This window comes from Rhinoderma darwinii, chromosome 8 (assembly GCF_050947455.1).
Source record: "Rhinoderma darwinii isolate aRhiDar2 chromosome 8, aRhiDar2.hap1, whole genome shotgun sequence".
Lineage (NCBI taxonomy): Eukaryota > Metazoa > Chordata > Amphibia > Anura > Rhinodermatidae > Rhinoderma > Rhinoderma darwinii.
In genome coordinates, this window is record NC_134694.1 from 18,809,097 (window position 1) to 19,053,514 (window position 244,418).

At 43.4% G+C, this 244,418-nt stretch overlaps 6 protein-coding genes across 21 annotated transcripts in view; 3 read left to right on the forward strand and 3 right to left on the reverse strand.

The window, feature by feature from the left end:
- Positions 1-50,305, reverse strand: part of LOC142659353 (uncharacterized) — a 139,514-nt gene extending 89,209 nt beyond the window's left edge. Inside the window, exons 1-3 of one of the 4 annotated variants that reach the window (XM_075835411.1) lie at positions 50,065-50,305; positions 26,190-26,230; positions 1,107-3,419 (exon numbers count right to left, since the gene is read on the reverse strand). In XM_075835411.1, coding sequence (XP_075691526.1) covers positions 1,107-2,762 — 1,656 coding nt within the window. In that variant the 5' untranslated portion in view covers positions 2,763-3,419; positions 26,190-26,230; positions 50,065-50,305. Of the gene's footprint in view, positions 1-1,106; positions 3,420-6,171; positions 6,226-7,459; positions 7,546-26,189; positions 26,231-50,064 lie in introns of those variants that run through there. The other 3 variants (XM_075835412.1, XM_075835413.1, XM_075835414.1) reach the window with 3 other exon arrangements.
- On the forward strand, positions 48,257-69,975 carry EMD (emerin). Of its 5 annotated transcripts, none has more exons than XM_075835419.1 (7): positions 48,257-48,301; positions 54,975-55,067; positions 57,865-57,939; positions 58,485-58,526; positions 61,324-61,388; positions 62,847-62,869; positions 65,558-69,975. In XM_075835419.1, exons 2-7 carry the CDS (start codon positions 54,986-54,988, stop codon positions 65,802-65,804), a joined length of 534 nt encoding a protein of 177 aa, XP_075691534.1. In that variant the 5' UTR covers positions 48,257-48,301; positions 54,975-54,985; the 3' UTR covers positions 65,805-69,975. The 5 variants fall into 5 exon arrangements, with proteins under 5 accessions (XP_075691534.1, XP_075691531.1, XP_075691532.1 ...); XM_075835416.1 differs by lacking the exon at positions 48,257-48,301 and adding an exon at positions 49,905-50,069; XM_075835417.1 differs by lacking the exon at positions 48,257-48,301 and adding an exon at positions 50,167-50,268.
- A 10,482-nt stretch (positions 69,976-80,457) lies between these two features.
- Positions 80,458-119,264, forward strand: LOC142659356 (ras-related protein Rab-7a-like). Of its 2 annotated transcripts, none has more exons than XM_075835428.1 (6): positions 80,458-80,540; positions 94,340-94,420; positions 95,507-95,633; positions 101,107-101,325; positions 102,499-102,624; positions 118,793-119,264. In XM_075835428.1, exons 2-6 carry the CDS (start codon positions 94,374-94,376, stop codon positions 118,874-118,876), a joined length of 603 nt encoding a protein of 200 aa, XP_075691543.1. In that variant the 5' UTR covers positions 80,458-80,540; positions 94,340-94,373; the 3' UTR covers positions 118,877-119,264. The 2 variants fall into 2 exon arrangements, with proteins under 2 accessions (XP_075691543.1, XP_075691544.1); XM_075835429.1 differs by lacking the exon at positions 80,458-80,540 and adding an exon at positions 93,934-94,115.
- HCFC1 (host cell factor C1) lies at positions 118,817-167,759 on the reverse strand. Of its 7 annotated transcripts, none has more exons than XM_075835424.1 (27): positions 167,649-167,759; positions 151,769-151,917; positions 148,426-148,586; positions 148,129-148,337; positions 147,934-148,018; positions 147,738-147,844; positions 147,476-147,655; positions 146,194-146,547; positions 145,958-146,109; positions 145,641-145,829; positions 145,109-145,333; positions 144,887-144,991; positions 144,321-144,540; positions 143,687-143,829; positions 143,461-143,599; positions 142,986-143,203; positions 140,810-142,547; positions 135,090-135,307; positions 134,541-134,979; positions 133,751-134,281; positions 133,505-133,614; positions 133,294-133,428; positions 131,120-131,305; positions 128,705-129,002; positions 128,512-128,575; positions 120,986-121,167; positions 118,817-118,996 (listed from the first exon to the last, which is right to left on the reverse strand). In XM_075835424.1, exons 1-26 carry the CDS (start codon positions 167,695-167,697, stop codon positions 121,125-121,127), a joined length of 6,447 nt encoding a protein of 2,148 aa, XP_075691539.1. In that variant the 5' UTR covers positions 167,698-167,759; the 3' UTR covers positions 118,817-118,996; positions 120,986-121,124. The 7 variants fall into 7 exon arrangements, with proteins under 7 accessions (XP_075691539.1, XP_075691536.1, XP_075691537.1 ...); XM_075835421.1 differs by having other exon boundaries at positions 133,751-134,284; XM_075835422.1 differs by lacking the exon at positions 167,649-167,759 and adding an exon at positions 165,435-166,515 and having other exon boundaries at positions 133,751-134,284.
- A 744-nt stretch (positions 167,760-168,503) lies between these two features.
- TMEM187 (transmembrane protein 187) lies at positions 168,504-182,181 on the forward strand. Of its 2 annotated transcripts, none has more exons than XM_075834204.1 (2): positions 168,504-169,130; positions 180,808-182,181. In XM_075834204.1, exon 2 carries the CDS (start codon positions 181,105-181,107, stop codon positions 181,900-181,902), a length of 798 nt encoding a protein of 265 aa, XP_075690319.1. In that variant the 5' UTR covers positions 168,504-169,130; positions 180,808-181,104; the 3' UTR covers positions 181,903-182,181. The 2 variants fall into 2 exon arrangements, with proteins under 2 accessions (XP_075690319.1, XP_075690320.1); XM_075834205.1 differs by having other exon boundaries at positions 168,504-168,858.
- A 7,938-nt stretch (positions 182,182-190,119) lies between these two features.
- Positions 190,120-230,271, reverse strand: IRAK1 (interleukin 1 receptor associated kinase 1). The gene is made up of 13 exons (XM_075835431.1): positions 230,080-230,271; positions 209,519-209,695; positions 207,519-207,665; positions 206,575-206,702; positions 204,989-205,168; positions 204,408-204,472; positions 202,151-202,265; positions 201,233-201,553; positions 200,860-200,928; positions 197,511-197,741; positions 194,866-195,415; positions 193,074-193,199; positions 190,120-191,724 (listed from the first exon to the last, which is right to left on the reverse strand). The coding sequence occupies exons 1-13, from the start codon at positions 230,174-230,176 to the stop codon at positions 191,669-191,671; spliced, it is 2,262 nt and encodes a 753-aa protein (XP_075691546.1). The 5' UTR covers positions 230,177-230,271; the 3' UTR covers positions 190,120-191,668.
- Positions 230,272-244,418: the final 14,147 nt, after the last annotated feature.

Below are 244,418 nucleotides of genomic sequence, written 5' to 3' on the forward strand. Positions count from 1 at the left end.
GCCTTTACTAACTAGAAGCGGTTTCTGGTCTTGTAGAAGTTGTATTATGTATTAATTGAAATTCATTAGAGATTGATAGCATCTCTCTGCTATACGCCAAACCCCTTTAAAATGACTATAGATTATGGACACATAAGACTTCTACGAGTATACCTGTAGAACCAGACAATGATTTAATTCGGCAACTAAGCCAACATTCCTATTAACATACTTGTTTGTTTTGCTTGCTAATGGGAGTGTCCATTAAAGGCTATGTATACTTTTTATTTTTTTTAAATAAATAGGTCAGTGTGATTAGTGTAACTTTGTAAATAGTAACTTTTGGAGATACATCTGTTCTGTATTCTGTATAGTGAACAGCTGTATCGTTTGCTTTACATGGATTCCGTCAGTCCCGCGGTCCTGACGGATTCAGTGTCGGCGATCCACCTGTAAACTATCACATCTAAGTTCATAACTTAGAAGTGATCGATTACAGGTGGACCCTGCATGTCAGAGACACGCAGGACCCGCCGACACTCAACCAGTCAGGTCTGCTGGACTAGCTGAAGGCAGGGAGCTATTTTCTATCCTCAAACTGAATGATGAATGTGAAGGTGATGTCAGGGAGTCAAAAATGAAAACTAGATACTTTGAGGGATTTCTCTATTTGATACAAGGGAGAGATTGCAATTTAAAATTTGGGACATTATTTTTCTCAGGTCTATTATCACCTTAATTGAGTTAATAATGTATAAAGGTTATTAAAATAACAGGCGTATTGAATAGCCATTTAAAACGTTTGTCAAAAGAGCAAAAGGAATGGAACATTTTCACAAGCTAATTTCGCCAATAAATAAGTTGATCAAAAGGTTACCCCCTATGTAATCAGCTGTAGTTTGTGGGGTAACTCAACAGGAAGTGTTTAATACCCCTGCAATGGACAACACAGGGAAAATAAAGCATTACATAGTGCCTAATGAAATCAATGGACTAGCAATAGAATTTCTTCATAGAGTATTTGATTTTCTATACTAGGCAAACACTCTAATTTAACGGATAATCTTGTAAATATAGAAATTTAGAGGTCATGGGAAAACAAATATTAATTGTACATGACATCTAACCTGTAGTTCTTCTTTGAGATCTGTTTGGCCTACATCCTCTCCCCTCAGAGGCGTGTCAACATCCTCATGTTGTTCAGTAGAAACTTCTCCAGTTATAAAATTATCAGTCTGTTTTGGTAAATAGTTATCAGGTCTTTTGGATACTGCGGGCAAAGAAGACATGCTACCATCTAAACAGGGTGAAATTATGTCATGCAGTTTAATATTTCCATCTAAAGTAGGGCATTGGTCTTGAGTTGTCACAGACGTCGATTCGGACTGAGTAAACTCTTCTTCATTACTTTCGTTTAATGCGGCTTCTGTGTATGTAACATAGGTCACTGTATCTGTCACTCCTTCATGGTTTACATCTAAGTTGAGATCTTTGTTCACAGATTTTATATTTATGCACTGGTATGAATGGTCTAGTTCCTCTATACCATCTTTTTCTGTATCTTTGCGTAGCACAGATACCCCAGTTAACCCATTCCATAAATCAGAAACACTACTTTCAGACTGCACTTCCAGATCATGTCCATTTTCAACTGCAGTGGACTCTGAATTAAAGTCAGATATAAAGTTTCCATCAACTGACTTTTGCATTTCAGTCATTTGTAAATCACTTGAGTCTCCTGTTCTCCCACTGGGTGTATTTGGTTCTTTATTTTTAATGGTTTCACATTTAATTTCACAATCATTGTTATCACACACAGCTGCTTTCTGCTTGCTTTTGTCTTCTCTTATGGACATATCAGAACTTGGTGCCCGAAGCATTGTAGCTATCTTGAGTTTGTCTATTTTGCTACTTTTACTCATTAATTCATGTTGTAGAGATTCCATTAGACCCAATTCCACTGAACAGGAATTACTGCTGTCGTCAGAATCTGAAGGGGTATTGCTGTCTTCTTCTAATGTGTCTCCTGAATGCTCTAGCTCTGGCTCCTCAAGGACCATATCCAAAACCGGAGATATGTTTCTTAACAATTTAAAGGATTCGGATCGTGACTTTTCTTTATTAACATGCACATCTAACAATACTTCCTCCCTTTCTTCCTTAATTTCAAAAAGTTGTTGTTTACGTAGGTGCATTTCCAGCAGGTGTAGAACATCCGGGTCCAACTGATCTGAAACATATTGATGTCTCTCTTTTCTGTGGTCAAACCGATCTCTTGAATGATGAAGATCATTATCATCTTCACTGCTTTCTTCTTGATCAGAAAGATTCTCTTCTTCAACAAATTCCAGTTTATGCGAAACAATCTCGGTTTCAAAAAGTCTTCCACATTTTGGCATTTGGGGCACAGTTTTCCTCTTATTGTTTCTGATACCATCAGTTCTTGGTAAACCTACCACAGTGTGTTTGGCTTGAAAATCCAGTGAACGAATTTTCATGGTCTTTTCACTTTCCAAACCAATACGATTTGTCAATTTACCAACGGGTCCCACATCAGACGCTATTTTAGGTGTACCAGTCTCACTATCATATTCACTATTTTGTAAGTTATTGGCGTGTTTGTTTGTTGGACTCATTGTTTCATTACACTCTTGCGAGTGTATATTATTACATAAATCAAAGGTTCCCTGGGAGTCTATAGCTGTATCAGTATTATGCGTAATCAATTCAACAGGCAGAGTTAAGTCACTGTTCTGATCAGGAAGAGTATTAGCGGCCGACATATTGATATCCTTTAAGTTATTTTGTTTCTGGCAGTCATTTCCTTTTGACCTTTCATATAAGCTACATTTGGTTGTGTAGCATTTCTCTTGATCCACAGGATGTTTTTTTAAGATTTAACAAATCCTTTCTACATGGGTCACGCAGATGTGATGCAACGGTGTCCATGTAAAACGTTTCTAGTGATATTTCACTATTACATATGGTACCATTAGTGATCAGTTTTATTGTGTAAATTTTTAGATGATTTAATTTTCCCAGCGCACAACTTTCCGACAGCTTGTTCCTTGTAGGAAAACTGATCTGATGATGTGCTGGATTAAGTGTCTACCGAAATCGCTCACTGCTACTCCCTTCCGAAGGTACACATGAAAATTGCTGGTGTCTGCTGATGATACTTGATCTTTGAATGCGGATGTATCCCCTGAAGTTACAATCCTTTGGTTAGTAAAACATTTTCTCTCAGACGCTCCCTTGTTGTTATTAATAAGGTCCTCTGACTGCGCATTCTCTTGCAGTTTTAATTGGCCACTTGGTGAGTCCTTTTTGACAACTGACATGTGCCATAGGTCACACACCCACAATATATAATTAAATGCCTCTAGTACAAAGATCTTCAGTAAGGCCTAGAGTTTCTCCATTTAAACAATGATTATTATCTAAAATATAGAAGGAAAAAATAAATCAGGATAGAACATGCAGGTTATGTAATAAATCTCTGAATACGTTCTGAGGAATGTGGGAAATAAGACTAGTAAGAAGCACTGGAAGCAATACCACTAGGTATGTTAACAAATGTTATATGAATAAAATCCAGATGTGACTATCATTATCAATGAAGATTATGCAGGAAGTAAGCAGGTCAGTAGCAGAATATTGTTTAGGCTATGTTCACACAGAGTTTTTTTACGCGGAAACCGCGCCGGAAAACTCGTTGAAAACGGCCCGAAAATGCCTCCCATTGATTTCAATGGGAGGCGGAGGCATCTTTTTCCTGCAAGCGGTAAAACCGTCTCACGGGAGAAAGAAGGGACATGCCCTATCTTCGGGCGTTTACCCCTCTGACCTCCCATTGACATCATCAATGGGAGGCAGAGAAAGTGTATTTCGCTGCGTTTTATGCCCGCAGCGCTCAATGGCCGCAGGCGAAAAACGCCGCAAGAATTGCCGTGCAGGGAGAGGAAAATCTGCCTCAAACTTCCAAACGGAATTTTGAGGCAGAATTTCCGCCTGCAAAAAACTCTGTGTGAACATAGCCTTAAAGTGGAATTGTCCTAAACTACCATATCTGAGGACAGCATAGGATGGGGGGGGGATGTACATTTCTATAGGATTACGTTTTTTCCATGTAAAAAGCTAAAATGTTGCCAGGACTCATAGAGTCCTGCTTCCCCTTTGTACACAGAGTGATTAACAGCTTTTCCTCGGCGTTTGTGATCACATCGCATACAAGGCGCACCAATGGACGGGAAGTATTGGGAAGATTGATATAGCAATCCCCATTTAATGTAAATTCCCAGAAAATCTCACCAACTGTCCAAAGAGATTGACATAACATGGTCAGTGCTGCTAAATCTTTATTATAATTTAAGAGGAGTGTCTGCCAGAAACTTTAACCTAAACAGAGATGGTCTGAGACACCCTTAAGAGTTTGCCTTGTTGTGGCAGGTGGGATCACAATTTTAACAAAATGTGCGCTAAGAACCTCACATTTGTAAGTATAGTGAACACAGCACTAATGCAATTTAAAATAATATATTATATATATATATATATATATATATATATATATACACACACACACACACACACAATGGAAAAGCAGCAGCACTCATAATGCAATTCCAAGATGGTCTCAAGGTGCAAGCAGGTAATCCCGATCCAGGGGATATAGATCAATATTGAAGAAAGTCCCACAGCACTCCGTGTTAGTGAAAAAAATGGTGGTTTATTAAGCCAGCACAAGCTGCAACGTTTCCATCCTGCTATAGGACCTTTATCAAGCATGATAAAGGTCCTATAGCAGAGCGGAGACGTTGCAGCTTGTGCTGGCTTAATAAACCACCATTTTTTTCACTAACACGGAGTGCTGTGGGACTTTCTTCAATATATATATATATATATATATATATATATATATATATATATATATATATATATATATATATATATATATACACATACGATGCTTGAATAGATCTTAGTGCTTGCGGTGTGCTGTTGCATTGTTTTTGGATTGTTTGCAGTCACACAGCGTGCATGCACATTCATTTTATTTTGTAAGCAGGTGTTCACCAACCTTGTGTTTTATAGAAACCTCAAAAAGATTCCTCTATGGACCCGTTCACATCATGTTATTGCACCACACTTATCGCGTATGTCAGGAAAGCTCCCGACGTATGTGATAAACATGTCCATAAGGCTCCATTGGTCCGATATATGCCAAAAGTGTGTCCCCCTTTTGGCCTCCGTCATTCTGGTATATGTCAGTATACCATTTTTGAAGATGGATTAGTGCAGTAGACTATACTGTTACAGTCTGCGGGATCCAGCAAAAAATAAATAAATAACGTATAATGCACGTTATAAGTTCAACATGGAAACCTAGGGGTGACGGATGCCAATGCATGGCATTCGTCACAGTTATATTTTAAACGTATACATCGAAAGCTCCTGATATCACTGTCCAAAGAGTATCACATGCATAATTATTTATTTGACCAGGTGAGAGGTTTTCTAACTGATTCTACATATCCGCCGTGACGTTTTACACGAAACACAGTGCATATTTTTTTTCCCTTCGTTTTTCTGGTAAGCAGCTTTGATAAATGAGGCCCAACATTTAACATTGAGGGTGAAAAGGTACAGTAGCATGCAAATTGGTTTATAGAAAAAGCTGTTTGAAAGTCACTTATATACCTACATCACCAAACACATGACCTTACATATTTTTAAACATACTTCACTACTTCCACATAGACATCAGTTTTGTGAAGATTTAGTAAAATTCCATTAATCCTGCACATATTATTTAAAAGTTACAAGTAATAGTGTATAGTCAGAATGGTTGTCAAATCCCTTCCTTTGCAACAGGATTGAGGGGAAATGCAGGCCACCAAAAAACCTCAAAGTCCTTTTCTTTTTTTTTTAAGGAAAAAAATATTGGGATCCATTTTTTCTGGGTCCTTTCTAATAATTTGTTTATACAAGTACCATGACTGCATACAAGTAGAAAACTTGTCATCGATAACAAATTACAGCAGACAGAAAACAATTAGATCATTCTGCCCTACCTATGTCACTTATTAATACACGGCTAACCAGATATGAATCACAGAAAATGTACAGTAAAACACGACTGAGGTGTACAATAATCATCACCAGTCACATTTACGCATTACAACAAAGTACCTTCAGCAGATGATTCATTATACTAAGTAACAGATGTATCCTCCTCCGTGTCTGCCCTACAAGTAAGCTACGTTTCCAAGGATGACAGGTTCATGAATGTGAGAAATATACTTCCCCTAAGGCAGCAATGAAGTCATGGATTAGTTTTTACTAGCTTTAGTCCTGAAATAGTTATAAATTTAATTGGAAAAATATAGTATTTTTTTTCCATTAGGTAGGTTTATCTAGAACGGCATTCAGCCTAAACACTTTGTGCCCTTCAGGTGGCCAGACACATTTGGCTGTAGGATGAGAGTTTGGCCGAACTCTATCCTCCCTAATCCCCTATAAAAATGAATACTCAGCTCAGTGTACATTTATTTTAATGGGAAACGGGGAATAAGCCACTGTCAAACACCTCAAGCAGCAGCAAATGTCCCACAGGAACAATGGATTGGGCATGTTAAAATGCAACCGGTGACTATAATATGCCAATAACTTTGAGCAGGGTTTCCCTTCCCAGGAACCTCTACAGGCGTTCCCCCTGAAGACGGTAGCAGCAAGAGCTGTCACTTGTTCAGTAGGGATGCAAAAAAGATTTCCGTCTGCCCAAAGATACTTGGCATAGGGCAGGCAAGGTAGTCAACAAGTCATAACCTGAATATAGATTATGGAATGCTTTACTCTTGCCTGTAAAGCCAAGTTTCTTTGTGGTAAGAATGGGAGATGGGGTCCCTATAGGAATAGAAAATATTTCAGGGGTTCCCCAATGGTAATAACATTGAAACTATTGGCTTAGAGACTGTGTTGGGCCAGTCTTAGTTTACAGTACCGGACACCAAATTGCATGCTACAGTATTTCCAGTTTGCATGTATATATGTAAAATAAAAAATATTTAGTAATGTGTTCCTAGATTAGCTATGTAGTTTAAGATTTTTGTTCGTTTACATCTTAAAATATTCTAAAATGCATGTATTTTGCAACAGTTATCAAGGTGCTGCATCTGATTCTTACAACTGATTGAATGCAAATTACATTGCAAATATTTCCCAACAAAATGTATCATTTAGATATTTTTTACTTGTAAACAAGAATTCAATAACACAGATATCTAACATCTCAATCAATGCTTCCAGGATGGCTGGACTATGAGTGTAAATAAAGAAAGTGAAAAAGGGGTTAACACAAAAGAGCTGGTTAGTTCTCTTAAAACGAATTAAAAAAAAAACAATTCTTCAAACGATCTGTGCTTTCATGCAATCTTTTGCACTTACACATTTATATGAGAAATGACAATGTGGAAATTACCTGCACACAAAACCCTATTTTGAGGTGGATGCTGTGGAAATTGATAGGCAGTAAAGTTTGAATGTTATCGTGCAGACGGGAAGTGTGAAGCTAGAATCATATAGACGTAGGGGGAAGATCTCAATACTGGCTGGGGTGGCATGGTTATTGTACTGCTTTTAAAACCTGTGGTTGAGGGATATAATGTCTTTTTCACATTGTAGAATTTAGTTTCTCTGCACTAGTGCATGTGTACGGGCTTTTTTGAAGACAAAGGATGTGAAACGTCTCTGGTTATTAAGAAGATATTTTTTCAGTACACCCGCTCACAATGCTTTTGTTTCAGTAGCTAACATTTCCTTCCTGGCAAAGCTCAGCCCTGCTCCCCACACAGCTGGGACACGTGATATGCACTCAGGCCTCCAACACAGCAAATGACCTCACTCTTCTCATGCAAATGTAGTCCCTTATCAGCAAAGGATGAAGACACTGATTCTGCAACCCACAAATCTTGTCTTTGAAGTAATTTAATAGGTGCAGCAACACTTAGAAATTGATTTCTACTACATATTCACATCAAATCAGTATTAACTATGTAATAAAGGTATTGTCCAGGCTTATTTAGCTCAATATGTAATGCTGGGTTTACACAGAGATTTCTGATTATCAGACCAATATCTGGATGGCTGGTATGACCCAGCCATATACACGAACATATATTGTTTGGATTGAACCAACTTTTGGGACTTGTACACACGTAGCGGAATTACTGCGTATTTTCTGTACGGAAAAGCGGACAGAAAATACGCAGCAGAATACACTAGCAGCAAAGTGGGTGAGATTTAACAAATCTCATCCCATCGCTGCGTAAAATATCTGACCAGAAATTCACCTGCGGTGCGTATATTCATATTGCAGCATGTCAATTCCTGCTGCGTAAAGTGGACTGAATTGCTGCGTTTTTCAGGAGGTATCACTATCTCCCAGCATTGAAAAAAACGCAGCAAACTCTGCACTATTTTCTGCAGTAAAAAAAACACAGGAAATGGTGTGGTTTTTCCACAACGGAATGTCTGCTAGTTTTAATGCAATGCAATGTAATTTTCTGCAGCAATTCAGTTACGTGTGGACAAGCCCTTAAAGGGTAACTAAACATTCAACAATCAAGTTTTGATTGGTGGGGGTGCGAGCATGGAGACCCCCACCAATCGCTAAAACTAAGCAACAGAAGTGCTTCTTGTGAGCGCTGAGCCGCTTCTTTTCTGTTTGGCTTTTTCCGGAAAGCCGATGTAGCAATGTACGGGCCCCTAGACTTTCTATTGAATCTGTACACCGCTACATCGTTTTACGGAAAAAGCCGAACAGAAACTAAGCGGCTGAGTGCTCAAACGAGCGCTACTGCTGCTTCGTTTTAGCGACTCTTGGGGGTCTCACTATGACATGTCAGGAGTTTGTTGAACTATTAGTTACCGATTAAAAGGTTCAAAGGTAAAAATAAAACCCTTTCCTTTTTACTGTTTACACACTACAATCATGGAAAAATAGTGATTGTCAGACAAATGCATCTTCTGGTAGAGGACCCTGATTTTATTAAGCCCAATATAGAGCATTTACACACCCCAATTTGGACTGATAAGTAGGATTGGCCAGAAATTGATCTAGAATATGTGCACGTAAACCCTGCCTAAAGCTGTTCAAACAGATTTTGATCAGAACGGATCATTTTAGTACCATACACATAACAAAAGAGATGGCATTTGTCTGACAACTATCACTGGCTTTACATGTATGGAAACCTTTATTGTCATGAAATAATAAATACCTGACCACATTTACTGAAAGGTCTTCATATGAATGTGTGAATATGCACTTATTGGCTGGTTTAGGGTGAATTTACATGACTTTTTTGACTGCGCGATCACCATATAGCATATGGTTTCAATACATTTAACCTGTACAAGCTGTACAATATTGTTAAGGCTATGTTCACATCTATGTTGTGCCTTCTGTTCATAACAGAAGTCACGAAGCAGTGCCAGATCATAGGACACTTCCTTCAATAGAACCCATTGACTTACAATGGGGTCAGTCCCGATGGTGTAATTTTATACTATGTTGGAATAAAAAAAAACACTATCAGGGGTGACTACTGCAGAAACTACATGGCTGTAATATAAGGCAGAAAACTACATAATATACAGAAGTAAATGGAAAATTTGGAACAATAAAACTGAAAAGGAACTTTTCAAAATGTACATATAATGATGAAGATAGGATTTGTTTAATTTACATGAGAAGAGGGGTGGACATCGTATGTGCATCCTGTGCACAGTGGCCCTGAAGGATCCCACTCTGGCCACTGGAAATTTTAGAAAAAGTACCCAGCTTCCCTTACCTTTTCCTTCTGCTCTTCTGTCTTTGACAGATTACACAGACACTGTATAATCATCATCAGCCTCTGATTAGCTGAGCTGCTCTGTCATTGACCGATAGCGGACTATGGCTGCCCCATTCATTTTAAAAGGCTGCAGGACATATTAAAGGGAATCGGACAGCAGAAAATTGCCTACCAAACGGGCCCCAGCGTTTGGCAGGCAAGAAAAAACCCTTTCACCACATACCTGTCTTATGCTGCAATTACAAGTAGTTTGAGAGGGGAAAAAAAACGCATTTCTCACTATGTGCAAATTAGTTGAAAGTGCAGAAATTTATATTTTGTCTTTAATCAGATCAATTTTAAATTTTTAAAAAGACATAGCATATATCAAAAGGTATGTAGACGATCATGTTCTAAAAATTGTTTTATAGATCTTCTGTCTTCAATATATATATTTATTCTTTGTTTGGGTTGTAGTGATATGCCATAGAGACTTGTTCCTCTAACTTTATATAAAACCCTTTTCATATACCCCATTAGGGCATATGGATGGAACAGAGCAGCCTGAGATTCCACCTCTATTAGCCAATAGGCGCAGTTCTCTTGCAGGACTAAGGCCACCTCCCAAAAAATATAAGCTTATCATAGGGGGGGGGGGAGGGGTGTCATGGCATCGGACCACCAACTCCCCTTCCCCTTGAATGGTCAGCTTATCCTCAGGGACCTTTCAAAATGACTAAGTTGTCCAAACCTGACAACAACTTAAAAAATATTATTACAAAAAAAAAAAAGAAAGAAGAATGCAATAGTAAATGAATGAATATTCTATAGGTTTTACAATCATTTATTCTTTTTAAATGAGACATTGTACGTTTGTTCATCTTTGAGAGCACGCCAAGGAATGGAGGGCGATACACTGCACTACACTGTTCTTGCACTGGCACCCACCTTTGTCGGTGTCTGTATATACAAACACACTACATACATATATATATATATATATATATATATATATGTATCACACACACACACACACATTTAATCATTTTTATATACGTGTATACACACTTAAAATACTTTATAAATGCACGGTCGGCTCAGGAGTGAGGTTTATTAACCTGGCTTAAGTTTCTACAAATTACACGGTATAAAGATTGATGAGAGATAATTCTTTAATTATTTAAACTAATTTTCTTGATTACATTATAGTTAATGGGCCTTGAAATTAAAGGATTTAAAAAGAGCAAATTATAAATTACAGCAGTGCTTGTACATAGATCTAATTTCCATTAAAAAGGGTGTGGCCTCCAGATAAGTGACAAATTATAATCATTGCATCATCTGGACAAGTACAAGTGCACACACCATCCTAAAAGTGCACGCAACCTGGTATTCACTAAACCCCTGGAGTAGAGTGGTCCTTTTCTCACTGACCGACATGCACAGATTACAGACATTACTTCACCTGCAGACAGAACGAACGACAATTTTTTTTTACTTACCATAAGTTTTAACCTTGGTTTACATACATATTTGAATTAGGATTTAATTACAAACATGTTTTAATTATCGATTTGTGGTTTTTTTTTTGGGACTATCCATAAAAAATGTATCTAGAAATATTCCAGTTTTAACACACGATAAGCTAGAATTCGTTTTCTGCTGCTCACTTGTCTGCTTTGCTACATAGGCTGGGACAGAATCAGTAGAGAATTTAATTGTATTGTATTGTATTGTATTGTACTACTGGAGGTCAAGGTAAGGTAGGATAATAGCAACATACGCAGATAACGCTCTGTATGCTTCTCCTGTCCCTCCATACTCTTTGGGGGAGGCCTTTAACCCTTTCAGGACCAGACTAATTTTCGTTTTTATGCTTTTGTTTTCTGTTCCCCGACTTCTACAGGTCATAACTTTTTTTATTTTTCGATGACACCACCATATTATTATGGGACAAGTACTTTCGAATGATACTATTTAATGTTATATGTGATGTACTGGGAAGCTGGAAAAAATTCAGAATGGGGTGGAATTGGGAAAAAGAAAAAAACAACAGCAGATCCGCCATTTTCTTATGGGTTTATATTCTACAGTGTTCACTTTACGGTGAAAACGACACAATACCTTTATTCTGCGCGTCCGTACGATCACGCTGATATCAAATTTATATAGTTTTTGTTGTTTTAGTACCTTTAAAAAAAAAAAATTAAAAGCTTGAAAGAAACGAAAAATGTTTTGCATCGCCATATTGTGACCCCCGCAAATTTTATAGATTTCTGTGTATAGAGCTGTATAAGGCGTCTTTTTGTACGTGGAAAGATGCAGTTTTTATTAATACCATTTTGGGGAATGTCTGGCGTTTCGGTCACTTTTTATTCCATTTTTTTGTGGGTGGAAGTGGAAAAGAAAAACTGTGATTCGGCCATTTTGACCTTTTTCCCGCTACAACGTTCACTGTATTGGATAAATATTTTTATAGTTCGGGCATTTTGGAACGCACGGATAACCAACGTGTTGAGGTTTCTTTTATTTTTATATGTGATCTAGGGAAAAGTTGCGATTTGAATTTTTAGATTTATTTATTTTTTTCATTTTCTTTTTACTTTTATTTAGCCTCCCTAGGGGGGCTTGAACCTGCAATCATTAGATAGTTTATGCCATAGACTGCAATATTACAGTATTGCAGTCAATGGCAAAATCAGCGAATTGCTATTGAGACCTGCCACAGACACGTCTCAATAGCAATCTTCCTCTATAGCAGGGCTGGGAATGTTCACAAGGCTCCCAGCTGCTAGAGGAATACACCGACTCCCACAATCTCGCTGTGCGAAAGCCGGTGACCGCCCCGAAGTGGAAGGGGCAGTAAAAACGCCTCAGATGCCGGTAGTCACATCTGACACCAGCATCTGAAAGGTTAAATGCTTGCAATCAGAAATCTTTCGACCGGTGGAGCGACAAGAAAAGGGTTAATCTATTACTTCCTAAAATCCAATATTCTGAGATTTCTCAGTCAATTAAACCCCATTCATTGCAGTTGCCATTAAGCGGCATACAGAGAATACAGAATTTAAAAAAAAATTATTATTACTTTTCAACAGACAAATCCAATTAATAAAACTAACATTTAACCCCTTCCCGACATCCGCCGTATATATACGGCGCACACTGGGTGGGGGAATATGGAGCGGGCTCACGGGCTGAGACCGCTCCATAGAACGAGTGTGTCGGCTGTTTTACAGCAGACACTTCCGGGTAAAGAGCGGGATCCCGTTCGAGCGCGATACCGCTTGTTTAACCCATTAAATGCCGCGTTCAATAGCGATCGCGGCATTTAAATGACTAAAAGCAGGGGGGGGCGACCCCCTGTAACGTCCCAACTGCCCCCCCCCCCGGCAGCGAGATCGGAGGGAGCTGTTGGTTGGCACGGCTGCCTGGGGGCCTGACGGAGTCCCCCAGGTCAGCCATCTTTGTACTCCTATGAACTGTCAGAATTAGGCATGACCTAACATGTGCCTGTCAGGCACTGACAGGCAATAATATACTGCAATACAGAAGTATTGCAGTGTATTATAAAAGCAATCAAAACAGAAAGTTAAAACATCTTGGCTATATAGGGCCACTATACATTTAAAAGACTTTTATCATACAGAATAAAACTTTAAGACTGCATGTGGGGTTTATTTAATCTTTCAAGGAGAGTCCATTTTCTTTTGTAAGGCTCTGCTCACACATATAAGATTTGGCAGAAATCAGTGTAAAAAAAAACAAACTATGACAATCCGCATCCCATGCATGCAAATGGAATTTTCAAAATCCTGTTCAAATGCTGCAGAAAATTTCTGCATGGAAATAAGTAGCAGGATACTTGTTTCCACACGTAAAAGCTGAAAATTAGCCCCATTAAATGACAATGGGGCTAATCCTTGTGAGTGTGTCTGATTTCTGCTGCCGAAATACACGTCTGATTTAATGCCGACGTGTGAACTAGGCCTAAATATGATCAGGCCCGGAAGTTATTCAGTAAAGACATAATATTTGCAATGTAATTATTTTTTTAAATAATATTTTCTCTAACAAAACTGACCATTGACAAGAAACAAAGGACACAAGCTCTGCCGGGTGAGATCGATATTAGTATCGATCTCACCCGTTTAACCCCTCAGATGCGGTGCACAATAGCGAGCACCGCATCTGAGTGGTTTTGGAGAGAGGGAGGGAGCTCCCTCTCTCTCCCACCGACACCCGGCGATACGATCGCCGAGTGTCTGTGTCTCCAATGGCAGCCGGGGGTCTAATAAAGGCCCCCAGGCTGCCTGGAGTGAATGCCTGCTAGATCATGCCGCAGGCATGACCTAGCAGATGCCTGTCCGTGTTAAACGGACAGGCAGTAATACACTGCAATACAAAAGTATTGCAGTGTATTATAAATGCGATCGCAGAATCGCATATTATAGTCCCCTAATGGGACTAGTAAAAAAGTGAAAAAAAAGTTTAATAAAGTTAATTTTAAAAAAAATGTGAAAAAAAATGAAAAACCCAGCTTTTCCCCTCACAAAATGCTTTTTCCCTCACAAATTTAATAGTATACTATTAAAAAAACAAAATAAAGTTAAAAAGTTACACATATTTGGTATCGCCGCGTCCGTAACGACCCCGACTATAAATCTATTACATTATTTAACCCGCACGGTGAACGCCGTAAAAAATGTAATAAAGAGCTATGGAAAAATTGCTGTTTTCTGTGAATACTGACTTTAAAAAAATTTGATAAAAAGTGATCAAAAAGTCGCATCTACTCCAAAATGGTACCAATAAAAACGACAAGTCTTCCCGCAAAAAAAAAAGCCCTCATACAACCGCATCGGCGAAAAAAGAAAAACGTTACGGCTCTTCAAATATGGAGACACAAAAACAAATAATTTTGAAAAAAAAGCGTTTTTACTGTGTAAAAGTAGTAAAACATACAAAAACTATACAAATTTGGTATCGTTGCAATCGTAACAACCCGCTGAATAAAGTTATTGTGTTATTTATATCACATGGTAAACGGCGTAGATTTAAGACGCGAAAAAGAGTGGCTAAATTTCAGGTTTTTTTCCATTTCCCCCCAAATAAAAGTTAATAAAAGTTAATCAATAAATTATATGTACCCCAAAATGGTGCTATTAAAAAATACAACTTGTCCCGCAAAAAACAAGACCTTATACAGCTATGTCGACGCAAAAATAAAAACGTTATAGCTCTTGGAATGCGACGATGGAAAAACTTAAAAAATGGCCTGGTCATTAAGGTTTAAAATTGCTGGTCATTAAGGGGTTAATCAGTAAATTTCATTAGAGGGGAGCACAACCCCTAAAATAACAGAATCTAATGATCAGACATACTGAAGTTACTTGCTGTAGTTATGGGGCAACAGTATTTCCTGTACATCTGACACTCAGCATTGGAGCACATTAATGATGACAGTAGTGTTACGGATATTGTCCACACACAGATATACTCTTTAATCCCCACCCACACAGTGTAATATTTTTATCTATTGAATCGGTTGCTATGCTGCTGCTCAGGCAACAAGTAAGTGCTTGGTAGCTGAAGATGTACACAGTAAGACTTTGACTCGCCTTGTAAACGTTACAATTTAAATACCACAATGAATGATTCATGAATGTGTACACATACCAGTGATGTTGCAGAGATTCCTGGACAATACTGTATCAGGGTCTTTAAAACTATTTCAATTGCATTGTGACTGTAGAGGCCTTTTTAGGACCTAAAACGCTCAAAAAATAAACTACTTCAATAAAACTATGACTGTAGCGATATTCTACAAAAGTTACTTTAATGGGTACCACATTTCAACAATAGCACAGGCACATTTGCATAATGAGGCAGGATCTGGCTGTCACAATGATGAATAAACTAGCGTGGTTTAATATTTAGGAGCACTTTTGGTTACAGCAATTCTTAATGCGTAGCTCGTAAAACGTTAGGGGTGTGTTACTTGCTGGCACAAAAATACAGCGACAGATTTATCAAAGGGCCGCAAGTGAAAAACTGGAGTAAGAGGATCCTCTGGGTGGTGTTCTCCATTTGTATACTAGGTTTGTGAAGACATGCCCCTGCTCCTTTCCTGTAACAGCCCCTTTTGATAGAAAAAATTTAGGGCTTCATGAAACTTGATCTTCTCATGTTCTGTGTGTTTCCATTACTGTTAAAAGTGTTTTCCCAATTTAGATAACAGTCTATGATGTACATATGCAATAAGAGGGCATATGGACAAAGATTGTCTTGAGAAAATAAAGGGTATATAAATCTTTGAAATCATTTTGTTTTATTGCCCCAATGTATCTAAAAATTATGCAACTTTGCAAATAGCCTTGATTAAAAATAAAACAATTTTTGTGTCTACAGCTCCTATGCAGACCTATATATTTCCATGGTTACAAATGACAAATAAACCTGACACTAGAAAATTTAAGATTACAGACACAAATAAACTAAAATATATAACGAAATAGTAGTTTACCATTGGAAATACAGCATGGATGACTCGGAAGACAATGGGGAGCAAACGGGTGCAAATAAGAAACAGTGGTGTCGGCTATAGCAGAAATGCAATTGTCATTTTAAATAGGTAGGTTGAAAAATGAAACCAATGTTTCTATAGAGAACACATCTACATTTTATTTTACCAAGTTGTTTTGTTTGTTTTTGGGTTTTTATAAGTCTCCTGCATTGAGTGGATTGTCTGTTATCCTAGTGGTTGCCATGTGTGTCTTAGTTTTCTTGCTGTTAGGCCTCATTTACAAGAGCCTTTTATACGTGCGTGCGACGCGCGTGCTTTTCACGCGTGTCGTACGCACCTATATTACTCTATGGGGCAGTGCAGACAATGCGTGAATTTTGCGCAGCGCAAGTGCGTTGCATAAAACTCACGACATGTTCTATAATCGTGCGTTTTTCGCGCATCACGCACCCATTGAAGTCAATGGGTGCGTGAAAACCACGAAGGTCGCACGGAAGCACTTCCGTGCGAACTGCGTAATTCGCGCAATAGCTATCAAACTGAATGTAAACAGAAAAGCACCACGTGCTTTTCTGTTTACAAACATCCGAACGGAGTGTCTTAGAGATGAGCGAACCGAACTTCACCGGGTTCGGCCGAACTCGTTTTGACCGAACACGGCAGGAGACAGTCACTGTCCAGGGTGCTGAATGAGTTAAACGGTTCAGCACCCTGGACAGTGACTTCCGATCCCAATATACGTGAACGTGTAAAAAAAAAAAAAAAAAGTTCTGACTTACCGATAACTCCCGGCTTCTTCCTCCAGTCTGACCTCCCGGGATGACAATTCAGTCCAAGTGACAGCTGCAGCCAATCACAAGCCAAGCACAGGCTGCAGCGGTCACATGGACTGCAGCGTCATCCAGGGAGGTGGGGCCAGATGTCAAGAGAGGCGCGTCACCAAGGAAACGGCCGGGAAGTTCTCGGTAAGTACGAACCTCTTTTTTTTTTAAACAGGTTACTCGATATGGTGATCGGAATTCACTGTCGAGCGTGCAGAAACAGTTAATGCCGATCAGTTAACTCTTTCAGCACCCTGGACAGTGACTGACGTCGACTAGCCTCATCTCTATGATGGCGGCTGCGCGAAAATCACGCAGCCGCGCATCATACACTGATGACACACGGAGCTGTCAAGTGCCTGTTGCGCACGCAAAATGCTGCGTTTTTTTGCGTGCGCAAAACGCACACGCTCGTGTAAATCAGGCCTTATTCTCAGAGAGACTTGGACCCACACTGAGAAGCTCGCAAGACAAAAGGATGAAAATCCAGGAGGCAAAGCCCAGGTCAGGACCACAGGCAGAAAAAATATAATTGCATAGTACGGTTGCAAAAATTAGAGCTTACTTTTACCCTACTGATCCAGATAAGGCAAAAATAAACAAACAAAAACACAAACATAAGACAATCTGCCCTAAAAAGCTAGCTAGTCACAAGAAATAGCACAGAGCAGCAAGATTAACTGTAAAATTATAGTACATAGCAAACAGCCAACACACAGAAACAATACACACAAGAAAACATTTAAATCCTCCCTTTCAGAACCAAGGGTACTTACAGCCCTTTCTAGTTCAGCTAGTCCCAGGTACTTATTGGATCACTTATATTAGAGATAAAGATACTCTAGTAACTGGCAGCTGTTTTATGGGGGGGGGGGGATACGATTAAATTACCAGGACTTTATTTGCATTCAACACAGAGAAAAAAAAAAACAGAAAGCCAAACTTACACAAAATAATTTGTGCTATGGTGGTATTGTGCGTGCGGTGGGCATCCTGTTGCCATTTATTATTTGGTTAACCACATTGTCTAATGCGAAATGTCACATTACAATAGTGTTGTAAAGCGACAGTGGGTGTATATGGTTTTTATTGAATCTCCATAATAGCACAAATATTAAAGGGATTATCCAGGTTTTTTTGAATTGATGGCCTGTCCTTAGGATAGGCCATCAATATTAGAGCGGTGGGGGTCAGAGTTTCAGCAACCTTGCCAATCAGTTAATTGTAGGGGTCGTGGCGCTCGTGTGAGAATTAGAAAGCAACTGCACCCTCATGGCGCTTCATATAGCACTATACTTCAAATCGTAATTCTACTCCTTCCATACACCAGAAGAATTAAAACTGACCACCGGGGAGTAGACCATTTTTAATTACCCCCATTACTATCTGAGTAGGTATAATTTCTCTGCTGCTAAGGCTCTATTGACATTAGCATTAATGGGCTACATTAGGTTTTCGTTGGGCTTTCAGTATATTTGCCAGCAAGAATAGCAGTCCGTTGTGCCATTCTTGGACGAAATTTAAGTCGATGGATTAAGGCCTCATGCACACAACCATCGCTTTTTGTTTTTTTTCATGTGCGCAAATACGGATCCGTAGTCATCCGCTTATCTGGCACGCTGTCTGCAAATACGGTCTGTAGCGCATTGGTAGTTACAGATCCGTAAAAAAAAAAAAAAGGAGTCTACAAATGATGTAACCAACATGTCCCAACCCCTTGAAAAGGTCACAGATCGCTCAGGCGCCATTTCCTTGGGGAATCTCCTGCTGTCACATAGAAGCAACTTTTTCGCTATTACGGACTGCTACGGATGCATATCTGTAGCTGCCCGCAATTTTGTACGCGACCCATAAACTTCTATGGGAGTGTCCGTGTTGCAATTGCGGACAGGACTAGGACATGTTCTATATTCTGCGGATTACTTCAACGGCCCATACACACATCCGTAAATATACGGAAAGGTGTCCGTGGCCTTTAGAAATGAATGGGTCAGCAGATTATCCGTAATTACGGTTCTGTAATTATGGATAAAAACAGTGGTTGTGCGCATGGGGTCTAAGTCACGTTTTCCCGGTATCAGTTTGAAAAGGGATACGACATAGATAGCCGGGAACCGAACATTAGACCTCCTGCCCACTTAAAATTATTTTCTTCAGGGTGCTATCCGTTTTTTAACGGATAGCACCCTGACACATTAATTTCAGTGGGGGTGTGCACACTTCCGTTGTTTTAACGGAACCGTGTGGCCGCTCTGACAAAAATGGGATAGGTCCTACTCCTGTCCGTTTTTGACGAAACAGTCTTGGCCTTTTCATTCATTTGGTCCGTGAAACAAGGGACTTCACGCGGAAGCCATCCGTGTGCAATCCGTATTTCACGGATCCGTCATTAACGGCCGTACGACGGCCAATGTATAAGGCCTTACCCTGCTAGTGCAGACAGCAGACAAATAAAAATATTTTGTTTATAGCATTACATTACAAAATGATGGACTTTGTTTTTACTCATTCATATTTTAGGCTATCACGGTAGGGGTATGTTCACACATGCTGTTTTCAGATGTAATTCGGGCATTTTACGCCTCGAATTCCGTCTGGAAAAACTGCTCCACTACGCCTACAAACATCTGCCCATTGCTTTCAATGGCTTTTACGATGTTCTGTTCCCACGAGGTGTAATTTTACGCGTCGCTGTCAAAAGACGGCGCGTAAAAAGACGCCCGCGTCAAAGAAGTGCATGTCACTTCTTGGGACGTTTTTGAAGCAGTTTTTCATTGACTCCATTGAAAAACAGCTTGATCAACATCCGTAAAATACGCCGCAAAACAAGCGAGTTGTTAAAAAACGTTGGAAAATCAGGAGCTGTTTTCAGGCAAATGAAAATCTGTTCCATTCATCCATTTCTGCAGCAGGTGCATGAATTTCTGCAAGACTCATTCAAAAGAACTGAACGGATTTCAGAAATTTCTGCAACAAAATTTGCCATGAGTGCAAATTAATTTCAACCTAATTAAAAGATATTCAGCATGAGGGCAGGTAAAGCAGTCAACAAATTTCAGAATCCCAAGAATTATAGAACGCTTTACATTGCACCACGCTTCTAGGAGGTAGTAACGAGAGAAGTTATTTTGTGCAAAATGTTTCTAAGGTCCATTTCACATTACGTTTGAGTGAGAGATTCACTTTTCTGTACATCTTTATTAACCCCTTCCCTCTTTAGCCACTTTTGACCTTCCTGACAGAGCCTCATTTTTCAAATCTGACATGTGTCACTTTATGTGGTAATAACTCCGGAATGCTTTCACCTATCCAAGCGATTCTGAGATTGTTTTCTCGTGACACATTGGACTTTATGTTACTGGCAAAATTTGCTCGATATGTTCAGTATTTAATTGTGAAAAACACCAAAATTTAGCGAAAAATTGCAAAAATTAGCATTTTTCTCAATTTAAATGTATCTGCTTGTAAGACAGGCAGTTATAATACACAAAATTGTTGCTAATTAACATCCCCCATATGTCTACTTTAGATTGGCATCGTTTTTTGAACATCCTTTTATTTTTCTATGACCTCACAAGGCTTAGAACTTTAGCAGCAATTTCTCACATTTTCAAGAAAATTTCAAAAGGCTATTTTTACAGGGGCCAGTTCAGTTGTGAAGTGGTTTTGAGGGCCTTATATATTAGAAACCCCAAAAAAGTCACCCCATTTTAAAAACTTCACCCCTCAAAGTATTCAAAACAGCATTTAGAAAATGTCTTAACCCTTTAAACATTTCACAGGAATTAAAGCAAAGTAGAGGTGAAATTTACAAATTTCATATTTTTCTGCAGAAATACATTTTTAATACAATTTTTTTTATAACACAGAAGGTTTTACCAGAGAAATGCAACTCAATATTTGTTGCCCAGTTTTTGCAGTTTTAGGAAATATCCCACATGTGGCCGTAGCGTGCTACTGGACTGAAACACCGGCCTCAGAAGCAAAGGAGCACCTAGTGGATTTTGGGGCCTTATTTTTGTTAGAATATATTTTAGGCACCATGTCAGGTTTGAAGGGCTCTTGCGGTGCCAAAACAGTCAAAATCCCCCAAAAGTGACCCCATCTGGGAAACTAGACACCTCAAGGAAATTATCTAGGGGTGTAGTGAGCATTTTCACCGCACAGGTTTTTTACAGAAATTATTGGAAGTAGGCCGTGAAAATTAAAATCAACATTTCTTCAAAGAAAATGTAGGTTTAGCGATTTTTTTTCTCATTTCCACAAGGACTAAAGGAGAAAAAGCACCGCAAAATTTGTAAAGCAATTTCTCCCGAGTAAAACAATACCTCACATGTGGTAATAAACGGTTGTTTGGAGACACGGCGTGGCTGAGAAGGGAAAGAGCACTATTTGGCTTTTGGAGTTCACATTTAGCAGGAATGGTTTGCGGAGGCCATGTCACATTTACAAAGCCCCTGAGGGGACAAAACAGTGAAAACCCCAAACAAGTGACCCCATTTTGGAAACTATACCCCTTGAGGAAATTATCTAGGGGTATAGTGAGCATTTTGACCCCACAGGTTTTTTGCAGAAATTTTTGCAAGTAGGCTGTGAAAATGAAAATCTACATTTTTTCAAATAAAATGTAGGTTTAGCTAATTTTTTTTCATTTCCACAAGGACTAAAGGAGAAAAATCACCATAAAATTTGTAAAGAAATTTCTCCCGAGTAAAACAGTACCCCACATGTGGTAATAAACGGCTGTTTGGACACACGGCGAGGCTGAGAAGGGAAAGAGCGCCATTTGGCTTTTGGAACTCAAATTTAGCAGGAATGGTTTGCGGAGGCCATGTTACATTTACAAAGCCCCTGAGGGGACAAAACAGTGGAAACCCCCCACAAGTGACCCCATTTTGGAAACAACACCCATTGAGGAAATTATCTAGGGGTATAGTGAGCGATTTGACACCACAGTTTTTTTGCAGAAATTATTGGAAGTAGGCCCTGAAAATAATAATCTACATTTTTTCAAAGAAAATGTAGGTTTAGCTAATTTTTTCTCATTTCCAGAAGGACTAAAGGAGAAAAAGCACCACAAAATTTGTAAAGCAATTTCTCCCGAGTAAAACAATACCCCACATGTGGTAATAAACGGCTGTTTGGACACACGGCAGGGCTTAGAAGGGAAAGAGCACTATTTGACTTTTTGAGATCACATTTAGCAGGAATGATTTGCGGAGGCCAGGTCACATTTGCAAAGCCCCTGAGGGGACAAAACAATGAAAACGCCCAAAAAGGGACTCCATTTAGGAAACTACACCTCTTGAAGAATGCATCTAGGGGTGTAGTGAGCATTTTGACCCCACAGATGTTTCATAGAATTTATTAGAATTAGGCAGTGAAAATAAAAACAGTCCTTTTTCTTCAATAAGACGTAGCTTTAGCGCAAATTTTTTTCATTTTCTCAACAAATAAAGGAAAAAAAGAACCCAACATTTGTAAAGCTATTTCTCCCGAGTACGGCAATACCCCATATGTGGTCATAAACTGCTGTTTGGGCAAACGGCAGGGCTCAGAAGGGAAGGACCGCCATTTGGAGTGCAGATGTTGCTGGATTGGTTTCTGGGCACCTGTGGGCCCAAAACAGTGGAAACCCCCCAGAAGTGACCCCATTTTGTAAACTACACCCCTCAATGCATTTACCAAGGGGTGTAGTAAGCATTTTAACCCTGCAGGTGTTTTGTAGAAATTAGTGTGCGCTCAATGTTGCAGAGTGAAAATGGGATTTTTTTCCATAGATATGCCAATATGTGGTGCCCGGCTTGTGCCACCATAACAAGACAGCTCTCTAATTATTATGCGGTGTTTCCCGGTTTTAGAAACACCCTACATGTGGCCCTAATCTTTTGTCTGGACATATGACAGGGCTCAGAAGTGAAGAGTACCATGCGGAGTGGAGGCCTAATTTGGCGATTTACAAAGTATTGGTTCACAACTGCAGAGGCTCAGATGTGAAATAATAAAAAGAAACCCCTGATAAGTGACCCCATTATGGAACTGCACCCCTCAAGGCATTTATTAAGGGGTGTAGTGAGCATTTTCACCCCACAGGTCTTTTCCATAAATGAATGCGCTGCGGATGGTGCAAATTAAAAATTTATATTTTTCCCTAGATATGCCATTCAGTGGCAAATATGTCATGCCCAGCTTATGACGCTGGAGACACACACCACAAAAATTGTTAAAAGGGTTCTCACGGGTATGACGGTGCCATATATGTTGAAGGAAACTGCTGTTTGGGCACGCTGTAGGGTTCAGGGCCGAGGGAGCACCATTTGGCTTTTGGAGAGCGGATTTTGCTTGGTACTATATTTGTTTGAGTATTGCTGGTGTTTTATAATGTGGGGGTACATGTAAGCGGGGCGGAGTATATAAGGGGCATAGTCAGGTGGTATAAAAAAATAAAAATAATCCATAGATGTGTGTTACGCTGTGAAGCAATCCTTTCTGCACAGGCCGGTGTCGCACTGATAAATGGTGTCATTTCTTATCCCCCTTTTGGTCCACACTCCGCGCCTTTGTAGTTTGGGGAATTTTGCTGGGAAAGTATTATCCTGGTATAATACGGGCACCGTCGCTTCCATCGGATATGATTGGGCCCTCCCTTCCTGGTTCCCTAATTTTAGGTCCTTGATAAATCGCCTCTTGAAACAGAAGAAATGTTCTCCTCGGGCACAACTGCATATTTTTTTATTTCCTGACTTATTGGAGCCATAACTAATTTTATTTTTCATAGACGTAGCGGTATGAGGGCTGGTTTGTTGCGGGACGAGCTGTAGTTATTATTGGTACCATTTTGGGGTACATGTGACTTTTTGATCACCTTTTATCCTATTTTTTGGGATGCCAGGTAAACCAAAAAACGCAATTCTGGCACAGCTTTTTTTGTTTTTTTTTTATACAGAGTTCACCACGCATTATAAACTACATGTTACCTTTATTCTGCGGGTCAGTACGATTCCGGCGATACCTCATTTATAGAACTTTTTTATGTTTTACAACTTTTTGCACAATAAAATTACTTTTGTAAAAAGAATGTATTTTTTCTGTCGCCAAGTTGTGAGAACCATAACGTTTTAATTTTTTTGTCGACGGAGTTGTATGAGGGCTTGTTTTTTGCGGGACGAGCTATAGTTTTTATAGGTACCATTTTTGGATACGTGCGACTTTTTGATCACTTTTTATTGTAATATTTGTAGGGCAAAGTGACTAAAAAACAGAAACTCTGGTAACGTTTTTTACGGGTTTTTTTTACGCTGTTCACCGCGTGCAATAAATAATATAATATTTTGATACCTCCGGTCGTTACGGTCGTGGCGATACCAAATACATATGGTTTATTATTATTTTTCAATAATAAAGGACTTGATAAGAGTAAAAGGGGGATTGTGTGTTATTTGATTACTTGAAACTTTTATTGTTTTCAAACTTTTATTTTTTGCACTTTTTTTTACACTTTTTTATACTTTTTTTACACTTTTTCTCAAGTCCCACTAGGGGACTTGAAGGTCCAACGGTCAGATTTTTTTTTTTCTAATACATTGCACTACCTATGTAGTGCAATGTATTAGATCTGTCAGTCATTCACTGACAGCAAGCCGTTTAGGCTTCGCCTCCCGGCGGGGCCTAAATCGGCTTCCGTAATGGCAGAGCAGGAGACCATTGTGTCTCCTGTTGCCATAACAGCAGTCGCCAGTCCCGATTGCCTGTCAGGGCTGGCGATCTGCTTGTAACCGCTACGATGCAGCAATCGCTTTCGATTGCTGCATCGAAGGGGTTAATGGCAGGGATCGGAGCTAGCTCCGGTTCCTGCCGTTACAGGTGGATGTCAGCTGTACAGTACAGCTGACTTCCACCGCTGATGACGCCGGATCAGCTCCTGACCCGGCGCCATCTTGCCGGCAGCTACGGAAGCCGATCAGGCTCCGCCGCCGGGCGGATCTTGACCGGCTTCGGTGCTAGGCAGACCGGGAGGCCAGTATTAGGCCTCCGGTTGCCATTGCAGCCACCGGAACCCCGGCAATTTCATTACTGGGGTTCCGATGAGCTGCAAACACCTTAAGTGCAGCGATCGCGTTTGAGCGCTGCACTTAAGGGGTTAATGGCGGGGATCGAAGCTAATTTCGGTCCCCGCCGTTACAGTCGGATGTCAGCTGTAAGATACAGCTGAGATCCGGTGATGATGGGACCGGCTCAGCTTCTGAGCCGGTGCCAAACGTTTGACGTACATGTACGGCAAGATGCGGGAAGTCAGTACTTTCCATGACGTACATGTACGTCAAATGTCGGGAAGGGGTTAAAAGGAGGATCGGACTGCAGCACAATAAATAAAGGAAACACTCCCTTAGGCTAAATTCAGACGAGCGTGTCCAATTTGCGCGAGTAAGTAAAATAACGCAGCGTTTTTCCTACAGTTCATGTCCGTGTAAGAACTTACTTTTTTTACATTTATTTCTCTGCTTTTCTATGTAATTGATGCGTGAAACACTGCAGCACACAGATGTCGTCCGTGTGCTGTCCATGGTTTTCACGCACCCATAGACTTCAATGGGCGACTAGGTGCGCAAAAACGCACCAATATAGGACATGCAGTTTCACACAACGAACACTCGCTGCGTGAAAACTCACTCATGTCTGAATAGCCCCAATGAAATGAATGAGTCCGCGTGCTGAGTTATTTCAACGCACAGCACACGGACGAGTTTTACGCTCATCTGAATGAGCCCTAACATTTCCCCTTTTACCCTTCTCCCGTGTGTTGAGATCTGATCCTCGCTTTGAGAAGAAAAAAAATACATGCAGGAAAGAAAGTAAAGCTGTTCATGTTGTTAATGAGCCTAAAATGGAGATTACCTTTAATCCTTATACAGACTGAGCTGCTGATTTTTTTTATGCATTACCCAAGTATTTTACATTCCAGTTCATCCAAAATGTTTTTCACAACATACTTGCTTTATTATACATCGAACAGTGCACATTACTTACCATATTTGGAATGAGAATTCTGGTTGTTTATAACTTTAAGCCTATAAAAGTGATAAATGTGCATGTTACATAGAAGTACATTCAATAATACAAATGATTTCATTTCGATATCAGGTGTTAAAAAAAGTGAATTACTAGATCACACGTAAATTTCATTGGTTCATATTAGTTCAGAAGTACATTTTATTCAGACAGGAAACCTTGAACAAGTATTTTTATTTCCACCACCACTTATGGATGCAATGAAAGCCAGTGTCAGAAAAATGTTGGTTACCAAAATGAAAGATAATCTACAGACAGTAAAAAAGAAAATGTGTAGTATTCGTTCTTTAAGGAAAAATGTAACTGACATTTTAATTGTTTGTAACCACATTTACAAAAGCACTGTAGTCTTGATGCCTAGTACATAAAAATAACGCAAAGTTTGATTTCCTGGTGCCCAGGCCAAAATTTATCATTGTCCATCCCTATTTATACTGCCATATTGTGCAAAGGCTTCAAAGTGTAGTCTCTATAAGGCCTTATTCACACGAACGTGTCCGTTTTACGCGCGCAAAAAAATGCTGCATTTTGCGCGCGCAAAAGTTCAGTGTGACATGTGTATATGGTGCGTGGCTGCGTGATTTTCACACAGCCGGCATCATTATGACACTCCCTATTTATGTGACGACACAGTAAAGGAGGGGATTTTATGTTTCCCTTCTCTTCTTTACCAGCTGTAGCGCGAATCACGCGCGTCACCCGGAAGTGCTTCCGTGTGCCGTGCGTGCTGCGCGAAACACGGGCAAGTATAGGACATGTCATGAGTTTTATGCAGCGCACATACGCTGCGTCAAAATCACTGACAGTCTGAACGGCCCCATTCACTAACATGCGTATACGTCCGTGCGTATAACACGTTCGTGTGAATAAGGCCTAAATCATAAAAGTGGCTTATTTATTTATTGCGTTAGGGCCTGTTCCCATCAGCATTGGCTTTCCGTTGAGGGGTTCCATCGGAGGTTTCCGTCGGGTGAACCCCTTAACGGAAAGTCAAATGGAAACCTCAGCTTCCGTTTGCACCACCATTGATATCAATGGTGACGAAAACATTGCTAATGGTTAGTTTGTCTCCATTACGGCAGGTTTCCGTTTTTTTCTACGGAATCAACAGCGCAGTCGACTGGGCTATTGATTCCGTCAAAAAAATGGAAACCTGCCAGAATGGTGACAAACGGAGACCATTAGCAATGTTTGTGTCTTCATTGATATCAATGGTGATGCAAACGGAAGCGAAGTTAAAATAAAAAAATGTTCACCAACACGGACATAAAAAACAGATGCCACACGGAACACACACTGACGCCATACGGAACTGCAACGCAAGAAAAACGCTGCATTTTTTGTGGACGCAAAACAGACATGTTCGTGTGAATCAGGCCTTAGGTACGCATTTTATCTGCGCAATTACCTGCGGTTTTGATGCAGATTTTCTGCACCAAATTCCACACTATGTGAACGTAGCCTTATGCCGGGTTCCCATGTGTTAGATACGCTGCGTAAAAACTGTGCAGATTATCCAACCTGGAACCCGCAAACAAAAACAACGTTTGTACTTACCCCCTCCCTCTTTTCTGCAAGTAGTCTAGCCTTGCCTGGACGACGTTGCAGGCCATGTAACGTGCAGGCAGAGAAAAATCTGCCTCAAAATGCAGATTTTAGCTGCGTTTTTCGCCCACGGCCTTTGAGCGCTTTCACCTGATGTCAATGGGAGGTCAGAGCCCTAAACGCCTGAAGATAGGGCATGTCCCTTCTTTTTCCCACGAGCTGGTCTTTCCGCTCGCGGGAAAAAAACGCCTCCGCCTCCCATTGAAATCAATGTGAGGCATTTTCAGCCGTCACTGGCGCGTTTTGTGGCGGTTTCCGCCTCAAAAAACTCTGTGTGAACCCCCCCTTAGAGTACCTGCAGAAAAGGATTTGTCTTCCTGACAGATATTAAAACAAAAAAAATTATGCTGCACCACAGGAGGCACACAATAGTTTCAGCTTATGAGTCATGTAGGCATTGGCAAGAATAAGGAGTTGCAACAGTAGAGACATGCATTATACATGTGCTTACAGTGACCTCTAGTGTTGCTACACTTTAAAGAATAAGCCCATTATTCAAAAGCGGTGCCTGTAGACAAACATTTGTCTTGATTTGAACATAGGAATTGTTCCAGCTGCTGAAAATAATCTTCATGTGTATTGCTGCATATGGACTTTCTCACCCAATGGCTGTTTAACCCCTTAGTGACTAAGCCTGTTTTGGCCTTCAGGACCAGCCCCATTTTTGCCAATCTGACATGTGTCACTTTATGTGGTAATAACTCCAGAATGCTTTTACCTATCCAAGCGATTCTGGGATTGTTTTCTCGTGATATGTTGTACTTTATGATACTGAAAAAATTTTGTCATTAAATTCAATATTTATTTGTAAGAAACGCCAAAATTTAGAGAAAATTAGCAAAAATTAGCATTTTTCTAAATTTTAATGTATTTACTTGTAAAACAGATAGTAATACCACACAAAATACATACTAGTTTATATTTCCCATATGTCTACTTTATGTTTGCGTCGTTTTTTGAACATTCTTTTATTTTTCTACTACGTTACAAGGCTTAGAACTTTAGCAGCAATTTCTCATATTTTCAAGAAAATTTCAAAAGGCTATTTTTTCAGGGACCAGTTCAGTTCTGAAATGGCTTTGAGGGCCTTATATATTAAAAAGTCACCATAAATCACCCCATTTTGAAAACTGCACCCATCAAAGTATTCAAAACAGCATTCACAAAGTATTTTAGCCCTTTAGGCGTTTCACAGGAATTAAAGCAAAGTAGAGGTGAAATTTACAAATTTCATTTTTTTTCTTCAAAAATTCATTTGTAATAAATTTTTTCTGTACCACAGAAGGTTTTACCCAAGAAATGCAACTCAAGATTTATTGCCCAGATTCTGCAGTTTTTAGAAATACCCCACATGTGGCCCTAGCGCGGTTATGGACTGAAACACCGGCCTCAGAAGCAAAGGAGCACCTAGTGGATTTTGGGCCTCTATTTTATTAGAATATATTTTAGGTACCATGTCAGGTGTGAGGAGGCCTTGTGCTGCCAAAACAGTGGAAACACCCCAAAAGTGACCCCATTTTGGAAACTATACCCCTCAAGGAATTTATCTATGGGTATAGTTAGCATTTTGAACCCACAGTTTTTTTGCTAAATTTATTTGAATTAGTATGTGAAGGTGAAAATCTACTTTTTTTGTGAAAAAATTAGGAAATTTTAAATTTTTACAAGGAATAAAGTAGAAAAAACACCCCAACATATGTAAAGCAATGTCTTCCGATTATAGCAATACCCCATATGTGGTAATAAATTGCTGTTTGGACCCACAGCAGGCCTCAGAAGAGAAGGAGCACCATTTGGATTTTGGATTTCTGATTTTGCTGGAATAGTTTTCAGTGCCGTGTCGCGTTTGCAATGCACTGGAGGGAAGAAAACCGTGGAAACCCCCCAATAGTGACCCCATTTTGGAAACGATACCCCTCAAGGAATTTATCTATGGGTATAGTTAGCATTTTGAACCCACAGTTTTTTTGCTAAATTTATTTGAATTAGTATGTGAAGATGAAAATCTACTTTTTTTCTGAAAAAAGGTAGCCATTTTTAATTTTTACAAGGAATAAAGGAGAAAAAGCGCCCCAACATTTGTAAAACAATTTCTCCTGATTACGTAAATACCCCATATGTGGTAATAAACTACTGTTTGGACCCACACCGGGGCTTAGAAGGGAAGGAGCGCTATTTGGCTTTTGGAGCTCAAATTTAGCTGGAATGTTTTTGGGTGTCATGTCGAATTTGCCCCTGAGAGACTGAAACAGTGGAAGCCCCCCAAAAGTAACCCCATTTGGGAAACTACACCACTTAAGGAATCTATCTAGGGGTATAGTGAGCATTTAGGCCCCACACGTCTTTTGCAGAATTTATTAGAATTAGGCCGTGAAAATTAATATCAACATTATTTCCACTAAAATGTTGAATTTTTTCAATTTCACAAAGGATAAACGAGAAAATGCACCCCAACGTTTGTAAAGCAATTTCTCCCGAGTACGGCAATACCCCACATGTGGTCATAAATGTTTTTTCATTAGAAAGTAATTAACCCTTTACGAACTGATTCATGTTTTGCTTTTTCGTTTTTCCTCTCCGCTTTCCAAGAGCCACTACTTTTTTATTTTTCTGTCAATAGAGCGGTGTGGGGGCTTATTTTTTGCGGGACGAGTTGTCGTTTTTATTGGTACCATTTTTTGGTACGATGCCATATCGGTGGACATAAACGGCTGTTTGGGCACGCTGTAGGGCTCAGAAGGGAGGGACGCCATTTGGCTTTTGGAGCGCATATTTTGCTTGGTAGTAGCTCTGGCGTTTTGCTGGTATTTCAGTTTATAATGTTGGGGCACATGTAGGCTGGGCAGAGTACATCAGGGGCATAATAAGAGGGTATAATAATGGGGTAAATAAATAATAATCCACAGATATGTGGCCGGTGTCACACTGATAAATGGTGCCCGATCTTATCCACTTTTGGAACACTCTGCACATTTTGCATCGCCATAATCTGGGAGCCGGAACTTTTTTTATTTTTTCACCACCGGAGCCGTGTGAGGGCTTATTTGTTGCGGGAAAATCTGTAATTTTCATTGGTACCATTTTGGGGTACATGCGATTTTGTTGATCACTTTTTATTCAATTTTTCGGCAAGCAAGGTGACCAAAAACCATCAATTCTGACAATGATTTTTATTTATTTTTGACAGCGTTTACCCTGGGCTATAAATGACTATTATACTTTATTCTGCGGGTCGGTACGATTACGGCGATACCATTTGTATATACGTTTTTTTATGTTTTGCAGCGTTTGCGCAATAAAATAACTTATTTAGAAAATAATGTATTTTCTGTGTCACCGTATTCTGAGAGCCATAACTTTTTTATTTTTCAGTCAAAAAAGCTGTGTAAGGGCTTGTTTTTTGCAGGACGGGTTGTAGTTTGTATCGGTACAATTTTGGCGTACATGCGACTTTTTGATCACTTTTTATTACATATTTTGTGAGGGGTGGTGACCAAAAAATAGTGATTCTGGCATTGTTTTTCGTTTATTTTTTTTGCGGCGTTCACTGTGCGGGAAAAATAATATTATAGTTTTATAGTTGGGGTCGTTACGAACGCGGTGATACCAAATATGTGTACTTTTTTTTTACGTGCTCATTTTTTTTCCTATAATGAAAGACTTATTATAGGAAAAAAAGCAGTTCTTGTTTATATCACTTCTAACTTTTATTTTTACACTTTTTTTAAAACATTTTTATTCTTTTTTTTACTTTTTTCACTTGTCCCACTAGGGGACACTTAGACTTGCAGCTCTGATCGCTGCTGGAATACATTACACTACACACGTAGTGTAATGCATTTCAACTGTCATTGTGACGTGACAGTCACACTGACAGGAAGCCTACGACGACCACCCTCGGGGTGGTCCTCATAGGCTTCTGTACATGGCAACCCGGAAGCCATTGTCTGGCGTCCGGTTGCCATGGGTACCATCGCCAGCCCCCGTGATTTCACATGGGGGCTGCCGATCGGCACTAAAGACCTTAATTGTGGCGTTCAAAATCGAGCGCCGCAATTAAGGGGTTAACTGCCGATATCAGCGGCGACAGGCCGCTGATCGGCAACGGGGAGAGCAGGGCTGACACCCTGCACAGTTAACCGCCGCTGCGGTGTAGCGCCGCGCGGCGGTTAACTGTCAAAGCAATGACGTAACTGTACGTCAAGGTGCGCGAACTTACTGCTCACCATGACGTACAGTTACGTCATGGTGCGTTAAGGGGTTAAATGCTGCAATAGTAGAGAAAACAGCTCAATTAAAGGGTTATTCCCAACATCAAGTTCAATATCCCAAGACCTAGAAATGAAAAGCTAACCATCTTTCTAAATGCCTTCTTTTTTCTATAGTGCAGCGTTTCTCAAATATGCCCTACTCTGAAGCGCATGGCATTTGTTGAGTTGTGCCGATCGTTTCCATGGAAACGACTACCACTGGCGTTTCATTCATTCTGTCGCGCCTGCGCATTTCTCCCTTTTCTCCTCTCTTCTATAACATGAGCGCGCATTACGGGGGGCAAAGGCGGTCGGCGGCAAGGACCCCTTCATACTGAAGGCTGTAGCAGCCGGTATGGCTGATAAAGCGCTAGTCACAATGCTGGGTAAGGGGTAATGATGGCAAGAAAACTTACCATCATTCAAGCGCTCTGTGGGGGCCTTCTGCAAGACAGCGATGTTGCTATGAATACAGGATAATAGAAGTCTCAGGAGCGCACACATACAACAAGCAGCATTGTGAATTTATTACAGCGCCACTGGCTGGTGAAAAGTGATAGAAACACACTTATTTAGTAAAAGAAGAACATATTAGAGTGAAATTGCAGAAATAAAAAATAATAGTTTACTGACCAAAATATTTTTTGGGGGATTTTTTTTTTTAACCAAAATGTAAAATATCACATTAACCCCTTAATGACCAGGCCATTTTGCGCGTTAATGACCGAGGATTTTTTTTCGTTTTTTCACGGTCGCATTCCAAGAGTCGTAACTTTTTTTATTTATTCCGTCGACATAGCCGTATAAGGGCTTGTTTTTTTGCGGGACGAGTTGTATTTTGTAAATTGCACCATTTTTAGATGCTTATAATATATTGATTAACTTTTATTAACTTTATTTTAGGAGAACATTTAAAATAAGCAGCTATTCCAGCATTGATTTTCACGTTATAAATTTACGCCGTTTACTATTCAGCGTAAATAACATGTTAACTTTATTCTATGGGTCGGCACCATTACGGGGATATCAAATATGTATAGGTTTTATATGTTTTCCTAAGTTTGCGCAATAAAACCATTTTGGAAAAAACTTGTTTTTGCATCGCCGCATTCCAAGAGCCGTAACTTTTTTCAATGTGGCCGTGTGTGGGCTTGATTTTTGCAGGCCAAGGTGTAGTTTTCATTAGTACTATTTTGGGGTACATAAGACTTATAGATTAACTTTTATTTACATTTTTATGGGGGGGGAATGGGAGAAGAGAGAATTTTGCGGTTGTTTTTTGCGGTTTTGTTGAACGCCGTTAATCCGGTGGTTTAACTAATGTGTTCATTTTATTGTTCAAGTCGTTACGATCGCGGGGATACCATTATATGTGTATGTGTTATTTGTTTTGAGACTTTTACTAAATAAAACCTCTTTTTGGGCAAAAAGATTTTATTTTGACTGTACATTTTTAGTATTTTTTTTTTTTTCACAAACTTTATTTAAACTGCTTTACTTTTTTTTTTTTTTACTCCCACCAGGGGACTTCACTATGCGATCTGCTGATCGCATATATAATACTTTGGTATACTTAGTATACCAAAGCATTGTTGCCCTTCAGTGTAAAACTGACAGGCAATCTATTTGGCTATGCCTCCGGCATGGCCTAACAGGCATTTGCTGAAGACAGACCTGGGGGCTTTTGTTGGGCCCCAGGCTGCCATGGAAACCTGACTGCGCCCTGCGATTTCTTTGCGAGGGCACCGATGGGGTGAGAGGGAGCTCCCTACCTCTCTGTCAAACTCATTAGATGTCGCGGTCTCTGTTGACAGCGGCATTTAATGGGTTAAACTAATGGAATCTGAGCACACTTCGACTCCGGCAGTTGCCAGGATGTGTATAACAGCTGTGCTCCTGCCGCTGATCGCGTTGGTACACAGGCAGTACCCACGGGATCAGACGACGGATATATCCGTCCTTTTGTGGGAACTAACTCCTGCACAGGACGGATATATCCGTCCTTCGTCGTAAAGGGGTTAAAAAAAATGGTTCATCTTGGGAATAACCCTTTAAGCCTACCTCCAGTTACATAAAAATTATTTTATGTCGTTGGGGGTCCGGGTTCTGAGACCCCTACTTTTCGTTAAAACAAAGCTGCAAAAGCAATTCGTAGAGGACAAGGCAGATTCGGCTCCTATTGGAATCTCCCAGGTGACAAGATGTTTTGCGGCCTAACAAGCAATTTAGCAACTGTGTTTTAATGAAAGGTGGGGGTTTTAGAGCCCGGAACCAGCCTATGAAAACGTCAAATAGGTCTCTCTAAAACTCATTACATATGTTTTAAATTACTAGAGGTACACTATAACTATTGTCTTTTAAGGTTGGATTATTAATAACTATTATTACTTCTTTGCCTATTTAGAATATAGTTTAGGTAAATCATGCCTTCTAACACATGACAAGATTGAGAAACCAAACCCGATTGCCCTTAGGCTGGGTTCACACGACCTATTTTCAGACGTAAACGAGGCGTATTATGCCTCGTTTTACGTCTGAAAATAGGGCTACTATACGTCGGCAAACATCTGCCCATTCATTTGAATGGGTTTGCCGACGTACTGTGCAGCCGACCTGTCATTTACACGTCGACGTTTGACAGCTGTCAAACGACGACGCGTAAAAATACAGCCTCGTCAAAAGAAGTGCAGGGCACTTCTTTCAGACGTAATTTGAGCCGTACTTCATTGAACTCAATGAAGCACAGCTCAAAATTTACGGCTGTCAGACAAGCCTCGCAAAACGCGAGGAGGAATTACGGCTGAAACGAGGCAGCTGTTTTCTCCTGAAACCAGTCTGTCATTTCAGCCGTAAAAGCCTCTCATCGTGTGCACATACCCTTAGGGGAAGAAAAAAAAAAAAGTGTAACTAAACTTTCATAAAAATTTCCATGTCATAGTGATATGTCAGAGGTTCTGATCTGTGGGGGTCCTAGTGTTGAGACTTCTACAACCGCCAATACAAAGAAGGGCAGAAGTGTTCAGGGGAGTGCTGTGCCCCGTTAGTTTCTGATCGGCTTAGCCATGGAAAGCCAATTGTCAGAGCCGTGGTCGTGGGCCACCACTATTATTTAGCTGGCGGCGCACGCGACCACAGTCCGTTGACTTCCTGCCGGCGTCTCTCTCCTAGGAGACGCCAGCACTCGTGGCTGGCCAGCCCTGCTCTTAAGGAGCGCGCTAGACACAGGCCTTAAAAGGGCCAGTGTGTACATGTTAAAAGTTCCCCAATTAACCCCTGTCCATCATGGACTATAAGAAGGGTTTCACTCCTTGCTGAAGCGTTATTGTCGTTTTCCCATGTCGGTCTTGCAAATGGTCCCTTAGTGGTTTCCTTCTCCCAGTGTTATCGTGCCCTACCTCCTATTTCCTGTATCCCGTGCTGTGCCTTGCTTCCGAGCCTGTATCGTACCTGAGCCGTGCCTGCTGGAATACTCCATGTCTACTGTCGCCTGTCATCCCGGATACCATCCACCACGTCTAGCGCAGCCCACCACCTCCATCTGAGCCAGAGCCCTTGCCGCCATCCGGACTATCCCAGGTACCCTTGTGCTACACTACTACCATAGACTGGGAGTTAATCAGTCGCCTCTCCACTACGGCGGAGCGGCCTAGTGGGTCCACATATCCCTAGATCGTGACAGTACGCTCAGGCCATGGAACCCACTGGCCAGCCTAAGACCTCAGTTCAGAAGATACAGACTGATATGCATGACCTACGGGCACATCAGGATCAACTCCTTGAGGCTGTAAACTCCATCGTGGCCCGACTGGATCAACTCCCTGTTTCCCCTCCAGGGACAGATGACGTTCTACTGCCCGTTACTCCTCCTGTTTGTTCCGGATCCATAGTATCGCTGCCTCTTGCTCCTCGCTATGACGGTGACCCCAGAGCCTGTAGAGGGTTCATCAATCAATGCACCATTCATTTTAGACTACAAGCTCATCTCTTCCCCTCTGAGGCCAAATTAGCATTTATTATCTCCCTCCTCACTGGGAAGGCCCTCGTATAGGCGAACCCAATCTTGGAACAACAGGGACCTGAATTCCCGGACCTAGCCTTGTTCCTGCAGTCGTGCCGTGTTCGAGGAGCCGGGCCGAACTTCTTCTGCTGCAGCCACGCAGTTAACAAGGAGGCTCCACAGTAGGAAAGTATGCCATCTCCTTTCGTACCCTGGCAGCAGAGTTGGAATGGAACAATGAGGCATTGATGGTGTCCCTCTTGGCAGGGACTGTCCTCATACATCAAGGACGAGCTAGCAGCCCGCGACCTTCCTTCTAACTTGGATGCCCTCAACCTGTTGGACACCCGGGTCGACATGGGGATCCAGGAATGCACTCAGGAAGTTCGGCAGGAGAGACGGTTTCACAGACTAGCACCCTCGTTTCAGAGACCACTATTGCCTTCCCCTGTTGCGCTACCTGAAGAACTGATGCAGGTAGAGAGTCAAGTTGTCCGAGCAGGACAAACAGCGCAGACGCTTTTCTGGGTTATGTCTGTATTGCGGCCTTAAGGGTCATTTTGTGCGCTAATGAAAACACAGAAGCCGGGAAACTCTGGCACCTAGAGTTGACGATCCAACCAACCTTTGGTGGGACGACTCCAAATTTAAAACCTCTTCCAAATTATCTATTCCTGTGACCATCATCTCTGGGGAGACATCACATTCCTCCTCTGCCTATCTTGATTCAGGAGCAGCTGCAAATTTCATCCAGCAGGATTTAGTGGATCGTCTACATCTACCCACAGTTCTTCTAGAGAGACCCCTGGCTTTTGCCTCTGTAAATGGACTACCATTGCCCGATCCTATTTGGTCTATCACGAAACCGTTGACCTTAGAAATTGGGGGGTTCTTCACTCGGAACAGATCACCTTCCTCATCCTGCCTAAAGCCGTCAATCCTGTCCTGCTGGGCCTGCCTTGGCTCCGCCTAGATGCTCCAGTTCTCGACTGGAGTTCTGGAGAGGTCCTCCAATGATGTCCCAAATGCCTTGCCCGCTGCCTGCCACAGGTTCGTTCTGTTTTTGCCTCCACTACCTCAGTCACTCTCCGATCTACCGTCACAATTTGCCAGTTTTGCAGACGTCTTCAGTAAGGAGACAGACACGCTTTCCCTCATCATATCTACGATTGCCCTGTTGAATTACTTCCAGACGCCTCGCCACCTCGAGTTTACCCTATCTCCGTGGCAGAGAACCTAGCCATGTCTGCCAACATTAAGTAGAACCCCAAGAGGGGGTTCATCCGGAAGTCATCCTCTTCAGCAGGAGCCGGATTCTTCTTTGTGAAGAAAAAGGACGGATCACTTCGCCCATGTATCGAATACTAGGGCCTGAAACAAATTACGGTCAAGAATAAAGTACCCCCTATAACTCATCTCTGAAATTTTTGATAGAATTCGTGGGGCCAAGGTGTTCACAAAGCTGGATCTACGCGGAGCTTATAACTTGATCCATATCTGCAAGGGTGACGAGTGGAAAACCGCATTTAACACCTGAGATGGCCATACCTCGAGATGCCTTTTGGACTATGTAACACCCCAGCTGTGTTCCATGAATTTATGAATGACATTTTCCGGGACCTACTGCATGTCTGTGTGGTGGTCTATCTGGACGACATCCTGACTTACTCACCTGATTTGTTGACACATAGGAAGCACGTTCGCCAAGTTCTCTTGCGGTTAAGGGAAAACCGTCTATATGATAAACTCGAGAAACGTGTGTTCAAGAGGAACTCTTTGATCTTCCTGGGCTACGTCGTGTCTGACCGTGGTCACAAGATGGATCCTGAGAAGGTGAGATCGGTCTTAGAATGGCCACAACCTCAGGGTCTTCGTTCCATACGATTTCTGGGAGTTGCAAACTTCTATCGGCAGTTCATCCAGAACTTCTCATCTCGGACTGCTCCAATCTCGGCCCTCACAAAAAAGGGGGTGAACGCCAAGGTCTGGCCTCCCAAGGCAAAATCTGCTTTTTCTGATCTCAACAGCGCTTTCACCTCAGCATCTGTTCTCCATCACCCTGATGCTTCTCGGCAATTTCTTCTGGAGGTGGAGGCCTCTTCCGTAGGTGCGGGAGCACTACTCTGTCAAAAGAATTCCAAAGGCAAGATGGTGGCTTGTGGCTTTTCAAAATTATTCTCCCCAGCAGAACGCAACTATTCCATCGGGAATCGGGAATTGCTGGCAGTCAAGTTGGCCTTAGAGGAGTGGAGACACAGGCTGGAGGGTGCTATCCATCCTATTATCTATACAGACCACAAGAACCTCACATACCTACAGGTCGGTTCAACGGTTAAATCCACGCCAGGCCAGATGGTCGTTGTTCTTTGCCTGATTTCAGTTTTTGCTTCACTTCCGTCCTGTAGACAAGAATGTAAAGGCAGACGTCGTGTCTCGCTTCTTCTAAACCAATGACTCGGAGGAGACCCCTCAATACATCACAGATCCTGCTAGGATTATTGCTGCTAACCCCCTGAAAATTAGAGACTTTTGTCCATCTTGCTGACAGGAAGAGAATTCTCCTGAGGCCACAACTCTAAACTAGCTGGGCACTCTGCTGTCTGTAAGACACAGGATTTGATAGCTCGTCACTATTGGTGGTACACTGCCTGCTACTACCCCTGCCTGTTCCTGATGCCCCTTGGCAGCATATTATGATAGACTTTATCACTGACCTTCCTTCTGCTGGATGTACTACAATCTGGGTAGTAGTGGATCCTTTCTCAAAGATTGCACATTTTGTTCCACTGACTCGCCCTCCGTCTGCCCCTCGCCTGGCAAATTTGTTTATTCTACACATCATCCGCCTGCACGTTCTTCCTCTGCATGTTGTCTCGGACCAGGGAGTACAGTTTACATCCAAGTTCTGGAGATCCCTGTGCAACCTGTTAGATGTAAAACTGGTCTTCTCTTCTGCCTGTCACCCACAGTCCAATGGTCAAGTGGAGAGGACCAATCAAATTTTGGAGAACTATCTATGCCATTTCGTTTCAGTCCAACAGGACAATTGGGTACAACTTCTGCCTTGGGCGGAATTCTCGTACAATAATCACATGAGTCTACTACCTCGTCTCACTTCTACATTGTGTACAGCCAGCATCCCCGAGTTCCTCTTCCTGTGCCAGCCATGACTCAGGTACCAACAGCCAATTCTTCTTTTGGAATGTTTATTCACATCTGGCAGGAGACTAAGTCCGCGATACTCCAAGCAGTGGACCGCATGAAAAAGCTTGCCGATAAAAATTCCTCCTCAATTCTCTCCTGGAGTCAAGGTCTGGCTATCCTCGAGAAATATTCGTCTCAACATGCCCTCACACAACTTCGCTCCCAGGTTCCTCGGTCCTTTCGAGGTTCTGCAACGGATTAACCCGGTATCCTAGAAACTTTGGTTGCCTCCCACTCTCAAGATTCCCAACTCATTCCACGTGTCCCTCCTTAAGCCTGTGGTTCTGAACCGCTTCAGTAAAGCTCCTAAGTCTGCAGCTGCCCCCAGCGGGTCGTCTGATGTGCTCGAGGTAAGAGATTCTGGACTATAAGAGAATAGGAGGAAGAACCTTCTATCTAGTGGACTGGAGAGTGTTTGGTCCTGAGGGGAGGTCCTGGGCGCCAGAAGAGAACCTCAGTGCTCATATCCTCATAAGGAAGTTCCTCTTATGCTCCGGACCTAAGAAGAGGGGGCATAAGGGGGGGGGGTACTGTCACGGCCGTGGTCGCGGAACCACCAACCTTGCTTACCTGGCGACGCCCGCGACCACAGTCCATTGAATTCCTGCCGGCGTCTCCCTCCTAGGAGACGCCAGTAATTGCGGCCGGCCCTGATATTCCTGCTTAGGTGCATGCTCGGCCCCGGCCTTAAAAGGCCAGCGCTCTCATGTTAAAAGTTCCCTAATTAACCCCTGTCCAACCTGGACTATATAATGGTCCATTAGTGTTTTCCTGCTTCCTGTGTTCCCGTGTCCTGCCTCCTATTTCCTGTATTCCATGCTGTGCCTCGTTTCCGAGCATGTATCTTACCCGAGCCATGCCTTGCCTCGCCTGCTGGAATACTCCACGTCTGCTGTCGCCTGTCATCCCGGATACCAACCGCCACGTCTGGCGCAACCCACCACCTCCAGCCCCATCTGTGCCAGAGCCCTTGCCGCCATCCGGACTATCCCAGGTACCCTTGTGCTACACTCCTACCATAGACTTTGTGCATAGACTGAGTTGGTCAGCTGACTCTCCGCTACGGCGGAGCGGCCTTGTGGGTCCACATGCCCCTAGATCGTGACACAGATGGAGAAATGTACTGACTCAAGACTTTCTATTTAGCTCGTACACCGCTCAGCTTTCTGCAGAGAGCCAAGTTAAGCCAATCAGAAAAAAGGTGCCCGAGTGCTTCCGTCCTTTTGTTTTAGCGAACAGTATCTTCATGCTGCTGCTCCAAGGTCGCTAATTAAAAATGTCTGAATCTATACTGCACATGCTCAGTAGTGAAGTTCCTCCTCTGAACACCAGGAGAGGAAATTCACTACCGGACACAGGGCCATTTTAATGCTTTGCTGTGCAACCCTCCTATAACTCCTTTGTTCTTGGCACCTAGCCAGCCATTACGCTCAGCTGGCATGGCACCGGTATGCCACTTCAGAGCTGGGCTCAGAATCAGCCTATGTTGCGCTTCTCCTCCCGCCTAGCCTGGCCACCTGGGAAACGGTCTCCCTAACAACCAAGAACGCTACAGAGCGTTAAGCCCGCCTCGTTCACATCTGCCTTGGTATTCCAATCGTTCTGCTCCGTCACAGGAGCAGAACGAAAATACAAAACGCGTCGATTCCGTTGTACAATAGACACCATCAGCGCTTGACGGAACCCATTGACTTTATTGGTTATTACGTCTCTATCAAGGCGTCCATGGTTTTACCAAAAACAGTCGCGCAGCACGTTGCGCTATTGTTTTTCCGGTATTTTTAGGCCAGATCTGCGACAGAGGCCCCTAATGGAGCCTCCAACACAGATGTGAACCGGGCCTTAGTGGCGGTGTTCAGACAAACAGATGGAAGACAAAACAACCAATAAAAAGGTAAAGGACGCAAGGGCTAACAAGATACATACGCAACAATGCCACACTCTCCCGTCACACTCTCCCCGCTCACCCAATCCGCCCTTACAAGTTTTCAACTGTCCAGAGGATGCAAACACAATTGAAAATGGTGACGACACCAGGGGACACGGTGAAGGTGTATTAATAGCCATGTGGCTAAATCAGCCCTAACTGCGCATGCCTGCAGTCATCTCAGAACTGCTATAGAGAAAAGGAAGAAAGTATTTAGAGAAGTACTAAATATAACAGATACATTATATAAATGTTTACTTTATTCCCATTCTGACTTGAACTTAAATTTCCAGGCCATATACTGTACATAGCTACTCAATGTTCGCTTACAACATTAGCAACCACACAAACATTTATGCTCAGCAACCAGACAACCAGGCTTATTATACATAAGCCATTAATGAAGGAGTCGGAGCTGGTGTCAATAGAATAGAGGAGTCAGAAGTTTGGCTTACCAACTCCACAGCCTTGGCTGCAAATAGGGTTAAATGCTCTCCCAGTTTCAGCAAATAAAGTTTAATCATTATATACTAAAAAGTTATGAAATTATCAAACTGAGGCCTCATGCACACGAACGTATTTTTGTCCTCCCGTAAATACTGGCGTAAATACGTGTCCTTGGTCACACGTATTCGACCCGTGTTGCACCAGTATTTACGGACCCGTACCCGTAAAAATGGGTCCGGTGTCACCAGTATTCCAGCCGTATTTACGGGCAGGTTTTCGCTGTAAAATTGCACTGCACTAATCGGCAGCCCCTTCTCTCTATCAGTGCAGGATAAAGAGAAGGGACAGCCCTTTCCACAGTAAAAGTAATTCATACTTACCCGGGCGTTGTCTTGGTGACGCGTCCCTCTCGACATCCAGTCTGACCTCCCTGGATGACCATGTGACCGCTGCAGCCAGTGATTGGCCTGTGATTGGCTGCAGCGGTCACATGGGATGAAACGTCATCCCAGGAGGTCGGACTGGAGGAAGAAGAAGAAGAGTTCTGGGTAAGTTAACTTTTAATACTATTAACTCCAGCGGTAGTCACTGTCCCGGGTGCTGAGAGTTACTGCCGATCAGTTAACTCTTTCTGCATCCTGGACAGTGACTATCCCCTGACGTCGCCGAGCAACGCTCCCGTAATTACGGGTGCACACACGTAGCCACCCGTAATTACGGGAGCCCCATAGACTTCTATGGGCCTGCCCGTGCCGTTATTACGGCCTGATAGGACATGTATTTCAACGGCACGGGCACCTTCCCGTAAGCATACGGGAAGGTACCCGTGGCCAATAGAAGTCTATGGGCCCGTAATTACGGGCGTTTTTACGTTCGTGTGCATGAGGCCTTACTTTTTTGTATCAATTCCTTACAGTTAACAAAATCTCTCTTTGTAGTTACTGAAAAGTAACCTTCATTTGTTTTTTTTTTGTTTTTTTAAACCGAGCAGTTTTTATTATATTTTTCAAAAAAATAATAATAATTCCATACAACTAAGAGAAAATACATTCACCCAACTGACCCACTTCCACCACCGAAAATTAAACATTTGTTATGGTCATGTCCAACGGACACAGATGCATGGCTTGTAAGGCCCTGTTCACACAGAGTTTTTGACACGTTTTGACGCGGAAACCACGTTAGAAAACGAGCCAAAAATGCCTCCCATTGATTTCAAAGAAGCGACATGCCCTATCTTCGGGCGTTTAGGTCTCTGACCTCCCGTTGACATCAATGGGAGGCAGAGAAAGCATATTTCGCAGCGTTTTTGCCTGCGGTGGGTGCTCAATGGCTGCAGGGAAAAAACCGCTGCGGCAATCGGCGTGCAGGCAGATCAAAATCTGCCTCAAAATTCCAGACGGAACAGCTCTCTCATAACATAACGTCCAGGACAGATTTTCATTCTCTGAAAAGTAAATAATGATATGACTAGTAGCAGAGATAATTTAATCTATGAAGAATCGATACACAAAGTATATTGGAAAATTGTAGAATATTTATTTGACTATGGTATGGCCATAAAGTGAAATATCATAAGCCAAAGGCTGCCCTCTACAATCATGTTTTCCAATTTAAACTTGATCTGCTTCAATGTTGTATTATGTAACTTACTTTATGAAATTGAAATAAATATGGTGTTATCTCCTTAAAATGAAGGTCTATGCTCAAATTCAACTATACAGCAGGACAACAGTATTTTCTAATGAGTTTTGTTAATGCAAAACTTTGTAACAAATTTATATCATGTATAACCAGCACAAATGTGTACATTCCTAGACAAAATTTGTATAGCGTACATACAGCTGTAAAGTTCAAAAACGTCAATAAATACTATAAACTATGCTAAAATTCCAAAGACACAGTTTACATACTTGTCAATTATCACAACTTAGAACTTTGCCCAAAAGATTTTCTTTTATAAGAGACTATGTACATAGATTTACAACATAACGTTCAATGTATAAGGGTCTGTTCACATCCGCGCTTGTATTTCCATTATTCTATTCAGTCATAGGAGCAGAACAACAAAAATTCCATAAGTACCGATTCAGTTAAATGGCAGACACTAACAGCGCCCAACGGAATCCATTGACTTTAATGAATTCCATCGAAACTCTGTCATTTTGCTAGACAAAATAGAACTGCATGCTGCGCTATTTTGTCCAGCAAAAATATTGGAATCTGGGAATCTAACGGAGCCTTCGACTTAAGAGCATGCAGTAAGCTCCAACGCTCCCTCTAATGGTCATAGCAGGTAGCTAGAACGTAGAGAACATTTTATGTAAAAGCTTAGTTCGTTCAGATGGCAAGCCCCCAGTTTAGCGGAGACCGCGGCCGTCGGCAAGTGGAGACCGCGGCCAGCAGCCAACCCCCAGTCGAGTGGAGACCGCGGCCAGCAGCGAGCCCCCAGTCGAGTGTAGAGCGTGGCCGGCAGCGAGCCCCTAGTCTAGTGGAGACCGCGGCCGACGGCGAACCCACAGTCTAGCGGAGACCGCTGCCAACGGCGAACCCCCAGTCTAGTGGAGACTGCTGCTGATGGTGAATAGACAGTCTGAGGCTTTAGGCTGGTTTCCGTCCGAACATTGCTTTATTTTAGTCTGTATAACATATCACAAAAGCCAGACTCTCCCGTTATTGTGCTTTTTCTTCTTTAACCCCTTCCCGACATTTGACGTATCCATACGCCATAGCCGGGTAGGGGGAAGTATGGAACGGGCTCACGGGTGTCGGCTTTATGGTACAGCTGACACTTCACAGTAACGAACGGGATCGTGCTGGAGCGCGATCCCGCTCGTTTAACCCGTTAAATGTAGCGGTCAATAGCGACCGCTGCATTTAAATCATTGGGGGGCGACCCCCTCTAGCAGCTCATCCCGCCCCCCGCAATGCAATCGCGAGGTGGTGATGGTTGCTATGGCTGCCTGGGGGCCTAATGAAGGCCAGGTCGGCCATCTTTGTGATCCTACTAAGCCCTGCCTCTAATTTAAAAAAAAGTAAAAATTAAGGGTTTTTTTAATGTAAAATAAAAATCCCAAAAAAAACCTTTTCCCATTTTCCGCCCCTAGAGCATAGTAAAAAAATAAACAAACATAATTGGTATCGCCGCTTCCGTAAAAGTCTGAACTATTACAATATATTATTATTTAACCCGCATGGTGTACGCCGAAAAAAATAAATTGTAAACGCCAGAATCGCTATTTTTTGGTCACCTCATCTCCAACAAAAAATTGAATAAAAGTGATCAAAATGTCGCATATACCCCAAAACGGTATCATTAAAAACAACAGCTTATCGCGCAAAAAATAAGTCCTCATATCACTTAATCAACGGAAAATAAAAAAAGTTATGTATACTTGTAAAAGTAGCAAAATATTGAAAAAACTATATATATTTGGTATCGCCGTAATCGTATTGACCCGCAGAATAACGTTAACATGTTGTTTTAATTGCACAGTGAATTCCTTAAAACCTAAGCGCAAAAAACAATGGAGGAATCAGTGTTTTTTTTCATTTTCTACCCCACAAATAATTTTTTCCCCGTTTCCTAGAACATTATATGGCAAAATAAGTGGCGCTACGAAAAACGACAACAAAATCAAGCCCTCATAGGACTATATCAACGGAAAAATAAAAAGGTAATTGCTTTTGGAAGGTGGGGAGGAAAAAACGAAAATTAAAAAATCTGAAAGTTGTTTACAACGGGAAGGGGTTAAATTCCTCTCTGTAAACAGGTCTATAAAAAAAAAAAATGTGCACAAAGTAGCAAAGAAATGTTTGCTGTTCAATAGCCTCGCTTTTATGAACAGTTACATTTAGATAACAGAATGACATTGTAAGGCTGCGTTCACATCTGCGTCAGGGCTCCGTTCCGAAGTTGCGTTGAAATTTTCCGTCAGAACCAAGCCCTGACTAACACAAACTGGAAACCAGATTGATTTCAATGGTGACGGATCCGCTGCCAATGTCTCAGTTGTACAGGGGTTAGATCGTTTTGACGGAATCAATAGTGTAGTCGACTACACTATTTTTCCTGCACGGAAATTGCGCATTTTAAAATCTGCAGCATGTCAATTTATCTTGCGTTTCCAATTGCGAATTGTATTTGATGATTTCTTTTAAAAAAAAAAAAAAAAAAAAACGCACAAAAATCCACAGCATAAAACAGCACCAATTTACGAATCAAAATTTAAAAACCACACCATTATTAGGCCGGGTCCCACGTACCGTAAACGCTGCGGGATTTCCGCAACGGAAATATGTGCGGGAATTCCGCAGCATTTACAGTAGCAGCAAAGTGGATGAGATTTATAAAATCTCATGCCCACGATGCGGGGAAAAACGCAGCGTAAACGTGAATTTAATTCCACAGCATGTCAATTTATGCTGCGTTTTTGTTGATTTTCGGTCGCAGGTTTTCCCAATGGGGATGCAAAACCCACAACAGAAAGCTCAGCGTTTTGCGACTGTCACAGCATAATCGCATCGCTTACGCCGCAAAAATCGCAACTCCGGTGGAAGAAGAAAAAAAAATCATACATACCAAGAACGCCCTCCTTCTTCCTGCAGTCCGGCTTCCTGGGATGACGTTTTTTTATCATGTGACCGCTGCAGCCAATCAAAGGCTGAAGCGTCACATGGCCTGCAACGTCATTGTAGGAGGCCGGAGCGGACGTCAAAGGAGGGAGGGGGTAAGTATGAGCGTTTTTTAAGCAGGGGAAATTCCACCCGAAAAATCGCACCACTTTTTTTTTTGGACAGAAGGTGCTGCAGGTTCCAGGTCAGGTACGTTGCGTGATTTTTACGCAGCATATCTGACTCGTTGGATTCCGGCCTTCGGTGCGGATTTTACCCGCGGTAATTGCACAAATTATGCAAAATGTGCATATAGCATTAAGGTACATTAATAGAGTAAAACAAGCACTGTTCATATGGCATAATTTTTGCGGTGGAATCTACCGCAAAATTCCGCCTCCCATTAATTTCAATGGAAGGCGGACGTTTTTTTTTTTTTCCAGCTAGCGGTCAAAAGCATAGTCCACCGTGTGAGCATCGCTAAAAGCGCCCCAACTCTGCCTCCTATTAATTTAAAGGCTTTTTTTCCAGCAGGGTTTTTTTCCAGCCCGCGCCTGAATTAGCACCAACAAAAATAGCCAAAATCGCCCCTATTCATTTTAACGGGAGGCAGGAGCTTTTATTTCTCTAGCGGCTTTTGGCCACTTGCAGGGGGAAAAAAAGCAGCATGTCCTTTCTCACAGCGGTGTCCGCCTCTGACTTCCCATTGAAATCAATGGGAAGCAGAAAAGCCTACAGAGTGTTATTTTCGGAGCGTTTTTTGCCCGCGGTCCTTGAATTCAATGGCAGTGGGCAAAAAAGAAAAAAAAACGCATAAAAATACGTTAAAAATCTGCCTCAAAATTCATGGAGGAATTCTGAGGCAGATATCCTCTGGCTGCAAAAAAAATATTGTGTGAACAGGGCCTAAACCTTGAAATCAATAGAAAGCAGAAATTTTACAGCCTTAGGCTATGTTCACACGGAGTATTTTGGGGGAGGAATATCTGCCTCAAAGCTCCAAACGGAATTTTGAGGCAGATATTCCTCCCCCAAAATACTCCGTGTGAATAGCAATGATCGCGCCGTTTTTCGCCCGCGGCCATTGAGCGCCGCGGGCAGAAAACACGCTTTCTCCTGCCTCCCATTGAAGTCAATGGGAGGTCGGAGGCGGAAGCGCCCGAAGATAGGGCATGTCGCTTCTTTTCCCCGCGAGGCAGTTTTACTGCTCGCGGGAAAAAGACGCCGACGCCTCCCATTGAAATCAATGGGAGGCGTTCTCGGGCCGTTTATGCCGAGTTTTGCGACGCGGTTTCCGCGTCAAAAAACTCGGCAAAAGACCCCGTGTGAACATAGCCTTAGGGCCTGTTCACACGGAGTTTTTTGACACGTTTTTTGACGCGGAAAACGCGTCGGAAAACGCGCCAAAAACGACCCAAAATGACTCCCATTGATTTCAATGGGAGACGGAGGCGTTTTTTTACCGCGAGTAAAAAAAACGCCTCGCGGCAAAAAGAAGGGACATGACCCTTCTTGATGCGGTTTCCGCGTCCAAAACCGCATTGAAAGCAATGGGGACACGTCAAAAAACACCTCGAACTAGTGAGGTGTTTTCTGACGAGTATATTGCCGAGAGTTTTGGAGGAGTTTCTTGCAGTCTCCTGCTGCTAGTCCAGCCCAGAAAGGGGCTGTCATTTCCTGTCTGCTCGTGGAGGCTGAAAAACATCGTGGACAGAACTCAGGGATACAGAAAACCGAAGTCCTGCATCCAAATACAAGTAAGTGCACTTGCTCCTATGTTCCATACATGCTATACATGTATGGAGCTGTGCATTTTTTTTTTTAGAATTTTTTTTTTAATTTTTTTTCTGATTTTTTTTTTAGATTTTTTTTTCTATTTTTTTATTTTTAATTTTTTAATTTTGTTATGCAGTTGTTCATGTATGTCATCTCTTTTTTATTTTTTTTTAACATTTCAGGAACAGAAATGACGACAGCAGAGGTGTACCACCGAATGGACATTGATGTTGGGAAATTGATTCAAGAAGTAAGTATACTTTTTTTTTTTTAATGTGGGCCTGTTCACATCAGCGTGGTTTCCGCTGAGGGGTTCCGTCGGTGCTTTCAGTCAGGGGAACCCCTCAACGGAAAGGCAAGTGTGAAGTGGTGACAGATCCGTTGCTAATTGTTTCTGTTTGTCCCCGTTGTGCAAAGGGTTCTGTCGTTTCGACTGAACCAATACCGCAGTGTAGGGAATCCCATTAGCAACGGATCCATCAGCATTGAAGTCAATGATGATGCAAACAGAAAACAATGTTTTTTTTAATGTGGGCCTGTTCACATCAGCGTGGTTTCTGCTCAGGGGTTCCGTCGGTGCTTTCAGTCAGGGGAACCCCTCAACGGAAAGGCAAGTGTGAAGTAAGTTCCGTTTGCATCACCATTCATTTCAATGGTGACAGATCCGTTGACAGAAGGCTGTCAGGCTGGGTTCACACGACCATGTTACGTCTGTAATGTACGGAACGTATTTCAGCCGGAAGACCCGGACCGAAGACAGTGCTGGGAGTCGGGCTCCTAGCATCATAGTGATGTACGACGCTAGGAGTCCCTGCCTCGCTGCAGGACAACTGTCCCGTACTGTAATCATGATTACAGTACGGGACAGTAGTTCCACGCAGAGGCAGGGACTCCTAGTGTCGTACATCACTATGATGCTAGGAGCCCGGCTCCCTGCACTGTCTTCGGTCCGGGTCTTCCGGCCGAAATACGTTCCGTACATTATGGACGTAACATGGTTGTGTGAACCCAGCCTCATGCGTGTGAAAACCTCGGCAAAAACAGCCTGAAAAACCGCCTGGAAAACCGCCTCAAAAACCACGTCAAAAACCACGTCAAAAACCACATCAAACATGAAAACCTCCAGGGTCAGTTTTTACAGGAGGAATTTTCCTCCTGCAAAAAACTCCGTGTGAACAGGGCCTTAGGCTATGTTCACACGGAGTATTTTGGGGGAGGAATATCTGCCTCAAAATTCCGTTTGGAACTTTGAGGCAGATATTCCTCTCCCTGCACGCCGATTTTCGTGGCAATTATCGCGCCGTTTTTCGCCCGCGGCCATTGAGCGCCGCGGGCATAAAACAGCGAGATATACGCTTTATCCTGCCTCCCATTGAAGTCAATGGGAGGTCGGAGGCGGAAGCGCCCGAAGATAGGGCATGTCGCTTCTTTTTCCCGCGAGGCAGTTTTACTGCTCGCGGGAAAAAGACGCCGACGCCTCCCATTGAAATCAATGGGAGGCGTTCTCGGGCCGTTTCTGCCGAGTTTTGCGACGCGGTTTCCGCGTCAAAAAACTCGGCAAAATACCCCGTGTAAACATAGCCTAAAAATTGCCTCCAAAATTCAGAAGATAATATGGAGGTAGATTTTTTTTTTTTCTGGTTTAGGCAAAAAAAAAAAGGAAAATGATTACACACGACCCTGGGCCCCGCTGTGTGGAACTACAACTTTCAGGCTTTACATGCAAGTGGGGAGTTGTAGTGTGACAATTGCAATGCAGCCACTGCTCTAAAGCTATAATGTCTCAGAGAGCTATGGGACATACCTGCCCTCCAGCCACTCCCTGAGAAAACCGCGCGTTTACAGCCGTCACTGGAGTGACGACAGCGGGCGGTTTCTTCAGGAGCGGCCCCACCTCTTCCCCGCCTGTTTTACACTACAACCGCCCCGGTACAACCTTCCTTCTATTATTCCCACCCTCGTCAGCTTCGAGCGAAGAGATAGAATCACGTTTTCCTGTCACACCGGACCAACCTGAGGTGAGAGCGCTAATAATAGCGATATCCTGGCCGCACCGATTCCCGCTCCTTTCGCCCCGCCCTTCTATTGGCTGAGCGCTCGTGTTGAATCCTGCATACTAGCGCCGAGGCAGAGTGGGCGGGGCCGGCGGCGGTTGAGCGCGTTTGCCGCCCATTTTAATCAGTTCGCTTGTAATAACATGGTGCTCGTCAGTGCGATGTAAGGAATAATGGCGGCTGCGGGGACAATCATACGTGAGGTTTACCTTTCAACCCTCATGAACAGATCGCTGCAATATATAATTGTGTCTGCTGTCTAGCCAATCAGAATCGCTGTTGTCAAACTACAGTTACCATAATGCCTAGCGGCCGAAAGACACCCCCCCCCCCCCCCCCTAAAGGTTTTAATAATTACTAAATCCCAGCAAGTGTATTGAGATGCCTGGATGCTTGTAGTGAGGACGCAGCAGGTTTTTGTTTTTGCATTCTGAGAGCCATAAGAGCCCATAACGGTAAAAATTTATTTTGCAGGATGATTTGTATTTTTTAGGGGCTCCATTTTGGGGTTCACATGATGCATTGAAAAAATGTTATATGTTAATTTGAGGGGAATGGGGAAAAAAAAACATAATTCCCCAACTTTTTGTTTTGTTTTTATGGCGTTCACCGTGTGAACTTCTTAACGTTATTTTGTGGGTCAATATAATTACGGTGAAACCAAATTTATATATATTTTTATTTTTTTTAATGTATTACTACTTTTGCACAATAAAACTTTTAAAGGGTATCAACTTTCAGAAAACTTCTGACATGCCATAGTGATATGTCAGAAGTTTTGATTGGTGGGGGTCCGAGCACTGAGACCCCCACCAATCACAAAGCTGCAGTAGCGCTCGTGTGAACGCGCAGCCGCTTCGTGTCTGTTTGGCTTATTCCAGAAAGCCGATGTATCAGAGTCCGGGCTCATATACTTTCTATTGGGTCCGTACACCGATACATTGATTTCCGAAAAAAAGCCAAACCGAAACGATGCGGCTCAGCGCTCACACGAGCACTTCTGCACTTTGTTTTAGCGATCGGTGGAGGTCATTGCTCGAACCCCCACCAATCAAAACTTCTGACATGTCAGAAGTTTGTTGAATGTTTAGTTACCCTTTAAAAAAAAAAATGTTTCGTCCCACTTGACACATGAGAATCGCCTCATTTAGTCCGGGGACAGTCTCGATTGTAAATATTCGAATCCCCACATTTTCACCTCAGAAATGAGGTGGAAGAAGACACATTAGACTCTGTTCACATTCGTGTCATGGATTCTGTTAATAACAGCCATGTTGGATCTAGTTTGAAACTAACTGCAATAGACCCCTTTGACTTATAGTGGGGTCTGTCGGGGGTATAAGTATTTTTGATTAGATTAGCTCTGCAGACTGAACTATTGTTGCTGCCAAAAATACCAGGAGCCATGACCGAAATCTAAAAACGTTAATATGAACAGAGCCTAAAAGGGGTTGTCCAGAATCAAAAATTACCACCTATCAAAAGGACAGGTAAACCTTTTTTAACTGCTGGGGGGTGCCGTCAGAATGGGGGTCCCGAACCTCCGGATCCTCCTCACTGCTCGACCGCAGTGAGAAGGAGCTTGAATGGAGTGGCGGTTGAGCATGCGCGCTGCTCTACTCCAGGTCTATGAGAATGACCGAAACAGCCGAGTTGTTTACATCATTCACATAGACTTTGACTGAAGCGGCAGTTCAGGACCCCCGTTCTCACGATGGTGATAATTCTTGATCCTGGAACAACCCCTTTAAATGGGTACGCCCATATTTAGCATTTATGATCTATCTTACCTCTTGGACCATCACCTATCGGTAGAACGGATGTTACTATTGTTTAACTCAATGAAGAGGACTACGCACAAGTGCTTACTATGGGTTAAGGCCCCTATTGAAGTCTATGGGAGTCCAAAAAAAGCAGAGCAAGCAGCGCCCAGCTCCTTCCATAACTCCCATAGACTTCAATAGAGAGGTTCGTGCACAAGCAGATGGAGAATGCGGCATCCAGGAATCGGCAAAGGGGGTCATAAGACCCCAGTTCTCCAAATGGGTAAGGCCCCATGCACACGACAGTGCCCGTAATCACGGCCCACGATTGCGGGCACGGCCGGCCGCTGACTGACAGCCGCATTTTCGGGCCGTGCACCCTTACAAAGTATGGGAGCACGGCCCGCAAAATGCGAAAGAACGGACATGTTCCATAATTCCTGGAACATTTCCACGGCACTGACACCCTTCCGTAGTGCTACGGAAAGGTGTCAGTGTTCAATGAAAGTGAATGGCTCCGTTTTTGCGGTCCGCAAAAACAGAGGTTTTTTACGGTCGTGTGCATGGGGCCTAAGAGTCCCTGAAAAGATGTAGATATGCCATAAATGCTTGCGTTGGGAAAATGTTGCATTTTACGTGGTCATTTGGAAAGGATAATAACTCCAAATATAATGCATCATCACAAGGCGTAACCACTTGTACCTTTGGTGCTATCCTAGAATCAGTCTGTATTATCAACTTCTGTAACCTCCCCCCAGGGCAAATTCTGGAATGTGTAAAAACTTGTTGGGTTAACTTTTAGGGTATGTTCACACTGAGTGTTTTCAGCCGTTTTTTGGGCCGTAAACGTCCCGAAAAATCGGAAGCAGAACACCTCCAAACATCTGCCCATTGATTTCAATGGGAAAAACGGCGTTCTGTTCCGACGGGACGTTTTTCAAAACGGCCATGTAAAGAACCGGCCGCGAAAAAGAAGTGCATGTCACTTCTTTAGCCGTATTTGGAGCTGTATGAAAACAGCTCCGTATTTTCAGACGTTTTTTGATTTGGTGTGTGAACATACCCTAAGGCTGGGCCCCCACATTGCGGATTTGCTGCATATTTTGCATGCGTTTAAGCCAAAACCAGGAACGGAACCTAAACAGAAGAGATAAAGAAAGAAAGGCCTTATAGGTCTGCTCTCCTGGATCCAATTCTGGTTTTGGCTTAAAAAATGTTGCCAAAATCTGCACTGTGGGAACCCAGTGTGTCCGCTGTGTGAAATTCACTGCATGTCCTATATACTTGAGCGTTATTTGCGCATCACGCACCCATTTAAGTCAATGGGTACGTGAAAATCACGGACAGCACACGGACGCACATCCGTGTGCTGCCCGTGATTCGCGCAACAGTTGCTAAAGAAATGATTTTGAAAAAGAAAAACACCTCCTTCCTTTCATTTTGCTGACGTGAAACGCATGACATACTGATGATATATGCGCGTAAAAAAACGCAGACACGCACCATACACTGATGTCACACAGAACTGCAACGCACGAAAAACGCTGCGTTTTTTACGTGCGCAAAATGGACACGTTCGTGTGAATAAGGCCTGAGGTTGAGTTTTTATGGCATTTCTGTCCTTTCTAAATGCTGTGAAAAACGCATTTTAAAAAACAGCGTTCAAATTGCAGGGGTTTTGCAATGCCGTGTTTCGCTGTGCAGCTTTTACAGGTGAAGCACATTAAAACCATGTGCTTTAGCTGTAAAAGACGTGGTCGAAAATGCATCAGAAATTTGTGGTAACACTTGCTGCCTTTAAAATGCCTTTTTACAGCAATTAGGAAGCACAAAAAAACAACTCAACAAAACAGATAAACATTCAAAGAAAACTCAGCCTAAGAATTCACTCGGACAGTTTGCACACCGAAACTCTGCAACAGAATACCGTACAGTGACGGTGAAGTTACTAAACCCCAATTACATGTAGTCAAAAAAAAATCTGTGTGGATTATTAGGGTATGTTCACACGCAAAATGAAAAACGGCTGTAAAATACGGAGCTGTTTTCAAGGGAAAACCCCTTTGATTTACAGCCCGTTTTGAATCCACAAATGTATTTTGAGGCTTTTTTTGCGGCCGTGTTTGGAGCTGTTTTTCTATTGACACAATATAAAATGGCTCCAAAAACGGCTCAAGAAGTGACATGCACATCTTTTTAAGGGGCGTTTTTTACGCGCCTTTGTTTTACATGGCCGTGTAAAAAACGCCCCGTCGGAACGAAACGCAGTTCTTCCCATTGAAATCAATGGGCAAATGTTTGGAGAAGTTCAGCTTCCGTTTTTTCAGCCTTTGAAAAACAGATGTAAATAAGCCGTGTGAACATACCCTTATAGGTCACACTGCAGATTTTTAAAAATTCAAAAAAATACTGTTATGCCTGAGGCACAATAAAGACCCTAATTGTCAGCTACCAATTGATATTGTTAATGTATCGATTGAACTAAAATATAACCTTTATTAATTTAAATTAAACACTTCCAGAAAAGGACACATATAACACACAATTAAAAGTAGCCATTATTGACTAGCCGAGTGTAATGAATCAGTCCACATTCGCTTAAATATTTGTTAAGTTGTTGCAACGAGTGTATAGGTGCATCAGGCAGCGACTGCAGAACGCTGCGCTAGCGCCAAGTAACTACTATAATTCCCATACAACTGCTAGCCTAGCAAAGAAATTAAAAGCAAACCAGCCCCCCCCCCCCACCCCGACATATTTTGCTACCAACGCAGCGTCTTCAGGGGTTTTAGTGGGGGCTAATGATCTTTAACCAAACTGCGCTTTTGTTGTGTTTTTTTGGGTTGATGAACTGAGAAACGTGAGTCTTTCTACCAAAACCAAAAAAAAACTTAGATTATGATTTAGATCAGCAGCACGAGAAGTGGAAAAGCTGCACTTAGAATGGGATCCTGAGCTGGGAACCCCACTTATATCCATATGCTCTGACACGTATATGGAAAGGAATTGTCCAGGTGGCAATATTAATGCTTATAACGTTTGCTAAATATTTACTTTTGAATAATGGCATGAAAATGGACGGTTAATATTTAATTTTTTTCCCCAGATATTTCTAACATGGAAAAGTTCAAAAACATGACAGATGAGGAGCTCATCAGCACCTTACGGAAATACGGCGTGCAACATGGACCTATTGTTGGTATGTTAATCTATCTACGCCTGTAAATTATCAGTGTTATGAAATGTATTACACCTTATTAAATATTCTCCATGAAAATTGAAGCTATTCAATGAGAAGCTTCACCTCCTTATAAAAATATGCACATAGAAAGTGATATATAGTAATCATAATTTCCTAATGTTAGTTATAAGCCTTTATTTATGTTATTTATAGGCAGAAGATGGATATTTAAAGAGGACCTGTCACTAGGTGAAATGAGTTGAACTGGTTTACGGACTCCCTGATTCCAGCGCTGTATATCCTTCTTTTTTTTTTTTTTCCTGGACAACTCCAGAGATAAGGCCCACTATGCTAATTTCCTATAGTCAGCCAATAGGGCGTGAAGTACCCTCAAGCTGCCTTTCGCTGATTGGTCGGCATCAGAGGCAGGGAAGCTAGCTCCACCCTGTTGACTAACTATAGAAAGTAAGCCTATAGCGAGCCAACACAACAGTGGGACATATCTTTGGAATAGGGGGGTCCAGAAAAAAACAAAACAGCGCTGGAATCAGTGAGACAGCACTATTCGGGTCAATAAACCAGTTCAACTTATATGACCTAGTGACAGGTCCTCTTTAAGGGTAAGCTGTGTGTGAACGAATTCTGGCAAGGATCAGCCTGTGTACGAAAAAAAAAAAGTCCCCCTGAACGTACAAGGAAATACATTTTTTGTATTATGGATTATGATTCCATGATAGGACTACTTAGTAGGAAAGTATTCATATTCCCGTAAAGCTTCTTAAAAAAACATCTGTTTGTATTACCCTACATACAGCTATTTTCCCGGTCACATTGATCTGAATATAGATTAAGCCCCCTAGCAGAGGAAGGGGCTGTGAATAGTTTTAAACTAAACAGAATGGAGTAAGAAGATACTTTTTTATGGTAATTCACAAACGGTTATTATTTTTGCTGCAAATAGAAGAACGCACACATTGGGATATTTGCAGTCTTCCCCCTATATGTTATTTTTTCTAATTTTTATGCTCATTTCTGGAGTAAACACAGACTGGAAATTAATGTATAGAAGATCTCCTGCCTGTTTATTAACCTGGAGAAGTGCGTTGCACCCTGTCCTGCATTTTACTGGGGCGTGGGCTGCATTGAACACTAAGGCCTTATTCACACGAACGTGTATTACGTCCGTGCTACACGTGTGAAAATCACGCGTGTCGCACAGGCTTATGTAAGTCAATGGGGCCGTTATGACAGGTCGTGTTTTTCACGCAGCGTATGTCCGCTGCGTAAAACTCACGACATGTCCTATACTTGCCCGCGATTCGCGCAGCATGTACCCATTGATGTCAATGGGTGCGTGCAAATCGCACTCAGCACACGAAAGCACTTGGATGAAAACAGAAAAGCACCTCCTCCTTTTATGTTTGTAAACATAAAAACAGTGTCATAATGATACCAGCTGCGCGAAAATCAAGCAGCCACGCACCATATACAGATGCCACACTGAACTTTTGCGCGCACAAAATGGACACGTTTGTGTGAATAAGGCCTAATGGGCAGTGTGGCCCGCTACTTGAACGTCACTGCTTTGAAAGAGTAACTACATTTTCATCAAACTTTGGATATGTCAATGAGACATATCAAAAGTTTGGATCGGTGGGGGTCTGGGTGCTGAGACTCCCACCGTGGCTGAAACGAAGCTGTAGATGCGCTTAGCTGAGCGCCCTGCACTTTCGGCTGTGATCGACGCTCCCTGTCAAGCTGTAGATGACTCCCATAGATGTTCTATGAGGGCCGTCTTCAGCCTGACAAGGAGCGCTGATCACGGCTTAAGGAGCGCTTAGCTGAGCGCTTTTGCACCTTCGTTTCAGCAACAGTCTCCGCACCCGGACCCCCACCGATCCAAACTTTTGATATGTCTCTGACATATCAAAAGTTTGAAAGTGTAGAGCCTATTTCAATATCCTTATAATTAAAAAAAAAAATTGCTGTCAATAGGAGAGTCAAAAATAAAATGTCTGCTTTTTAGGTGTACGCTGTAACTGACAACACCACCCTGTGAGAATTTTTGACCCTAGAAAGTATCTGACACCAGAGCAGTAAAAAGGAAGGAAGCAATTCATGATTAGAGAAGTCACGCTCCATTCACCTCTTCTCCTTTTTGTCACTACATTACAAGTGATTCCAGAGAATGGTTCTGTTACCAACACCTGGTAATTGTTGGAACTTCACCAACATCGACCTAGTAATAACTGCAAAATGAGAAAAAAAATTGCCAAATTATTAATCATTTGTGTTTATAAAATAAAAGCCTACTGCAAATCCTTGGGTAGACAAATGGTTTTAATTCTACCTTGTTATTACAGTGTTACATTTTACATAATACTTACAATTATTTTATAGACCTGTTCAAAGGAAGTGTCTCTTGCAGACATGATAAGAATTTGAATGCGACAAGAAATGACTTTGCTGAATGCTATTTCTTGTCTGTCACGGTGTATACAGTACTTGTAATATATAGATGACCAGTTGCAAAGTATTGGGCCAAGATGGTCAAAGCAAGGGCCACTTTTGTCGTCCAGTGTGAGACAACAAGGTGTGGGTCTCTGGTATAAACAAAATCAAACCTATATGGAAAAATCACGTTTCATGGGACTTGACAAAATTTTCTATAGGAAGAAGAACAAAATTGGGCTTTTGTTGCATGACAAATATTACTGTGTAGTGGCTAGCCCAAGTGCAGTGAGGTGTAGGCATGTATATGCTGATGCTACAAGGCTAAGATCATGTGAACTCCTTTTTCTCATCTCTCCTCTAGGGTCTACTCGCACTTTATATGAAAAGAAGCTCTTTCAGTATGATCGTGAAAAAAGAAAGCTTCCAGCTTCTACAAGTAAGTAATCCACTTAATTTAAGGCTAATAGAGGGAGTCCTATTTGGGGGACCCCATCCAGTACATTTGTATGCTCGAATAGGGCATATGGAGAATTGTCCTGATATCAAATCCTTTTAAAGACACTGGTACAGTATTAATTATACGGTCTAAATTTTATCCAGCGTAAACTTAGACAATGCAGTCAGAAAATGTGCCAAGTGTGCTGTATGATAAATTTGGCACATCTAGCTAGACACTATTCTCTTCCTTATGCCAACTTTTAGTTGGTCTTGTCTTCGCCATTTTTTTGCGCCCAAATTTTGGTGCGGAGTGTCACATTTTAAGACACCCCGCTTTCTGATAAACCAAACTCCTTTCTCATATAGCCACGTCGAGTGTCTAAAACAGTTAATGAATGTGCCACACCGCATGTACGGCAGAATTCTGGCGCATTTTGAACAGTAAATCTGGTCCAATTTTTTTTTATTAGACAAACCTTTCCATATGAAAGTCTACTTATTCATGATGTAAATCAATATGTATGGATTATTTTATTTTCACAGGTTCTTACAAGAGTAGTGAGCAGTATAGTGGAAGAAACGATGGTAGGAACATTTTTGGGATTTTACTGGAATTGAAATATGTGTATTCTTTTGTATTGTATAAAATCCTGTGGATGATAAGTGGTAATGAGTCTATAGCTTGCTTGTGAATTACTGTAATCCGTGTTAAATGTGTACCATAGATGTAAATTGTGCAGTACTCCTCTTGTCCTGCACTTTATAGCTAGTCAGTAATAGCTCGGAGCAGGATCTGCAGCAGGCTTGGCTAACAGAGGAACTTGCCCTGGACACAGCTGTCTCTTGGTAGCCTTGGGGAGTCCTTGTGATGCCCCCCACAAACAATCCCTTGGTTGTATCCTGTAATATATAGCAGAATGAGACTCTATACTGAGGTAAGGGCAAATCTCACACAACACCTTGAAGGCTCCAAGGCTGTTGCCAAGTTCGTCATATTAAAGCACTCTTAGTGTTAAAAATCAAACCTAAAATTCAATATTTGCTTAGAATTAACATTGTAGTGTGAGTACTGTACACCGAGTTGCCAGAGGGTATGTTGGGCAGTAACTCATTATTTACATTGCCTGTAATGTGCAGGTATATCCTGAGTATAATGGCCAGGATCCAGCATTGTTCACATGCTCTGTGTTTCTTTTTGTGCCCATGTGACATAGTCCATAGGCAATTCATTGAACAATTTGCTGCCTGAAAATACTTGACATTAAAGAAATCAAAAGCTTAAAAAAAGCTCTTCAAGAACTCCAGCGCTCAGTATTACTGCTTAAAAGGGTTTTCCACCTTCTGACAACTGATGACCTATCCACCGGATAGGTCGCCAGTACATGATCTGTGGGGGTCCAACACCCGGGCCCTGCAAAAATCAGCTGGTCCGGTGTCTCCGTGCACTGGAGGTACATGCTGAAGCACTTCGCTCTGGCTACGGAATAGTGGCGGAGCTGCAGTACTGTTCAAGTGAATAGGAGCGGACCTGCAGTTCTGCAGCATGGCCGCTATGCTATGTACGGAAGCCAACTACTTCTGGGCTCCGTACATAGCAGTATATGCCATATCATCCAGTTCCTGCAGGCCACCGGAGCGGCTTATCGGTGCGAGATCCGGGTGTCGGACCCGCACCGATGATCTACTGATGACCTATCCGGTGGATAGGTCATCAGTGTTCAGAAGGTGGACAACCCCTCTAATAATGAGTAACAAATGTTCTGACCCATTCGCAGACACAGTTGGCTGTCCGGAAGGACGGAAACATTCGGTATAATAACTGCAGTATTTTTAATGTAATGTAATCACACTGCTGGACTAATTGGAAGTATGCTTTTAGTTTATGATTATTTTTTTTCACTGTGATGTCTTTCGTAATAAAGAATCGTGGACACATTATTAAGCAATAACATGAGTGTTGTGGAATTCTTGAAGAGTTACTAGGTCTTTCACTGGCATCTACTATTAGGAACGGAGTGCCGAACGCACCTTGTTGGCTTATAGTAGTTTATAAAAGAGCTGCCTATATTGTTCACATACATGTGGAGGATTTTGGAGGTCTTGAGCTGAAGATATGAGGGATAAAAAGCTGACATTTTCTGGACTTCCCATCCGTAAGACCCACAGAAAAATACTATGGTCTGCCTCTCCATAATCTGAAATAGCTGATAACAGGGGACAATCGGTTATATTCAACTGTATAGCAAGTGGAGATAATGGACACTTCAAATTTTCTCATAATTCCCATGACTCCAACTGCATTGAAATTAATAGGAGAAAGCATTTAGATTCCTATAAACCCTTATCTAACAAACAAGAAAAGGTATATTTTGGTGTACATAGGCTACCAAAGTTGTGGGGGGGGGGGGTCACCACCGTATAATGGTCATGCTGCGTTTCATTACATAAGGCTGTCTCTATAGTTTCCCTTGCTAGAAATCTCAAAGAAAAGAGTCAGAAGTGTCAGGATTCTGAATACACATGACGTCCAGGCTGGATTTCATGTGTATTCATTATCAGGACACTTGATTAACGTTAATCTCTGTGTATGCGGCTGCACATCGCTGCTGTGTAAATAAATGTAGAGGAGTGTATGACGCTGACTGGTCACTGATTGGTCAGTGTCATACACGTAAACAAGCCCAGTTAAAAACACAATACATGCCCAGTTGGACATAACGGGAAAAAAATGCCCAGTTGTCCATTTCAAACCTCATTTGCATATATATATAAAATAGCTCATAACTTGGCCAAAAAAAAAACTTTACTGTTCTCTACATTGCAGCGCCGATCATATGCAATAGGAGATAGGGATTTGAGAATCTGGTGACAGAGCCTCTTTAAAGCAAAAATGGTAATATAAGTGATTTAGAAAAAGATTATTATGCACTATAGTCGTTTTTCGAAATTTCTGTATAATTGGAGATACGCTTTAAATGTTACATTTTCAGTAACAAAAATCTATAAACAGTGGCAATGGGCTTTGATCCCTTTTTGTTCTGGAAACCAGTGGAGGTCCGAGGTCATAAACATCACCAATTTGATTTTCTTGCATGTTTCCATGACCTATTTAAAGATTATTTTGACTGGATTTCCCCTTTAATGAAGAAGATGCAGCAGTTGACATTCTTTTGAGCAGAAGACAAACATTCAGAACTTTGAGGCAATTACATATATCACAGATATTAGTGTGTCCACTAGCAATGTATGTCCACTAGCCTTGGAGAATACGTCTCTGGTCCATGTTTTAACTGTAAATGTTTTGAGTTATTTTTGTATAATGTTATATAAATATATGCATTGTTTTCATATACTCGTATTTCTTTTTATATTCCTAATAAAGGTGACAATCACACGTATGAAGAAGAATACACCAAAACCTATCATTATCCACAAGCTTATCAGAGGGTAAGTCTGGAATATTGGATATGAAAAGTTTTACTGTATGTCTGTGCCATCGTGTAGAAGGCAAATGTTTTTTGAAACCTAAAAAGTACCATAAATACCCCAAAGTATATGTTCTATATAAGTTGTGTATATTATGATCTGATTTGACCAGCAGCGAATACAGATACTGTTTATTCCAGCAGCAGCCCAGGCTCTTTCTTTATACACTCTGCTTCGTAGTGGATTACTTTATTATTATTATTGTGTGCGTATGTTTAATGTGTATAGGTGAAATCCATGGGTGGCATATAAAAAGCCTGTCTGTCAAGGATGTGTTAACTTTTATAATCTAATGTCTATGGTGACTGGCAGACACTTTTGCCCTCAGGAGTAAAAATAGGATGGGTTTTTCCTGCCAAGTCCAATTGTTTTTTCCCAAGATAAGCAGCAGATAAGATGTGAATAAAGGCCTTATGAACGCTCATTCCCAATTATTGTCTTTTAAAGAGGGCAACGATCAGCCGATGAACAAGCAAACGGGCGTTCATCAGCTGATCGTATCATTTATGCAGCACAAAATATTATCGTTGTCAGCAGCACATCTCCCTGTGTTAACGAGATGTGCTGCCGACATGATGGAAGTGCATGGGGACGAGCGATCGTAGTAATGTGCGCTCATCCCTATACAGGAGCAAACTACCGCCGATTAACGGACTGTCTCATTGATTGGAGCTCGTTTTTACGGCCAATATCGGCTGTTTATTTCCCCCACCTCCACAGAATTAATATACTCTGCTAAATAAGTTGGTTAATGGGGAAATCTAGCATTTTTTTTCTGTTGACATTTAAAAAAAAATTTGCATATTAGGGGATATGGACCATGGAGATGGAGATGTCCTGCTGAGGATTCCCCCATTACCCAGAGCGGAGAACCACTACAGAGAAGCTCTGGGCCTGGTGGGCTCTGTGGAACCATGTACTACATTTCAGATATGAATGAATGAGTATTCTGACGTTCAGTCTGAGCTTTCTGTCAGAATGGAGCCTTGACTGAAACAAACGGAAACCATAAGTGTCCGTTTGTATCACCATTGATTTAAATTTCAGATCTGTTGCCAATGGTTTCCGTTTGTCTCCGTTGTGCAAGGGTTCCACGTTTTGAGGGAATGAATAGCGCAGTCAATTACGGTGTTGATTCCGTCAAAACTACAGAACCCTTACACAACGGAGACAAACGGAAATCATTGGCACCAGATCCGTCACTATTGAAATCAATGGTGATGAAAACGGAAACCTATGGTTTCCGTTTGTTTGTCAGGGCTCCATTCTAACGGAAAGCTCAGACGGAACGTCAGAATAGGGCCCTGATGGATATGTGAACGAAGCCTTAGATGTCATCATTGATTTACTTCAAGTCAAATGTTTATTGTTTGTACCAGAAATTCACCTTTCAAATAAATAATGTTATTTGTTTTACAGACAAAAGATGATCTGCAAGACCGGCAAGTGATTTTTTTTTACTAAATGACCTGTTTTTTTAAGCAAAAATTCAAATGTTATAGGCTATGTACACCTTTTTTATATCATTTATTTAAAAAAAAAATGTAATAAAAAAACGTAGCAGTGCGTCTTGTGCAACTTTTATAAATACTTTTTATTAAAAATAATTTTTACTTTTTGAGATACCGCTGGCTTGTATCCTGTATACAGACCAGCTGTATCTAGTGCTGAAAACTGAATCTGTCAGGTCAGTAGCGTTCGTGGGTTCAGCGGCTGCGGTTCTTGCGTGTCGGGATCCACCGGTTATCGATCATATCTAAGTTATGAACATGTGATCGGTAACCACTCGACCCGCTGTCACTGAACCCGTCAGTCCTGCTAGATACAGCTGCTCTGTCTCAAAAAGTAAAAATAATTTTGAATAAAAAGTATTTAGAAAGTTGCACAAAACACACTGGTGGACATTTTTATTAAAACAAAAAAAACGATTTCAAATATGTACATCGCTTTTTAAAGTCTATGTACACCTTTGCAGGGCAAGTTCATAACTTAGATGTGATAGATTACAGGTAGGACCCACTGTCGGGAGCAGGATTTAATGCTAGATACAGCTTCCCTGTATAGAGAATACAGAGCATCTGTATCTCACAAAGTAAAACTAATTTTTAATAAAAACTATTTATAAAGTTACACCAAACACACTGACTAACCTGTTTATTTCCCAAAAAATAAAAATTCCCTGCAAATGTTTACATAGCCTTTAAAGAGGCAGGCCACTTATGTGGTGACAATCTCTTACATAATGTGATCGGTGCTGTAATATAGATAACAAGTGTTTTTTTTAATTTTGAAAAACAATCAATTTTGACAGAGTTCTGACCTATTTTAAATTTATGCTAATGACTTTCTTAATAGACAACTGTGCGTGTTTTTACTTTTTGACCAAGTGGGCGTTGTAAAGAGAAGTGTATGACGCTGACCAATCAGCGTCATACACTTCTCTCCATTCATGTACTCAGATATCGTGATCTTGTGCTGTCACTTACTCACACGTTAACGTTACTTAAGTGTCTTGAGAGTGAATAGACATTCAAGCCAGGACACGATGTCTATTCACAATTCCTACACTTCGGTAACGTTTGTGTGGGACTTAATGACAGCAAGCGTGATCTCCATGTGCTGTAAGTCCCATAAGGACCTATAGAGTACAAAGCACCTTGGAAACTTGTTTTCAAGGCACCAGAGTAGAATATTTAATTTTTCTGGTATGTTACATGACCCTAGCAGCTTTATTTTACTATGTATGAACATTTGCAGGGTGGGGGGATTCACTTTAAATTAACTTTCCGCAGCCCAGGAAATTGATTCAAAAGGTGGCCCAGTTTGGACAAACCTTTTGCAAGTCCTCATGAGACCGGCTGATCGCAGAGGGATCCATTACTGGGGAGCATGCATCATTATGGGTAGATACCCATTAAGTAAATGATTGTGCTGTATTTCCCCTCATTACATCAACATTTAATGCACATGGAAAAGTGTTGTCTAATGCTAAGCACACACAGCGCGTTTGTTGCGGCCTTTCAGTTGTAGAAGTTTCAATTGTGGAATATGCTCCCAAAATCTGTAGCATGTTTTATTTGTTGCAGATTATTGCAGCGGATTTCACCCAGTTCAATGTAAAAGGTGAAATCCGCAGCCAGATCTGAAACTTACGTGCAGATTTCCAGGCTTGTTCTACATGCTGTTTAAAAAAAAATAAAAAATTAATTTGTGCCACATAATGAATTAAGTTTGATGTCTCCTGACACTTGCATCACCAAACTTACTAATCCTCAAAAAGGCCGGATTTACAGGAGCGTGTGCCTTTTGCACGCGCAAAAAACGCGGCGTTTTGCGCGCACAAAAGGTACTTAGCAGCTCAGTGTGTCAGCTGCGTATGATGTGTGGCTGCGTGATTTTCGCGCAGCCGCCATCATTATGACACTCTGTATATTTGTAAACAAAAAAGCACGTGGTGCTTTTCTGTTTTCATTCATACTTTTTACTGCTGTTGCGCGAATCACGCGCGTCCCACGGAAGTGCTTCTGTGTGCTGCGCGTGATTTTCACGCACCCATTGACTTCAATGGGTGCGTGATGCGTGAACAACATACAAATAACGGACTTATTTAGACGAACGTGATATACGTCCGTGCAACGCGCGTGATATTCACGCGCCTCGCATGGACCTATGTTAGTCTATGGGGCCGTGCAGACTGTCCGTGAGTTTCACGCAGCGTGTCAGCTGCGTAAAACTCACGACATGTCCAATATTTGTGTGTTGTTCGCGCATCACGCACCCATTGAAGTCTATGGGTGCGTGAAAATCACTCGCAGCACACGGAAGCACTTGCGTGTGATTCACGCAGTAAAAAGTATGAATGAAAACAGAAAAGCACCACCTTTTTTTTTTTTTTTTGTATACAGTGTCATAATGATGGCGGCTGCGTGAAAATCACGCATCATACGCTGCTGACACACGGAGCTGTTAAGTACCTTTTGCGCGGGCAAAACGCACACACTTGTGTAAATCCGGCCTAACATTAACAATTTACAAGACAAAAAGCAATTAGATCCTTAAAATGTACTTTTCACTCTCCTGCGGCTATACAGTACTTCATATTATTCACTGTTGCTCTGACTCATTTACAGAAGTTACAGCAGTAATGCGAACACCTACCAGAACATTTCCCAGTCACATTATCAGTCGAGCTATTCTCAGGGAGTGGAGCCACGGAAGCCCATCCGTCCAAAACAGAAGGAAGAGCCACCTGTGAAACGCTTCATCCCGCTATGGTTCCAGATTCTTCTGCTCCTCCTAGTTGCTGCTTTTCTGGTGTATATGTACATACTCCAGCCAATTGACAACCCCTTTAAAGTTACTGATGACAGCCTGTAACATTGTACATATGCCGCCTTGTTACGCTGAAAATCCGCTGTTAATCCGATACAAAAAAAATCACAACAGTGTTTAGCAACTATGATTAGCTTCTCTTCTATATAATCCAAACGCTGCAACTGAAAATAATACCACTTCCAGTGCCGTGTCTTATGGTACATTAAAACCTGTGTCTCCCGAAAGAAACTTCATAGATTCGGAATAACATAGTGTACCCCTGTCCATATTGTAATAGTTTCCTATCAGTTGATAAAGGCAGATTGATTAAGTCATCCCATGGCCAAACACTGATGCAATCTATTATAACCATATGATAACCGCTATATGTCCATGCTATTCAATAGTCTTCAGAGTTGCAGGTTATATATAAAATATGTACTAATTGGGAAAGATATATAAACCTTTGTATTTTGTGGTCTATTGTTTGTTTTCTAGGAAAAACAAAACACTTTTATATCTAGACCAAAGATATAGTAATAATACACATTTATTTGTTTAGTGCTGACGATGCCAAGAGAAGCCAGGGATTTAAAGGGTTTGTCTCATGAAGAGATCATGGCAGGTCCAGCTTCTCTAACTGCGTCTGGCTATACATTTCCCCTGCAGCGGCCACTACAGGGGAAATGTAGCATTATATAGCGGCCATTCAAATAAATAGGCCTGGTTTGTGAGAGTTAAGCTGCTATAAGGCCACGTTTAAATGTGGTGGATTTGTGGTGGATTTTCCAGACTCCAAATCTGTGGCAATTTACAGAACTGTACATGTAGATATGGTTTTCCAAATTCCATCCACACATAGCAGAAAAATAAATAGGAAAATGCTAAAGAGAAGCTGTGGATTTCATCCTTTCAATGTATAGGGTGAAATCCTCTTTGAATCTGCAGCAAAATCTGTATTTTGCTGCGGATTACTTCTGCCATGTCTAAACATGGTCTTATTTGGCAGCTCTGGCTCATAGAGAGGATGCCCTAAGTAGGGGGCATCCTAATAAGGCATATGGACAGGGGTTGTCTATGAGTCCACAGTGTACATAGCTTTTTGGGGGGCCTAAGAGTATTTTATATACACTCCCAACATGTAAAAAATGTAATTTTTAAATAATTATAATCGAAGATTGAGGGATTTGTATTTGCTGCATGTAATGTTACTGGACATAGTGAAATTTAATTTCTATGGTAGAGGGTTAAAAGGTAAGGGTTGCTATGTTCAATTGGCATATAAACTGTTTGTCTGAGCGCCTTGGTCAATCTTATATTGGCCCTGGAACAAAAGCTTGTTCAAAGCAGGAATTGCTTAAAACGAGTCTTAGAAAGTCTCGCTAAACGTATAGAAAGACGTATGTAACTGTATGCTCACACAGTTGCACGTTTCTTCCATAAAAGAAAAAAAAACAACCCAGTATATGTTTTTCTTCTTTTACGGTTGCATTGATATGTACAGGCGTGAATACAAGCACTTCTGATAGACATAGAGAGCTCATTAAAAGAAGGTGCAAATTATTTTCATTTTGCATATGCTAACTTTTGGTCATCAGGATGGAACATCGTAGGCCCTCACTATTCGAGCATTTTATAGGTGCCTTCAGTTGAAGGGGTCTGTTCTGGTAACCTGTACTTTAATGCATTTTTGTGTCTCTACTAAATGCAAATGAAACAATCAAATATAATATTTTTTTAAAATATGTAGAAAAAAAAAGTGAAAACCGCTAATTCATATAATGCAGTGATACTGTACATAGTCTAATCTGATAGTGCTGACTATAGTATCAAATGCCTGTTATACGCTCCTGACCCAAAAGTGACAGTAATATTATCCATACCTTGGTGTCAGTGGTTCACAATAGTTTACGGAGCTTCCAACAACTGGTGAGCCATATGCAGAGGTTCTGAGAGCCACATGTTGGTCCCAAGTCACTGGATGGGGAAATATTACTTTATTTTATATATCTGATATGTCTATTTTTACTGTTGGATTTGAATTATTGTCGTATGTCAAGTAAAAAAAAATATATACTGACAATGCTTGGATAACACCGACGTTTCTATTGTCCAGGCTGCTTAAACTGGGTTTAGGGTTGAAAATAAATAAATAAATATATATATATATATCTATATATATATATATATATATATATCAGTGTTGTTTTTTTGTTCTTTTGATTTCCTGTTACAGCCTTCTAATAAGAATGTGTACACGTCTACATGTATTGGCAGACTTTATGGCAAAAGTAAAATGGCAAGGTCCACTATATCATGCCAGTCACAAATAATTGGGAAAAGCCAGTCTGGCAAGGCAATCTGATGCCCATAGTATTACAAGAGCAAAAAAGCCAGGTTTTCCCTAAATACAGCTATATCAGAAAAGGTAGACGTTCGCTCTCCATATACTATGCACTTATGTTCAGATTTTATAGTTGGGCAATTTGGCTTCTATCTCGGGGTATATGGGCTCAAAATCATTCGGTTAGATGACAAACGTGGTGACCTAATTGGTTGTTAAATACATACACTATTTTATGAATGGGCCCCAGTATAGAATTGTTATTCTCAGCGCCACAATGCCCTTTTTTCTTTTTGCATTCCCTCTCTGCACATTTGATGCTTGCAGTAAATTTGTATTAGACATAAATAAATTCTTTATCAATTACACTAAATGGGAGATCAATAAAATATGTTGTATACCTCTACAGAACATGAAAGTGCACTATGATATTCCTATATAAGTGAAATAATAGAGGGAGGTCCCCCATTAAGGACCATCATCTATTAGCTAAAGGGAAGAGCGGCTACAAAGGTTTCTCTCACTTTGGAGGACCTAACAAATCCGTACACCGTATGTACAGCACATTAATTGTAATACAAACTGCAATATTTGATATCCCCTTTTTGTGGCTCTGCACAGGAATTGATTTGGGCCTCACAGTTTACAGCTGATCCCTGGGGGATAGCAGAAGGGGTACGATCCTTTGCTGATCCGTCCCCTCTCTATGCACTGTTTAGGATGCAGAGTAGCACAAGGTATACTTTAGAGTGTAGTGCATATCATTACATCGAATGTCTGCGCTGGTGACATGCCCAATGCAAACTAATCACCTGTTTCATAGCAATTGATCTGCAGTTGACTTGACTCATGTTCGGCCCCAGTAACTGGGTGAGAAGTTTCTGTGCTGCCTAACTTTCAAGTAATGTAAAATCTGCTGTCGTTGCGAAATCTCATTAGAGGCGTGTCCAATTAGGGCATATGGACCTCATAGAAGGGGTTCCAATTCATAAGACACCCCCCCTCCCCCCCCCCCACACACTAATAGCTAGAGCGCAGATGGTTGTTTTATCTGCTGGAACCACAACGATAAACTGATCAACAGCAGGTGCTCTTTTAGAAAAGTTCCCAAAATAGGATGACCCCCTTTAACTTAGTCCACCCATGATAATCTCAAGATTCTTTTTCCATTGGCTCATCTTCTACTTGCAATTCTATGGTCAAATACATGTACACTTGTAACAAAAAGAGCATTTGATTTATTTCTGCCGAGCTAGAAGCACTCCGATCAAGACTGTGCACATCTGCGTTCAGAGCCTCCATTGCATCATCCTTTAAATTTTAGGGGAATAACGACAGACACCTCGGCGGAACCCAACATACCATATTGTACGTCACCCGGGGTTTATCAGGTTCCGCTGGTATCAGTCGTGGCTTCCAGTATACACAGAAGCCATTACGCAGATGTGAACAGGGCCAGATCTTAAGTACATGTTACGTTTATTATCTTATTTATCAATGTATAAATATCTGAGATTTATGCAATGCCACATTACTAGAGATTCTCCCAGAAGCATCTCTACTTTCTGATTTGCATTGTACTGAAAATACACATTAAGTTCACCCATACAAGTACTGTTTTACTGTATTTTCGCCTGCAGAAGTATTCTATAGCCGCACTATATGCTACAAGCTTTGGTAATAATTGTATTAATGTGAAGCAGAGCTGTCATTAGTCTGCACATTTACTGCCATTTTCTTACACTGCCTTATGCTTAATGTTGTTGTTTTTGGGTGGGTTTTCTTAATTAAATTCTTAATGTCTAAAGGTTGCTTTGTGAGAATAAACATGACATGTATCCCAATTATTATCATGTTTAAGTAATAAATTTTATAAGATTTTGCAACTGATTATGACGTTTGTGTTTTCAATCTATGGCACCTTAAAGGGCTTCACCTATTAAATACATTTATAAATGTGATAGCTGGGACCCCCAACAATAACCATAACCGTGGTCCTGAGTCCCCCATTCTTCCTCACCTGCATGACCATGTTGAGGAGGAGTTTGGAAGAAGTGACCATTCAATGTTTATGGGATTGGGGGAAACCGCTGAATGCTAGTTAAGGTGCATATCTCGCTAATATTCCAGTACAAAAAGACTGTCCCTTTAAAAGACCGCAGGAGAACATTTCAAATATCCAAAAGCTGACACGCTTTTCAATGTCAGAGTTTTTGGAAGGAAATACATTTCACAATCCACTCAAGGCAACAGAAACAGTTTTACACTTGAGAAAGTAGTAAAAGTATCGAAAGTACTGAAGTATCAGGTCTTGTCCGTTGGTCAAGTAGTGGCAAAAAAAATAATCTTCAGAAGTTCCCTCTCTCCAGGTACATGGAAATTGAATCAAAACATAGTCTAGAAATTAGTTTAGGAGTGGGGTAAATCCATGCACAAATTTCAGGCCAACAATAACTGAATACAAAAAAAGACTTTCTTTAATAGTACATAGTCTACTTATGGCTTACCTCCCAGTATCTATGATCTCAACAGTTCAAAGCAATGATCCTACCAAACTAGAAAGACCTTATCCCTTGCATAATATTCAGGAATCCAGTCTTTATTCCACAGGGGGAATTCACCAAACACCGGCTGAAGGGTGATGGAAGCGCCTTCCAAACGCCATTGGACAGTGGAAAAGTGGCGCTCTGTTGCGATGCGGGATTGCTTCAGAATTTTTCCAGCGGTCATGTAGGGTGTGTTCTCACAGCGTTGCTATTTGTGGGGATGTCCCCTCGAGGCAGCCACAAGAGAGTGAGATATGCTTCCCCAGACGTAAGGGCTGACTGTAGTAAAGCAACTCCTCATTTGAGGGAAAGTATCACTACAAAAAATATTGGAGTGTTTCACAACTTAAAGTCTGGGCCCACTTCTAAAACTTATGAATGATTGAGCACGTTTTCCAATAACCGCTCCTGCAAAGCACTTGCTTCACCAACCAGGTCACTACTGCTCTGTCCCACACCTCAGAAGTCGACTGGGGGTCTGAAACCGTTACTAGGTCAGCTGCCGCGTCTGAATGGGGCAAACTGGAAAGCTTGGAAACGCTTTGCGGATTCGAAGGAACCATGTATCCTTATAAGAGACCTTTCAGAGCAACCTACACGTCCCAAGGGCAGACCCATGAATACAGGTAGGGACCTGGTAGACCAGCATTAAAGAGTGGCCAGAGATCCTCTCTAGTGAAAGGATGTTCTTCAAGACTTCCACCAATAGAAGAATCCAGCCAGGTAAGGCACCCCCCCATGCACACGACCGTAAAAAAACAGTTTTTGACACATTCACTTTTTCATTGAACGCGGACACCCTTTCCCTAGCGCTACGGATGGGTGTCCGTGGCGTAGAAATGTTCAGAAAATTATGGAACATGTACGTTCTTTTGCATTTTGCGGGCTGTGCTCCCATAATTTGTATGGGAGCACGGCCCAAAAATGCGGGTGGCAGTCGGCGGCCGGCCGTGCCCGCAATCGCGGGCCATGATTGTGGGCACGATCGTGTGCATGGGGCCTAAGAGAAAGCCTTTAAAACCATTCGCAATCAATTACCTTGGACCGTTGAGTCCTGAATATAATTTTTTTAAAAAGGACTAAGTCTTCCATTGAAAAGCTTTCCTTTTCAGAGGAGAATAGCCCACTTCAGGACACGCAAGCTTGGATCCGGTTTGGAAACAAGCCCTAGGTCTGGGGAAGATTTTCCCAGCCTTTACAGAATTAAAAGGCTGGTTAAGTCACTGATTTCCAGTCCGGAAACCAGACGGATCAGTGAGACCTGTCCTCAATGTAAAGCCTCTCAACAGGTTCTTAAAATAAAAAAATAGGTTTCGTTTGGAAAATATTACAAAATCTAAGAGTCCTCTTACAAAAGGATATTTTTCTTTTTAAAAATAGATCTGAATGATGCATTTCACTCTACATTCATAGCCCCCTAAAACCACAGAAAGTTGGACCCGTTCAGGTGTAGAGGTCGAGTGTATCAAAGGAACGTGAGGGTCTTTGGCCTTTCCAAGGCCCCATGTACCTTTTACAAGGGTAATGAAGGCTACCATAACATTTAAGGATAAGATGGCATACTGGTCTTTCACCAGGACAGTGAGATGATAATATCGCAGATAAATATTTATGTCTATCTTTGCAGATACAGGTTTCCATATAAATATAATAAAAGTCGGTGCTGCAGACCACAAATTCATTAATCTGCCTAAACTTTTGTATATCCACAAGGTTTTTCATTTAGGAATTTCAAGTTAGAAAGAGAAAGAGCTAAAAGAAAGAATAAGGGCAGTAGTTTAGACAGGAGTAATCTCCGTATGAGAGTGCATATAACCACTTGTGCTCCTACAATGTGCCGAAAGATAGTTTTGTTTGAAGAGTCTCCTCAGGAAAGGTCACATTTGGAACAATATAAGCTCAATTCCGCAAAGCGTTATGACAGGATTGAGTCAGATTCTGTCTAGAGGTTACTCAGAACAAGCAAACGGCTTAATAAATTAATCATTGAGACACAAAACCCGCAATAGATACAGAGCCATAAGATCTGAGAAAAGTAGTGAGAATAGCCTTAGGCCTAATGCACAGGACCGTGTGTGCCACCTAATTCCCGTCCGTGATCCATGGAAACAAAGGACATGTCCTATCTTTTTAACAGATCGGAGAGTCAGGTCCATTTTCACAGCCCTGATTCATCCGCTAAAGTGAATCGGGTGCCACTCGGATGTCGTGAAAAACGGCCCGAGTGGCACTCGGTCGTGTGCAACTGGCCTTAGTTCTTTTTCTTGGTCCGTTTTACCTGAAGTAAAAAGCATGTAAGCAACAACCTCTCTCATTTATCAAGATATAACCAGAAAAGTATAAGGGTATGTGCACACACAAACTCAAAAACATCTGAAAATACGGAGCTGTTTTAAAGGGAAAACAGCTCCTGATTTTCAGAACTTTTTTAAGCCACTCGCGATTTTTGCTGCATTTTTCGCTGCTTTTTTACGGCCGTTATTGGAGCTGTTTTTCTATAGTCTATGAAAAACGGCTCCAAAAACGGCTGAAGAAGTGACATGTACTTTTTTCTCGCAGCCGGTTTTTTTTACGCGACCGTTTTGAAAAACGGTCACGAAAAAAATGGCCCGTCAGAACCATTTTGCCCATTGAAATCAATGGGCAGATGTTTGAAGGCGTTCTGCTTCCAATTTTTCATCAGTTTTTCGGGTCATTTATGGTCCGAAAAACAGCTGGAAACACTCTGTGAACATACCCTAAAGTTTGACGTGGCTTGAGGTTGGAAATTTTGCTTGGAAATAATATATGGTCAAAATACTGAATTACTAATATCACAAGACACAATATACATTTAATTATATTCTATTATTTCAGGAAAGGTTTTATTTGCACTTTAACCAATTAATGCAGAATGACATAAATGTGTGTCATCGGCGAGATGTAGAAATTGCTGATCACAGGGGCACAATCGCGGCCAATCAGGAGGCGAGTTTTGCTGTGATTGACAGTCACACTCCTGTACTAACGCCCAGGATCGGAAAAAACTCAGATCCTTGTTGCTTAACCTTTTGAAGCACCGTGATCAGTAATGCCAGCACTCCCTTTATCCTGTCCATCAGCCCTGGCAACGCGATTGCCAGGTCTGATTGGGAAATTGTGACAAAACAAACAGACAAATACAAGCCTTGGCTGTTTTTGTTGGCCATATAGACATTAAGTGTAGAAGCAGCGCACACGCGTGACCACTGCTCTATTCAAACTCTTCCTCATTGCAGTCATGCAGAGAGGAGAAATGGGAGCTCAGGCACCCCATTCTAGTCATCATTGGGGTCCCAGCAATCAGACATTTACCACATTCTGTGGATAGGTGATAAATGTCCTTCGTGGGACAAGCCCTTTAAGGGGTTAAAGGTGATTTCAGGTTTAGTGTTAATAAAGCTCGAAGGGGTTTTCCCATCTTGGACATTTATGGCATACCCACAGGATATGCCAAAAAATGTCCGATAGATGCGGGTCCCACCTCTGTGAACCACACCTATCCCTAGAACGGGACCCCCTTAACCCCGTAATACCTTGCTCGGCTCCTGCTACCTCCCGGCCACTTCCTGGTTAGGTGGTCGGGAGTTACGGAAAACAGCCGGGTGCTTGCTGAGCTAGGTGGGACTCGCATCTATCGGACATTTATGGCCTATCCTGTGGATACGCCATAAATGTCCAAGATGGGAAAGCCCCTTTAAATCACTGCATAAATGAAAAATTCTGCAACTTTCTATTATGCTTTGTTTCAATTCCACACTATTTCCAAGATGTTTGCTGTCAGTGAATAAGAACGCTCTTGTTTACACCTAGAGGCAGCAAACCCATAGACACTAAGGGCTCATTCAGACGAGCGTGTATCACGTCTGTGTGACGGCCGTTCATAGAACGGCCGCCACACGGACTCATGTATTTCAATGGGGCTGTTCACGCGACCGTTGTTTCAACGGAGCGTGTGAAGGGTCCGTGAAGAAAATAGGACATATCCGAGGTTGGCCACGTTTGTGTGAATGTAGCTTTTGGGCCTGATCACATCACCCGTTGCCCTTCCATTGAGGGGTTCCGTCTGAGGTTTCCGTTGGGTTAACCCCTCAATGGAAAGGCAAATGAAAACCTAAGCTTCCATTTCCCTCACCATTGGTATCTATGGTGACGGAAACCTAGCTAACCTAGCAGTCGACTGCGCTATTGATTCCATCAAAACGACGGAACCCTGTCACAACGGTGACAGACAGAAACCATTAGCTAGGTTTCCGTCACCATTGAGTTCAATGGTGAGGGAAACGGAGGCTGAGGTTTCCGTTTGCCTTTCCGCTGAGAGGTTAACCCGACGGAAACCTCAAATGAAACCCTTCAGCGGACACAGACGATGATGTGAAAGTCCTGGCTCTGAGCTGAGAAGTGGATACAAATGTATCCAGTCTAGACAATCCTGAGCAAAATACATCATGAGCACAAATATTTGTTTCTTTGCTACAATGTATTGGTTCTGCATTCCAAGTTGTTTAGCTCCCAGTGCTTTGCCTAGAATAGATACATTTGTATCCACTTCACACAGAAATCAGGACTAGATATCCACTGTTTGCTGCCTGTGTATGTAAACAAGTGTTTGCATTCACTGACAGCTAACAAAGAATTTGAAAGTGGTGAGGAAGTGCAATTATTTTAGAAAGTAGTAGAACTTTTAATTTATACATATTATATTATTAAGCATTATTTACATAAAACCAGAAAAAAAAAAACCTTTAAGACAAGCCAGTGCTGTTCCAAAGATGTATTTCTGACCATGATGTTTACCTATGGAGTTACTATTGGAAGAAGTCACGTTAAGATGATGCCAAATTTACCCTGGAACAATTCAGCTCTTGATTCTGATAAAAATGTGGTCTGTAAACTATGACTGTTCTGCCAACCATTCACAAGTGTTTGCCGGGAGACTGTTATGGTCAGTACGAAAGAAGGTGTTTGCCTTAAAGGACCTTGTGTCCCCCGTGCATGCATTTAAAGGGATTTTCAGGGTTGTTTTTATTGCACAGGGCCCAAGGCGGACATGGATGGCATTTCCCGTGAAATGAGTTCTGCACATAAAGTTACAAAGGAAACACATTGACTAGGCAAAGATGCAATATGGGAGGGGGCACAAACATTCTAAAGCGACTAGAGCCCCTGGCCCTTTCTGTCGGCCCCTACCAGTGATTTTGGAGAGGACGGTGTTCAGATGTTGCTTTAAATTGTTCCACCCATATGAAAGGGTAATGGTAATTTCATTATCACGCCAGCATGGTATTGCCCATATGCCTGTGGCAAGAGAAGGCAATGCTTATCTGCAATACTGCTTTTGACTTTACAGAGTCGCTAAGGAAAGAACGCTGTATGCAATAACCTCTTAAGGGGGTTTTACACAGGACGATTATCGGGCAGACGAGCGTTAATAGAACCTGTGTAAACAAGGGAACGATGAGCAGATGAACGAGCAAACGCTCTATCATCTGCTGGTCGTATCGTTTTAAAACAGTTAAATATTATCGTTGTCGGCAGCACATCTCCCTGTGTAAACAGGGCGACGCGCTGCCGACATGATAATAATGGATGGGGACGAGCGATCGGAGTATCGACCGCTCATCCCCATCCATAGCTCCGTGTGACAGGAGCAAGCAAGCGCCAATCAACGATGTCTCGTTGATCGGCGCTCGCTGTACCGGCTGCTTATCGGCCGGTTTAAAAGAGCCTTTAGTCTCCCTCTAGTGGTGGCTGCATGTAGTCAGCATTTTATGTTTATGCAGGGGATTTGGAGCACTGTATCAGAAAAACAGAGATCCAACTATTATAAAGATATATTAAGAAATAAATCAACACAGAATTTTAGACCTAAGGGTATGTTCAAACATAGTGACCAAAACGTCTGAAAATACGGAGCTGTTTTCAGGCGAAAACAGCTCCTGATTTTCAGACATTTTTGTAGCAACTAAAAATCGGTATATTAGAAATTAAATTTGAGACATTTTAATGGACAGAAAATCTTGCCAGTTAATTCAACGGTCAAGCTGCTGGTGGTAACAAACCCTTTTCACATAAAGCAGGTGCTTGCAATACAATGTTCTATTGCCCTGACATGCTAAGTGTCCTCATAGGGTCAGCACTAATCCTTTATTTATTTTTCTGTTGCATAGGTTTCCAGGTAAATACTGTAGCCTTATACTTTCCAAATAAATAAGCTATAAAGGCCCAAACGCACAGGATTTAACTCATTCTAAAGTATTGAGGCATTATTTGGACATGAACTTTTAGGCTATGTGCACACAGGGTAGATACGCTGCGTAAAAGCAGAGTGTATCCGCCCTAGGCGCCGCAGGGAATTCCAGATGAAAAACCACACCAAATTGTGGTGCAGTTTTTCGGCCTGGTATGTCCGCTGTGGAAAACTGCACATAAAAAAAAAGAGGAAAAGCACACACTTAGGCCTTATTCACACGGACGTGTCCGCTTTGCGCGTGCAAAAAATGCTGCGTTTTGCGCGCGCAAAAGGTCCGTGTGGCATCAGCATATGGTGCGTGGCTGCGTGATTTTTGCGCAGCCGGCATCATTATGACACTCTGGTTTTATGTCTGCTTTCATTCATTTATTTTACTACTGTAGCGTGAATCACGCGCGGCACCCGGAAGTGCTTCCGTGTGCCGTGCGCGATTTGCACGCACCCATTGACTTCAATGGGTGCGTGCTGTGCGAAACACGGGCAAGTATAGGACATGTCGTGAGTTTTGCGCAGTGCACATTGCTGCGTGAAATTCACTGACAGTCTGAACGGCCCCATTCACTAACATAGGTCCGTGCGACCGATTTTCACGCGCGTATCACGGACGTATAACACATTAGTGTGAATAAGGCCTTACCCTCTGACATCCTGCAGCCCGGCCTCCTGTGATGACGTTTTATCCCATGTGACCAATGCAGCCTGTTTTTCTGGGTAAGATTATTTTTTTTTCTGAGTTGCCTTTTTTTTTTTGTGGCAAAATCGCAGCTTTTCTCCCGAAAAAACCCGCAACATCTGCTATTTGTTGAAGGTTTTACCTCCCCATTGAACTCAATGGGGAAAACCCGCAACAAAAATCAATGATTACGAAAATACAATTGACATGCTACGGATTATAAAGAAATGCACCGCAGGTCAATTTCTAAGCGATTTTTTCCCCGCCTATTATTTGCGCAGCGTGTGGATGAGATTTGTTCAAATATCATCCCCTCTGCTGCTACTGTATTCTGCTGCGGATTTTCTAAAACAAAATCCGTTGCAGAAAATCTACAGTATTTACGCTACGTGTGGATTGTTTATTTTTTTACCACAAACGGGACGCACAACAAATTTGCAGTAAGATTTGTGACTTTTCGCATTTGAAAAGTGACGAAGAAAGTGTGTGGTCTCCAAGGAGATGTAGTTTAAGTCAAATTTACTAAATTAAATCAGCGAAGATGACACAAATCTATACCTGCGCATAGCTCAATACCTTCATAATACAGCATTTATTGGAACATGCCACAATTTTCTTTCTCTCATGGATCGGTAAAAAAATAAATGAAAAAAAAATTACTTCCCTATAAAATCAGAAGCATGCGTAAGTACAATAAAGCAGTCATATCTGCCATATACATATACAGATTGGCTCTTTTACACAGGCTGATGATCGGCTGAACAAGCAAAATTTCGAACGTTCGTTCCCGATCATTGGCCCCTGTAAATATGGCAGCGATCAACGGGTCAGATCTTTTAGGGCTCGTCCATGTGCGGACGGAAAAACCGCAACAGAATACAGTAGCAGCATACTGGATGAGATTTAACAAATCCTATCCACACGCTGCATAAAAATTCAGAGCCGAAATAGACCAGCGGTGCGTAATTTTCGGACCACAGCATGTCAATTCCTGCTGCGGAAAGTGGACAGAATTGCTGCGTTTTTTAGAGGAGATGTCACCATCTCCCAACATTATGAAAACAATTTACACACCATTTTCTGCCATATTAAACCGGTGCGTTTTTGCCGCAGCGGAAAGTTTGCAACTTTCAACAGAATTGCTGCAGAAATTTTCTGCAGCAATTCTGTTGTGTGTGGACAAGCCCTTATGCTGCCTAAAAAACATTCTGTGTCAACAGCACATCTACCCGTGTAAACAAGGGATGTGCTTTCCTTCTGTACCCCTGACTGAAAAAGTTAAACATTTTCAATAAAAAACAGCCATATTAAACGATAGTTGTCTACACTTGATTTAATATCTATGTAATACTTGGAGTAATTGTTGGCCTGCGTACCTATCAATCGCCTGTGATTATTTACATTTCCGTTAATAAAAACACATTTTGGGAAAAAAACACAAAATAAAAAAAAACTATAGCTTGTCCCCATACTCATGATTACTGCTCCCTATATGTAAATGGAGAAAACAAGCACCAGTTGACGTGCTATTATCAGCAAATAGTTCTCATTAGTGGCCGTGTAATGGAACTCTTAGGGGTAGTTCACACGGAAACCACATCGGAAACAGCGCCAAAAAACTCCCGAAACGGTTTTTCCCTGCGAGAGGACATGCCCTATCTTCGGGCGCTGTAAGAGCCATTTAGATGAATGAGATATCAGAAATTTCTGCAAGAACTCTGCTGCGTGTAAATAAGCCCTCATAGTCCCAATAGATTTTTTTATTGTCCTCTGACAAATTCATTGTTAAAAAAAGACCTGACAATAAGGCCGGATTCACACGAGCGTGGTGTGCGTTTTGCGCGCGTAAAAAAAGCGCGTTTTGCACGCGCAAAAGGTCCTCAAAAGCTCCGTGTGTCATCATCATATGATGCGTGGCTGCGTGATTTTCGCGCAGCCGCCATCATTATGACACTCTGTTTTTATGTTTGTAAACAGAAAATCACGTGGTGCTTTTCTGTTTTAATTCATAGTTTTTACTGTAGCGCGGCACACGGAAGTGCGTCCGTGTGCGGTTTTCACGCACCCATTGACTTCAATGGGTGCGTGATGCGCGAAAAACGGGCAAATATAGGACATGTCGTGAGTTTTACGCAGCGGACATACGCTGCGTGAAATCACTGACAGTCTGAACGGCCCCATTGACTAACATAGGTCCGTGCGACGCGCGTGAAAATCACGCGCGTAGCACGGACGTATTATACGTTCGTCTGAATAAGCCCTTATGGTAATCTAAAATCAAACATGACCTGGACTGTCAAGATGGAGAATGCAATTTTTAATGAGTGACAGTGGCACGTGTATAGGGTTGTCCCAACCCTTCCACGATGGCAGATGTTGGGTGGAAAGAAGGATCGGGTATGTTGGATCCTTTCTTTTCATGGGCAATAAGCTGCTGCCAAAGCTGTCTGGTAGCTGCTTGTTCCCCTTTTCCCGTGAAGTACATACGCACGCTCTGCTGGGTGCAAGTGTATGGCGGGTCGGAAGGAATTGCTGTAGACTAAAGGAGTGTTCGTCCGACAGCTATCAAAGGTGTATGGCCTCCTTCACTGTGGATTGTTATAGGCTCTATGATTATATTATTATTATTACCTTCTGCACAGCTCGGAATTTATGCCACAAACCCCATCCACATGGTTTATTTTTTTTTAACATAGTGACCTTTACCCCTGTGCAGATCTGATTTCTGGGCCAGCAGGTTTCATTATCTCTACAGTGCCTGCAAGTTTGCCAATGGCAGTAAAGGTGTTAAAGTTTTTGTTTGATGCATTTTAGTTGAAAGACACCTCCCCTCATCTAGTCCTTCTAGTCCTCCTCCTCCCCCTCCACTCAAATGCTCAAGAAGCAGGAACCCAGTAAATGTGAATTCCGAATCCTCCTACAATCACTTTCCAGGTTTCATAAAGTCTTGGGATCCAGGCACAAGGTATGTACTGAGATGTATGACAGCCCTGGCACGGTATAGCTGCTATAATATACTGCTGGAGCGTTTCAGTGTTGCATTTTTAGTTTATTCAATGGATACAAACTAACCCCAGGTCAAAGGTAATTCTGAGTTTTGGATCCACATAGGAGTAATTATCCAAACTTGGATACAGTTTTTTCAGGATGAGACTCTTTAGATTTAGTGTGAGGATATTCACACAAGAATGAGCTTCACTGTGTAAAAAATAACTATAAATAAATATATTCCAACAGGGTCGTCCACGAAGACAGAAAATGTGCTGTTAATGTGAAATCTGTGCTGCATTTTGATTATCCAAGCAGTGTGTGTGTGTGTGTGTGTGTGTGTGTATATATATATATATATTACACACACTATGTCAGGTGTGATAAAGGGTTGTAGCATTGGAATTGGCAAGGTATAGAAAGGCATAACGGAAAACACTTTTATATTGCAGATCAGATGATCTCAGGAATAACCTGCTGATTGGAGCCACTTAGAAAATGTTCTTTTTTTCCCCTACTATGCCGGTATAGGAAAGGTTAATACCAAGGTTTTTCTCCTTTTAACAATAGAAGTCGGTGGTCCATCAGTCTCCTATGAGATAACTATAATAATTGGGGACCCCATTTCTATCTGCCTAAATGGGTCATATATATGTATCACATTCAGAGTGGGCGCTGGAAACGTGCAGGTCCCTGATTGAGATCAATGGATGCTGTGGACACCCTTTCATTTTCATTGGGTCCTTTCATTTCTGCTGCAGGGAAATTGAGCAGACAGCCCATTCTAAATGGCCAGCGGTGAAAACGTTCTAGTTACCACGTGTGAGAATTTAAATTGGGGCTCATGCACGTTGCTGTACTATGGCACCATACAATAATGTAATACTGCACCCGTAAAAGTCTACAGGGCCAAACTATCTCCCATTTTTTTTTTTTTTTTTATATGGTGTTTTTTTCTGTCAGATTTATATAGTGGTATAATGTGCTCCATCTGATGCTGTATTATGGAGGTTTTCATAGGTATGTCATAGTTACTGTATTACGCTGTACAGGCTCCATGAACACAATGCATGATGCCTTAGTAGAATAGTTTAAATTACACAATCGTGGTTTAAACTATGAGTATTGTTTAGTGATAAGTTACATTTTATCAGGTTTCCTTGTCTACAATACTATGTACAAAACAAAGACGTTCTTGTTTTCCTGAGCAATCCAGCGGAATGTACGGCCTGTTATCCAAAGCTTAAGTACTACACTGGAGGCAGAGATTACATGTTCCCAACCTTTCTAGTGTTGTCATACCGTACACCTACCTACAGAAATTTAATATGAGCCTTTATGTCGTGACACAATTACACAGCCATTTCTTTAAATCCCCCAGACCCCCACTGCACATGTTCTGCGGCTAGTACGAGATCTTCTTCATTCACACATTTACCTATTTTTGCTGCTGGGATTTTGAAATGTATAATCTTGTGCTAAAGTGAAATCGATACGAAAGTGTCTCATTAATGACACCTCCCAGTAGTTCTATTGCTACACAAATAGTGACATTTAATATCCCCTAGTCAAATCTGTGCTTAAGGGAGTATTCCTGGAATCGAGAATTATTACCTATGCACAGAATCGGTGATAAATGTCTGATCACTCAGGGCACCAGCGAACGGGAGTCCCAAAACCCCTGTTCATCCATACTGTGTGACCGCAGTGAGGAGGACATTGAATGGAGCTGTTGTCAAGCATGCACACTGCTGCTCCATTCAATGTCTATGGGAATGACGGAAACAGCAGAGTACAGCACTTGGCTGTTTCCGTCAGTCCCATAGACATTAAATGGAGTGGTGGCATACGTGCTCCTTTCAAAGTCCTCTTCACTGAAGTCGAGCAGTGAAGAGGAAAGGGTGGTGCAGGTCCCCCATTATTACAACCAGTAGGGTCCCAGCAATCAGACATCTATCACCTACTCTGTATTCAAGCTCCTCATCACTTGCAGGAGGTGCAGTGAGGAAGATCCAGGGGTTTGGGACCCCTGTTCCAAGCTAATAATAAAAAAAAAATAATACAGTAAAGTATCTATATGTGACCGAATGCTTACCAGGCGATGCCATAATAGCCTACAAGTAGTTATTTTTCGTTATCGCACCCAGTTCTGTACAGAACTATTGTTTTAAACTTTGCTAGTGCTCACTGTGGGCAGGATTACAATGTAAAGGACTACAGTTCCCATAATTCCCCTCCCCTCTCACACATTGCAGATATGTTTTTACAGCTGCCTGTGTGCCCCTCTGTTACAATGTGTAAAGTAGTGCTGTAATTACTCAGCCTGCTACAGAGACACAGCTCTGCTGCTATACTCTGTACTATCTGCTTCCCAGCATGTGACATACAATACCTACCAAAACAGGGTTGGGGGGGGGGGAGCAGGGTGCAATGGAGGTCAGAGGCATGTGCTGCGTGTAGCCCTGTTCTACAGGGAGAGATGGGAGATAACCAGTGTTCAGGACGTCACACAAGCAGGAGATAAAAACCAGCTGCATGGTCATGCGACTGCATGTAAGGAGTCTCACACACAAGCGTGTTCGGTCCGTGATATACGGTCCGTACGTCGGCCGCATTTCCCGAACCGAACATACTGCAGGGAACCGGGATCCTAGCATCATAGTTATCTATGACGCTAGGAGTCCCTGCCTCGCTGCCGGACAACTGTCCCGTACTGAAAACATGATTACAGTATGGGACAGTTGTCCCGCAGTGAGGCAGGGACTCCTAGCGTCATACATAACTGCTAGTAGCCCGGCTCCCTGCAGTGTGTTCGGTCCGGGACTTGCGGCCGAAATACGTTCCGTCCATTACGGACCGTACATGCTCGTGTGAACCCAGCCTTATAGGTCAATGCTAGATTCACAGCCAGACTACTCATTACTGCTGTATAATGCTCCTGCAGCTTTATATATGTGATCGAGAGAAAGCAGGATTCTCCTAATCTATGTATGCCTATGTATAGAAGATAGGATAGCAGTTAGGCCCCACCCACTAGCTCAGAGAAAACTGAAATAGAGGGCGCCTGCAGAGGGGAAAACTGCTAAATAATGCAAAATATAAATCAATAATGGCCAGAAATATTGTTATTCCTCATGTGCACACACATGACAGCTTATTCTGAAAAGTCACCTTAAAAATTAGGTACATTTCAATACTTTCTGTATTATAGACATTTATTTTTATAAAGTCTTCTTTACAGTATGATAGTGACCAATGTTTATGAAAATTAAATAATGAAATATTTAAATAAATAATTAAAAAAATGTAAAAGTAATGTGCGTCAGCCACATGAGCGTATTACAGGTCCATATAATTTTCGAGTTGTACGGAGTTGCAATATGGTACCCTTAGAGGTGTATAGGGGCCTTACAGATTCCATATTAATCACTCCCTAATAAGTGTGCCTCCATATACACAGCTTTACACTGTGCATCATGCCTTAGACCTGTGGTTGAAAATGTAATGAGACTGCAAATTCTTCATTAAATATCCATACGACATCCATAGTGTTAAGCTAATTGGCCAAATGGGTCTGTGACACATGTAGATGCTGCTTACCGCTGGAACTGCAAACACATTAAGTCTGGTGCAGTAGTGCCAGAACAATGATGCCACCCTAACTAGTGTTGCCATGCCACAAACTTTTTAAAGGGGTTGTCTGGCTTCTGACAACTGATGACCTATCCACCAGATGGGTCATCGGTGCAGGTCTGACACCCGGGCCTCACACCGATAAGCCGCTCTGGTGGCCTGCGGGCACCAGATGTTGTTGCGCATAATGCTATTGACGGAGCCCGGAAGCAGTTGGCTCTGACCATTGCATAGTGTCCGTGCTACAGAACTGCAGGTCCGCTCCTATTCACTTGAATAGTAGCAGAGCAGCAGTACTGCAGCTCGGCCGCTATTCCGTCGCAGGAGCTAACTGCTTCTGGCATGTACGTCCGGTGCACGGAGGCAGTGGCGCAGCTGTTCTGTGGGGGGCTCGGGTGTCTGAACCCCACAGATCATGTACTTTTGACCTATCCAGTGGATAGGTCATCAGTTGTCAGAACCTGGAAAACCCCTTTAAATGTTTTTGTTCTGACAATAGACTTTTATCACGTCAATCCAATATGACAGATCTTGTAGGGTTTTTGTGACTCCCACTGATTGCGATTTTTGATATATGAGGGGAAAAAAAACACTCTATGGACCTGTGCACATCAGTGTTGTCTTTCCGTTGAGGGGTTCTGTCTGAGCTTTCCATCGGGGGAACCCCTCAACGGCAAGGCAAACTGAAACCGTGACAAAGTTTGCTAATGGTTTCCATTTGTCACCGTTGTGAAAAGGTTCCGTTGTTTTGACTGAATTAATAGCGCAGTCGCATTAGCAAAGCTTCTGTCACCATTGAGATCAATGGTGATACAAACGGAAGCGAAGGTTTCCGTTTGCCTTTTCCGTTGAGGGGTTCCCCCGATGGAAAGCTCAGCCACAACGGAAAGCAACGCTGATGTGAACTCAGCCTTTGACTGTTTATGAAACCAGAGGCACACAGAGGTACAATATGGGCCTAAGTGATTCCTTAGAATACATATCTGTACAACACGCATCTGTGATACAGTCGAATGCATGAAGCCACATAATCTTCACCAAGAAAACAGCGATATTCAAACTATTTATCGTGGGCAGCAGAGATGTTCTAATGTACTACTACTTACACCGGATGATGATCACGGAGTACAGGACATGGCCCTATTTCAGCTAAATTTTATGTAACAGCATTTTAAAGCTCAAAAATGCAATTCAGAACTTCCGTGTCATTTATATGCCTTGTAGACTCATGATGTCTGTCATACTGTGATGCGAAACACTCATGTGACAGGAACCAGGAGTTTACACAGATATAATTTACAGAGAGGCGCAGCGTAAATGCTGCATTTCTTTATGCATTCCTGTAAATTAAAGAGACTACTAATTATAAAGGGTTATTCCTATCTTAGAATGTTGAGGCTTATCGCTACAATACAGAACATCCTGATCAGGGGACTTCTGCTGATCCTGGAAATAAATAATTTCCCACTGTTTTGGAAGTATCTTTGCCACTGCTGTGTGTGGTCAGGAGAGTAACGGAGCTTGAAAACTCTGTGAAGGGGCTTAAAGAGGCTCTGTCGCCACATTATAAGTGCCCTATCTCCTACATAATGTGACCGGCGCTGTAATGTAGATAACAGCAGTGTTTTTTATTTAGAAAAACGATCAATTTTGACAAAGTTATGACCTATTTTAGATTTATGCTAATGACTTACTTAAAACAACTTGGTGTGTTTTTACATTTTGACCAAGTGAACGTTGTAAAGAGAAGTGTATGACGCTGACCAATCAGCGTCATACACTTCTATCCATTCTGTACTCAGACATCGTGATCTTGCGAGATCACGATGTGCCTTCACTTACATATTAACGTTACTGAAGTGCCTTGAGAGTGAATAGACATCGCTTCCAGCCAGGACGTGATGTCTATTCACAATCCCGACAACTCGGTAACGTTTGTGTGGGACTTAATGACTGCAAGCGTGATCTCTATGTGCTGTAAGTCCCACACAAATGTTACTGAATTGTTGATTGTGAATGGACATTGCATCCTGGCTGGGAGCGATGTCTATTCACTCTCAAGACACTTCAGTAACGTTAATGTGTGAGTAAGTGACAGCACATCGTGATCTCGTAATGAGTACATGAATGGAGAGAAGTGTATGCCGCTGATTGGTCAGCGTCATACACTCCTCTGTACAACACCCACTTGGTCAAAAAGTAAAAACACGCCCAGTTGTCTTTTAAGAAAGTCATTAGCATAAATCTAAAATAGGTCATAACTCTGTCAAAATTGATTGTTTTTCTAAATAAAAACCACTGCTGTGATCTACATTACAGCACCGATCACATTATGTAAGAGAGAGGGCACTTATGTGGTGACAGAGGCTCTTTAACTAGTGAGGAGTCCCCTTTTATTCTGAGATTTGGGAGGGTCCTGGTATTTGGATACCTAGATATCTTAGAAATATTCTGTCACTTACTGTGGTGGGAAAACCCCTTTTAAAGGCTCATTTACATGACTGTATTTGAAGACCATACTGCCAGAAAAACTGCTGGATCCCAGTGGAAGGAAGTAACAAAACCTTCCCCTTTGGCCTCTTTTACACGGTAGTATTTCGGTCCGTATTTGTAAGTCAAAACCAAAAGTGGATCTAAAATATGAAAGAGGTGAAAATCTTTCCATTATTCTTTTCCTGTGAAGGCGCCACTCCTAAAAGTTTGGCTTACAAATACTGAAGCAAAATACTGATCAAGGAAATAAAGATTCTGCTGGAATCCAGTCTAGCTTTTTGGCAAGACGTACAAAGGAAAAACACTGCAGATGGAGTGAGATTAAGAGAAAAATGATACTGTGCAGTCATCTGAAATAAAGGAATAGTATTTCTATATAATCTGTGTCTACCCCATCATTAGTATTCTTTCTGCTGGTCCCAGTGGAAACCTGTCGTCTACTCCCCTCCCGCCAAACCTGTCATACCTCTGCTTTTGATTTGTCCATCAAAAGGGGCAGACATATTTATCAATATATAAAGACAGAAAGCAAGGAAGCACATCATCCAATGTATATAGCATCTAGTATAATATGAGTTTAATTTCCTCATTTATTATGTTAAAAACAGTGGCCACAGTAAACGCTGTTTTATAACGTCATGTACTCCTGCTCTGTGCACCAAGAAAATGTCAGTGCAGAATGTCTTCATATATTGGTATTCCCCATACACACCTGATTCAGCCCACACAGTATCGTGCCTCCCACACCATATAATGCCAAATAGCTGCCACCATACAGTATAATGCCCCCTTAGCTGCCCCTAGTGCCAGTGCCCATATATAAAGGATCAGTGCCCATGTAGATAGTGCCACAGTCCCAGTAGATAGAACTAACCCCCTGAAGATAGCGCCATTGGGAGTCCCTCTAGGAGCAGAATCCCCACCCAGGGGATTACGCTGCAGAAGGAGCCACTGACGTCGCTATTCATATATGGACAGTGACCTCAGGGGTTACATCGAGGAGCGGAATTCCCGGCAACGCGGATTCCGCTCCAGAGCAGCCACTGACCTATATGGACAGTGACGTCAAGGGCTTAAATAGCGCTGTGTACGGGGAGTACTCGGTGAGCAGAGGAGCTCCCTTTGCTCCTAACTGATGCTGAAGCAGGGAGCAGATTATCTCCTGCTTCAGCATTGGGTTGAACTGCGTCTCTGTCCTGAACACGCAGTTACAGTTGACAGCGGGACATCATCCCGGCTGCCCGGGACAGCGGGGCTCCACCCGGAATCCGGGAGGGTTGGTAGGTATACAATTGGGGTATGTCCACAATTTTTGTAATTACTGCGGAAAATCTGCAGCGTAATACAGTGGCAAAACCGAGCAAAGGCCCCATACTATAATGTGGTCATAGTAAGATGCATACAAACATCTCCCTATATACACCAAATCCTAACTATCCCCATGTGTAGCCTGAGCAGCTTAATTGTTGCATCTTAAACGTAGGTATGTTGCGTTCAGAGAGTCATCAGGTGAAAAACAGTAGGTATACACCCAGGCAGCAAATGTCCTATCAAAGTCTTAGATTGAAGTCCTACCTGCCTAAAATACCTCCCTAGGTCCAGGAGAACACGGGGAAGATGCAAGAGTATCATGCCCGTGCACTCCAGGACCCACACATGCGGGGCATGGTCAGAGTATGAAGCCAGAGGAGGCGCGGTCATGTGGCGTATGATCCAACTCATATAGTGGGAGTAGTGACGGAGGCGAGAATTGGCTAGCCACGCCGCACGCATACAAAAGCAGTATGTGGCGTAGCCCAGCAACAGAAGGGAGGGACAGATATGAGCTCCTATTCAAAAGCATGGTCGTACCTGATACTAAGTCAGGAGGGCAATAGGATTTGATGGGAAAGGGACACCTCAAGAGAATAGAACAAATAAGAAAGGATGACAACTGCATATGCTTGATGGAAGCGGAGTAATCATCCATATATATGGTACAGATTGTGATTTTATACAGTGAAGGAAATAAGTATTTGATCCCTTGCTGATTTTGTACGTTTGCCCACTGTCAAAGACATGAACAGTCTAGAATTTTTAGGCTAGGTTAATTTTACCAGTGAGAGATAGATTATATTTACAAAAAATCACATTGTCAAAATTATATATATTTATGTGCACAGAGAAATAAGTATTTGATCCCTTTGGCAAACAAGACTTAATACTTGGTGGCAAAACCCTTGTTGGCAAGCACAGCAGTCAGACGGTTTTTGTAGTTGATGATGAGGTTTGCACACGTTAGATGGAATTTTGGCCCACTCCTCTTTGCAGATCATCTGTAAGGCTGGGTTCACACGACCATGTTACGTCTGTAATGTACGGAACGTATTTCGGCCGGAAGACCCGGACCGAACACAGTGCAGGGAGCCGGGCTCCTAGCATCATAGTGATGTACGATGCTAGGAGTCCCTGCCTCGCTGCAGGACAACTGTCCCGTACTGTAATCATGATTACAGTACGGGACAGTAGTTCCACGCAGAGGCAGGGACTCCTAACATCGTACATCACTATGATGCTAGGAGCCCGACTCCCTGCAGGGTGTTCGGTCCGGGTCTTCCGGCCGAAATACGTTCCGTACGTTACGGACGTAACATGATCGTGTGAACCCAGCCTAAATCCTTACGATTTCGAGGCTGTCGCTTGGCAACTTGGATCTTCAGCTCCCTCCATAAGTTTTCGATGGGATTAAGGTCTGGAGACTGGCTAGGCCACTCCATGACCTTAATGTGCTTCTTTTTGAGCCACTCCTTTGTTGCCTTGGCTGTATGTTTCGGGTCATTGTCGTAGTGGAAGACCCAGCCACGAGCCATTTTTAATGTCCTGGTGGAGGGAAGGAGGTTGTCACTCAGGATTTGACGGTACATGGCTCCATCCATTCTCCCATTGATGTGGTGAAGTAGTACTGTGCCCTTCGCAGAGAAACACCCCGAAAACATAATGTTTCCACCTCCATGCTTGACAGTGGGGACGGTGTTCTTTGGGTCATAGGCAGTATTTCTCTTCCTCCAAACACGGCGAGTTGAGTTAATGCCAAAGAGCTCAATTTTAGTCTCATCTGACCACAGCACCTTCTCCCAATAACTCTCAGAATCATCCAGATGTTCATTTGCAAACTTCAGACGGGCCTGTACATGTGCCTTCTTGAGCAGGGGGACCTTGCGGGCACTGCAGGATTTTAATCCATTACGGCGTAATGTGTTACCAATGGTTTTCTTGGTGACTGTGGTCCCAGCTGCCTTGAAATCATTAACAAGTTCCCCCCGTGTAGTTTTCGGATGAGCTCTCACCTTCCTCGGGATCAAGGATACCCCACGAGGTGATATTTTGCATGGAGCCCCAGATCGATGTCGATTGACAGTCATTTTGTATGTCTTCCATTTTCTTACTATTGCACCAACAGTTGTCTCCTTCTCACCCAGCGTCTTACTTATGGTTTTGTAGGTCTATGATCTTGTCCCTGACATCCTTAGAAAGCTCTTTGGTCTTGCCCATGTTGTAGAGGTTAGAGTCAGACTGATTAATTGAGTCTGTGGACAGGAGTCTTTTATACAGGTGACCATGTAAGACAGCTGTCTTTAATGCAGGCACCAAGTTGATTTGGAGCGTGTAACTGGTCTGGAGGAGGCTGAACGCTTAGGGTATGTTCACACGCTGAGAGGCAGTTACGTGTGAAAAGACAGACTGTTAACAGCTGCCTCGTTTCACACGTAAAAGCTCCTCCTCGTAATTTACGAGGCGTCTGTGACGCTAGTAAACCTTGAGCCGTGCTTCATTGATTTCAATGAAGAACGGCTCAAATTACGTGGCAAAGAAGTGCCCTGCACTTCTTTGCCGAGGCAGTAAATTTACGGGTCGTCGTTTGACAGCTGTCAAACGACGACTCGTAAATTACAGGTCGTCGGCACAGTACGTCGGCAAACCCATTCAAATGAATGGGCAGATGTTTGCCGACGTATTGTAGCCCTATTTTCAGACGTAAAACGAGGCATAATACGCCTCGTATACGTCTGAAATTTGGCCGTGTGAACATACCCTTAATGCTTGGTAGGGGATCAAATACTTATTTCTCTGTGCACAATGCAAATAGATATATATAATTTTGACTATGTGATTTTCTGTTTTTTTGGTTTTTTTTTATATATAATCTATCTCTCACTGGTAAAATTAACCTAGCCTAAAAATTCTAGACTGTTCATGACTTTGACAGTGGGCAAACTTACAAAATCAGCAAGGGATCAAATACATATTTCCTTCACTGTGTGTGTGTGTATATATATATATATATATATATATATATAATCTATATCATGTATGTATGTGTGTAGGAGGACTCCATGGTACAAGAAAAAATAATAAAATATAATTTAAAAAAAGTGATGTGGCACAGCAAACGTGAAGTACAAAAATAAGTGCCCAAAAAGTGATGAGTAAAAAAAAAAACGTATAGAAGTTCGTTGCGAATACTGAATAAAAGCCCGAAAAATAAACAAATGTTAGAGAGATATTTTCGTATTTACTTCATTATAAGTTTTCACTTTCTCTCTCTCTCTCTCCTCTCTCTCCTCTCTCCTCTCTCTCCTCTCTCCTCTCTCTCTCTCCTCTCTCTCTCTTCTCTCTCTCTCTTCTCTCTCTTCTCTCTCTCTCTTCTCTCTCTCTCTCTTCTCTCTCTCTCTTCTCTCTCTCTCTTCTCTCTCTCTTCTCTCTCTCTCCTCTCTCTCTCTTCTCTCTCTCTCTTCTCTCTCTTCTCTCTCTTCTCTCTCTTCTCTCTCCTCTCTCTCTTCTTCTTCTCTCTCTCTCTTCTCTCTTCTCTCTCTCTCTTCTCTCCTCTCTTCTCTCTTCTCTCCTCTCTTCTCTCTTCTCTCTCTCTTCTTCTTCTCTCTCTCTTTTTTATATATGATACGTAGGCAGGAAAAGTAGTGTTCCCAAAAATTGAAAGACAGTGTGGTAGTCAATGAATGTATGTGTGAGGGGGAAAGAAAGTGTCAATGTAGTTTTGCCATTTATATAGTAGAAAAGCAAGAAAAATAAATATAAATAAAGATGAGCAAAAAATGTGTGAATATGGATGTAATATCTAAGTGTGAGTGAATGGATATTGTGTAAACACATTCACAGTCAGAGTGTATAAATAGATATGTATATCATAAGTGCAAAGTACGCATACATAACAATACAGTCGGCAAAGAAGTAAAAGTGTATACTCCACAAGTAGCAGATAAAGTAATATGTACATATATATCCTACTTGATCAACAGAGGTAATCCCGATATTAAGAAATACTTAAATACAGGGACCCTGACACTGAACGAGACACAGAGCCAAAGTGAAGATAAAACGTGAGAACAAAAAGAGCGTTCTGACGAAGAAGACACCCGAAGCCAAAAACCAGACATTCGAAGATGGCATCAAAGATCACACATTGAAAAAAAGGATCACGTTCCTACATTCAGACATAAATACACTTTATTTGCATATCATGTCCGTTATATGGCCTACATCGTGGGGCAGGGAACAAAGATAGGAGAGGGAAAGAGAAGGCGACAAATACATGAACACAAATGGCGGATAATGTAATATCCGTTATAGGAAAGAACAAAACTATTATGTTCGTTCTAGCCATAGGGGTATAGTGTACCCAGCTTCATGATCCACATGGTTTCTTTTTGGCCAAGGGTTCTTTTCCAATTTCCACCCCTAGGTCCGATCAGTACTCTATCGATTCCTCTTACTCTGAAGAGCGAGGCATCACAATTGTGTTCCAACTTGAAGGGTTGAGGGATGGTTTTTAACATGGACATCTCTTCAATGTCACAAGCAGCTTCTATACCTAAAAAAATGTTCTCGCACCCGCCTGCAGAACTGTCTGGATGTTAGTCCAATATATATCTTGTCACAAGGACACATTGCAAAGCAGATAACCCCAATGGTGGAGCACTCCATGTGATGCGTGATTGTACATGAGAGTGAATATACCGAGTCATGGAAAGCTCAATATTGGGGCATGCAACACATCTGCCACATTTGAAACAACCCCATCTGGGTCTTTTGGATCCAAAGGCGTATTGGGGTTGTAAACCTCTATGATAGCTGTGTACCAACATATCCCGTAAATTCCTGGCCCTCCTATAGGTCATAGAGGTGGTAGAGGGTAACAATCTCCCGAAAACATGATGAGTGAGAATGAGCCGATATTTATTCAACACTGATGTGATCTCATTCGATTTACAGTTATAATTAGTGATCATTCTCACCTGTTGTTGGTAGGTAATACAGTAGCAGAATGAGATTTAAACAAATCTCCTCATACACGTTGCGCAAAAAAATCTGCCCAAAAAAACGTAAATTGACCTGCGGTGCGTTTTTTGTTTTTTACGTTGCGGGTTTTCCCCATTGAATTCAATGTGGTGGTAAAGCCCGCAACAATTAGCAGATGTTGCGATTTTTGCATCAGAAAAGCTGCGATTCCGCTGCAAAAATCGCAACTCAGAAAAAAAGTCCATACTTACCCAGTTCCAGTCCGGCCTCCAGGGATGATGTTTTATCCCATGTAACTGCTGCCACCAATCACAGGCTGCAGCGGTCACATGGGATGAAACTACATCCGAGGAGGCTGGGCTGCAGGACGGCAGAGGGATGCTACGCCATGACTGCGGGAAAGTATAGGCTTTTTTATTTTAACCTGCTGTTTTCTGCCGCGGACGCTTCGGTGTGCTTTTTTTTTTTTTTTTGTCCAGAATGACCTGCGGGGACCAGGGGGAATATGCTGTGTACTTTTACGCAGCATATCTGCCCTGTGTGAACATAGCATTAGAGACTACTGAATGGCTACCTTACAGAAATATCAGTGCTGAAGAGTCTGTTCACATCACATTTGTCAATACAGTCGCCATATGTTTATAAGTTCTATATGGCAATTTATGCCCAAAGTGTTTTGTTGTTTTTTTTAAAGTAATTTGCTATAAAAAAAAAAAGAAGAATGATATTTTTATGGCAGAGCATACATGTGATGTGTACAGAGCCTATCCGCATGATAGATCTCTTCGTTACAATTTAGTCCTCAAGCAATAATTCATGAACTGCCGCTTAAAGCCAGTTGCACACGACCGATGTGACACCCGGGCAGTTTTTCTGTGGAAAGATAGGACATGTCATATCTTTCCACGGATCACTGATGGGACTCAGCTGGCACACACTGTCATGTGCATGAAGCATAAGGGCATATTAACCTCAGTCCCAGGGGGTCTCTTTTATAGGAAATTGTATAAAAAACTAGATTATAAAATTAGAGTACATCTGTGTAACTGCAGGATCAGACTATACAGGATTTGTTTGAAGTCCGATGATCTGGAGATACATAGATCTGTAAAGGAGCTGTGGACACAACATGGTAGGATATTTTTCATGATGACTATTTGCCTTATTTTTTTACATTTTTTTTTTAGATGCATTGAAGCAATAATAAAAAATTGACGAGTGGCCTTTAATTGGTATACAAGCGATCGCCTGTAGATAACATGTTACTTGAAATGTTTACTTAATAATCCCTCTTGAATACACAATACATCACATCAAACCTTTTATGACGGACTGGTTTTCCTTTTATACTGCTAGGTGTAACCAAACCTGTTTCCAGCCTTGTTCTAGGATGTTTTCAAGGCAACATATAAAGCTGCTGTTAATTGGGAATGCAGGGTAAGTGAATCTTTCTATACAATGGATGTAGCTAGAATTTTATATTTCACACATTCTGGTCACAGTAACGAGAAATGACTTATGACTGTCAATTTGTCCAATCCAAAGAATCCCAGAAGCTGCTGACAGGGTCTGAAACTATACAACGTCCCACTGTCCGCCAATATAATGGGGTTAGGGTCCTTTTACACTGGCCAATATCGGCTGTAAAAATGAGCGCCGACCAACTAGACTGCTCGTTATTTGTCATTCTGGCGTTACTACGATCGCTCGTCCCCATACATTTCTATCATGTCGGCAGCACGTCTCTCTGTTTACATCGGGAGATAATATTTTGTGTTGTATAAAGTATACGATCAGCCGATGAACAAACGTGATCAAAGTTCAACGTCTTGTTCAGTTGAGTTATCCGTCCCAAATCACCCATCTATAGGCCTGTTCTGCTAGATCCGGAAAATATAAGATGGCACTGGACACCTCTGGCATGTCTTCTCTCTGGGAGAGACAAAATAATTGAATTAACTTGAATGCAGCTGTGTTACAGTTCCCTATACAGATCGGTGGTGGTCCCCCCACTGATCCTAATGTTATGGCTTCATTAAATAATGGGAATTCCCCTTTAAGACACATTAAAGGGAACCTGTCAGCAGAAGAGCTAATACGGGAGGGGAAGAGCAGTGCAAACATACAATTTTTCTCGGTCATGCAAATTGCATGATTGAGAAACCGACATTTGTTTCCCCTGGCATGGCGGTCACAATCTTACACTCCTGCTCTGAGTGACGGCCCTAGCGGCTAATCTGGAGACCACTAGAGCCGTCACTCAGAGCAGGTCAGGACTTGCAGCGTGCACATCAACTCTCACCTCAGTAGCATTTGCGATTGGCGTGCCAGGGGAATTAAACATCATTACCTCTGTCAAGCAACTTGCATGACTGAGAAAATGCCCTTCCCCCTCCCCCACATCACCCTGTCAGCAGGTCTGAGACCTTAAAAATGCTAGAAGGCTCGCTTTAACATAAGTAGAGAATGGTGTATATGTCCATGTTGATATTAAATGTGTGAACCCTAAATTCTCTGTTGTAGAGTGGGGAAATCGGCACTGATGAACCAATACGTCAATAATCGCTTCACCAACTACTACAGAGCAACGATAGGAGCGGACTTCTTCACTAAAGAACTACGAGTAGATGAAAAGCTGGTCACCGTACAGGTAAATGCAAATCCAGGTGTAAATGTTCACACGCTGCTGTTGTCTGTGCAAAAGTACTGCCAGACATCTGCACGACAGTCACATATTAAATCCACACATACACTATATGCATCCTATTTACTTGAAAATACGTGCCCGTGCCACAACATGTGAACTCTGCATAATTTTGAACTTCACGAGAGAAAACTGGCGTAATGCCATTTATAGATTTCCCTTTGTGTATGCTCCAGTACATCAAAATTGCAAAATGAAGCAACGTTGTTAACGGTCTTCATTAAAAATATCCTATAGTTTTTGTGTACGCAGACTTGTCTCCATGGCTACAGACTACAAACAAAACCTGTGTAGTCTGATCCTGCAGTCATGTGTTTCTTCTCTCACTCCCTCACATCTAAGTGAAAAGAGGAACAAAAAACTGCAACGTGAACTACTGCACGATAGCCTGTAGAAAAGTACTTGTTATTTCTGTAAAGCGAGGAGGGCGTGAGAGGCTGTTAAGCACCTCCGTTACCACTCATTTCCAGGAAAACCAGCGGAGTGTCGGCCAAATAAAAACTTAGGAAGGAAATCCCTACTTTATTCTCAGGATAGGGATGGCTTAAAGACTGTTAATAAATCTCCCAATCTCACTCAGTGTATTGTCTAGACTGGATACAACTGTATCCACTTCTCAGCTGGGACAAGTAGTGGATGAGTTTGCAGTCTGTGGATCTAAACAAGTGTTTTTATTCACTGACCGCAAACTAATATCTTGAAAATGAGGTATTGAATCAAACTACATTAGAGTTGTAGAACTTTTTCTTTTATACACTGTTTATAATCCCCATTTTCAGAACTCCCATAGAAGTGATTGAAAGTTACGGAAACTGAGTAGCACAGCAAACTACGTGGTTTCCGGAAATCCCATTCACTTCTTTGGAATGTCCGTAAGCCGAGTAGAAATACACGCTAGGTTGTTTCCGGAAAACCTTAGCCCAGCGACCGCAGCGAAAGGTAGGATGGGTGGGTCAAGGTGCCCTGTTCTAGATATAGATGCGGGTCCCAGAGCTGGAGCCTGTATCTATCGAACATTTATGGCATATCCTGTGGATATGCCATAAGGCCTAGTTCACGCAGAGTTTTTTTTGCAGCCGGAAAAACCAGCTTCATTTTTTTTATTTTTTATTTTTTTATATGTGGTTTTGCACCACACTTGTTTTTTGACACTTTTTTTTTTTTTTACCTCTTTGACAGGCAAAAAGCAAAAACCGCAAGCATTTTTTTTATTTTTTACAACAAACGCGTCAAAAGCCGCCGCGGCCGTTTGTGGCATTTTTTTCCCATTTCCCAATGTTTTCAATGGGGTTTTTGAGGTCAAACTCCTCAAGGTAGGTCATGTTGCTTCTTTTACCCGCAAGCGTTTTTTCCACTTGCGGGAAAAAACGCCTCCTATTGAAATCAATGGGAGCAGTTTTTGGTGCAGTTTCCGCATCAAACGCCCCTAAAAACTCTGTTTCAACAGGGCTTAAATGTCCAAGATGGAAATGCCCTGTAACATAAAAAGCAGAAATCCCCTTAATGTTTGATTATTGTTGGTTAACAGACATTATCACTATAATCATAGCATTTAACAAAAAAAACTAAAAACTTCCTACGTCTATTTAATTTTAATCCATGGGGCAAATATTCCATTTTTTTAAATCGTTACATCTATGGCTATCTTCAAGTAGACCAATCTGAGGTTGTAATGTAATATCTTTAAAATTTAAATAGTTGGCCACAAAGGTACACGGAGCGGCTGTGATGTGGCCTAAAACCGATCTGGGAATCGGTTTTATTGCAAATCCATTGTTATTGGCCACACAATTTTGCAGTTGAACAGCAGTTAGTGTCGAACGCCTCATCCACACGACCGTTGTGCTACTCAGGCCGTTTTTGACGGCATCCAAGTGGCACCCGATAGCCTTAATGGACCCATTCACTTTTGCGGGCAAATCGGGTCAGTGAAAAATTATTAGAGTTTCTGATTCGAGGAAAGATAGGACATGATCTATCTTTCCTCTGGTCACTGACGGGACTCAACCGGCGCATACAGTCTTGTGCATGATGCGTAAGATGATTAGTAGTAAAACTGCATGCTGGCCCAGCTTCTGGCTGCAGCCATTCCTAGACAAACCCTGTCCAGTAGCCACTTGCTGTGATGATCTGATCCTTGCTTATCAGTTCTCAGGTTAGGGCTACACCAGGGGTCTCAAACTCGGCCGGGTAAATGGGCCGCATATAGAAAAAATGGGAAGTTGACGGGCCGCATTACTTTCAAATTTGATGCAATACAAAATTATTGTTAATCAATTAGTTATTTGAACTACTATAACGCTATATTACTAGAATAATAATACTACATTACTATAATAATACCGCTGGGTTTAAAATTTGAGCTATTTCTCCACGTGCTTATTTCAACAATCCAGTTTAAGTGTCGCTAAATGCAGTCCGGCGGCTCAGTTAGCACACATGTCAAGATTGGGCAGCCCCTTTTTAGATAGTGCCGCAGTGCCCTCTGTGGATGCTGCCGCAGTGCCCTCTGTGGATGCTGCCGCAGTGCCCTCTGTGGATGCTGCCGCAGTGCCCTCTGTGGATGCTGCCGCAGTTCCCTCTGTGGATGCTGCCGCAGTGCCCTCTGTGGATGCTGCCGCAGTGCCCTCTGTGGATGCTGCAACACACCCCTAGATAAGGCCACAGTGCCCTCTGTAGATAAGGCCACAGTGCCCTCTGTAGATAAGGCCACAGTGCCCTCTGTAGATAAGGCCACAGTGCCCTCTGTAGATAAGGCCACAGTGCCCTCTGTAGATAAGGCCACAGTGCCCTCTGTAGATAAGGCCACAGTGCCCTCTGTAGATAAGGCCACAGTGCCCTCTGTAGATAAGGCCACAGTGCCCTCTGTAGATAAGGCCACAGTGCCCTCTGTAGATAAGGCCACAGTGCCCTCTGTAGATAAGGCCACAGTGCCCTCTGTAGATAAGGCCACAGTGCCCTCTGTAGATAAGGCCACAGTGCCCTCTGTAGATAAGGCCACAGTGCCCTCTGTAGATAAGGCCACAGTGCCCTCTGTAGATAAGGCCACAGTGCCCTCTGTAGATAAGGCCACAGTGCCCTCTGTAGATAAGGCCACAGTGCCCTCTGTAGATAAGGCCACAGTGCCCTCTGTAGATAAGGCCACAGTGCCCTCTGTAGATAAGGCCACAGTGCCCTCTGTAGATAAGGCCACAGTGCCCTCTGTAGATAAGGCCACAGTGCCCTCTGTAGATAAGGCCACAGTGCCCTCTGTAGATAAGGCCACAGTGCCCTCTGTAGATAAGGCCACAGTGCCCTCTGTAGATAAGGCCACAGTGCCCTCTGTAGATAAGGCCACAGTGCCCTCTGTAGATAAGGCCACAGTGCCCTCTGTAGATAAGGCCACAGTGCCCTCTGTAGATAAGGCCACAGTGCCCTCTGTAGATAAGGCCACAGTGCCCTCTGTAGATAAGGCCACAGTGCCCTCTGTAGATAAGGCCACAGTGCCCTCTGTAGATAAGGCCACAGTGCCCTCTGTAGATAAGGCCACAGTGCCCTCTGTAGATAAGGCCACAGTGCCCTCTGTAGATAAGGCCACAGTGCCCTCTGTAGATAAGGCCACAGTGCCCTCTGTAGATAAGGCCACAGTGCCCTCTGTAGATAAGGCCACAGTGCCCTCTGTAGATAAGGCCACAGTGCCCTCTGTAGATAAGGCCACAGTGCCCTCTGTAGATAAGGCCACAGTGCCCTCTGTAGATAAGGCCACAGTGCCCTCTGTAGATAAGGCCACAGTGCCCTCTGTAGATAAGGCCACAGTGCCCTCTGTAGATAAGGCCACAGTGCCCTCTGTAGATAATGCAACACACCCCTAGATAATGCCAGTGTCCTCTTCAGATACTGTCACACACCCACTTGTAGAGGCTGCCCCAGTGCCCTCGGTAGAGGCTGCCCCAGTGCCCTCGGTAGAGGCTGCCCCAGTGCCCTCGGTAGAGGCTGCCCCAGTGCCCTCGGTAGAGGCTGCCCCAGTGCCCTCGGTAGAGGCTGCCCCAGTGCCCTCGGTAGAGGCCGCCCCAGTGATGTCAGGGGCTTGCCCAGAGCTGGAGTCCCAGGCAGAGCGCTAGTAGGCTCTTCCTGGGACTCCAGCTGTGCTCCTGACATCACTGGGACTCATGCTCTGGGGAAGCCCCTGACATCATTGTCGATGTATGGACAGCAATGTCAGAGGCTTCCCCAGAGTCCCGAAGCAGAGCCGATAATAGCGCTCTGCCCGGGACTCTGGGGAAGACCCTGACACACTGTCCATATATGGGCAGCGATGTCGGGGAATTCCACAAAGTCCCGGAGCAGAGCCGACACCAGCGCTCTGCTCGGGACTCCGGCTCTGGGGAAGCCCCAGACATCGCTGTTCATATGTGGACAGCGATGTCAGGGAATTCCACAGAGTCCAGGAGCAGAGCCGACACCAGCGCTCTGCTCCGCTCTGGGCAAGACCCTGACACACTGTCCATATATGGGCAGCGATGTCAGGGAATTCCACAGAGTCCCGGAGCAGAGCCGACACCAGCGCTCTGCTCGGGACTCCGGCTCTGGGGAAGCCCCAGACATCGCTGTCCACATATGAACAGTGATGTCAGGGAATTCCAGAGTCTCGGAGCAGAGCCGATACTAGCGGCTCTGTGTCCCGCGGGCCGCAGATGACAGCCCCAGGGGCCGCATGCGGCCCGCGGGCCGCGTGCTTGAGACCCCTGGGCTACACCATCACTTAGTACAAAAAAAACAAAACCCTGCTGTCATTGAGTAATTTCAAAATCTTAGAGAGCGTAAACTGCCCCCCCCCCCCAATAGATTAATATGGAAATCTCTTGAAAATCTCATTAATGTTCTAAATACTCCATGGAAAAAAAGGTTCTCTTACTACAAAAAATCTGTGCGTATCCCTAGCCTTATGGTCCTTTTACACGTCGTGGTTAAGCTGCGGTTAGAACTACATCGAAAAACTGCACCCGAAAAAGGCATGCATTTTTAGTGTGATTTGGTGCGTTTTTTTTCTATGCAATTGCATTTGTTTTTTTACCGCACCCGCATCAAAAAATGCACCAAATCGTGGTAAAAACTGTTTTTAAATGCGGTTCTAATCGCACCTCAACGTGTGAATGGACCCTTAGGGGAATGCAGCTGCTTACTTTATCTAGCAATTCTGCATTGCCAATTCTGCCAACTGAAGTCAATAGGTGTTCAAGCCAGTGTAAAACCGAATCTATAGCGGCTCCCTGTTCTGGCTTGTAGTGAATGGTCCCAAGTAGGGCACCCCCTCACTCTGAAAACTCCCCTAGAAGGGCATGCAGAAAGGGGTGGTTCATAACCAATAACCTCTTCTTCTTTTGGTGTTTAAACAGAACAAATTTTAATCCGAGCATAAAAGAACCTCTCACTTTTGTAGATCTGGGATACTGCAGGCACAGAGCGATTCCAGTCCTTGGGTGCTGCACTATACCGGGGTACAGACTGCTGCTTGCTGGTTTTTGATGTTACATCCCCAAACTCTTTCCATGCCCTCGATACCTGGCATAAGGAATTCCTGGTACAAGCTGATCCTGCATCTCCAGAAAAGTTTCCCTTTGTGGTCGTTGCCAACAAGGCAGACCTAGAAGAACGTCAGGTCAGTACAAGTTCTACGCAACAGCAGTCCCTTAAATAATTTGGCAGCTAATGGGAATGAACCACCTGTTCTATTTAATGCAGTAGGGTTTTTCATCTACCATGGACCTGAATATACTGCTATAAACAACACAATTAATTTTATTAATTTGACCTACGCTGTGGCAGACAACAACAGGTGTCTCTTAACTGATCTTGTGTGGCTGCTGCACCTGTATCCTGAGACACGCTTCACTGGCAACTTTCCATACCAATCATCACTGTTTGCTTTAAAGTTGCAGAATGGTTACGTGGCACATATACACTGGCTGCATGCACTTCTACTTGAACAAATATTTGGAGCCATACATGTACTTCTATCCAAGAGGTGCTGTAGTTGAGAACACTGGGAGTTTAGAGGGCTTGTTTTTCAATAACGGACAAAGCAGGGCAGATTTATCAATGTATGTATGCAAGTTTCTGGCGTAAATATATTCAGAAATATGGTGCTCAGCCCAACTGCAACGCTTTTGTCAAGTTCATGTGCCATTGAATGTATCAGAAAAAGTAGAAGCCACTCACCAATTTAATTTTTTTTCTACCAGAGCCAGAAAATAAAGCCAGATCTGACTTAGCGTTGATTAATCTCCTATCCTATTCATCAACATGGAGTTCAACCTGTTGGTTAATAAAATGCAAGCAGCACTGGGGGAGAGATTGGCACACCCTCCAAATATTAATAACCCCCACGGTTTTGACCGCACTTAACATCCCTGTATAATATGAACCCTAAGGGTATGTGCACACACACTAATTACGTCCGTAATTGACGGACGTATTTCGGCCGCAAGTCCCGGACCGAACACAGTGCAGGGAGCCGGGCTCCTAGCATCATACTTATGTACGATGCTAGGAGTCCCTGCCTCGCTGCAAGACAACTGTCTCGTACTGAAAACATGATTACAGTACGGGACAGTTGTCCTGCAGCGTAGCAGGGACTCCTAGCATCGTACATAACTATGATGCTAGGAGCCCGGCTCCCTGCACTGTGTTCGGTCCGGGACTTGCGGCCGAAATACGTCCGTCAATTACGGACGTAATTAGTGTGTGTGCACATACCCTAAAGATCTTTCAATTTGCAGCTGCCCAAAATTTCCTTAAAATTGTAACCAAAATGTCCTTTATTTTGTTGTAGGTCTCTCCACGCCAAGTACAGGAATGGTGCAATTTATGTAATGCAGAGCCCTACGAAACTAGTGCCAAAGAAGCCGTGAATGTAGAGGAAGCATTCCTGGGAGCAATCAAACTTGCCTTGAAAAACGTACGTATTAAAGAAATGTAAAATGCAGTTTCAAGATACTTGCTTTCTGCCTAAAACTGTTCACACGTCGCAGTCAATTTTAGTTTTTCCACCATGATTTTGCAAAAAAGTACCACAACATATGAACGCCGCCTTGAAGAGGTATTCCAACAAATGACATTTCTAGGATATGCCCTAAATGGTGGGGGTCCAACCAACAGAAAATGGAAAAGAGGGTCAGTTTCCTTGGTTATTAGCGGTCAGAATTAGGAAGAAAAAGCTCAAAGTCTACCACACATGCACGTAACAATTGGCATACCTTCTTAGACCTTTACATTTTTTTGCTTGTAAATTATGCCAAGTCCTTTAGAGCAGCCTATGCCAAGTCCTGAAGAGTTGCCTTTGTGAGAAACTGCAGGGGAAAAAAAATGCCATCCCTAGGACCATGCTATGTTTTAAAATAGAGCCACGTGCCAAAAAACGCACCAAAAAGACATGAAAACATTGTTTGTAATTTGTTTTATATTTCACTATAGCCTTTCCACATTTTTGGACAATAAAAAAAGGAAGGATAAACACAGAACTTTTCCAAAAATATCAGTCTTTACAGCAATAATTAACAGAGTGAAGCAACACATTATGGACAAGCGCACACCCAAAATACACAATATTTATTTCTTTATACATTACAAAAAAAAGCATCTGAAACCAGACATAGAACCAGTCCATATGTGTTATAACAGTACCAACTGCAGCACCAACCTGTGATAAGGTATAATAAATATATACAAAGCGTAAGGTCCCTGACGCAGCTGAACTAGGAGGCAGCAATACGCGCGGAGAGGTTTTATACGCTGCAGCCTATACTTGGGTCACGTATATCCTATTTATTGCCTACCCTCTTCTGTTCTATGGTATCATGATGTCACATTGTATACATATTTGTACCCCATCTCTATTTTGAGGGGGATAATTTGCACCTGTTTTCATAATCTAAATTACTTGCATCATTAGGCTAGGCATACATTTTCGGACATACATCTCCTTGTTTCTTCCATTCTATTTGTATATTATTACAGTTGTTATGACCTTATGCTTTGTATATATTTTTTATACCTTAACACTTATGGACCGGTTCTTTGTATGGTTTTAGATGCTTTTATCATTTTTGTATCATATAAAGAAATATTGTGTCAATATTGTTTGGAAGAGCTTAAGCCTGATGAGGCACAGCCTATGAGGCACCAACGGTCCTAGTGGAATGGGTCGAAATATGGAATGGGGGCTCCCTCCCATTGACCCAGTAAGCCTTGCGAATAGTCGAACTAATCCAGAGGGTGATCGTAGCCTTATGGGCTGTCAAACCCTTCCTCCGGAACATTCCGGGACCACAAACGGAATCAGATCCGCGGAAAGAGAAAGCGAGTGAGAGGAAGACCCGCAAAGCGCAGACTACATCCAAATTGTGGAGAGCATTCCTTAGGACGCACCGGAGACGAGCAGAAGGATGGCGAAACTATATTCTTGTTAAAGATGGAAGTAGGAGACCACCTTGGGCACAGTACGTAGTACTGCCTTATACTGTTATAGTGATGGAGAGTTAAATAGAGGGAACGACCAGACAGGACAGTCAGTTCAAAAACCGGAAAAGAAGAACACCACCTTCCAGGTGAGGAGACTTGGGGTATGTTCACACTGAGTGTTTTCGGACGTTTTTCGAGCAATAAACAGGCCGAAAAATCAGAAGCAGGATGCCTCCAAACATCTGCCCATTGATTTCAATGGGAAAACTGTGTTCTGTTCTGAGGGGGCATTTTTTACGCAGCAGTTTTCAAAACGGCCGCTTAAAAAAACTGCTGCGAAAAAGCAGTGCATGTCACTTCTTCAGCCGTTTTTGGAGCCATTTTTCATAGACTCTATAGAAAATCGGCCATTAAAAACACAGCGAAAAACACGACTTTAAAAAACGTCTGAAAAGCAGGAGCAGTTTTCCCTTGAATACAGCTCCGTATTTTGAGAAGTTTTTTTTTGTTTTTTTTTTGTGTGCACATACCCTTAAGGGGATCTCCTGCAGAAGTTTAAATGGAGCCAACTGCGGAATGTCTAGAACCAAATTCAAATCCCATGTATGTGTATGAGACAGATGCGGGGGAACCTCGTCACCAACCCCTTGCAAGAAGGTCCGAACATCCGTTTTGGATGCCAGAGGCCTGTTGAAGAGTATAATGCAGACACTTGCCCCTTAAGTGAACTTAGGGCAAGACCACGATCCAAACCTTCTTGAAGGAATGATAAAACCCTGGGCAGAGAAAAGACAAAAGGGAGGAATATTCTGAGTCCCTGCACCAGCTTAAGTAGATCTTCCAAGTATGGTGGCAAATGCAGGCCAACAAAGGCTTCCAAGCCTTCAACATAGTGTGGATCAATAAGTCCTGTGCTCTCAGAACTGTGGCTTCCACAACCATTCCATTAAATGTAGCGATCGTAAAATCAGGTGGAAGAGAGGTACCTGAGAGAGAAAATAGTAACTGAGGGGTGCTGGCCAGGGAACGTCAGCCAGCAAAGCCACCTTGTGGGCATACAAACCACGATGTGGCCAGTCTGGGGGCCACGAGAAAGGAAGGAACCATATGGGACTTGATCCTGAGAGGCTGGGAAGAGAGAAACCAGGTTAAATTAATCCCATAGACATACTAGATTGTCGACTGCGCATGCTTTGGGATCTCGAACTCCAGATACAATTTGAGGAGCCTTGCAGTTGATACGGTCCACAAGTCCACGTCCGGCCTGCCCCACCTGGAGCAGATCTGGTCGAACATTTCGTGATCGAGACCACTCTTCTCGGTTGACCCTTTTGCGATGGAGTTCATTTGTGACCCTATTGTTAACCCTATTGGATGTGCACTGCAGAGAGGGCAGGAACATATAGCTCCACCCACTCCAGAATCCTCACAGCTTCTGCCGTCCCTGCTGAGGTCTGTGACCCTCCTTGGTGATTCAGATAAGCTACTGCTATGAAATATGTCCATCTGGACTCAGACCAGGCAAACTGACAGAAGGGTCGTCCAATGCTGGGAAAACCAGTAGATTGCTCTCAATTCCAGGAGGTTGATTGGCTAGTAACATTTCTGTTGGAACCACAGGTCCTGAGCCATGAGTTTCCAGAACTTCCCTCACCAACTTCAGAGACTTGCATCTGTGAAAAGGACCTTGAAGCGGTTGGTGAGACAGGAGTCGCCCTTGGGGATGGTTGGAGATGAGAGCCACCACATGAGGGACCTTCTTACGTTCAGGGGAATGAGAATTCCAGGCTGCCCTGGAAGAAAACGGAGGAGGCATGGTCTAAAAAAAACAACCCAAATAAACGGTGTGGTGGCAGGCTTACAAACTATATTTTGTATCCGGAGGATACGAATCCAGGTGTCCGAGATGTAAGAGAGACAGATCTCTTTGACGAGCAGAAGCCTGCCCCCTACCAGAGACTCGAGTGGGGGCACCCCTTTGTGCTAAGCTGGTTCTACCTTTTGTGGTTTGAGAGTCAGGGTACCAAGGGGGATTGGACTTAAAGGAGGACTTGTTTTGGGAGTCCTGGTGTGAGAATTGTCTGGATGCTTGAGGAGTCTACGAAAAAGATGAAAACAAGGTCCCAGTGTATTGCAGGTTATGGCACGATGGACCTTTTGTCTTAAGTAGACAAGAGCTTTTTCACCTATGGCCTCTGAAATTATCTCGTCCCGGCGGGTCCCAAACAGTTGCAAACCAGCTGCAAAGGGAAGAGTGGTCAAGGACCGCTTGAAAGTAATGTGTAATCTCAGTGGACCAGAATTTTTTTTAAACTTGTTTTTTTATTGAAAAGTGAGTTTGTTTTATCACATTATGAAGTATAAAAACAAATGTAAAGGACAACAGCGTCCCAATCAATACAACTAAGCACTCGCAGGTGCTGTACAAATCAACAATATTGCCATCCTGTTTACTTCACTACTCAAAAGAGGCATAATAAAATTCACAGATAGTACATCCATTCACTTACATTTTCACAACTGTATAATGTTCATACAATATGTGAGAGGTCCGGGAGATCCACTACATTATCCGTCTCATCCCTACTCGCCTATCGTCTCCTCCCTCCCCTCCTCGCATCCACTGCCACCTCTAGTTCCCTTGGGGTGTACGTTGTCTCAGTGCTGTTACACCATATGTCCCATATCTTATGGAAGTTGTCCGGCCAATCTCTATGTTTAAAAATGATACGTTCATATGATATAGTGGAATTAACCATCTGCTTCCATACTGCAACCTTAGGAGGTCGGCGATCCATCCATCTCATAGAAATGCCTTTGCGGGCCAAGAGGGTCTCCTGCAGAAATATTTTTGTATGACGGGACCATATGTCTTCCTCCAGTATTCCGAATAGACACAATGCTGGAGTCCCTTCAACAGGAAATGGTAGCATTAAGTTGAGGAAACCGATGATGTCTGACCAGTAAGAGCGGAGGTGTGGGCACATCCATACCATATGCCAGAAGTCAGCTGGGGCATGTGAACATTTCGGGCAAGCCGGTTCTGGTATGTATTTCATTTGAAATAGGCGCTGAGGCGTCAGATACGCCTGATGGATATAGTACAGCTGGATGAGCTTATTATTAGCAGCAGGAGACACATGTAAGTGTGATTGTAGTAGGTCTTCAATGGTGTCCTCCGTCAAAGAAGGGATTAGTTGAGACCACCTGGAAATAATCGGCAGTGGAGCCGCCTTAGCCTTCTGTTCAATCAAGTGAGCGTAAATAGTAGAGATCAGACCTCTAGGGCCCTGTGACCGGACCACCCCGATGAGCGGGTAGGAGGAGATGGGTTGACGCTGTCTCGGAAACTGCTCAGCAAGGAGGTGACGCATCTGCAGATATCTGAAGAAATGTTGCCGAGGAAGCCGAAATTTTTCTTGCATTTGTTCGAAAGACAGAAGGATATTATTTTCATACACGTCTCCGAGCACTGTGACACCTGCATCAATCCAGTATGCGGCATCTGGGAACTTTGCCAAGGATTCCAGCACCGTGTTATGCCACAGAGGAGTTTCCGCGGGTATGTCTAAAGAACTCGAGATAGTCATAGCCACTTTCCAGACTTCCCTTGCCACTCGACAGACAGGCAGTAAAGAGGATCTTGGCACTTCCTGATGGAACAACACCGGCCACAATGACTTATGTGCAGAATAGTCTAGTAACATACCCTCAAGGCCCGGGGGGCGTTTGGCTTGCGTCCAGGTGCCTAGGTATTTGAGTTGGCCGGCCAGATAGTATAGATAAATGTCCGGGAGAGCAATACCAGCCATCTCCTTCGGTCTTTGTAGCTTCTGTAAGGCCAGTTTTGACCTAGACCTTCCCCATATAAAATAAATGATGAGAGACTCCAGTTGCCGGAAGGACTTTGGTATAGGAGTGAATATATGTTGTAGAATATAAAGACTCTTAGGAAGTATCACCATTTTAATCAATTAATTCGCCCCATGACCGACAATGGGAGGGCCGCCCATATCTTAAACTTTTCTCTGGCAGAGGATACACATTGAGTTGTAGGGAGAGTGCCGCCTTTCTGGTAATAAGTATACCCAGGTATTTAAATTGGTCAACTACAGCAAGTCCTTCTCTCGTGGAGCCCGCCGACTGTGTTTCCCCCGGCTGTAAAAACAAGATGGTCGATTTGGACCAGTTAATGCGAAGTCCAGAGTAATCTCCAAAGGTGTTGATAAGATGCATCATTCTCGGGAGGGAAGACTGTATCTGTGAAACAAATAACATAATATCATCTGCGTACAGTGCAATACGGTCCTCACCCGTCTTGTGTGGGACCCCTTTTACTTCCGGGTCTGATCTGATGAGTATTGCCAATGGTTCCATTGCCAGTGCAAAGAGCAGGGGTGACAGGGGGCAGCCCTGCCTAGTTCCAGTGGACCAGAATTTAAGCCAGGCAGTCCAGCGGGTAGTAACCATGGAAGCGGAGGCGCAGGCCACTAGGCGTACAGAATCCAGAGAGGCTTCGCAAAAATAGAAAGCTGACCAGGATAGATCCACTAAGGCCTCATGGGGTGACCCAGAGAGAATACCGTGACAGAGTTGTCAAACCCGTTCAGTGGAGGCTCTGCTTAACCAAGCACTAGCAGAAATCTGTTTCGATAGCCTCAAAAGAGGACAGAAGAGAAATTTTATGCGGCGGTCCAAAGGATCGTAAGACAAAACCAGTTCTACCATGGAAATGGTAATTGTCTGTCTTGGCTAGACGAGAGACAGGAGGGTCCACAGCTGGCGATTTGGTTCATTTGGAGGTCTCTTCCTCAAAGGGATACGTAACCTCATACCGAGCAATATGGGAAAACTTCTTGTGAGAGGGAAAGGAATTGAGACCGTTAGGGTCAGCGGAAGGTGCCCACCTCAGTTAAAGAGGCTTTGTCACCAGATTATAAGTGCCCTATCTCCTACATAATCTGATCGGCGCTGGAATGTAGATAACAGCAGTGGTATTTATTTTGAAAAACAATCATTTTTGAGCAAGTTATGAGCAATTTTAGATTTAGTTTTCTTAATGCCCAACTGGGCGTGTTTTTACTTTTGACCAAGTGGGTGTTGTAAAGAAGTGTATGAGGCTGACCAATCAGTGTCCTGCACTTCTCATTGTTCCAGCCCAGCTTCTTTCACTGCACAATCTCACTGTGCTGTGGATCATGCTGGGCTGGAACAATGAGAAGTGTATAACGCTGATTGGTCACTGATTGGTCAGCCTCATACACTTCTTTACAACACCCACTTGGTCAAAAGTAAAAACACGCTCAGTTGGGCATTAAGAAACTAAATCTAAAATTGCTCATAACTTGCTCAAAAATGATCGTTTTTCAAAATAAAAACCACTGCTGTTATCTACATTCCAGCGCCGATCAGATTATGTAGGAGATAGGGCACTTATAATCTGGTGACAGAGCCTCTTTAAGGGGGACAGCATCTCTAAGGTGCCTCAGACTGCTTTGATGAAACGGTCCACTGTTGATAGTTTGGAAGATTGCTGCTCATAGAGTTCAGCGTTGGAATTTGAAATTTCTTCCTCAGATGAAACCTCACTAAGAGAGGTGGAAGCGATAGACTAAATGTTATGCTTTAAACCTAGTCAAGCCTCCTATTTTCTCTGATTAAACTGCTACATTTACAGTGGTGTGGATTTCATCCCCCCCGGACTGAAAGCCGCAACTCACTAAATCTTAAATGTCTACAGCAGCGTTGTGCCTGTACTTCGCACAACTGCTCCAGGAATAGCATATCACCTGCAGTTGTATCTTAAGGCTATGTTCACACGCTTACTAAAAAACGTCTGAAAATAAAGAGCTGTTTCCAAGGGAAAATAGTTACTGATTTTTCAGCCGTTTTTTTTAAGCAGACTTGCGTTTTTAGCTGCGTTTATAATGACAGTTTTTCTAGTCAATGAAAAATTGCACCAAAAACGGCTCAAGAAGTGACCTGCACTTTTTCGCGGGTGGTTTGTATGCGGCCGTTTTAAAAATGGCCGTGTAAAAAAACGCCCCGTCTGAACAAAACCGTTTTTCCCATTGAAATCAATGGGCAGATGTTTGGAGGCGTTCTGCTTCCGATTTTTCAGCTGTTTACAGCCCGAAAAACGTCTGAAAATAAGCAGTGTGAACATATCCTAACTTTGTTTCTTTTTATGCCTTTTAGTCAAAACATGAAAACTTATGGCCACATGCGGAGCGAGCATAGTGAGTTACAATGATTTCTTGTTGGGAGAATTCTCCTCTGGTGTCTTACATGGCAGTAGAGGGGTCAACTAATTTCACTGTGAAAATAGGGGAGATGGTGATGAGTCAGATATGTCAAAAAGGCACGTTACTTCCCCTAAAAAAAAAAAAAAAAAAGGGAGTAATTGCTGCCCAGTATTATCTAGGTTCTGCTAGATAAATGGCTCCCTAAGTGAAAATAAACTGGCTCAATCCGGCGAGGGGACCTGAGGGAAAAGTTGATGTACAAGAGCAGAGCCTACCCATTTCCAGTAGTTCTGGTGCAATCCTAGTGTCAACAGAAGCAGCACTGCCCTGTGTCCCCTGATTGGCTGACTGAGAACAGAGCCCCTTCTGCGCCACAACTTTGTGTGCAGCCATCACATGACTACTTGTACCCCTCACAGGAAGGAACAGATTTAGTATAGTATAGTTGTTTTTTTGCAGATAAAATTCCCGATTAAGTTTTGAGGCAGATTTTTTTTTTAAGGCAGATTTTGATCTGCCTGCACGCTCTTTGCTGCTTTCTCTGCCTTCCATTGCTGTTAATGGGAGGTCAGAGACGGAAACGCAGGAAGAGAGTGACTTTTTTCCCCGCGTTTTTTTCTGCTCGCGGGAGAAAAACAACTCTCCTATTGGAATCGATGGGAGGCGATTTTGGCGTGGTTTCCGCGTCAAAAACCGTACCAAAGAACTCTGTGTGAACTAGACCTTAAAGGGGTTGTCTGAGATTTAATGACTGTTAATGCTTGTCATTTCTAAATGTAAATACATTTGTAATATACGTACGTTTTCCAAAGTGGCCCCGTTTCCAGATCCTGCCGTGGGGAACTTGACAGGTGACGTCACTCTCTGCTCTGGCCGCTTTGTTGATCTTGAATTCTTTCGCGGGCACACGGCACGTCACTTGTGACGTGGTGTATTTCGGCTTGTTCTGTTATGCGCATGCGCGGCCCCTGCTGTTACCTCGAGAACAGCTGTGTAAGCGCATGCGCGTTACGGGCTGTGAAGCAGAACAAGCCGATATACACCATGTCACAAGTGACGTGTCGTATACCAGGCAAAGAATTCAAGATTAACAAAGCGGCAGAGCCAGTGCAGAGAGTGACGTCACCTGTCAAGTTCCCCACGGCAGGACCTGGAAACGGGGCCACTTTTATAAATGTAAATACATTTGTAATATACTTACATTTTCCAATTACATGCATTAACACAAAGTCATTAAATCTCGGAGAACCCCTTTTAAGAGGCACGTTAGGAGAGGGGATAAAATGGCAGCAGGAAAGTAAGTGAGCAGCGCAGGACAAAATGCACCAGAAACTGCAACTGGCGCGCATCTTGTCTGCTCTTAGCATCACACAGAGTGGAGTGCCTACATCTATTTTTTATTTTAATTTTTTATATAATATCTATCTTGGAAGATGGAATAAAACTTGTTGAGCACTGAGCATTTCATAGAGCAAGAGTGTGAGTATCAATATAGATTTATTTGCTGGTGGAAGTAGCTACTTCGACGTTTAAATGTGGAATATAGAAAATCAGTGGCACTTTGTTTAAATCACATGTTGAAGTCAACTGCATATTAAAAGTATTAAGTTGCACAGTCTAGATAGGCATACTTCCCAACTTTTGAATTCAGAAAAGAGGGACATTTTAAGCCATACCCCCTAACCACGCCCAATATCCCGTATAAACACATCAAATCACGGCCAGAGCCTTCTGCAAATAACACGCGCAAATTCTCACTGCGGATCTCTGGACATCAGATATTATGGATCCGGTTATATTGTCTTTGTGTTACTTTCCTCACTTGCGTATAACATTTTCTCATCACGGCGGCAGCTGCAGGACAAACCAAAAGGCTGATAACCATGAAAGTCAAGAGGGAGACCCTGTGGTGGATGACTTTTCAATTGACAGGTAACAGAGTTACATGATGGGGATTTATTTTTTTTCCAGTTGTGTAACTCTGCTACCGGTCAAAAATCATCCACCAGAGCCCCCCTCTAGATGCCGCCAGACACGGCCCCCCTCTAGATGCCGCCAGACACGGCCCCCCTCTAGATGCCGCCAGACACGGCCCCCCTCTAGATGCCGCCAGACACGGCCCCCCTCTAGATGCCGCCAGACACGGCCCCCCCTGTAGACGTAGACGGCCCCCCCCTGTAGACGGCGCCAGACACGCCCCCCCCCTGTAGACGGCGCCAGACACGGCCCCCCCCTGTAGACGGCGCCAGACATGGCCCCCCCCCCCTGTAGACGGCGCCAGACGCTCCCCCCCCCCCCTGTAGACGGCGCCAGACGCGGCCCCCCCACCTGTAGACGGCCCCCCCTGTAGACGGCGCCAGACGCGCCCCCCCCCCTGTAGACGGCGCCAGACGCGCCCCCCCCCTGTAGACGGCGCCAGACGCGCCCCCCCCCTGTAGACGGCGCCAGACGCCCCCCCCCCCCTGTAGACGGCGCCAGACGCGCCCCCCCCCTGTAGACGGCCCCAGACGCGCCCCCCCCCTGTAGACGGCCCCAGACGCGGCCCCCCCTGTAGACGGCCCCAGACGCGGCCCCCCACCCTGTAGACGGCGCCCGACGCGGCCCCCCCACCCTGTAGACGGCGCCCGACGCGGCCCCCCCACCCTGTAGACGGCGCCCGACGCGGCCCCCCCACCCTGTAGACGGCGCCCGACGCGGCCCCCCCACCCTGTAGACGGCGCCCGACGCGGCCCCCCCACCCTGTAGACGGCGCCAGACGCGGGCCCCCCCCCACCCTGTAGACGGCGCCAGACGCGGGCCCCCCCCACCCTGTAGACGGCGCCAGACGCGGGCCCCCCCCACCCTGTAGACGGCGCCAGACGCGGGCCCCCCCCACCCTGTAGACGGCGCCAGACGCGGGCCCCCCCCACCCTGTAGACGGCGCCAGACGCGGGCCCCCCCCACCCTGTAGACGGCGCCAGACGCGGCCCCCCCCACCCTGTAGACGGCGCCAGACGCGGGCCCCCCCACCCTGTAGACGGCGCCAGACGCGGGCCCCCCCACCCTGTAGACGGCGCCAGACGCGGGCCCCCCCACCCTGTAGACGGCGCCAGACGCGGGCCCCCCCACCCTGTAGACGGCGCCAGACGCGGGCCCCCCCACCCTGTAGACGGCGCCAGACGCGGGCCCCCCCACCCTGTAGACGGCGCCAGACGCGGCCCCCCCACCCTGTAGACGGCGCCAGACGCGGGCCCCCCCACCCTGTAGACGGCGCCAGACGCGGGCCCCCCCACCCTGTAGACGGCGCCAGACGCGGGCCCCCCCACCCTGCAGACGGCGCCAGACGCGGCCCCCCCACCCTGCAGACGGCGCCAGACGCGGGCCCCCCCACCCTGCAGACGGCGCCAGACGCGGGCCCCCCCACCCTGCAGACGGCGCCAGACGCGGGCCCCCCCACCCTGCAGACGGCGCCAGACGCGGGCCCCCCCACCCTGCAGACGGCGCCAGACGCGGGGCCCCCCCACCCTGTAGACGGCGCCAGACGCGGGGCCCCCCCACCCTGTAGACGGCGCCAGACGCGGGGCCCCCCCACCCTGTAGACGGCGCCAGACGCGGGCCCCCCCCACCCTGTAGACGGCGCCAGACGCGGGCCCCCCCCACCCTGTAGACGGCGCCAGACGCGGGCCCCCCCCACCCTGTAGACGGCGCCAGACGCGGGCCCCCCCCACCCTGTAGACGGCGCCAGACGCGGGCCCCCCCCACCCTGTAGACGGCGCCAGACGCGGGCCCCCCCCACCCTGTAGACGGCGCCAGACGCGGGCCCCCCCCACCCTGTAGACGGCGCCAGACGCGGGCCCCCCCCACCCTGTAGACGGCGCCAGACGCGGGCCCCCCCCACCCTGTAGACGGCGCCAGACGCGGGCCCCCCCACCCTGTAGACGGCGCCAGACGCGGGCCCCCCCACCCTGTAGACGGCGCCAGACGCGGGCCCCCCCACCCTGTACGTGGCGCCAGACGCGGGCCCCCCCACCCTGTACGTAGCGCCAGACGCGGGCCCCCCCACCCTGTACGTGGCGCCAGACGCGGGCCCCCCCGCCCTGTACGTAGCGCCAGACGCGGGCCCCCCCGCCCTGTACGTAGCGCCAGACGCGGGCCCCCCCGCCCTGTACGTAGCGCCAGACGCGGGCCCCCCCGCCCTGTACGTAGCGCCAGACGCGGGCCCCCCCGCCCTGTACGTAGCGCCAGACGCGGGCCCCCCCGCCCTGTACGTAGCGCCAGACGCGGGCCCCCCCGCCCTGTACGTAGCGCCAGACGCGGGCCCCCCCGCCCTGTACGTAGCGCCAGACGCGGGCCCCCCCGCCCTGTACGTAGCGCCAGACGCGGGCCCCCCCGCCCTGTACGTAGCGCCAGACGCGGGCCCCCCCGCCCTGTACGTAGCGCCAGACGCGGGCCCCCCCGCCCTGTACGTAGCGCCAGACGCGGGCCCCCCCGCCCTGTACGTAGCGCCAGACGCGGGCCCCCCCGCCCTGTACGTAGCGCCAGACGCGGGCCCCCCCGCCCTGTACGTAGCGCCAGACGCGGGCCCCCCCGCCCTGTACGTAGCGCCAGACGCGGGCCCCCCCGCCCTGTACGTAGCGCCAGACGCGGGCCCCCCCGCCCTGTACGTAGCGCCAGACGCGGGCCCCCCCGCCCTGTACGTAGCGCCAGACGCGGGCCCCCCCGCCCTGTACGTAGCGCCAGACGCGGGCCCCCCCGCCCTGTACGTAGCGCCAGACGCGGGCCCCCCCGCCCTGTACGTAGCGCCAGACGCGGGCCCCCCCGCCCTGTACGTAGCGCCAGACGCGGGCCCCCCCGCCCTGTACGTAGCGCCAGACGCGGGCCCCCCCGCCCTGTACGTAGCGCCAGACGCGGGCCCCCCCGCCCTGTACGTAGCGCCAGACGCGGGCCCCCCCGCCCTGTACGTAGCGCCAGACGCGGGCCCCCCCGCCCTGTACGTAGCGCCAGACGCGGGCCCCCCCGCCCTGTACGTAGCGCCAGACGCGGGCCCCCCCGCCCTGTACGTAGCGCCAGACGCGGGCCCCCCCGCCCTGTACGTAGCGCCAGACGCGGGCCCCCCCGCCCTGTACGTAGCGCCAGACGCGGGCCCCCCCGCCCTGTACGTAGCGCCAGACGCGGGCCCCCCCGCCCTGTACGTAGCGCCAGACGCGGGCCCCCCCGCCCTGTACGTAGCGCCAGACGCGGGCCCCCCCGCCCTGTACGTAGCGCCAGACGCGGGCCCCCCCGCCCTGTACGTAGCGCCAGACGCGGGCCCCCCCGCCCTGTACGTAGCGCCAGACGCGGGCCCCCCCGCCCTGTACGTAGCGCCAGACGCGGGCCCCCCCGCCCTGTACGTAGCGCCAGACGCGGGCCCCCCCGCCCTGTACGTAGCGCCAGACGCGGGCCCCCCCGCCCTGTACGTAGCGCCAGACGCTGCCCCCCCTGTACGTAGCGCCAGACGCTGCCACCCCCTGTACGTAGCGCCAGACGCTGCCACCCCCTGTACGTAGCGCCAGACGCTGCCCCCCCTGTACGTAGCGCCAGACGCTGCCCCCCCTGTACGTAGCGCCAGACGCGGGCCCCCCCACCCTGTACGTAGCGCCAGACGCGGGCCCCCCCACCCTGTACGTAGCGCCAGACGCGGGCCCCCCCACCCTGTACGTAGCGCCAGACGCGGGCCCCCCCGCCCTGTACGTAGCGCCAGACGCGGGCCCCCCCGCCCTGTACGTAGCGCCAGACGCGGGCCCCCCCGCCCTGTACGTAGCGCCAGACGCGGGCCCCCCCGCCCTGTACGTAGCGCCAGACGCGGGCCCCCCCGCCCTGTACGTAGCGCCAGACGCGGGCCCCCCCGCCCTGTACGTAGCGCCAGACGCGGGCCCCCCCGCCCTGTACGTAGCGCCAGACGCGGGCCCCCCCGCCCTGTACGTAGCGCCAGACGCGGGCCCCCCCGCCCTGTACGTAGCGCCAGACGCGGGCCCCCCCGCCCTGTACGTAGCGCCAGACGCGGGCCCCCCCGCCCTGTACGTAGCGCCAGACGCGGCCCCCCCGCCCTGTACGTAGCGCCAGACGCGGGCCCCCCCGCCCTGTACGTAGCGCCAGACGCGGGCCCCCCCGCCCTGTACGTAGCGCCAGACGCGGGCCCCCCCGCCCTGTACGTAGCGCCAGACGCTGCCCCCCCTGTACGTAGCGCCAGACGCTGCCCCCCCTGTACGTAGCGCCAGACATGCTGCCCCCCCTGTACGTAGCGCCAGACATGCTGCCCCCCCTGTACGTAGCGCCAGACATGCCCCCCCCCCTGTACGTAGCGCCAGACATGCGGCGCCCCCCCCCCCTGTACGTAGCGCCAGACATGGCCCCCCCCCTGTACGTAGCGCCAGACACGCCCCCTGTACATAGCGCAACACAACCCCCTTAGACTTTGTGCCAGAGTGGTAGAGGTAGCCGGCCCTACTGCTGCCACTCTCCGCTCTGCTTTGACGTCACTCACTGTCAGAAGAAGGCAGAAGTATTGCAGCGGCGTTCTCACTAGTGTCGATGCCGGCCCAGTCCAGTCACCTGCTCGGTGAGGTCAGATGACTGGACTGGTTCACTCCCGGACCGGCATCGAGCCCAGTCAGAACACCGCCGCAAGACTCCTGCCTTCTTCTGATGGCTGCTGCAGTCAGCAGCGATCAGCTGTTTTGATGCAGCGCCCAGCGGGACATTTTGAGAACCGCCCAGGAGGGAACGGCGGTGAGAAACCGGGACTGTCTCGCCGGACCCGGGACGGTTAGGAGGTATGCAGATAGGCAATGACCCGAGTTGCTACATGGAAGAGAGGTAGCACTGGGATGGATCAAGTGAGGTTTATGTTCCCCCTCCCCTAACAAGTGAGGTTTATGTGCCCCTGCTTCCTCAGTGATATTGGAGATTTATTAAGCTGTCTTATAGTAAGAATGTCCTTTGTTGCCTACAGCAACCCCACAGCTTTCATTAAATGAATGCGCTCAGGTAAAATGAAAGCAGAGTTCTAGTTGCTATGGGCAACAAATGACATTCTTACTAGAAGACAGATATTAATTGCAATTTTTCGTTGTTGCCTGTAATTTAAAATGGATCAACAATTGGAGAAGACCCTTCACCCTATTTTAGCTGGTCCGCACGAAACCAATGTCATCGAATTCACACGAAACCGCACTATTTACTTACACACAATCTGGACTACGAAAACTGCCATCAGCCTCTGCATCGGATCGCTCGTCGCCAATGTTCTGTGGATATTCTTACAAATGGATTTGTGCGTCATCATGGCTATCCATTAGAAAGGGATCTTTCTTTGAAAAGGCGCACATTACAAACCTCTGGGGTTGGGAAAACTAAAAAAAACAAGCTGCACAACTGCTGAATACGTGAATACAGGGGGCCTAATCTTCACTTGATCCAACTCTTTATGCATTGTATCAATTCCTAGGATTAGCAAATATTTCAGGATTGTTTGGCAATTATATTGGCTTTGACTACTTTGTGATATCCTGTGTACGGTTTTAGAGAAAAAGTATCTGTTGCAATTTCCTTTCCTTAAAGAGATGTCATGATTTTTTATTTTTTTATCTGCTTTTAGTATGATAAAAAAAATACAATTATTTAATTCTACTTTTTACTTCTCTATGGTGGTTGCCATTTTTTTTTCATCTCTGTATGTGTCGATTAACGACACATAGAGATGGAATACGGCACATACATCCCCATAGAGAATCTGAACGGGAGCCGTTCCATTCACTATAGCGTAAGCCGTCTGTGTGGGACCGGCGCATGCGCCACTCCCACACAGACCAAAAGGAAGGTGAGTGACTTCCGCCGCCATTTTAATGTGGGCTGGAAGCCACAGCCAGACAGTAAGATGTTGACTTCCGGCCATATGTTCAAGGGAGCGAATGCGCAAGGAATAGGTGCGGAGGAAGCGGCAGCAGGAGCAGGTAAGTTAAGTTCGTGTATGTTTGTGTTATACTGTCTGCTGAGCACTGTATCTAATCCTCCTACACTGTGCAGTCGCTCAGAAAATGGCAGCACACAGTGTAAGGAGATTTGACAATTCAAACCCCCGCCTTCTCCTGGCACTAGCCAGAATAAGGAAGGGGGAATTGTATGAGGACACTAGAGGAGTGTGTCTACCCAAAATTTGCAGCATAAAGCAATGAGGTTGCTTTACCACATTGACCATGCTGCAATTTTGGGAAGTGCTCCCTCTAGTGCCCAGCACATGGAAATGTTATAAATTCGAATCTAATTTATAATATTTCCTGACTTGTGAAAAAAATTAAAACAATGTGTAATCACTCAAATAATGATTGTTTAAAAGGGAATGTGTTGCTAGAAATTATTATTTATTTTTTTTAGTTAAACTTGTTTTTATACATTCCTTCACAGCATCTTTCAGGACAAGCGGCTGATGATGAATCCGTGAATCTATTAGGAAAACAGGACAATAAACGCAAAAACTGTGAATGTTAACTTCCTACCTACGCCACTGGTCTCCAGGACTGCATTTAGTCTTCTGTGTGACGCATTGTGACACTTATCGGGCCAGATCCGGGCGTGCACAACTGGACAGATCATTTAGATGTCAGATCGCTGCATACAACAATAGAAAAGCCTTTCACCTACAATGTAGGATCACTTGTAAGCAATGAGTTATTGAATGGATTAGTGTTTTGCATACTACAGTACCACTTAATTTATTTCTAAATACCTGATTTCACACTTGATCTTAATTTAAAAATTTTACAAAATGTTTATTAAAATTTCCCAATACAAAACCAAGTGCTGAATTCAGGGACAAGATTGCATTGTATTTATTTTTGTGCACTAAGGACACAATAAAACAAGACATGCACGTGAATGGAGTTTTACAAAACCCTATTTACACACTACATTCTCATTTCATGAGGGGGAGGGGGGAGACTCAAACTATAATTACAGAAAGAATAAGATACTTGCTCTGAAATTTAAAGAGGCACCGCACGTATCTAAAGTTAGCGTACATTGTGTATATTTTGTGTTAGGCCCCATGCACACTAACATATTTTTGCGGCCACAATTCACTTACAAATCTGAGGGTGAATTGCGTCCCCATTCATTTCAATGGGCCTATGCACCGACGGGCAATGCACGGACCGTGGAAACCAAGGAGCCTGGAACGCAAAAAGATAGGACATGTCTAATTACGGTATTTTTGCGGTCCACGCTCGTTGAAGTGATTTGCGGGCGGCCGCAGGTGACACTCCACGGCCATTCGAGCCGCAAGTCACGGCCCCTGTACACCACTACGGTCATGTGCATGAGGCCTTACATTTTTCACACTAAGAGCCGCCGTAAACTGTGTAGGGGAAGCAGACACCTCTAATAGCACCTGCAATCTCATCTGTACGAGTGGCTGCAAAGACCAGCCTGATTTTAGAAGACAATGTAAGAAAGATCATCCTTGCAGTAGGTCACATGAACAAGCCACACGTTGCTATTCCAGCTCCCTACTCCTCCATCCACTGTGTAACTGTCAGAAGCACAATTTTAAGGCTGTGTTCACACAGGGTGGATATGCTGCATAAAAATAGACAGCATATATGCCCTGGTCCCCACAGGGAATTCCAGGACAAAAAAAAGCTCACCAAAATAGTGTTGCAGTTTTTTGGGCAGAATTTGTAAAAAAAAAAAAAGTTTTGTCTCCCCATTTAATTCAATGGGGAAAAACACACAACAGAAAAGCAGCGTTTCCGCAGTTTAAAAAAAAAAACAAAAAAAAAACCATAAATTGACCTGCGGTACATTTTTAAACTTTTTTACACAGCGTGTGGATGAGATTTGTACAAGTCTCATCCACTTTGCTGGTACTGTAATACGCTGCAGATTTTCCACAATGACATCAGTTGTGGAAAATCTGCAGTATTTGTGCCATGTGTGAACCCTGCCTAACAATGGGGTAAATTTATCAAGGCTAGTAGCTTTCATCTTTCAAGGGCATGTGAAAAATAAGAGCAGAATCTGAATAAGCAACCTCAATGGTAAACTTCAACTCTCCACTATATACTGTATTAAAAATACAGTCTATCACTTATAATAATCAGGTGTTTTTTAGGATGGCAGCAGACTCTCCTAATAAGTGGATGTTATAACTTTCCCATGATTGGTTAATGGTTTTTATTCCTTCGTTAACAAAATTTTGTATTATCATGTTAAGGTATAAATTCTAGACACGTGATGGAAAAAAGCTATAGAAGGTTAAGTTCACACAAAGGTTTTTGTCATGCTGCATTTTTTTTAGGCTTTTTGTAATGAATCAAATGCATAAACTGCTCCAAAAAAACCGCTTCAAACGTACCCTGCATTTTTATTCTGCCTCCCATTGATTACAATGGAGGTTCAGAGGCAGAACCTGCTCCAAGATAGGGAAAGCAGTTTTTGTTTTTTTCTGCGACCTGGCAAAAAACATCAGGAAAAAAAACCGCCTATGCGTCCGCTGAAATCAATGGGGAGGAGGGGATTTGGGGCATTTTTTAGCACTGACAAATGCGGTTTCCACGCCAAAAAGCTGTGTGAACTTGGCCTAACAAGTTGGAGATGTACCTTAAATCCTTCAGCAGAATTAAAGGTTGCAGTTTATGACAAGGAGACAGAGGATGTTTTACAATAACCTGGGTCTGATTCTCCATTGAGAAACTGCTAACAATCTTGCAAGGTGATAATCGGGAATCAGATTTATTGCTTACTGCTCTGCCATCAAGTAGGTTACACTCAAAGGGAAAAATCTGCAACAATAAAAAGGTATGTCTGAGAAATGCTTTATATGCAATTTCCTGATATATAAACCTATGTGGAGTTAAAGTGAATGTCCATCTATCATTTTTGCTCTTAGGACCACAATTGTGTGATTTCTTAATTTTTCCAATACAGAGCTCCAAAAGATAACATGCGCCCTGTGTCAGGAAAACAGAGCTCTCTCGCTATAAAGATATATTTAGTAAATTAGCACAAATATTTTTAAGATTTACTACAAAAATGGTTTTCAAGGGTGGTCGTTCACTTTAAAGGCAAAAATTATTTGAAAGCAATCATAAAATTGAACAAAACGAATCGAGACAACACTTCAAAAAAGGTATTTAATTGTTCAAAATAGCACAAAAACGACAGATAGCACTATAGTAATATTGGATCACTTTGAGAACTCCTCTACAATGGAAGTAATAGCTTTTCTTCTCAAAGGAAAAAAAGGCAGGTGGGTTTTTAGCAGGAGATTCTAGGCGGTAACACACAGTAACACTATAATACAAAAACGAGAAGGGGCAGCGGTGATCATTTTATGTGGGAGCGGTGGATTTCGTCTCCACTCTTGCCGCACTCTTCCATCAAGCTGGCAGAAAGTTTTTTTTCTTGCTTTATTTTTTTTCCTTTAAATGAAGCTTAAATTGGCTGGAAAACGAAGTTAAGATACTCATGTTTAAGAGGGGGTTGGGGGGACATTAGTACGAAAAAGGATACCATATCCTGAATATCTTTCTCCCATCATAAAAATAGACTTCATGTCAGATTTCATTGCTGCCTTGTTGTCTACATTGAAAGATGCAGGGTACATTTACTGAAAACACACGCAGTCTGGGTACAATTAAGCTGACAATTCATAGAATTGTCAGAAACCTTTCATAACTGCACACTTACCTCCATTAAAGCCCCAACCATGCAGCTCCCCTATTATGTTCAGGCAACCCACCTTCTCAAGATCAGATTTTTATTAACCTTGAGATACTCAATAAGTAATAAAAGTCAGAATAGGCAAAAGAAAAATATTGTTTATCATTTTGTTACAAATCAAGGGGGATGGGTGGGCAGACAGTTGCCCCTTGTGCACCTCTTATCAAGAAGCCAATGTTGTGCCACGAATAAAGAACCAGAAAAATGACATATTTGGGACCAGCTAGTCAGATTAAAAATAGAGAGCAATTTTTTTTAATGTATGTATATACATACATATACACACAACTCAACACGAGGATGGGTTGCATTAAAATTAAACATTACGGAGATCATGTAAATCCTATGCCATTTAAACGCGTCTTTACTGGTCTTGCTTTTGTACAAAAATCCTCATGCTTTTAAGCTACTTCAGATTTTTTTTTATTATTTTTGTTTTTTATTTTTTTTTCCTTTTTCCTTTTTTTCTTATAAATTTGTATTTTTACAAAAGAAATGTAACAGTTTGAAATCTGTTTTGAAAACAGCTACAACTGTTTGTATATATTTATATATGTATATTTATAATTATGTATATGAAAAAAAACCTGCCGATGCGGGATTGCTTGGCCTTCCTGCGCCACCAGCGATTTGGGTGCTGGTTACTGCTGGCAGGAAAATTAAAGCAATTTGGAAAATAATTGTACAAGATTCGGTGGCCAGTGTGACTGGTACAAGATAATTTATAACCAGGAAGAGGCAGATGTTTCTAAAAAGGTGACCTTTCAAAATAGAACTGCAGTCAGCAGGGACCAAAGAAAGCTGCAAAGAAAGGGCAGGAATCCACTTATATATATTGCTTTGGAAGAAGGTCTGGACCATCCACAACTTTGAATCACAAATATTACTTTATGCAGAAAAAAAAATGGTAATCAAATAAGAGAATATTGCTTAAAAATTAACAGGCGGTTTAAACTGTATTAAGCTGACAAAAGCAACTATGTTTTCACTGCCAGGTCTGTCATGCCATGCCTAGGACTCCCTAAACCCAAATAGGGGCTAATGCAGATCAAATCTATTAGTAAGGAAGCCATATTTTTTAATCAAATGAAATAATCAATTTGTTTAGAAATGGAGAACACTGGCTATGGTGTTCTGGCAACAGGAAATGTTGGTAGGTAGCGAATTCCCCTTGAAATTGACAAAAAAAAAAAAAAAGCAGGACAAGCAATAATAAAAATATAGACTGCACAAAATGGGAAAAAATAAAAAAATAGTTCAAAACCAAACTTTGTTGCAATATCTATAAAAATGTGAAATTCTGATGGCGCGTTTCAACTTTCTTAGTAACTTCCTATAATCCTTTTCAAGGTGTGCACGGTTTTCAGCTCAAAAAGATTCCGCCCTGTTGTGTTACTCACTGGCAAGTCTTGCTTGCTTCGTAATAGTATGTACATGGCTGCACCATTTAACCAAGCAAAGAGGGTAGGTGCCCAGGCACTAAAGTTCCAGGAATCATGTCCAGATGTCTGGTAATGCCGACCTTTTTGCTTCCCGCAGCTTTGCTGTCAAGGTGAGATATTTAAAAATAGCATTCAGATGGGCCCATCAGGCACAGTTTATACATGGCAAAGGGGCTCACATCTTTAAAACCCTTCAATCAGCTACATTGAAGTGTAAAGTCCAAGTGCTTCTGTTGACAAAGTTGAGTGATTCCCCCAAATCCCCTGTTAAATTGTGAACAAAAGTCAAAAAGCCAAACAAGCAAAAAGACCTGAATAATTTCTTTAGCATTTCATTAAGAAGCTTGCATTACTAGGCCTGTTAGCTTGTACACTGCTGGCAATATCGGAAGGTTTGCACAGTTCTAAGGAACTTCCCCGGCTCCTGCAATTTCTCCCCGTACAAATACAGAAGCACAGATAAGTCCATTCTGGTCAAGGGAAAAATAAGGAGAAGGAAAAAGTAAAAATGTGCTTTTCCCAATGTTCTCATTAACAAAGAAACGAGGAGGAGGGGCAAGCAGAGCATCAATCCTTACTACTGACCCCTAGCAAAGGGAGGAAGGCAAAACAGTTAAAAGGATGTAGATTGAGGAACTGCATGGAGTTACGTTGTTTTAGCATCAATTTGTAGGTTGGGGACATGTTTCAACCTTGATCATGGGTGATCAGGCTTTGCTTTCTTTGGAGTCGATTTCCTGTGTAATAAAATGCAAAAGAAAAAAAAAATTTATTGCAACAATACAAAACAAAAAGTCTACCCTGCCCAAAGCTGTGCATTAGCATCAGACAGACAACAGCTAGAAGCCGCTATAAGATGAGAACTTTAGGCTAGAAAACGCAAGACTAGTAGAAGCTACCCTGTTCCTCCAATGAAAACGAATAAATTGTGCACTTCCAAAAAGCCCAAGTATAAACACACTCCGGAATAAAACCAGCCGTCAATTGTAAACATGTCACCCTCCTTATAAAAAAAAATACTAAAGATGAGTAAACCTGAGAAAGTTTGCTAAGCTGATGAGCGATTTCCCATTACAGAGCCGAATTTCAATATTATAAAACGGAGGCTAAAATTTAAAGAGGCTCTGTCACCCCATTATAAGTGGCCTATCTTGTACATGATGTGATCGGCGCTATAATGTAGATTACAGCAGTGTTTTTATTTAGAAAAACTATCATTTTTGACGGATTTATGACCTATATTAGCTTTATGCTAATGAGTATCTCAATGGACAACTGGGTGTGTTTTACTATATGACCAAGTGGGCGTTGTACAGGGGAGTGTATGACGCAGACCAATCAGCGTCATACACTTCTCCCCATTCATTTACACAGCACATAGCGATATAGCTATATCGCTATGTGCAGCCACATAAACACACTATAACATTACTGCAGTGTCCTGACAATGAATATACATTACCTCCGGCCAGGACGTGATGTGTATTCAGAATCCTGACATTTCTGTAGCATCTGTGTGATTTACAGAACAGCACAGCGAGATCTCGCTGTGAATGAGAGTTTACAGCGTACTCTTGCGAGACTACACCTGCTATGTTGTAAATCACAGAGACGCTACAGAAGTGGTCAGGAGAATGAATACACGTCACGTCCTGGCTGGAGGTAATGTATATTCACTGTCATGACACATGAGTAGCGTTATAGTTTGTTTATGTGACTGCAAATGGATATAGCTATATCGCTATCTGCAGTGTAAATGAATGGGGAGAAGTGTATGATGCTGATTGGTCAGCGTCATACACTTCTCTCCACAACGCCCACTTGGTCATATAGTATAACACGCCCAGTTGTCCATTGAGAAACTCATTAGCATAAATCTAATATAGGTCATAACTGCGAAAAAAATGATCGTTTTTCTACATAAAAAACACTGCTGTAATCTACATTACAGCGCCGATCACATCATGTACAATATAGGGCACTTATAAGGTGGTGACAGAGCCTCTTTAAACCAATTGCAAACCACCCACTACTGTGTCAGGAACTAAACAGTCTACAGTAAAGAGGTGAAATGGTTATCTGCAAACGCCAAAACATTCTTCATTAATGGACCACATCATACACATGTTTCTAAAATATTACTAGCCTACTCATAGAAGACTAGGTTTAATTTCGTGGGCTATTAACCCTTTAATACTGCATGTGTTTCGGGTCTTAACCCCTTAATGACAGGCCATTTTGCACGTTATTGACCAAGGAATTTTTTTGTTTTTTCACTGTTACGCTCGAAGAGTCGTAACTTTTTTTTTTTTTTTTATTCCTTCGACATAGCTGTATAAGGGCTTTTTTTTTTTGCGGGACTGGTATTTTTCAATCGCACCATTTTTGGGTGCATATAATATATTGATTAACTTTATTTTAGGAAAGAATTGAAATAAACAGCTATTCCAGCATTGTTTTTCACGTTATAAATTTACGCCGTTCACTATGCGGCATAAAGAACATGTTACCTTTATCCAATGGTCGGCACGATTACCTGGATACCAAATATGTAAAAGGTTTTGTTTTCCTACATTTGCAAAATAAAAACCCTTCATAAGCACGGACTATGCACACGGCTAGTCAAGTGCATGAGGCCCAAGGGTGGAAAAAGCTTTATAAAATAAAAGCAGCATTACTTAACTCTTAATTATTATTTTTTTATAATTTTTACACAGTGTTTCTTTTCAGAATTGTTTTTTGCGAGTAAAAACAATGATTTTTTTCAAGTTTAAACAATTTTAAAAAAACATCAGGGGGACATTAGAATACACTTTATATTTGAGCCTGCTAGAATCTAACTTATTTTGATCTAACATTAAAGAGAACCTTTTACCTGTCCATACATGTGCAGCATGTAATGGGCAGGGCTGCACAAAACCTCTGGTACTTTAATTTTTTCTTCTACCCTCCTCCGTTATTTAGATATCGGTGCCGTTATATTTGGCACCCGATATTTAAATAACCCCTTGAACGGTCAATGAACGGGCGTGCAATGGCAAGGGGGCGTCTAAAGTCGCTGTGACACTGTCCAATTCGCTACTGACAGTGTCACAGCATGACACGCTCTCTTCAGCTCTCGGCAGACGAGTACAAGACTGATCTCTCGTGAGAAATAAGTCTTGTACTTGTCTACCGAACTGGCAAGGGGGCGTGTCACTGCTACGGCCAGTGCAAGAGCCGGAGAGAGAAGAGTTTGCATGTGCCGCACAGGCTCTCCTCTCTCCAGCTCTTGCTGTGACACTGTCGGTAGCTGATTTGACAGTGTCACAGCCGTGTTACCCTTGCCATTGCATGCCCCATTGACAGTTCATGGGGTTAATTAAATATGGGGCGCCAAATATAACGGCAACGATATCTAAATAACGGAGGAGTGTATAAAAAAAAAAAAAAAAAAAGTTAAGTGCCCCGGGGTTTGTGTAGCCCTGCTCATTATATGCGCCACATGTATGGGGCAGGTGAAAGGTTCTCTTTAAAGGAACAGTGTCACCACAATTTTTTTTTTAATATGTTAAAGATGTTAGTGCTTTATTAAAAACGTTTGGATTAATTTGTGTGCTTGTGTGTTACTTTTTTTTATTTTTACACTTTTTCTTCCCTATGGGGGCTGCCATTTTTTTTTCCATTTCTGCATGTGTCGATTAACGACAAGAACAGACATGGCATACGGCAGCTCCAGTCCCATAGGGACTGCGAACGGGGCCCGTTCCATCCACTATCATGTACGACGCTGTGTGGGAACGGCGCATGCGCCGCTCCCACACAGTTCAATTTGAAATGCGCGCCGTCCGGCGCCATTTTCCTGTGGACCGGAAGTCGCGGCCGGACAGGAATATTACTAATTCCGGTCGCGGCTTCCGGACTTGTGCACATGAAGCAGCGGCAGCAGACGGAGCGGATGGACCGGAGGGAGCGGCGGCGACTGGAGCAGGTAAGGGATTTCTATGTAGGTTTGTGTTTCAGTGTGTGTTTACTAGTGTATGTAAACCTACTACACTGTGTGTTAGCTCAAAAAATGGCGACACACAGTGTAGGAGGTTAGACCGTTCAATCCCCTCGTTTATCCCGGCACTAGCTAGGATAAAGGAGGGGGGGATTCTCAGAGCTCACTAGAGCGAGGGATTTTTACCCAATTTTGCAGCATAAAGCAATGTGGTTGCTTTACCACATGCAATTTTGGGAATGGCTCCATCTAGTGACCAGCAATGGAAAATATTATAAATTAGAATCCAATTGAATCCAATTTATAATATTTTCTGACTAAATAAAATTAGAACAATGTTTAATCACCTACACACTAATTGTTTAACTAAAAAAAAAACAAAACATGTTTTGCTGACAACACATTCCCTTTAAGTGGTGGCCATCCACTGAGGATCAGTGGGAAGAGCATCCGCCAAAGTGGCGGGCATCCATTGAAACAATGGGAATCCATTCCACCCAGCGCCCGCAGGGGATTCCACTCTGCACCTTATAAAAATAAATTAAAAAAAAATCTAGCAGAATAGCCTGCAGTGCAGAACATGTCTACCTCCTATGGAAACTAGGCTACAACTGAGATGCAGAGTGCTCAGCAGAGGGTATAGCCCACTAGGCGGAGCCACACACTATGTTTACCTAGTGTCAGCGCCCTATAGCCATGGTACGGTATCCCCAGTGAACACTTTAACGAGAAACATTTCTACCTTGTCTACTGGGTGCCTGACAGCCGGGCACCCGACCTGTGGCTGCATGATCCGCTGTTCCCCCACCCCCCAAAGAAACAAAAAGTGGATTTATCCCGCAGTACGGTTTTTTTTATTTTTTGAATTCCCCCCCCATAAAAACACTTATGGCCAGTGGTTAAGGGGTAAATAGTACAATCATAAGGAACATTGAATCATAAACCAAATTTAGCTAGCAGTTAGTTAATAGAATACCTACATGTCTGGAGAAGACACTGGCCGCTTATTTCCGGGTTTTCCAGCTGAACCATCTTTGCTAGATTCTAAAAGCAAAAGTTTAAAAGCAGATTAACGAATAACCCCTTGACCAACCTAAATAAAAACTAGACTTAATAAAAAAAATAAATGATAACAAAACCACACAAAGACACACACTTCCATGTCCAACATACCTTGCAACCACCTAACTTGGGTGGCAGGTCCATAGCCCTTCTCATTACGTGCAGCAATGCGGAAGATGATGGCAGGTTTTGTGGTATAGTCTATATGAGCATTTGAAAGGCTTGAGGACTGCACCAGGCAGGAAGGATTAGGGCCACAGTATACTCGCATGAAGGCCAACTGAGCTGGTGTTGTTTTTTGTTCTCCACTGCTCTGACTGCTCTGAATTGCAAGATAGACTGAGTACTCTATGATCTTCCCAGAAGTGACAGAAGGCGGTTCCCACGTGAGGTGAGCACCATCAGGGCTCTGCAAGAGTCAAAATAAATTCAAGTATTATGTATTACATTGCAGATGACCTAAGTTTCAAGTTACATAGTTAAAAAAAAAAAAAGGAAAAAGGAAAGTTCAACCTATAACTATCGTGTTAACCCAGAGGAAGGCAGAAAAAAAAAAACAAACACGAGGCAGATGCCAATTGCCCAATTAGGGAACAAAAAATCCTCCCTGACACCAAATATGACAATCAGAATAAATCTCCAGATCAACTTCCCATCTCCAGAATCTAGTACTCATAACCTGTAATATTATATTTTTCAAGAAAGGCGTACAAAGAACCACATCACAACATCCTGTGGCAAAGAGTTTCAAAGTCTCACTGCCCTTGCAGTAAAGAATCCCCATCTATGCATGTAGAGAAAGAAGGTTTCATCAGAGGATGCCCCCTTGTCATGGTTACAGGTGTAATAAGATAAGTTTATACTTTGTAATTAGAACACCCCTAATCTGGTCTTTTTTTCTAAACGGAACAATTTTATCATCTTTCTTGGCACTGCAATCCCCCCATTCCCTTAATAACCTTGGTCACCCTTCCTTGCAGCCACTCTAGTTCAGCCATGTCATTCTTATACACAGGTGCCCAAAATTGTACACAATATTCCAGGTGTGGTCTGGCTAGTGATTTGTATAGGAGGAGGCAAAACTATATTCTGGTCATGAGCATTTATGCCTTTTTTTAAGCATCACATGATTTTATTTGCCTTGGCAACAGCTGCTTGGTACTGGTTGCTAAAGTTCACTGTCCACCAATATCCCCAAGTATTTTTAGTGGCAGTTTTTCTCAGAGTTTTACTATTTAATGCATAATTGTAAAATGATTTGTCTATGTGCGCTGTGTATAGAAGACAAGAAAGCAGTTCGGCTCCATCCACTCTCTCAGAGACCACTGAGAATTAGAGATAGAGCCTGCAGAGGGGAAGACTGATAAATAATGCCATAGACAAGTCACAATAGCCAGAAATCGTGTTATTCCTCGTGTACACACATGTGACAGTCCCCTGAGAAGTTATGTACGCTTTACGCAAACTATTGTTCACGGGTTTATGAATAACAGGTGGGGATATTCACACAAGCCATAATTAAATAAAAGAATCAGCACACAACAGCTAGACTGATAGTAGATGGATTCTATGTTGCAAAAGGTTTTAGCACAGCACAGTAGAAAAAAAAAAAGGGAAAATAAGAAGTTGAACATGTATTACTACTATATAGTCAATGTTAATAAAAAACACAAAACTTCATTTTCATAACGGTTAATGAGAGAATTCTGGCCATTTGGTGTATTTTCTCATTAAAGAGGCTCTGTCACCAGATTTTGCAGCCCCTATCTCCTATTGCAGCAGATCGGCGCTGCAATGTAGATTACAGTAACGTTTTTATTTTAAAAAAACGAGCATTTTTGGCCAAGTTATGACCATTTTTGTAGTTATGCAAATGAGGCTTGCAAAAGTCCAAGTGGGCGTGTTTAAAAGTAAAAGTCCAACTGGGCGTGTATTATGTGTGTACATCGGGGCGTTTTTAATACTTTTACTAGCTGGGCGTTCTGATGAGAAGTATCATCCACTTCTCTTCACAACGCCCAGCTTCTGCCAGAAGTGTGTCGTCACTCACAGGTCCTGCATCGTGTCAGACGAGCGAGGACACATCGGCACCAGAGGCTACAGTTGATTCTGCAGCAGCATCAGCGTTTGCAGGTAAGTAGCTACATCGACTTACCTGCTAACGCCGATGCTGCTGCAGAATCAACTGTAGCCTCTGGTGCCGATGTGTCCTCGCTCGTCTGACACGATGCAGGACCTGTGAGTGACGTCACAGCGTGATCTGCCAGAAGCTGGGTGTTCTGAAGAGAAGTGGATGATACTTCTGATCAGAAAGCCCAGCTAGTAAAAGTATTAAAAACGCCCCGATGTATGGTCATAACTTGGCCAAAAATGCTCGTTTTTTTTAAAAATAAAAACGTTACTGTAATCTACATTGCAGCGCCGATCTGCTGCAATAGCAGATAGGGGTTGCAAAATCTGGTGACAGAGCCTCTTTAAGCTACTACATAGGTACGGCAATAACACCCCCCTCAACTCTATATTTACCTTGCTGATCTTTATGGCACATGGAGCACCTGGGAAACCAGGCAGACAGGTCTTAAAGGCCGAGATCTCACTGAATGGTCCACGACCACAGGCATTTATACCAGCAACACGAAATTTATAGGCAGTGCCTGGCTGAAGTTCTTGTTTCTTTAACTGACTGTAATCCGGAAGAGCACCGGAGTCATCCTGTAATTTAAAAAATAAAAATAAAAAAGTAGTTAAGCATTTATTGCAAGCGTGGTCAATTAACAGATAAAGTACATAGTACTAGGAGTCATGCACAATTTATGCAGTAAACCAAGATTATACATGCAACACTATATTTATTAAAATTATTTTAATAAAAAATAAATCTTGCTAAAAAGTCCATGCGTCTTAGGGGGGATTCACACGAGCGGGTATTCGGTCCGTGCGGGCCGTGTGGTTTTCACGCGCTACGCATGGACCAATACAAGTCTATGGGGCAGTACAGACAGTCCGTGCTTTTTGCGCAGCGTTTGTCTGCTGCGCAAAAAGCGTGACAGGTTCAATAACTCTGCGTATTTCGCGCATCACGCACCCATTGAAGTCAATGGGTGCGTGAAAACCACGCAGGTTGCACGGAAGCACTTCCGTGCGAACCGACTGAAACAGCGCACCAGCTGTCAAAAGGATGAATGTAAACAGAAAAGCACCACGTGCTTTTCTGTTTCCGAACATCCAAACGGAGTGTCTTTGCGATGAGCGGAGCCGGACAAGCGAACCGAACTTCACCGGGTTCGGCCGAACTCGTTTTGGCCGAACCCGGCAAAAAAATTATCGGTACGCGACGATAGTCACTGTCCATGGTGCTGAAAGAGTTAAACTGTTTCAGCACCATGGACAGTGACTTCCGATCCCAATATACATGAACCTGTAGAAAAAAAAACGAAGTTCTGACTTACCGATAACTCCCGGCGTCTTCCTCCAGTCTGACCTCCCGGGATGACAATTCAGTCCAAGTGACAGCTCCAGCCAATCACAGGCCAAGCACAGGCTGCAGCGGTCACATGGACGGGCGCGTCATCCAGGGAGGTGGGGCCCGATGTCGAGAGGCGCGTCACCAAGGCAACGGCCGGGAAGTTCTCGGTAAGTACGACCTTTCTTTTTTTTTCCAACAGGTTTTTCGATATTGTGTTCAGCATTCACTGTCGAGGGTGCTGAAAGAGTTAGCTCTTTCAGCACCTTGGACAGTGACGGGCGTCGACTAGCCTCATCTCTATGATGGCGGCTGCGCGAAAATCACGCAGCAGCGCATCATACACGGATGACACACGCAGCTGTCAAATGGTTTTTGCGCGCGCAAAAACGCAACGTTCGTCTGTATCTGCCCTTACAGTCAGCAGTCAAGGGACCAGGCCCCCTGACCGCTTCTAACTTAACCCCTTCCCGACCCATGATGTGCCGGCACATCACGGAGCAGAAAGGGGATGTTTGGAGCGGGCTCACACGCTGAGCCCGCTCCATACACTACAGGCGTCACCTGTATTTCACAGCCAGGAAAGGCGATCGCGCTGTTCCTGGCCTTTTAACTAGTTAAATGACGCAGTCAATAGCATCCGCTGCATTTATAGGGGTCTTCTCATTACATATCCAAAGGATAGGCCATAAATGTTAGATAGATGATCTAATGATCGCTGGTTCAAGTCCCCTTGGGGGACTAATAAAATGTGTAAGAAAAAAAAGTTAGATACATTTTTAGGAGTATAAAAAAAAATATAAAGAAAGTTAAAACAAACAACCCTTTTCCCATTTTTCCCCAAGCACAATGTAAAAATAAAAAAATTGGTTTCGCTGCGTCCATAAAAGCCAGAACTATTACAATATAGCATTGTTCGACTCACACGGTGAAAAAAAAATATAAAAACCCAAATTATTTTTTTTCAACCAATAGTTTTAGTAGTAAAATATTTTTTTTTTCCCTATTTTCTGTTGTCTAAAACCTGGGTGCGTCTTATAGTCCAAAAAATACGGTACTTAAACAGACTTCAGGAGAGTTGACAGGTCATATTGATACATCCAGGGGAACAGATCAAACCTTTACCTCCCTTATCTGCCAGAACCCAAATAGTGAAATCATTACGCCACAGGCATCAACAAAACTCTGGTCTCATTGAAGTAGTCAGCACATCATAAGTAAATATTCTTTTACTCACATCATTGGTAGAATCATCAGGAGGCAGGTAGTAATGTGTGACCATCATATTGGTGGCTTTGATAACACCAACATCAAACCACTGATTTTCTTTTTTTAATGGAGCTTTAGGCTGTTGCAGTGGAGAGTCTTGCTTCTGTAAATAAAATGAAAAACAATTAAAATTGTGTTTGCGTCAGACGCACCTTTTGACCATTCAAACATTAACTTACTGACTCAATGCCGTTTGCCACTTCAGCAAGTGCTGCTGCCGCCTGCAATTTGGCAGGACTAGCGATCACCACAGGTTGAGGTGCAGTGAATGCGTTAGTTGAAGCCAAACCTTTAAATACAAAAAATTAAAAATAAATCTTACGGTCAGAATTTGTCCAACAAATCATTTACCTAAAATTTGCTAGTAAAAAAAAAATAATAATCATGTGTTCTGTTAGATTAACTATAAAAAAAATATGACTTACGGTCTGTAGCAGTAGATGGTAGAAGCGACACAGAATTGGTCACTGCACTGGTAAGCTCATTAAGCCCATTGCTCTCACTCGCAGGATCATTGAGGCTGTCCGCTGGTGCCAAGGCTTCTGTAGGAACATGGTGCAACTGCTGGAGCTGAAGTTGTTGTAATTGCTGCTGCTGTAACTGCTGCTGTTGTAATTGCTGCTGCTGTAACTGCTGCTGTTGTAACTGCTGCTGCTGCTGCAACTGTTGCTGCTGCAACTGCTGCTGTAATTGCTGCTGTTGCAATTGTTGTTGCTGCAACTGCTGCTGATGTAACTGTTGCTGCTGTAATTGCTGTTGCTGCAATTGTTGCTGTTGAAGCTGCTGTTGTAACTGTTGCTGATGCTGAGCTTCTTGTAATTGTTGTTGCTGATGAACCAAAGCTGCAAGTTCTTGTTGTGTTAGAACTATGGGTATCGTGGTGGTGGGTCCTTCAGACGTCAGGTGACGCAGCTCCGCATGAGCCACGTCAGAGGTGTCCATTGGCTCTCCAGCTGCTGCTTGGAAACCCATAGGGACAAAAACAAAAATACGAGTTGCAGTAGATAGACATAATTATCTATGGAGCTACTTGCCTTAATATTTACTTGGATATGCATTTAGAATTGCTTTGATGTGCATTTCTATGGATATCATAATATAATTTAAGGATTTAGCAGCAAGTGTGAAAGAAGAAAACCTACTTTATTATAGTTACGCACTGCAGACAATCTACGTGATTACAATTTCACCACACACACACACTACAGTACTTACCCATCACTGCTTGCTGTGCTGCCTGCAGAACTGCCTGAATAGCCAGGGCTTGTGCCTCTTCTGTAGCAGCCGCCTGTGCAGCAGCTTCAGCTGCAGCAGTAACTGCCAGTTCTTCTGGTGTTAACCCTGTGACCAAGAGTGTGGTTGTTTGCCCCTCTGCCATAAGTTCCTGAGGGAGGGACAGCTGTTCTACACCCTGTTGCTCAGCAGCTGCAGCAGCCTCTTGGACACGTTCTGCTTCCATTGCAGCTTGTAGCTCCGCTTCGCTATGCTCTGGCACAGCAGCGTCCATAGCTTGTGCTTCCGGTTCTGCCTGAACATCTTCAGGACGTTGAAGGATGTCAGAAGCAAGCGGCGCGTCACTTTGCCCAGGGCAAGGTACGGCTTCTGAACCTTGCACACTGTCTTCAGAGGGCGGGTCTGTCAGAGATGCAATATTCTGGAAGGAGGGGGAAAAGGAGAATGAAGAATGTCTAAGACTGTAAAAAAAAAAGTTCAGGTAAGTAAAAAAATGCATATGACATGAAGTATACACTCCTATAAACTTACCGATACAGATGGACCAGGTAGCAGTGTTGATTGTGTTACAGTTGTCAATGCCCTGGAGACTATTGGAACAGCTGAATTTACTGGAGAAGAGGCGGCTTCCACTACTACAATAGTAACAGGAGTTGTGGCAGCTATGGCACTGGAGGTGCTACTTGGGGCAGATTCCTCAGTGGGTACAGTCTCCTGCCCTCCTTGCCCATTAGCAGCTGGTGACTGGTCTGAAGACAAAAAATATCATAAACCAATTAAAAGGTGTCCACATTTACTACACTATACACAAGTGAGAACTTATTGGAATATTATGGTCTCCAAAACAAACAAGTGACCTGAAACTTTATGAACCTGTAATCTGTTGTCTTTAAAGGGAATGTGTTGCCAGCAAAACATGTTTTTTTTTTTTAGTTAAACATTTAGTGTGTGGGTGATTAAACATTGTTCTAATTTTTTTCACTTGTCAGGAAATATTATAAATTGGATTCAATTTATAATATTTCCCAGCACTGGTCACTAGATGGAGCAATTCCCAAAATTGCAGCATTGCATGTGGTAAAGCAACCACATTGCTTTATGCTGCAAAATTGGGAAAAAATCCCTCGCTCTAGTGAGCTCTCAGAATCCCCCCCCTCCTTTATCCTGGCTAGTGCCGGGAGAAACGAGGGGTTTGAACGGTCAAACCTCCTACACTGTGTGCCGCCATGTTTTGAGCTAACACACAGTGTAGAAGGTTTACATACACTAGTAAACACACAGTATAACACTTACATACACAGAAATCACTTACCTGCTCCAGTCGCCGCCGCTCCCTCCGGTCCGTCCGCTCTGTCTGCTGCCGCTGCTCCATGTGCACAAGTCCGGAAGCCGCGACCGGAAGTAGTAATCTTACTGTCCGGCCGCGACTTCCGGTCCACAGGAAAATGGCGCCGGACGGCGCGCATTTCAAATTGGACTGTGTGGGAGCGGCGCATGCGCCGTTCCCACACACACGGCGTACACCATAGTGGATGGAACGGGCCCCGTTCGCATTCCCTATGGGACTGGAGCTGCCGTATTCCATGTCTGTATGTGTCGTTAATCGACACACACAGAAATGAAAAAAAAAATGGCAGCCCCCATAGGGAAGAAAAAGTGTAAAAATAGAAAAAAGTAACACACAAACACACAAATAAATATAAACGTTTTTAATAAAACCCTAACATAAAACTGATATAAAAAATAATAATTTGGTGACACTGTTCCTTTAAGGGATATTCAAGTATTGTAGTATCTAAATATTTTGGGTTACAGATGAACTTGCTACTCTTAGAAAAAAAGAGAAAAGCCTTCTAAAAAATAAATAAGATTTTGGAAACAGACATTTTCCATTCTGTGTCCTTACAGGGGTATTCCCATCTCAGAGATGCACGGCATATCCACAGGTATGCTATAAATGTTAGATACATGCGGGTCCCACCTCTGGGACCCGTACCTATCTCTAGAGCCCATGCTAACTTTTGCTTGCTGGGCTCCAGTTGTTGCGTTAAGAAGCGGCCGGGTTTTCTAAAAACAGTTGTGTTTTTCTACCCCCTATAGCAAGCAATACCGTTCCCGTAGCTCCCGAGGTCCAGAGACCGCTGTGCTTGTTTCCAGAACTACTATTTACTTTTATGAGAGTTACAGAAACTCACTGTATTGGGGAAGGGGGGGGGGGGGGGGGGGGCGACACACAGATAATGGGTATATGCTGTTGGAGGTGTAAAGTTAATTTAAAAAAAATAAGTGCTGGCCCCTCCTACAGGATATAACCCTCCTACAGACACCAAGCTCATTCAGTCTGTACAGAAATAGAACACAAGGTAAAAAAAAAAAAAAAAATGGACAACAATATTGTCCAAATGACAAGCTTATCAAATATGAAAAAAAGGTGGGAGCCGTGTCCCCCCAATGGACTGGACGAGAAAAGGATTTTATGTTTAGTATTCAAGAATAAAACAGGATTTTTGTACTTGCCAGTAAATTCCCTTTCTCGTGGAATTCACTGGAGGAAACAGTACCATGGGGGTAGAGGCCGCTGTCACTAGGAGTCTGACAATAGGTAAATGTATAAAAAAAGAAATAAATATGTGGCTCCTCCCAGTGGGCTATACCCCCTGCTGAGCACTCAGCCCCAGTTTGTACCAAGAGCAGTAGGAGAGCAGAGAAGGTTTAACACAATATGTTTCCAATGAGAAAAGCAACCTCAAGAAGCCCAAAATCAATAAAGAAATAGGACATGACCTGTGCGGATTTTCCGCACCGGAAATTGCTCCGCTATGCGAATGCTGTTTTTAAGCAGAGCGGGGCAAATAAAGTTCAAGGCTAGGAGCATTTATCACTTATCCCTCGATTAAGCTGTCCCTAATCTACAGCCGGGTTTTAAGCTTGCCTTAAATACAGCATTTGCATAGCGGAGCAATTTCAACAGACTAGCGAGACGTTACGCTACACTGAAAACTGGGCAGTGTATATTGGGTTGCACACCTGCTTGCAGTGACAGTGTGGGGAGAGAGCAGCATACAAAATCGCTGCTTCTCTTACATAACAGCTGATTGCTGTGACTTCTGCTTGACACACAAGCTTTAGGAGTTTGCTCTTGCTATAAACGAGTGACAGCGACTTATAATATTGCTGCACTTTTGGTTTGCTTCTTCATTGTGATTTATGCTCAAAAAAATAAGGCTGACACTGAAGACCATACTTGCAAATTTCAAATAGTTGAACCTTATAGTGACATGTCAGAAGTTTGGATTGGTGGAGGTCCGAGCACTGAAACCCCTACCAACCGCTAGAACGAAGCAGCAGAAGTGCTCGTGTGAGCGCTCAGCCGCTTCGTGTCTGTTCAGTTTTTCCGGAAAGCCGATGTATCGGAGTACGGGCTCATAGACTTTCTATTGAGTCCTTACACCGATACATTTTATTTCCGGAAAAAGCCGAACAGACACGAAGCGGCTGAGCGCTCACACGAGTGCTTCGTTCTAGCGACTGGTGGGGTTCTCAGTGCTCGGACCCCCACCAATCCAAACTTCTGACAAGTCACTATGACAGGTCAGAAGTTTGTCAAGCGTTTAGCTACACTTTAAATGCAACAGTTTCTGTTTCACGTTCTTGTGCCAGTCATTAGTTTAACCCACTAATCACAGCTATGTTCAAGTCTCATGCAAAGAGCAACAACCTTCTCCTAGAAGACAAGTGTGCGTGTTTACTTTACACTCAGTGTGTCTTCTAAAAGTCTGAATTGATACATTCTGGCTCCTAGGTTACTCAATGTTTGTAACTGTTGCCATTATTTACTCCAGCACTTGCTTTCATGGCAATATACCATTTGTTGCTGTTAGAATACCCAATATTAAAATTCAGACTTATTTAAATTCACTATCCCTCTCCATTCCCACTTGTTTTTTTATAAAGCTCTATATTATATCATATGCTAAGTGGGATTTGATGTTATAGGGTGTTCCATAAGGGACCGCTCACCCTATCCCTATTTGGTAATTATTATTAGCACAGCCGGACATTCAATATCTCAACATCTTTCCCTCTTTTCCAACATTCCCCTTTCCTGTATACTAATTTCTATTATTGGCGGTATACATCAGGGCAGTAAAATAAGAGGTCAAAGATCCCAAAGAGGCGTATATCGAGGTCTGTTGGGCACAAACCATCTTGTGATTGGCTGGCCTAAGAATTATTGGTCAATAAAGGCACACGTTACAAACTGCCTAGGAAAATCTTTTAAAATTTTCTAACAAATTCTGAGTAGGAAGGGTCTGGTGGGTCTAATATATGGCTGTGCTGTCTGCATTTGGCCTTGTGCACATAGACCCAGCAGGGACTAATAGGACAATAGGCGGGGCCACGACGTAATGCTATATCTGCTATAACTTTTCTGAGCGAGTGTCGAAGACCGCAGTAGTCATCTGGCCTGTGCAGCTCTGTTGTATACAGCACATGTCGCTGCTCTCATCCCATGTTAATGTGGGGGGACGGGGGACTATACTACACCAAAGCTAAAAAGGTTATTGGAATGTATAGTATTGTGCGTGATCATGCTGCAAAATAGCATAAGGATTTAACTTATAGGAAGGTCATCAGAATTAAGCCTTCCTAACGACTCCCAGGGCTTGGTAGGGCACTTAGAAACACGAGACCACTTTGTGTCTCTAAACAGCATCTTTATTGCTGAGAAAATTAACTTTATTCCGGTATGCGAGTTAGCCTGCAAGTGCTCCGGGTCTCGCTGTGAAATAACTACTATAATACCACCCGTGTAAGATAACGGCCATTCACTACTATGGGAGTTACGAAAACCGCGTAGCCCCGCTGTTTCCGTAATTCATGGTCGGAAATCACACGATTCAGCGACAACACAGCAGTAGAACAGGGTTTAGGGAGCCCCGTACCAGAGATAGGTGCGGGTCCCAGAGGAATATGACATATCCTGTGGTTATGTCATAAATGTCTGATGGGAAAACCCAGTTATTAACCTCTTCTAGTTATCCTAACAGCTCCAAAAACGTCCCAAGAAGTGACATGCACTTCTTTTTCGCGGGCGTCTTTTTACGTGCCGTATTTTGACAGCGACACGTAAAATGACACCTCGTGGGAACAGAACACTGTAAAACCAATTGCAAGCAATGGGCAGATGTTTGTAGACATATTAGGGGCGTTTTTTTCAGGCGTAATTCGAGACGTAAAACGCCCGAATTACGTCTGAAAACACTGCGTGTGAACATACCCTAATAGGCAGGGCTGCACAAACCCTGTCTCACTTTAAAAAAAAAAAGTTTCCTATCTTCCTCCTTTATTTAGAGATCGGTGCTGTTATATTTGGCGCACGATATTTAAAATAACCCCCTGAACTGTCAATGCGGTGTGTAAATGGCAAGGGGGCGTGTAACATCGCTGTGACACTGTCCAATCCACTACGGATAGTGTCACAGCTGCCCGTGCTGTGTGATCTCTCTCGCGAGATCAGTCTTTCCTTCACTGTGACAAGAGCTGGAGAGAGGAGAGCTCTGCCACACAAGAGGAGAAGGAAGGAGAGTTCTTCTTCTGTTCCGTGGCGGTGGGAGCATTGTCGACAGCGGCGTCAGAGCTGTGCGAGCCCGCACTATCTTCAGCACTCGGCAGACAAGGATGACAAGACAGTGATCTCACGAAAGATCACTCAGTCTTGTCATTCTCGTCTGCCGAGACCTGAAGAGTGAGATCGTGCGGGCGAGCACACAGCTCAGATGTCGCTGCAGACGATACTCCCGCCGCCACGGAACAGAAGAATTCATTCTTCTTCTCTTCTGTTCCGTGGAAGCGGAGCGATGCGTGTGCTCTTGTCAGACAGTGAAGGAGACTACACAGCACAAGCAGCTGTGACACTGTCCGTAGCGGTTTGGACAGTGTCACGGCGATAGTAACACGCCCCCCCCCATGACATTTACATGCCTCATTGACAGTTCAGGGGGTTATTTACATGTTTGGCACCAAATATAACGGCACCGATCTATAAATAACGGAGGAAGGTACTTTAAAATTTTTATCCTGAGACAGTGTTTGTGCAGCCCTGCCTATTACATGGTGCACATGTATGGGCAGGTGAAAGGTTCTCTTTAATAACGGTTAACCAGGAAGTTGGCACAATAGCAATATGGAACAATTCGAGCACCTGTGAAGTAATTCTGCACGTCAAGTAAAACATTGTGAGAATTTACCTTGATTGCCTCCCATGTTGGCGGTGACTGTTGTGGCAGTATGGGTAGTTCCCGTCTCATGCGTTTCACAAGGTGGGTTTGAGCAGACCTGTTGTGCAGGATCTGCAGGGGGTTGATTGCTTCCCATGTTGGAACTAGATGTAGTTGCAGTGTTGGTGGTGTTCGTTTCATGAGTCTCACATGGTGGGTTAGAGCATACTCGTGATTCCAAATTGTTGGACTGAGATTCTGACACCAACATGACCGTCCCTGTGGAAGTTGTCTGATGAGTATCACATGTTCCGTCACCAGAAGTCTGTTCTGTGCCAGACCTTGCTGTGGTTGGGGTGTTTGTAGTACCAGTTTCATGAGTCTCACAAGGTGGGTTAGAACAAACTGGTTTTGCAGTCTGATTATTATCCGTTGCTGCGCCTGCAGACAAACTCATAGTTGTAGACGTGGAACTTGCTTGAAGTGTCTCACAAGACTCACCAGCATTATGCTGGTTATTTTCTGTTGTTCCAGAGTTCATGTTGGATTTAGCGGTGGTTGCAGTTTGAGTAGTGCCAGTTATCAAAGTCTCACAAGGTAGATTGGAGAGGAGTACCTTGGGTTCTGCACTTGACTTTTGACCTTCTTTGCTAGACACTGCACTACCATTTTCTACCTTAATGAGGTTAGATGACCCAGAACTAAACTCTGAATGCACAGACATAGTAGTTTTGGTAGAAATGGTTTGATGAGTCTCACACGGTGGGTTGTTTGGTGTTCGAATCATGTTCTCAGAAAGGCCTGTGCCTATATTTGATCTCGCTGTGGTTGGTGTGTGAGTGGTGCCAGTTTCGTGAGTTTCAGATGGTGAATGATTACAAACCTGAACGACATCGGGCTGCTCTGCTGCCACATTACATGTAGCGGTAGTGGCTGTGTTGGTTGTATTGGTCTCATGGATTTCACACGATGGATTAGAGCAAACTTGTAGTACCTTTTCTGATTGACCACTGGTAATATTAACAGGGACAGTCATGACTGTATGGGTGGAAACGGTCTGCAAAGTCTCGCATGGATGATTTGGTGGTTTCTGCAAGTGGTCATTCTGCTGTTCAGTGCCAATATTTGACCTTGCTGTTGTGGGAGTTGGAGTTGTGCCAGTATCATGAGTCTCACACGGTGGATCGGAGCACACATTAGCCACGGTTTCTGTCTGTCCGCTGCCAATGTTTGCCATTGCTGTAGTTGATGTCTGGGTAGTTCCAGTATCATGGGTCTCACAGGGTGGATTGGAACATATTCTTACAACAGATCCTGGTTGTCCACTGCTGATATTTGACATTGCAGTGGTTGAAGTCCGTGTAGTTCCGGTTTCATGAGTTTCACATGGTGGATTGGAACAAACCCTAACAACACTTCCGTTTGCCTGACCCAGCGCTGTTGCTACAAAAGTTCCTGGTTCCTGGCCTTCGCAGACAAACTGCAAGGTGCCACCAGGCTGCTGTATAATTCTGCTAAGGTTGACAAGGGTGGTGGTTGGAGTATTTGTAGTTCCTGTATCATGGGTCTCACAGGGTGGATTGGAACATACAAGGGTAACTGTGCCTGGCGGATGGTCGCCTTGACCTGAATCGGCTATAGTTACAGTTGCTGTTGGTTGATCAGTGGTTGGTGAAGCCAAAATGGAGACAGGAAGATCATGCACAGGTTGTGCTTCAACGCCACTAGGAGTGGTGATTAAAGTTACTTGGGTTGGCTGTGATATCGGCTGAAAAATGAAAAATTCACATTACTTAAAACAGAGTCACAAAAACACAATGGAATCGTTTGAAATGAAACAATAAGTGAAATCTAAACTGTGATTCACACACATACTTTGTACTCACTCTTGATTTTAAGGCCTAGTTCGCACAGAGGTATATGTCTGGCAGAAAAAATCTGCCTCCAAATTCCTTCAAGATTATTTGAGGAAGATTTTGAAATTAAAACTTTTTTATAACTTTCTTCAGGCAGTTTTGTTAATCAATGCAAAAACCACAGGCATGGTTTGGTCAAAACGAACAGACCGTTTTTCCTGCTTCTCATTAATTTCAATGGAGGTTTAAAGGCGGAAACTGCTTCAAGATAGGGCATGACACACTCCCCAGGGTTTATTTTTTATTTTGTTCAAAATACACACACACCACACAAAAAAAAAAAATCATACCTGCATAGTGATTGTTGGTGTGCTCATACCAGAGGCTGCAGTAAGAGAGGTTTGCGCTGCAGACATGGTGATCGCTCCAGGATTGATCACTTGACTAGAAAGGGTTGCAATGGTTCCTAAAGTATTTATTGGTGTTGCAAGGGAAGCAGTGTTGTGTACCCCAGCTCCTGCCAGACTTGATGAAACCGTTCCAGTGACTGTGCCAAGAGTGGTCATCCCTGGTTAAAATAAAATAAGAGGTGCAAAAGCATAGACAGTTGTTACAAAGCATCTAGTCATGACATACTACAAAGGGTATGTACTCATGTATCCCATAGGAGAAAATATGGCAAAAAAAAACAAAACACCTGATAGTGGTTTTTATTACTGCCATTTTATCCCAATTCAAAGACAATAAAGTCAAATGTTTTGTTTAGTGTTCGTTTTTATGATATGATATGAAATGTTTGTAGATATGCACAGCCTGCAGTATTACCTGTGGTACCCTTAACAACTAGGGTTGTTACTGTAGGCTTGACTGCTGATACAGTCACAGGAGTGACTAGTCTGACGCCACCCATAGGAACAGTTCGGAGAAAAGTGCCAGGCTGGCCATGTGCCCCCTTCAAAACCACCTGTAAATATAAATGAGAAGCATTTACAATGTCAAATATTTCAGAAAGAAAAACAAAATTATTTTTTTTCACATTTTGTATACAGACCTGGGTTAATCCCTGTTGTCCATGACTTCCTGTAAGCTTGGGAACAGCGGTTATTATTTTAGCTGGAGTTCCAGTGCCTGAAGTTACCATTTTAGTAGTGAGGATGGTAATTGGTGACTTCATCCCAGCAGTGCTCGTAACGCCTGTTATAAAAAAAAAGAAACGCACGCAGTTACAAAGAAGTAATAAATATTGTACTATTTGGATTTCTCTTCAGTATCAAAAATAGGGTTGAGGTTTTAATACATTATTTAAATTCTCATCTTTGAGCCCTCAGTACCCATCCATTCAATCTTCAAAGAGATGTGAAAATAACGGTGAGCATTAATTTAAAGCTGTCAGACTGGCTCTTCTCTCCGGAGGACTGCAGGAGCAGTAAAATCCGATTCAGAGGAGTGGTGGGGGAGGGAAGGGGTTATGTAAAACAGATGCTCTGCATCCACTATTTTAGCTCTTTCTAGGCATCTTCTCAATATAAAGCACCATTGTCTCACTACAGTGGCGCTTCAATATCCCTCAAGTTTTATGATCAGAAACCTACAGCAGAAGACTGGGAAAAATGACAACTAAATAAAATGCTACTCAAGTCACGGGGAAAAATTGACTAAATTATTCAAGATTTAACTTGACACACCCGTTGATCCTGCTTGTGTGATTATGGCAGACATGGGGATAGTTTTAATGATGGTTGTGGTTCCAGGCTTTGTAGTGTTGGGCGAGACACTGCTGATGCCCAGTATGGTGGGCTTGGTGCCTGTTCCTCCAGCCTGAGTGGTCGTGATAATAGTTGTGGGTTTACCATCTGCTGATGTCACCAACTTCAAAATTGTTCCTGCAGGGAGGGGACCCTTTGTCTATAAAAAAATAAATACAACATTTACAGGAAATTATCGAGTCAAAGTACCGTACATCTATAAAAAGGACAATAGCACATGATGGCCAGGAATTATATTCTGCAAAAGTTTAAGTAAATATTTCTACGCTCATGCAAAATAACGTTGGTTTGTTTCCCTTAAATGGTATATTCACACCTGTCAGAATTGTTGCAGAAACTTCTGCAACTGTCATATACATCTGAATGGGGCTTGCAGAAACAATACCATTTAGATGAATAGAACGAACTTTCAGTCGCAAAAACATTCTGCAACAAACCTGCTGCCTGTAGAAACCCTAAATTACTTCACTATAAAAACTCATTACCTGAATAATCTGTGTTAAGGGCCCAGAAGAGGCCTGTCCTGTTATAGCAGAGGTTTGGACTGGTTTGGTTTGGACTACAGACATCATTTTACCAAGATTTGAAATCTAGAAAAGAAATGCAGTACTTCAGTATTGACAAACAGTGATACAATTACATTTTATATACAGGTCTGGTTCTCCTAAATTGTAAAAAAAATAAAAAATAATTTTTTTAAACCTTACCAACGTGCTGCCACCCGGCACAGAAATTGGACTTTTAACAAGAGTGATAGTCTTTGTGACACCTCCGACTACTGTGGTTACAACTTGGGCTTGCTGTGCAACTGTGACAGTTCCCGACTTATGCACTGTAATGATTGGACGAGTCTGTGTATTGGCTGCATTAGAAATTGAAGTGCCTACTTGAGCTGCTGCAGTTTTCAACATGCGTGTGGCTGGATTACTGACCTATAAAGAAAATGTAAGCCCTTAAAACAATACCTACATCTAAAATAATCAAGAATAGAATAAATCAACAAGTCAAAAGGAGAATAAGTGATGCAACCATATTTCAACCTAGTATAAAATTGTAACCTTGTGTTGGTAATTGACCACCTCAAAACGATCGCCCATACCAAAATTTCTAGCGAAGAAATGGCCAATTTGAATCCAATATCTATAGGTGTCTAATCGATTAGCGTTATTAATACCAGAAGTCCCATACACAGTTTTAAAGCAAGCAGACTTCTAAATTATTTCAAAATGTACTTCTTACCATAATAGGAGATCCCATTTTCATGGATGACGGGAGCGTGGTGGTAGCAGATGACATGGCAACAGATTTTACCATGGTGGTTCCAGGAGGCATACTCAACATTGTAGAGGATGGAGGGATCTTCTGTGTAGCAGCAGCTGCTGCAGCAAGAGCTGCCATGCCACTCATTGGTTGGCTGCCACCGATTGTCTTTGAGGTAAACAAAGACAAAACAATATATTCCCTTAAGAGTTTAAAGCAATCTTAGCAGACAAAAACCAAACATGTAGGATGCCTCAAAATGGCAAGATTTGGCAAACAAGGCTTAAAATACTTACAGCCCCTTGTGCGGGCATCACCATTCGCACACCAGGAGGAAGAGAGGTGACAGTTACAGGCGATTTCCCTACTTGTGTAGCTGGCCGAACAGTTACGAGTGACGAGTTCAATGTAGACTGGGGTGCTCCTACCTTCAGGAGAGCTTGGACCGCTACAAGAGATTACATCATTTAATGCTCCGTTCATTGCGGTTGTTCTTAGCTCCAATTAAAACCAATGTTCTAAAAGAATTTACCTTGGGGACGTTGAGCAGCAGAAACAGCAATTGGATTCCCAGGAATTGTGGGCAAGATCTGTATAGTGGCTGTTGTAGGAGGCACAGAGGCAGGCTGAGGTACCAGAGTAATGCCGGTATGAGTTACGGGTTGTACTATTGAAGCAGCTGCAGCAGGAGCTGGACTCTTGGGCGGATTCAGTGGCACAGACGGAACTGGATTGGCTGGCGACATTGCAGCAGCAGCGGCTGGTATGTCATATTTCTGAAGTTGCAACAAATAACTGTCTGCCGTTGATACAGCGCCCCAGCTTACCTCCAGAGAGTTTGTATTTGCTCTAACTAACTGAACACGAGCAGGCGCTGGAGGTTTTTCTGTAAAAGACAAAATGTAGTGACATTTTAGGTCCAAGCACAATTAGTCACCCTGCACACGCGGCAGATTTTGTACTTGCTGCAGAAGTTTACTCATGTTTGGGTGTTTTTCTACGCGTTTTGACCAAACATACTACATCCAGATGTCTATAGACTTTACCGTTTATAGTAAAATATGAGAGTCTACATACACAGCGTCTTGTTTCATGGCATTTTATCAAACAGTGGCTTTTTTTCCCCCCTTTTCACAATCCAGCATGCTCTCGGTATGGCATTTTTTTCAATAGACTTCAATTCATATTTTTGTGTGTAGGACACCTACTATGCAGAACAATGTATATTTTTTGGTTAACCTGGGATCATGGCATTTTTTTTTTGCAGGGGACAAATAAAATAATGGATAATGCATTCACAGGACGGATTTTGATGCCGATTTGACGCAGATGTCACCATTTGCAACAGATTTGCTGCAGTCAAATCCGTGGCATAAAATCTACGCCTTCTGTGAATCCATCCCCCTATGGGTATGTTCACACGGAGTGTTCTCAGCCGTTCTGTTCCGACGGGGCATTTTTTACACGCCATTTTTTCAAAACGCCCGTGAAAAAGAAGTGCATGTCACTTCAGCCATTTTTCATAGACTATAGAAAAACAGCTCCAAAATCGGCCGTTAAAAAGGCAGCGAAAAACACGACTGATTAGAAAACGTCTGAAAATCAGGAGACGTTTTCCCGTGAAAACAGCGCTGTATTTTGAGCCATGTTTTATTTTGCGTGTGCACATACCCTAAGTCATTAGAAAGTTATTATTTCAACACTACAGGCTGTTGGGTGCTTTTTAAAAGCACTCTAATAAACATTTAATACAAGAATAATGTTATTGCATTCTAAATATGATAAATACTGCAAATACGTAGAGATCCAATTACCTGTTTCAAGGTACCAGAGGTCTTTACAACACACTTGGTTATTCCAGGCTTTACGGTAGCCATCCCTACCACTCCATATATACAAGCGTGTATTAATCGCTACAGCGCAGTGGCCAGCACGAGCCCGGGGAATGTTATCCTCCAATGTATCCATGACAATGTGTTCCCATATCATGGAGTCTACAATAGAATAAAGTAAAGCGTCAAAATCTGTTTCTTGGGTACATTAGCCATTCCCATGAAAATCACAAATATTACTTACCAAGGTTGAGGCAGGCAAGGGTGTTTGTACATTTCCATTCTTTCTCGTGGGTGGCTACTTTAACATCGTCCATTACTAAAGGCACCCAGCCTCCAAAGACATACATCCTGAAAATTAAAATAAGATAAATGTATCACATTTAGTACATTGTGGCATTAATAATACAAGAAGCGGACAAAAGACAATCCTAGCTTACTTGTTACTTATAGTTGTGGCAGAATGAAGACTTCGAGGAAGAGGAGCAACGCCATTTAGACTCGGCTTATTCCAGGTGAGCGTGTCTAACAAGAACACAAACCGATTACAACAATTATAGAATAAAAACTACACAAATACAATTAAACAATGGTAAACATACAGGATACTCCACCAAATGAATACATAAACACACCTATATCCAATATCCAGAGATCGCCAAGCCGGCATCCACTCATGCCACCATATATAACCAAGCGGGATTTCTTGCTGTCCTTTTCGGTGTACACAACTGCAGTATGTGATTCTCGAGGAGGTGGGAGTATGCCATATGTTATGGGGATGTCCCAGGCTACAACACCAGAGCCAGGACGGAGCTCCAATATATAGAGATCATTCAGGTACCTGTAGAATTAAAACATTTTTATATATGGAGGTGAATAAAATTGTGTCACATGTACAACATTTAGGGGGAAAACCAAAAACGAAATACCTGGGAATGTTGTTCTTTGGGTCTTCGCTATCATTTGCCAATCCACCAAAGAGGTAACACTTACTTCCCACTAATGAAAAGCTATGTCCAAGTCGAGGACATGGAGGAGGGCCGTTTTTTGGTGCTTTGGCTTTCAATCTCTTCCATTCCCATCTGCTTGCCTGTATGAGTGTAAAGAACAGCTTTTAGTAAGGAGTGTGCACTTAAATCCCATTCCACCTTACACAATATAGGGGGATCTTTACTTAACAATTAAGATGACATTTTTGGGAGATACTTCCTTAAATTTTTTAATAGTTTGACTAACATCCCCCACTGCAGAGAACACTTTACAAAAACATTGGTGCAACCGTATTCTCATCTCTACACTTCGATTTTAAATAAGTGTGTGTTCACATCACGTTTTTGATGTACATGTATCCATAGGGCTCAATTCACCTGAATGAGGCCAAATGTGTGTCCCTTTGGCCTACATCAGGCTGGTATACCGCGCAAAAAAAACCTCCTATGGTTTGTAGCTCATCCAATGGAGTCAGCGTAGTAAACTCTGGAAGTGAAAGTAGAATTTTCTACATTTACTTACCTACACAGCCATGGTACCCGCAATACCCAATGCCCAGCGGGATGCATGGAAGTAGTTGATACACCCATATTAACCCCTTAGTGACTAGCCTATTTTAAGCCCTAATGACAAAGCTATTTTTTTTTGTTTTTCTATAGTCACATTCAAAGAGCTTTAACTTTTTTATTTTTACGTCCACATAGCTGTATGAGGACTTGGTTTTTTTTTGCAGGATTAGTGGTTCTTTTTAACGGCACCATTTTTTTAGGAACTTTTTATTGGGGGGGGGGGGATAGAAAAATAAAACCTGAAACCCCACCATTGTTCTATGAGTTTTAAAATTGACGCCGTTCACTGTGCGGCGTAAACAGGTTACTTTTATTCTATGGGTCGGTACGATTACGACGATACCACATATGTGGAGGTTTTTTATGTTTTAAACTAAAATTATTTGTTTTTGCATCGTCGCTTTCCAAGAGCCGTCATTCTTTTATTTTTCCGTCAATGTGATTTTTTGGGCTGTTTTTTTGCGGGACGAGACGTAGTTTTGATTGGTACTGTTTTGGGGTACATGGGACTTATTGATTAACTTTTCTTATGACTTTTTTGGGGGTGTTCACATTGCGGTTTAAATTACATATTAACTTTATTGTTTGAGTCATTACGGTCGCGGCGATACCATATATGTGTACTTTTATTTCTGTTTTTACACTTTTACTAAATAAAACCACTTTTTATGGAAAAAATTGATTTTTTTACTGTAATTTTTTTTTCACATTACTTCTTTTTTTAGTCCCACTAGGGGACTTCACTATGCGATCTTCAGATCGCTGCTATAATGCTTTGGTATACTTCGTATACCAGAGCATTATTGCCTGTCAGTGTAAATCTGACAGGCAATCCATTAGGATGTGCCTCTGGAGCGTCCCAATAGGCATATGCCCAGGGCAGACCTGGGGGCTTTTATCAGGCCCTCGGCTGCCATCACACCCTCGATTGCATTTGCGGGCCGCCGATGGGTGAGAGAGGGATATCCCTCCCTCTGTAAACAAGTTAAATGCTGCGGTCGTCACTAAGGGATTAATCTATAGGTGTTGTCCTTTCAGCACACCACCACAAGTTGAACAGAACTTACCAAGAAAGCTTACACTATGAAGCGCTGCTTTCTTATTTTTTGAGCTATTTACTACTTACATAGTGAACTCTAGAATCAAAGCGGTCAGTGTCGGGAGTTGGAGCCAGCACTAGTGGCTTCTCATAGCAGAGCATCAGCTAAAATTAGCGATACCACCCCTGGGGGGGGGGGCAACATCCAGCCCAAGAAGGACACCAGCGGTGGCTGACCAGATTCAGGGCTGCCACTTTTTTATCAATAGAACTATTATTCGGAATCAGAGGAGAAGCTCCAGTGAGGCCACCATCTATATATGGAGAGATGCTCTGTCCAGAAACTCCATAGACTTTGTATCCCCGGCAAAGGAAAGCACCTGTGATGTAACTGTCCATTTACAGTGGGATGTTGCAGCCTTCTGTCGGTGGTATACATCAGGGTATGCCGCTGTATACCTCTAACGTAATGCACACAACGTGAAAGGCTTTTCGTTTTAAAGGGAACTGGTCACTACATTTCAAAACACTAAACTAGCAGCATGAAATTATCCTACTGGGGTTCAGCATCTTAAACATGCCCCTCTCAAAACCGTCCGTTTTAGCATTTTGTCTAAAAAGCTATAATACAGCGTGTGCTAAATGTAAACTACCGGAGAGGAGTCCAGGTGTACGGCCTCTGCTTCATCTGAGCATGTGCTGGACGCCGTTGGGCTGATCTCAGGACTCTTCTCTGGTAATTTACAGTCAGCGCACGCTGGGTTATCACATCTTTGTAGACAAAATGCTAAAATGGATAGTTTTGAGAGGGGCATATTCAGGACGCTATTACTCCAGAATATAACATGCTGGATAGAGTCTGGAGCAAAAAAGGGGTGGTGGGGAAATTGGATAAGAGAAATGTGCTCTGACCAGGAATGGTACTAGAAACAAAGGGCGGAGATATAGTGGGGGGCTGTGCGGGGAGGGGGGAAGTTGGGGATTTCCTGATATGCTGTCACTATTGTATACGATGTTGGAAAATTGTAATGTGAATGTTACTGTGTTATTTCATTTCTGTGTTCGTATCAATAAAATTGGTTTGATTTAAAAAAAAGAATATAACACGCTGGTGGTTTAGTGCCCTAAAATAGTGACCGGTTCCCTTTAAACGAGATCTACAACTAAATCAGGTGATCTAACTCCCTTAATGCTTACTTTACATTAGTTCAGCAAGGTTTAAGCAGCATACATCTCCACTTCTTTCCTACAGTCCACAGGCAGCCATATAGTTCTTTGTACGGTCTTGGGCCTCACGCACATGGTAATATTACAGACCTATGTTGAATAAAGCCGGCTAAGGACCCATACCACATCTACATGTGTTTCCAATTTCACCCTGAGGCACACCTATTACACTGAAGCTCTAGTGAAGAACAGTGTGGAACAAATTGAACAAGATAGGCGGCCAACGATCTGGAAATTAGCTACTGGTGACTGACGTGTCTACTAAGAGGTCAATAGCCAAATTAACGTAGTGAAGAATCACCGCATGTGCAGAGAAAAAAATAATATTTGCCGCTTTTAGAGTTAAAATAAATAAATAAATAAATGTGGTATTGCTAGTGAATCAGGATAAACATTCCCATAAAATAAAAGAAAAAAAATGTTTTGGAAAACTTTAAATAGGATTACCTGCAGCTCATACAAGTCATTGCTGTATTTTCCATACTCCACCATTCCTCCAAAGACAAGTAGGCGAGTACCATCACAGACAAATCCATAGGCGGCACAACCTGGAGGAATATCACCTCTCACTGCAGGAATGAACCACTGGTTGGTTGCTAGAAGAAAAAAAAAGACAATAAATATAAATGTGAGTTTACATTGCATCGCTGTTAACCCATTTTAGGACGCAATTTAACACCTGTCGTAAGAAAATGGTCTTAATATTCAGAGTTACAAAATTAGTAAAACGATTTACATAAAGGAAAGCAACTAAATGAAGCACATATATCCATAACCTGACACAGGCTGCAGACATGACCGTTGTACAGGGTGCCCAGGCATCTCTACAACCTTTCTATACTGTTAGTAACTCCAACACTACCCATACATGGCCCCATCCAACCTAAACAGAAGATCTGGGGAGAATTGTGCCTTGTATGAGAATATTAAAGGGTAACTAAACTTTCAGAAAACTTCTGACATGTCAGAAGTTTTGATAAATGGAAGTCCGAGCAATGGCCTCACCGATCGTTAAAACGAAGAGTCAGAAGCGCTTGGGTGAGCGCTGAGCCTCTTAGTTTCTGACCGAGCAGTTGGTGTACGGGCTCATAGAGCTTCTATGGAGTCTGTATAATGTTACATCGGCTTTCTGAGAAAAACGATCAGAAATCAAGCAGCTCATCGTTCACCCGAGCGCTTCTGTAGCTTCGTTTTAGCGATGGGTGGGGGGTCTCAGTATTCTGACCCCCACCGATCAAAACTTCGGACATGTCACAAGTTTTCTAAATTTTCAGAAAGCGGACAACCCCTTTAACCGACCGGAGTGCGACCACAAACTCAAAAGTTGTTACTTTACCAAGTCTAAATTTCTAAAATGTAAGTAACTTATTACGCTAAAGGGCGACATGGGCAGTGTAAACAAGCGCTGATCAACAAGATCAGCTCGTTGATTGACGCTCGTTTGCTCCCATCTCACGGAGCAACGATAGGATATGTATAGGGATGAGCGCTCGTTACTACGAACGTTCACCCCTATCAATTTTCATCATGACGGCAGCGCATCTCCCCGATTTTTAATTCTGCATAAAAGAGCAGATCAGCAGATTAACGAGCATTTGCTTGTTCATCGGCTGCTTGTCGCCCTTATTAGACAGGGCAATGATCGGGAACGAGCGTTCATATTGCCCCAACATTGGCCTGTGTAATAGGGCCTTAAAGGGGTTTTCCCACAAGGAACATTTATGACATATCAACAGGATGTGTCATAAATGTCAGATGCAGGTCCCAGCTCTGGGACCCGCACATATCTCTAGAACGGGGCCCCCTAAACCCCTTTCTAGCTTTGTCTGCCTCTCGGCCACTTCCTGACTTTCCGTAACTCCCTCAGTAGTGAATAGCAGTTAAGGAAGCAGCATAGCACGCGAGCTACGCAGTTTCCGTAACTGCCATTCAGTTCTATGGGGCTTACGGAAACAGCGCAGCTTAGCGAGCTTATCACCTTCATGGTCGGAAATCAGCCAAAACACAGAAGTAGAACGGGGTTTAGGGGCCCCATTCTAGAGATGGATGCGGGTCCCAGAGGTGGGGCCCGCATCCATCTGACATTTAGGACATATCCTGTGGATATGTCATAAATGTCCCTCGTGGGAAAACCCCTTTAAAGGGAATGTGTTGCCAGCAAAACATGTTTTGTTTTTTTTAGTTAAACAATTAGTGTGTAGGTGATTAAACATTGTTCTAATTTTTTTTATTTTTTTCACGAGTCAGGAAATATTATAAATTGGATTCAATTTATAATATTTCCCAGCACTGGTCACTAGATGGAGCAATTCCCAAAATTGCAGCATTGCATGTGGTAAAGCAACCACATTGCTTTATGCTGCAAAATTGGGAAAAAATCCCTCGCTCTAGTGAGCTCTCAGAATCCCCCCCTCCTTTATCTTGGCTAGTGCCGGGAGAAACGAGGGGTTTGAACGGTCTAACCTCCTACACTGTGTGTCGCCATTTTTTGAGCTAACACACAGTGTAGTAGGTTTACATACAGTAGTAAACACACACTGAAACACGAACATACATAGAAATCACTTACCTGCTCCAGTCGCCGCCACTCCCTCCGGTCCGTCCGCTCCGTCTGCTGCCGCTGCTCCATGTGCACAAGTCCGGAAGCCGCGACCGGAAGTAGTAAACTTACTGTCCGGCCGCGACTTCCGGTCCACAGGAAAATGGCGCCGGACGGCGCGCATTTCAAATTGGACTGTGTGGGAGCGGCGCATGCGCCGTTCCCACACACACGGCGTACAGCATAGTGGATGGAACGGGCCCCGTTCGCAGTCCCTATGGGACTGGAGCTGCCGTATTCCATGTCTGTATGTGTCGTTAATCGACACATACAGAGATGGAAAAAAAAATGGCAGCCCCTATAGGGAAGAAAAAGTGTAAAAATAGAAAAAAGTAACACACAAACACACAAATAAATATAAACGTTTTTAATAAAACCCGAACATAAAACTGATATAAAAAAAAGCCTCTGTGTACACGCCCATATTACAGGGTATACAAGGTGCAGATGTCAGGATCTTTGGGAAAGGTTTTCCTTATCTTTAAGGCCTCATTTACACGAGCGTGTGCGTTTTGCGCGCGCAAAAAACGCTGTGTTTTGCGCGCGCAAAAGGCACTTGGCAGCTCCGTGTGTCATCCGTGTATGATGCGCGGCTGCGTGATTTTCGCGCAGCCGCCATCATAGAGATGAGGCTAGTCGACGCCCGTCACTGTCCAAGGTGCTGAAAGAGCTAACTGATCGGCAGTAACTCTTTCAGCACCCTCGACAGTGAATGCCGAACACAATATACACCAACCTGTGAATAAAAAAAGACTTTCATACTTACCAAGAACTTCCTGCTTCCCCCAGTCCGGGCTCCCGGCCGTTGCCTTGGTGACGCGTCCCACTCTTGTCATCCGGCCCCACCTCCCAGGATGACGCCGCAGTCCATGAGACCGCTGCAGCCTGTGATTGGCTGCAGCCTGTGCTTGGCCTGTGATTGGCTGCAGCTGTCACTTGGACTTAACTGTCATCCCGGGAGGTCGGACCGGAGTTATCGGTAAGTCAGAACTTTTTTTTTTTTTTACAGGTTCATGGATTTTCGGAGCGGAAGTCACTGTCCATGGTGCTGAACCAGTTTAACGCTTTCAGCACCGTGGACAGTGACTGTCTCCTGACGTCGCGTACCCGAACATTTTTTACCGGTTTCGGTCAAAACGAGTTTGGCCGAACCCGGTGAAGTTCGGTGCGCTCATCTCGAATTTGACACTCCGTTTGGATGTTTGTAACCAGAAAAGCACGTGGTGCTTTTCTGTTTACATTCAGGAGTTTGACAGCTCTTGCGTGATTTTCGCGCATACAACGCAGGACCGTCAGTGTGGCATGCGTTGTTTTCACGCACCCATTGAAGTCAATGGGTGCGTGTTGCGTGAAAAACGCAAGAATATAGAACATGTCGTGAGTTTTACGCAACGCACTCACGCAGCGCAAAATTCACGCATCGTCTAAACAGCCCCATAGACTATTATAGGTGCGTACGACACGCGTGAAAAGCACGCGCGTATAATACGCTCGTGTAAATGAGGCCTTAAGGCAAGATCCAATCAAGTCCTCAGTTCTAACTACATGTACAGTCGTGTTAAGACGATCCATCTTAAAAGTGATAAACACCAAGAAAACTTCCCTTAGATGCTATAATAAGACCATATCAATCGTTTCATAGAAAAATACAAAACAGACAAAACAGTTGTACATACTGTTTAAAAATTACAACCATAAAAACAAATGTACAATCAGTACATGAACAGACAGTGTCTATGGTAATGCAGGGCAGAGAATGGTAGTAGTATACATTCTATATCAATAGATATAAACCATATTATAAATACACCGCTACATGTATGACAATAGTTCCCATACTAGGACCATGGTTATACCCAAACAGCATCAAAAGCAATATATATCAGCAAACCACGAGACCCTATAACGCATCATACTTCACCCACCATAAGCCATATTAACTGCCACAACACTGTCCAAACACCCCAACACGCGTTTCGCACCTGGCTTCGTCAGGGGGTCGATCTTAAAAGTGAACCTGTCACTAGATTGAAGACACTAAACCACCGGCTATTCATAACAGTTCTGGGGTTTCGTGTCCTGAACATTCCCCTCGCAAAACTGTCATTTTAAGTATTTTGTGTAAATTGATATAATATTATACGAACTGTCTGACCCAAAGAATAACATTGTCAGGTAATTCGTTTTCGGGTTTTTTCCCCATGTTACCAGAGAGGAGTCCTGAGAGGAGTGCAGCAGCATCTGGCGCCTGCGCAGTGAACCGAGGTGTACTGGCCTCAGCTTCATCTAAGTAATGCCCATGGACTGGATGCCGCTGAAGTCATCCGAGGACTCTTTGCTGGCAATGGACAGCGCATGCTGTATAGTAATATAATCAAGTGTAGCATCACACGCTGGGGTTTAGCGTCCTAAAATCTAGTGACTAATTTCCTTTAAACAGAAATCTATGATACCTGAAGGGTATGTTCACACGCAGAGTTAAAAACGTCTCAAAATACGGAGCTGTTTTCAAGAGAAAACAGCTCCTGATTTTCCGACGTTTTTTGTGCCACTCGCGATTTTCGCATCGTTTTTTACGCCCTTTTTGGAGCTTTTTTCACTAGAGTCTATGGAAAACGGCTCCAAAAACGTCCCAAGAAGTGTCCTGCACTTTTTTTCGTGGCAGTTTTTTTTATGCGTAAACAACGCCGCGAAAAACGCTCCGTCGGAACAGAACGCAGTTTTCCCTTTGAAATCAATAGGCAGATGTTTGAAGGCGTTCTGCTTCCGATTTTTTGGCCATTTATGACCCGAAAAACGGCAGAAAATAGGCCGTGTGAACATACCCTAACAATTACAACTACTCAGTGAAGACACCTGTTGCTGGATACCTGTTCACCATTCGGGTATGTTCACACGCTTAGCAAGAAAACATCTGAAAATACGGAGCTGTTTTCAAGGGAAAACCGCTCCTGATTTTCAGCCGTTTTTTAATTAACTAGCATTTTTGGAGCTGTTTTTCTATAGAGAGTCAATGAAAAACTGCTCCAAAAACGGCTCAAGAAGTGACATGCACTTCTACTTCGCAGGCGTTTTGTTTTGTTTTTTTAACGCGGCCATTTTTCAAAATGGCCACGTAAAAAAACGCTGTTTTGGAACAGAACGCCATTTGGTTCTGATTTTTCGACCGTTTACGGGCTGAAAATAAGCCGCGTGAACATACCCTTAGGCTACTTGTACACGTTGCGGAACTTGGTGCACCTGAGTTTAGGTGCCGTCTTTACATTTAAGGGCCGGAAATCAATGCGGTTTTAGGTGCGTTTTTTGTGGAAACGCAAAAAAAAAAAAAAGAATATAATTTACATGGTGCGCAGTTCAATTTATGTGCAGAAAAAAATCTGCAACGTGTCATTTACTTTGCTGGTACTGCATTACGCAGCAGATTTGCCACACGATAATCTGCATGTAATACGCATTGTGTGCATTCGGCCTTAGGAAGTCTACTTTCCATGGAGATATATTGTATGTATGTTGTGTGGAATCCGTACTATAAAGCCAGGGTTTACACGTCCTATCTTCTAGCACTACACAGCTACAGGTTTACTGCAGAAAGAAGTTAAACGTGCGCTGGTCTTGGGAAAGCTGATGCGTTAGGCCCTGTTCACACAGTTTTTTTTACGGCAGAAACCGCGCCAAAAAACTCCTCAAAAACCGCCCGAAAATGCCTCCCATTGATTTCAATGGGAGGCAGACGAGTTTTTTTACCACGAGTAAAAAAAACTCGTCGTGGTAAAAAGAAGCAACATGACCCATCTTGAGGCGGTTTCCGCCTCTAAAACCCCATTTCAATGAGTCAGAAAGAGGGAAAAAAAACCTTGACGAGTGTTTTGACGAGTTTTTGTCAAACCACTGTGCAAAAACCTACTGGAGCAGTTTTTGCAGGAGGAATTTTCCTCCTGCAAAAAAAACTCAGTGTGAACACAGCCACAGAGGTTTTCAAGTCCCTAAAAATTGATGGCCTATCCTCAGGATAAGCCATAGTTGATGAAGCGGGGTCAGACTCACGGGACACCCACCGATCAGCCGTTTTGAAGGGGGTGCAGTGACCGTACGAGTGCCGCTTCTTCTGCATTTCTACTCGCTCACTGAGATTCGTCTACACAGATGTAGCGGTGATTCACAGGATTATAGCCTTTTCCCATTCACTTCAACGGGAGAAGGCGGCAATTACTGTGAATTGTCGCTCGTACGAGCGCTGCACCCCCTTCACAACAGTTTACTGACGGGGGTCCCGGGCGTCAGACCCCGAGCGATTAGCTATTAATGGCCTATCTGGAGGATAGGCCATCAATGTTTCGGGACTGGAAAACACCTTTAAACACTGACATTAACCCCTTGACGCATCATCACGTACATGTACGCGATAAGTGTCAGAGAAGTATGGAGGGCTGAGCGCCTTCCATACCCTGCGTTTGTCAGCTGTGTCTCACAGCTGACTGCCCAGACTAACGGCCGGGAACAGTGATCGCGCTGTTCCTGGCCATTTATCCCCTCAAATGCTGCGGTCAATCGTGACCGCAGCATCTGAAGCGTTGAAAAGAGGGGGCAGCTCATCTGTTCTATAGGATGTGGACAACTTTTCGTCCGTGCCGTAGAACCATGCCGGGAATTATGGAGCAGGTCCTACTTTTTGTTTTTTACGGGCTGTGCTCCCATACTTTGCATGGGAGCACGGCACGAAAAATGCTGCCCGCGGCTAGTCGTGCCCGCAATTACGGGCACGGCCGTGTGCGAGAGGCCTGACAGAAGCCTGTGGAAATGACGATATACTGCAATACATTAGTCCCGTAGGGGGGCTAACAATGTGAAAAAAAAAAGCTTAATAAAGTTATTAGTAGTGGAAAAAAAAACTTTAAAAAAAAAAACCCTTTTACCATTTTTCCTCTAAAGTAATGTAAAAAAAAATAAACAAAAATTGGTATCGCTGCGTCCGTAAGTCTGAGCTATTTTTTAATACGCACAACGAACCTTCTCTCGCAAAAAAGATGTAATAAAAAGTGATCCAAAAGAGGTACTGTACATACCAAAAAAATTGTACCAATAAAAACTACAGCTTGACCCGCAAAATATAAGCCCCCACACCGCTCAATCCATGGAAAAATAAAAAAAGATATGGCTCTAAGAGGGGAGTTCACACTGAGTTTTTTGACGCGGAAACCGCGTGGCAAAACAAGTCCGAAAATGCCTCCCATTGATTTCAATGGGAGTCGGAGACGTTTTTTTCCTGCGAGCGGAAAAACGGGACATGGCCTGTCATTGGGCATATACGCCTCTTACATTAATGGGAGGCAGAGAAAGCGTATTTCGTGGCGTTTTATGCCCGCGGCACTCAATGGCCGCGGGCAAAAAAACGTCGCAAAAATCGGCGTGCAGGCAGAGGAAAATCTGCCTCAAAATTCCAAACGGCATTTTGACGCAGATTTTCCTCGTTGAAATGAATGCACACGGTAATGTGCACGGCCTGCGATTTGCGGGTGACACTCCGTGGCCCGTGCACACCACTACAGTCGTGTGCATGAGGCCTTAATAAGATGCCCATAAGGGATGAGCCAGTGGGAACACCAAGCCCCCTCTTTAAAATGCTTTTGCTAATGCAAGCACAACTTGCTGACTTGTTCAATGACAGCTAGATCCATAGATTGTCCAAGCAGTACAACAATACATGTGTATCAGACAAAACTCTAGTGCACAAGGTCTTGTAAAACTATTATTCACATAAGAGATCACTGGTTTAATCGGCACAGGGAAAGAATGGTATACTACAGGCCTTATTATGGAGGTGGCTAGTCCACAGCCAAGAATAATGCAAACAGTGGGCTCTGACCACTGTCTGATGAGGTGGCTGGGTTTTCAAGAAATAGCCCAGCGCGTTTTGCTACACTGTTTTCAGAACTCCCATTCACTTCTATGGGAGTTCCAGAAAAAAAAACAACCTCTGTTATTTCCTGAGAAAACAGCCACCTCGTCAGACAATGACCAGCACCAAGCAGAAGATAGGACGGCGATCAGGGGTGCGCGTTCTAGAGATAGGTGACCCCCCCCCTTTATTGGACATTTGAGGCATAACTTTTGGATATGCCATAAACGCCCAAGATAGGAATGCCCCTTTAATAAATCACCCCTTTGCACAATGGGATAAATGTAATCATAGAGGTATGTGTAGTCCCAGACCGAATGTTTTGTGTCATGAATTAAAAGGGTTCTCCGAAGCAAACAGTGATAACACTTAGGTAAATACTCTAGATAGCAATTTGGTCTTCAAGAGAAAGGCCTCACGCAAAGAACCATAGGCACTGCAAGATCAACCATATGGAGCGTATTCTTGCCTAGAAGCAACGCTAAGAGAATACCTCTGCAAGCATCCGGCGGAGGACACCACAATTTATTTTGTCATATTCAAAACGGTTTGCCGTTTTATGAAGTTGGAGGCATACAGGAGGTACAGTCGGGCCCAAAGTAGTCTACGGGTGCCGTATTAAGCTCCATACAACTCTGATTTAGCCAAATGCCAAACAGAGTATGATAAGAGGGAAATATTGGCTCTGCTGAGATAAATGGAAGCTCCACTTCCTTACACATGGCTCCTTTATCTTTAGACAGTAGATAAAACGTCAAACTTTCATGCTGAAGACAGGTGAAAGTTCTCTATTATCTACATGAATGTGTGAATACTTCTCCAGAGGCTGAAGCGAGGGCCATCGCAGCGAGACATTCACCTGGGTCAGCAGTGAGCTTTGGAAATCTCCATAGTAGTAACATGAATGAATAGCAGATTGACAAAGTGTTTTATGTCCCAACCTCACAGACTGCTGAATGAAAAGTAAAAAAGAAAAACTATAGAAGACTATCAAATAAAAGCGATGACTCCATAACTGCACCCTATGGTAAAGATAGTGACTATAAAAGAGAAACTGCAAGTTATCCATAAATGATCTAAACAGAACAGCATAGACAGCAGAAAACACTCCACTACAGAGGGAGGGGACATGAAGATGCACAAGTCACTTATTCAAAGTTGAAATTGGCGGCAGAACTGTCAGCTGATAACACACATAAAATATTCATCAGCCAGTGCTGTATGTAACAGGGTGGAGACAGCAGCACGTAGTCCAATGGACAGGAGCATCTGACAGCTACTGCAGCCGCCCCTCATCACACAGTACACAAATGCCGGAGAAATGTGCTCAGTCTATATATATGTAATACACATCCAGAAAAAAAGACACTGCTACAAAAGAATCAGACAAGCCAGCGTATAAGAATAAAGCCGGCCATAGCCTGGGATCATTTACCAACGACTGATAAGGCTGGATTCACACGACCATGTTACGTCTGTAAAGGACGGAACGTATTTCGTACGCAAGTCCCGGACCGAACACACTGCAGGGAGCCGGGCTCCTAGCATCATAATTATGCACGACGCTAGGAGTCCCTGCCTCTCCGTGGAACTACTGTCCCGTACTGAAAACATGATTACAGTACGGGACAGTTGTCCTGCAGCGACTCCTAGCATCGTACATAACTATGATGCTGGTAGCAAAGAAGTATTCGGCACACAAGTAAATGATTTTTGAAAATATTGAATTTTATTTCATCAAAAGTTGATGCCAAAGGTTTAGTGCAACGTTTCGGTCGTGATTTAGACCTTCATCAGGCACTATCTTGATCCTTCTGGTGGCAGGTGCATCCAGTCGTTAGCGCTACGTCTCTCAAAGGCGGCTGACCGCTGTGTTTTGTGCCTGATGAAGGTCTAAATCACGACCGAAACGTTGCACTAAACCTTTGGCATCAACTTTTGATGAAATAAAATTCAAGATTTTCAAAAATCATTTACTTGTGTGCCGAATACTTCTTTGCTATAAGATTGTGCGCTCTGAACTACTATATTTATGATGCTGGTAGCGTTACTCCCTGCACGGTGTTCGGTCCAGGAAATACGGACATGTGGACTGTATATCGCGGACTGTATATCACGGTCGTGTGAATAAGGCCTAAGACTCTGTTCATTTAGAACAGAAGGCAAAACGCAGCGCAGTCTCTGTCGCAGAACAGACAACAGCGGTGCCCAATGGACCACATTGACTTATTAACGGGGTCGGTCAAGTTCTGACGACGTCTCCGTCGTTTTAACGGGAAAAATAATGGCCGCATGCTGTATCTCTTCTGTCAAATTTGAGGAATTATGTGACGAAGGCTCCAGCGCAGATGTAAACAGACATTTGAAAACTATCCGGGAAAAATATTACTGTGAAAAAAATTCATGATGAACGCTTTAATGACGGATACAGACCGGGCGCAGATTCTCACAGTCCTACTATTGGTTATGTCTGTATATGACTAGTCAGAAACAGTAGGAGATACCATCCAAAAAAAGTAGAAAACCTTTCCCAATGTAAGGGCCAGTTCACACTGAGTTTTTTTTACACGTTTTTTTGACGCAGAAAATGTGTCAGGAAACCCGCCAAAAAACTTCCGAAAAGGCCTCCCATTGATTTCAATGGGAGGCAGAGGCGTTATTTTCCCCGCGAGCGGAAAAACCAGCTCGCAGGAGAAAGGGACATGTCCTATCTTCAGGCATTTATGCCTCTGACCTACCATTGAAATCAATAAGAGGCGGAAAAAGCTTTTCTTTTTTGCCCGCGGTGCTCAAAGGCGTGCAGGCAGAGCAAAATCTGCCTTAAAATTCCAAACAGAATTTTGAGGCAGATTTTCTGTCTGCAAAAAAACTCCTGTCGATTTCAATGGGAGGCGGGGGCGGTTTTCTCCCGCGAGCAGTAAAACCGGCTCGCGGGAGAAAGAAGCGACAAGCCCCATCTTCGGGTGTTTCCACCTCTGACCTCCCATTGACTTCAATGGGAGGCAGAGAAAGCGTTTTTCGCTGCGTTTTATGCCCGCAGCGCCCAATGGCCGCGGACGAAAAACGCAGCGAAAGGAAAATCTGGCTCAAACTTCCAAACTGAATTTTGAGGCAGAAATTCTGCCTGCAAAATACTCTGTGTGAACATAGCCTAAAGGTTTTCCTACCCTACACTTATGAGATCCACAACTGTCTTTGACAAAGGAGTAAAACATAACCGAGGAGGAAAATAAAGCGGTGTCCATAAGAAGGCTACAAATACAAAGTCTCATCCAAGACCAGATTAACCTCCTTTTATCGAAAACACTTTTTCAGTCGTAAAAATCCTTCCCCTTTTAAGATCTGCATCACCCCAACGGTGGGCGAGAACATCTCCAATGTTGTGGTGCTCAAAACCTCCTTCAGCTTCATAAGGACATCACATTAACAATGGTGGGTAACTCACAATTTACAAGATATTAAACGGGTTGTCCACTTTCAGCAAATTAACGTTATTCTTTGTATAATTAAAAGGGACACAATTTTCCAATATAATTTCTGTATTATTTCCAGTTTAAGATCTCTGCTTGCTGTTATTCAGTAGGAACAAGTCATTATTTACTTCCAGTGAATACAATTCTGTCCATGGTCACGTGATGGACACAGGTGCACAGCACGTTACTGTTAGGGTATGTTCACACGGCCAAATTTCAGACGTATACGAGGCGTATTTTGCCTCGTTTTACGTCTGGAAATACGTCTCAAATACGTTGTCAAACATCTGCCCATTACTTTCTATGGGTATAACGCTGTATTGTCCACACGACGCGTAATTTTACGCGTCGTACGGCAATTACGACGCATAAAATTACGCCTCGTAAAAAGAAGTGCAGGACACTTCTTTGGACGTTTTTGGAGCTGTTTTCTCATAGACTCCAATGAAAACAGCTCCAAAAACGGACGTAAAAAACACTGCGAAAACGGCGTGAAAACGCCGCGAAAAATGCGAGTTGGTAAAAAAACGTTTGAAAAGCAGGGTCTGTTTTCCCTTGAAAACAGCTCTGGATTTTCAGACGTTTTTGTTGACTACGTGTGAACATACCCTTACAGTATGTATCGGAGCCGAGTCATGCAACGAGCCGTGTACCGGTGTGTCCATCACATGACCAGCCAACAGAGATCTTGAAAACCGGGAGGAATTAATACCGAAAGTATATTTCAAAATTGCATATATTTTAATTATACAAAAAAAGAAACACTAAGGGCCTGTTCTCATCAGCGTTGGCTTTCCGTTCTGGGGTTCCGTCGGATGAACCCCGCAACGGAAAGTCAAACTGAAACCACAGCTTCCGTTTTAGTCACCATTGATATCAATGGTGAAGGAAACATTGCTAATGGCGTCCATTCATCACCATTACGGCAGGTTTCCGACAGAATAGCGCAGTCGACTCCGCTGTTCATTCCGTCGTTAAAAAGGAAACCTGCCGGAATGGTGACGAACGGAAACCATTAGCAATGTTTCCGTCACCATTGATATCAATGGTGACTGAAACGGAAGCTGTTGTTTCAGTTTGACTTTCCGTTGAGGGGTTCACCCGACGGAAACCTCCGACGGAACCCCGAAACGGAAAGCCAACGCTGATGTGAACAGGCCCTAAGTGACGGAAACGTTGCTAATGGTTTGTTTGTCACCACTGTGACAGGGTTCTGTCGTTTTGACGGAATCAATTTTGTTTCCGTCAAGCAACGGAACCCTGTCACAACGGTGACAAACAGAAACGATTAGCTAGGTTTCCGTCACCATTGAGTTAAATGGTGCAGGAAACAGAAGCTAAGATTTCTGTTTGCCTTTCCGTTGAGGGGTTAACCGGAAGGAACCCCTCAGCGGAAAGGAACGGTGATGTGAACAGGCCCTAATTTGCTGAAACTGGAAAACCCATTTAATTCTATCACCTACTGGACCAATGTCTGACCTCATCTGTCATGTGTGAATCCAAACAAATGGTATAGTGCATAAAGCCATAATACAGAGCCCTCAGACTAGACATGATCTGACAATTACTACATGTATGTGATAGATAACCCCATTAAGGACGTAGTGTGCAGGGATAGATCCTTTAACGGATCTCAGCAATTACATCGACACAAAGCGGCAAAAAAAACACAAAACCCGATTGAACAGATAACGTCTGTATGACCGATCGCTGTATATAAGGGAAGGCCGACAATGCAGACTGCAACTCTGTCAGAGCCTCGGAGTGGAGACGCTGCTGACCCCGCCCATTGCCCCTCCTCCTGTCTGTCTCTGATCCTCCTGCTGGGGAACCCGCCATTTTTCTTTGTGGATTTTAAAAAGCGCAGACGAAGTAGAGCGCAGGCCGGCCGGTGGGGGCAGCGTCTAGCGGCAGGAGGAGGGGGGTATACAGAGCTGCCAGTGCCACACACTGCTCTCCAGGCCTGTCATGCCACTTATACCTACTGTAATATACGGTTACCTCCCAGCAACCCATCTACAGCCTGACATCTGTTACACAGGCTGGACATAGTAATGTCATATCCGTTATATCTGCTCTGTGACAACCACTCTACACAATCATACTGTATAAAAATATATAGCGCTATTATATTCCTGTAATTACCTGTATTATAGACGTGTAACTCATCTACGATTCCTTCATTTCCTCCACCGAAAACCACAATAAGCTCCTTGATGGCTACGGCCCTGTGTCCGTGCCGAGGCCTAGGGACTGGACCCGACCAACCGACTACTCGTTTCCAGCGGGGCTGTAGAGCAGAAGAGGAGCCTGTCACCGCTGGAGTGGAAGCCATAGCGGCGGTGGCTCACACTGACACAGCGGGGACTGCTGCTTCACGATCACCGGTCAATCAGTAGAAAACAAAATGGTGATAACGGGAGAATGCGGCTAACGGCTGCTCGGGAGACGAGAACACAATGGTCCTGTCAGGCTAGGGCAGCTATGTATAAACTCTGACAGGTAAAATAAGAAAAACCGGGGTTGAGGCCTTCTCTGAGCCGGTTTTCACTATGGCGCTGTGGAGTCCATGGGAGCCGCCATTTTATGACGGCGGCCGGAGAGAAAACAAATTGATTCCCGCGCCTGCAGCTTCAGCTTCCACAAGCTCGTCCGGATTTCTCTCTTCTCTACAGGCCGCGTACAGACAGCACGTCCTCTGCAAGTTGCCCCCTTCCCTGCTCACTCGGCCTCGCTGTTTTCTTTAAAGTCGCCCGGGAGCGGCGAAGCTGAGGGAGTCCATGGGAGCCGCCATCTTGTGCCGTCCAAACAAACCAATAAAGAGCTGGTAGGGAAAACCAAAGATGGCGGCGAGCGGGGCGACAACACACATACACACTGTAAAAACCACAGCTGCCGCGGCCGTCTTCCTCCGGCTTAATGGGAGTAGCGTCAGCACAACGAGAGGAAATTCAGCACAGAGAACACAGTGCGGTGTAGATGGAGGCTGAAAGTGAAGGCTCCGCCCCCGCCGCCACCGCTTATCTAGTGCAACTAGGGGAATGTGAGAAGAAATGGAGGAAAAACTGATGGAAACAATGAACTGCCGGAAAAAAGGAATTTAAAAATTGTCGGCAACCGTGATTATCGGCGTGCAAACACAGTACAGGGCACCGGAGCCTCTTTTCACGCCTCCCTGGGAGCCGCCATCTTGTCAGCGCCCGCCTCCTGTCTTCCTCCTCCTCCGGAGACAATAAGATGGAGGCGGGGATTGCGGGGTGGTGAGAGACGCTCGGTGGGGCCTACGTACGAGATCACCTTACATAGAATAGATAGGGGGAATATACGTACTGGTTACATAGGTGGTATTAACCACATTAACCACTTAGTGACAGGGACATTTGTGGTAATTGAAGGCAGGAGCTGATTGAACCGCTCAATTGTAAATTATTATTATACTAAATGTCATACACAATAAAAAAATGTCTTCTTTTTTTTAATGACAAAATGTCTCAACTGTATGACTAATGCATGAAGTGAGGCCAATTATAATCGCAAAGTTAGGCCCCATGCACACGACCCGAACCCATTTATTTCCATTGACCACGGACACCTCGTATGTTTGCGGGAAGGTGTCCGGGCCGTAGAAAGCCTCCGCAAAAGATAGGGCGTGTGCTATCCTTTCCTTTTTATGGAGCGTGCTTGCATACTTTATATGGGAGCATGGGCCGAAAATGTGGGTGGCTGTTCGCGTAATCGCGGACCGTAAATACGGACACGGACGTGTGCATGAGGCCTAAGGCCCCATGCACACGAACGTATTTTTGCAGCCGCAATTAATTTCAATGGGCCCATGCACACGACAGTGGTTTCCACGGTCCGTGCATTGCCCGGGAGCCTGGACCGCAAAAAGAACGGACATGTCTTATTACTGTCGTGTTTTGTGGTCCAGGCTCATAAAAATTAATGCAAGCAGCCATGTGCACGGCCCGCAATTTGCGGGCGGCTCGCGGGTGACACTCCGCGGCCGTCCGAGCCGCAAATCACAGCCGTGCACACCACTACGGTTGTGTGCACGAGGCCTAAGACTTTTGAGTTCTTTCAGTAATTAAAACTAGAACAAACAAGTTATAAAATGTTTATTTTTCGTGGGCGGAAAAGGGATGTGATGATATGGCCTCGCGCAATGCGATGCAGTCACTTCACGGTTGAGGGATTCATAGCGCTGTTTACTGTAAATATCAAACATTTCGAAAAATATGGCGCACAGCGCGACAATGAACGTGTCAGTTCACTGTTCCACTTCATAAATATGTAAATCAAAATCCAACGAAAATGCGTAGTTTGGAAACAATGGAGACAGTTATTAATAATGGCCACCTGTATGAGCCGCGTCAGTCCTCTCCAGTGAATTGTGCACCAGATTCATCAACGGCGCCCACCGTGTTTCTGCTGTAGGTAAAAAACAATGGCAGGTCAAAACGGTTTCAGTGACTGAAGCTCCGCCCACTTCTCCACCTTCATTCGTAAGTGTCAGTAAAGTGGCGATGATGACTCCATAGTGGAAGAACATCACATAATCGCATCGTAATGTCACTACAGCGGTTGCAGTTTTCCGTACAAGCAAATTTAGCGACGTTTCCTAGAACTGTTTCTTTAATTTAAAAAAAAAAAAAACCCAAGAGGTTTTCTGTTTAGCATGTTTTATGTGTTATGATGGAAACCCCCTTTAAATTTTTCTTGTCGGAAACCCCCCCTCCCGCCCCACACAAATGTTGCAAACTGTAGGAATCTGCGACATCTTAGGGACTACAATAAATGACGTACTTTGTTTAATCTCTGTTTATAAAACATTATTAGCAAGCAGCATTATTGATCACAAAATAAACAGCGATAAAACATAAATCTGTCCCGCCACTGGCACGGGTGCTTTATGACAGGACGTTGGCAGGGAGACGCTCAGGAAGCTTTCATGCCTCTCAGGGAGCCGCCATCTTTGGACGTAGCCGCACCCTCCACGTCTGGAACACAAACACAAGTTGTGGGACGACTCCATAGCCTGTACGGAGTGAGCTCTCGTTTACTTCAGACATTACATTTTTGGTCTTCATGTTGAGCAATGCTATAGCTGTGACATTGACCCCACGTATTATTTTATCCCCACTGATTACTGTATCACACAACAGTTATTCTCGTCTTATAATAACGTTTACGTCTGCAGTAGACGCCATTTTGTTGACCACTCCTCCCTTAGCTGAGGGAGGAAGAGGCAGACACCTAATGGCGGCTTCTTCTTCCTGTATGCCCGGATGTTGGTAAAATAAAATAGGGCAGCGACGTTAAAAGGCACCGCGAACGATCATTTTTATTGTGCAATGCAGTGCAGGCATTGATTCCCTTAACAGCAGCGTGTATGACGCAGTTTGCCGGCCTGTCAGGACGAAATTGGGTTCCCAGTGTTTGCGCGCAGTCCTTTATCCCAGTAACTGTCATGGCGCCTTCTCTGCAGGCGCGGCCGCCATCTTAGACGCGGTTCCTAGCAACGGTTGTCAAGGCTTACTGGCACGAGGTAGAGGACGCCGCCATTTTGGTACGTCTACCCCACCCCCATCAGTTCTTTACGGGTCGGGAAACATGGCGTCTCATTAGCATAAACGCAAATTTGATATCAAATCGGGCAACTGGGAAAAGTGAAATATACTCGTCAGGACGGTCATTATAGCTCATAAGCAGAGTTGTAACGTAGTATATATATTTTATGTGGGGATACATATAACTTGTGCAGATACTTTTTCATGCAGCTTTGTGCTCCAGCCTGCTATGGCTGCCTTCTGTCACTCAGCCCACTTTATGACGTATTAGGTAAGGTATGCATATATATTTTTAATAAATGTTTTTTAGTTAATATATTAGGTGTACATTGCTGCTGAATATATTGGATTTTAAATTATAAGTAATAAATAACATTATTAAAGAAAGTTGATGCGGCATGTTTGCAAATTTTTGTGCAGATTTGTTATCCTCAAAGAAGGGGGTTGGCAGATCGACGCCATAGAGGGGGCCCCTGGGTGTGCTCCATTCAATGTTTATGAGTGATGAAACAGTCTAGTGCTGTACTCAGCTGTTTCCCGTCAAGCCCATACATTTTGAATAGAGTGACAGTGCACGTTCCGCTCCCGCTCCAGCAAACGTCCTGGTCAGTCCAGGACCACCATTCGCATGACTGGTTAGGGTCCCAGCAATCAGACAATCGCCTATTCTATGAGTCCCCCACCTCTGGGACCTGCACCTGTCTCTAGAACGGGCCCCATTAACCCTGTTCTACCTTGCTCGACTCCCACTGCCTCCCAGCAATTTCCTGGTTAGGTGGTCGGGAGTTACGGAAACAGCCGAGCTCACTGTGCTACACTATTTCTGTAACTACCATAGAAGTAAATGGGAGTTAAGAAAACAGCATAGCACAGCGAGCTATGCTTTTTCCAGAACTCTTGAGCTATGGAAACAGCGTAGTTGACCGTGGTATGCGGTTTCCGGAACTCCCGAGCACTTAATCAGGGAGTGTCCAGGAAGCAACAGAAGACGAGCAAGGTAGAACAGGGTTTAGGGTCCCAGACGTGACGCCCACATCTTTCGGATATGCCATAAATGTCCAAGAGGGGAAAACCACTTTTATAATACCTGGTGTCTAGTGGATTACTCTCCACCCCATTCAGCTTCCTGTTACATCCCTATCTCAGGAAAGGGGGTTGTCCTACGTTGACAACAAAAACTAATGAGGACCGGTCCACTCTCCTGACAATAAGGGTACGTTCACAAGGCTTATGTTCGGGCCGTAAATCTGAAGCAGAACGCCTCCAAACATCTGCCCATTGATTTCAATGAGAAAAACCACGTTCTATTCCGACGGGCGTTTACATAGTAGTTTTAAAAAACGGCAGCAAAAAAGAAGTGCATGTCACTTCTTGAGCCATTTTTCATTGACTCTATAGAAAAACAGCTCCAAAAACGGACGTAAAAAAACGCAGCGAAAAACATCTGAAAATCAGGAGCTGTTTTCCTTTGAAAACAGCTCGTTTTTTAGTAGGCACGTCAACATACCCTGACAATTCTAGAACATATTTTTAAAGAACTCTGCATTGAGCAGATCCTCTATTAGTCCTCCTGGAAATGTATAAATTGACAACTGGGTGGGTCCCTACACAGTTTGACACTGCAAGCATTAACCCCTTTAGGACACAGCCGGTTTTGGCCTTGTGGACACAGATGATGTTTGCAAATCTGACATTTGTTACTTTATGTGGTAATAACTCCGGAATGCTTTTGCCTATCCAAGCGATTCTGAGAGTGTTTTCTCGTGACACATTGTACTTTGTTAGTGAAAAAATTTGGTCGATAAATTCAATATTTGTGAAAAACTTTTTCTAAATTTAAATGTATCTGCTTGTAAAACAGATAATACCACACAAAATAGTTACTAGTTAACATCCCCCATAAGTCTACATTAGATTGACATCATTTTTTTTTCACGTCCTTTTATTTTTCTATGACCTCACAAGGCTTAGAACTTTAGCTGCAATTTCTCATATTTTCAAGAAAATTTCAATAGGCCATTTTTTCAGGGACCAGTTCAGTTCTGAAGTGGCTTTGAGGGCCTTCTATATTAGAAAGTCCCCATAAATCACCCCATTTTGAAAACTGCACCCCTCAAAGTATTCAAAACCACATTCAGAAATTATTTTAACCCTTTAGGTGTTTCACAGGAATTAAGGCAAAGTAGAGGTGAAATTTACAAATGTAAATTTTTTTGCCGAAATTCATTTGTAATAAAATCAAATCTGTAACACAGAAGGTTTTACCAGAGAAACGCAACTCAATATTTATTGCCCAGATTCTGCAGATTTTAGAAATATCCCACATGTGGCCCTAATGGACTGAAACACCTGCCTCAGAAGCAAAGGAGCACCTAGTGGATTTTGGGGCCTCCTTTTTTTAGGAATATATTTTAGGCACCACGTCAGGTTTGAGGAGGTCTTGTGGTACCTAAACAGTCGAAACCCCCCAAAAGTGACCATTTTGGAAACTACACTCCTCAAGGCATTTTTCTAGGGGTATAGTTAGCATTTTAACCCCACAGTTTTTTTGCAGAATTTAGTGGAATTAGTCTGTGAAGATGAAAATCACCTTTTTTTCATTGGAAACATAGAATTTTTTCATTTTTACAAGGAATAAAGGAGAAAAAGCACCCCAACATTTGTAAAGCAATTTATCCCGATTACGGCAATACCCCATATGTGGTCATAAACTGATGTTTGGACCCACAGCAGGGCTCAGGAGGGAAGGAGCGCCTTTTGGATTTTGGAGCCCAGATTTTGCTGGATTGGTTTTCAGTGCCATTTCGGGTTTGCAACGCCCCGGAGGGACCAAAACAGTGGAAACCCCCCAAAAGTAACCCTATTTTGGAAACTACACCCCTCAAGGAATTTTAATCTAGGGGTATAGTGAGCATTTTGACCCCACAGGATCTTTTTTAGAGCTAACGTGACCAAAAAAAAAGTGATTTTGGCGCTTTAAATTCTCTTTCTTACAGCGTTCACCGTTCGCAATAAATTAAGTTTTACTTTATTCTGCCGGTCGGTACAATTACGGCGATACCATATGTGTAGAGTTTTTTGTAAGTTTTGTAGCGTTTGCACAATAAAATTAAGTTTCTATAAAATAATTTATTTTCTGTGTCACCATATTCTGAGCCGTAACTTTATTTTTTTCGTCAAAACAGCTGTGGGAGGTCTTGTTTTTTTGCGGGACGGGTTGTAGCTTTTATTGGTACTATTTTGGGGTAAATGCGACTTTTTGATCACTTTTTATTCTATATCTTAGGAGGGGTGTTGACCAAAAAATAGCGATGCTGACAATTTTTCATTTATTTTGTTTGCGGCATTCAACGTGTGGAAAAAATAACATTATAGTTTCATAGTTTGGGTCGTTACGAACACGGTGATACCAAATGTGTACTTTTTTTATAACGTTTTCATTTTTTCCCTATAATAAATGACTTATAGGAAAATAAAAACTTTTATTTTTACACTTTTCTAAAACATTTTTATTAGCTTTTTTTTTTTTTACTTTTTTTGTTAACTTTTTACACTTTCTTTTTTTTTACCTGCAGGTCTGATCGCTGCTAGAATACATTACACTACCTAGGTAGTGTAATGTATTCCAACGGTCAGTGTGACGTCAGTCACTCTAACAGTTAGTCTACGAGGGCCAGCCTGAGGCTGGTCCTTATAGGCTTCCATACATGGCAGATCCAGAGGCTGTTGCCTAGCCTCTGGATGCCATCACAAGCATCAGCAGCCCCCACAATTGCATGGGGGCTGCTGATGTGCTACAAACCTCTTAAATGTGGTGATCGCAATCGAGTACTTATCGGGTTAATTGCCGAAATCAGCGGCGATGAGCTGCTGATCGGCAACACTGGAGTGTCAGCTGTCGGGGACAGCTGATCTCCCAGTTCCCGATGCACACCTTGTTGCCGACAGTGTGCATAGGGAACGACACAGTGACTTCCTGTCACTCCGGCTGGTCCTGATGGGCTTCCGTCCATGGCAGACCCGGAAGCCATTGTTTGGCTTCCGTTTGCCATACTAACTATTAGCAAACCCCACGATTTCGGACCGGGGCCTGCCGATATGCTAGAAACCCCAAAAATTTGGCGATTGAAACCGATCACCGAATTTAAGGGGTTAATTCGCCGAAATCAGCGGCAAAGGACCGCTGGCCAGCAAGAGGTGAGTGTCAGCTGTCGGCGACAATGTGCACCGGAAAAAACTCAGTAACTGTACGTTCTCATGCGGGAAGTAACCTCCCGCAACGACGTACAGTTACATACTCGTGCGGGTAGGGGTTAATTGGACAGTGTCAGGGACACACTCCATTGACAAGGGGAATAGTAACAACCAGTTGTCAATTTATTCATACATTTCCTGGAGGAATAAGGGTATGTTCACATGCAGTGACCAAAAAAGTCTGAAAATACGGAGCTGTTTTCAGGCGAAACCAGCTCCTGATTTTCAGACGTTTTTGTAGCAACTCGCGTTTTTCGCGGCGTATTTTACGGCCGTTATTGGAGCGTTTTTTTCAATGGAGTCAATGAAAAACGCCTCCAAAAATATCCCAAGAAGTGACATGCACTTCTTTTTCGCAGGTGTCTTTTTTACGTGCCGTATTTTGACAGCGACGCGTAAAATTACACCTCGTGGGAACAGAGCACCGTAAATCCCATTGAAAGCAATTGGCAGATGTTTGTAGGCGTATTAGGGGCGTTTTTCAGGCGTAATTCGAGGCGTAAAATGCCAGAATTACGTCTGAAAACACTGCGTGTGAACATACCCTAACAGAACTCTGTGTTGTTCTTCTAAGAAAAGATTCTCCAGAATTGTTATGTCATGGGTAATACAAGTATTTACTAAAACAGACACGTCAGGAGAGGTCCCCTTTAAGCCCCAGCCTTACATATTGTGAGTACTGCTCATCATTTATGGATTTTTCGGTGGTATCTGCTGCATGTACAGATGCTGTACTGTATATGACCAGCTTCAATCTCCAAGTCTTTGAGTAGCTACATCTCTTATGTAATCCTCCACCACTTCTCCAAATAGAACTTTATGATTTCCTTTTCTTAAATAATCACTTTATCACATTTCCACGTTTTCTTTTTTTCGCTGCAGCAATACTCACATGCTTCCTTCCTTACAATACAGACGAGGGGAGAGGTCATACAGCCGTATATGGACAAGCAAATTTATAGAAATTAAATGATTAATATTTTTGGACTAGTCCCAATACAGAAAGTTGCAGGACTTCAAGCTATAAATATTCTGGAGCTAAATACTTTATTTGGGTCACCAAGTTAGGTACTTGTATACAGCAGTATAGTACAGCTGTACAGCACTGCCCTAGTATAAGTGACCCGCGTGACCACCGCTTCCATCCTGGCACATGCTTAGGGCTCATGCACACGACCGTTATCGCCAGTGACCTACCAGTTTGTTTCTTTCCGGATAGCACACTGAACCATTCATTTCTATGGGGCCATGCACAAATCCATTATTTGTGCGGATCCGTGCGTCCGTTGCACAAATTATAGAACAGGTCCTATTCTTGTCCGTATTTGCGGTCCATCCCGCCCATTCTAGTGTGTGAGTCCGCCAACAAAATAAAAAATGGACAGCACACAGAAGCCACTAGAATCCGTGGTTTGCTGTCCGCAAAATGGGAGCGGTTGTGTGCATGATGCCTTAGTGTGCGACCAGCTTCTTTACAGGTTCACTGACAATAATAAACTTTAAAGAGGCTCTGTCACCACCTTATAAGTGCCCTATCTCCTATATAAGGAGATCGGCGCTGTAATGTAGGTGACAGCAGTGCTTTTTATTTAGAAAAACAATCTATTTTAAACCACTTTGAGAGATTTTTCGCTTTATGCTAATGAGTTTCTTAATACCCAAGTGGGCGTGTTTTACTTTAGACCAAGTGGGCGTTGTACAGAGGAGTGCATGACACTGACCAATCAGTGACCAATCAGCGTCATGCACTTCTCTCCATTTACACTGCACTAGCGATATAGTTATATCGCTATGTGCAGCCACATATACAAACACTAACATTACTACAGTGTCCTGATAATGAATATACATCACTACCAGCCTGGACGTGATGTTTATTCAGAATCCTGATAGTTCTGAATCTTTTCTGTGAGATTCCAGCAATCCACCGGATCGGTCATCAGTTTGTCATCAGTGCGGGTCTGACACCCGGACCCCGCAGCTATAAGCCGCTCCGGTGGACTGCGGGGACCGGATATTGTGGCACATAATGCTATGTACTAAGCCCGGAAGCAGTTGGCTTCGTACATAGCATAGCGGCCGTGCTGCAGAACTGCAGGTCCGCTCCTATTCACTTGAACAGTACTGCAGCTCAGCCGCTATTCTGTGGCCGGAGCCAACTGCTTCCGGCTTGTATGTCCAGTGCACGGAGGCCCCAGACCAGCTGATCTGTGCAGGGCCCGGGTGTGGGACCCCACAAATCATGTACTGATGACCTATCCGGTGGATAAGTCATCAGTTGTCAGAAGCTGGAAAACCCCTTTAAGTTAGTTTGAACTCTCAGTAATCCTAACAATTATTGCCTTCCGTAAGTGTAAATAATCATATATTAAGGTTTATTGTACATACATAATTTTATCTATAATCCCACATTTACAATACCTTAGACATTACGATCGTACTTGCATTTGAGAACGGTTGTCAAACAGATACCTGTAACAACTTTTCAAACCACCGATTGTTCATCAATGGCTTAAACAATTGCTAGATGTAAATGGCCTTAAAAAGGTTGTCCAGAATTAGGAAAAAAAAAAAAAAGGTCTTTTCACTTTCAGATAAAGTAGTCTGCTTCTGGCAAGTAGTGTTTTACATGTTATGAGACCGTGCCTGACATAAGTTACCCCACACCATTAACTCGATTTCCTAATAGAGTATTTGAAGAAGGTCATTTTCTTACCGGTGGCTGTATTTGTGAGTTATCCCCTCCCTTCTGGTCCTCAACTGTGTCATGTGACCACTAATAGGACTCTCCAACTGCCACAGCGTCTCATGTGTGGACAGGAAGTCAGTTTCTCCATGTATTCCTATAAGGGCTTATTCAGACGAACGTATAATAGGTTCATGCAACGCGCGTGATTTTCACGCGCCTCGCATGGACCTATGTTAGTCTATGGGGCCGTGCAGACTGTCCGTGAGTTTCACGCAGCGTGTGTCCGCTGCGTAAAACTCACGACATGTCCTATATTTCTGCGTTGTTCGCGCATCACACACCCATTGAAGTCAAATGGGTGCGTGATTCGCGCGCAGCACACTGAAGCACTTCCATGTGACGCACGTGATTCGCGCAACAGCAGTAAAAACTATGAATGAAAACAGAAAAGCACCACGTGCTTTTCTGTTTACAAACATACAAACAGTGTGTCATAATGATGGCGGCTGCGCGAAAATCACGCATCATACGCGGCTGACACACAGAGCTGTTAAGTACCTTTTGCGCGCGCAAAATGCACACGCTCATGTAAATCCGACCTAAGACTCACATCGAGGCTGTGATATACACTTCATTTATTTAAACCCTTTTTTTACTTTATGATATAGTTTATATTTCCATGAAGGTTTATAAATCTATAATAAAATCAATACATAAAATGTATTTACTTACATCTTGTTTCATACAACCAAAAATACGGTTAGGGACTCGCAAGTCTGGGGATCCTTGTCTGTTGATCACTAATACCCCAGGTATTTTTCATCATTACGTATATTCGCTTCTCTTGGACACAGCCGGGTCTTTGATGCTGGGAAAGCATGGTGTGTTGTTGTTTGGCATAGCAAGCAAGGTAGCCCGCTCTATGAATTATCAAGGCGTCACAAATAGGCTTCTACCTGGCTATACACGTTGTGCCTCATGACGTACACACTATCCCTCCATGTTTCACACACTTGCACCCCATTATCCAGTTATTTCTATTGAGGCACTTCACTCATTACTGCCCCCTATATTTCACTTATAGTATTACACTTGCGCATACACACACTATTCATTTATCATTTCTTACTACACATCCCATGCACCACACACACCACTCAAGACTAGTGGGAGTGGCTATTATTTTAAGCACCTGCTCACTCTCCTTCATCAGCGTTTCTGACCTGGCTGTGTCCATTTGTAAGTATGGCCTTTCTCGGTGATTTTGTATATGTCCCCTTGTTTTTATCTGTTTTGAAATAACAAAATTAAGCAGGGCCCACATGACATATCTAACTTTCTCTCCTCTTTTTCTGTCAGTTGTACAATGTAAATTTTTATTGGTAGGTCATACTAGTAATAGTGGTCTGTATGTCATGCCCATGACACATTTATTCCCACAGCTCTCCTGCTGGTAATGGTCATTCTCCATCCAAGCCCCTCCCCCCATGTCTCAAGATTTGTACATAACACTTCCCTTCCTGCTCCTGTGACACTCATGCTGTATCAGCCAAAGCAGCAGGAGTGACGTGCTTGTTACAAGACATGTATGTTCTACATCCTCCTTGTCCTAGGCATTACTTTATTCACCCAATAGACACACAATTAATCATCTTCAATTTCAAATCTTTTATCAAAGAGCAGTTATAGTGTGAGTGACGAGATCCTGCTGACGTTACATTACAGCTCGTACATAAGTTACCCTGAATGCAGACAAGCTGACCCTCCCACAGACTGAGAAATGCAGCAGCATAAAGAAAAAAAATTATATTATATATACATACATACATACATACATACATACATACATACACACACACACACTATAAAACCCACAAAAAAACAACATTCTTAAAGGGTTGTGCCATAGCAGGTTACAGGTACCCCAATAATGAGCTGATCAGTTGTCTATTGAAATCAATGTGCTGTATGTGTAATGTATGGACGCCTTGGCTCCCCCAGAGGGAAACAGCTTTGTAGCTGTACTCTGCTCTAGCTAATAGGGAACTCCCCTCGATTACATCCATATACCCTAATAAAGTTAAAGGCAAGTGAAAAACACAGAACGCGACTGGTGTTAGATTGGAAGTCCTCAACATTTCCACTATCCCCTACTTCAATTCCAACAAACTACAACCATTGTGTACTATACTGTGGTTTCTAGTGTGCTTAAGGGCCACAGACTAAAGATGGTCATATCCGTAGCACACTTAGGCCTTATTCGCACGAATGTGTGCGTTTTGCGCACGCAAAAAAAAACGCATTTTTTGTGCATTGCAATTGCGTGTCATCAGTATGTGGTGCGTGGCTGCGTGATTTTCACGCATATGCCATCCTTATGACACTGTTTTTATGTTAATAAACAGAAAAGAAGGAGGTGGTTTCATTTGTCCCTTCATTTCTTTAACAACTGTTGCGCGCAGCACACGGAAGTGCGTCCTTGTGCCGCGCGTGATTTTCACGCACCCATTGACTTCAATGGGTGGTGATGCGCGAATAACGCACAAATATCGGACAGGTCGTGAGTTTTACACAGCGGACACGCTGCATGAAACTCAGACAGTCTGCACGGCCCCATAGACTAACATAGGTCCGTGCGAGGTGCGTGAAAATCATGCGCGTTGCACGGACGTATATCACGTTCGTCTAAATAAGCCCTCAGGGTTCTTTTACACGGGCCAATTTTGTCCGTAACAACGAGCGCCGTTCAACAAGACAGCTTGTTGATCGGCGCTCGTTTGCTCCTTTCACAAGGATCATTGATGGGGATGAACGATAGTGACTACGATCAATCCTCCCCATTCATTACCATCATGTTGGAGAGGTGCTGCCGACAATGATAATATTTTCTGCTGCATATACGATCGGATCAGCCAATGTAGGAGCGTTTGCACGGTTTATACAGGGCAATGATCAGGAACAAGCGTTCATACGATTATTGCCTGTGTATAAGGGCCTTTACTCAAAATGATGGTACCCTGACGGAGCCCACCGGGCAGCAGTTGTATCCGTAAACCAACGGATCCAGCAGAGAATCATAGTTTCCATTATGAACGGAAGCCGCAACACAAGTATGAACATAGGCCTCCTTCACAGTGTTTTTTCCCAGCATTTTAAAATTATTTTTTTTTTTTTAAAAACGGCAGACGTTTGAAGCCTTTTTTTTTTGCCGTTTTTTGATCTTGTGTCATTTTTACCTGTGTTTTTCTTGGCATGTCCAAAGTCCTATAGAGAAGTTTACAGAGAAAAACCGCATGCTGCATTTTGATAAAAACACCACTGACCCCACAAACCAAAATGCAAAGCATCTAGACATTCTCAGATTTTCCTATAGACAAACATCTGGCCACAGCATTCTATAGTAGCTTAAAAATATAACAGCACCAAACACAGTGTAAAACCAGCCATAAGGAGTTGCAAAACCTAATGCCAGGCTAACATGGTGCAGAGGGTACAGTGTTTGTTTTTTTTTGCCGAAATCCAGAGTAAAGAGATGACAAGTATAAAGACTTGCATGTCTCCTTTTGTATTCCCAGGTTTGGCCTCCACAGGCCACTGTATATAGGAGTAATACGTGTAGTAGTCTGCATTTCGACACAACATAATTTCCTTGTATATATCACTTTGCAATCCTCTTGGTATCAGATGCCAAGAAAGGTCACATGGATTTCCTGTGCAGCTTCAGTTTGCCCCACCCCCAACTGAAATAATTAGTTTTACACAAATACAACAGGGTGAAAATAAAGTTGCCCAGAAAGATAGAAACTAATGCCAATTTCAATGCCACCCACCTCATTATAAAACACATTGGGAAAACGTCACTGGGGTATACTCGCCCCTACTATTAACTGGACCTAGTATAGCTTCATTCTGAGGAGCATTGGAGAAATAGTGTGAAAATAAAAGCAGAAGCAAACCACGTGAGGTCCCTTTCTCTCGGTTTTGGGATATTTTATGCCCTTCCCTGGTTTGTTCAGCGCACCTACAAGGATTTGACAATCTAAGGGTATGTTCACACGGCGGGGGTCCGTAACGGCTGAAATTACGGGGATGTTTCAGCCTGAAAACATCCCCGTAATTTCAGCCGTACCGGCATGTGCAGGCGCTTGAACGCCGCGTCAATTACGGCCGTAATTAGCGCTGCTATTCATTGGAGTCAATGAATAGCGGCTCCAATTACGGCCAAAGAAGTGACAGGTCACTTCTTCTACGCGGGCGTCTATTTACGCGCCGTCATTTGACAGCGGCGCGTAAATATACGCCTCGTGTGAACAGACAAACGTCTGCCCATTGCTTTCAATGGGCAGATGTTTGTCAGCGCTATTGAGGCGCTATTTTCAGACGTAATTCGGGGCAAAAACGCCCGAATTACGTCCGTAAATAGGCCGTGTGAACATACCCTAAAGCTTCATTCACATCTGCGTCAGAGCTCCGTTCAGTCGGATATTCCCGTCAGGGGAACCCATGAACGGAATCCAAACAAACCGTAGGTTTCCGTTTGCATCACCATTGATTTCAATGGTGACGGATCCGGTGAAAATAGTTTCCATTTGTCACCGTACTTTAAGGGTTGTCGTTTTGAAAGAATGAATAGCGCAGTCGACTACGGTACTGATTCCGTCAAAACGACAGAACCCTTACACAACGGTGACAAACGGAAGCCATTTGCACCGCATCCGTCACCATTGAAATTAATGGTGATGCAAACAGAAACCTATGGTCTCCGTTTGTTTCAGTTTGGATTCCGTTCATAGGTTCCCCTGACGGAAAGCTCAGACAGAACCGATGAACGGAGTCCTGACGCAGGTGTGAACGAAGCCTAACAGGAATCTGAATACATCACATATATAAATGTATCATATTATAAAAGTTAAATAATCTAATGGCATCCATAATGTCAGTGCATTGACAACTACATTAAACTACTCAGTGTCATAATATGGAGTCCAATTTATTTTGCATTTAGTTCAGAGAACATTATTCAACCACGATATTTCTTTGAGAAAACTAGATGGAAGCTGCATTCACTGCCAGTGAACTGAAAGCCTGCAGAGCAGGGAGCGGAGCAAAGTGCAAGAGAATCTACATGAAAAGCTCCGGCCTCTCCACGTCTGCAGCACCAGAACGCCTCTGTGCACAGCTACATTCAGGAAGTGCAGAATCTGCTGAAATCCAAACGGGGTGGAGGTTGAGACATTAGAGGCGTCCCGGCCTGCCTGTTCCTCGGTCACATTCTTCAGCAGCCATACTCCACTTTTTGGAAATGAAAATAACAAACATCATAGCACAGGACCTCTCACTGTGGCATGTACTTGCAGCCGTTACAGTGTGTCTGGTGACTGTGAGCACCGGTGTATTGGACACAGTTAGTACAGATCTAGGCTATGGTCACTATGCTGAAGAGCCTATTCCTGGGCTTCCTGGTTGTCTCTCCATGCCTTATAACTCACTCATTAATCTTGGATACATCATGCTGAGTATGTATTGGCTAGCCCAAGATGAAAAGACTATTGGAATTAAAAGCCAGACTGGACGTTATCTGAAGAACGTCTTTTCCTGGATGGCAGCTATATATGGCCCAGTCCAGTGGGCCAGGATATGGACTCAGACACAATGGGCCGCAGTTCTAGATCAATGGTTTACGTTGCCTATTTTTGCTTGGGCAATTATCTGGTGCAACTCTATATTGAACAGCTGGGACAGTCAACAGTTCATGGCTGTAGAGTTACTCTCATTGAGCAGTTATTTCCTGAGCAAGATCCATCCACAAGGATTTGAAGTAGCCCTGACCATACATATCGTGTGGGCACTTACGTCTGGTCTGAGACTGCAGAGAAAATATGGAGATTCTACCACCAGGATGTACTTGGTTCTTGCTTCGATATCTTGTTTTGGATTTGTTAATCTAAAACTTCTTGATCACTGGTTGGCGCAGTATTTGGTCTTTCAGAGACTCACCGGACACTTCTGGTCGAAAGTATGTGACCTCTTGCAATTCCATTATGCTTTCTGCTTCTTAACCCACCTAGACCACTACAGATCAACCAAGATGAAGAAATAAGAATGGAGCCATTTACAAGGGCAGGTGAAGGCAGAACTGGATCCCTACAGCTGGATGCAGGGAAGCCTTTCCTTTGATGAATCCTGTCCTATTTTAGCCCAAAAGCATATTGATGTCAATGCACCCAAAACTATTTAACTGGAAAAAACAAATCTGGTTCACTTCACACCAAGATAAGAGAAGAGGATAATACAAATCGGATGTGACAAAGGCCTTTGAAATGTTTTGGATCAGTAATTTAGTGTGAAAATCTCAAAATAAAACCTGTTTGTACACTTACTGTAACCGTAGAAAGAACTCTGTGTACCAGTGTTAGCGGGACAGGGTCAGGACAACAACCTCATTGATTAAGCAAAAAGAACCCTTTAACCCCTTAGTGATCAGCTACTTTTTTTCCGTTCTTGCCTCTCCGCCTTTCAGCAGCTATAACCTTTTTTTGTTGATGTGGATTTTTGAGGCCTTGTTTTATATGGGAGAAGTTGTATTTTTTTTTCCTGTGTAGCTTGAGCGGGGGGAAAAAAAATAAAAAAATGTTAGTGTGTAAATTATATAATTTAGTTTTGCGGCATGAACATAGGAAAAAGTGATTTTAGTGATTGTTTTTTTTAGTTTATTTTTTTTATCCCAATTAAGTTAAGTTTCATGCTAAATAACCTTTTAAATTAATTCTTCAGGTTAATATGGTCATGTAGATAGATACCGAATATGTGTAGGTTTTTTTTTTGGGTTTTTATGTAATATATGGGCAATAAAATATGTATTATGCTAAATAATTACTTTTTGGGTCTATTTTCATTTTTATGCTACATTTTATTTTCTACTCCCATGAAGGGATAACTTTCATACAACTTTATTTTTTTTTGTTATAATATATTAGCATATGTGTCACTGTGGCAGAGGCTGCTCTTAGGGCAACACATAATCCACCCAAACAGAAGGCTTATAGAACAGACGGCCATCGGGTCCCTTTTTTAGGTCCCCAGGGCTGACTGCAGAGGGTTCCTCCAGTCTCGCTCAGAAGCCTTTTCTACAGCGACTCCAAAAGATGTCACTGTAGACTAAGGACCTGCACCGCCTGCCGTCAAAAGACAGTGGGTGGTCGTTAAAGAGTAAAATAGATTCAAATGACCAGACCATCTGTCAGAATCAGCAGGCACGTCAAACACCAATGAGGAATAGTTCAGATGTGGCGGGACTTGTTGCAAATTTTTGGAGCGTATTCCTCACTGAAAATCTGCAAACGAGCGCAGTACAATGCTGATAAATGGTTTCATAAAAACTCATTCACACATGGCAGAGAAATATTACAAAGTTTAAAAAAAATAAAATTGTTTAGGGTGTGATGCAATGAAGAGTGAAATTTGCTGCAGATTAATTGCAGAAATTTTCAACATGCCCATACAAATGTTCATGGATATCTTATGGTAAACTATCTAAAGCAATGATGTTCTCGGAGGTTAAACAAGAAGCCAAATAACCACGCTGGACAATATTGTGATCTTAACAAGCATCAGCTCGACTATGAATAATCAATATGCTGGCAATAAACTGCTCTAATCTAGTCACAAAAACGACAAAAAATGTCACGGGTCACAATCTTGTGGTGAATCCCAAAGATCTTTTAGATCTTAAAAGATATGCGTATATAGCATGATGTAAACCAGGATCGGCAGGTTGTACTCTATAAACAATATAATACAGAGTATAGGGTTACAAATACTTCTAAACCAGGCCATGACGGCAGTTGATAGGAAACACCTGTTTGTTGCTGTGGCAGAACAACTATTGTCACAATGAAAATCCACCAAAATGTCAATCAGGTGATGGCGCTCTGTTCATCTTACTCAGAGGCTGGGGACGTTCTGCATTAGGAGTCCTGAAGGCAAAGTATAGTCTAAGTATTTTCTATCTGCATGCCCCTACCCCTACGCCACCCTCTCCTCACACACTTCCGTCAACATGCCGTCAGATGTGCCAACTTAGCTATTGCCATAAACAACTTGTATTGTCCTAAACAAAACATATCCAAAATCCTGGAAGCGCCTGTGTACAGAATGTGTACCCACTTTGATGTAGCAAGAGCACCAATCTTCAACAATCAATGGAAATTGCTGTAAGCGTTCACATTCCATGACATCATATATGGGCACGTTTTAGAGCAAACTATTTCTTCTGCGTACTGCCACTTAGAGGATATTACTCTGAAGCCTCGAGTAGATCTAGTCAGAGCCGTGAATGCCAAGTGTGCTCGTAAATGAAAGAGATACAGGAAAAGGTACGAGATGAGCCAACAATGCAGGCATTCTTTCCATCTGAACAGGGACACACAAAGTTCTTCATTGTCATGTGCATATCTACCCAATAAACTGCGGCCTTGAAATGGTTGTTCAAAAGTAACAGAAGATCTTCTCTGGATCCATCCACAAGGGGAGACCCCGTTACTAGATCAATTTTTGAAATAGGAGCGAGTCCAAAAATGTCCTCGCTGTGCAACATATTTACACAAGGCGCCCAGTAATGGTCACTTTTATTTTTATGGAGAAAAAAAAATATGACTTTGTACCTTTTAATAAATATTTTGCAAAAGTTCTGAACTTTCATTACGCCCCTAATGGAAAACGGTTAATCGTGCCAGAAACGCTGAATAAATATCGGTCAAATGTGCTGTGCGGACATTTCATATATACCAAATGGTGAAATTATGGTGGATGGAAAAATGAATAGATCCCCAATACAATTTTCTGCACACGCAGCATTACCTCTTCTGGAGTCCTGTTTTGTGCTCATTGTTATGTTAACTAATGTGCTCAGCCACACGATATTATTCATCGGAGCTGGCTGGATGAGAGCCGCACATGCTCCGACCATCTTCTAAGCTCAACCACTGTTAGTTTCCTGGTCATTTGGCTTACCACCAGAACACTGTGATGCAGCCGGAGATTTCCTTGTTCTGTAAGAGATCTAGAAAGGGAAAGTTACTAACCAGTTCATTTCTAGAATAAAAGTGGTTGCACAGGCTAAGAAAAACATGGCTGTTTTCTTCCAAAAACAATGCAACGCCCGTCAACAGGTTGTCTCTGGTATCGCAGCTCATCCAAACAGGTGTGGCGCTGTTTCTAGAAGTCAGCCATGTTTTTCCAAACCTTTATAACCGCTTTAAAGAGCAGCAGTCTCCAGACAGTGCTTTATGTTTTAGGGCCTCTGTAAGATACTTTGCTACAAGGAAGTCAGAGGGTACACGGACCCCTACTAAACGGCCCTTTGATTGTTGAAGAGATTCCCCCATACTGCATGCAAATTAGGTTGCATGAGCTTTTTTTCTATACTTCTTAGTGGCTTAGGGGGCTCACGTGATTGCTCCTTTCGGCTGCTCAGACTCAATTTGACTGCTTTAGAAAGACAGGGTCTCAGAGACAGATGGTCTTTAATATTATTCATATATGCTGCTCACTCATAACTTCATTACCAACAATGAGGTCAAACATTAAGATGCAGCTTTACCTCGATCAAAACCGCTAAGGCTTCGTTCACATTTACGTCAGGGTCCCATTCTGACTTTCCATAGGAGCTTCCCGTCAGAACGGGACCCTGGACTGAAACGAAAATGTTTGCATCACCATTGATTTCAATGGTGACTGATCCGATGCCAATGGTTTCCGTTTGTCTCAGTTGTGCAAGGGTTCCGTCGCTTTGACGGGAAGAATGCCGTAGTCGACTACGCTATTGATTGTCAAAACGACGGAACCCTTGCACAACTGAGACAAACGGAAACCATTGGCATCGGATCAGTCACCATTGAAATCAATGGTGATGCAAACGTTTCTGTTTCTTTCACTCAGGGTCCCGTTCTGTTGGGAAATTCAGACGGAGCGTTAGAACGGGACCCTGACGCAGATGTGAATGAAGCCTAAGTGTGAACAAACCCGAATGACATTCTCCACTTAAATCTATCTCTATCAAAAGCGGATTCCTTGCCCTGTCTTCAGCTCAGTGCCAGTTCGGTCTTGGAGTAACTGTGGCACACTGGTTGCTAGTGAGATGCTGCCTGACAACCTCATTTGGTGTATTACTAGCAACCAGTCTGTCTCACATGACAGTAGAAAATGAGAAAGCAGCTTGGCAGTAAAGTCTTAATATTTCTTATCTTTGTTATTACATGCACATTCGTAACATTAAAATCACCTGCCTAAAATTGTGTAGGTCCCCTCGTGCCACCCAAACAGCTCAGACCTGTCGAGACGGACTCCGCAAGACCTTTCAAGGCGTCCTGTGGTATCTGGTATGATGACGATAGCAGCAGATGCTTTAAGTTGTGCAGTGGGGCTTCCATGGATTGGACTTGGTTTACCGGCACATCCCACAGATGCTCGATAGGTTGAGATCTGGGGAATTTGCAGACCAGGTCAACACATTGAATCTGTCTTGTTCTGAAAATTATTCCTGAATAGTTTTTACAGTGTAGGAGGATGCAGTATCCTGCTGAAAGAGGTGGCAGCAGTACTTGTTTTTTCCTAAAAGGTCCCTTATCCCTGTACCCTTCCCCCTCCACCTCTTTCCCTTTTTACGTCCTGTGGCCGCTGAGTGTGGATCAGAGACCGCCATCACTGATCAGCATACGTGGTAATTTTCTTTGCCGCAAGTTTTTTTTTTCATCTTTTTCTACCCGCACCAAATCAGTGTGCTTCCTGTGGCCGCTGATCAGCATCTGTGATCCATTATTGGAGCAGGTTTTTTATTTTTTTGGCCCTTTTTATTACTGCACCATTTTTTTTTGCGTGCGCCCTGCGGCCACTGAGTGCGCAGTCTAATAATCAGCCTCAGTGGTAATTTGGTTTTTTTGGCCTTTTTTTTTATAAAACTGTAAAAAAAAAAAAAAAGTGTAGAATTAGAGTAGCGGACGCTCACTGACGTCAGTTTTGTAAAAAAAAATATATATAGCAGAAGTTATAGCTATATATTTTTTATACAGTTTGCGTAAATTTACAGCTTCTAGTTAGTGTCCATTTAGTGATGGACATTGTGTTTTTTTTAACTGAAGTTCGTTCACTAAATTTTTGATCGCGTAGCGACAGTTTTAGTGTAGATTTACAGCCTATGGTCAGCGTCCGTTTAGTGACATTCTGTTTATCTTAACTAAAATTTATTCACAAAATTTGATAGCGTAGCGACACAGTTGTAGCTCAATTTTTTTTTACAGTTCTATATTGAGCATTCAATAAATTTCTCTCCTAAATTTTTCTTATTCTTTCTTCCTATAAATTTCATATACACGTGTAAAAGCACAACACACACAACCACCTCTATAAAAATAAATGGAGTATTACATGTGTTGAAGCACTACATACCCCCCTAATAAAAATGTCCCAATCATCTCAAAGGGTCTATTCTGCCGAAGAGGCATACGCCATCCTGGCCTCTGAATCGCCCAGCGAGGGAGAAAGAGGAAATTGCCCCATTCCTCCTGACCTCCTCATCATCATCATCATCATCATCATCATCATCATCATCCTCATCCAGTGATGAGGAACCCCCGCAAAGACGCCCCAGGACTTCTGCAGAGGCAACCCCCCCAAATGAGTGATACCCTGTGGAACCCACCCCCTGATAATAATGAGCCTCACATTCCGGATTTCACCGGGAGTTCAGGAATTCGGTTTGAGACTGCAGGCCTATTGACTATTTCAAGCGGTTAATTTAATGGCGGCCCAAACAAATTTATACGCCTAGCAAGTTTTAGCCCAAAACCCCACGTCATCGTTTTCTAGGTGGACCCCCATAGAGACAGCGGAGATGATTAAATTTTGGGGCCTTGTCCTACATATGGGGTTAATAAAAAAAGCCAGAGATTAGGCAATACTGGAGTGTGGACATTTTATACAACACCCCATTATACCGCATGGCAATGACCCAGACACGTTTTTAAATAATTCTGAAATTTTTGCATTATAATGATAATGCACAGTGCCCGCCCCGTGATGACCCCACATAAGACCGCCTATTCAAAATCAGGCCAATGATTGATTATTTCTTCACCAAATTTCAGGAAGTGTACACCCCCAAAAAGAACATACCAATAGACGAGTCCCTTGTACATTTTAAGGGGAGACTAAAATTCCGCCAATACCTGCCAAGCAAGAGGGCGAGGTGTAGAATTAAAATGTACAAGCTGTGCGAGAGCAGCTCAGGGTGCACCTACAGATTTAGGGTTTATGAAGGGCAGGACACCAGGATAGAACCTCCAGAATGCCCCCCTGTCCTACGAGTTAGTGGAAAAATAGTGTGGGATTTGGTGCACCCATTGCTGGACAAGGGTTATCACCTTTACGTGGATAACTTCTATACCAGCATCCCATTATTTAAATGCCTCTCCACCAGAAGTACTGCAGCATGTGGCACCGTGCGCAAAAATCAGAGAGGCCTCTCTAAAAATCTGATTGGGCAACACCTAAGAAAAGGAGAAAGCATGGCACTAAACAGCGATAACTTGTTGCTGGTCAAGTATAAGGACAAGAGGGACGTCCTTATGTTGACCACAATACACGGTAGCGGCAGCACCACTGTCCCTGTCCGAGGTAGCACTACAAATGACCCCCAAGCCAGATTGCATCCTCGGCTACAATAAGTACATGCGAGGGGTTAATCTCTCTGGTCAAGTACTGAAGCCGTATAGTGCCATGCGTAAAACAAAAGGTGTGGTACAAAAAGTTGGCCGTACACATGGTACAGATGGCATTGTATAATTCTTACGTGCTATACCAATGTGCAGGCTGGACAGGGACATTCCTTCAGTTTCAAGAGGTGGTTATGAAAGCCCTTGTATTTGGGAACCAGGAAGGGGAGGGCCCCAGTACTTCTAGAAGCGATGGTCCACGTATTATACCAGGGCAACACTTTCCTGGCGAAATCCCCTCCACTGGTTAAAAAAAAAAGGAAGGAGCCAAAAAAGGTGTAAAATGGAATGGACAAAAAATTAGCTAAACCTACATTTTATTGGGTAAAATGTAGATTTTTCATTTTCACGTCCTACTTCCAATAATTTCTGCGGGGTGAAAATGCTCACTATACCTCTAGATAATTTCCACAATGGGTGTAGTTTCCAAAATGGGGTCACTGGTGAGGGGTTTCTACTGTTTTGGCACCGCAAGAGCCTTTCAAACCTGATATGGTAACTAAAATATATTCTAATAAAAACAAGGCCCCAAAATCCACTAGTTGCTCCTTTGCTTCTGAAGCCGGTGCTTCAGTCTATTAGCACACACTAGGGCCACATGTGGGATATTTCTAAAAACTGCAAAATCTGGGCAATAAAATATTTAGTTGCATTTTTCTGGTAAAACTTTGTGTTACAAAAAAAATAAAAAAAAACACAAAATGGATTAAAAATGAAATTCTGCAAAAAAAAAAAAACAACGAAATTTGTAAATGTCCCCTCTAATTTGCTTTAAAGGGAATGTGTTGCCAGCAAAACATGTTGTTTTTTTTTAGTTAAACAATTAATGTGTAGGTGATTAAACATTGTTCTAATTATTTTTTTTTTTTTCACGAGTCAGGAAATATTATAAATTGGATTCAATTTATAATATTTCCCAGCACTGGTCACTAGATGGAGCCATTCCCAAAATTGCAGCATTGCATGTGGTAAAGCAACCACATTGCTTTATGCTGCAAAATTGGGTAAAAATCCCTCGCTCTAGTGAGCTCTCAGAATCCCCCCCTCCTTTATCCTGGCTAGTGCCGGGAGAAACGAGGGGTTTGAACGGTCTAACCTCCTACACTGTGTGTCGCCATTTTTTGAGCTAACACACAGTGTAGTAGGTTTACATACAGTAGTAAACACACACTGAAACACGAATATACATAGAAATAACTTACCTGCTCCAGTCGCCGCCGCTCCCTCCGCTCCGTCTGCTGCCGCAGCTCTATGTGCACAAGTCCGGAAGCCGCGACCGGAAGTAGTAATCTTACTGTCCGGCCGCGACTTCCGGTCCACAGGAAAATGGCGCCGGACGGCGCGCATTTCAAATTGAACTGTGTGGGAGCGGCGCACGATAGTGGATGGAACGGGCCCCGTTCGCAGTCCCTATGGGACTGGAGCTGCCGTATTCCATGTCTGTATGTGTCGTTAATCGACACATACAGAAATGGAAAAAAAAATGGCAGCCCCCATAGGGAAGAAAAAGTGTAAAAATAAAAAAAAGTAACACACAAACACACAAATTAATCCAAACGTTTTTAATAAAGCACTAACATCTTTAACATATTAAAACATTTTTTTTGGGTGACACTGTTCCTTTAATTCCTGTGAAACGTCTAAAGGGTTAAGAAACTTTCTAAATGCTGTTTTGAATACTTTGAGGGGTGCAGTTTTTAAAACGGGGTGATTTATTGGGAGTTTCTAATATAGAATGCCCTCAAAGCCGCTTCACAACTGAACTGGCCCCTGCAAATATAGCCTTGAAAATGTGAGAAATTGCTGCTAAAGTTCTAATCCTTTTAATGTCCTAGAAAAATAAAAGGATGTTCAAAAAAAACGATGCCAATCTAAAGTAGACATATGGGGGATGTTAATTAGCAACATTTTTGTGTGTTATAACTGCCTGTCTTACAAGCAGATACATTTAAATTGAGAAAAATGCAAATTTTTGCAATTTTTCGCTAAACTTTGGCATTTTTCACAATTAAATACTGAACGTATCGAGAGCAAATTTTGCCAGTAACATAAAGTCCAATGGGTCACGAGAAAATCTCAGAATCGCTTTGATAGGTGAAAGCTTTCCGACGTTATTACCACATAAAGTGAAACATGTCAGATTTGAAAAATGAGGCTGTCAGGAAGGTCAAAAGTGGCTAAAGAGGGAAGGGGTTAAGAAGTAAAACATTTTTTTTAATTAAAAGTCAATTTAAAAGTTGCTTCAAATCACCTAAAAAAAAAAATGAAACCACAAAGTATATAAGAAAGTTACACAAATGTTTAGTTTACAGTCATTACATGAATGATTTTCATTTCAGTGGGAAGTGTGTAATGCTTAATTTCACCTATGGTGGCGCTGCGGGGGAATTGAACACTTGCTGCTGAGTTCCTATTGTGCAGGTTTGTAACAGCATTTCCTATTTTAATGCACTTGGATTTTTTTTACACAGTGGTATTATACGCACACATATGTAGGGTCGTGGCCACAATGCACGGGGCTTCGGCTGACTGCAGTCCAAGGTTTTTATGCGGTGTGAAATACTTTATAAATTGAATAAAAACTAATATGTTTAAGATAAAAAACGAAGAAGCAGAGATACTCTGCATTATTGAAAACCTTGGTCTTGCTGGCGAATGGCAGGGCTTGACATTTCATCCCCTCCAATATCACAGACTACAAGTGGCTGAACATCAGCACTGCAATTAATAATGGTTACATACCAATATAAAATATAGGAGGACAAAACGAAATACCGCAGCAATTCAAATACTCGGAATATTCTACTAATAACAATAAATATTAGCACTTACAAAGTGACGTTTTGCTTGATTTTCATCATCAAAGCTTATACCGCGTCATAGAAATGTCATTAAGAGCATGAATTTAACACTTATAAGACTAGGCCTGCCTGAAATACTGCTTTTCTGGACCATCCGCTGGCTGAGAACATCTCCAATGCGGATACAAGCCGGTTTACATTCATTCGGTTGTTTGCAAGCTAAAGTTTCTCCAAGTAGGCTGAGAACGTGATGCCACAGTAAGAACCTTCATCCAATATACTCCCCACATAGAGACTAACTGAGAAAATCATCACTTTCTTCTGGGTATCCTCGACCCCCTGAATGGTTTTCTAAACGAAAAAGAAAAGATAAAAAAAAAAAAAAAGTTATGATACGGATTAATGCAATAGTGAAGCCTATATTATACCAATTACCCTAAAATTCCTTTAATCCAGCACCAACATGACCTAATAGGTTTTGGCTTGTCGGATGCACTTCGTAATGAAGATGTGCTTTAAATATGGTCACTGAATGCACATAGTTCAACCGGCACCATTGCACATTTACAGTGTGAGTTTATGCCGGATGCCCGGGTGAACAGGCAGCCAAATTTCAGAGACTGTTGGGCACCCAGGAGAGAAGACTGAAGCAGTTTTCACCACTTCAGTCTTCTCTGATTTTATATACACAGTGCTCAATGAGTGCTGTGTATAGAGTAGAGGCAGTGAAGGGGTCTGTTTTGGTCTCTGTGGTCATGTGACTGATCATGTGATGACTGGGAAGCCGGTACACTAACTTAGACCCAGCACAGACTTGCAGTGACAACGGTTAACAAAACGGGGCGGATTTTCCATTTTAACAAAGCAAAACTATAATGTGTGTTAAAAAACAAACAAAAAACAAACAAACCGCTAACCCCAACCTGTTTACCCAAAACGTATACTTGCCCACAGGACTATCCAGCGAACGGTCCACAGAAGGGGCAGAGCTTATGCAAATCTGCACAATCAGTGAGCGATTTCAACCACTTCAGGAGCGTTCATAGGAGGAAGGGTGTTCAATGTCCTGATTTTGAATTCTAAATGTATGTCAATTGGGCACGCAATATATCAGAATTAAACGTGAGATTATGGCTAATTCCATCCTAAAAGTCTATATTAGTGTTACGCAATATAATTACCAATATAAAATAGATCACATTTTTTTAAAATATAAAATGGACTAAAAAAGGAAACCTACATTCAATAAATAAAAACATTTAAGACCATGAGAAAACGCACAGGAACAAGAAAGACCAAGTCAGTTACGACCAGGGAGATATTAGACCGCAAAGAAAGATGGTCTCTAAATGTGGTTGCCGAGCGCTGATCTTGGGGGCCGAGAGGGAGTTATTTGATGGGATGTGCACTCATCGGCTACAGACAAGTGTATGTAAATAAGCAATGTTCCTCCTGCTGCCCCCTGGGGACTGAATCATGACAACTATGGTCAGTCCTTGGCTGGGGATTATGTGGTAATGGTACATTAGTACAATATTTCTACACGTTATTTATTTTCCTTATCAAAGGGTTAAATGACAAATTCCTAACGGGACAGAGAAAGCTGAAAAGTATCACATAGGACGGGACCATGCGGGGTAAACCACAGCAGGGATGGAGTCGTTTGAGTAGGGTCAGAAGAAACGGGCGGCGCTGGTTACCTGGACTTGTTCCAGAGTACAGCAGTTCTAGGCTGTTTATTTTCCCCTGGTCATACAGCGCCAGCTGCTCCACAAATCTCTGTTTGGCAGGATTCACGATGATCTGGTGATGTGGCATGGAGATAGCTGGAAGAAGAACCAAGCTGTTTAACATACTACAGGGAAAAATTCTGGCTCCGGGCACGGAGTCTACGCAAAAGTAAATAGCATTTCTCTAGAGGTCTCCATGACTCATGAACCGCAGAGAATGTCCCACTCAGGGTAGTAATGCCGAGCCGAGTAGTCCAGCGATTTCAAGTAAACAATATAAAATATATAACTGACCGGTTGTCGGAATTAAACGTACACTATGAAAAGGGAGGAAATTAGCAATTCAAGCACTGAATCCCCCCTCGAACAGTAATACAACCACCTGAAGAAACCAAATGCTACTCAGATCCCCAGAAGTCTCCATCACATCATCGCAGAGATCCATGTAGAGCTCCTGTAGAAACACTTTGTGTATTTCTCCTTACTGAAATTGCTTGTCAAGCTGAAGTGTTTTTGTTCACATCTGCGTCCCATCATATACGGTTGTTATTACCATCATATGTAAGGGAAACCGTAGCTAAGGCGTGAACATCTTCGGTCATAACAATTTCTGATTTTGGCTATCGGATCTGTCAATCTGTGGCAAACCCAAGATCCTGTAGAGGTTCACATTGAGGCCAAACGCACATGATACATATTCCGTGCAGATTTGCTGCGTGCATTTTCCGGTGGCAAAATCTGCAGCTTAATACAGTACCAGCAACGTAACGGAGACCTCAAGTAATCTCATCTACACGTTGCAGTATTTGTCCTGCGGGGCATATTTTAAAATACACAGCACGTCAATGTATCTTGTGTTTCCACCTCAGAATTGTATCGAACAAGTATCTAAAAAAAAAACAAAAAAAAACGAAAAAAAATTCACCAAATTTCCGCAAAGTGTAAATAACGCACCTAAAAACGCATAAAAAAAAAATCCACACCATTAAGTGCGGAGTTTACCTGCGGATGTTATGCACCAGTTTAAGTAACGTGTGCATGTAGCCTAAAGGGGTATTCGGACATTACCAAATGAAGATTATTCTTTGTAATATGAAAAGATTTGTAATATACTTTCTTTATCAATTCCACATAGGTTTCAAAATCTCTGCTTGCTGTCATTTAATAGGGACCATTGATGTTTACTTCCAGGGTATAATAATCTGTCCTAGTCATGTGATGGGCACACAGGTACAAAACACAGCTCTGATAACTATAACGAGTCATGCCCCTGTGTGATCACCACATGACCAGGGCAATTGTTTTTTTTCCTACCTTTAAGTAAAAATTAAGATTCCTCTTCAATGACAGCAAGCAGAGATTTTGAAAATGGTGATACAAAACGTTTATTGTAAAATTGTTTAACTTTTATTATAAGAAGAATAAGCTTAAACCAAAATCCCCCTTTAAGGCTAAGGCTTCACTGTGACTTCTTGTAGTGCAACTTTGCAGTGTGGGAACAAGGCCTAAAAATTGTAGATTTTGCACGCATATTTTATGCCAAAACCAGGAACTAATTCAGGAGAGCAGACCTATAAGGGGTTGCATTATATGTTTCTTCTGTTTAGGTTGCGTTACTGGTTTTGGCTTGAAAAATACATGCAAAATATGCAGCAAATCTGCAAGGTGTGAACAAGCCCTAACTATTAAGCTGAAGTTCACAGTAAGGGCTTGTCCACGTACTTGGTTTTACCCAAAGGTGGTGGCACATCATCAAGTTTACCTTGCGAGTCCTCTGATGCCAAGCTGCTTCCACCTTGTATGCTGCCCCCTTGCCCAGCCGGAGTTTTCGGGTCCGTGGCTGCAAGCACTGTACTCCGGCACTGTAGAGCTCTTTCGTGAGGCGTGGAGACGGTCTCTTGATGGACTGAAATGTGACCACACGTAAGTTCTGGTGAGGCAGCAGCTAGGGATAGGTCCGGGACACTCTCATCACTCTCCTCAGGTAAATTTGGAGTCCTCTCAAATGCCCTTAGACTTCCAGATGAAGAAATACTGCAGAAATTGACCAATTTGTCATCATATTGTAAGGCGCAGGGGCTGTAAGGACGGACGCTGCCTAAAGCTGGAGCATCTCCTGAGGTGCCATATGGAGAAAACCGGTCAGTGTTTTCCCGAGGGGTAAGTATTGAATCCTGCAGACTGGAAAGGAGATCAAAGACAGGAGGAAAAGAATCCTGCATGTCGGGAGGAATACAGTGCTGTAGATCAATGTGGCGTCCTGTCTCCAGAGTGTGCAGGAGGCTTCGCAATCTTGTAACGTCATTAAACACCTAAAAAACCCAAAAGGCGAAATCTCACTTGAGGAAGACAGAAATAAAAGTAAAAGACCAAAATCATTCTTCTTTAGTTTGAGTAAAAGGGGAATACCAAGCCCTGCATAAGGGATGACAATTCTAGACATGTCTGTATAAACATCATATTGCGAGCCCTCATACAAGCGCATAAAATAGCTTTTGCTCAGGCAGCTTAGTTTTGGAATTGGCTGACGTTTCTCTACGGTCCCCTGTTCGTCCGTTAAAGGGGGTTTTACACTGGACGATTATCGTGCAGCCGAACGTTAATATAACGCTCGTTGCTGATAATTCTCTTGTGTAAACAGGGGAATGATCAGCAAATGAAAGAGCAAACGCTCAATCATCTGCTGATCGTATCGCTTTAAAAAAATCAAATATTATCATTCTCGGCAGCACTTTACACAGGGAGTATCGCTGCCGACATGATAATAATTTATCGGGAGGAGCGATCTGAGTAACGACCGCTCGTCCCCATCCATAGCTCTGGGTGATTGGAGCAAACGAGCGCCGATGAACGATGTCTCGTTGCTCGGCTGCACCAGCCACTTATCGGCTGCTGTAAAAGGGCCTTTCGTGTGGCAGGAGCAAGGGAGCGCCGATCAACGATTTCTCGTTGATCGGTGCTCGCTGCACCGGCCGCTTATCAGGTGGTGTAAAAGGGCTTTAACTGCGGCTATTGACTGATCCTCACATTTTCTTCTATAAGGAAAGGCTGTTTGTTTAGTTTTTGTTTTCTATTATTTATACTTACTGATCGGGGAAGTAATCTATCCGTATTTTTTTGTTAAAAACTGACATTGTACACTTGGTACAGTTGTGCTATTTATAACATTGTTTTAGAATTCTTCATATTGTACCGTTGCTTTATAGGAGGTCTTAATAAAGCAACCTTTAATAAAAAAAAAAAAAAAAAAAAAAAAAAAAAAAATCCCCCATCGTATTGTGATGTCAGAACCTTATCATTTCACAGAGATGAGCGGTGCTACAAAGACGCTGCTTATCTCTTCCTGCAGAAGCAGTCGGTCACAGATCACTTCTGCAGGAAGCTCCTTCTACACAACAAACCATTGACTAACAGGTGTTCCCTCTTTCTTTAAGAGGTTCTTCAGCAGATGCAGCGCTATTCAGTCCTCTGCTCCAGACACCGCAGAACGTAAAAATACACCCCTCAGCTATGACAGATCAAATTTAACAAAAAGTATGAGGAGACTTCACATCAACGATGGGCAGGGATCTCCTCTTTTTTTCCTTCACCAAGAGGTTCTGTAGCATATCTGCGTATTATGTATGTTTTAATACGGTCAAATTCTATTAAACCGGCAACCAGTGGTCCGGAAATTAAGAATGAAGCCAACAGGGGTACTTGGGAATGTTGGCGTCATCGCGTTGACGACATCACAGATGCATGTCGGTGGCCTGATTAGTGGACCCCTTTACCCTGAGGCCCATAGGATCACTAGAGAATCCTACCACCCTACAGGGACGGAACCCAACAGTCAGCCAGGACACGTTTCTGTGCCTTAATTCCAGAAGTCTGGCATTTTTTAGATTTTGACTTCTCGGTCTGAAGGACGCTGGATTATGTGGGGTTTTTTCTGTATATTTTGGGAGTTTCTGGGCACTAAATAAATGCCGTCTCTAAAAATATTACGTTTAGCCCAGTAATAAAGGGGACATACTTAACTACGTCACATTTTGATACAGGTTTTGTTGATTTTGGTGATTGTTTATAGCCACAATCTATTTGTTGCCCTCGGCCCGCAGCGGATGCATGAGCTAATAAGGACTCTCAAATGACCGTCCATTGAAATGACTTCGGATATGATTATTTTCACAGATATCTTATTTCCAAGAGATCATTTTCACCAATTAAAAGGGAAAGTCCATAGAAAACGGAGTTTGCATTTGTAAACATTCGGCAGTATGCAAGCGTGAAACTTCCTACACAGCAACCAAAGGAGTTGAAGGTAGAGATCATACCTGCAGGCGTTACTATTTTAGTATACAGATGATGAGAATGATGGCGCCTGTTATGATTCATAATGTTAATGATCTGAATAGAACCCATTACCTCCACCATGCTGGGACGTTTCTTCTGTCGTCCTAAGCATCGACACGCCAGCAAACAAAGCTCTTGAGCGACCTCTGCAGGGCAACGTTCTAGCCGGAAGTCTAGATGATTTTGGCAGATGCGAGATGCTGCTCTGGATAGTTTATTTTCTGCACTTTTCATGCTGGTAGCTCCGTGCAGACTACTGCACTCAGCCTCCTGATCACTCTCATCTTCATTAACAATGTCTTTCTGTGAATAAGAAAAAACAGTCTGAATATATATATACATACACACGGGAAAATAGTGTGACAGAAGGACTTTTTACTCCCTCCAACCAGCATTAAAGTCACCATTTATTATTTCCCCAAAAGGAAAATTACATTTTGTTGCATGAAAACCTCAATTACGCAATAAATGTGACTTTCAAAACCACACAAAGATCCTTAGTCTTCTGAATGTTGTGTCACAGTTTCAAGTACATAGCACTTATGTGCCACGTAACCCCTTCCTATGGGATGCGACAGTCACACACCGGCATATAAGGCTCTAGCTGCAACACAAAAGTAACACCTCTTGCACACGACCGTGTGTGCCGTCCGAGTCCCGTCAGTGATCCGAGGAAAGATAGGACAGGTTCTATCTTTCCTCGGATCGGAGACTCAGATTATTTTTAACGAACCCGATTCACCCGCTAAAGTGAATGGGTCCGTGCAGACTATCGGGTGCCACTCGGATGCTGTAAAAAAACGGCCTGAGTAGCACAACAGTTGTGTGCAAGAGACCTTATGCTCTATTCACACGATAAAAACGTCAGTTTGTCAGTTTTTCTTGGCCGTTTTGCATCCATTCCGTTTCCGTGCCGTGTTTGTTTTTAACGGACGATTTTGATCCGTTTATTTCCCTGTCCGTTTTAAAAACGGATGAATTAAAATTTTTACATTTTTTGCCACACACTTCCCTCTGGATAATGCCACACACAGGCCCCCGTGTAGGGAGTGCACCACAGCCTCCTTTTACATAGCAACCCCCCCCCCCCATAGACGGCACCCCCTACCTTCCTGTAAATAGCGCCACTGTAGGAGACCATTCCAGGAGAAGTCCCTGACTTCAATGTCCGTATATGGAGAGTGAAGGCAGGGACTTCTCCTGAATCGGAATCACCAGCCACAGCGCTTAGGATTCCGCTTCAGGAGTAGGTGACCGCTCCAGCAGAAGTCCCTGACGTGACTGTCCCTATATGGACAGTGAAGTTCGGGACTTCTCCTGGAGCGGAATCCCCGGCCACAGCTTTGGCAACACAGTGGCTGGGGATTAGGGATTCCGCTCCTACAGAGAGCAAAAAAAATACCCTCCTCCTCCTCCTCACATGCACTTCACACTGAGGAGGGGAAGAGAGCGAGCGGCAGAAAGCTTGGCAGTCACTCGGATCACATCCAAGTGACTGCCGTGTTTTACACAGCCCCATAGACTTCTTATGGGAGTCGTGCAGCTGGGAGAACAGCCGAAAATAAAGAATGCTCAATTTTTTTTGACAGCCCGGTTTACCGGGCCGTTGAAAAAAATAAATAAATAAATAAATAAAAACGGCCGTGTGAATAGCCCCATGTGGGGTCTATTGTTCCTACTGCGGCCGTGTGACACCCGTTCGTGTGAATAGGGCCTAAACTGGATTATTCAAAACCATTAGTACTCTGCTGCCCCCTACTGGACAAGGTATACTACAAGCAGTGCCTCTGCCAAAGTGGATGAGTAAATTCATCATTGATAAATGAAAAGCAAATACCAAAAAAATCAAAGGGGATCAATCCTATAGTTAAAGTACTTTACTCATTCGGCTTTTAGGAGCATTTGTGAGCGATCGTCTGATCTGTAAGAACGAAGTAAATATACACAACTCGCTAAATGTCTAGATATTGGATGCCGTGCGTATTCTTTACAAAGACTGTAAATAATATTTTTTGCTTGACTATTGATTTATGTGAAATAATCCCATGGCCCAGGCTTCACCTTCCCACAGCTAACATAGCGGAAACCTAGTGCGGTAAAGATGATCAATATCTCAATATCCAAGCTCCCACACAAAAGCCATTCTTTATTCTTATGACATTACGAAGTTATCTGTATGTCAAAGCAGCAGCAAGGAAGCTGAAGTTCACTTAAAGGGGTTTTCCAGGAACAAAAGTCTAGAACTTATCTTTAAGATAGATGTGCGATAGGCGGGGGTCTGTCCTCTGGGGCCCTCACCGATCAGCAGTACGAATATTTATCCAAAAACAGTGGCTCATCTGCACATACACATCAGCCGCTGTTCCTGGTACTGAAGCTCAGCCCCCTTCATTTTGTTTATCAGCAGGAGTCCAGGGTTTGACCCCCAACGGTCAGCGCAGAGAACATGAATCCCGACCATTTAAACGTTTAAACGCCACGGTGAATAGTGAACGCAGCATCTGAACCGTTAGAAATCAGGGGGAGGCTCTGTCACCCCGTTGGCCTCCCCACAAAGCGATCATGGTGAATCGATGGTTGTCATGGCAGCCTAATAAAGCCCCCCAGGTCTGCCATCTCGGTCCTCCTATTAAGCAGCTTAATAGGAGGATACTCAAAGCAGAATAAACTGCAATACAATATAACGATCGCATGCCAAAGTCCCCTTATGGGACTAAAGATGAAAAATAAAATAAAATGTTAAAATAAAAAACCAAACCTAAACTATTCCCATTTTTCCCTATAGTGATGTACACCATAAAGAAAAACATAATTGGTATTACGGTGTACATAAAAGTCTGATCTATTGCTATAGAACAATGTTTAGCCTCCAGGATGAACGCAAGGTGTATTTAGTAGGTATCCAAGCCATTATTACCAACTTCTTAGTGCAGAAAACCCCTTTAATGAAGGACAGTCCAGTCTGATTTCGTACTGGTTTCTCCAATTTAAAATGAGACATCTGAAGGAAATTTACCAAAGCCTAGTGCAAAAAAAGCGTAGAGCGTTCCTCTTGTACAACGTCAACAGACTAATAGAGTAAGAGAAAGTGCTTAAAAGACACACTTCTGCTGGCTTTTTGAATTACTCAGTTCGAGGAGGGAGAAGAAAAAAGGGGGGAGAGGGGGTTAAAGGAACGTCGTCAAGACCAAAGTGAAAAAAGCAACAAAGCCAATTAGTCTGACATAATAATAGGATGTGTGTGAATAGTATCCGCAATTTATAAGCTACAGCCTTTGGTTGAAAAGTCACAACTATGGACAATCTCCATCATTTATATTCCTTGTGAACCCGTTTTCCACAGTGCCCCTTTAGTCAGTCATTTCCGCCATGTTTTCATGTATGTGTAACAGTTCAGAAGGAAAGGGGAGATTAATCTTACCAGATATTTAGTGTGAGAATTGTCATCATTTTCTACAGCCCTTCTTCCAGTCAGAATTTCCAGTAAGACCTAAAAAGGTAACCGAGAAATAAAGAATGGTCACACTTTGCGGCCAGCTTAGGAGCTGCATACATCTAACGGCAGACAACAAGGAGAACATTACACGAAACACAAGAGCAGGCGACTCCTTCTACCACCAGAGGGACCGGAATAGTATGTAATACGAGCACACAACATTAGAATACGTAATACGGTCTTGTGCATAAACTCCAAGAAATACTATTGATCGCACATTCAACAAAATGGCAAAAATTCGCCAACATATATATGGGAATGAGAGCTCTAAAGCAATTGAGGATGAATGAGAACTCACCACTCCAAAGCTATAAGTGTCCAGTTCAAACGTAAGCTTCCCCAGTTTCACGTATTCATCAGGCAGGTACGCCAGCGTACCCCTCACAGTGCTGGTCCGTGCTAAAGTGCGACTTTTCCCTGCATCGCATGCATAGCGACTGAAGCGAGCTAGTCCAAAGTCCCCTAATTTGGCGACCAGGGCCTGATCCAAGAGGATGTTTGAACTCTTGATGTCTCCATGGATGATGCTGGGTTTGCAGGTGTGTAAGAACTGGAGGCCACAGGCTGCACCCTGCATCATGCTCAGTCGTTGCTTCCAGGTCAGTGTAGAAAAGCTGCCCTGAGAAAGAGATGGGTCATGACAATGCTTATACATGGAGACCAGTAACAATGTGCAAACTACTGTATGGTGGTAGAAAATAAATATGTAGTAGTTGAATGGACTAGGCTGGGGCTACAAAAAACATCAGTCACCCACATCCCCAACAAAAGCAATACCCCACGATCAGGTTTCCTGCGGCGCAAGAACACAGCCAACGCTAAGGACCGTATCCTGATGCAACGTCACTACACGTAGACAAGTAGTAGCCATATTGTAACTTATTGTAGCATGAACGTAGGGGACCACCCATGAGGAGTTTGTGAAATAAATATAAAAACATACATATCTCTGTGGCCCCAGCCTACCCTCTTCTAGCTGGCACTGTACAGGGTTTCCGTCTATGTAGTAAAACGTACCATCCCTGAGGACGCTGCATACTTGGTAATCATTTTATCAGGGAACCCTTCTAACAAAATGGGATAGTCCAGAGTGGACAACCCCTTTTAAAAAAGTGTTGCCATGACCTATTCCTTTTAATGGAGAGTCCAGCAGATGGACTACATTGTGAAGCATAGCGGCCACAGCCTGAAATGTACGGTTTCTTGCTGCTCCTACCTGGTGATGCAGTTGATCTTCTAGCGAGCCATTAGGTAGATACAGATAAATGAGACAGTATTCCTCCCCCTGCATACAATAACCAGCTAGGTCTATGATGTTTGGGTGGCGAAGACTGTGAAGGTAAGCAGAGAAATCAGTGAAAAAAATAATAAAAATCGGAAGCAACATAAAAAGTACTGTCAGCGCAACACAGCGTAATGAAGAATATTTATACATCATTACACTTCACAAACCAACACACACTCCTGGAAACAGCCCGGGTGTACAGGGGAATCTAAATGTAACCTAAAAGGGAACTTCACCCACATGCATGAGCCTATCATTATGAATCATCATTTGATTCAAAAGCACAAAAAAAAAAAAAAAAGAAGAAGGAGTACAAAAGCCGAATCCGGAGAAATATTATTTATTTCATCTTGTGACTTTCACTCTTACCAAAAAGAGAAATATTGGGAATCGTAAAGCAGGGGCATAACGTAGGTGAGGGGGATGGGGACGACTTGACTGGCAGACCAACAAGCCACTCCGCTTTGTCCAGGGGATATTAAAGAGGCTCTGTCACCAGATTTTGCAGCCCCTATCTGCTATTGCAGCAGATAGGCGCTGCAATGTAGATTACAGTAACGTTTTTATTTTTAAAAAACAAGCATTTTTGGCCAAGTTATGACCATTTTTGTAGTTATGCAAGTGAGGCTTGCAAAAGTCCAAGTGGGTGTGTTTAAAAGTCCAAGTGGGCGTGTATTATGTGCGTACATCGGGGCGTTTTTAATACTTTTACTAGCTGGGCTTTCTGATGAGAAGTATCATCCACTTCTCTTCAGAACGCCCAGCTTCTGGCAGATCACGCTGTGACGTCACTCACAGGTCCTGCATCGTGTCAGACGAGCGAGGACACATCGGCACCAGAGGCTACAGTTGATTCTGCAGCAGCATCGGCGTTTGCAGGTAAGTAGCTACATCGACTTACCTGCTAACGCCGATGCTGCTGCAGAATCATCTGTAGCCTCTGGTGCCGATGTGTCCTCGCTCGTCTGACACGATGCAGGACCTGGGGCAGGAAGTGAGTGACGTCACAGCGTGATCTCTCGAGAACACGCTGTGTGTCTGCACTGCCAGAAGCTGGGCGTTCTGAAGAGAAGTGGATGATACTTCTCATCAGAACGCCCAGCTAGTAAAAGTATTAAAAACGCCCCGATGTACGCACACAATACACACCCACTTGTACTTTTGCAAGCCTCATTTGCATAAATACAAAAATGGTCATAACTTGGCCAAAAATGCTCGTTTTTTAAAAATAAAAACGTTACTGTAATCTACATTGCAGCGCCTATCTGCTGCAATAGCAGATAGGGGCTGCAAAATCTGGTGACAGAGCCTCTTTAAGATGCAGGGCCAGGGAAGCAAAGTGAATCATTCCCCCGGGTGAAGGAAAGCCTAGATATCACCATGTCATAATAGAACTAAACAGCAATCCTCGCAGATAAGATCACCTTGCTGGGCACGGTTATGTTTTAAAAAAAATAAATACTCCCTCTGCTGTATTCATCCATCAGGAGTGTCATCTTCGGGCAAAAAAAAAAAAAGAGAAGCAAAATAAGGCTTTGTTCACCTCGGTCAACACACGTGCAAGTCTGTCAGAATTATAGGCCGGGAGGATTTTTTTCCCATGTATACCACCCATAGGACCAGATAGTAGAAAAAAAAACTTCTAACAGTATACATTTTTCTACAGTATGCCTCTACATGGAATAGCATAGTCTACTACTCTATTCCACACCGCAAAAAACAAGGCATGGAGATGCATAGCAACCAAAGTATGCCTAAATGACACATATTTGGCATATGCTGGGAGTACGGGGGCCTATGTATACCCATGGCATATGCTGGGAGAACGGGGGCCTATGTATACCCATGGCATATGCTGGGAGAACGGGGGCCTATGTATACCCATGGCATATGCGCTGGGAGCTTTCCCGATACATACACCCAATGCAGGACTATAACGTGATGTGAACAGACCCAAAAGGCATGTAAGAATTGTCATTATTTACTAGTTTCTCAGAGCTCTTAATGACTATTGCCAAGCAGGAGTGAGCCTGAGGGGGCCCACAAGGTCACCAGCGCTCCCAAGTGTTGATGCTGCAAAAACTATTTTTTATTTATCACAACCCAACATGGAAGGAAGTTTAGAAATACAGATTTATTTTTTTTTAGGATAGATTGGATAGATTAGATAGATAGCAGTGTTTCTTACCACGTGAGCTTTTCTATCTCAGTCACGAAACTCTTCTTTACAGTGCTCCATTCTAGTTCAGAATCCTAAAATATACAATGTTGTCACCAATCTACAGCTATACAAAACACAAACATATCCTGCACACAGAATGTAGTGATATCATGGTTGTAAGGATCAGTTCACACTGAGGTTTTTTTACGCGGATTCAGCACTTAGCTAACGTTATAGCTGCTGTGTATAGAGAATACAGAATAGCTGTATCTCAAAAAGTAAAAAGAATAAAAACTAACATTTGAATTACACTAATGACAGAGATTGACTTTTTTTTTTAGAAAACAAAAAATGCCTTTCAAAAGGTTTACATAGCCGTTAACTATTTGGCAGAAGTAAACTGCTCAAGTAAGTCTATTTACAGGTGATCTTTTAATTTTAGGGGAATTAAACAAAGAAAGACATTTTAGATAACATTTTTCCTTGTGTATTCTCAACCAATCAGTCGTAAAACTAGTTGTGGGTTTTCTAGGACATACATAGAGAATTGTCTTATGTAAAGTAACTCTACACAGGGTAAGCATTGTATAAAGCACAGGGCAGCATACCTGCTTCAGTCGCTTGACTGCATACGCAGTGTTCCGGATCATTGCTTTATATACACAGCCAAATCCACCCTCTCCGATAAGAAAGGACTGGGAGAAGTTTCTTGTACCCTGGATCACTTCTTGGAAATTCCACAATAAATGCATAGACGGCTCGACCACATGACCGCTGTCAGGCGATTCCTGGAGCATGAACTACATGTTTAATAGTTACTCTATATCGGTCATCTGAATATTTGTTCACTTTATCTGGATATTCCTCAATATTTAGAGGTTATAATTGAATGTCTAAAAACTCCCAAAAAATTGGGAGATAGCAATCTTATCTTGTTCTCAGAAAAGCCTCATTGTTTACATAGGCTTCATTCCTGTTGGTACTTTCACGCAACGCTACCTTTTAGCGGCTGTGCGAGAGATTCTAGCAACGTCCTGTTCACTTGAATGGGACAGTGTTGCAATACTTTTGAAGCGGCTATGCGAGGTAACGGCATGTGAAAGTACAAACAGAAATGAAACCTATATAAACATTGTCTTAAGAGCGCCGCGGCTCCTTCAAACAGCTGACCGGCATGGGTGCCATGAGTCGGACCCCCACCAATCTTATATTGCTAGGCCCTTGATTTTCAAATACTGATAACCCCTTTAATTTAAAATCTGTCATTTTGGGTCTACAGCTCCTATGCAGACTGGTGTGTCTCCATGTTAATAAACTGCAAACAAACCATGTGTAGCTTAAACCTGCAAGCATACTCCCTTTCATCTGTACTCGGATTCTTACTAAACCACATTTGGTAGGTTAACAAGAAGATATGGAACAAATGGATGGTAGTATGACTGCAGGATCAGACTACTCAGTGGTTATTTGTGATCTGAATAGGAACTGCAGACACAAAACGGTAGGAGACTTTTAAGGAAAAACTTGTCAGTCTCCAGGATCTTCTGCATGTTCCTGAAAATTGTAAAAAGCTTGCAGAGCACACAGGGGTTAATTCCCTATTGATCTCTTGACTTAGCAAAGGGTGGGGGGGCTTAACTATCTTTGTGTCCTACTGCAGACAGGGTAGAGGGGAGAGGCTGCTTGCTGCTGCAGCCAGACACAGAATTGTGAGGAAGAAATGGCTGATCTCCTGGAATACACAGAGAAGCTTTCTTTATATATTTCTCAGTTTTAATTGTAATATGAGAAAAAAAAAAATATAGGTTTAAAAAGGAAAAAAAAAAAAAAAAAAAAAAAAGGAGATTAAGACAGGAAGTTCTGGGATAGAGATTTATATATATATATTATTTTTTGGTGAATTTTCTTTGTTTAGTGCTCCTTTAAAGACAATTTGCAAAGTTGATTCATTTTAAATTTAGATACATTAAAGCAATTTAAAATAAAATTGTTGCAAAGGGGGACCTTCCCTTTAACCTCCTATGTACGTACATTCTCTACAAGCAGTAACCATATATGCAAAAAGGGGAACAGGGCATTGGAACTCATAAAACAACGGTGCTCCAAGCCCTGGTAAAGATTAAAAATGAGGTGTAGTCACGTGGCCAAGTGTACGTATGTAAGATGTGTAAAATGATTGAAGCTTTGGACTCACCTGAATAGAAGAATGAGTATTACTAGTAGTGCTGTCCCTGCAGCTGTCAGACCTTGATGCTTTGGATGGGCAAATGCTGCTGGAAAACAGGTGTGGAGGAGGGGGGCCAGGAAGAGGTAGAGGGTTCCCTAAAAGCAACACACACATGCATACAAATAAGCTTAAGAATTTCCATTTTTAATATGTTAACGATTAGAATACCAAGTTTTAAGAGGACCTGTCGGCTCTCCTGACAAGTCAGTTTTTAATAAATATTTGTATTCCTCATGAATTAATAATTCAGGAGAATATTTTCTTAGAAAGCTAAACTGTCGCTCTGTTACGACTCCTGGAAATGAATGAATAAATTGATAACTGGGTGTTGCCATTTTCCTAGTCAATGGCTAGTTTCCTACAAACTATGTCAGAACGGATTGGTCACTGTTCGTTAAGTGACACACCTTATTGACAAGAACAGCAGCTCCCAGTTGTCCATATATTCATACATTTCCAGGAGGAATAACAGAGGAACGGCACAATGCAGAGTTATAAGAAAATATACCCTTGAACTGTTGCATTACGTTCCCCTTAACAGAAGTATTTACTAAAACTAAAAAAAAAGTCAGGAGAGCGGATAGGTCCTCTTTATGTGGAATCTGCAAAATTGGTCTTTATATATTCACCCATAATAAAGAGAGGAATAGCATCCTGTGGACAAATCATGCTTGAAGACTGCAATACAACGGTCTATATCTATCCCATTTCATATAGTAAGTACTATGCTGTAGGACATAGCTTTACATCTTATATGAAATGAACAAGATCGCAAAAAGTTCTGTTAAGACAAGACTGCGTTATTGAGGAAACCTACTGCTTAGTGGACCAGATGGCTGAACCATTCTACAATGAACCACCATCGCCACTATGAAGGATATTGCAGCTGTAATTTTTTGATTTTCAATTACCAGATAAAGGTGTAGTTTCTGAAGGCGGCTTTCTCTTCTCCACGTGACTGTGCTCTGGGCAAGGCCATATACGTGTGGGATTACAAGGTTCCTTGGCTGGTTGAGTGCTTTGAGTAGCTGCCAAATTAGATTCATATTCCAGCCTCCCTACAAAAGAAAAAGGGAAAAAAAATAAAAATCTCAAAAGGGGTTTTCCAGAACTGTAATATTGATGGTCTATTCTTAGGAAGTAAAATGAATGGAACTGAGCTGCAGTACCAGGCACAGCCACAACCACAGATATGGTGCTCTACCTGGGTAACCATGAAGGGGAGGCAGCCTTCCACCGGTCTGATATTGATGGCCTATCCTAAGGATGGTCAGTTAATACAGTCCTGGAAAACCCCTTTTTGACACACACAACCCCACTAGTGACCAGACTGTCACCTACAACAAAACTGACAATGATCACAGATTTATAATTATTTGGTACTGGAGAGCTTGGAGCAGCCATAGCATATGGCTTCACATACCACCAGCAAGATCTAAAAGATCTCACCACCAACAATAGGGGAGACTTCCTAATATCGGCACAGAATACACCAACAGTGCAGCTGTTTCTTCCCAGGTACAGCAGATTCATCAACAGGGAGCAGATCCTGTACACTAATCTGCTATTGTCTTAAAAGACAGTCAGGTTGGACCTGGCGCTGTGTTATGACTTTTCCACCTTTAAACTAAGTGAAGCACCAACATTGTTCAGCATTGGCTGCATAACCAGCAGATGTAAATCTAGCATCCTTGTAATCCCTGCATTACCACGCCGCAAGTCTGAAACAATTTACAGTATAATACAAGTGGATGGAGTTTTCAAAACCCCCTCCATATGTAGTGGAAAGAATCTGCGCGGAAATCAGAGCATGATGCAAATTTTTTAGTCTAATGTATGCTAAAATCGGTTGCCCTTTGCAAGGAATAGGGGGAAATCTGCAAAAGATCAGCAGCAAAATCTGCATGTAACGTGCAGATTTTTACATGAAGTTGCCTTAAGGGCTTGTATTATCAGGAAAGAACGTTATTTAAATCAGGATTTTTCTTTAATCTTGGTAGTTCTTGAAATATTATCGTTTGAACGCTGGCCAGGGGAGAACAAACTTGTCAACTTTGCTGTAAAGACTTGGTCAATATGAGCAGAGTCATCTCATTATCATTAGAGGGTGGGTCAGTTAATGACAGCTTTCTTATTCTGCTGGAGGCCTAGGCCGCTCCCGTGTCACTCTGAGGGAGGGCACTGTCCTCTGCCACTTCCTAAAGACTGTAATAGTCTATGAGCATGCCATATAAAATATAATTCTATTCATGGCATCTGCCATAAATCACACGCACACCCTGCCGAACGGTCTATAGACACAATACAGGAAGGAAGTTTGTGTCTCCAATTTGGCCTCACCAGGGAAGTTTTTGAAATTACATAAATAGATACATTTAAAAACAATAACCCATTACTACTTTTGTTCTACAGACTTGGATAGAATTAAACTAAAATCAAATACACAAGACTTTCCCGGTAAATTCAGAAGGTCGTCTCATGACAACCCCGGCGATCAGCTGATCCTGCTCTACAAAACCCCAATGATCAAATGTATTATTACATGGTGGCCATTAAAACGAATGGCTTACCATGTAATACATGGGCGTTTCGGCTCTGCCAGAGTCAGACACTCTTCCATAGCAACTCCCAGTTTTGAATCACAAAGGGGGTCCTGAACGGGCATATGGATAGGGGTTGTCATTGTGAGAGAACACCCTTATAGACGTTGCTGAATGTATTGGGCTACGTTTCTCAGTATGCCCAAAGCAACCAAATCACATTCCAGCTTTCATCTTCCTAGAACTAATTTTAAAATAAAAGAAGTGATCTGCTTCATCACTATGGGCAACACCGGAGAACAGTTCTTATGTACGAGCCCAGTGTTTTTAAAGCGAATAGTACTTATTCAAAATAAATCAGATGGACTCACAGCATTCAAAAATGTTGAGCGCCCGCAATAAACTCAGCTTCCTTAAGATGAGCAGCAGGTCCTTCAGTCGAGCATTTCTGTTCATCCATTTCCACATGGCCCCTTCTGTTCGACTCCTCCGTTGTCCCTGTTGTTCCAGGAGCCGCAGATTGGTCTGGTCAGGAATAATCATGGAAGCTGAAAAACAGACAGTACAACCATGTTCACTGACAGGGACGCGGACGCACAAATCACTACAGATACGCTTATGCCTCATGCATACGACCGTTGTGCCACTCAGGCCGTTTTTGATGGCATCCGAGTGGCACCCGATAGTCTTCACGGACCTATTTACTTTAGCGGGTGAATCGGGTCCGTGAAAAATGGTCCGAGTCTCCGATCTGAGGAAAGATAGAACATGTCCTATCTTTCCTCGGATCACTGACGGGACTCGGACGGCGCACACGTTCGTGTGTATGAGGAGTTAACCGATCGCTATTTGCTTTGCAGAGGATTCAATTCTATTGTTCCCGGTTATCAGCAATTTCAGGCTCGGGAGAGGGATTTTCTGCCTGGTAAACAATTATTAATATAGCGTGTCGATCGGCGCTTGTTCAATCCATTTAAAGAGGAACTGTGACTAGGTCACTTAAGTTGAACTGGTTTACTGACCTGAATAGCAGTCTCCCTGACTCCAGCGCTGGTTTTTCTTTTTTTTCCTGGACCCCCACTGTTCCACAAATATGGACCACTGTTGTGGTGACTCCCTATATGCTAATTTGTTGTTGTTAGCCAACTGGGCGTGAACTACCCTCAAGCTGCCTCGCGCTGATTGGTCAGCATCAGGGGCAGGGAAGCTAGCACCACCCACTTGGCTTTGGCTTATGACAAATTAACAAATAGGGAGCAAAAGACAACAAGTGGGTCATATCTCTGGAACGGGCATAAAAAAAAAAAAAAAACAAACAACCAGCGCTGGAATAGGGGAGGCCGTGCTATTCAGGTCAGTAAACAAGTTCAACTTATATGATCTAGTGACAGGTCCTCTTTAAACAGAGCAATGAGTGGGAGCCCCCATATATTTGCATCTTGTTGGCAGCTCATCCCCTTTTTACACAGGTAAATGTGCTGCCCCCGAGCGACCATTTTTAGGGTTCCATAAAAGATGTATTCAGCCGACGAATAAGAATTTGCTCGTTCGTCGGCTGATCACTGCCCTGTTAACCCGGGCCAATGATAAATAACGAGCGCTGGCTCGCCCGATCATTTGTATTACATATAAACAATCATCATTATGGAACAAAACTGTACAACGACGCAGATTTACATTGGATTAAAGCACTTCGTCCAGGACACAACTATGAGGGTTGTAATGGCTATTAGTGGCTCATACTAAACAGTACTCGCCCTTTAGACGAAAAAGACAAGCCGCTAAATAGAAAATGCAGAGGACTTCCCACACAAAATCTTAGGGACTTTTCATGTTACTATTGTAGGGGTGGAAATAAAAAAAAGCTAAGACATTCTTCTTTGAACAATGCATCTATATGATATCATACTGGTATCTATCTAAACTGGTATACAAAAGAAATAAAAACCTTAAAAAGGGGTTGTGCAAGGTTGTTTTTTTTTTCTCCAGATACAGCGCCACCTTTATCCATGGGCTATGTCTGGTATTGCAGCTCAGTCACATTGGTACAACCACTTGAATATAATATTGCTGAAAGTAATATTTAGCTTTGGTTCGTGGCAAATAAGTTTCAAGAGCAGCTTTTCTCTGATAATAGCCCCCTTCATCCAGCCGGGTACCTACATATCAGATGTTGTGCTTTCCAGGAAGATGATCAAGTAGGGAGCCGAGAATGTACAGCGATGGATAAGGGGGCTGTCTGGTTTAGACAAAATATCTTATTAGGCAATTCTGAGTTAATAGAGGGGCGTCCAACATTCAGGATCCTCCTCTCTGAAGGCTGGTTTACATGGACAGATATGTGCCCATAACGAACGCCGGTAGTTACAGGTCGCTTGTTTGAAGGTTATTTTACACGGGCGAATGTAAAAAATGTATGGGGACGAACAATCGTTAATACAATAGTTCGTTCCACATAATGTCAGCATCTCATCCCGTGTTTACAAGGGGAGATGCGCTGCCAGCAACGATGATTTTCAGGGCAGCATAAATGATTCAATCAGCCGATGAATGAGCGTTTGCTTGTTCGTCGGCTAATTGCTGCCCTGTTTACACAGGGCAATGATCAGGAACAAGTGTTCGGACAAAAACTCGTTCTCCTGATCATTAGCCCGTGTAATGGAGCCTTTAGCCAGACTAGAGAGTGGCTACAAAAAACATCATTCACTCTGGGGGATCCAGAATGTTTGTGCTTTACACAGACAGCCCATTGATTTCAATAGAATCGGTGTAATGTTTCATTTCCCCAGTGGTGGCGCTGCAGGGAAATTGAATACTTGCTGACAGGTTCCACCACAGATCACAGCTGATCACTGGCGGGTCTTATCAGTGAAACACTTTGTAATCAGTTTATTACTTAACAAAAACAGATTATCCAAAGTAGACAACTCCTACAAGGCTGCCTGTACGTGTACGCACGTTTTGATCAGGAATTTTGATGAAAAAGTTTATGCTAAACTTAGGCTTGGATCATAAAAATACAATATAAAAGCATACAGTCAACTTTTCTTTTTTGAACCTGCCCTGGTTTTGGCTTCAAAAACTGCATTAAAAAAAAACCTGATCAAAACCAGAACGTGAGCTGTGTCCTTGCGTGTACAACAGCAAACATGATACTGCACCTTCGAAGAAAGTTCCAGCCGTGCTAAAGATTGGGGACACCACAGTGGTAAAGTAGCCAGAGTTCCAACTGCAGGTCCAAGGAAGTCCTACAACATCTGGAGCAGCACTACAGGCAAGTGGGCATCTCATAGAGCCAAGAATGGACAGAGCCTGGAGGACCTAGTGCCTTGCTGCAGGCTTTAGACAGGTTGACTGCCTTCAATAGTAGTAAGGATATCATATAGAGCATAAATCAAGTGTCAGAGGCACGTATTCATACCCATTAAGAATGTAGTTTTCATTTTTCAACAAACTCAATGAAAAGATCCAACTGGTATTCCTCCACTTAGCTGCCTGAGCTCTGTAAACAAGAAGTGTTGTCATGAGGACATAGAAGCTGCAAATTCTACATCTAATCACTGGGGCCAGTAACAAGATATTTAAACAATGTTTTCAGGAAACATACCAAGATGGCTTTAATATAAATTTTTTGGTTCTTTTCCTTCTCACGTACGACCCCCTCCCCCCCCATGATTATGTCGGACAATAAGAACTAACATTGCATATTGGGGGTCAATTTTCCATCTCATTTTACTGCCTTGAAGTGATTTTTGTTCCTCCCTTACTCACTTCGGCATGTTCAGTATACGTCCAGACTGCATCTCGTGGACACGTTTATATCTTTACTATATAGTAATTACTGCAGTGGTATCAAAACAATGCGGGGAGATGAACATCGTAATTTGCACCAAAAAAGCAGCCCCAATTTTTAGCATTTTAGACACTTATGCATCTTTCTCGACAGTAATGAAAAGGACTAGTTAAAGCGTGTGGCTAAGGAGTCGTAAAATACAAATTTATTAAAAGCGGGCACCACTCACTCCTCTGGCGCAAAATACTGATGTCAAAAGTACGCTAGCCAAGAGGTGGCATAAGAAAGAAAAAAAGTCTAACCTGTCTAGCAAGATGCGGCAAATTTATCAGAGCGAGCGCCCTTGAAGTGTTGTCCATTTCTGCTGGTCTGGTCTAGTATTATCCGGCCTACATTTAGGACTGTTAATAAATCTCCCCCATGTCTTTCTGAATCACATTTGACCCGGAAAAATAATGTAAACCAAAAAATACCAACCAAAATACTTTGCGGGACACACATTAAGGATGACAGCTGCTTTGTTGTATAGTCTTCATCCATGGAAGCAGATGTTCTATTATTTAGGAATTATGCCTAAGGAACCCATGCAGAGCGGTCTCTTTATGCCAATACAAAAATGAATTTCTACTTATATTCACATATTTTGGACATTGTTCTAAAGATGGATTATCTAAATGGTGGCCTTAATCCTTGTCTGGCTGTTTATTGCGGTCGCTGCCTGCCCAGGATCTGCAGAAAACCCAACTTCATTTCCTAAAATGAATACACAGCCAACAACTTCTCATACAACATTGCTGACATTCCAGCATAATAGACAACGCACACGACCGTAATAAACCTCCCATTCACTTCCACTGAACACTGGATGGGTGTCCATGCCGTAGAAATGTTCTGAAAAATATGGAACACGTCCGTCCTTTTGCATTTTGCGGGCCGTGCTCCCATACTTTGTGGTCCCGAAAATGCGGTTGGCATCCGACCGTGCCCAGCCATGTGCATGGGGCCTAAGAGTAAGGCCCTTATCCACACGGCCGTGCCCGTAATCCAGTGATTGCGGGCACGGCCGGCGACGCATTTTCGTACAATGCTCCCAAACAAAGTATAGGAGCACGGACCGCAAAATCCGAAAAGTAGGACATGCTCCATATTTCCCGGCACAGTTCTACGGCATGGACACCTTTCCGTAGCGCTAGAGGAAAGGCGTCCGCGGCCAATAGAACCGGGCGGGTCCGTAATTGTGACATTTTTCCACGGTCATGTGCATTGGTCCTGAGATTGGGAGAAATGGCGGCGATGACAGAAAGACTTTTAGGCTGGTGCGAGGTGGCATCTTTGTATATGCAGCTTCCATATAAATGCTTTATAATGTGGCGACATGTCCTAGAACCAGATGGCAGCAGTCACATCAGCATGACGTGATCCATGTTGGCCACTCAGCTGGGAGGCGGCACTAATCAACAAACAGCATGCGATCACTTGCAGCTCCTTGAATGGCAGATCGGGGCGGGGCTGTTCAGTGGGGGTGCTTTTAAATAGACCCCGTATGTTGCCATGACAGGTCTTCTTCAACATATTGGTCTGTAATATTTCTGCACTAATAAGACGTATACCACACAGTATGTTTTTTAACATGGGAGCCTATAGGTGACGGATGCCATACATATACATTAATTGTACACCTCGGGGAGGTATAGATTCCATCAAAACAACGGAACCCGTTCACAACGGTGACAAAAACCACTAGCAACGTTTCCATCACCATTGAGATCAATGGTGATGCAAACGGAAGCTACGGTTTCTGTTTGCCTTTTTGTTGAGGGGTTACCCAACAGAAACCTCAGACGGAACCCCTCAACGGAAGGGCAACGCTGATGTGAACAGGGCCTTACTCCCAGGAACCAGTCAACGAGCAGTTTATGGATTGCTTTATGGCTGGTGTGAATATCCAGGGCAGCCTGGCTTACTAACACCTGAATATCTCCTGCTCATGAACACCCATATAGTCTAAATTACCATCAGAATATACATATTAGATATCACCATAATAATAGATCTCTCAGCAGCAGCTTGTTGATAGTTTCCCGGTAGCACGAGAAAACAACACGTTTCGTTGCAGCACTACAAGTCCTGTGTTCGAATCCAACCAAACACAGCATCCACATGAGTTTGTATAGATTTTCTTCGGGTTCCCCAATTTCTTTCCATACTGATAAGTTAATTGGCTTCCTATGACATTGGCCCGTGCGTGTGTGTGATATTGGGAAATTAGATCGTGAGCCCCATTGGGGACAAGACCGGATACGAGTGACGACAACTTCTGTACAGCGCGGTGGAATATGTTGGCACTATGTAAGCAACAGACATAAATAAGCTACATTATAATATGGAATACATTACAAATATGCTGCTGCAATGTTAAAAAGGTAGAGCTTCACTTCAAGTCAGAACAATAGCAACTGGTCTCCACGTAAATAAGCAAAAAGATATGCCGCCTACAAACGTCATTCAGAAAACTATCACGTATGCATAAACCAGAGGACACGGACGGCATACAATAGATACTAACCAGGGGTTAATACAGAGCCCTGGCAGCCGGTTAATAAAGAGTCAGGAATACGTACACAGCACCAGGATTACATGCTGGTCTCCGCAGCAACTACTAATGCATGGAAGCCGGCATCCGCATACTAAAAACTCATTCACAAAAAAAATAAAATAAAAAAATAATCACTCTTATTAACCACTTATGACATAGCCCTAAGAAATTAGGATCCACCCTCAGCAATTTCCATAATTTCCTATGACTGGTAACGGATGTGAATCTTTCATTTTGACAGTAGTTTCTCGGTTTCGTCACACGCTCAATAACACGAGGGCGGCCCTGTCTGGAGCTTCCACAACAGCAGCCGTGATTCATGTAGAAAGCTGCAGGTCTGATACATCGATACGTCTCATTATTCCGGGCACCCAACTACTCGTAACAGGGGCGAACAGAAATCCCATATTGATCGCTCCAGGTCTGGGCAGTGGCATTTTGTAGTGTACACGTGGCTTAGGTTTTGTTCTTTCATCCCATTTGAGGTCTAATAAAACAGCAGAATATCCAAGTGGATACGACCACAATGGAGGCCGATCACCCGGAGATGCGCAGTGCACGACACCAGGGCAAAACACAAATCTGCTGAGCGGCATAATCCAGCACCAGAGCTCCAGGCTGCCACGTCTGACCTGTGATTCTGCTGTAAATAGGAGCGATGCGCAGCTTCATCTATCAAGCTTTGCAAAGTTGGAGATTATCGTTCTGCAGAAAACAGCAGTTCTGGCAATGGGGGTCATCGTTTTATAACAGCTGGGGAGCAGCCAGCCATTGATCTGTAACACAACCTATAGTTCATCCGATGAAAAAATATATGAGCTACGATTCACAAGAAAAAAAATAAAAAAGGGAAGCACTCCATAACCCCCCCCCCCAAAGAAGTATATAAAAAAAATTATTAATACTCACCTTCCCCCATGGCTCCTCTTCCGGTTTCACAATGGAGTGGGCAGGCAGGTGACGGTAAGTGACATTCACAGACTGTGCTGACATTTGTTACAGTATCGGCTACCGCTTCATGCCATATTGCCAACGGAAGGAGGCGGTACTCCTTGTCTCGGAAACAGATCAGGATTTTGGTAGTGGCTATAACATATTTACAGCAAATTCTTCCAATTGCTGCATTTCAGTACATCCGTGAGGATACGTATAGAACAACAAAGATGAACAATCTTGCTAACAATTAGGATATTCTTAGGTTTATAGCGCGGTGATCCAGAACACTTATGAATCACTTGCGAGTCACAATCATTACAGTTCAGAAAGAGTCAGTAAAACGGGAGTGACTGTGATAAAAGCTGTAAGGGAGAGGAGCGTCGTCATAGTATCATTGCCTGCAAGGCCGAAAAAAGACGCATGTCCATCCAATCAGGAAGAGCAAATGTATTATTTCACACCAAATTGAGTCAAGACGAGACTGGAAGTCAACGGGATTTATCAAAACTGGAGCAAAGGGGGAATTTGATTGGTTGCTAGGAGGAACTACTCCACTTTTCCTTAGTACCAGTTTTGATAAATCTCCCCCAATGTCTGATCATTAAAGTATATCTATCTGTTATCAGACTAGGGTTGTACAGTCTGACAGATCCACTTTCAGATTGTAAGCAAAAACATGAAGTAAGGGAAGAGTGCACAGAGTTTATAGTTGGCATGTACCATACCCCGGCCAATGCAGATTGGCTTATTGGCACCTGGTGCACATACCCCGCCAGACCTCACCTAGCTATGACCCCCTCCCCCACGTTAGCAATGGACGTAGCTAAACTGGCCAAATGCATTCATAGGATTCACGTGTCCACATACTTTTGACTAAGCAGCATATTATGAAGTTGGAGATTTACACCATATTAGACCACTTAATTTCAAGGGTATGAAAACCAGTTTACATACAGAATTATTAACAAACTTTCATTACTTTGTAGATATATTGCATTACTTATCTTTAACTCACAGTCTGTATTATAGTTCTCCAGAGCTGCATTCATTATTCTGTAGGCTGAAAACCGCCAAGTATTGACTTGGCACAGAGCTTTTTCTGGAGATTTGTACTTTTTGGAAGTGTAATTTTTACCTTTAGTACTGAACAGAAATTGGCTTTTAAAAAAAAAACATAAACGCTGTAATATAGGAGTGTGACGCTGAATTGTGAATGCAGCTCCGGCCTGTAATGCAAACTGTAGCTCGGAATCAGTACCAGATAAGTAATGCATGTACAACGTTACTCAACTTTGTATTTATACTATATCTAACAAACTGTAAACCGGTGCTGAAAAGAAGACATAGCTTTCAGCTCTATTTCTAAAAAATGGATGGATTAAATTCAGACGTCAAACATCAGGATGACAAATCATTTTCTTTCATTTCAGAAGCTTTGGAAAGAACAGCACAAGGAGGTGAGAAAAGGATTCAGCCGGTGTGTGCAGCCAGAACAAATATACTGACATTCCTTTCTGCTTAGAGGATTTTATTTCAGAGTTTTAGGCTTTTATATGATCATGCAACCAATATTAGAAAACAGTGATCCATCAGCAGATTTCCTAGCAATTAGGGATTCAATTTCATTAATAATTATAAAAGTGCGCCATAAAAGTCGGACGAACCGCTCCATAACTTGCACAAGCGGTTGTAGCGATAGGGTTTATTGAAAAAAAAAAAAAAAAAAGAACCGCCAAAAAAGGAGCGGACAAACTTTTTCGGAATGGGAAATACTTTGTGGAGTCGGAGTTTGGTGATCTACCAGAAAGGTCATAGTTGTAGGTCCCAGGTCTGGGACCTGCACCTATTTCAAGATGGGTGGTCCCCCAAACCCATCCCCACTATGTGAGATGGCAGCTGGCCGCCACATCCATGCGGAGACTCAGTGAGAAGGTGGCCAGGAGTACTGAAACAGCCAAGCTCGCTGTACTACGCGGTTTCCGTAACTCCTGTTCAATTTTGTGGAAGTTACGGAAACAGCTTAGCTCGGCTGATTCCAGGACTCTGACCACCTCTGTACCGATTTTTTATATATCTCCCAAGCTCTCCTTTAAATACGGTTTTGTTATTTCCATTTTCTCTGCTTTCCTTTATTTTGGCCTATGAAGTCTGAAATTCATGTATAATGATTGTGTAATAACATGGAAGTCTAGTCAGATCTATTCACACACATACGGCAGGGGTTTTTCTAGACTACTTGCTCATTGTAAAGATCATTGTCTAACATTAAATGGGTTTTCCAGGATTAGAGAAAGAGCTCTGCCTGCTTCCAAAAACAGCGCCACACCGGTCTTCAGGTAATGTGTGATATTGCAGCGCAGCCCCATTCAATTGTAAGGGTACAGGTTTACTAAATAAAAATAACATTTACAAAATGTTTGTGCATTTATTGAAAAGTTTATAAATATGAATTTCCACTGACCAGAGACAGACAGATTATTTAGACAAAGGGGCAATAGCAGATCAGCTGAATCCACGGACTTTCCATGACTTGCCTATGTGGAGTATTGATTGCGCAATTCACAATGTCCCCACCTTCCAATGCACCGGGCAGTCCTATGTCTAAGCAATGGTCTCCAACGGTTTTGAAACTACTACTCAATGCATGTTGGGAGTTGTAGTTTCACAACAGCTAGAGAGCCACAGGTTGGAGACAACTGATCTACATGAAGAAATTTAATGGATAAAAGGGAATTCCTCCCCAACATTTTAGGGGGAAATGCCCTTTAAATGCGTTCAGATCCATTGTATCTGCCGCTCGTGTTTACAGAATATATAACGGTTTATATACAGCAGTTGGTCACGCGTCTATTACACAGGAACCGTCTCACGTATCTGACACATTCCAACATTACATTCTCTCCTCCGCCACAATTCTATATAAAGCAAGTGGTATTCAATTGGACTTTGCAATAGTGGCACTAAAATACCATGCCCGAAGCGTTATACAAATCTTTCCTCCGAGACCCTGCCAAGAGTTCAATACAATAGGATGCAAAATATATTTCACACTGAGCTTGGCACAATTCCCAGTGAAAGCCATCGAAAAACAAGGTGGGCCCTGACAATAGTAGCCGCATGATGGGAGCTCGCAGCACGACTCCGGCTAAATATAAAGCAATCAAATCTACATTCAGCGGCGGGTATTCAGGACACTTGTGTGTATGTGGCGCAATATAAGGCAAGAGACTCCACAAATGTAAGAGAAATTAAAGCCAAAGTACCTTGTAAACATCCGCTGTACATCTTCCCCGCAACCCTCCGACTCATTGGCTGTCCATGACTTCCTGTAGCGGTGACCGCACGGTCCGCACAGGTAATAGACACATTCTCTGTGGTCACATGGAGTTCTGCCGGTTGCGGACAGCCATAATATGGCAACATTTTAGTACCATGTTAAGGCAGCAATACCCGGACTTCTCATGGTTTACCTAGAGCCCAATGAGGATACCCCTTCTGTGCAGTTGAAGGGCGGATGTTCGGGATTGGAGAAAAATAAGACTTTACTGTGGTTTGATTAGCTTTTTCAGTATCTAGGTAAGGCCCTGTTTACACTTGCATCATGATTTCCGTTTTTACAAGAGCATTGATGGAGATGATGGATCAGTGACGATCAGTTATGAGGGATCCATTTTTTATCTATTGACTTATGAGTCAGTCAAGTTTCCATTAGGTTTTTTTTTTGCTGGATATAAAACTATAACGCTATGGAACGAATAGAAGCGTGAACAAATTTCCATAGACAAAACAGAAAACACAAAAAGTTGTTTCTTGGTGAATTGGCTACAAGACCACTTCCGTAGGCTACATTGCCATCTGTCTGCCCTTCCCTATCTTCTATTTCATGGTTTAGATAGCACCACCTTTCTGTAAGCCTAGTTAAATATCAAAAAGTAAGAGTATGTTCAAGCATATGTTCCCTGAAAAAAAACCACCGAACAAAAACTGGACAATGTGAATACATCCTAAATGTTATATATTACGCTTAACAAGTGCCAATATCAGTGCAATTAGATGTAAGGTTTTCTACTTGAGACGCTTTTACACACGCAGATGATGGTACAAACGCTCCTTCCCGATCATTGCTCCTTGCAAACATGGCAGCAATCAGCCAAAGATACAGCAAATGCTCATTTGGCAGCTGAGCAGATCTTTAAGGTGACCAGATGCAAAATGTATGGGGACGACGTATTAATGATCGTTCATCCCCAGAGTCACGATTATTGCTCCATGTAAATGGAGCAAACGAGCGCCAATCGACACGTTATTGTCGATCGGTGCACCTTCACGGCCAGGAAATCTGGCCGAGTAAAAGTCGTGAGCATTATTGTGCGGATTCAGATCACATCGGCAATTTTATCACTGCTATTAATATTAAGCAGAAGAGAGTCCCCCTCCTGAGAATAGTAATGGGCGTCACATGGGTTTAGGATGAGGAAGTAACTTTATATTAAGAGGGTGGGGACTGTCCCACCATAAAGGGTGGAGAAGAGAACAGCAGAAGTAGTAATTCAGGTATTTAAAAGGCTAGGTTGACACTTATGAGCCCGACATCCGATGCAGACCAATGATTTGTCAATGTAATGAGTGTGCATTTATATCCCAGAGGTAGGACCCCATCCTATCGGAAGAAGGAGGGTCCTGTGACTCCCATTTTGATGTTTAACCCAACGGCAAAAAGATAGAGAAGCAGGAGAGTCCTAATATAGGACGCCATAAACGTCAATTGTCTCAATAGCCCTTTAACATATAAATGAATATACTCTTTAAATAAAGAGTCGATATTACCACTTTTTTCCTGTCCGATTAATTAGAAGATCCTCTGTAATCCTTACACCACTACATCCGACACTTGGCAATGTGTTTGGTGATGTAGGTCCTGCATGCAGCTGCTCAGCCATGGAAATCCATGACATGAAGCTCCCGGCGCACATTTTTCGTGCTGATGTTATTGCCAGAGGAGGTTTAGAGCTCAGCAGTTATTGAGTCAGCGGAGCGTTGGCGACTTTTATGCCTCATAACTTTACGTGGTCTGCACTTCGTGGCTGTGTTGTTGTGGTTCCTAAACACTTCCCCTCACAGTTGATTGTGGAATATCTAGGAGGAAAGAAGTTTCACAAACTGACTTGTTACAACGGTGACGTCCTATTACAGGACCACGCTGGAATTCAGTGAGCTTTTCAGAACGATCCTGGCGAGGTGCTGGATTTTATACACCTGTGATAATGGGACCGAACGAAATACCTGAGGGGGGACCAATACCTTTGTCCATATAATGTATCTCAGAGCAGCGATACCCAAATGTATTACCATAATGGAGCTCCTGGAAAATATATATATATAAAAATAAAAATGTACTTGCAGGGAACCCGCCACCTCACAACAAATAGAGGCGGGTAAAGCGTTCTGTAATCTATATACTGGCCAAGATTTGTTCACCACTTTTTTTCCTGCCCCCATGCCAAGCATCTTTGGAAAGACAAATAATTTTGCCATCTCAAGTGGCTATTTGCTGCTGTACTGGTTAGGAAACACTGTATTAGAGACTCGTCCACACGTAGCAGCATTGCTGTGTATTTTCGGTCTTTAATTGCGGACGGAAAAAATGCAGCAGAATACAGTAGCAGCAAAGTGGGTGAGAGTAAACAAATCTCCTCCACACGCTGCGTAAAAGTTATGAGCAGAGATTGATCTGCAGTGCGTATTTTTTGTACCGCAGGATGTCAAAGTGGACTGAATCGCTGCGTTTTTCAGAGATGTCCCAACATTGTGAAAAATCACCGCAAAATACGCACCATTTTCTGCAGTCAAAACCGCAGGAAATTGTGCATTTTTGCCGCAGTGGAAAGTCTGCTCATTTCAACGGAATAGCTGCAGAAATTTTCTGCAGCAATTCCGCTATGACGACAAGCTCTTACATTAAAAGCAATATCCTACTATATTCTGACGATATGACCAGCTCCCTTACAAGCTACGGTGTCTGGTGGTCTTAGGGCTTGTCCACACAATGGAATTGCTACAGAAAATGCATGAGTTTTTTACTGCAGATAATGGTGCGGATTAATTCAGCTTTTTTCTTAATGTCAATAGATGGTGACCTCTCCTCTGAAAAACGCAGAAATTCAGTCCACTTTCCGCAGCAGGAATTGACATGCTGCGGTACCCACAAAAAAATAAACAAATACGCACTGCAGGTCAATTTATAGTCGGAAAAATTTACGCAGTGTGTGAATAAGATTTGTTGAATCTAGCCCACTTTGCTGCTACTGTATTCTCCGTCCGCAACTCCAGATGGAAAATATGCAGCAATTGTGTTACGTGTGGACGAGCCCTCAGAGTTTCCATAGTTGCCCTGCAAACCGGTCAGCTGAAACCTTGCCCGTCTTCTGAGGTTTCTTGTGGTCAGGTGAATGGTACGTGAATTCCTTGTGGACTTGTGGCCGCCGCTACGTCAGACCTCAGCCAGAAATAAGGAAGGTTGTGTCTGGGGAGGAAGGCATAAGAACGCATTCCACAAGCAGAAGACATTGAAAATCTCCCGAATCCTTTTTTTCTCATAGAAAACAGATCTTCACACCCTCTACATCAGTGGCCTCAAACTTGTGGCTCACCATCAGTTGTGAAACTACATCTCCCAGCATGCCCTGACAGTCACATGCTGGGAGTTGTAATTTAGCAACAGCTGTGGACAACTTCTATAGGTGCTGCAGCATGCGTTTTTTTATTTTTAAACACCCAAGCGTTTTTACAAAGCATTTCAGCTGTGAGCCTATGACCATTAAATTGAAGACCAGATTACAGCTTGTAAAAACGTGCCGCTAAGACCTCGTTCACATCTGTGTTAGGGGCCTCCGTCACAGATCCGGCAGGGATTACCAGAGACAATAGCACAGCATGCTGCGCTATGGTGTCCTGTAAAATCATGAACACCCCGACAAAAAGCCAACAGAACCCATTGAAGCCAATGGGTTCTGATGGCGGTGTCCGTTGTGCAATGGAACCGTTGCTTTCGTTATTCCCTTGTTCCGCTCCTCTGATGCAGGTGTGAACATATAGGCAGCGTATCAAAAAATGCACAATGTAAGCCCAGCAATTGAAAGTCTCCCCTAAAGCCTTGTTTACACTGTGCAGATGGGATGCAGATTTTGCATGCTTTTTTGAAGCCAAAACCAAGATTAGATCCAGGACAGGAGGCACTTTATGACCTTGTTTAGGTGCCGTAAAATCTGCATCAAATCTACACCATGTGATCAAGGCCTGATAGAAGAAACAAAATTAGGAGACCATAAGAGAGTTTATATTAACATTTTAATCCAGCACCTAGGTCCCAATGACGTCAGACAAAAAGAATTACACTGTAAAGGCTGATTTAGACGAACATGTAATACGTCCGTGCAACGCGCATGATTTTCACGCGCCTCGCACGGACCTATGTTAGTCTATGGGGCCGTGCAGACAGCCCGTGAGTTTCATGCAGCGTGTGTCCGCTGCGTAAAACTCACGACATGTCCGATATTGGTTCGTTGTTCACGCATCACGCACCCATTAAAGTCAATGGGTGCGTGAAAATCACGCGCAGCACTTCCGTGCGAACAGCGTGATTCGCACAACAGCTGTAAAACTATGAATGTAAACAGAACACCACGTGCTTTTCTGTTTACAAACATACAAACAGTGTCATAATGGTGGCGGCTGCGCTAAAATCACGCAGCCACGCATCGTACGCGGCTGACACACAGAGCTGTTAAGTGCCTTTTGCGCGCGCAAAACGCACACGCTCGTGTAAATTCAGCCTTATGGCCAGGCTAATGGAGCCCTATGGACACGTTGAGTGCGTACGTCTGGAGCTTTCCTGGTGGACATGCTAAAGCTACATTACAAAACGCGATGTGGATGTGATTTTGGGGAGGACACGCTCTGTAACGTGTTTTGTATCTTCTAGTTCTCCACAATAGGTTTAATAGCCTCACTTAGTAAAAGCCCCATTTCGTAACAGCGACACTTCCACACATCATCCCCGGCGTCTCGGTCACAGTAAAATAGGAAGACAAGTGGTTTCACGGTCGCTTGTAACCCAGTCCCAGCAGCGGCACTGACTAGAAGTAAACAGGTCACACACTATATCTGTAGGCTGCGTCCAGTATGGCAATACTGGAATCTCCCTATGGAAATTCTGTGCCTGCCGGTAATCACTGATAACATATACAAGGGATTCTGAGGAAACCCCCTATACATATAATGGTATATAGAAACCTCAGGCTCTGTTCACAACTCCATAAGAAAAGGTACCATGCTGTGCCGGATCCGTCGTACATTAGGGTCTGTCGATTTAGTGGCGCTGTATGCTTTTCTTTTCTTGCCATCAAACATGGCGAAACTGTCGCAGGAGCTGCTGGCACAGATGTGAACAGAGCCTAAACCTGTCAACCGCATGCTAAAAGGACACACTTAAGCTATAGGTATCAATAGAAGCCTATGAGTACTGTAAACTATACGTCTGTTTTTTTGTAATCCATAAGTATATGTCACTATAAAGAAGTGACACGTCACCTGCGGAGGCACTTTAATTACACACACACGGCAACTGCGTGAATAACAATTCCCTAATATAATGTAGTTATCACTATTTTCCCACGTTTTAGATTTACTTCTGCAGCCAAAATGCGGCAAATTATAAATGTTACAGAATTGTAACTAATTCACACAAAAAGAAAGATTGTGGCAAAGTGACAGTAAGTACTGTATGTATAAACGGGTTTTTTCAATTTGACATGGTGGTGCAGCTTTAAAGAGGGTCTTTCCGCTCCATATATATCGGTTTTAGTAAATATCTGCATTTAGAGTAGTACTGGAGCATCTTTTCCGAAAACTCTGCGTTTTGCCATTCCCCTGTTATTCGTCCTGGAAATGTGTGAATAAACTGACAACTGGGCGTTACCATTCCCCTTCTAAACAGGTCATGTTTGATACTATACTATCAGTGCTGACCGTATAGAAACACACCCCAGGAAAATGTTAACGCCTATTAGTCAATTTATTCACACATTTCCAGGAGGAGTAACAGAGGTACGGAAAAATGCAGAGTTCTAAGAAAAGATGTTCTAGAATTTCTTTATGGGGAATGCAAGTATTTACTAAAACAGACACGTCAGGATAACGGACAGGTCCTCTACTGGACTGTGCGGAATTCAGATTCACAGCCATTGCCCTCCACATTGGTCACAATACACACACCACCAATAGACTGCAGGAAAGGACTGCTGTAAATCCTCATGGGTCTGTTGATCGGGACGACATACTTGCACGGCCGACAGCAGTGACTGCAATAACTTTATATTATGTAACTGCTATTTATGCAACGTCTTGCTACATTTTGAGTGTGACTAAAGTTTATGGGTCATTGTATTTTAGTTGTTGGTTTCAGTTTAGTGAAATTATATTTATTACACCAGTTTATGAATTAGCCCCTTAACCTTTCCATACTAACTTCTTATTAGGACATATTCCAGATGTCATCATCACATTTATAAATCGGAGGGCAGAGCTGGGTCACTGAAAGACTGCGAGCTCTGAAACCCGTGACTATTGAGGCCAATCACTGGATTGAATGTCACCACCGCCGGTCACCTTAGATTACAAAATAGTGGTCACGGGGACTCCCGTTCACAATTGACAGTTTAGGGGCTTATTTACATATCGGGCGCCAAATATAACGCCACCGATATGTAAATAACGGAGGAAGATGGGAAAATAATTTCAAGTGAGACAGTGTCTGTGAAGCTCTGCCCATTACATGCTGCACATGTATGGGCAGGTGAAAGGGCCTACAAGAGAACCTACTACATCGTTGATCGGCGCTCGTTTGCTCCTGTCACACGGAGCTATGGATGGGCACGAGCGCTCATTACTCTGATCTTTCGTCCCCATACATTTCTATCATGTCGGCAGCGCGTCTCCCTGTTTACACAAGCGGATGTGCTGCCGACAACGATAATATTTTACACTTTTAAAACGATATGATCAGCAGATAATTGAGCGTTTGCTCGTCATCTGCCGATCGCTGCTGTTTACACACGGCAGTGATCGGGAACAAGCGTTCATATAAACTCTCGTTTACCCGATTATTGGCCGGTGTAAGGCCCAGTTCACATGGAGTTTTTAGATGCCGATTTCGACACGGAAGAATGGGATTTCAATGGGAGGCAAAAGGTGGGGTTTTTTTGGCGGCGGCTTTCAGCCGGTCGTGGGAAAAAGGTGGCACGTTCTTTCTTGCCGCAGTTCCGCCTTTGACCTTCCATTGAAATTAATGGGAGGCAGAAAACGCGTTTTTCATGTGAAAAACTTAGTGAAAACGGCTGGAGTAAAGTGCAGGCTGGTCAAAGCTTGCCTCAAAACGCAGATTTTTTTTCTGCCTGCAAATTCGTGTGAACAGGGCCTAAAAGATAACTAACCGCCCATTTAAACCCTCACCTGAACTCCAACCAGAACTTTGGCGGCTTTTTCCAAATCATCTTGTGTATATAACTTTACTTGCAGTAGCATCCACTACATTGGTGTATGAGCCTGGAGAAGGGGGTTGGTTCAACCCGAAACACGTAGCTATAGATGAAATAAATTATTTAGGTTTTATAAATTAACTACAGTCACTATGATTTATGAACAGCGCAGACACAAAATCTCCAGCTTTTCTTATATAGTGGCATGTGTCACCCATAGACTTCTACGTATTATTAAAAAAAAAAAAAAAAAAAAAAAATGACAGAAAGACGGAGTATACTACGTGGTATCATTTTTTTTTTTGTGGGATGAAAAAGCGCAGCCTAGCACATTATTCCATCCTTCAAAAAAGGTATATCCTCCGTCATGCGGACACATTTAGCGTGCACGTAGGGAACTTTCCCAACATATACCACTTTCAGGTGCCGCTCATGATTCGCGCAACAGGAGTAAAAAGAATGAAAACAGAAAAGCACCTCGTGCTTTTCTGTCTGTAAACATAAAAACAGAGTGTCATAATGATGCCGGCTGCGCGAAAATCCCGTAGCCACGCACCATATGCTGATGCCACACGGAGCTTTTGCGTGTGCAAAACGCAGCATTTTTTGGGCTCGCAAAACGGACACGTCCGTGTGAATAAGGCCTTAGGCCTCATGCACACGGCCGTGCCTGTAAATCACAAGAAGCGATTGTGGGCACGGCCGGCCGCAAAAGGCTGCCCGCATTTTCGGCCCGTTCTCCCATACAAAGTACACTTCTACGGTCCAGACACGTTCCCGTAAATAAACGGGAAGGTGTCCGTGGACAATAGAACTGAATTGGTCCGTAATCGCGGTCCGTAAATACGGAAGATTTTTACGGTTACGTGCATGGGGCCGAAAATTATTATTTTTCGAGACATTTTATATTTTTCAGATCTAAACAAAGAGGCTTAAAGGCTATGGAATCCATTTTTTTTCCCCAAAACAATGTATTATAGTGTTTAAAGGAGTTTTCTAGTCCCTAAAAATGAAACGCCTATCAAACTGAGGATAGACCATCAATTTTTAGGGACTGGAAAACCGCTTTAAGGGTATGTTCACACGGCCAAATTTCAGACGTATACGAGGCGTATTTTGCCTCGTTTTACGTCTGGAAATACGTCTCAAATACGTCGTCAAACATCTGCCCATTACTTTCTATGGGTAGAACGCTGTATTGTCCACACGACGCGTAATTTTACGCGTCGTACGGCAATTACGACGCGTAAAATTACGCCTCGTAAAAAGAAGCGCAGGACACTTCTTTGGACGTTTTTGGAGCTGTTTTCTCATAGACTCCAATGAAAACAGCTCCAAAAACGCCGCGAAAAATGCGAGTTGGTAAAAAAACGTCTGAAAAGCAGGGTCTGTTTTCCCTTGAAAACAGCTCTGGATTTTCAGACGTTTTTGTTGACTACGTGTGAACATACCCTAAGGCAACAATCTAATTGTTTTTTTATTAAAAAATGTTTTACTTTTTGGAGATACAGCTTCTAGGTATCCTGTAGACATAGAAGCTGTATATTGCGCTGAAATTCGAAGTTCATAACTTAGGCCTCATGCACACCAGCGTGTCCGATTCACTTGCGTGAATCGGGTCCGTGTGTGTTGCGTTATGCATCAGCGTGCTTTGCGAGGGGCATGTGTTATTCACGCACTCGCAAAGCACATCTTTTTTTTTTCTATTTTCAAACTGAATTGATGCGTACATCACGCACGTGTGCTCGGCGCGTGGTTTTCACGCACCCATAGACTTCAATGAGCGCGTAGGTGCGTGATAACGCACCAATATATAAGACATGCCGTATCTTTTTTAAATAAATAACCAATGACAAAGCTGCATTAAACACTATAATTTTTTTTTTTTACTAAAACAAAATCTTCAAAAGGTTTACATAGCCTTTAAATGTCAAGGAGTCATTGTTGCCGCCATGGCAATGGGTTGTCATCTCACAGCATAGATACCTGCGGGATAAAACGATGATGCGTCGCCATCACGTGCAAAAATTACTTTATATAATAGAGAACTGAAAGCGGATTTATTTTTAACCCTTGTTGGGTAAGCCCATGGTATGGAGCAGAGCAATGGGAGTCACATATAACATCCTAACAGAGAGAACTTAGTCACACCTTGCCCGACGTTCCTTGGGGTGGGCAGATCTGGCAGTGAACGCGTATCCAATCAAAACAGAAAGTATCACGCCAAAACACCGGCACCTGCGATTACCAGTAAAAAAAAATAACCACCTGCATCGGCCACCCAGTGTTAATACCAGCTGGGATGGTGGTTTCCCGGGCTAGCGGCAACTCAGGTACAATGATGGGAGTAGTGGCATATACAGCACTGCCCACATAGCATCATACAGTACCAGAAAAGCAGGCACTGTCCAGATAATACCACCACACATTGGCCAAATAACCGGGCACCCAGCTCAAATAATACCAACCATGCAAAAATGATATATCAGTATAATACAGTGCCCAAATATCTACCACCCATACAAAAATTATATATCCGTATAACAGTGCCCAAATAATACCACCATACTGTGCGGAAATACAAAATGTTGTACAATGCCCAATTGCTACAATCATACACTGTACTGTCCAAATGTTACCATTATACAGTGCCCAAATATAATACTGCCCTGCAATGCCCATATACAGTGCCCAAATATAATACAGTAACAGAATACCGTCATACAGTGCTACAATAAAACCAACTACTACAGTGTAACTACTGTGGACAATATAATACATATATGCGCTGTACACATAGGGGTCTCCTGAAGAGTGAGGCTACGAGTGACCCGGTAAAACAGGGTGAGATGACAGCTCCTGACAAGTTTCTATCGCAAGTAATCTCCATTCACACACAGCAAATATCGCTGCGACAGGTTGTCTTCGGTCGGACATCATCTCAATGCGACCCCCTCACAGTCCGTCCTCACCTGACAGACGTCCATTATGAGGTAAATAACACAGAACATGGAGGTGTCGAGCAGAGCGGGGCCCCGGACGATGATGCCGCCGTCTGCCGCGACTACTCACCGAACTTTTTCCAGTCAGTGTCATCCAGAGAGTCCATGATCTCATTGAACCTGCACATGACCGCGGCCGGCACCTCGTACAAGAACAGCTCGTCCATGGTGAGCGGCACACACACCCAGCAGGGGGGCCCCGGAGACTAACATAGAGCTGGAGCCCAGTTAATGAATAACTCCATACCACTGAATCACTTCCCCTCCGCTAAAGCAGCACTGCTATTGCGCCTGCGCCGACACGTGATGTCGGGATGCGTCGGCCATGTTTGATGTGGAATTTGCTTGATTGACTAGATGTGATTGAACTTTATAGAATGTAATTTAAAAATGGCATGTATTTATATGCAAACAGGGAGATGTATATAGTTCTACATATATATATGGACAGGCATAAATTAATTGAATTTAAATTATATTTTGATAATCCATAAAGTCTGATAATCCGACACTTGTTTCCAGCACGTCACTATGATATATTGTGGTCCACTAAGCCAAAACAAAAATCCTGAGCAGAAGAAAATAAAAAGGAAAATGTGTTAAAGGATGCCACCCTAGCGATGAGTTTTTAAAAAAAGTAAACAAACCAAAAAAACTTGTAATTTGATGAAAATAGGGGTCCGACAGCCGGGACCCCCACCGATTCTGAGAACAAGGTGCCCAGTCCCCTGTAAGGGAGAAAAGTATAAAGTAAGCTTTGTACTATTTCTTTTATTTTGTGGATGCATACAGAAACTGCACCTATACTGCACTGTGTGAACACCTTACTAATTATTATGAGTTTCCCCTTTTCTTTAGTAAATCGCAGGAGGCGACGGAAGGAACAATGAACTTTACATCTTGTTAGTAGGTATCAGAGAGATCTCGCTGTTTATTTACTCAGCAGTGCGCGGACTATAGGACAACTTCCTGTTACCAGATTTCACAATTTTATGGTGAGACAAGACAGAAATGAAGAAAGTGAAGAGATTATTACTGCGATAAATTTTCTGTATTTATTTTATTCATGTATAATTTTATAAATTATTCCTATCTACACATTTCTGGTCCGTCTCAAGACAGTGTGATGGGTTAACAGAGCTATAAATTTGGCATAGAAACTTTTTAGTACAGCAGAAGAAAAAAAAGCTAAGTTAAATGATGACATTTGTTCTGCCTGCAGCTGCCACTAGGGGGAGCTCCTTATATAGGCCATGTTCACACAGGATATACTTAGGCTGGAAAACATTTTTTCGTTTTGCATGCCTTTTGCGTTGTTTTGAAGTGGGAGAAATCATCTTGTAAAACAGTTCATGAAGTGACATCACTTTTTTACGAATTTTTAAGAGGCATTTTTTAGTTCAGTGTAAATATACGCCTCGTATAAACGACACAATGTATTTCCTATTGAAATCAATGGGCAGCTGTTTGCAGGGGTATTTGACAGCGTAATAGGAGCATTTTACGCTCCGAAATACGCCTGCAAATATGCCGTGTGTACATTCCCTTAGGCTCTGCTCACATCAGCATTGGAGCCTCTTACCAAGATCCCATCAGATTTAATGAGAATAGCGCTGTATGCAGCAAGTCTTTCCTTCAAAATTATCAATAGCTGAGTCGACCATTAGCAAAGTTTCCGTCACCATTGAGATCAATGGTGATGCAAACGGAAGCTAAGGTTTTCGTTTGCCTTTCTGTTGAGGAGTTCCCCTGATGAAAACCTCTGACGGAACCCCTCAACGGAAAACAACACTGATGTGAACAGGCCCTAAACTGTTTGCTGCCCCAGACCACCACAGATAAGACCATTAACGCCTTCACCATCCTAAACCACCAGGAATATTAGATGTTAATCTGCAACCCACCCTAGCCCACCAGAGATATTAGGTATTAGCCCGTAAACCTCTGGAGACTACTAGGGATATATACACTAACCCCTAAAACACTCAATGTAAACGACGTGATGTAGCGCATGCAGAAAGTTGGCAAAGTGAACATAATGTAGGGCGAGGGCATTTTGCTGTCTCCTCCTTGTGCACCAATGAATTAGGAAAAACCCTTGAACCAATTGAATATTGTGGTGGAAAAGTATGGCAGTGGTTCTCCTTTGTGGAGAAGAACTATTGTCTACACTCTTCTTGCTGCTCAAGTAAAAGTTTACCATAAATCAGATGGGGGGCCATTCCTGACTTTTGGCGCCCCATATATTTCAGTTATATCCTGCCTACAAACAAACAAACCTGAGGTCAATCTTGGTTTCATCAGACCACAAAATATCCAAATGCCTCTGACTCAACTAAGTGTTCTTGAGATGTTGACTTTTGAGAACAGATGGCAGGTGAGGTTTTCTTCTGTTGGCTCTTCGGGCAGATCATGTTTTTACAAGCAGCACTGTACTATGGACTGGCACTTCTCCTCTCCTGTAGAAACGTAGTGGCAGGACCTTGGCAGTGATGTGGAGGGTGTTATTTGCATTCCTGACCATCTATGAACAGATCCCAGTAGCTTTTAATCTAACATAATGATCAGTAGAGGTCCAACCACTGGGAAGGCTTTCTACAAGATGTAGATCTAGTTCATCCCAAAGGTGTTTAATGGGGTTGAGGTCAGGGCTCTGTGCGGCCAGTCACGTTCTTCCACACCAAACTCACCCAACCATGTCTTTGTGGACCTTGCTTTCCGCACGGGGGCACAGTCATGAGGGAACAGAAAAGGCCGAACCCCAAACTGTTCCTACAAAGTTTGAAGCTACAATTGTCCAAAACGTCTTGGTATGGAGAATTAAGCCTGGAAAATAATCCCAAAGCATTGTCCCTCCTCCACCAAACTTTACAGTTGGCAAAATGCAGTCAGGCAGGTAACGTTCTCCTGCCATTTACCAAACCCAGACTCATCCATCAGACTGGCAGATAGGGAAGGGCAATTCCTCACTCCATAGAACACGTTTCCACTGCTCCAGTGACGGCGTGCTTGGTGATGTAAGGCTGGCAATGCAACTCTCCTTTTGCGCCGAACACATTTTTATTTGCAACAGCCCTTTCTCAATTACATATCAAGGTTTTTTTTAAAATTTAAATAGGTTGTACCAGAATCACAATTATCACCTATCCACAGGATTATCTGCCGGCTGGGGACCTGGGAATCCCCTTTTAACTTATAATAGCACTTTGAACGCCATATACTGTGGGAATGTATGATGCTAAATCGGAAGAGTTGTGACAGTGGAGGAAAAAGAAGCGTAAATACATTAGAACAAGTTACAACATAATAGTATGCACGGACATGTTCTAGGGTGGGTAACCACATTACCAATCTTACCAGCAAATGAATCGCCCTTTCAAATGCAGGAGGATAAAATGTGTTTTAACTTCAAGGAACTCTCCAGGAAATTACTCTAAGACTGGGTTCACAAAACCTATTTTCAGACGTATTGGAGGCGTTTTATGCCTCGAAATACGTCTGAAAACAAGCCTTGAATACGTCGGCAAACATCTGCCCATTCATTTCAATGGGTTTGCCGATGTACTGTGCCGACGACCTGTAATTTTACGCGTCGCTGTCAAAAGACGGCGCATAAAATAACAGCGTCGTCAAAGAAGTGCAGGACACTTCTTGGGACGTAATTGGAGCAGTTTTTCATTGAATCCAATGAAGAACAGCTCCAAATTACGTCCGTAATTGACGCCTCGCAAAACGCGAGTACGAGCAATTACGTCTGAAATGCAGGAGCTGTTTTCTCCTCAAAACAGCTCCGTAATTTCAGCCGTAATTGACGTTATCGTGTGCACATACCCTAATTCCGCAGCATTTGCAGTAGTGCAAAGTGGATGAGATTCAGAAAATCTCATGCCCACGCTGCAGGAAAAAAAACATTAAATGTTAATAAATTGACCTGCGGTGCTGTATTTAATTCCACACCATGTCAATTTATGCTGCGTTTTTGTTGACTTTCCGTTGTGAATTTAATGGGGATGCAAAACCCGCAACAGAAAGTTCAGTGTTGCGACTTTTGTGGCATATTCGCAGCGGTTACGCCGCAAACATCGCAATTACGGAAAATAAAAAAATAAATCATACTTAGCCAGAACGCCCTCCTCCTTCCTGCAGTCCGGCCTCCTGGGATGACGTTGCATCCCATGTGACCGCTGCAGCCAATCACAGGCTGCAGTGGTGGTCACATGGGATGCAGAGTTATCCAGGGAGACCGGACTGCGATGGAGAGAGGAGTCGCCATAATGCCCTACCACAATCTGGTGCGGTTTTCGGACGGAATGTACTGCGGGTTCCAGGTCGGATATGCTGCGTGTTTTTTACGCAGCGTATCTGTCCCGTGGGAACCTGGCCTTAGGCATAGTGCAGGGCCTGAGGGGCTGGTTGAAGATTCAAAGACCACCAAAGACAGAAGTCATGCTGCGCCCGTTCATGCCCTGCACCAGGCGTAACACAGTGTATCAGGTTTTCCAGGCCTGTTCCTTTAGGCTGGGTTCACACGAGCACATTAACGTCCGTAATGGACGGACGTATTTCGGCCGGAAGTCCCGGACCGAACTCAGTGCAGGGAGCCGGGCTCCTAGCATCATAGTGATGTACGACGCTAGGAGTCCCTGTCTCTCTGCAGGACAACTGTCCCGTACTGTAATCATGTTTTCAGTACGGGACGGTAGTTCCACGGAGAGGCAGGGACTGCACTGAGTTCGGTCCGGGACTTCCGGCCGAAATACGTCCGTCCATTACGGACGTTAATGTGCTCGTGTGAACCCAGCCTCAACCACACTGTATAAACTATATTAATCTGTATGTTTCAGTCTATAAATGTTTATTTAGAGAAGATCAGGTTTCCTGGCCTGGCAGACTGCTGTAGAGGGATGAAAGAGAGAATGACTGGCAGATTATTCACTCATGTATTTACACTTCACTTACTTCAAGTATATTTGGCCATGTTCACACATCCGGGATTTGACATGGCTTTCGGCGTTGATTCTGGTGCAGAAATCCGCATCAAATCCGAGGACAATCCGCATTGAAATCATGTAAATGGGGTTTTTGTAACCCCAACCACGTGTAGCAGAAAAAAATCTGTGTGGACAACACCTCAAAGATTAAGTAGCATGTTAGGGTATGTTCACACGGCAACGCAAAATACGTCTGAAATTACGGAGCTGTTTTCAGGCGAAAACAGCTCATGAATTTCAGACGATTTTACAAGTTCACGCGTTTTTCGCGGCGTCCATTACGTACGTAATTTGAGCTGTTTTTCAATGGAGTCAATGAAAAACGGCTCCAATTACGTCCCAAGAAGTGTCCTGCACTTCTTTGACGCGGGCATAATTTTATGCGCTGTCTTTGACAGCGATGCGTAAAATGACAGCTCGTCTGCACAGAACATCGTAAGACCCATTGCAAGCAATGGGCAGATGTTTGCCGACGTATTGGAGCCGTCTTTTCAGGCGTAATTCGAGGCGTAAACCGCCTCCATTACATCTGAAAAGAGGTTGTGTGCACATACCCTTACTTATTCCTGCGATCATCCACAAAAGAGGATTTTAGCCCCACGTGGATTAGGCTGTGTTCACATTTGCGTTGGGGCTTTCCGTTGTTCTGCTGTCAGAGGAGCAAAACAAGGGAATAACCGGAAGCACCGGTTCTGTTGAACCAGGGACATCACCGGCGGCCGATGGAACCCATTGTCTTTAACGGGTTTCATCGCAGTGTCCCTGTTTTTACTGGTAACAATAGTTCAACATCCTGCGCTATTGCTTCCTGTAATCTCTGCCGTATCTGCAACGGAGGCCCCTAATTTAGCCTCCAATTCAAATGTGAACAGAGTCTTAACCCCACTGTGTAGGGGCTAATCCTTGTGTGGATCTGTGGAACATCAAATTACACATCCGCTGTAGAAATCAGAGTGTCAGCTTTGGATTTCTGCTGCGGCTCCTGTAGTAAATATATGGTGGATTAGCCTATGACAATCCGACGTGTGTGAACGGAGCCTTATCCAGCCGAGTAAAGTATTTCTAGTACATAAAGGATGTTACTGCAAATTCCTCAACCGCAGCAGTGTGTAAGGCTTCGTGCACACGGCCGTGCCTGTAATCACGGTCCACGATTGCGGGCACGCCCTGCCGCGGGCAGCAGCCCGCATTTTCGGCCCGTAAAACGGAAAAGATAGGACATGTTCTATCTTTTGTTGTACAGTTCTACGGCACGGATACCTATCCGTAGCGATACGGAAAGGTGTCTGCGGCCAATATAAATGAATGCGTCCGTAATTGTGGACCGTATTACAGTCCGCAATTATGGAAATTTTTTACGGTGGAGTTCATGGGGCCTGAGGTAGGGAGCTGCAAGTACAATCTACCTAGATTGTACTTGGAATGGTTAAAGCTATTTGACAAAATGGTAATTTCTATTCTTTTCCTGAAGGGGGCGCTTTGCACCTTTTACATTTTTATGAACAAATCTCTTCAGAAATATCATGTCTGCAGATAAGTGAATATTTTTTGTTGGTTTGGGAACGTAAACAAATGTATTTAGTTATTGCCAGTCTGAATATTCCCATTTCTATGGCAGAATTATGACTGGCTATTCTGATAGCAAGAAATGAAGATTTGATCTACATTAAACATATGGAAACCTTTTCACCCAGGATGCATCTCTTATTTTACCTTGCATACGAGTTTTGTTTATAGCCATCCATTACTATATAAGTTTTTTTAGGTTCTTTACATTGGCGCCGTAAGGTCCCTTTTTACAGGATACATGATGGATATGATCCGTTGCCTTATGATAGGCATAGGGTATATTTGTTTTTTTTTGTCCATGGGATAGAATAGTACAGCATGCTATGCTATTCTCACCATCAAAAATAAATGGAAACATGGCAGAAAAGAACAAACACAAGTGTGAACAGAGCCTTATTTGTAATGTGTAAAGTAGTTGTGCAGAAAAGGATCTGCTTTTTTCTCAAGACACAGCGCCACTCCCGTCCATGTGCTTTGTCTTATATTACATAATTCAAGTGAATAGAGAGGAGTTACAATACCAGGCACAGTTCATAGGCAAAGACTGGCGCTGTTTTTTTGTATCAAATCTGCACTGTGTAAACAAAGCCTACGCGGCGGACTTGTTCCAGAAATTTCTGCTACGGAAAATTAGTTCCATGCATCTGAATGTTTTTTTCTGCAGCAGGTTCATGGATTTCTGCAAGTTCTATTCAGAGGCATGGAACTGATCAGTCGCAGAAATTTCTGCAACAAATCTGCCACTTGTGAACTTACCCTAAAGGCCGTTTTACACGGGACAATTATCGGGCAGCGTTCCCGATCATTGCCCTGTGTAAACAGGGCAACTATCAGCTAATGAAAGAGAAAATGCTCGTTCATCAGCTGATCTGCTTGTTTATGAGCAGAAATATTATCGTTGTTGGCAGCACATTGTGTAAACAGGGAGACGCGCTGCCGACATGATGGGAATGTGAGGACAAGCGATCGTAGTAATGAGCGCTCGTCCCCATATATTGCTCCTTGTGAAAAAAGCTAAGAAGCTGATCAATGAGGTGTCTTGTTAATCGGCGCTCGTTTACACAGCCCACGTCGGGACCTTTAAAAGGCCTTGTTCTCAGAGTGCAGATTTTGCAAGTATTTTTTTAAGCCAAAACCAGTAACGGAACCTAAACAGAAGAAATACATAAAGGAAGTCGGTGTAGGTCTGCTCTCCCAGATTTAACTCTGGTTTTGGCTTAAAAAAAATACATGCAAAATCTGCAATGTGTGAACAAGGCCTTAGGCTTCTATCACACTTCCGTTTTGTGTGGCATTCTTTTAGCCCAAAGCAAGTATCTAAAAAAACTCAAGTCTTAGTAAAATGGTACATGAGTTTTCATGGCATTTTTGGTGTAATTTTTCCCAAATATAGTGGGGGGTTTTTCCAGCGATTTTCTAAGGCCCAGTTCACACGGAGGTTTTTCACAAGTTTTTTGACGCGGAAACTGCGTTGGAAAACGCACCATAAAACTGTCGAAAATTCCTCCCATTGATTTCAATGGGAGGCGGAGGCTTTTTTTTTCCCTGCGAGCGGAAAAACAGTCTCGCGGATTAAAGAAGCGACATGCCCTATCTTCGGGCATTTACGTCTCTGACCTCCCATTGACATCAATGGGAGGCAGAGCAAGCGTATTTCACGTCATTTTTGCCCATCGGCACTCAATGGACGCGGGTGAATAACATGGCAAACAGCGCACAGGCAGATCAAAATCTGCCTCAAAATTCCAAACAGAATTTCACAGCGTTTTATGCCCGCCGCGCTCAATGGCCGCGGGCAAAAAACGCAGCGAAAATCTGCCTCAAACTTCCAAACTGAATTTTGAGGCAGAAATTCCGCCTGCAAAAAACTCAGTGCGAACATAGCCTTATGTGGAGTTTTTCAAATTGCAAATAATGCGATTCGAGGATCATATGATGCAAAGATTCCTCTTTGCAACACGATTTATTTTGAAAAACACACAACACACATTGACACTTGTGTTTTTTGGAGAGGCAAAAATACCTATGGATGTCTTTGCGTTGTTGAGGCGGCCTGCAAATGGGATAGGCAGTCTTACATGTATCAGATGTGCCTCATTGTGCCAGGAGGTATTAAAGGGCATTATTCTGGTCAGGTGCATAACGTCTTAAATGTAACATCCTATGATAAAGAATCGTAATTATCTAGATGTGAAAACTAGGCAGCTTTTCTGCTAACTCCATCCCAAACCAATGTTTTCCTTGAGCCTCTAATAAGCTGTTTCCCAGACGTCTTGAGTCATGCAGAACGAATGCAGAATAAACGCCAGAGGAATCCTCCGCTCTGCCAATCCTTGTATTTCAACTGTTTCTGTACAGATCAGCAGCTGAAGCGGTAAAACATTTAACCTCCAATCCATTCATTTGTTTGGCTCTATATAATCTTCAATGCAATCTATGTCTAAAATGGTTTACTCCAGCCATTACCAGATCAGATGCTTCTTAGGGTATGTTCACACATCACGATATGTTGACGATTTTGATGCAGCTTTCGAAGGTGTACATAGCCTTTAAAGACAAAAAACAGTATTCACCCCCTAAAATAAATACTTTGTGGAGCCACCTTTTGTTATAATTACAGATGCCAGTGTCTTGGGGGTATGTCTCTATTAGAGGAGCACATCTAAAGGCTTCCCACGAGATTTTGGAGTTTGTAGGTATTTGTGCCCATTCTGCCAAAACAGAGGTCAGGTACTGATATTGGGAGGCCTGGCTTACAGTCAGCGTTCTAATTAACTCCAAAGGTGCTGTTTGAGGTCAGGGCACTGGGAAGCCACTCAAGAGCTCCTACACCAAACTCCTTACCCAATATATTTAGGAACCTCGCTGTGTGCACAGGGGCAGTCATGCTGGAACAGAAAACTGTTACCACAAAGTTAGGAGATACAATTGTGATAAATGTCTTCGTATGCTGTAGCATTAACATTACACTTCACTGGACATAAGCGGCCAAACCCTGAAAACCACCACAGACCATTATCCCTCCTCCACCAAATGTTCAGTGGGCACGATGCATTCCGGTAACGTCCTCCTGGCATCCGCCAAACCCAGATTTCTCTATCAGGCTGCCAGAAAGGGATACGTGATTCATCACTCCAGAGAAGACATTTCCAGTTTGCCAGTGGTAGCAGGCTTTATACCACTCCAGCCAACGCTTGGCATTGTGCATGGTGATCCTAGGCTTGATTGCAGCTGCTCGACCACGGAAACCCATTTCATGAAGTGCCTGACAATGTCACTTCCAGAGGCAGTTGTAAACTTTGTGAGGAGTGATACAATAAACAAAAAGAGCGGTCTTTCAGTTTACATTGTCTACTGCTTTGTGAGCGGTTATACATCCTAGACGCTTTTACTTTTACAATAATAGCTCTTAAGGGTTACCGGGGCAGATCAGATATTTCACCAACTTGTGGCAAAGGTGGCCTCCTATGACAGTGCCATAGCTCTTCAGTATGACACATCGTACCACTAGTGTTTGTGTATGGAGATTGTATCGCTGTGTGCTTGGTTTTATGTACCTGTTGCAATGGGTGTGGCTAAAACTCCTGAACTCTGAATCATTTGGAAGAGTGTCCACATATTTTTGGCCATATAGTGTACCATATGGGTACCCGTATGTGGCACTAGCTTTACCACACTTTTCTGCGGTTTTGCAATATGGTTTTCTGCCGCACGGTTTGATCAAGTAAAGTGCATAAAAACCATGTGCTTCACCTGTACAAGATGTGTGGTGAATCAACAAGATGTCCTCAATTACTGTACTTTTCCTAAGGGCAGATACAGACGAACGTTGCGTTTTTGCGCGCGCAAACAACGCAGCGTTTTGCGCGCGCAAAAACCATTTGACAGCTGCGTGTGTCATCCCTGTATGATGCGCGGCTGCGTGATTTTCGCGCAGCCGCCATCATAGAGATGAGGCTAGTCGACGCCCGTCACTGTCCAAGGTGCTGAAAGAGCTGACTCTTTCAGCACCCTCGACAGTGAATGCCGAACACAATATCGAAAAACCTGTTGAAAAAAAAGAAAAAGTTTGTACTTACCGAGAACTTCCCGGCCGTTGCCTTGGCGACGCGCCTCTCGACATCGGGCCCCACCTCCCTGGATGACGCGCCAGTCCATGTGACCGCTGCAGCCTGTGCTTGGCTGGAGCTGTCACTTGGACTGAATTGTCATCCCGTGAGGTCAGACTGGAGGAAGACGCCGGGAGTTATCGGTAAGTCAGAACTTCGTTTTTTTTTCTACAGGTTCATGTATATTGGGATCGGAAGTCACTGTCCATGGTGCTGAAACAGTTTAACTCTTTCAGCACCATGGACAGTGACTATCTCCTGACGTCGCGTACCGATAATTTTTTTGCCGAGTTCGGCCGAACCCGGTGAAGTTCGGTTCGCTTGTCCGGCTTCGCTCATCGCAAAGACACTCCGTTTGGATGTTCGGAAACAGAAAAGCACGTGGTGCTTTTCTGTTTACATTCATCCTTTTGACAGCTGGTGCGCTGTTTCAGTCGGTTCGCACGGAAGTGCTTCCGTGCAACCTGCGTGGTTTTCACGCACCCATTGACTTCAATGGGTGCGTGATGCGCGAAATACGCAGAGTTATTCAACCTGTCGCGCTTTTTGCGCAGCAGACAAACGCTGCGCAAAAAGCACGGACTGTCTGTACTGCCCCATAGACTTGTATTGGTCCATGCGTGCCGCGTGAAAACCACACGGCCCGCACGGACCGAATACACGCTCGTGTGAATCCCCCCTTAGTGGTGGACCCTCTTTGAGATTAAAGGGCTTTTAAAGGACTCTTAATGTGTCCCCGATGCCGATTTCTGATTGAATTGCATCTATAACACTTATCTTTTTTCTCAAGTACACCTGTAAAAAGGTATTCCTTGAAAGTATAAGTGAATGTCTGAGTTACTCTACTGCTAATGTGTCAAGTGAATCTAACAACAATCTGCATCGATTTAGACACAAAGCAACAGAATATGCAATACCATGTGCCTAACGCCATTCTTTATGATGAAATCGGGGGAACTTCATCACAAAGGTGCAAAAATAAAAGCCCCCTGAACATGATTCAAGTCTAGATACTACCGGATTATGATAAAAAGCTCTGTCCATGCATTCTCAGGGTTTAATCCTTTAAAATAAAAAAGGTATTCTCATATTACATGACCCGGTTAACCCAGTTAGCCAATTTTGTGCAGCCATGGGTGACGGGCCAGGAAACAAACTTTTTAAGTTCAAAGGATAAACCTTAGGAACGCATGAACAGAGTCTATAATCATCATTATGTATTGTTTATAGATGTGGACCAGATTCAATAGAGAGGACCCCCATTCTATTGATAGGTGAGGGTCAGAGGTGAATCTCGGACCTATCACACGTTTATGACATATACTATGGACATATTCGTATGAGATCAGAATAACATGGTTGCTTTCTGCCAGAAACAAATCATGTTTTTCTGATCTCATACGACTTCATTAAATGGGCATTCCCAATGGGCTGCGTCTGGTAGTGCAGCTCAACCCTATTCCCTTGAATGGAGCTTAGGTGCCGTACCAAACAAATCTCATGCATCTGAAAAAAATGAAGAGACTTTGCAAACAGTCTTGATTAGTGCAGGGGGGCACTCGTGCAGAAGTCATCTCTGTCTAAGTGTCAAACTGTCCTGGCAGTTATACATGGCACAGATCTAACATCCATCTCTCTTCTCTTCATACAGGTATATAATCCATTTCATTCCTGCATGAACTACATCTCAGCGGTACCTGCATTTCAAAAAGTTGAAACTTTTATTTTATGGTACTCTGCTTTCCTGTCTTCCTATATAGTCTAATGTTATCTCTAACTTTTGTTATCAAAGTGTTTGATCGTGGTTACGTTTTATCTCTGCATAGCTTTTCACCTCATGTGTCTAGTTGATTTGATTAATAGCTTAACGAGCTTAATTAGGCCTAGATCTGAGCATCTACTCCCCTGTAAATTTAGATGTAGCATATGGGGAAGGCACTCGTGCAGAAGTCATCTCTGTCAAAGTGTCCTGGCAGTTATACATGGCAGTTGCAAAACAAACTAGCACACACTCTAATTATTAGATTCAATATTCTATGTGTTTACAAACAAACATGTTCACTACCGCGCTCATCATTATAGCTGCTCTTGGTTTACAGTCCTATCGCCCATTTAGGCCTTGGCAAAAAACAGTCCACATCAGTCCCTCTCTCCTTGCCTCGCCCATGTACAGCTCCCATTCACTATTCACTTTCCTCAGTCAACTTAACCCATCTCATCCCACTGCCCAACATAAAAAACACTCACATAAATCACAGAACCATCTGCTGTCTCTCTCCATTCTCCTGCTACTAGCTGCAGGGGACATCTCTCCCAACCCTGGTCCTCCCTTTTCTTCTGCCAAGCTTAACCACTTACCTGCCACACATAGAAACCTTGCAAATCTTCTTGCCATTCCTTGTACGTCTTCTCCTGTCTCTTTTAACTGTGCTCTCTGGAATTCTCGGTGCATGTGCAACAAGCTCACCTTTATTCATGACTTATTCCTTTCTAACTCTCTCAACCTCCTGGCTCTTACAGAAACATGGCTACACCTGTCTGACACTTCTTCCCCTGCTGCTCTATCTTATGGTGGTCTCCAGTTCTCTCATGCCCCCAGACCTGAAAACAGGCAGGGTGGAGGAGTAGATCTACTTCTTTCCCCACACTGCACTTTCCAGGTCATTCCCCCGGTCCCCTCACTCACATTTACCTCTTTTGAAGTCCACACCCTCAGACTCTTACTTTTTTTCCCTCCGAGCGGCAGTTGTCTACCGCCCCCCCGGGCTCACCCCGCTAATTTCTGGATTATTTTGCTGCTTGGCTTCCACAATTTCTATCCTCTGAAACACCCACTCTCATCATGGATGACTTCAACATCCCCATTGATAACCCAATCTCCTCATCTGCCTCCCAGTTCCTATCTTTAACCTCCTCCCTAGGTCTGTCACAACTTACTAACTCTCCTTCCTACACATGAAGACGGCCATTCGCTTGACCTGGTCTTCTTCGGTCTCTGCTCAGTTTCTGACTTTATTAACTCTCCTCTCCCGCTTTCTGACCACAACCTTCTCTCCTTTACTATCAAATATTCTCTGCCTTCTCAGGTCATCCCTACGTATCAGACATACAGAAATCTACATGTCATTAACACTCAGAAAGTCTACAGTCCTCATTGTCCCCTATCTCTTCCCTCTCCTGTCCCAATCTGGCTGCCAAACTTTACAATAACACTCTCAAGAATGCATTGGATGAAGCAGCCCCCACTACACTCCGAACCACCCGACAGAGACGACGACAACCCTGGCACACGCCTCAATCCCGCTTTCTTCAGCGGTGCTTGAGATGTGCCGAACGACTGTGGAGAAAATCGCATTTGGATGCAGATTTCCTCCATTACAAATTTATGCTCAAAACTTACAACTCTGCCCTTGACCGAGCCAAACAAGTCTATTTCACCTCTCTCATCTCCACACCATCTAATAATCCAAAACGCCTCTTAGATACTTTTCACTCCCTCCTTAGTCCTGAAGTGCAGACGCCGATCACAGATCTCAGTGCTGAAGACCTGGCCACTTATTTTAAAGTCAAAATTGACAACATCCGCCATGATATTATCTCCAAGTCCCCTAGTAACATCGATCCCCTTCCCTCCCGCACTGCCTCTTCTTCACTCTCAGCATTTGACCCAATAACAGAAGTCTCGAGGCTCCTCTCTTCTTCTCGTCCTACTACCTGCCCAAGTGATCCTATTACCTCAC

Coding starts and splice junctions, on each gene's coding strand:
- EMD (XM_075835415.1), top strand. CDS start 50,279: ATGGCGGCTGCGGGGACAATCATAC. Junction 55,068..57,864: donor GCAACATGGACCTATTGTTG/GTATGTTAATCT, acceptor TCTCTCCTCTAG/GGTCTACTCGCACTTTATAT. Junction 58,527..61,323: donor GTATAGTGGAAGAAACGATG/GTAGGAACATTT, acceptor TTCCTAATAAAG/GTGACAATCACACGTATGAA.
- LOC142659356 (XM_075835428.1), top strand. CDS start 94,374: ATGTTTTCAAGGCAACATATAAAGCTGCTGTTAATTGGGAATGCAGG. Junction 101,326..102,498: donor CAGACCTAGAAGAACGTCAG/GTCAGTACAAGT, acceptor ATTTTGTTGTAG/GTCTCTCCACGCCAAGTACA. Junction 102,625..118,792: donor TCAAACTTGCCTTGAAAAAC/GTACGTATTAAA, acceptor ATTCCTTCACAG/CATCTTTCAGGACAAGCGGC.
- HCFC1 (XM_075835422.1), bottom strand. CDS start 165,624: ATGGCTTCCACTCCAGCGGTGACAGGCTCCTCTTCTGCTCTACAGCCC. Junction 148,019..148,128: donor TCTCTGGATATTGGATATAG/GTGTGTTTATGT, acceptor TGTTCTTGTTAG/ACACGCTCACCTGGAATAAG. Junction 129,003..131,119: donor GTGCCATAAAGATCAGCAAG/GTAAATATAGAG, acceptor TGACTCTTGCAG/AGCCCTGATGGTGCTCACCT.
- TMEM187 (XM_075834204.1), top strand. CDS start 181,105: ATGAAAATAACAAACATCATAGCACAGGACCTCTCACTGTGGCATGTA.
- IRAK1 (XM_075835431.1), bottom strand. CDS start 230,176: ATGGACGAGCTGTTCTTGTACGAGGTGCCGGCCGCGGTCATGTGCAGG. Junction 202,266..204,407: donor GAGATAGAAAAGCTCACGTG/GTAAGAAACACT, acceptor TTACCTTCACAG/TCTTCGCCACCCAAACATCA. Junction 197,742..200,859: donor ATTCTCACACTAAATATCTG/GTAAGATTAATC, acceptor TCTTATTCACAG/AAAGACATTGTTAATGAAGA.